The sequence below is a fragment of the Eumetopias jubatus genome, unplaced genomic scaffold, assembly GCF_037043125.1.
Source record: "Eumetopias jubatus isolate StellerSeaLion01/CBP00866 unplaced genomic scaffold, mEumJub1_p1.0 scaffold_2, whole genome shotgun sequence".
NCBI lineage: Eukaryota > Metazoa > Chordata > Mammalia > Carnivora > Otariidae > Eumetopias > Eumetopias jubatus.
Window position 1 is genome coordinate 125356085 of NW_028274808.1, and position 280211 is coordinate 125636295.

The following is a 280211-nucleotide window of genomic DNA, read 5'->3' on the forward strand; positions in this document are numbered from 1 at the left end:
ATGTTTTCTGGGACAAGATTTAATATTTTACAAAGAACTTACATAAAACATGACTGTATACAAACGATGTTCTTTCCTACCTGTTCAGAGTTTAAAAACATGGGCCCTTTTGTTACCCAAGGTCTTTCACACAAGCATCAACACAGTAAGTTCCTTCAAGAATCCAGGGCCAGGAGGTTTTCCCACAGCGACCCTTCCCTGCAGCTTTTAAAACTTAGAATGCAGACCACGTGGTACCTTTCTCTTAGCTTCCAGGAGAACAAGTTGCTATCACGGTTGCTACTAATAGCGTGTGTGTACGTGTGCGCACATGCACAGGAGGCTGTTCTAATGAAAATTCTCTGGGCTTTTTGTGTTTTCTAATCTTCACTTGCTAGTTCTACTTTATACCAATATAAACCTGGTAACATCTGGTCATCTAAGATGTATATGTGTTTAGAATGTATATAGAAGAATGTATATGTATTTTCTAACTCCCTATTATGTTGCATGGAATTGGAAGTAATGTTATTTTACTGTTTCTTAGGAGACCTCCTGGTCTTTCAAATCGCTCCCGAGTCCTCTGAAATGGAGGGAACTCTAAAGGAGGGCCAAATATCATCGTACTAGAAAAAACTAAAAGGAGAGTCGTCTCCCAGAACATAGGGGGAGGTGAGAGGAGATAGGAAATGAAAAGAGAAGGATGACTGTGAGACGAGAGGGGGAACACTGGGCTCTCTTGCCCCCAAACGAACCTCAAGGTATCCTGGAATCTCCATTACTCTGTTGAGAGCAACATGCACGTTGGCGGCTATCCAAGCTGGTTTAGTGGGAAAAGTATTAACGCCTGCAAGGTGGTCCCACGGCAAGGTCCCTGAGGACAGAGGCTGCAGTAGAGCTGGGGAAAAGCTGAAGGAATAGGCTGATTCCAACACCAAGGTGTCTGGTAAGTGAAAAGGCACTATATCAAATAACAAACTGTAGCTGTAGAATGGCGGGCGGTAGAGGAGTGAAACCTGTACGTCCCACAGATGGACGCAAGACGAGGGAGCAGGGCCGACCTCGGAGAACATAATCTACATACCAGAACAGGCATGGGTCTGTTTAGGTCTAAGCCATGGCAACAAACTCTCGCTTTGCAGCTCTCAGGAGAGCTGGACCGAGGGGCCTTGGGCAAGGTGGGCGGTGGCGTTCCTGGACTCCCTACTCGGAGCTCTGTTGTATTAGATCTTCAAACAGCACCTAAGTGTTAAACCTTCAGTTCATTTGCACAGCACAGCTAAGAAAACAAAGCAACTCCCAGACCGCCCCCGGAGCCTGCGACAACCTCTCCTCTTCCCTGCCCCCTCCCAGACTGAAGTCGTTTTCAGTAATTTAAAGGGGGCGGGGGGAGAAAAGAAAAGAAAACCCAAAACCCCCAACTTGCTTGTTACTTTTAGGGTGGAAAGCACTGAAGAAATGAGTTATGATTAAACACAAAAACCCAAACCAAACTATTGTTTGGGAGAAGCCGAAGCCATTGCAGGGAATGTGAGTGGATGTTAATCAGTCAGCACAGACCCACAATCCCCACAGGTGGTTTCATGTCAGACTGGAAGAAATTTAGGCGGCCTTCCAGTTAAGTGATTTACAAATCTTGCCCCTGAGAACCCAAGGAATCCGGAGTTTCTTTGATGGTTTTGCAAATTAGAAGTATTTCTGCTGGAAAATTAAAGTGCCCAATGCTCACCTCTTGCCTCTTTAATGTGTGAGGTTCTGAAGATGTTTCAAAAGAGAGTTACTAAAACAAACAACGTGTACAAACCACTGATCCAGTTCATTTTTATAGAGAAGGAAGGTCTAATCAGGACTGGTGAAGTGCCATTTCCAGAGTCAGAGAAATAATTAGTGATCAGCCTGGCTAAACACCCAAATCCCTTACTCCTGACTCAGTGCACCAATTCTCCAACTTACTGCTGCTGAGCACCCCTGCCATTAGAGTTTATTTTTAAAGTTCAGGAAAATTAACACTCCTAATCTGGAATGATGGGGAAAAAAAAAACACAAACTTACCATCTGAAATTTAATTACTCTCTCACCTTGTAAGGTTGCCCATCCACTGCTGGTATTTGGGGCTCCAGTGCAGGCACCAGCCAGGTCTGTGTGGGATGCTGAATGTGCTCTGCTTTCCACGAGGGCCACAGAAATCCTGGAAAGAAAGGAGGAAAGAAAGCTGCAAAATTCCCCAAGTAGATATTATTTAATCTAAGATTTTTTTTTTATCTTTATCTCTCTTTTTTAGACTGAAACCCTAGTCTCTGATTTTAGACCCAAGAAGAAGAGAGAAGATGTTGGTTTCTACCTATAGTCTCTGAAGGCTCACCCTCCCTCCTCCAAGTGTGGTCTGTGACCCAACAGCATCAATGGCATCCACTGGAAGTTGATCAGAAAGGCATCTTTACTGGCCTCATCCCAGTCCCACCGAGTCAGAACCTCAGGATCTTGAGGTCACTTGAGTATTAAAGTGAGAAGTGATCCACAACAGGTGCTTCCCCAAAGGTGATCTCCAGGCCAGCAGGATCAGCTTCACCTGGGAACTTGGTAGAAATGCAGGTTTTTCTGCTCCGGACCAACTAAATCAGAAACTTTGGGGTGGGACTCAATAAATCTCATTGCAACAGCTCTCTAGAAGATTCTGATGCTCACTGAAGTTTGAGAACCACTGGTCTAAAACGCAAAGACAAGCACAATTCAGGACATTGACCATGAAAAAGGGAGAAAGGGTAAGCCAGTATTTCCCAGATTGTATTATGTAGGATAAAGTCTTGATAGATTTTAAGTAAAGGGGCTCATGGCCAAATATATTTGGGAAATACATAGGAAAACAATTATTTTTATTCTTCATGGCAAGACAACTCAGCTTAAATGTGCATTGTGAATTTCTGAGATAGTTGATAACAATTCTCAAATTTATTTTGGAAGGCTTAAAATTTAAGCTATTCATTCGTTCTCATATTTCATAAAAGGTTTATTTTCTGAACCAAGGATTAACAAGTTGAATCTGTTTTTTGAGTAATATTTCTTATTATCTCTTTGAGAAAAGCCTGGATAGGTCATATGTAGCTCTGGATGTTCACATACACAGTCTCATTTAAGCATTGTGACTACTCTCCAATACCCTGGAGAGCTATCCTCTGAGAGGGTGAAAGGACACACTAAAGAAAAACAAAACAAAAAACACAGGCTCAACCAAGTTCTGTAGCTTTTCCAAGATTAGAAGGCTCTTAAGTGAGGGAACACCAGTCAAAGAAGTTGGCCTACTGGTCAGTTGCCCCGGGTGCCAGTCCGGGAGAAGCTCTAAAACGTCACAGGAAACATTATGAGATGGAGAAAATTGTCATTTACTAGGTCAATTCTTGAGGAAAGAACTTCATGGGAGTTGATGGGATACTTTGATAAGCACCTTAGAGTCAGGGATAGAGACTCCTAAGGGAGGTCCTGGAGCAACACCAGCTGAATCCTGGCTCAGGGCTCCTTTGCTGAGTAGGGTCGACAAGTATAAGGGAGAGCTAAGTGGGTCAGAGCATGTTAGGGGTGGATCTCTGCTTCCAGGCATTCTACACCTCCTCCTTCCCTGCCAACAAAGTGCTTAGTCTTTCCTCTGTTAAATGTCGAATAAAAATAACAAAAGATGCAACACCACTGATTTGGAGGTGACCCAAATGATTAGCCTGCCTGTATAGCCCTCTTGTAAGTTCAGGCTGGGTGTGACAGAGACTCACACTCACATAGGTCTGTCAATGCCAGTGCCCGTGTACCACCTAAGCAGTCTGCTCTCTTTAAGCACTTGACATGTATATTTACATGTAATTCCTATATTCATTATAGTCATTAATGCTCTCCTTTGACAACAGCCTAAGTTGGTCTTGAGATGTCTGAACTCACACATTTTCCGTTGGTTGCCCGTCGTAATTCATGTGAAAGTGAACTTTATTACCATCCTTCCAAGAGATTCCTAAGTGATATTTCCCCCTCTTTTTTATTTTCAGAACACTTCCTTACAACCTGGAACTCAAGCAAGCACTGTAACTAAGTCATGGTTCTCAAAGAATCTGAAAGTCAAGTCACACAGGTTTCTGACGTAGAATAAATGTAATCGTTAGAAGTCTTAAAACACACTATTTCATCAACGTTATTTTAGTTTGAACCAGTTTAAGAACCTAACCACTTAAGTCTTAAGCCATAAAAGCCCATTCACATATTTCATAATATGTCTCATTTTCGGAACAAAGGATTAACAACTTGACTGTAAGAAGCAGGTGTGAGCACTCTTGATAGGTCAAAACCTTAACACCGCTCAGACGAGTCTGTAATTTCTGGGCATGGTGCATGGCATGCGTGAATTTTGTTTCAATATGTTTTCCATAGCGATAGCTTAGAAAGCCACAGAGCCGTATCCTCCGCAGACTCCCATTCCTAGTGGCAGAAGTATTTGCTGATGATTGAAAGGTCATACAAAACAGATGTGAGGGCAGCTGGGATTTTCCAGCTATGCCTTAGTGGACTTAGCGGCGGTGCCTGCCGTTACCGAACAGCAGAGAGATTTTGTTTCAATTGAGTGGAAAAAAAAAAGAATCTTAGGCAAACTTGTCAGAATAATTGGACCTATGTGCAGTTTCTCCCTGAGGCCTCACCTTTTCCATTGTCCACTCTTCACACTCACAGCCTGGAACTAACTGCATCACACAGGGACGAACTGGGTGCCAGCCATCCTGACTTGCTTTCCAACATCTTAGAAATAGGTACTGTTCACCTGCGTGGGCACGAGTCACTGTCACCGCAGTTCCTACGGCCTTCTCATTTGTTTGGCACCACGTTTGGTGTTATCTGCACCTCAGACTGATTCTCAGTATTCCTGTGCTTCTTTGCAGTATAGCGAAAGCACAAAGATCAGCAAACGGAGAGGGCTAACCAGGGCACAAAGAGCACCTGTGAAGGGGCCACATGGTCCGCCCACAGACATCCCAGGCAACTGTGCGAATCAGACGGATACAGCTTTTTTGACGTAGTCTGTCAAAATTAAGTAATTGCTAAACCTGTCCTTTACTAACAACATATAAGAATTGTACCTTATTAATAAGAGGGACTCTGAGACAGTGTGGATGAAATAGTAAATGTTCTCTCTAATCTGGCAAAAAGTCTAAGTGTGAGCTTTGCCACTTATAACTGTATGTTTTTCGAGAATCATTTCTCGGGAGTTTTCATTTACTCATCTCTAGTATTTGGGTTAAAAATACTTGACTCTCCGTTTCTCCAGTTATTAGAAACTTACAGCGAATTAGTGTACCCTAGCCTGACAGGTAATATACCACACGAAGTACAAAGACGGCATAAGAAATATGTTATTTAGGGGTGCTGGGGTGGCTCAGTCGTTAAGCATCTATCTTCGGCTCAGGTCATGATCCCAAGGTCCTGGGATGGAGCCCCACATCGGGCTCCCTGCTCAGAGGGAAGCCTGCTTCTCCCTCTCCCACTCCCCCTGCTTGTGTTCCCTCTCTCGCTGTGTCTCTCTCTGTCAAATAAGTAAATAAAATCTTAAGAAAAAAAATATAAAGTTTTTATTTTATACTCAGAAGTGCCTGTTAACAATGTATTGGTGTTCACTTCCAAATTCATCCTTCAGAGCCTGTCCTGTGATGGTGAACTGGACTCTTTAAGCGTTTCTCCTTTACGGTGAGCAGTGTTAAGCTTTGTCAACTGTCTCCAAGGGAGACAAAGGAACAGGGCAGAAGTCAGGAGCTCCTCTTCCTGGGTCCAGGTGCTGCATTTTGCTTTTCCTTGTTCCAGCTGCCTGGATCATCCGTGGTGCCTGTGAGGGGGAGGGCGCATCTGGTGGAGCTCTGCCCCAGCTGAGCTTCCAGAATGCACAGTCGCTTGATGACTTCATACCCCTGGCTGGGGCCAGTGGCCACCTTGCCACAGCCCTCTCTATGCGGATACTATCTATTTTAGGCCATAGCAACACTCCAACTCCCTGTGCACACCCACCCACCTAAACCTGGTGACCTAACCTGGGCTTACCTGCATTCTGGAGGGTTGTTTCTTTGTTCCTGGCAATGGGAGAACAGCTCTGGCTGGCCTCAGCAACCAGAGAACTTCTCTGTCATTCAGTGGGCTGCAACCACACTTCCTCCAACAAAGTCTGACCTCCAGCCATGGGGAAGGGTACTCATCGGAAGGTTGTTCTTCCTTGGGTCCTCTCAATCTTAGGTTAGCCTTTGAGTTCTCTTTACATTTTCATAGTTATTCTCCTACCATAGCATAATAATTCTTTAAACTTCTCTTGCTAAGTTCAGTGTGATTTTGGCCTCCCAATTGGACCCAGTCTGTTCCACCAGGCATAATCAAACACACTTTCCCCCCGAGCTCTAATTTATACATACTCTCACCATCTATGCTATGTTGATATTGTTAAAGATCATCTATAACTTCCTGGATAGTCAGGCATAAGCAAACTCATAGATTCACATCATTGATTTATACCTTTTCTTGGAGCAGAAGTCCTGGGTTCACTTTGGGGCCTCAATTTGTTAAGTTCATTTTTATCTAAAGCGTTTATAACGGTACCAGAGAAATTATTAAGCAGTAGTGTAATAATCTCACAGAGCAGAATAAATGATAAGTTTCAGTTGATAAAGCTTGTATTACTTTAATTTATATTTCAAAGTTCATTTGCTCTCCATTTTACTCAACTGAGGAGGCTTGAGATTGTCAGGATTCTCAAACAGGAATAGAGAAAACCTCTGGGGTCAGAGGACCTCAAGATATGGTCACCTAAGTAAAGATTTCTATTTACACAAAAACTAATACTGGTATGATAAGTCACTGGAGTTCAAGTTATTTACCAAAGGAAGTTTGGCATATCAGTAATACACTAGGGGGAAAAAAATCAAAAGACAGCTCTGAAGATATTATAGTCTCCTAAAATACTTTAAACAAACAATGGTATTTTTGAGTAAGTGCTTAGAATAGCACCAGCTGTGTGTGCTTTACAAGCAAAGGAAAAAAGGGGGGACAAAGAAGAAAAAACAAACCTAAGTATATTTGAACCAGAGAGCAAATGTGACAATTAGAACATGATGAAAAACTAATTTGGAACCCAGTTATCAAACAGAAACTTTGTCCTTTGAAACACGGATGCATCAGAGACCATGTCAGTCAGTCCACGGGCCTGAAACAGAAGTCATTTTCCTTGGGAACTATATTGCCTGAAGAGAAATTGAAAAATTATACTCTCTGTGAATTATAAATTGTTTTATTTTTCTCCCTGAGGCCAGTGATCAGTGGTTTTGTGACATGGAAATGCTTTATTCTTCCACACTAAGCAATGGTTCCAAGCTTTATTGTATGTGATTACACGCCGTTACAAGCACAGGGAAAAGAATTGCCTTCTTGGCCAACTTTCATTAATAGGCCTCCCCCAGTACTCTGCCTTTAGTGCCAATCACTAAACACACCTTGTTTTTCCTCAACTCTGGGTTCAAGGTGTGGAAGCCACACCTTTCTTATTAATCACTGATGTAATCTCACCACCTACGCAGACAGCTTCTAAATCATGGAATAAAGAGTAAAAGTTCAGTAATATTACGCCAAAGACAAATGGTTTGTTCTAAACTCTCCTCATAAAATGAACAGTTGAGGGAATCAGACACTTGCCACATTAAAAATACCTCTGCATATCTCCTCAGTATAATAAATATACAGGCTACTTTTGACCTTTGGAGGGAAAGGGATTCTTTCACAAACTTTTGGGCTCAGCGCTTCCCAAGTTAAATGCTCTCATTCATAAGTACAACACAAAACTGTATCAGTCTGAGATTTCTGTTGGGTAGCCATGCGTCCTAGCCCCTTTCCTCTTTTAAATTTTAAATACTGCAAAGGAATCATTTTCCCTGTGCGGCTCCCACACTTGGGATGAAACCTTCTCTGCGGAATTTTGGCACCCTATTAATTAGTGGTTATGAGTGGGAGCTGCTCTCTCTCAGCAACTCCTATTCTGCCATCAGTCAAGTGTGATTCTGTAATAAATTCCCACGAAGCAAACTATTTCTGGTAATTCTCCCTAATTAACACCAGGCCCGCTAATAATACATCAGTACCTATGTGTTTCTGATATAACCAAGATCTTGTCTGAGAGTACTCAAAAAGGGAAACCGCCAACCTAAATTAAGCTTTTGCTGGCAAAAAGGATTTTATATGTAGTTCTGTAAGAAAACCTTTGATAATCTTATATTCGGGACATTTTGACCAGAAAACACTGAACGACAGGGAGGCTTGTTTCTGGTTTGAGCACTGAATGGGGATTTATTGTGAACACACACTGTTGAGTCTTAAGCCTATAAATCTTGCACTGGATTACTGTTTCTTAACGAAGGAATGACAGATCTCTTATTTTGTTGGTGCATTTTAATGTGCAATGACGTGATTGATAGAAACCAAACAGCAGCTATTAAAATGTCAAATGCAGTCTTGATGCCCTTATAAGTTTGGCTTCTGGAGTTTAATATACTGTGAGCAAATAGACTTGAATTTGTCTTTTATTTCCAATATACAGCCTGCAACAGAAACATTCCTCTTAACTTTATACAGTTGGAAAAAAAAATCTTACTCAAACCAATAAACAAATGAGGAATAGATGAGCCTACCTGGTTATAGGAACGTTAACTAATGAGATCGGGATGAGTTAACCATGAAGTAATGTAACCTGGTTGATTAAAGCATGAAAATGTAGATGATGACTTATGTTGTTTCAATATGATATATGATACAATACAGTGCTTGGTATGACAGATTATTTCAATAAACACTTTCAGCAATAAATATTTTCTAAAACAATGGGGCTTATTTATGTATTAATTTACAAACACGTATTGTGTACATGCTACATGCAGAGCATAAAAATGGATTAAGGTAGAACAAATGTGACAATCTTTTCAAATGTTTTGTTTCTGGGACATTTTGATAGGTGAATATCATAAAAGAGGGATTCTCCTGAGAATCGTTACTTCTTTTCCTGTCCTGTGAACACTATTTTATTCCCATGATGACTCCAATGAAAACCACTTGCCACCCAAAAAAGAAAAACCAGGAGAGCTTGTTTATATCACTGCAGCCATTTATTTATTATGTGCACATTAAGGTATAACGACACTGATTATATTTCTCACGTGGTTTTTAATTAGAAAATGTATCCAAAAGCAAAACAGTACAGATGTATACAAATGTAAAAATGTAAAGAAACAGAAAATAGAGATTAACAGATAAGGCAAATGATACTTTGAGAATCCAAACCGAATATCTTAAAACATTTGGAGGAGAAGGATGACAAACTGAAGCCGCACTAGATTTGTGTCAAATTATTCACTGTTTTCCTTTCCCTTATGTCTGAAAAGCCTCTCCTTTCAACAGAGATGATTTAAAAAGCTCCAAACCTCACAAAACTGTGAATATAACACTAGATTCATACTTGAACAAGGGAGAGGAAGGACTTTTCTATAAAAGTGGTCCTGATATACTACCCCTTGAAAATGGCACCATGGAAACATTTTTGTTCTAGATAATTTTAACCATAGGCTACCCTAATATTTTGAAGATTTAAACTCTTATTTCTGTTTGTCCTCATACTGTGACCAAATGACTAGGCTTTAGCTTTAGACTCTAAATGTAACCTGAATCAACAAGAAATATGTATGCTATGATAAGCATAAGCAGCAGGGATCCTGTCTAGGCTACCACTCTAGCGGGCAACATTCAGCCCTTGTAAGTCTAGAAAAATGTTATAAATTGGAAACTAGCACTAATACTTTGAATCAGGGAAATACAAGTAAAGAATGTTTAAGAGTTAGATACTGTAATTTTAATCTGTATTATACTAAGTACAGCATTCCAAAATATACATCAAGAAAGACTAAAAGTAAATGCTCTACAGGAAAGAGGTAATAATTAAAAAAAATGCTACTGACATAGAATATTTATAATCAGAAAAATAAATATTCAGGGAACTCACCAGAAGAATAAAGTGCTCTGCCAGTTATTAAAAGATTAACGCTGGGGTATTAAATACGGCATTCATTCTCCACTGGGAAATACAGAGATTCTTCTGGGTTATAGTCAATATTTATTTCACAGAATTAACTGTTTTAGAACAGATAGAAAGCTTTGCCACAAAGGAGAAGGACAAAGCACAAAGACAAAATGATAAATTAGGAAGCAATGTTTTCTTTTTAGGGATAAAATTTAGAAGAATGCAACATTATGCTCCATGAAATAATGTGCACAAAGAAGAGTCTAATAAAAATGATATCCTTAATGTAATATAACTTAATAAGAAATCCAGGTCAAATAAAATTCTGGAAAGGAAATACCCAAATGTCACTGACTTTTCAAATACTATCTTGGCATAGATTCTACAAAGGCAAAACTAAACAACCAAAAAAAAAAAAAAAATCATCTCTACTACATCCAAACAAAATCACCAATTTATTTTGTATCGTGTAAAGCAAGAGACTGACATGAAGCTATATGACAACCCACATGAACTCTATGGGTGGTTTCAGCAGCAATGAGAAAGAGGGCACAATTCAGTTCCAGGACTTTATTTCAAAAGTAAAACTTCCTGCCTCCCTACAGATGCAGGGTGAGGAGGTAGTTCAGGGTTGCTACTGGTGAAGCCACTTCACGTGACCCTTCTCATGCTTTGATTCCCAGTTAGTTATTATCTGCATATAATATAAATCTGCTAGACCATAAATTAACAGCTTTCAGTACAGATGCCTTGAAAAGTTCTTAGGGAGGTTAAACAAATATTAGAGCCTAAAACCTCCCTCTACAACAAACATGTGCACAATGGAAATGAAGTCGTTCATGAGTTACGGGGCAGGGAGGACTTGGGGTTCTGTCTCAACTTTGAAAGCACCTTGCCCCAGACACATTGATATTTTTAACTTAGTGGGATCATGGGCTTTCATCCATTCTGGAAACAAAGGAAAAACTATCAAATGTCATAATCTGTTTTCTCACTGGGCAAATATCATTAGGAGTCACAATTTCACAATTGTTGCTCTGTCTTCATGGGTTATCTATATAATTGTTTCCCCAAATAAAGAAAACAAATAACGAGCCAGTCTGAGTAACTGATCACGTTCCCCTCCTATACTAACAATCTCTGGGAATAAAAGCTTTCCAAACTTTGTGATCACATTTGGAAGTGGTTTATTTATCACTGAGAGAGAACTACTAAAAGAAAAAAAAAAACCCTTAGATTTTATCACATCCCCAAGCCAATCTTTTACTTTTCTAATGTAGAACTAAAGAAAAAATTATTCTGCAAAGAGAGTTCTCAAACCTTTATCAGTCAGTAGTACAAATCTGAAACTGATCTAATGGATTCACTATCTGAAAAGGGGAGAATTTTAAAAATTTTTGAATACAGTCCTCCTCTGATTTCCCATAATTCCTAACCTCACTCTTTTCTACTTACTCTCTTGACCTCAGCATGAGGGAAGGGGAAAAAAATGGGAGTTTGACTAATATAGGTGATAAAACATACACAATGAATAGAAATGGCCATATTTTAATAAAAGGTAAAAATCTGAAATTTATAAGCAATGTGGTAGCTTTTGTGGGGGGTGGATGAGAGAAATATGTTAACATCTCTTATTGGCATGGCACATTCTGATGGAAAATCTTAGTCTTTCCTACTGGATTGATCAGTAAGACAAAAAAAGTACATACAGTTTTTAAAAACTGACACCTACTACTGATAAAAAATTCTGTTTAACTCGTATTTCCTCTTTTAAAGACAAGCACTATTTTTTTAAAAATACATTTTACTTATTGATAGAGTGTAAGGCAATTTTCATTGCCTTTTACAGATTTACTCAGAACTACCTAACAAGGAAAGAAAGTATAATTAATTCAGCATAGATTTTAGAGGTTTTTATTCTAAAATTTAATTCTTCACTAATTTATTCTATGATGAATTTAATAGTTAACCAGGAAATTGGTTTTTATAAAAATTATTTTATGGGCAGAAAACACAGGAAAAAAGTAATCATAAATGCCAAACTGTCTCTTTACTTTATGAAGCCAAATATTTCCTCACAGACTTGATTTTTAAAGCTGGAATTTATCCCTTCAGGGCCACTATTATTTTTCAAAATTCCCATAAACATTAAATCTAAAAATTAATTGGTAATTCCAATTCTCCTCTTTTCTCTTCGAATTTCTTCTCCTCCCCTGCCTGAACTGTTGACTTTCAAAAATTCACAGAATGAGCATGTTTCTTGCAAAGTGGCTTGTCCTTCTTGGAGAAAAAGGTCTGACCTTCCAAACTTTCACAACATACCTGAAAAAGAAGCATTATTTAAAAGAATATCATTATTTTATCAAATATGCCTAAAAGGGGAAAATGACTTTTCCACTTGGTGGATAAGACAAAGCACTTTCTCTGCTTGACTTATTTGTGGAACATAAGGAATACCACGGAGGATATTAGGAGAAGGAAGGGAAAAATGAAGAGGGGGAATCGGAGGGAGAGACGAACCATGAGAGACTGTGGACTCTGAGAAACAAACAGGGTTTTAGAGGGGAGGGGCGTGGGGGATGGGTTAGCCTGGTGATGGGCATTGAGGGCATGTACTGCATCGAGCACTGGGTGTTATAAGCAAACAACGAATCATGGAACGCTACATCAAAAACTAATGATGTACTGTATGGTGACTAACATAATAAAATTAAAATAAATAAATAAAACTTTGAGAGAATAAAAAAAGACAAAGCACTTTTGTTGGTTGTATTAGACACTCTGACATGTAATGATTACTATGATATTTCATGTAATTTCTCAAAAGCAATTAAGAATGACTTTTTCCTCAAATGTATTCTAATTTTTTAAATCACTGATCATTACTTTTCTTTACTAGGCCCTAATAAGAAAACAAAGAGGTCACATTAAATGTGATTTCTCTTCTCAAATGCTCATCAATGCTCTAAATTTGCCTCCTGTGGTAGGGAACCAAAGCACTCAAAATGAAGACACAATACAATTGCTTTGCCCAATATTCCCAAGCTCCCAAATACATCAGCACAGAATACCTGAGGATTCTTTTTAATTCCTTTCTTTGTTCCTTATAGTAAAAACCCTGGTCAACATCTGGCTACCGGATGATTACACGGTCTACTTACTATCCGCATTTATGTCTTCTTGTCTTTCCTATTGCCTTTATGAAGTATAATAGTATAATAAAACAGTTCTACCAGAGAACAGGAGAAGGCAAATCCGCTAAAAGTTGTTGCATTTTATAGATCTCATGAAGTCTAAGAAATGGAAGAGGTAAACAAGATGAATTTAATAGTCAACCAGGTAATGTCTGGAGTAATCATTTGACTTCAATTAACATTACTTTTTTCCCTTCATACGGTGGGTATTGAAAACTATTAGATATATTAAATTTAATAAAAAAAACAAACATCTGAACAGAGTGTCTTTATTGGATATATACTTTCTAAATTTAAAAAAAGTCTTAAGGGGGCACCTGGGTGGCTCATTCAGTTAAGTGTCTGCCTTCAGCTCAGGTCATGATCTCAGAGTCTTGCAATCAAGCCCTGCATTGGGCTCCCTGCTCAGCAGGAAGTCTGCTTCTCCCTCTGCCCCTCTCCTCTACTCATGCATATTCTCTCGCTCTTTCTTCCTCTCTCTCAAATAAATAAATAAAATCATTAAAAATAAAAGTCTTAGGGTAAATGTGAATCTCTACAGTTATCCTCATCATTAAAAATAAAACCAAAAATATTAAGATATCAAACAAAATAGGTAAATACATCATTACATTCTATTATAGTCTTAAAAAGAAAAAATATTCATGGATTATTGCTGAGGAAGGAAGCAAATCAACACAGAGTTTGCTTCCACTCTTAACTCAACAATAGATTTTTAGAATTGTTTGTTTCTTTTTTTATCAGAATTTTTTTTATTATGTTATGTTAATCACCATATCTTACATCATTAGTTTTTGATGTAGTGTTCCATGATTCATTGTTTGTGCATAACACCCAGTGCTCCATGCAGAATGTGCCCTCTTTAATACCCATCACCAGGCTAACCCATCCTCCCACCCCTCCCCTCTAGAACCCTCAGTTTGTTTCTCAGACTCCATAGTCTCTCATGGTTTGTCTCCTCCTCTGATTAGAATTGTTTGTTTCTATTTCAGGTACCCATGTTTCTAAAAATTACTAAAAACACCCCAATAAAACAGAATTTTAAAAAAATGTAAAGGACTTTTACTGTTTTAAGAAATATGTAGTTTCTCCTTATAAACACAAACTTATTAAAAATAAGATTTTCTCTAAAGCATCTTATTCTGTGCCAAATAATTCAAAAAATGTCAGAACTTTCAATGAACAACTTTCAAAATTAGGTGACTGCCTTCAGCTCAGGTCATGATCCTGGAGTCCCAGGATCGAGTCCCATATCAGGCTCCTTGCTCGGCAGGGAGTCTGCTTCTCCCTCTAACCCTCTTCCCTCTCGTGCTCTCTATCTCTCATTCTCTCTCTCTCAAATAAATAAAACCTTAAAAAAAAAAAAAGCAAAGATACAAGAACTGTTATTTCCATTTAGTGCTTAGGCTAAAAGTGGCCATACTGCGCTCCTCTAATTTGGAAATAAAGAGTTTACTTACCGAGCATACAAAGCAAGTGTCGTGCCAGGTATAGCCCAGGGCCTCCAGGAACATGTCGCCAGCTTCTATGGGAAACTCACATCCATGGCATATGGTACCAAAAAGAGCATAATAATCTGTATTGGGGCAGGGTGGGGGTGGGGAGACATAATTTAAATATGACAAAGCTTTAGAATAATAGTTCCTAGAAAGCAACAAAATTGGAATTAAATGAGAAGATGAAGATAAAGTTACTAGTAACTGAAAAATGTTCAGAAGACATGTTTGGCTTGACAATATGTAACATGTTTCAGGTTACCTTTGGGGTAAATGTTATTTACATAACTTAACGTCCTTTACTCCAGTTTTCCACATAATACTTCTCACTTATCTCCAGCTACCTAAATGTCCAAATACCTATGAAGAACAACTCTGTTCCCTGATAAGTTATCAATAGACATGACTGTTTTAACAAAAGACAAGAGAGCTTCCAAATACCAGCAACAATAAGACTAAAGAACATAAATCAAGAAGGAATATCTGATATCAGCACATTTCATAGAATATCTGACTCGGTAGGGAAGAAAAAAAGAGTCACAAGAAACTTCCATAAATAAGTGCCATGACTGAGTTTCTAGCTGGACTGTATCATTAACAGTTTTAACCACTATTCTTATGCTGCAATTTCCTTTCAATTTTATGACTTCATGCTGAAAATCCTTAGCCAGAGAACACCATTTACTTGACAGAGATTACAGTTATAAAATACTAATAGGATTTCCTTCTGAAGAAAGCAGTATTGATGAGATGTTTCTTTATTATTACTAAATTAGAACTTACTGGCAATTTTCTTTTATGCAGCTACTCTCACTACTTGTGTTTACTCCAACTTGGGCTGGAGTAGAAAGTAGACTTTCATTTCCAACTTAATTTACCTCTCTTAACAATTTTCAATATTCCATAGCACCATCTGCTCAGCACATGTTCACAGAGTCCTACTATGTGCCCGGCACTGACAGCAGGTAGAGTGGTGAAGACAGATGTGGCTGCTCTCTTCATGGTGCTTACAATCTCATTGGGAGTAGGATGTCGTCACTTATTACATTTTGAAAATAAGTGATAATAAATAATTTCAGACTGTGACAAGAACCATGAAGAAAATAGTCATGTGATACAGAATAGTTGGGGGAAGTATGTAAACTCCATTAACTAGATGGGTTAAGAAAGGCTTCTCTAAGGAGGTAATAGCTGCGCCGAGACTTGACAAAAAAAGGAAAAATCACCACAGAAAAGCTGAGGAAGAACAGATCAGTTAGAAGAAACAGCAAATACAAAAGCCCTGAGGCAGGAAGAATCTTAGCATGTTCAGGAAAGCAAAGGGGCTAGGAATGCCTAGAATTCAGGGACAGAAAGTAAGGTGGTAGAAGATAAGGTTGGCCTAATAAAGAGTATAGTGTTTACTCAAGTGGAAGCCAAGAGGTATCAAGCATAATCTAATTCACACTGAAACAAAATATTATAGCTGCTATTTGAGGGTCGGGGGGAAAGAAGCTATATCATTTCAGTTGGACACTCTAATCATTAGAGTGTCCAGGCAAAGAGAGTGAGTTGGATTTAGTTCTGACTATTGGGGTGAAGAGAAATGAATGAATTTATATACACTGGGGGTAGAACTGCTAGAATTTACTAATTAGACTGGATATGGCGAGAGCAAGGTAAAGAGGAGAATCTTAGGTTTTGGGATAGTGGAGAGTGGGGCATTTACTGGATGGGAAAGTCTGGGTAATAACAAATGTGGGAGGTTAAACAAATACAACAAAAATAGATCAAGTTGATTAGAAATGACATTTAAATAAATCTTCAACATTTTTCCCTTTCTGTAAGCAATTTTTGGGTTTTAAAAAATCTGACTTCTTAGACTACATTAAATACGATATTAAGGCTAAATAGTTTTGTATGTATTTGGCTAGATAGGGACTATCTGCCAGTTTTAAAACAAACAAGCTCTTTCTTGGAAGAATTAGGTGAAATTACAAAATGTGAAATACTCTGATTGAATCAGGGTAGGCAGCTTGTAGCCATCCTGTCCCAAAATAGACCATAGATGGGATAGTTCACTCGAATTTCCAGAGAGCTTCCTGGTGGATCATTTGGCATAGATCTAGATTGGTCCTGCCTAGGAGCTAAAAGGAATTGAGTGAGCAAAAAAGGGTCCGAGTGATGCTGACTAGCCTCAAATTAGAAGTTGACTGCTCTTTAACTTAACTAGTGTGCAGTATTCCCTTCCTCCAGCACTACACTTTGAAGAATATCAAGGTAGATCGACAATAAAACTCCACAGTGGAAATGCAGTGGTAGTGAATATAAGCATGATAAAGGGAAAATATTTTATTTTTTGAAACATGTGTGGTACTAATACCTAAGTAAGAGTAATAATAACAAATGAGTGTTATGAAAGTTCACTTACAGCCTCTGGGAAAGAAAAGAAGGGTTCAGAACTCAGGTAATAGGACAAGTGTAGTAGATTGGTCCTTAGAGCTCAGTTTATTAAAAATAATTTTACTAAGGGAACAACACAAGCCAAGATTACCCTCCCATTCAAGTAAGAGTAATAAAAGACTTCCAATTTATTGTCAAGACAGTTGCCTTAAAGAACAAATCAATATCACGTTCAAAAGTTGATCATTTCTCATGTTTAAAACCACACAAAATTCGCTGTCAGAGTATAAGAGGTGGCTTTAAGCGCCACAATTTGGTAGAATTCATAAACTATTAGGGATTCAAGTAAAATATTTTCCTACTAGGTAATGCTTATATGCTCATTTCTCTTGATGAATTTGGGACTATCTGTTTCGGCAAAGTCACATAAAAATTTTCCATAGTTTTTTGCTATATATTTAGAGTAGCTTTAAATGCCCCTAAAATAGTTAGGAAATCTACTCTGCCCAATATTTCCTTTCAACTTTATAGTAATATAAGGGTTAATGTTTTATCTTTATTCAAAACTTAAGAAACTAACAGCTTTAGGATCTTACCAGTCTCACAGTAGGGTTCACCATCCTCCAAATGAAAAACATTATTACGAATGGGTTTTCCACAGGCCACACACACAAAACAGGAAACGTGCCAAGTTTGTTTCAGAGCATTGATGACTTCCTGTTACAGAAAGGTAATTGGATGTAAAGAAAGATGAAAAATATACAAATGCTTATTTTACTAGTTGTACCAACACAGCCTTATTTAAACTGACCCAAGGTAGACACATGCTTTGTCTTTACCGTGAGCTTTTCCTCTAAGTAACATGATACTTAAAGACAGACTCACAAATTGTCTAAACTGATACACTATATAATATGTGTGTTTCCCATAAATACACATCAATAAACTTATTTAAAGAATGATTATTGTGTTTTTTAAACATTATATATGTGGTAAATAAAGTAAGCATTTCATAAGTGCTTCCTATGAAACATTCTGCTTTCTCTCAAAAGGGTGTCAGGGAACATTAACTTACAAAGGTTTCATAGTATTATCTTGAACATGTCATGGAGGGAAAAAAAAGAAAATGTCATGGAGGAAGGGCAAAACATTTGAAAATTAAAACAAACCTGTGCTTTCGTGCATTATGGAAGCAATAACATAATCAGTGTAATCCAATCAGTTTAACACATGTTTAGGATTCTGGAAATCAGCTGTGACTACACTAAGTACACACTCAAATGAGTGTCTAAAGTTTGAACCATAAAGTATGGATTCTAATCAACAATGGCTCTATGGTTAAAAATAGCAATATCAAAGACTTGGGCCAGATTTTAATTAGTAAAAGAAGTCTTGAGAAGCTGGTTTTGCAAGGAATCATTTCTTTAGATTTAGACAGATGGAGCCATTAAACATTATTTTTGAAGAACAGTTAATAAAATGGGAATTTACTCTTTCCATAACATTGATCACAAAAAAGAGGATGCTACACATAAAGTATGGTTACAATTTTGTACATGAATTACTTATAAAGAGCAAATTGGAAGAAAATACATCCTAAGGTTAACAGGAATTATCTGGGATTGGTAAAATATATAGGTCACTTTAATTTTCTTCTTTACATTTTCTAACTGCTGTAGAATGAAATGTTTTTAATAATAAAAATTGTTAAAATAAAATAAAATGATACAGAGTAAATTATTAGCCTTAGAAAACACGACAGTTCACTACTGAAGGATACTGGGAATGGCAGTTGTTTAGATCCAAAAAGATTACTATGAACATGTACAACAAATGTACATTGAACCAAATCATTTCTCAAGGCTTTTGGCATTTACTTCCCTTTCTATCCTTAAGACAGATTACTATTGCTTCTTTAATAGGAAATCAAACAACTAAAACACAATCCATAGACTCTGTCTCTGTAGTGAAGTTCCGGCCCATCTCTAAGGCAATGAGGATATGATTTCCATTTCCTAGAACCTCATTTAGTTCTAAGACTGTTACCTGACTTTGTGTTACTAATTATTCTAGAATTTATAGAATACATTTATATACTAAAAGAGTCTTATTATTTGTCATTTTGGAAGTTACAGCCTGTATCATTCTACTCTTTTGTTCCCAACATATTGTACAAATTAATAATATAGAAATATTTCATGTGGTATAGTTACAATTTAAGTGTCCTCAAAATTTCAGAACCATTTAAAGATGTAATCTGAAATTCAAAGTACTCAATAGTTCATACTAACTTTTCTCTCAACTGATATGAATTAAAGTTTCATTATTATATTTTTATAGAGAGAATATTAGAATTCGGCAATGCTATTTCCATCTTTTGTATTAGCTGTATGAGTTTCGTATGAGACCAGGCACACTGGATGCTTCTAAAATAAAATTCCAACTCCTGGTCACCCATAAGAAATGACTGACCCTTTCTTTGTAAACTGCAAACTGGATATTCCAGAGCAGGAAATTCATTCATTCATTCATCATTATTTATTATATATCTGACTCCTAAATTACTCCCTTTTTGAAAAGAAAAAAAAAAGGTGCTTAGATTTTTCTATCACATGCATATGCTCATAAAATAAGTTATATTTTTAAACATTATACATGTTTAAGAAAAATATATCATTTATAAGCTTCATGTTTTATATATTTCATGAGATCTGTGCCCTGTGCTTGAACCCTGACAAATGGGGAAATGCTGCTCTTATAAAAGCTATGGAATTTAATTTAAAACAGTGAAGGTGTCAGTTCTGAGAACTCTGATGTGTGTGGTCCTGTGTGACCTCTTCATTCCTGAGCAAACAGGGTCCTGTTGAGGTAGCATACCCACAGTAAATTATTTTTTCCCCACAGTGGCTAGACTTTCACCAGACAAGCAAGCACTCAGTAAGACAAAACCAAAGACAACTTAACCCCATGAGTCCGATATACTTCTACAGAGGTCTATTTAGTTTTGCTTTACAATAATAAACAGTGATGAAAACAGAGAGGGGATCAAGCAAGAAGAAAATAAAAAGGAAAACTGATGGAAGGGTTTCATATTGTGCTTTAAAGCTCACCCAGAATAAAGAGGTTTCTGATACTTACTCCAAGGATCTTCCTTTGGCATCGCCCACATTCAGGAGCAAAGAATTTCTCATAGCACAGCTCACAGTACAGGGCTCCCTTCTCCTCTACAAATCCAATGTAGGCCATTGTATTTTTGCAGTGAGCACAGTTAAATTCTTCTGGATGCCAAGATTTCCCTAGTGCCACTAGGAATGGTCCCCTGCCAGAAGAAAAGAGATCAAGTTGGCTGGGGAATAAAAGTTTCTTAAGTTAGCTTGGACAGAACTTCTTTTATGCAACATCCAAACAATTAAATACTTGCTCAATTATCCTTCTCAAGGGCTGAAAACATGGGTGCTGTAAAATTTACATAGGAACTCTGAGCATTTATGTGATGAGAAAAAGAGGGAGGAGTAAAAAGCACTTAAGGGATTCTTTTGAGGAAGGCCATTTCCCCCACGTTTTTTCCATCTTCAAGAGATTTGGTTATGTTTTTTGAGCTGCAACAAGTGGCTCTGTGTATCATGATTATGATTGAGAATGAAGATGTTAACTCCAACAGAAAATGAAGTAACCAGGAAAAAACATATGACTTAGGCAGAGATGACAATTTGATATTTCTATAAAATAAACAAAAGAGAAATCTCAATTTGGTAATGTCAGAGTCTTAAAACTCATAGCAATTATTACCTGAGGAAACACTGCAATCCATTTCTGTTCCCCACACATTGTTTCATTACTTATTTCTCAACTTTATTAAGCATATCAAATGTTTATGATCCCTCCAAATAGACTATGGAAACTGTCAACTAGATATTAGAGACTGCTTTGAAGCTACTTAGGAAGGTTTTATTTAATTAAAACAGGACTGATTTTTAATGCACATTTGTATCAAGGTAACAAATGTTTGTAAAGAGATTTTTTTCCATTAAATACTATACAGTCATGAACTGATAAGATGGGTTTGGTTTGCTTGACAGGAATCCATTATGAAGCCTTATCTAGTCATGAAGCCTGCAGAAATGAACCATTCTAGCCTCTGCAACATACTTTTCAGTAGCTCCATCACACTAATCTCTATACACAGAGTGGCTTTACCTCCAAGGCACTTTTACACTTATCCAATTTGTCCAGGCAACATTCCTGTGAGATAGACCAGGGCAGTTATTTCAAACTCAGTTTAACCGATGGACAAGCTGAGATACAAAATGTTCAAAAGATATGACAAATATCATAAAATCACTGACTGAGTGAAGGTCAGAAGCTGAATTTCCTGATTTCTAGCACACTGGTGTGGCCAACTTATATTCTGCTTTTCATCTCATTACCGTCAATTATTATCACTAAATGACCACAGGGTAATTGTCAGTAAGCACGGTTGCCTGACTTCTAGGCAGATTATTAACAGGAAAAGTCACAGTGATGAGCATCACAAAATCGGAGCACTTTTTCGCCTTTGACAATAACACAAACCTTCAGTATTCAACCTATTTCCCATTGGAAAATTCTTTGCAAATACATTGATGTTTACTCAGAACCAGCACCTAATTCTGCAAGAGTCAAAAAGTAAAAAGGCTCTTGATGAATGATAAAAATGTGTTCTGTGAGGTATAAGAGGGTATTTTCTAGCCCCATTTTTTAACTTATTTTTTTTGTTTTTTATTAATAACATGATGCCAACTCTTATCAGCTAGAGCATGCAGTTCTCTTAGCATTTGAGACAAGTAGTTTATTATTATTTTTTAAGCTTTAGGGCGCCATAAGTTTTGTTATCACTAACAAGGAACGTCTTTGTTAACTAATTCCTGACAGGAAAAAAGGGCTATAGATCATTTAGTCTGTAACCAAATGTTACTTTGGGTAGGTTGTCCCTCAGTTTTTAACTGGATTATGAATAAGAGTCCTACTCAACAAGTTCCTTCCTCTCATTTTCTCAGTATGTATTTGGCAAGTAGTTTATCTTCAAAGATAAACCAAGGAGTCACAGTGCTCAAAGCTAGACAAAGTTTTATGAGTGTGCGAAGCTTTTCTACCAAGTGGGTATCTGTTATATAAGCTTGGAAAATCTGCCAGGTTAAATTTACTGTGACCACAACACAGGGATGGTAGAACTTTGCTACCATTTGTTGGGACACTAAGGCACATTCCAGAGGATTTGTTAGGCTGAATTTTTTTTTATTATTATTAGGGCACATCTTCAGCTCCTCCATAGGCTGGATGGCCCCTTGAGGCCAGTATCCTTATTTAGCTTTCCAGATTGCAAAAGTCAATCCAACCTCAAACTCCACACTCTATCAAAGTGTTGTATGGCCTTGGAGTAAAGAAAGAGCTTTACTACTGGAACATGGCTATCAGTGCCACCAAATATTTAACAAAATTCATCTGAGGAAAAAAAAAGACATTTAAGAACAACTGATTCAGGAACACATAATCCATTTTCTAGATTTAATAAAATATGTGTTGAAATCAAGTCAGACCAGCAGAGAAGGAGGTTCTGCAACTTACAGCATACTGGGCCTGAGCCACTCCACAGAATTATTCCCTTACCAACCAACTGGTGCTCAGCGTGATACCATCAGTCTGCATTGACACTTGTCATAGGACATAGATCTGTAACAGTCACCCTTGCTCTTCCTCTAAGTTACTGTTGAGAGTGTTATTTGTTAGATCACACAGGCTCATTTTCATGTGGACTCCCTGGAGAAAGTCCTTTCAGGTTTTTGTAACAAGAACAGTTTTGCTTCTTCTGAGCAATAGGTTTGTTTTTTACTCATTGTACAGTAAATTTAAAAATTAACTTTCTTTTTTTGTTGACCACTAGAAGGCTTAAAGCCGAATTTAGTCTAACCATAGGCAAGTATGTAGGTCATCATTATAGGTTTTGTCCAGTCTCAATGGCAAATTTTTGTCCGGTCTTCATTTTTAATGGTCCCACTCATGATTTTCATTCTTCTTTTGCACCCTTTTATAATTTAGGACATTTTCTTATATTTCATGTATTTCTAAAAGTGTTTTTTAAAAGGTTTCTAGAATAGTTTCTACTGCAAATAAATTTAATTAAATCATCCATTAAAATAATATCTTTAAGACATTTCCTTAGTTCCTTATCAAATTTGAATTGTGAAATGTCTTAACAACAGTAAAGAAACTCCCTCTGCACCTTTAAAAACTGAACTGAAAATGACCCTTGCTCCTGCCAGATCTCCTTTCTTAAACATGCTCAGTGAAGGTATTGGCCTAGCTGGCCAGGTATTCCCCAACCAGGCTGAAAGAGCATCTTTCCCCTCATGCCCTTGAAGTCATGTATAGATTAAACACTAAAATCTCTTACATATAACGAGTATTCTCTTCTCTGTGTTAGCAGAGATTGATTTAACAAATTCATTAACACCGGATTAACACTGAAGAAGTTCTTCTTATTCTAGGCAGGACTAGGTTTCCGTTTGTGAACTCAAAGTGGAATTAAGTAGGCCTCTACCTCTTACTGTACTCTACCCCATGAACCTTCCCAAATACTCCTGGACTGACAAAGGAAGGGACGGGAAAGAGTTAAAGCCCTGACTGGCCGAGACAGAAGGGTTATCCTATCTCATGAAAACTTTTTACCCTGTTCATCTTCTGTGAGACTTATGCCAAAAGGAAAAAGAAGAAAAAAAGAAAGGAAAGGCAGGAAAAGATGTCAAAAGGAACAGAGAAAGAAAACATATAGTGAGAAGGTGAGAAGGACTGCAAATTTCAACTGGCATAATCTAACAGGGATACAGCTTCAAAATCCAATGCTTGCTTCTTTTCTCTATTATTTAAATCGAATAATAAAGCTCAGTGACAGAAATTAGCTCTACAAATAGATGAAGAAAATATCAACAGCTACCTAACATTCCCAAGATCATGTGGATGAAACTGTAAAGCTGGAATTCTCCAAGGCCCAGCTACTACATATTAAAAATTGTATTTGACCAAAAGTTACTGTGTCAATAGAAGTTAAAAACAAAAAAAACTAAGAAATCAAAAGTTAATGAACAAAAGTTAAAAACAAGGCCACATAAAAAACTCACTCATGCTCAAAAATGAAAATGGAATCTGATACTCCACTTAATTAGATATAATAATAAAAATGTATAAACCAGTTTTATATTATGGTCAAATTTTGGGAGGGCCTGGCATGAGCAAAGAATCCAAGAACAACAGAACCAAAGGAAGAGTTTTCTGAAACAGAAAAGCTTACTGGAAGAAACTGTGCATACGCAATCAAAAATACAAAGATACACGCAAGAAGAGAGAGTAAGAGAGAATGAAACACACTTGAACATAATAGTAAAACACACTAGCAAGACTTATAATACTCAAAATTAGCAATATTAATAATCCTTCCTAAAATTTAGAAGGGCTGCATTTTTGATACCCTTAATTCTTCGTTTCCAGTAAATTACGTCCAAACTTTCCAATTTGGAGCATTAAATAATATAGTTCCACCTTCATTGAGTATCATCTTTACTTATTGTAAGCCCTTTAAAATACTGCATTTAAAATGTTGTGAGGTCAACTATAGCTTTCTATTTTAAAGTCACAAATGACTCACTGTTCAAGAATAAATGCATGAGTAAATGAGCCTGACCATAACAGTGAATAAAAAAGACAAGTTCTAAAAAAAAAGTAATATTAATCGATAATTCTTTAAGTCTATTGGAGATAATTATACTCAATTATTTATATTGGTTATTACAAAATCCACAAAACAGGAAAATGTGTTTCTATATATTAAGATGAATGAGAGATAATTTCAACTTGGAGAAACATACATTCCTCCAAATATTTTTAAAAAGTTCATTCATCAACTGAACAAGTATTTACTAAATACAACGATATATGCCAGACACTGCTCTAGGAGTAGAAAATATGGCAGGAAATAAAGCCGGGAAAGGCCCTGCTCACACAGAACTGCCATTCTAGCATGAGGGAGAAACAACAAGCAACAATTAAAAAAAAGGGGGAGGTATGTTAGATTTTAAGTGCTGAGGAGGAAAAATGAAGCAGGGAGGGAAGATAGGGAGACTGTGTATGGTGGTGGGGGAGTGGAATTTAAACAGGGTGGCCAGGGATACCCTGATATTTGAGTAAAGACCTGAAGGAGACGAAGGTGAGCTACACAGATATCCAGGGGAAGAGAATCCAGGCAAGGGAAACCGCAAATGCAAAGGGCCTGATAAAGGTGCCTGGGGAGTCTGAGAAACAGCAAGAAGGCCAGTATGCCTGGAGCAGAGGAAACAAGGGGGAAATTACCAGGTAATAAGGCAGAGAGATAATGAGGTGGTGGTGGGGTGAGGGTGACTGTGTAGGGCCTTTAGGCCATTGTAAGGATTCTGACTTCCACCAAAAGTGGAAGCATTATGGGGTTTCCAGCAAGAGTGACATGATCTGATTTATGTTTTATCAAGATTTACTCTAGCTACTGTGTGGAGAACAGACAGGTAAAAGGCAAGGGCAAAAGCAAAAAGGTTAATTAGTAAACAACTTCATTATCCCAGGTAAGAAATGATAGTGGCTTGGATCAGGGTAGTAGCAGTAGTACAAACAGGAAGAAAGGTTCAAATTCTGGGTATACTTAGAAACCAGAGCCAAAAGGATGTGCTGATAGATCACATGAGGTCTGGGCAATTTAGAGAATAGAGCTACCACTAACCAAGAAGAGGGAGACTGGGGAGGAGATGGTATGTTAGGTAGATTCTAATATGGCCCTTAAGATACCTGCCTTCTGATGTACATGGCCTGTATGATCCTCTACTCTAGAGTGTGGGTGGAACCTGTGAAGACGATGGGACATCACTCCTGTAACTAGTTTACTTTAGGATTATGCAGATGTAATGTGAATTCCCCAATAAGCTGACATGGAGTTAATTAAAAGATTGTTGTTTAGAGTATATTAATTGCCACATATTTGTGAATTTCCCAAATCTTCTCTTATATATTTCTAATTTCACTCCATTCTGGTCAGAGAACATACTCTGTATGACTTCAGTCCTTTTACATGTATTGAAACTTGTTTTATGGCTTAACATGTAGTCTATCCTGGAGAATGTTCCATGTGTGCTTGAGAAGAATTTATGCCCTTCTGTTGTTAGCTGGGATATTCTACAGATGTCTGTTGAGTCTAGTACATAGTGTTGTTCAAGGCTTTTTGTTGACTTTCTGTGCAGTTGTTATATCCGTTCTTGAAACTAGGATACCAAAGTTTCCAACTATTATTGTTGAATTATTTATCATTGTTCCCTTCTATTCTGCCTGTTTTTGCTTTGTGTATTTTGGGGCTCTGTTATTAGGTGAATATATATTTATAATTGTTGTACCTTCTTAACGGATTGAACTTTTTATCATTATAAAATGTCCTCTCTTTCAACACCTTTTTTCTTAACAGCTATTTTATCTAATATTAATAGACATAGTCACTCCAGCTCTCTTTTGGTTACAATGTTTACATGGTATATTTTTCTGTATACTTTTAGTTCAATTTATTTGTGTCTTTAACCTGAAGTGTCTATCATAGGCAGCATATAGCCAGATCATGATTTTATCTACACTACAATTCTTTCAATTAGAATGTACATTTAATGTACATTTATTTACATTTAATGTAATAGCTGATAAGTTAGGAATTATGAGTGCCATTTCGTTATTTTTTTCTCTATGTCCTACATTTCTGTTGCCTTTCCTACATAAAAGAATGAAAAAAGAATCAAGGTCATCAGCTGACAGTGAAAATGGGAAATAGGTTATTAGAGGCTTAAGGAGAAAAAAGAAGATATAAAGTGGCTTCTGAGAGAGTGGAAAAGTAAACATACTAGAGAAATAAAGCAGATTTTTGTCACTATTAAGAACACACCTGAGATTAATAGTCATGAATTTAAAGTGACACTGGTTAGTATGATTGTGGGTTTCCTTCCAGTCACAACCACTTTCACGTGTGGGCACAGAGTAAACCAAGAGCAGATTTTATCTGGCCTAGTGGTTTCAGTTAAAGTGAATACGAAGAAATGAGAGATGGGCAATGGAATTGAGGAGATATAAAGGATACTGACTAATGACTATGGAATTCAGACTAGGTAAGAAGGGAAATGAGGATATGGGGACCCAAGGTACAGTAAAAAGGTATTTGGATCAATTAATTTGAGGTGTTGGGAGGCAGGGAGTGGTCAAAGGATTGCTAGAGTTGAAGTAATAGGGAAAGAATGGAGACATATAGGCAGTGGTTCTTGAAGTAGAGTGAGCTGCTTAGAAATGAGATTATGAAGGAAATGTAGTTAATGGTAAAGACGAGGTCTAGGTAAGGAATGAAAATTGGTGGCTTTAGTTAACTGGAGGGATCACTAAAGTAGAAGATGTCAGAGAACTGAGAGACCTGGATATTAGAAGGAGCATATGATGAAATCACCAACATGAATTTCCATTATTAATATTATTTTCCTGAGGCAAGATTAATTTTTCAATTTTACAACTGTGACAATTTACAACCCTATAGATACTCATGATTTTCATAAGTACCGTGATTCAGGACTCCTTACTATGGATGTAAGGGCAATACATATATCTTTCTTTTATTACTGTGAGAGTATGATGTACCTCTCACAATGCTTAACGTTATTATATTATGGTTATCTGTGCCAGGGCTTTGGCTTTTCTATCAGATGATAAAATACATGAAAACAGGAACTGTCTCTTAATTTTTATATATTATAGTACCAGTATGGCAACTTGCACAGGAGTTTTTCCTTTTTTTATATTCATTTTTAAAAATCGAGATATGACATATAACATTGTGTAAGCTTAAGATGTATAATGTGGTGGCTTGATATGTTTATCTATTCTAATATAATTACCACCCTAACAGCTAACACTTTTAAGTTTTCAATGGATATTTGTCATATAAAACTATTGAGTTTATTTTTTAAATTTTATGTTATGTTAATCACCATACATTACATCATTAGTTTTTGATGTAATGTTCCATGATTCATTGTTTGCATATAACACCCAGTGCTCCATTCAGTACGTGCCCTCTTTAATACCCATCACCAGGCTAACTCATCCCCCCACCCTCCTCCCTTCTACAACTTTCAGTTTGTTTCTCAGAGTCCATAGTCTTTCATGGTTCATTTCCCCCTTCGTTTTTCCCTTCCTGCTATCTTCTTCTTTTTTTTTTTAAATATAATGTATTATTTGTTTCAGAGGTACAGGTCTGTGATTCAATAGTCTATTTTATAAGTAGACTTATAAAATAGACTTATAAGAGACTGCCCACCTCTCATTTATAAGTAGACTTTATAAGTAGACTTCAACTATTGAACCTTATTTCTTGCCATTCCTTTCAAATAAAAGTGGTTTGTTGAAGCTAGATAATCCTCACCTCTCCTCTTTGCACCAGCAGGATTCTGGATGTATCCCTATTAGACTTATTACTACATCAATATGGTTGTTGATTTGCTTGTTTGTATTTTTTACTAAAGTATAACTGTATTATTTGGCTAGGGTTGCCTTAATAAAGTACCACAAGTTGGGTGACTTAAACAATAGGAATTTATTTTTTCATAATTTAGAAGGTTAGAAATCACATGGATAATAAATGGTAGAATCTAAATTGGAGCCCAGATCTGTTCACCTAGTGTTAGACAGACAATCAAGGTATTGGCGGGGTTCCTCTTTTCTAAGGTTTTTCCCTTGGCTTATAGATGGCCATATTCTCCATGTATCTTCACATGGTCTTCCCCCATATATCTCTGTGTCCAATCTTTTCTTTAAGAATACCACCTGAGATGACTTCGATATCCGAATTTGGTGGGGACACAATCTGGTTAGTATGATTGTGGGTTTCCTTCCAGTCACAACCACTTTCACGTGTGGGCACAGAGTAAACCAAGAGCAGATTTGGTCTGTAACAGTAACTTCCTGAAGGGAAGGGAATATGTCTTTAATTTCTGTCTCACTGGTGCTTAAAGTAGGTGGTACAAAAAATACTTAATGAGTGTTTACTTACAGAATGACTACATTTCTACATTAGATGAGAAACTGGAAAAATGAACCCTGGGTCATCTATGAGTCTAAGAATGCATATATGTGGCACAAAGTCATTTTGGTGGGGAGGTAAGAATTTTTAATTCTTCAATCTATTATTTACTCTCTTCTCCCTCTTATATACTCAAACATTATGAAGAAAAGTACATTGCTGCACTCAAGTTATGGCAGGTCTGCTTAAGCTGTTTTTCTCCTTATTTAATACAGTAACATATATGACTGTATATGTATTCATAAGTTATGTATTCATATTTATTAATATGTCTTGATATACATTTTCTTTACACAAAATTAGAATCATACTTAAAATAAAAAATATATTTCTTTTTTCCTCTTAACATAATACTATAAATATTTTCCTAAGTAGTAGTTAAAACATGAATAAATTTAAAGTTAGATCTGGGCTCAAATTCAGGTTCTACCATTTATCAACTATGTGACTTTGGGCAAATACATAACTTCTCTGTGCCTCAGTTTTCTCATCTACAAAACTGAGGCAATTTCAGTAATTGTCTCACAAGCTTATAAAGAATTAAATGGGAATTCAGGTAAAACTCTTAGCACATTTGACATATGCTAAGAACACATTAAACAATTACTATTATTATCCAAAACCACGATCTTAATGGCACCATGATATTAGCTGAACATCTGTGTTCTTTCCAATTTTTCACTATAGTAAATCTGAAATATTGGTCTATATGTCTTGCTCATAAAACTTGTTCTGTGTCTTTGGTTGTTTCCTTAAATTCAGGGGCTAATGCATTACCAGAAACTTTATTTTCAAGTGAAATTTTAACCAAAAGGGAGAATAAATAAAACCTATTAGTAAAGGAATGCTGAGAGACTGAAATGCACAGTGAAACAAGCAAAAACCTCTGCTGGCCTCTCCTTGGGGTAACTGAGATGGCCCGGTATGAGGAAAGTTTGAGAATCACTGGCAAGAAACAGACCAGTAATGTTAAAAATCTCTCTCACTGGAATAAACCATGGGTTGCCTCAACGTGATTGTTCTGGTGCTATCCTGCAGGCAGATACAGAACAACAGCACTGAGGCTATTTCTTTTAAGCATACCATAGCTAAGAAGAAATTCAAGCACTATAAATCCTGTACTTCTTTCACAAAGATGTTAAGCTAAAAGGGAATAGTTTAGTCAACTCCAGGTAACACAAGTGTTGAATCGATTTTAATGCCACTAGATATAACAGTCAAGAAATAAACTAGAGTTTTCATAAACCCATTCTATCAGGGAGACTAAAATGTGGTTTTGGCTACATTAACCTGATTTTCTGTTTCCCTTTTATACCAGCACCCAGCTGTCAATCAATTCACGAGTGTAAGAGTCAAAGAAATGGTACTTCTATCATAAATGGATTGGAAATGTTCCAGAGCAAACTTAATCAAAGCCTCAGTAGAATTTCTTATCTATCTATAAAAGGCCACTAACTAATCAAAGATGTCTATTTAGGTACAACATTCATAACTCTTTTCAAGGTTCAAATAAACCAAAAAATGTTAAGCATTATGTCCAAATAAAATGTTCCTTAAGCTAGTTATAAGAGGTAACTAGTTCAGTATTAACATTCAGTGATTAAGTTTTCTGAGGTTTTCCCAAAACAATGAATATTGCTAAAAAAAAAATTAAAATAAACTTTGCCTTAGTTTGCTTTCACTTAAAAATTTTTGAAAATTTGAGATGCTTAGAATATATATATAATAAAACAATACAAATTATAAACAAATAATATAAATTATACTGTAGAAAATAAGAAATATAAATTATAAAATGATCCTAAACTTCCCAAAGTTCACCAGGTTACAATATTCTGTATTCAAAGTATCAAGTCTGCAACTACAGCTTGTTTTTGAAACAGGTGTCCAAGTGAATGTCACCTGATCTAAACGTGTCCTTGCTTTCGTAAGCAATACTGACACTGAGGCCAAGAACAAGAATTATGCTTTGACGGGGTCTCTAAACTGACTACAGTCTATTCAAGCTACTTTAGCATTTGAGCACCAAGCAAATGTGCTATGTTAATTACTGTTATATGATCTTGACATGAACTAATCCCTGTTCCTATTAACTTCCCTAAGTAAATGAAGTTTTAATGCTTAACTGAAAACAGTGATGGGATAATCCAGAGCAATATAAAATTTAACAGATGAGGAACAGTAAGTGATGGCCATTCATCTTATCAACATAATATATATTTATTTCACATGGAATAGAGACCGTGCATGAAAATTACATCCTGGCCTAGCATTATAATTGAAGCCAAGGTAGGCAGGGAGGGGTAGGAATGTAATTCCTATTTAGATCTTTGTCTTTTCTCCATACTAAGTTTTTTACATGCGTTGGTACTGATGATTATAGGATGTCACAGAATTTGATAATCATGAATCAACAAGTGATAGGATTTGACAGTTTGTTAGCTTATCCAGTAATTGCTTACAACAGCACACAAATAGCAGTGACTCCATAAAGGGTGCTTTTATCCAGAATATAGCATCCCTAACTACCAGTCTAGGTGACCGAAGTAGCATAACTTATAGAAATAATAAGTTAGAACTTATTTTTATTTTATTAATATTAATCCTAAAAATATAACTAAATACAGTTAGTAATTAAAAACATACTTTTATTTATTGGAACAAAGCAGTACCGTTCTAGAGTCTATTAGTTTACATATTTCTGTAAGGTAGTAACCCTACAGTCCCACTGTTAGGAAAGTGACTCTAACCAATTGATATTATGGCTTAAACAAGTGGGTATGGAGTCATGCATGACCTACCTGTTCAGGTAAAATATTCACAAATGCCTTCTGTGTACTGGTTACTGTCTAGACTTGGGAAACCTCCACTGATTTTCTCCTTTTCCCCATAATCATTATTACTACCACCACTGCTACTGGCTAATTCTTATTAAGCAGGTACTCAATATGGAAAACACACTTAAGTGAAAAATAACAGCTTACAAAATATTGTTATTATAATTCCATTTCTGTAAAATAACACCTGTCCTTACATGTGTTGTGTTTTAAAAGTGTGAACTCAAATATTCTTAGTGGTTATCTTGTAAGGTAGAATTATGTATGAATTTTTATTTTTGCTTTCTGTTTCACTATATTTTTGGAATGTTACAAATGAACGTTTAAAATAAAAAAGCTGTTTTATTTTTAATCATGTACTGTGTGCTGTGTCCTTGACACATTTATTATTTAATAGTGGTCAAGGAAAAGAGTATTTATATTTGGTTTTTAAATAAAGTATTGAGGCTTCTTGGGCTCTGTTTTAAGTATTAACTAGAAACATTATCCTAAGCAATAACTATGTAATAGAGTAGAGGAAATGCAGGTAAGTCCTAACCTTATTCAACTTTAAAGAAGCCACTGTTTCAACTATTTTAAAACAGGATAAATTAAAAAAAAGGAGAGAGCCTGAGCAGTCATTTCAACCTACCATTTGTTACTGCCAACAAGGCAACTCACAGAGGCAACAAGGTCCTGCTGGTGGAATCCCTGCAGTCAATATTCTTATCGATACCTCCTAACATTTTAAAAACCACTTATTAAGAAATACTCAGAGGTTTATTAAGTACCAATATAGAGCACTCACTTAAGATCTCTGGGCCTTTTATCCCTCTTGGAACGTAAGAGACAATAAAACAGATTTGGATAAAAAATATTTTAAAAAAGCAGGTTACAACCTAATCTAAAATTGAAAGCATTTATGAATAGACCTGAAGGTAATTATATCTTCCAGTGCTTAGGTATTCGAAAATCCAATCTTCTTTTCTCTAGGGCTCAAAGTTCTTTATTTTATGTCACCAGTTATTTTTCATCTAAATGAAAAGTCCTCACTTTTACAATTTGTAAAAGAATGAAGTTCAGATAAATGATCTTCAGGGTCCCTTTGAGTCTTAAAATTTTATTAGTCTCTGAAAGGCCACACTAATCATTATTTTTTCTTAGTTCTGATAGAGAGAAAATTGGTATTTTTAGTTTTATTTCCACAGAGTCCAGAATTACTTTTCATTATAATAGATTCTAACAAGTATATATATTCAAATTTATCTACTTCAATAACTATTACATAGAAGTATAGCAAGAATATTTTCACTAATAAAATTTCAAATCTTTCAGAATATATATAAAAAAAAAATCAACACCGGTACTAAGTATTTCAAGAAAATTTCAAAAACGAATAACCAACCTGATGACCTGGTTACAGTGGGCACACATTGGAGTTCTTTTCCCTGCTGGAATGTGCTCAGCTCTTTGTACTAAAGTGTCTTGGTCACCTGGCTGGGGCTGTCCCCTGGCTGAGCTGGCTGGTGCTGCTGCTCCTGACGAAGTTCCACTGTTTGAGATTCTTCCAGTGGAAAGCGCTAGGAGTTAAGACACAGAAGAATTAGCTTGAGAATAAGCCAAATATAAACTTTTTCTAATAATCAAATCATAATTACTTTTTTAAAATAATCTATTGATTCATTTATTCACTCACATTTACGGAGAGGTTATATATCAAACAGTGGACTGTGACTACAGAAATAAACAGAAAAGAAAATCAAGGATTACAGCACAGTGAAAGAGTTATGACAGATGAATGCATTCAAAGAGTTATGAATGCATAGGGTGTTGTAGGAAAAGAAGAGTCACCTCTGCTTCCAAGAGGAGATACAGTTAAGGTGAATACTGACAGCAAGGTAGTTCTAATCATCTAGACATCTCTGTTAAGCATCAATAGATTTAACTCCAAATACATCAGAGGTGTATTAAATATCTCAATGTGTTGAAGATAATAAAAATAAAAATGAACTCACTGTATTATCTCTCTTCCTCTATTCTCTAAGTAGACTGTGAAATCAGTTACCCAATCATATAAGGTAGCTACATAAGAACCATCCTAGGACCTTCCCTCCCTCATCTGTGGTTATAATGGGTCCTGCTGATTTTATATCACAAGTACTTCTTGATTTTGCCCACTCATCTCCATTCTCACAATACTGTCCTGGTTTAGGTCCTAAGTGTCTCCCACCTTGCTAGTTGCCAAAATGTCTTATCCTTCTTAAATGCATCCTCCCAACTGCCACCTAGGACTAAAATCTTACCAGATCACAGCTCTGCAGAAACCACTTCAAGGATCTCCCTCTTCTCTGACCACTGAAAGTATTCCATGCTTTTCTAAGCACTGCATCCAGGTCCCTCCAGGGCTCTCTGTCAGGCCCACAGCAGCTCTCATCACTCTCTGCCTCTGTTTTCATGCTGCAGCAATACCAAATGCCTCACATTTTCTTATGACTCTCTCTAGGCACTGGTTGTCTTTACTGTCATTTTCTCCCCTTCTATGTACTTAGTAACCACCACGTATCATTTAAGATTCAGCCCAGAAGTCAACTGCTCCAAAAATTTTCCCAGAAGTACTTCTCCCCACTGCCCATGCTCCATAATCCAGAGGGAGTGTTTCTCTCCCACGTTCCCATAATTTTCTGTGAATGACTTTACTACTGTTTCTACTTCGTATATCTGTGTCTTTTCTCCCCCAACTAAACAGTTAAGCTCCTTGAGGGCAGGAACTATGCCTTATTCTTCACCCTAGCAACTAATACAGTGTCTGGAGTGAACAAATGAATAAATTAATGAACTGGAATTAATACATGAATGAGTGAATGCAAAATCTGTGAGGGACTGAAACCAACAGGAGGCCTGCTCCTTAGCAACAGGCAACTACAATGTAGTAGAGAAAAGAAAAAGCATATGTTAAAAAGAGGTTTAAAAGGAACAACTTTTTATATAATAATAACATAAATTAACTACATGTGTGTGTATTGACAGGCTTCACATTATAGGTGTGGTTAGAATTGGAGAAGATTAATTAGGATAACTGAAAGGATAACTCTCCCTTACCAGAATAAAGCCTGTTTGCAATGATGTGCAATTACAGATCCAGGAACCCAGCATTTATTAACACTTAGCACATCTACAGTGCTTGGTCTGGCACTTGAGCTGTGAAATGGCGCTTTACAGACCAGCGAGCTTTACTATTGCCCTTGTTTCAAGTGACTCAGTGGGCTAGGAACATGTTTTCGTTCCCTTATATTCACACTTTATCTTACAGAAATGAGAGAGAAAATCACTCTATACCCTCTCTTCCTTGTCACCTCATTTACTTGCATAGCACAAGTTGTTCCTCTGTGGGTCTTCCATTTATATATCCAAACCCGATTTCCCTAAGAGCAACAGATAGGCATTTTCAATGCCAAATTCTGTTCTTGTCTTTAAATTCAAGATATGCAAAATGGATTTCATCTTTTTGTACACATTCCCAGCTCTTCCTAAGAAGTCCTTCCTGTATGTTTGAATTCTCCCACTTAACTCAGGCACAACCCTCTGTCTCCTATGTGCCTAACAAACCCCGGACCCTAACAATGTTCCACTGTAAATGTTCCCAAGGTCTGTCCCTCTTTTTAATCCAAACCCATGCGCTATCATGTGAGTCCCAGTCTTAAACCCCTCAAGCCTAGACAATCACAAGTCTCCTAACCAGTCTCTCTGCTACCAATCTCTTTTCAACCTATTCTGCTAGACTATTTTTTTTTTCAAATATACTACTTTCATCATGGTTTCTTGTTTATTCAGTCTTCAGAGTCCAGTCCCTCAAGGAGCTCACTCCAATCTTCTTTACAGCCTTGTCTTTTATGCTCGTTCACATCCCAGTCATCATCATATTCTATTATACTTATTTAATATTTAACTTGAGCCATCACTATTTGAAGGCACACTTGTCAAATCCTTATAAGAGCTCTATGATTCAGGCAAGATTAGCATCATTTTTTTTTTAATTCTATCTGAGGCAAAGAATGGTTAAGAAACTGGTCCAAGGCCATGAGACAAATAAAGGGCAATCCAGAATCCAGGCAGTCCGGCTCCAGAGTCCATGCTCTTAGGCACTATGCTATAGTTTACTCACTGTCCCTTGAACATGCCAGGCCAGACCTGCTTCTATGACCATCAGACAGTGAAATGTCTCCTTCTCCAGTGCTACTCATAGTTTTCTCATTCTACAAGGCTCATGCACATTCCATTTCCTGAGCTCCCCCCGACCCTGCTGCCCCATATTCCCTGACAATCCAAGCTAGAAGTGTTTTCTTCTTCCTCTTAACATGTGCAACACCCCAGCCTGTATAATTTATTTATCAGTATCTTATAACATCTTTTCCCTCCTAAGTCAATGATAAACTCTTAAACAAAGAGGAGAAACTATATAATTCTTTCTACCCACTATCAGAAAACTGCCTCACAAATAGAAGGCAAAAAATTAATATTTAATCAAGCAACTGAAAAACGGGAAGGTTCCAAATCACTTTCATTTTGCCTTTTTAGAGAACAATATTGAGATAGATATTTTTAAAATGTGGATTAGGTTCAGGATTTCAAACAGTGGGAAAGTTACCAATTGAAAAATCTGAAGGTCAGACCTCAAAGAGAGTGAAACCCTTTCATCTACCATATGCCTTTATTTTATCACATTATCTATGCATAAGCCCTAAAGTACTGAGTCACTGAGATATTTTTAGCAATAAAAGAGTGTAGTAGTTCTCCATCAAGTCATTGTAAAATGGGACATAATCCATCTGGTCCATGCTTCGAGGAGAAGGTACATGGGGAACTAACTTATTTAACATGAGAAGCCATTCTTAAACATGAAACATGTGACTGTGTCTTAAACACATATACTAAAGCTCTAAGCTCACTGCTATTCCTTGCTTGGAAAGAGAAGCCCTGCTTTCTGTTACTGCCCCATTTTAACTGCTCTGGATAAGACAGAAATTCCCAAACCTCTGTTTTGTTGCTGTGTTGCTAGTACATTGGCCCGCACACAAAGCTACACAAGCCCTATTAATTACCAAGCCCTGAACATTTCCAAGGCATAGTTATTTCCCATATGAATAAAGTGATGTTTCATTTCTTCAGATTGAATTTGTCACCACTTTAGCCTAGGAATGGGCAACTTTTGCACCATCAAGTGCGAAAGCCCTGGCCTCTGCTCACTTGGCTTAATGGGGAGAGGGAGATGTAAGAAGGTGAGGTGTTGCTACAGGGAAGGCACCACAAAATGAGCCCCGTTTCCTTAATAATTCTGTAGAGAATTGCACTACCATGCAGAGAAAAACAATCTTCGATGGGTGGTACAGAGACCGAAGTACTTCACATTTATTGAACCTGTAATAAAAACCACTTTTATGTAGAAAAAATATACATCTCTTTAGATATAGTAGTTTAAAGATGACAATCTACTTATTTGTAATAAAAACAATTATTTCTTTTAAGTTCTAATAGAGCTATTAAATAGGACCATTAAATTAGCCCCATTTCATAATCTATGAATCTAAGTCACAAAAAATGTAAGTGACTTACGCAAAATGAATAATGAATGAGTCAGTAGTGTCACAATAAGAACATTAGGAAGAAGTTAGTTCATGACTCAAGTTTTCCTTTTTAACTTAATCTTGAGCAGCTTCCATTAAATCTGGCGTCTTTTGTGGCTAATCTCTACCCCATGGGGACCATGTTGGAAAATTAATTTTTATTCTTTTGTATAAAATACAGCACCACAAAACGCATATAGAAACTCCCTAAACCAATAATGTTGGTGAGAATATCTTATTAACTTTGAAATGGTTATTTGTGAGTCATCTAAAGGTTTAGAATGACATATATTCATATCCATTTCATATTTTTGTTTTTCAGCATTATGACAGTCAAACTGAATATTACAAAGACTATTATTAAATAAACATAAATTAGTATAAAAACCTAGCAGCATATTAGAATACTTTCTCAGTATATAATATGGAAAGTTATCAAATTAATCAAGCCACGATATGCTGAGTTGCTAGTTTTTCAAATAATTGTCATAGTGATATACTGGAGAATCCTAAGAAACAATACAATTTTTAAAAAGCAAACAGATCCCTGACTTACTAAACATGAAATTTAACTTGAAAGTCATCCCTTTTGGACTACAAACTATAAATTGGAAAAAGACTTTTAAAAAGTTGAACCATATGCATTAATTTAGGTAGGACACCTACCTCCTGTTGTTAGGAAAATCTTTGTGAAATATCATTTGGAAAGATAAAGTGAAAATTCTTCACGCTAGGAAGATCTTAACTGCATTATTTCCCAAGCAGGTAATTCAGGTTTGCACTATTCAGCAAATTAGTTCACACAAGTTTTAGGCAATTTTATATATATAAATTATAATAATATATGTAATATATGTAATAGTATATATTATTATACAGTAATTATGTACTATATAATATTATAAAGTAGTATAAGGAATTCAAAATTATCTAATTATTTACTGTATGCTTCAAAAATACCTCAGCTCACTAAAGGGCACTTGTTTATATAAATAGTTTTTGGAGAGAAAACAGAGATTAAGACCAATAGAACCCCTGGTAGCACAATGTGTGAATTCTCTGAAATCAGATGTTTTCTAACTGTATTAAGAATAAAGTGGGTTATTTGATATTTTTGCTTTCTATCCCTGCTCAGAAAAGGCTGTTAACTCTAACCCAATACATTAAAAAAAAAATAGTAGTGAAGATTATAATGTATACATTGAACACCTGGCCAGACTGTACTTGAATAGGCATGAAATTCATCAGTTAATTCTTTGGGTTCAAGTCAAATTATTCAACTACCAATAAAATATTCTTATTACTGATATGTAATAGGTGAAAAAATCACTACATTAGGTCAAACCTTACTTGGAAACTTAACATACATCAATTGGGGCTGGGGGGGAGGTGATGATATCCCAAAAGACAAACTAAAGTAACAATAGATGTAGTTAGCTAGTTATCTTCTAAGGTAGGGTAGGATATAGTGCTTTTGAATTGCTGAACAAATCATTCAGTAAAAGAGCAAGTTTAGTGTTAGAAGATGAACTGCTCACAACAATATGAGAAATACGTAACCTGATGATTTCTTATCACCTCCAGAGTACAACCAGCCTTGGTCCAAGCCAACATCTCTTGCTTGACTTACTGCGGTGACTGCCTAGAGATTTTGCTTCTACCCTTGCCAACAATATAGAGGCCAGAAAAACCTAAGTCAGACCTATGCTCAAAACCCACCAACAGCTCCCTTGTAACCAACGGTCCTATAGAATCTGATTCCTGCTACCTCTCTGACCTGATCTGCCACTCTCCCTTTGCCCATTATACGCAAGGCACACTAGGTTCCTTACTGCTTCTCTGAATGGCCAGTATGCTTCTGATTCAGCGCCTTTGTAGTTTCTCTTCCCTCCTCCTGGTAATGTTTCCCCTGTTTGCATGGCTTGCTCCCTCATTTCCTTCAGGTTCTCTGCTCAATTTAAAAATAACCAATTTTATTAATGTGTTTTTTCTCACCATCTTATATGAAATAGCAACCCCCTACCACAAACCTATTCTCCTTAACTGGTTTATCTTTCTCCACAGTACTCATGCCCATCTAACAAATTTTATATTCTTTTTATTGTTTTTTTTTTTATTCTCTATCTCCCCCCACCTTGAGGCCAGGGACACTGTCTGTTTTGTTCATTGAAATATCTCCAGCACCTAGAACAGTCCCTGGCATATTGCTTAATAAATTTTTATTTAGAGAATGAATAACTCAAGTACCAAAATCATCATCCTCCCATTAAAAGGAATGAGACTCCTTAAAGAAACTGCTAATTCTAGGATTGGGACAGAAAATAAACAGGGGAAGTCTAGAATATCTTGTCATATTAGAAAAGGAAGAAAGCTATCAAAGACTACTAGAGTTGTATCAAATGGACTTCAAAGAAGCAGATGAGACTGAGCATTAATAAGGATAATAACCATGGACTAAAATACCTCAAATATGTTTAACCCCACGAGCTCACAATGATTCTGAAATTTAAAAACAAACAAAAAAACCCCACAAAAAACCATTAGCATTAATCATCTGTAAAGGATGCTAAGGAAACAATTATTTTAAAAACCAGTAAAATTTAATAAAGAAAAAGAATCAGCTTTAACAATTTATCAGTTTATAACTGATATGTTTCATTTATATGCCATTCACTCCCCTGCCATTTCTGACCTATTTTGAAGTTCAGAAGCAAATTCAAGATCTATTACTTAATCCTTAATATTTCAATATCATCTCTAAAAGAACACTTTTTACAAACCTAACCATAATTCCATTATCACAACTAAAATAAAACAAAATTTTCCTTAACATCATCAAATAACCAATTTTCAATTTTTCCTGACGAACCCCTGTATTAGTATTCTATTGTTGCTTATTGGTTTAACAATACAAGCATATTGCTTTATAGTTCTCCTACACAGATATTACTGAGCCAAAATCAAGGTGTTGGCAGGGCTGTTTCTTTCTGGAGGCTCTAGGGGAAATTCATTTCCTTGCCTTTTCCAGCTTCTAGAGGCTACCCAAATTCTGTGGTTCATGGCCCTCTTCTGCCGCCTCAAAGCCAGCAACATGCTCTCATACTGTATTACTTTATCCCCCCACCTTCTGCTTCCCTCTTCTAAATCTAAAGATCCTTGTGATTACGCTGGGCTCCCCAGGATAATGCAGGATAATATCCCCATTTTAAGGTCAGCTGATAGCATTCGTAATCCCATCTTCATCCTTAGCTCACACCTGTGACATGTAATATAACATATTCGTTGAGTTCTGGGTATAAGGCATGACCATCTTTGGTGGGTGGGCATTATTCTGCCTACTACATACATCCCAACCCAGTATTAATGAGGATTCAAATAAGGTCCACTTGTTATATTTGGTTATATGCCTCTGAAATTGCTTTAGTTTATAATCCCTTTCATCTCCCCACCCTTTTCAATATACATGTAGAAGAAACCAAGTCTCTAGTTATATATGTGTGTGTATTTGAACTTTTTTCTATAGTAAAAACTTAAAGAGATACTTTACACATACTAAACTGAATTGTTTCATCTTTATAACACTATAAGGCATTAATATTACTATTTAATAGATCAAGATTATAAAGCTCAGAAAGGATAAGTGACTTGACCAAGGACATGTAGAGCAATAAAATGAGGCAAATGTTCTTTGAACAACTATTATGTATCAAATAATTTTCTAGGTTTTACCACCCTGAAAAAAAGAGAGACGTAATTTCTGCCCTCATGAAGTTTAAAGAAAGTTACAGACCAGTAAACAGTCAATTATGTTATAGTGGGATAAGTGCCAGAATGATGGAAAGATAATGAGCGTAATTATAGATCTTCATTCAGTCAAGTATACACTGAGAGCCTAACAATGTGACAGGCACTGTCTTATGTATGGGTACACAGCAGGGGGCAAAACGTGAATAATCCTTGTCTTCATGGAGCTCATAGCTTTTTTGCCCCCTTTTTGTTTGAGTTGGAGGTGCCTGTGGTTCATCTAAGTACCAATAGTCTATTGAATATATGAACTCAGCAAAAAGATCGGAGCTAGAATTGATTCAAGAGTCATTAGCATATTGATGACATTTGAGGCTGTGGGAGTTAATGAGATTGTTCAGGGAAAGTGAGAATGAAAACAGAAGAGCTCCTAAGGGTAAGGCAAATAATATAAATACTTTGGGAACACAGAGAGAGGTAGGAGAAAAACCAGGAGAGTGCATGATGTGAGCCAAAGGAGGAGAGTGGAGAATTTGGGATTCAAAACCATTTCTGTCTGACTCCAAAGCCTATGCCCCTATGCATTCATTCATCAAATATTTATCATTTGCCCAGGGTGTCAAACTCTGCCAATCACTGCAATGACTTGGAAAATATGAAGGCAGATCTCCTCAAATGTGGTCTAAAACCTGGAAGTTCTCATTTCGAAGGATCAGTTTAGAAGGAGACGACAGTGATAACTGAGATGATTAATTTCTGCTATTTTAATTTCCTTAATGAGCCTGCCAGGATAAATTTAGGAATAATGTATGAAAGCACTCTTTTTTATTTGCCCTGGTATGCCTAACAGCTTAGATTATCACTTTTAAGCCCTTCAGGTATTCTTTAAAAGATGAGTTTCCTATAGAGATCTAACTTTTTTTTCTAAACCTAGCTGCCCATACTTTTCAGCCATTATAATTAATGGCAGTAAAGTTCTTGAAATAAAACATATGGATAAAAGGCTAGATTCTTGATGTTTTGAGAAAGAAATATACATTTAAGAAGATGCACATAACTGCTTCAGGAAGAAAAATGAAATTATAGATCTAGTACTTTTGCTAATGACAAACAGGCTTGAGCATTTGAATGTTAAATTCATTTTTTGTTGTACAAACTCTACATCGTTGTGGAATATTTCAACTACTACATTTGAATTAAGATAAAGCAGCAGAGAAAGTTATGCCAATAAATCTAGGTATAACCATAAAATATTTTTCTAAATCCCATAGTATTTCATTCTTATTAAGTCAGAAATAAGGCTGATATCAAGAATCCTAATGCTCCCTCCCAAAAAGGAAAAAGACAAATGTTTACAGACTCAACAAGACAGAAGTCATATGTGAGGTTTTATGGTGTGAAAAACAACTGGCTCAAATGCAAGGGGTATTCCAGTTATAAACACTGAGGCTAATGTTGTACTCATATAAATAACTGGGCTACATCAAAGTGACATTCTGGCACTCCTGGGAAGATAAAGGACTGTAATTCAACATCTCAGAGAATTTGTTCACAAAGGTATGGTAGAAATTTTACACATACTAAATCGGGTAGCAATGATGGCAACACACTTGCATATTATCGCATACAGCAAGTGCTTTCTTCTCTGCCCCTCCACCAACCATCTCAAACAGTTGGTGGCCAAGAGAAGCATAGAAACCGTGCATTTTGTCTGTCAAGCTCCTTATGTTGAAAGCATAAGCAACAGTCTACTCTTCATTATCCAGGCATGAAATCATACCCAGTACAAATAGGAAAGGTTTAAAGTTAAGCCAAGATCTAGGATCAGAGGAAAGTACATTCTAGAGAGGTTTGTGCAAATTTTATTAAATGGAATCAAGGATTTTTTTATTCAATGATTAAAAGCAACATTGACAGATTAAACTGTTACCAGTTCTCTAAGCAGTGGAGAATGCTGGTATGTATGCCATAAAGAATTGGAACAGGTGCGCCCAAGGCTAAGTATCAAATATTTCCGCAACTTCAGGAGGTTAGTTTCTTCCATTAGCAACCAGCCTTTCAACTCTAAGAACCCAGATTAAACTGGATCTAGAGTGTCTTAATTAAAGTGAGCATGGGGACTTGGATTAGATTCATTTCTCTTCTTTCTTAGTCTGTTGCATCACATGTCATTAAAATTTGGGATATATGCGCTTGCCTTTTTCTCCCAACTAGCTGACCTTACACAGAAAACTTCCATCTGATCAGAGTTAAAAGCAAAAGAAACCCAGTGTGTACCTCACAGATAGATATGAGATCTTAAAATATCTGGCTTTGCCATCATTCAATTAGAAATCAACACTTTATCAGTTAATATATAGAATTTTCTAAATAATCTCAATACCACTGTTATAATTTCTAATTTTACAATGGGAAGACAAATCCTGCTCTAACTGTGGGTGGTCAATGTGTTTCATGTTTAAGAAAAGGCAGGGGGAAGGGAGGGAAAGAGGAGAAGGAGTAATAAAGAAAAAGAAACAAAAAATAAAAACTCAGATAAATTATTAAAAAAAAAAATCCGAGGCAGCATTCACAGCCTCAAGAATACTAAGAAGGATCACTGGTGAACTCATACAGAATCTAAGCTAAGAATTTATTTAAAATATTAAATTTGTAAAATCTTGCTCATATTTGGATGAGAAAACTGTAAAGAACATATATTAAAATTAGTTACACTCCCAATATACCTAGAGTTTTGACATGTCTTATTTCCAAAGTAACATGAAACCCAAATGGGCTTTTACCATCTTCCCACCAATTTTCATCTATTTATATTAATGAGAAAGCAGCCTAGTCTCAGAAATAAAGGAGAAAAGATACCTCAGGTTTGAGTCGCTCATATAAATAGAATTCTTTTAATGTAGGAAAAAAAAAAAACAAGCCCTGAAGCAGAAAGAGGAATAAAATTTAAGGAGCATTCCCCATGTCAAACAATATCAACAATGTCTCTCATGATGAATACATGTTACGGGAAAACTGAAAACTTGGGATACTCCTTACATTTCTCTTACTACTACCACTAATTCTCTAAGATAGTTCTCTCAGTTAAAACCATTAGATCTCTGAAATAAATGACACTTTATTATCATTATACAAAATTATGTTTGAATTTCACATCTTTTAAAAGCAGAGAACAACGCTCAGCTACTTTATGCCGGAGGAAGCAATACATGTAGCGTAATGATAATGTTAAGATAACACTTGGGCTCCTTGTTCTGCTAATTTCTAGCTCCACGAATGTGCACGTTTCCTCACCTGTAAAACAGCAACTACCTCAAAATGTGGGAGGCTTAAATGAGGTGGCATAAGTAAAATGTTTACATACATTTTCTTGAATGTGTAAGAAATGCTTCACAGATGTCAATTATTATTACACTCTGACATAAGATCTTATGTGGTTAAGCGGCACCTGGGTGGCTCAGTCGTTAAGTGCCTGCCTTCGGCTCAGGTCATGATCCCAGGATCCTGGGATCTGGCCCCGCATCGGGCTCCCTGCTCAGTGGGAAGCCTGCTTCTCCCTCTCCCACTCCCCTTGCTTGTGCTCCCTCTCTAGCTGTCTCTCTCTTTGTCAAATAAATAAATAAAATCTTTAAAAAAAAAAATCTTATGTGGTTAAAAAAATAAAGTATCAACTCATTCAATAACTACTTAGAAAACACATACAAAATTTAGATCTAGGAACTCTTGGATGAAAGATACACCCAAGAATAAGATAGCTGTCCCAAAGAGTTTATCTTCTCACAGGTGATGTTCACAAACAAATAGGCAACAGAGTGCCTTCAGATTAGTGTTGTCAAGGGTGCTTGAGACACCAAGGAAAGTTTGCATTACTATACAGATTTATCAAGCATAATTTTTCTTATTCCTATGATTTAAACCTAGGTTTGGCAATTTTTTTCTGTCAATGGCCAGAGAGTAAATATTTCAGGTTTTGCGGGACATATAGTTTATGTTGCAACTACTCAACTTCGCCATTGCAGTAGGAATGGAGCCACAGACATCATGCAACAAATGTAAATAAAGGAGCATGGCAGTGCTCCAATAAAACTTTATTTACAAAAACAGGTGGTGGGCCATATGTGACCAAGGGCCACAGTCTGCCAACCCCTGGTTTAAACCATATGCATCAGTTAGTAAAAAATAATAATTCTTTATGAAAATCACATATGAATAAGTCCAGGTATCTTCCCTTAGAATAGATTTAATATTTTAATCTTAGGATGAAAGAAAAATGGGGAGAAAGAAGAGCTTTCACAACTGTGCTCTTGCATCAGCACTGGAAAGCTTCCAACACAGAAACAAATTCCAGTTTAGGGAAAAAAAAAAAAAGACAACTAATGGTTCTTACTTTTATTTTTTCCTGGGAATCATGATTCTAAGCCAAAATCTATTTGTTATACAGAAAGACAAAGCATATGTACATGCTTCACACCACAGTTTTGACAATGGACAGCTCCAGTCCGGCCTTTACGGCAAGTGGGCTGTTTAGTTTAATGATGTCAAAATGCAGGGGAGCAGATGGTAGTAAAACATTATTAGAAGAGATGAAACATACGCAACTGGTAGCAGTTTGCTTATTCATATAAAAATGTAAAAATGGAACCAATAAATCTATCCATCTTAGCTAAGCAAATCTAGTTATCTCGATTTATTACTGTAACGTAAAGCCTACAATGAAATTTGGGATGGTTGTAGAAACTGTAATTTCCTTTCTCACCCCTATCTTCTTTAGACTTCAAATAAAAGATAGAATTTATATCCACTTATAACTGAGATGCACATCATTCAATCTTTGATCTAATCAGATCTCATAAATACATCTGAGTCTTCCTTGGGAAAAAAAAAAAAAGAATACATCAGATCTCTCCAAAGCTCTGTCCATTATGAATAAATAAGCTTTTCTTTATTGCTAAAATGCAGCACACAGCAGAGGCAGGGTACAGTAAGGGTCATGTTAACTAGAATCTTAGTTAAATTTTAAAAACAGAGTTCAGATGCAAAGAAAATGTTACTTAAAGCAGACCTTAGTAGCTGCCAGTCACCTGGTTTATCCTCCCTATGCAAAGCAAGACTCCTTTCTTCAGGAAGGATTTAGTCCTCCTTAAATATAGTCATTGATATTATCTTGTGACACAAGAAAATGCACTATTTAGTCAAAATAATGGAATTCAACTTAGTTCTGAAGAACTTTACTTCTCTCAGGCTCTGTTGCCTCACTGGGAAAATGATGCCCATTTAAAATTTTAATGATATCGTCTTACCGTACACTGAATAAAAATATATTTAAAAATTTAAAATATTATAAAAAATAATAATTAATCAATGATACCCACAATTTTACTATTAAATAGCAAGGGTTTTTTGCTTTCTACCAGACTACCCATTATATTCCTGAGTTCTCAATGCCCAAATGGGGATGGTGAGTATTCCCCAAGACTGGATGCAACAGAAGCTAAAATTAAAACTAAATATTCATTTGGAAAAGGTTGTGACTTTTTCCCTTTTTCATTTGACCAAAAGAAATTTACTGTCCCTAAAAGACTTCCAAATGATCCTAACTTTCCTATTTACAGCTTACTTACACTGTGTTCTTCAAAACATAATCCATATTTTTAAGAAGAATCAGCAATTTTTATAAATCTCATTGTAAATTAAGAGCCCTTACCTTTACTACATATATTAAAAACTGCTTCGAAAAGAAAAAAGAAATAAAAATATATGTGTGTATACACACACACACACACACACACACACACACACATAAACTGATACATTTGTTCAATAGGAGTATCAACTATTACAAACATCTAATATTAAATAAAATACTGCTAGTGTATTGAGTATGTTACCATCAATTAAATACCTTTTCTTTCATCAACAGAATGTCCGCCTCCGTGGATACATTTAACAATAAAGGTAAAAAAAGAAATCCAATAATTTTTTGCCAACATCAGGGGACATAAAAATAAACAGGGAGTTGTGTGTACATATAATAAACGACAGCACTGAGGTGACATTATTCTAAAAAGCTGTAAAAGATGCTAATGAAAACGGCAAAACGAAAAATTTCAGCACACCTAGACAATACTAACTACTGTAAAAGAAAACACAACAGAGCTTTTTATTTTCAATGGATTTATGAAATAGTCACAGTTTTCTACAGAAAGCGGTGATTACAATATTAACTAATATTATATACCTAAATGATTTTCTGAGTAAGAAATTGTTATTTATTAAATATTTAACATAATGTTAATGCAATTAAGTATCATCTCAAATGCTCTTAAAAGGTACCTATTTTGAAAATGGGGAGGAGAAAAATCCTGTAATTAATGAAAAAAAATTTTAAGCATATCTATCAACTTAAGGCTTTCTGAATTATATATATATTATATATATGTATATTACATATACATATATAGTATATACACATATATAGTATATATACACATATATATTATTATGTATATATACTATATATGTGTATATACTATATATATATGTATATGTATATATGTGTATATACTATATATATATTATATATAATATATATAATATATATGTATATATATACTATATATGTATAATTATATATATATGTGTGTGTGTGTATACACACACACACACACATATATATATACACACATACATATACAACATGAGTAATTTAATTTTTAATTTTTGACTGGTAGGGCTCTATAGAATTTTTCTTCTTTTGTCTTGTAAGAAACCCCTTTTCCACCTCATAATGTTTATTTCCATGACAGCATGTAACACAAGTCCTTCCTGCGGAGGCAAGGTATGTGATGCCAAAGCCATCAATCTCTTAATTCCAACTATAAAAAATTAGAAAATGATGATTTAGGGGAAATTAGCGTACTTGTTTATGGAGAATGCTGCACAAATAGACTATAAAAGTATGTAATGTTATAAAAGTAAACTTTAACTTATTTCTCAAATATAATACAAGATGCAACCCACTTATCTATATTTTGTAACTAGATGTATTACATTAAAAAAACCTAGACAGGGCGCTTGGGTGGCACAGTTGGTTAAGCGCCTGCCTTTGGCTCAGGTCATGATGTCGAGGTCCTGGGATGCAGCCCCACGTCAGGCTCCCAGCTCACTGGGGAGCCTGTTTCTTCCTCTCCCTCTGCCTCTCCCCCTGCTTGTGCTCTCTCTCTCTCTCAAATGAATAAATAAAATCTTAAAAAAAAAAAACCAACCTAGACATGTTCAACCAATTTTCTGTTCCATAATCCGACCTACTCAAAACCAAGTATAGTTTCTCCAAGCCAAATACAATCCCTCCCAGTGTTTTAGTAGAAGATAAATAAATGCTCTCTAGGGAGTAAAGCTCCCTGGAAGAGCAATGTTAGAACCTGCCTCCCAGTCAGGTTAAAGTGTGAAGCTGCATTCTCTTGTCCTTAGAATTCTCTCCATTCCCATGGCCATTGCCCAGGGTAACATTCATTATCACCGTCACTGTCCTGGCTTTCCTCAGCCACCTCTTAATTCAGTCTCCAGTACTCCAATCTTAATCTCTACACTGAGGTCATAATTTTAAAAACATTAACACTACAATGATCTTTTAATAATCCAAACCTGATTGTCACTTTCCAGTTTACAGATTCGTTAAGGACTTCCTTTCTGTATCAGTCCACACTCTTAGTTTCAAAGTCCTCTTCTGACCAGGCCCCCATTAACCTATCCAATTTTCTCTCTGGCCACTATATAGTCCTCAACATACTGAGCAACTTGCTCCTCCTCCAAGAAGCCAAGTTCTCCAAGAGCTTTTGCATCTGTTGTTCCCTCTCCAACTTGGCCTCTTCCTAAAAATATTCACGGGGCACTGCCTACATATGATTTGACTGTAGGCATAAATATTAACACTTTATTCCTGCATGAAGTATGACTCCACGATAAACTCTAGTATAAACAAATATTCTATCTCAAGATTGTATCATTGGGACTTTATTGGTTTCTTTCTTTCCATTGATCCAGACCTCCCTGTCTTCTGACCTGGCCCTTGTAATCCGACTTAACTCTTTTGCACCTCTTTTTGCTGATTTCTGTTATTTACTGGTGCTTTAATTTGCATCCATGTTAATTTGTCCACATTGACAAAGTGAATGGCTCTCCCTAGTATTTCCTCTGCATTCTACTGCTTGGTTCCTTATAGGCCATATATTCCCATATTTTTTAAGAAAAATATTCCTACCACTGGCCTTCATATCTATTACTATTTTTTTTATTACTGGAAATAAATAATATGGTACTAGTCATAGTACTGCTGATGTTCACAACTTTTAAGTTTTATGGAAGTTTAATGCTTCAAGGAGAGTGGAGTCCTCTGCTCCCTAAGCGATATGTGTAGTTTTTTTTTTTTTAAGATTTTATTTATTTATTTGACAGAGAGAGACACAGCAAGAGAGGGAACACAAGCAGGGCGAGCGGGAGAGGGAGAAGCAGGCTTCCCACCAAGCAGGGAGCCAGATATGGGGCTCGATCCCAGGACCCTGGGACCATGACCTGAGCCGAAGGCAGACGCTTAATGACTGAGTCACCCAGGCACCCATAATATGTGTAGTTTTTAATGGCAGTCTTTGGCAGACAGCACGTCCACATTTGTTCAATGACTGTTGTGGGAATTTCACGTTTGGTAGGAGGAACGAACAATGTCTTATGAATTCCTCAAATCATATGAATATGTCCAAAACATAACAAACTGACCCATCCACCCACTCATTTACTCAGCCACTGTCATTGACTGAAGGCCTATAAACTGTGCCAGGTATTGTTTAGGTAGTGTAAAACAAAGATTAGTAAGACTTGGTCCCTGTCCCTAAGAGGATCTAAAAACAGTGGTAAAAGACACACATGTAAACAATTACAATGAATACAGTGAATGCTATAATAAAGCCATCATCAACATTTGTAGGAACACAGAGAAAGAATAGCCAGTAATTTAGAGGGCTCAAGAAAGGTTCACAAAGGAGATAACATCTGGTCTTGAAGAGTGAATAGAAATTTTCAGGGGTAGAAGGGTGGAAAAACATTTCAAATAAAAGCAGCAGCTTTACAAAGCAAAGAGGTGTGTGCCCAAAGAATGGTATGAACTCTTGAACTTTAGTATGATGGGACTGCAGAGAACATGAAGAACTGTATTACAAAATAGGCTTGAGAAGGAGGTTGGCACAAGGTAATAAAGGGCACATAAGCTCTGTAAAGAAGCCAAACATTTAATGTGTGGGAAGCAGAAAGCCCAAAACATTTTCAAGCAGAGAAGTCACATGAGAACAATTCTGCTGGATGTTAACAGTGTGAGCTCTTAATGCTATCACTAAAAGGAACAGAGAGGTAAAAACTTAACCTTTCTTGAGTACCATCTATATACCACACACGTCGATATATGTTACATCATTTGTGTGTATGCATACACACTCACTTATATACATACATACAAAACAACGTTATAGGGGACTTTTTTAGACCCTTATCTTAACAGATAAAAAAACTGAAGGCTCAAATGTTCCATTTAGGGAACATCTCTGGCCTTCTGAAATTCATGCTCGATAGGGCAGGCACTCCTATTCTTCAGAGCCACCACCTGTCAGCAAAGCTGGTTAGATGAACAATAGGCCTGGTCCAGCAAAGCACTAATTATATTCTAATGAATTATTCATTCTCATTTTGTATATAATTAAACTCAAGTTAGAAAACTGATGTGCTTCTAACATTTAATGGCTCTTCATGACTTTTAAGACTGGATTTGTGAAGAACATCTGACTAGATCTGGTAAGATGGAAATATTTTGTATCTGCATCAAAATATAGCAAATATTTTGTATCTGCATCAAATCTAAACTTATACAATCTGGAATCCATAACCGAAAGAGAATCTAGGGAAAACATTACACAGCAAACAGATCACCTACATAAACACAGGAACTTATTTGTAACTTATACCATAAAACATCTATCTAACTACTTATTACATACAATATTACAATTTTAAGCATTAAAAAATCTACTAGGCATACAAATATAGTCAATTAAAATAGAATTTTAAAAAGGTACAAATCCCCAATTCTTAAAACTAAGAAGAAGAATGTCACCTTTTATGTATCATTCTAGATCAAGTCAACATTTCTGAAGGGACTACTACATCTAAATTATTAGAGGCACAGGGCAAATAGAAAGTGGTATTGCTAACTTACATAAAACTCAAGCTTGAATTCTTACTTCTATTGTATCTTTTTTTTTCTCATTAAACTTTTGTTTTAATGGGTCTCAAAATTCTGTGACAGATTTTTGGTCAATTTGTTTCCATTAAAAAGTACTGATTTTAAAAACTAATAACTTAAAATTGCCACACACACACACACACACACACACACACACAAAATGGTCCACAAAACATTCTCCTTTCTTTCTGAAGGTTTTATGATGCATTATCATTAACCAATCTTTTACTACTAAACTTAAATGGCCAATTGACACAAACAGTTCTGAGACCGTTCTTCCATCACTGAGTAAGACTGGGGTGGCAGGTATTGGGGATAAATATTCATTTAGCCTTCTGAGCTTTCTTAATACTTTCATGCAGTCTATGAACTTTTCAACATCTTGCATCAGATAATAGGTCTTTGCCAGCCACTGACAAGTGTGTATATGCATGTGTGGTGGTGTATGTTAAACTCCATGCCTGTGAAAAAGATGATGATCCAATCTAAACTATAATGCTGTTAACATATACACCTAGTTCTTCTTTATCAACATCTATAGCATTACTATAGGAAAGTCTTCTGGATAACACAAGTTATATTACACCACAAATGAAATGATCTAAGATTCAAAGTCAGAACTTCAGTGGAGGTAATGAAAAACCATAACAGATTCAGAACACACAAGTAGGTCTTAAAATTTCAATCAGCCTTTTCAATGCAGTTTTTTTTGGGGGGAGCTATCATTTCAAAACCACATTAGTTATTCCAATAGACAAAAGTACATCTAAAATACTTATTTAAACAACTTCCAAATTTTTTCTTAACTACTAAAACATAGTAAGAAACACTGTGACCCAAAATATATGTTTACCTGCTGACCCCAAATATATGTGTTTGTACTTACTTACATACATATACAAACTAAAATCACATTTTCGTAACATGATACCTATCTACTCTTACTATGTTAATACTTAATATATTAAAGTATTCTTATATCTTCCATTTTATTTCATTTTTTTTAACGAGAATACTGGGTATGGTCCACTAAACTGATTTCAGGATCAACCAAGTGGGTTAACAGACTGCAACTTAGTAATTTTTATCTCATCCTTCTCACCCAATTTTAGGACTTATTTTAAAACGACATCACTGGTAACACCTACAGTGTTTTCACCTATATTAGAACACAGCTATTTAGTATCAAAATAAAGAAGCCTGAAGTTCTCAGCGTGAGGGAAGTCAATACTTTATCGAGTCGGCTGGGCAGCACCTGGCCTTTCTAGCTTTTGCCTCCTTTTCACTGGCACTGTAGTTTTCACAGGTGAACTGTGAAGAACCTAAGAACCCATAATGAAACAGCTATCCCCTTCTAAATCAAAAGAACCTTTTCATTTGCATTAGGAAGCTCTTAAAACTACTTATCAAAGAGTAAGAGTAGATTCTGAGATGTTTTTGTTTTGTTTTGTTTTATGGCTGGGGATTTTGTATTTATTTTACGATTTTTACAAAACAGTGTAAAATAAGTAACTTTTATATCATATAGTACACATTAAATGCCAATTTGTAGCACCGAGAGCAAAATAAACAGCAGGAGTTCTGCAAATATTTTCTAATTTGGGCTAAGCATCATGATGTAATTCAACTATGATTCATACATTTTATGATATTAATGCTTTATAATGTCATATAATGTGTAATGGTTTTATACTCTTATAGTTTTGCTCAAATTAAATTATATTTTCTGTAAAAAGTATAATCTTTTAAATTCTAACCATATGAATCATGATTATAGTTTGTTATTTGACTGCTTTGATAATTATAACAAATTACACTCAAAGAAGAGACAGGATTCTGTTGCCCTCTTGTGGTAATTTTGCTGTAGTGTCTTCTCTAGGAATTCTGCCTCAATTTTTTCTTTTCCCTTTAACAGAGTGGAATTTTGACCACAGTTTCTGAATTTCCAAAAGCAGTATATATACTCTCTGCCCTCTCCAGTGCACATACTTAATGCCCTCCCTTCAGTTTCTACATCAGTAGTCTTTCCCTCACTTTTAAGAAACATTCTCTTGTTTCCTTCCAATTACTACACCAAGGAGATTTTTCCTAAAGTTACTTTCTATAGTCTAATGCACATACAAAATAATTTCAGCAAATCTCCACCTCATTGATAAGCTTCAAGTAAATGGAAAATAACTAAAAAAGTAGGGGGCTAGGCTGTTGGCATTTTCCCCCAAGAGAGTAAGTCTTGCTAAATCAGTTAACAGTCCAGAAATTTCAGAAGCTAATGATAGAAGTCTAAATATTTTAAGTCTTTGAAAGTGATGTCTTTAAAACAGTCTAGATCATATGCAAAGGATTATCTCTTGCCCCCAAAACAAAAAAATTTAGCTTTTTTGCAAAATTAGTAACACATAATGGTAATTCAAAACTATTCAATATGACACTATGAAATAATTTTAACTATAATTAGTATTTTTCTAAAGATAATTTATTAATCATAAAATTATTTAGTGTCTAATATATTTGACACTATGGAAAATGTAAAACAAAAGATGGATTCCTAAATAACTAAAAATCCACTCTTACAACTGCAAAAATATTCTTTTTTTTTTTTTAAAGATTTTATTTATTTGACAGAGAGAGACACAGCGAGAGAGGGAACACAAGCAGGGGGAGTGGGAGAGGGAGAAGCAGGCTTCCCGCGGAGCAGGGAGCCCGATGCGGGGCTCGATCCCAGGACCCTGGGATCATGACCTGAGCCGAAGGCATACGCTTAACGACTGAGCCACCCAGGCGCCCCTGCAAAAATATTCTTAAATATTAATAAATGATCAATCCTTAAAGAAATTCCCAAAATATATATATATATATATATTTAAAAGTAGTCCCTTGTGTATTCAATCAACATTTATCCCAACACTGATGAGGAAAGGCTAGATTTCTATAGCGGTCAAGGTAAAAAAACAAAAACCAAAAACCAAAAATACACATTCTATGAAGAAGGACCAGAACATTCTAAAGCAAGGTAACATGGCATGTCTCAGCAACTTAAGATGCTTTAGTAAGACTATGGCACAGATTATAATTTGGAAGCAGTGGGAGATGACCACTGAGAAGTTAGTGGGAGCCAGACTGAAAACGGACTTCAATGATAAGCTAAGGAATGGGGCAATACAGTAAAGCATCTGCAACAGGAGAGTGAAGTGGGCAAATCAGAGATTTAGAAAGTTACTTGCTGCAGTATGAAGGACAGATTGATGGGGGTGAGAAGGAGACAAGGAAATTACTTAGAAGTTGTTTGCAATGACAAAGGCCTGAACCAAGGCAATGGCTCTGACCACAGAGAGGAGAAAAGAAACTTGAGAAATACTCAGAAGTGAAATCATTAGGTGTTAGTTACTATGAGAACATGGAGATAGAGGTGGGAGATTCTCAAACTTACACTGGAGCTTTGGTGACTGGGTGGATGTACCATTCCCAGAGATAGGTAATAATACTTTTGGACATGCTGCATTTGAGGTACCACAAGTAGGTCAACAATTTTGAGGCTATGGAGTTCAGGACAGAGAGGACTCTAAATTATCAGTGGCTAGGTTGTAAAAGGAATCTGGATGACAGATCATTTAGAGAGCATAAAGAGTGCAAAGAGATGAAGGCTGAGGATGGGACTGGAAACCCTTAAGTATATAGTCCCATCTTCTTGTTAAGAGATGTCCTTTAGTCCTATAACCATCACCTTTATTCATGTTGGGAGAAAACAGGAGATTATTTAGTCTGTCTTTATTTTCCAAATCAGAAAATGGAGGGTCAAAGAGGTTAAGTGACTTTACTTAAAGCTATTTATCTGTGGAAGTGAATGAAAACTCAGGTTTCCAGATTGAGACCAAATTATTGCACCTTACTATTCAAATGTTCTCTTTCTATAACAAAATGAGGGATAAAAACCATAGGATCATCTCATTAGACGCAGAAAAAGCATTTGACAAAATTCAACATCTGTTCATGATAAAAACTCTCAACAAAGTACGTTTATAGGGAACATACAACATAATAAAGGCTATATATGACAAACCCACAGCTAACATCATATTCAGTGATGAAAAGCTGACAGCTTTTTCTCTAAGATCAAGAACAAGACAAGAATGTCCACTCTCATCACTTTGATTCAATATAGTACATAGTCCTAGTCACAGCAATTACACAAGAAAAAGAGATAAAAGGCATCCAAATTGGTAAGGAAGAAGTAAAACTGTCACTATTTGCAGATGACATGATAGTATATATAGAAAGCCCTAAAGACTCTACCAAAAAGCTCTTAGAACTAATAAATTTAGTTAAGTTGCAGGGTACAAAATCAATGCACAAAAATATGTTGCATTTTTGTACATTAATGAACTACCAGAAAGAGAAATAAAGAAAATAATCCCATTTATAACTGCACCAAAAATAATAAAATACCTAGGAATAAACTTAACCAAGGAGGTGAAAGACCTGTACTCTGAAAACTTATAAAACACTAATGAAAGAAATTAAAGACAACACAAACAAATGGAAAGGCATTCCATGCTCCTGGACTGGAAGAAATAATATTGTTAAAATATCCATACTACCCAAAGCAATTAATAGATTCCATGCAATCCTTATTAAAATACCAATAGCATTTTTCACAAAACTAGAACAGACAATCCTAAAATTTGTATGGAACCACAATAGATCCTGAATAGACAAAGCAATGTTGAGAAAAAAGAATAAAGGTGGAGGTATCACAGTCCCAGATTTCAAACTATACTACAAAGCTACAGTAATCAAAACACTGTGGTACTGGCACAAACACAGAAACATAGATCAACAGAACAAGATACAGAGCCCAGAAATAAACCCATGCTTATATGGTCAATTACTCTATGACAGAGGAGGCAAGAACATTACAATAGGGGAAAAGATAGTCTCTTCAATAAACATTCCTGGGAAAACTGGACAATTAAATGCAAAAGAATGAAATGGGACCACTTTCTTATACCATACATAAAAATAAACTAAAAATGAATTAAAGGCCTAACTCTGAGACCTGAAACCATAATAAAACTCCTTAAAAAAATATAGGTGGTAATTGCTTTGACATTGGCCTCAGCAACATTTTTCTAAATATGTCTTCTCAGGCAAGAGTAACAAAAGCAAAAATAAATTATTGGGACTACAGCAAAATCAAGGAAGAAAATCATTAACAAAATGAAAAGGCAACCTATTGAATGGGAGAAGATATTTGCGAATGATATATCTTATAAGGGGTTAAGGTCCAAAATATAAAGAACTTATACAAGGCAACACCAAAAAACCCCAAATAATCTGATTAAAAATGGGCAAAGGACCTGAATAAACATTTTTCCAAGGAAGACATACAGATGCCAAAAGACACATGAAAAGATGCTCAACATCACTAATCATCAGGCAAATGCAAATGAAAACCACAATTAGATATCACCTTCTACCTGTCAGAATGGCTAAAATAAAAAAGACAAGAAATAACAAGTGTTGGCAAGGATGTGGAGAAAAGGAAACTCTTGTGTACTATTTGTAGGACTAGAATTTGGTGCAACTACTGTGGAAAACAGTATGGAAATTCCTCAAAAACTTAAAAATAGAAATATCGTAGGATCCAGTAATTCCACTATTGGGTACCTACCCAAAGAAAACAGAAATATTAATTCAACAAAATATATGCAATCCCTATGTTTACTGTAGCATTATTTACAACAGCCAAGACAGGGAAGCAATCTAAGTGTCCATCAACAGATGAATGGATAGAGATGTGGTATAAATATACAATGGACTATTAGCCATAAGAAAGGATGAGATCATGCCTTTGGTGACAATATGGATGGACCTAGAGGGTATTATGCTATGTAAAATAAATCAGAGAAAGACAAATACCATATGATTTCATTTATATGTGGGATCTAAAAAACAAAGCAAATAAACAAACAAATAAACAAAACAGAGTCATAAATATAGAGAACTAAGTGGTGGCTGCCAGAGGGTAAGGGGCTAGTGGGATGGGTAAAATAGGTCAAAGGGATTGAGGGGTACAAACTTCCAGTTATAAATTAAGTAATTCACAGGGATGAAAAGTACAGCATAGGGAATATATAGTCAATAATATAATAATGTTGTATGGTGACAAGTGGTAACTACATTTATTATGGTGAGCACAGCATAATGTACAAAACTGTCAAGACACTATGCTGTATAGCTGAAACTAATATTATATGTCAACTATACTCAAATAAAATAAAACAAAAATAAAACAACTAAAATAAAATATGTTCTCTTTCTGTTACTGAAAACTTCTTCCACCTCCGTCTCATAAATCTTCAGCAGACAAGAAGTCAAAGATTTTTTCTTCACTAACTGATAAAAACAAATGCTTCTGTTGTTGTTATTTTGTATGTATCATCAAAACTACAATGTCGGATTTTCAAGGTTAACCTCCCAATGATATAGTTATTTAATAAGATCCCAAGTTTACAATCCACACATTTCTTGAGTAATTTGGGAAACAAAGAAATTCCCAATTCTATAATTATGAATAGCAAAGGGCAATTGTATCAAACACACACAGAATGCTTATGAAATACTTCAGAGGAAAATAGCTATAGCTATTCCTTGCAGACCTTTTTAAAGCTTAGATGGTTGAGAATGGGTTTCATCAGTGAATTCTATCATACATCCTGGAAGACATTTTCATAATTATACGTAAGAAAAACATAAAGCAAGAGATTTCTTTGGCATACCTGCTTGGTTTGGCTGTGGCCAACTTGGTGACTTGACAATGTTGGTGGATCCTGGAGGCTTGAAGGCGGCAGCAGTTGTGAGACCAGTCACCCCTGGTCTGGTGGAGGCTGGGCTCTCCTGCCTCTCAGGCATGCTCCGTGCTGAAGCTACTGATGGAGCCAACTGCTGAGAAGTGTCCTGGGTGTTGCTAGAAAGAAAATAAGGGAACATTTTTGGTGAAGTGATAGCAAACTAACTTAGCAATGATCCTTTCTTTTCTCAATCTATTAAATCTCTGAGGAAAAGAAAAATACTAATTAACCAATATTTTAAAAAAGAAAAACTCGAAAACTATGACTGAGGGACTGTCTCTCTTTGAAATGAACAAACAAAAAACAAAAAAAGAAAGGAAAGGAAAGAAGATTACATTTGTTCAGTACTTTGGAAATTTCTTTAAAAGGTCTATCATGAGAAATTAGGCTACTGAAACACTGTTACAGCCACTCCTTTCGAATAATAAGCTAATTTCCTCTTCCTATTCTCTATCTCAACATTTCAGAAAAATCCATCTAGATTAAAGCAACTAATTATTAGAGAATTCCTGATAATCTCTATGATATGGCACAGATTTTTTGTCCCCTTCTTTCTCACATTCTTCTGGTATTTTATGAACTAAGTTTCCCTGACATCTTACCACTCTTTTCACTCAATACTCAGTCACTCATTCATTGAACAAATATTTAAGCACCTACTACATGCCAGACATCATGCTATGTACTGGCCACAGAATGGTAAACAAGAGACAACATCCCCAGCTTAATAGAACATCCAGTGTTCTATGTTCACAATACAGGAAAACAAGAGACAAGACTGCCATTGTCTTCACTCAACCAGAGTTACTTTACTTGCTTAACAGGAGGCCTTATCTGTGCTGGTTCCAGTTTGATTTGGAAGATCATATGGCTTTTCATTACCCTGTCTTTATTATTTATAATTATATGTTGTCATTTCAAAAAAATTAATTTTAGGTAGCTCAAGTTATAAAATATGCACTTTGGAATGATATAACACTATAGCAGTTTCTCTCAAGTTATTGTAACAATAGTAAGAAGAATACATCCTATAACTTCTGAACAGAAATCAAGATATTCCTTGCTTAAATAATTCCATGCAAGTCCTTCAATAACTGAAAACAATGGCTGGAGGAGTAGTTCAATATGGACAGACTACTAATTTAATGACCAGTAAAATAAATGTCCCTTAATTATACGGTTTAGGTTGAGATTATTTCAATGAAAAGAAATTTCAAATTCAATCATGTCCATTATACTGCCAAATTAATAAGAGTACCTAATTTCTCCAATGCTCTTGAATCTGGGATGAACACCTAACAAAGGAGGCCTAAGGGTGCCTAGTCTTAGGAAGGCCTGTTTGCAAGGTTGGCCTCTAAATGGCATTTGAGAAGTTGGCTGATAAACAGTTCCCTACAGTCATATAAAACTTTCTCTAAAAGGTAAGAGTAGCTCACTGTGCCTAAGCTATAAAAACAATGTGGTTTATGCTAAATACCTACTTTCCTTCTGTGAGACTGGACTTACAGTATGAACTAGGCACAGCGTGAGAACATAAGGAGCCCCAATAAAAACCTTAAGTACTTAGTATCTAATGAGCTTCTCTGGTAGACAACACTTTACATGTTTTATCATAACTCACTGCTGTACGGGGGCACCTGGATGTCTCAGTCGTTAAGTGCCTGCCTTCGGCTCAGGTCATGATCCCGGGGTCCTGGGATGGAGTCCCGCATCGGGATCCCTGCTCGGCGGGAAGCCTGCTTCTCCCTCTCCCACTCCCCCTGCTTGTGTTCCTGCTCTCGCTATCTCTCTCTCTCTCTGTGTCAAATAAATAAATAAAATCTTTAAAAAAAACCAAAAAAACTCACTGCTGTATGAATCAACATATCCTGTGTGACTTCATTGAGAAAGGACTTTTGGAAACTTGAGCCTCTTTTCTTCTGGACTTGATCCATGTACCCTTTCCCTTGTTGATTTTGCTTTGTATTCTCACACTATAATAAATCTTAGTCATGAGTACAACTGTATACTCAGTTCTATAAATCCTCTAGTGAGGGGGTGGTCCTAGGGCACCTCTGACACTAAACAGTTTTGAAAAATCATATTAGAGCTATTTTAATGTTCTTGAAATATTGTTCCTTATTATTGTTCTCTCAAATTCAAATGTAACAGAGCCATCACCTTCTTTTATCATTTCTAATCAGTTTCATGAAAAACTGAAATCCACTTGATATTAAAACATACAATATAATGAAAAATTTAAGCATTTTAATAATTTTTATAAATAAAAAGTAAAAGACTACTTATTTAATGGCAATGCTGAACACTATTATCAATAAAGATGACACAATAAAGAATATTAATGGAAATAGAGATTAAGCTTTATAGTAGAATGGTTATGAGTACCTTTTTAAAAGTTTTGTGATGAACAAATTATTTTACCTCTCTAAGTCTCATTTACCTAAACTTTAAATGGGGATAATACTTTGCTCATAAGAGTTCCATGAGGCTTAAGTAAGATAATTATGTACAAAATACTTAGCATACTCTAAGGCACAGAATATGAGCTTAAACATATGAAAAGGATAATTAATATATTCAAATGATAAAAGACTTATTTTCAATATTCTTATACATTATAAATACATGATTTTTTAAAACAATACAGAAGTACGGGTCACTTTAATTCTAAGGTTAATTTTGGGGTTCATGTGGGTTTGAAAAAAATTATAATCCATATATTCACAGTTCTGAGAAGAAAATTTATGACCAAGCAATACTAGAAGTTACAGATGAAACAAAAATATAATCTGGAAATAACAAAACCCAAATCATCATTTAATGTTTAATAACCTGAATGAGTTAAAATTTAACTCCAGGAGAGCTGCCAGACAGACTTACGTAGACCAGGATGATAGAAAATTAATGCCAAGCCTAGTGAAGTTTGGTTGAAGGAACTAGTTACATTGGCCTAGGGTATGAAAAAAACCTCAGGAGAAGCCTAAGAGCAATCCTCAAATATGTGACATGTGGATTCACTCTACATGGCTACATTCTGTTTGCCTAATGTAGTGTCAAGTCTATGGTGAGATAGATTTGGTTCAATAAGAGGAGGTACTTCCTAATGTGAAAAATTGTCCAAAGGAAGTGTTCTGTTTCCTAACAATACCTTTAGTGAGAGGCCTGTCTCCAAAGGGTATTCAAGTAGATGTTGGAGAGGCTGCAGAGCCGATTTAACCGTTAGAGGGTGGAGGGCTAAGTTATAAGTTATGCTTCAGCATGAGATTCAAAACCTTCTAAGATGTATCTACAGTCTACCTGTCCAGTCATTATCTCCTATAACTTTGTGATACAAACTATATGCTGGCCATGTCTTGTCTCTGTCCACACTCCATTTTTTTTCAGGCTCTACACAGAAGGCACCTCCCCTACTCTCCCTCTGCACACATCCAAGTACCATTGTTATAATTAACAACAGTAGTAAAAATAATATCTAGCATGCACAGTGTACCATACTAAACAATTAATATATTTAATTAATCTTCTAGAAGTAGAGACACTCCTTCCCTCAGTTCATGACACATATTAACTGCATCACGTATAGTTAACATTTCAATTTGTAATACCCAGGGTTTAAAAAAAAAAAAATAACAGTAACTTCTTTATGTATCTTGTCTCCTGCACTACATTATAAACTGAGGCTGGGGACTTTAGTGTGACTTTGGGTAAGTTACCCGAAGTTGATAATGTTTCTTCATCTGTAAAATCAGATGAAAATACTACTTTTATCCAAGGTTATTGTTAGGATTAAATGAAACACAATGAGATAATACATGTAATACAAGTAAAGTAATTGGCTCCATGCTAAGCACAGAGGGAAGAAAAAAAAAAAATCTGTCCACAGAGCTTTGAAAGGTCCCACATTCTCCCAAACAATGCAGAGTGTCTTCTTACACTTCAATTTTTACCTACGCAAATGTGCATTTTTATTGTATCCTTTGTACATGGTCTTTATATATTCTCTCCCAAAAGGCCTAAAATGTCTAAATCTTAAACAGTACTCTTTAGATACAAAGTGTGTGCAGTAGATTATAAAGACCTTATAAAATTCTAAATTATAAGCAAGAAAGTTGTTCCATTTATATTTAAATTCAGCACTGATAAGCAGAGTCCAACAGTCTCAGGAGAAACAGATCTCTATTTACTTAAAATATTTAATGTAGGAATGGAAGAATATTAGGTTTTATCGAGACAATCATATATCTAAATATATAACGCCTAGGTCTCTAGAAGAGCTAACGTCTTTTTGCCTAATTTTTAGTATTAGCTACTATTTAAAGAAAATACATAAGCAATAGGTATCATGTACTAAAGATTAAAGAATTAACAAAGTCATTGGCTATATTATTTTATATTTGGGAATAAAATGTTACAATAATCACTAAGAGCAAAAATATTTTTAGTTAATGACTAATATACTAACATAGTATGGCATGTTAACTTAAATTGGTATCTTATTTCCGAAATCATGCCTCATATATTTTTTCCAAATTTAAAATTTAAAAGGTCTCCTCAGGAAGCCCAGTGTTCCTGCTTTCCAGAATGCCAACTCGCTTACCCTGTTGGAAATCATTTCTCTTTCCCAAATACCAAAATATATTTAGTTTGTGCCTATTGCTGTTAATAAAAAGTGATAATGGCTACTAATATCTGTTCTATAAGCAGGTCCATGGATAGCATCCATCAGTTCATAACTTCATGCACACTTTTTTTTTTAAAACAAGAAGTTTATTTAAACACAAAATGTTTGATTTGAAAGGAAAACTCGATTCATTTCCTTCAGAGTAATTTCTCTCTACTTAAAGACAGATTGCTCTGCACGTAAGGGTTATGTACAAAAATGTTATAAAATTGTCCTTAGTTTCACAATGATAAATGAAAAGCATTAAAACTCTCCAGTCAAGCAAGGTTTGCAAGAATTTTAATGTTGCTCTTTTTTTATTAAACAGTGAGTGCAAAACAACTTCCTGGAATATAAAGATAAGAGCTGAATGAGCATGCCACTAATGGAGACAGGGTATTCTCACAAAACTGGTATTTTTCTCCACCCTATTTCCAATTTTCCCTATCCCATCTCCATTTGATATCCATCGGAACATACCACTGGCCATTCAGTTTTAAAAAAAAATGCAATAGGTATTTTTCTGGAGAGAAGACGTGAGCATTCCATTAGGTCCTCAAAGGGATTTTTTATTCCAAGTGTGGTTCAGTAACCTGTCTCTGTATAGACTTAGCCCTGACGATGAAAGATTTCTGCCGAATTAACACTCACAATTCCACAAATATAAAATAATTTCAAGTGTCTTTTTTCCTTAGAGAAAAATGTACAATGATCTCTCTCTCTCCCCCTGTTTAAATATCTCCCTTAAAAGTTACTCAGAATTATAAGTAAGTATATTGAAAACCTCCGTAACAGTGACTAGAATACAAACACATGATGAGTAGATAGCCTGTGTCATATGAGGCTTTTACTAATTATAGTCATAGTTGTACACTTTGCCGTTAATTTTATGTTCCATCAGAGATGATTTAAACAGTTATTTCATTAAGATTATACATTTCATGAACACTTGGGATATTTTTATTTCTTATATTATGCCTAATAATTTTTGGCAGAATTTTAAGTTTAGGAGAAAAATTAATTTTGTGTTTCAGAATTTCCCAGATATGGTAAAAATTAAGTTGTTTGCCCAAGTAAAACCCTCATATTTAAGAACTATATAAGACAGTAGTAGCCAATCAAAATGAATTATTTTATTCTTTTTCATTTTTTCAAAAGATATAAAGGTATGTCTTACTAAACATTTGACTATCCTAGTATAGCTACCATCCATGCAATGAAATGGTTATACTGTAATTTAAATACTCATGAAATTACTCATAATTTCATACTAAACATCAAGTGTGCTAATAAAAGATGTCACCAAGGGTTAAAAGGGGAGTTAATGACCATTTAAAATAACATGCTTGTCCATTAGCATTGCACTGAATTTATAGTTAATTTAAAACTGAACACAAACCCACTCTAGGACTTTCTCACCTGGTTTGTTAATACAGTGGTTAGGTGTCACAGAAAGCAGTATCTTTTATAGCAAACCCCCACTGTGGTATCTGCTCCACAGTACCTTATTTTCTTAACATGGATCGAGCCAGATGACTTCCTCGAGGACTGCAGGTACGAAAAAGCTAACGGCTTGGAAACAGGGCTGATGCAAAGTGCATCCAGGAGGGAGTGATATTTATCAGGGCTGGAGAGCCTGGTGAGCATTTAGAAAGAGTTTTAAGTCGAAAAATCACACAACCAACAGCAGAAAGTAGTCTTTATGGTCTATGATTTGAAACATTTCCAGAAAGAGACACAGACAACTGGGTGTTATGCACAAACAATGAATCATGGAACCCTACATCAAAAACTAATGATGTAATATATGGTGATTAACATAACAATAAAAAATTTTAAAAAAAGAAAAGAAAGAAACAGAGACATTTGGAAATACACCCCGAGCAGAAAGATCAAAGAGGTGAAAAGAATGTCTGAGTGCTCTCTTATTTTACTCATTAATATAGAATTGACTAAATTTTCACCAAAACTAGTTGAGACAATCTTTTAGAAAGCACATAAAGTTTTATAAAGACTACCAGAAATTATGTAAAAACAAAATCTCATAAAAATAAAAAGTTATTTTTTGGGGGAGGAGGGGTGTAGTTAGACTTGAGATCACCCTCAAATACAATCAGTTTGTGAGTGAAAAGAATACCAATAAGAATTTAAAATTATCCATTGATAGTTGATTCTGTCCCAGATATAAAAACTAAAAATTATAAAAACCCAAAACTCAATAAGCATACAACATGCAGTAATCCACGCAACTGAAAAGCATCATAGATAAGTGGTAATCGTGGAAACAGATGGAAGGATGATTTAAAGGAAAGCCAGTAACATACATTGTGGGATATGTCTACAATCTAGGGCCACGACACAACCAAGATCTCACAGACAGCTGTGACTGTTTCAGATGGCTGCGTTTGCTTTGAGGGGACCTGTAAGACAGAGGGAATTGCTGGAATCACACGAGACGCACCCTGTAAATGTAGCTCTGGCTGGGTTTGCAGCAAGAACAGCAGACACGGTAGCAGCCGCACTACTAAGAACTGCAGCACTGTATCTAGCAGGAGGTGAGAAGGTAGAAGAGTTTCGAAAGCCTTCCAAAGAACTTGTCACCACATTTCTTGTGGAGCTGCTTATATTGATACGTAGGGGAAGAAAAAAAAGAGGAGAGGAACAAAAAAAGAAAAGTGAGAAGAGATAGCATAATAAAGATAAGATAGTAACCATCTCATATTAATATTTAGACATTAAAAGGTATGATACAGAAGTGTTGTAAGAGTTCAGGTCATTTATTTACCGTTGCTGTGATTTTTCTCAGAAGTTAAAATTTGATATATAGTCCTCCATAAAACTGATTTCTGAGATACAAATGCTTTTGAATGTATCCTATTTAAAATTAAATCAATACATAACACACATGTGAAGACTGATTTGTCAGCATCTAAGTAGAAAATGAATCTAAATATGAAGTTTGAATTTCTGTAATCACAGAAAGGAAGGTTATGTCGATTTTTCTAAAAAGACTCCACATAAAGAGCTTTACCTTAGAGATGATATACACCCAGAGCCTGACATTTTAATGAGACTTGTGCTTTCAGGAGAAGCAGGTACAACCGACTGCCTATTCAGAAGCAGCAATACATATTAAAAGGAACAAGAAATAACTTTAAAATATTGAGAATAAACCTATTTGGGGAAGGACAGCACCTTTGTAAAATAAACAGTAGTTAAAGTGAATATGACTAAAACATCACCCGATCTGCTGATGTTCTATACTTCTATTTCCAGTTAGCTCTGTAAAGAATCAAAAGTGCTGGTATGAAATTCCATTTTCAGAACACTTATGACTTAAAATAATAAATATTTTCCTTTCGTCTTTTAGAAAAGGTCAAACACCTGGACAGAAATGAACATTCCATCATTGGGACTGTAATGATTTCCAAGTTGGTTATCAACTTGAAATTGAGAAATTTTGTTATTAAGTTAAAAGAAAGTCTAAAATGTACAGCATGAAACCTATAACCTCTCCTCTCATTTATGCATGCAAGTTATTAATGAACACCCTCACCATTCTATGACCACCTTTTTCACAATTTGTGACAGTGGTCACCTCCAACACAAAGTAATTATGTGCCAAACTCAATCCAGGTTAATGAGAGCTCTGATGTCTGAAACTGTGCATTTGTGTAAGTCTTTTCTCCTTCTCAGAAGAATTTGATAATCCATTATTCATAGTTCCACTGGCTATAACTTTACAAACAATTAGAAAGCATATTAAAGAAACAGCGGCAAGCCGTTTTTAAAAATCATACAGAATTAAGTATAGTTTTTCCGCAAGCCTATAATTGAATTGAACTGTATGGCTATGTTTTAGCAACTGTTGTGAATGGCTAGAAAAGAAAGAATGGGTCTGGAAAGAGAAAAGAGAGATGCTCTCAGTGGCAAAGCAGGGTAATATGAGTGTCATGCAATGTGGAAGAAAAAGTTACCAAGTGATTCAACTCTGAATTCCTCAATTACTCTGCATCTTTCAAGCAATGGCTACTATTTGGGGGAAGTGATGGCAAATAACAACTAGAAACCTAAGTTTATAAAAAAATCAACTAAAAAGTAAATCAGCTAAATTGACTTTCTCCTGTAAAAAGAAAAGGACACTGTAATGGACTTCTTTCCTTGTACTGTATCACAAATAATAATATAAAAGGACTTAGTATCAGCAGAGACCTGCAAAATCTTATAAGTAACCTGAATACCCTTAGAATATGTGTGGGCACGTGGAACATATCACTCCGTTTTTAGAGGTGAATGCTCTAACTCAGTAAAGTAGACTTACAACAAACTTAAGAAAGTTGACTTTCCAAATCACAGTGAATAAACAGAAGGCACAGATTTCCTGACTCTGTATGAGAACTTTGAATCTGAACAAAAAGAGAGAGAGAGACACACACATACACAAATATGAAAGCGGTGTAAAGCAGTCTTCCACAGCTGAGTGCCAAAGTTTCTTATCTATATATTAATGATGTCAGTTCTGTAATCTATGATCACTTGTTCCTTTTTAGTCAGTTTTAGTATTTAATTTCACCACCAGCATTAAAATTTCGACATACCACGAGGGAAAAAAACTCTACCTAGAATACGTGGTTACTTTAGAAAGTGTGGCTACTTGGCTACCAATATGTAAAACCTGAGGAGTTGCAGGTGGGTGAGGTCCACTCTGAGGTAGGTCTTCCAGAGAACTGTCAAACCTAAGTTTTCAGAAGCAAAATAAACAAGGCAAAGGAAATATTAATGAAAAGTACAGACATTTATCATCTATACCACTTTTTAAGTGTATACTGGTTCTTTTGGGAGAATACTCTAGTTTTTTGTTTGTTTGTTTTAACTTCATATCTGCAGTAAGGTTAAAATCCAAACCAACACCCTCACCACCACCAAATCTATTCCCTCCCCCAATTTTTTTTAACATGGCTACCTTCATGTGAGGGGAAAAAAGGCATATGGGAATTCTCACACAGAGTCCCAATACAAAAGACTGTGTATTTTGCATGTTTCAGGGAAGTTGGGCTCTAGGAAATTAATTCAGTTGCCTAATACCATATACCTAGTAAGAGTCAGATGGAATTTGAACCAGGTCTGTCTGTAACTATTTCCACTACATAATGCTTTCCAGCATCTTGTGGGGTAGCTGCCTGAATAGTGCACTGCAAGGAAGCAACTAAAAACCTCCTTTCAAGTCAGAATGCTGTTTGTAGATCTGAAATAATATGGATGTTGTTTATCTCGATGTAAACGAAGTATTTTTTCCAGTGACACAACAAATGTTTGCATCCAGCTGTGTTGCTTTACTTTTTACTTTGTTTTTCTGATGTCTGTACCATTTTTCCTTCTGAATGCCAGAATTAAATTTTAGAACTATCATCAGGTTAAAAAAAAAAAAAGATGAAAAATTCAGTGTGAGGTTTGAAAGAAGAAAGCACCAAGTATAATACTTTGAGAGGAAAACATAAATAGGAGAAGTACAAAATTGCCTGTTGCTTAAAAAAAAAAAAAAAAGGCCGTGGAAAAAAACAGAAAAAAATCAGTCATATTATACTGATTTTCAGAATAGAAAATGTAACACTAAGATAAAGAAATAGAAAATGAGAGATTATATTCCCATTTTTTATTTAGCACCAGTCATACCTTTACCACAGTGTTGAAAAAAAAAAAAAGGTAGACAACTTAACAAAAATGTCATGTTAGAATTAAGATATCATTTAAGAGATAGAGTATAAAATGTTAAAAGAATAAGAACTGTAAGTCCTGTAACAGGGGTCAGCAAACCATGAGTATCAGGCCAAATGTAGCCTACCACTTGGTTTTGTATGGCTTATGAACTAGGAGTGGTTTTAAATGGTTTTTTAAAAATGAAAAGAATATTTCATGACACATGAAAATTATATGAAATTCAAATTTCAGCCACAAAGTTTTAATAAATGTTAAATAAAGTTTTATGGAACCCAGCCAGGTTTCTTCATTTACATACGTCTATGGCTATTTTCACACTACATACAGAGGTCAGTAATTGTGACAAGCCATATGGCTCACAAAACTTAACATACCTACTATCTGGATCTTTACAAAAAAAATTTGCTAACCCCTGTCTAGAGAAAAACCTCTCCACATAGCTACCAGAGTACACTTTTTTTTTTTTAAAGATTTGATTTATTTATTTGACAGAGAGAGAGACAGTGAGAGCAGGAACACAAGCAGGGGGAGTGGGAGAGGGAGAAGCAGGCTTCCCGTGGAGCAAGGAGCCGGATGCGGGGCTCGACCCCAGGACCCTGGGACCATGACCCGAGCCGAAGGCAGACGCTTAACAACTGAGCCACCCAGGTGCCCCTAGAGTACACTTTTAACAATACAAGTCTGATCCTGTCTGTTGCTGAGCCTTCCAGCACTGCTTTAGAGACAACTGTGGTCCTGGGCTTCCCATTCTCTAGTTTTATCTTACAGAGCTCTTCTTTTTCTTTGCCTTGCTCCAGTCCAACTGGTTTTCCATCTCTTCCTGAAACAGGCCAAGCTTCTGCCCATCTCAAGACCTCTGCACAGTCTGCTACTTCTCACTTTTTATGCCTACCTCTCTACCGCAACTTCACTGGGCTAATTCCTAAGTGTCCTTCAGCCCTCAGTTTAAAAACGTCACCTCCTCAGGGAGGCCTCTCCAATTCCCCACATCACCTTAGGCTGCCCATGTCATATGCTTTCAAAGTACCCTGTACCTTTTCTTTACAGAACTTATTTGTTATTAATGTAATCAGACAGTTTGTGTGGTTATTTGTTTAATTCTGGACTCCCTCACCAAATTAGAAGCTCCCTGAGGTCAAGGACCATTATGTCTAATGGTACAAATGAAGTGTAACAAAGTACTTACCACAAAGTAAACAATAAATATTTGTTGAATGAATGCATGAATGAAACTTATTGTTTTCAAATACAGAAGTCACTCACAATATACATATATTTCTTAGATAATATTTGTACCTTCTAGAGACTGGAGACTGTATAGCAGTTCAGGTTAAAGAGGTACTATATTACTACCTAAGCAAGAAGGGGCACATGATCAACCTCTAAGAAATTACTAGACCTCCAAAAATACCTCTAAAAATGTCCTTTACAGCATAAAGAATTATCAATATTCTAAAAAAAGAAAATATAAAGAATTATCAATGTTTTCATACTAATATGTATCGAGGACTAATATATAAGAAAAAGGAGTAAGCTGGAGTTCAGTCTTTCAATATCTCCATGCACTAGGCTGATTGGAAAAATGAGTGTCACGTGAGAATAAAGTTCACATAACTCATGAAATTCCTTCTAAAGCCAAATTTCCAAGTTTCCAAACAAATGCACTTGGCAGGTTTCCCATGTCTTACACACACTGATTACCTATCCCTTTGCTTAGCCAACCTCTAAAAATACTAGACCTAAGAAAATCTTAAACTACCTCATTTAATAGAACAGACATCAATATCTATTCTAATTCTGTCATTCCCTAATATTTATTCCTTTTAGGATTGGAAGAAGCTCTAATTAATAGCACCTCTACAGCAGCCAAACTCTCTTTGTTACTTAAGTGAGTTTTCATTTCTTATGAAAGCGAGGTATGAAGACTTTATCCTTCCCAGATATGTCTGGAGAGTTGAGCTTGCAGCCTTCTGGCCTGCTTTTCTCAGGAAAAATGAACAAAGAGCTATTTGTGCATTATCTTTCTCGGCAATTGTGTCTTTCCATGCTTTCCAATGGAGACCCATACTAGCAATCTGTCCAGGCAAAGCCGGTGTGACATTGCTCATCTTACTAATTTACCATCCTGCAGGAACAGGGAATGGAACTCTCTTTCTATGCCCCAGCACTGACAGCTGTCAAAAAGCAAGATCCTTAGGCTGTGGACTCCATTTCCTCCCTTTTTCTCAGGGGCCTCAATTGATCTATCTCCTTTGCATTTTCTATTCTTCTTCTCCACTGCATGCTTTGAGTCCCCATTCAAAAATACTATAGTACAGCTTCTCTTAATAAAAAAAATACCACCAACAAAACTGCCTTCCCTTTCTATTTTCCTATCCACATTAACAGCCAAAGGGAGTAATAGCTTTACTCTAGAAATACTGTCTCCATTTCCTCACCTGCCTGTCACTCTTCAACCAGCTCAAGTGGGCCTCATCCTCCAGCCTTGATAAAACCATATTCGTGCCAAGGTCACTAATGATCTCTTTGTGGCTAAATTCAATCAACAAATGTGCAGTCCTCATGTTCTTTTCATTGTGGTAAAAAACACAACATAAAACTTACCATCTTAATCATTTTTAAGTGTACAGTTCAGTAGGAGTATTAAGTATATGCATTGCTGTGAAACAGACCTCCAGAACTTTTATCTTGCAAATCTTAAACTACACCCATTCAGCAACTCCTCTTTTTCCCCACCATCCACCCCCTGGTGACCACCATTCTACTTTCTGTTCCGTGAATTTTATTTCTTTAATAGCTCTACCATATAGGTGGAATCGTACAGTTTTTCTTTTTGAGTACATTCCTCATTTTACTTGGTAAAGTATAATACCCAGTCGACCACTCCTCTTCTCCTGTCTTCTGTGCCTTAAGCCTACACACTTGCCTGTTTTTAGTACTATTTTACTGGCTATTCCTGATTGCAGGATGTGAAAGTTCTCCATCAGTAATACAATTTCAAAATGCTAATCTGGCTCACCCATATTAGAATTATACGTAAACCATGTAAGAATAAATTCATCACAAAGGTTAACCTTTAAAATACATGAAAAAGAATGCAGAAACTTTCTTTTGCAGCATAAAAACTTCAAGTTTCCAACTAAAAATTTCAATTTCTCACTCTCTTTAAAAATATCACAAAATAACCAAAGTGACTTATTACATCCCCACATGGCAATTAGGGGAGAAATTCAATCCCTAAAATATGCATTTTATACCAAGTAAAGGAGGAAAATGACAACTGTCCTTTGTATTTTCACTCTTCCACAAAGCAAACATTCACACAATAATATTGGATTTCCCTTCTGGAAAATTAAATCAATTAAACTTAAGCTGGAAATTTCTGGCACTCTTAATCACAAGCCAAATTTATTAACTGATTTCAATAACCTTTGTTTTTGTAGCAGTCTAAAAACATTATTTAAGCCTGCTAATTCTACATTACAGATGGCACCTTACAGTGAACTTGAAAATCAGCAAGTAGGGGCATCCTTGCTTTTTATACATGGGGAAGCAGAAAGGACTGAATGTTAGATGTAAAAAGATTAAGAAGTAAATGATCAAACATGAAAATACCACCCAAAATGAGATTTACTTTTTGTGAGAGCAAAGATAAAGGACTGACTCAAATTATTTTTCTTGGAGGTTCCCACTTTACAGAAGAAAGGCAAAGAGGGAAAGAATAAGGGAGATCTCTGAAGCAAATGGAACTTATTATTTGTGTTGGGGGAAGAATTTGCTCTTTATCGATATATATATATATATATAGATAGATAGATATAGATATATATATATACATCTATATATATTCCATTTTATTCACACCTTTCAAATTCTGCCTTAACTCTTACATATTTCTCTACTGTTGCTTTCCCTAATGGGCTATTATTGAATAATGCCCTGTCTTAACATTATGTGAAGTCCTTAGGTTAGTTACCTCTACAGTATTCCTTGATATTTTTAGAGAATTTTTTCTATTTATTTATTTATTTATTTATTTATTTATTTATTTATTTGAGACTGAGAGGGAGAGCACGAGCAGGGTGGAAGGGAGAAGCAGACTTCCCACTGAGCAGGGAGTCCAACTCGGGGTTTATTCCCAGGACCTGGAGATCAGACCTGAGCCCAAGGCAGATGGGTAACAATTGAGCCACCCAGGTGTCCCCAGAGAAATTTTTCTATAGGGTCTCAAGATAAGACAGGTAAAGATTAAGCATATATTATACTATATCTCTTCTAAAAACCCAATATAATATAAAGATTTTAAGGGGTAACACCAACTAAAATCACCTGGAACAATCCCCTGATAAAAGCCTATATCCCTTAGTAACTGTAAGGTACTAACCACTAACCATAGCCCCTCTCACTCTGCATCATCAATTTCTTCTTGATGGCTCCTATTATTGATTTCAATTAGCTAGAAACAGCTTCCTCTATGGGGCAGAAACCTGCCATTTTGTAGTATTTATGTAATCCTAACATTATAAAAAGAACTTATAAATTATAAAGGTATTATTTCAGATTCAGAATAAAAAGATATATTATTTACTAAGTAGCACTGCTCAATCTGTTACCTGTTTGAAAATATACATGAATCTGTCTGAATGCCTACTATGAAACAGCCACAGACCATGAGTCCTTGGAGAAGCCAGGTGTCTTGAGAATGCCACCAAAGCACCTTATGATCAAGTGAGTATCCCACTAGCATTAGAGAACAAAAGCTAGGGGTCACACACTCTCTAGCTAAATCTTCTGGATCATTTGTTCTGAGCTCTCTCATTAATCACTGCATTCACTCATTCATTCAACAATGACATTTGGATTCCACTTCATGCCAGGCATCCTCACATATTCTACTGCCCACTTTAATTTCCTGCCCTTGTGGAACTTAGATTCTCCTGCCCACTTTCCTCTAACAGACCACAAGGATAAATCCCATCATACTCTCCATCCATTTACCTGCCACAATCAGAAAGGCAAACCCCTCGGGTCATCCATCATCTCCTGGATTCTTGTTTCTTTACTGTTTTTTTATGTATCTCCCAATATGATCAATTTCCCATCCCTCTCAGCCCTCCCAAATCCTCTGTTATTCCACTGTACCTTCTATTGTTCTGTGCCTTCTGTTCAGTCCCTTCAAAAAGAGGTTCCTTCTCTCTCATACCTTGTATGTTTATAAACTTGGAGATGAAGATAATGCCTTCCTCAATATTGATTCTAACATTAGTCATCTTAGATCCTCCAAAATCCCCAGTCCCTTAAGGTTCATATCATCAGATTATATCACTCACTATCTACTCATTTTCTTGCCTCTACCTCACGCATTATTTGCTTCAGGCCCTGACTCACTCTCTTTCTCTTTACCCCATTCCAACAATCATTCTTGATGACTTCGGTGTTGTCATGTTGAATCACTGAATAACATGACTGCTATTTTCTTTGACTTCTTCACTTCAAAGATAATTCCTCCAAGGCTAGTAAGTCTCATGCCTGGAACATCTCAGCCATGCACTCCAGAATTCATAACTTTTACTTTTTCATCAGTAAGATTAACACCTCTAAAATCTGGATGTTAAGCACCTCCTTTTTTTGTAACTCACTCACTCCTCTATATTTTGATTCTATTAGCTTTTTTATTGAACTGACCTTAACCAATTTCACTGACTCTTACCAACTCAATTAATTCTTACCAAATTCACTGGTTCTTTTATTTTGTTATCCATCAACCCCTGCCCCTCCATTGTCAGCACTTCCTCTAAAATACAAACCCACCCAATTCCTTCCCTCCCCATTAGTACCTCTTTGGCCTAACTTCCTATCATCTCTTGCCTGAACTAAGGGAATACACATAACTAGTCTCCTGTGTTCATTATTTCTCCCTCACAATCACTTTTACATAGTATTCAGAGGGCTCTTTTAAAAACATACATCAGATATTATTCCCATGATTAAAATCCTGTACTGGGCTTTCCAATTAATTAGGATAAGAATCTAAATCCCGTAATACAAATTACAAGGCAAAAAATGATCTGGTTCTTGACTACTTCACTCAATCTCTTATCACTCTCTCCTTTATTTACTATGCTCCAGTCAGTGTGGACTTCTTTCAGTTCCTTAAACACACCAAGCTGAATCCTGTCTCAGGGCCTTTGCACTTGCTATTCCCTCTGCCTAGATAGCCTATGTTCTGTATATATGCATGGTTAACTCCTTTAGGTCATTCATATTTCAGCTCAAATGTCTTCTTTTTCCCTAACTAGTGTCTAATGACTTCACTCCTCCCCTCCCCTCATTATAGTCATCATATTGTCCCATATTATTTCTTTATAGAATAACATCATAACATAAAACTATATTATTTGCTTTTTTATTGCGTGTTTGCTCCACTAGACTATAAATCCATGACAGAACCTTGCCTCTGTTATAAACCAAGTATCTACAACAGTGAGTACCACATGATAAGTACTTCATAAGCACTTGCTGGATTTATTTATTAAATGTATATATAATAAACATGAGCAGGGATTACTAAAGTCTGAGACTAAGGGAGAATGTTTGGGGAAGAATATGACATAGCTGTGGATTTAGGCCAAGGAACTAGGCCCTGTTATCAGCTGAAATCAATTACTCATATAAATGCTTCTGACCCAGACAACTTAACTATCCCATGATTTTTCAGTTGATTTTCTCAGGATTACCTACATAATTGTCAGACATTAATGCCAAGGATTAATTATAATATGTCAGGTGAGATTTTACAAGTATAGAATCGAACTATTGTTGCTTGCCTTATAATTTTAAGAGTCATATGACATGACTTATATTGGGTTTACTTTTTTCTAAAATCCCTAATTTTTTATATTTATTTTTGCTAACTTCATCCACCCCTACCACCAAATATGTCCCAGAAGAGCAAAATTATTTGACCCAAACTACACATAACCATATTAAATTTTTTTTCCCTACTACATTTGGTCCATTTTCCTAGACTCCTAAAATATGTTCGAAGGATGATCTGGTTATGGAACATGTATGCCATGCCTCCCCACTTCAGGATAGCCCAAAATTTAGGAAGCAAGCTGTAGAACCCCTCATCCAAGTCACTAATTGATCCTTTAAAACAATATCCTTTGTTCAACTCCTTCAACTTATCATGAATCTAAAAATTTGATAATCATTAACCTCATTTCATTATTAAATTCAGTGGGATCTTAAGAGCCTTTCTTTGATGACTTGTTAAAATTAACATTTCCCCCAATCTACCAAAAATGTGTTAAATTGGGTGTAATTTGTTTCTTGAGAACTTAATTCTGCGTCTTGGCAGTTCTGTCCTTCTTTTCTCAGTGCTTGCTGGCAAGGCTTTAAAAATGCCTTCTAGATTTTTTTCCAGGTGATCTCAAATTCAAACTAGTTTACAGTTTATAAGTTTTTTTCTTCTTTGAAAATCAGTACTACATCTACCTATTCCAAGTCTTCTATTTTCTTTCCCATTCTCCAGGATTTTTTTTTAAAATGCATATAGCATTACTAACCAAATCTCATCTGTAAGTTCTATAAATACTTGGGTTATAAATCATTGAGAAAAACAGACTACTGAGAGCTCATCTAGAATCCCTTTCTAATTGGAACTTTAATTCCCTCCAGAATATAAACTAACCAAAACTTTTTCAGTATTTATCTCTGGGTTTGGGTGACTTTTGTTTGCTTGTTTGTATCTTTTGACAATGAGCATTTGTTAATTTATAGTAACCCCTGACAACATCACTTTTTTTAATCTCTTGAATTAATGTTGTCTGGTCATTTTATTTTTCATATTTAAATATTTGTGTGTGTGAATGTACATTTTCTTAACATGCATGTGGTACTGTTTCAATAACCCTAAAAGATTTGCTCATTTAATAACAGATATTTGATGCCACTGCAGTAAGCAAAGGATAAATCTGAGTCCACCAAGTTTGCTTAAAACTATTCTCTTTAAAATCTTTCAGAAATTTATTCTCAATTACTTTTTTTCTTATGAGTTACTAGGATATTGGGACAAAGAATAAAGTATGTGAAAAGACAAAATAAATAATGTACCTCTAACCCAAAAGTTGCACATATTTCATACATACTCTATTCAAAGAAATAAATACAGACTCTTCAGGAATAATTAATTAGGAGTAACTGGGAGATGAACACCTCTTGCAAAGTTGGACACAGAAGAAGCATTCAACATATACTGTTAATAGTCCTAAAAATAAAAGAAAAACAAAAGGAGAGACATAGACAGTTGAACCTGCTTTTAAGATTAATTTGAAAAGAGTTCTTTAATTTGACTAAGAAATGGAAAATTGAGATGTCTAAATATCCATACCTGTCATATGTTTTATATATTATGTAATAGATCATTTCAACTTTCTTTTATAAAATCATACTATCATAATAAATACACCTTCACATAACATAAAGGTAGAAAAACTTGGTCTTCTGAAACTTTCAATGTGACTAAAATATGTAAAACTGAATAGTGACAAAGGATAGAAAATTAAGCCTTCCATCATGGATGAAGACTGCCTATTATCAATGCTCTTCATTAAGTTGTGGTATCTTTTGAAATTAAAAAGTTAATTACAGGAGGAGCCTTCAATAGTATTGACTTTTAGTCAAGAAGATAAGTTCCTTTTACTTTCTGGTTTAATTCAATCAAATAATTTCAATGTAATTTACCTCCCTAAGGGTGAAGCAGAAAGAATTTATCCAAATAGTATTGTAAGAGAAGTGTTGGTGGTCTGATAAAACTTCTAAGGAACTTAATGCATTCAATTCTCTATAGAATGTAAATAAACCAAAACTTTTTCAGTATTTATCTCTGGATTTGGATGGTTTTTGTTTGCTTGTTTCTATCTTTCAACAATGAGCATATGGACCATGAAAGTCAATTTCTGCATATTACAAATACTGATTTTTATTTTTAAAGATATTTATAAGCAGTAGTCTTCCCAGATTAATTTGGGAAAAGTAATGAACAATTTGTGTGTGAAAATACAGAGTGTATATAGGAACTGTTTCTTCAATGATTTTAAAGTACTATTCTCACAAGGAACTGAAGTGTAGTAATTACTTATGTTCAATAGATGGCGATCTTTACATTATACAGTGGTCACCAAACCAGCGTTTGCAAAGGGCAGTGTAATCCATCAGTAGAAAATGAAAAGAGATAAATTACAAATGTTCCATATTTTGCAATAGACATAAATCAGCGCTTGGTTACATACCCATTTTTTGGACCTATGGACTTTTTTCTAGGTTGACGAACATACTCTGCAGTAATGATGGTGACAGCTAAGAGATTCTATCTGGCTGTTATTATTTTTATTTTTTAAAATTAAACTCTGTTGTAGAAACCTTCGTGTTGTGTATTTTTTAGCAAATCCACTTGTTCTTACACTTCATAAAAATATGTGGGAATATGAGACTAGTGAATGATTCCTGATTTCTTTGCATGGCTATGAAGAATAGTTTTTTAGGTAATCTACTCAAATACATGTGTCTTAAAAAAGATAAACACCAGGAGTCCAGTATATTTGTGAAACAGCAATTGAAGGAAGACATGGCTCAGGTCAGCAAACTGTTTCTTCACTAAACTATTTTATGTGGGTTACGGAAACATGTGAACAAACTAAATTATTTTAAAAACCTGCTATAAAAAGAGTATGTTTGGAAATATTTGTGAAATTTCTGCTAAGTTTTCAATAAATGTACAAAGATGACAGGTTTCTAGTCAAGAAGTAACTTAAGATTTGTTTTGATAACCTTCAGCTAGAAAGCATGTGGACATTACTTAGTGCTATGGGACAGCCCATACATAGAGGATTTTTCCCCTTCTTATTGTTTTATAGCTTTGTGTAATGTAAGTGGTGACTAGAGTTTAAACTATTTTCCTACCAAAGGGAGAGGTAGTTACTCCTCCCTTGAGGAGTATTTTAAGTCTTTGAAAATTAAAAATACCTATAATACATTATTCGTAACCATAATATATGAAAAATCAGAACCTATCATTACTTGAACAAGAGAGATAAAAGACTGAAAAAAGGTTTTGATCATAATTTTATACATCTTTTTGCTAACTAAAATGCTATTTTTTTACTTATTCATATAGACCTTTGTAAGTATGAAAAATTTAAAACTGCTTATTAAATAAATATTTTACATTATAAAAGATGGTGAGATCAAGAAAATCACACTTTAACTTAAATTGTATGGTGCCCGACACAATGATATATTTTTAGGTATATTTTTTTTAAGTTATCTTTCAATGAAATTTCTTTTCTTAAATTTATTTGAGAGAGAGAACAAGCAGGGGGAGGGGCAGAGGGAGAAGTAGGCTCCCCGCTGAGCAGGTAGCCCAACACCCTGGGATCATGACCTGAACTGAAGGCAGACGCTTAACTGACTGAGCCACCCAGGCACCCCTCAATTAAATTTCCTATAGCCTCCCATAATTCTCTACTCTGGTAAGTCACATATAATTATTAGCTTTCCATTATTAATATGTTGTTAATAATATAGCTGTTGCTTCTTTTCAGTCAATGTTGCAGACTAGACTCTTAACTTCAAACTTCTCCATTTCCCTAGGAATGATAAAATTTTTTCTATTGGTTTTTCCAATCAGAGTACTAAGCATTTCATATACTCATTTCTAAAATTAGTCAGGTATTGTCTTATCACGGGACTCACTAAGCTATTCATGTTGAAACAGATCAAAAACACAGGAAGATGGATTAAGAAACAAATTTTTCACTTAATTTAAAAAGTGTCTTCCACAACCATTTAACAAACAGATAACACTGGGGGAAAGCATCAACACTTTTACCAAGTAGGTTGCCAAAGCACAACAATTCTCCTTTGAAGCAACTTAGGTATGGCTCCACTTTACCTACAGTACAAATATTAATGTTTTGATTTTTATAAAAACTTGACTTGTATTGAATTTATATTCAATTAAAAGTGATGTTTACCATGCTGTTAACAATTTCCCTAAAATTCAACAAATAAGAAATTGGAGGAATATACATTTACATGCAATTAGAAACCATTAGTTAGTGCTAACTAGTGCCAAATACAGTGAGGATACCAAAACTCTTGCGTCCAAAGAGCTTATACTCTAGTTAGGGATACAGGGCATGGAGACAAACACCTGTTATCCAAAATAGAAAAAGAGGTGCCACAACAGAGGTAACAACAATCCTTCTATCTGGGTCCAAGTCAGTGAGTCTACTTAAGAATAACTTTTTTTTAAAAATACTACTCTGCCAAATTAATATTAGTACAGAAAGGCCACTGGTATATATTATGGACTGAATGGTTTCCCCCAAAACTTCGTATGTTGAAGCCCTAATCCTCCAGCATGACAGTATTTTGATATAAGGCCTATCAGAAAGTAATTCAAGTTAAATGAGGTCCTAACAGTGAGGCCCTAATCTGACAAGATTGGTATTCTTATAGAAAGAGGAGATACCAGAACTCTCTCTCTTTGTGTGTCCACAGAGGAAAGGCCATGTGAGGACACATTGAGAAGGTAGTCATCTGCAAGCCAGACAGAAAAGACTTACCAGAAATCTACCCTGATAGCACCTGGGTCTTGGATTTCTAACTTCTAGAACTGTTAGAAAATAAATTTCCGTCATTTAAGTTATCTAGTCTGTGGTATCTAGGTGGCAGCCTGAGCTAATACAGTATATTTCTAATTTAAGAATTAGTTCACCAAAGATGAATCTTACAGTCCTAACACCTACTTTCAAATTATATTCGTGTTTTTTATATCTGTATACTTATGTATTTATTGTATTTATATATATATTTATATTAAATGCCCATTTATATATTGAGTGTACAGATCTTTACTTACACATTTACAGTTGTATCCAGAAAGAAATACTATGCCTGTTAGAATGCCTTTTCCTTCCAATTTATATTTTTATACTAAGACTCTTGGCTTCAAAGAGCTTATACTCGAGTTGAAGATTTATGACATATAGATAAAGATCTATAATACAAATTAGGAAAGGAGTGGTAGAAATTATATAGTATATTACTTCAGAAGTTAAGATTATTGCTACTGTGGAGGGTGGAGGTAGCACACTGTGGGTGAGTCTGTGTGATTGGAATTGTAGGAAGGAATAAGAAAATCTTGGAAGAGGGAGGATTTGTTCTCAGCCTAGTCATTCTCACTGGTACACCATGGGCATTTGGGGCAGGATCACGCTTCATTCTGTGAAATTATTCAGGGCATTACGAGACGTTTAGCATCCTTAGCCCCCCACTAGCATCCTCCTAGCCTTGTAAGATCTGTATTATCCCCCTACACATTTCCAAAGGCTACTCAGCAGCATCTCCCCAAAGAGAAAACAGAAAATAAACTTTCATGGATGTGAAGAAAACAGATGTGTTCAAATAAAATGTATTAAGTGACTGAGTAAATGGCTAATATAGTTTATTCTAAAATTCTGCATATGGAAAATTACAATATACAAAATCATAATAATATTTTATTAAGTGCTGCTTGTCAGTTACAAGAGCTTATTACATTTACTCAAGAGTTCATCCTAATTTTCCACTGTGAAGCTTCTCATTGTTTCATTCATATAGCTTTGACTACATATGATTTCTAAATTGCTTTACCAACTCATTACTCCCAGAATGTTTCTGATGCAATCACCTAAAAAACATCCTTTACTCAAGGCAAAGAAAAGTAATGTATGCTCTTTTTCACTTCCATATACCTTGCCGGCTGCCCTAACCTGATCTTTCATTTTAATGGTTTCCCTAAATGCTGTTTGTGATCTGGGTTGGAAATTCAAGGAGAAGGGATCAGAAGTGACAAAAATGGAGAGCGTGAAGGGATGATGAAGAAATGAGAAGAACCCACACAACCGAGGTCCAAGCTGGGATCTACAAGAACTAGAATGACCCTCCCAGGTTGTCCCTACCTGGCTGAAATGGTCAGGCTTTTCACTTCAGCCCCATAACCCTCCAGTCAGCTCACTGCATGTGCACAACCCCACAAAGCTGTGGCTTTGGAGGAAGGGCATCTGCTGCTGAGGTGACATGTGAATGGGGTGACCGCTGAAGGTTATCTGACACACACACACACACACACACGCACACACACACACACACACCAAGAGTGGTTATTAAGTCCTCCACTGAGGTGATATCTGGAAGTGCTTCACAGTGTCCACCACTGATTGTAACTTCCTTATTTTAAAGAAGTGGGAAACTCAGGGGCAGAAACTTTTGAGTTACAAATCTGAGTCTCAAACTCAGAATTTACATTCCTTGCTTACTATTCTGTAGTAATGATGTCTATTTTGGAAAGAAGAGCAAGGAAATATTTACTTGGTTCAAGTAATTTTCTTGAATGGGACAAACAAAAAGGGATGAGTTCAAACAATTCTTGATGATGTTTTTATAGACAGAACTGAATTGCCAAAGTCATCCCTAAATTATGAATAAGGCATTATGTCTAATTTCTACACATTGGAAGTGTTTTTGAATGTCTTTATGTGTGTTTTACAGGGCATTCTGATCCCTACAAATGCATTACCAACATATACTGTAATAATGCCTCGTTTTATTAAGTCTTCATTGGGTCTAATGGGAAAAGCAGTAAGCTGACAACTATGCCCAGAACAACACTAAGTAGATGAATGTACTTATTTAGCTTTGATAAAACTTTGGTAAACCTTTTTGGTTCTTCATTTTTAATTTTTTATTTAAAGTTAGATATAAGACAACTTCCCATTCAAAATGCTGTGGATAATATGGGGAATATAAGTTATAGGTATCAGTATTTTATTTTTATACCATGCTTCCCATCACATATCGTATTTTGGCTACGCTGTCCTTTCTGTTCTGTGTACTTGCCACTCTCCTTTTCACCTCAGGGTTTTCACACTCGTTTCTTCTGCCTTGAACAGTGACCCAAAGTCATCACATGGCTGACTCTTTTTCCTCTCTCAGATGATGGCATTAAGGTTATCTCCGCAGAGATCCATACAACCTATGTAACCACTCCATGTCCAAGCCAAATTTCCTTTATACTAATTTATTATCTTAATAACACAATTATCTCAGATCACCTTGTTTATATATTTTCTGCTACTCATTATTTAGCCCCTAGTACCTATCTGTGCCTGGCATTTAAGTAATTATTTTGTGTGAAAGAATAATTCAGGCAATAAATGAGTATTTGTGATTTATAGGACTTTAAATACACATCAGAGATGCAAAAAATTATGACATTTTTCATCTGGGGAAATTAATTTACCCAAATTTCTGAATAAATCTGAATAAAACATGGGACAGTTTCTATCTTAATATCATAATTTTTATTAAATAAGCTCTCTACAATATTTTTATCTGAGTCTTCCTAAGGGGCATCCTAAAGGGCATAAGGATGTATAAAATGAATGTGTTTCTGTTTCCATAAATATTTTTCAAGGCATCAAAAATACTCACTTTGTGAGAGACATTCCATCTTCTAATTGGTAAAACCTTGTAAAAATGTTAAAAATTCTTAACTTTCAAATTCTACATTAAAAAACAAGCCTATAATAAAGAAAGTCTGTACAAGAGAGACAAACAAAAACAAGCTATAAATTAGGTCACTAGACTTACAATAATATTTTTGTAAGGAGCTTTTACAATATTTGGCTAGCTTTTAAGCTAGGAATATAAGATGTCCCAGAAGATTAATTGAACACAGGAATTCAACCTCTGATGGGGTCAAATGGAATGTCTTTTGTGATCCAAGCTGAACATTTATACTCATACTCAAATATACATCATTCTACTTATCTAAGTGTATGCTTTCAATGAGATATTAAATACTTTATTTTTAATCAGGGAGGTATTAAATTCTTATTTTCAACTATACTTATTTCAAGTCATAAAGTTCTAGACATGTTCACTTGTCTTATTAGAGAGAAATTCTTTTATTTACCTAAAACTCTCATTCTAATAGCTCGTTCTCTCAACTACGTAGTTACTCTAAAAATTTGGTGCTTGGTGGGAAATACCTTGTTTACTCTACCCTACCATCTATTTTCATGAGAATTTGATTCCATCTACTTTCTTTTTTTTTTTTTAATATATTTTATTTATTTATTTGACAGAGAGAGACACAGTGAGAGAGGGAACACAAGGAGGGGAGTGGGAGAGGGAGAAGCAGGCTTCCGGCCGAGCAGGGAGCCCGATGCGGGGCTTGATCCCAGGACTTTGGGATCATGACCTGAGCCAAAGGCAGACGGCCAACGACTGAGCCACCCAGGCGCCCCCATCTACTTTCAAATATCTTCTTTTGAGATGAATGAGACCAGGAAAGCCTGGTCTAAGAAAGTATATTTTCCTATAGAGGCGAGAGACACAGTAATAATGGATTGATGTCGGGATCATAAAACCACAAGCAGTATCTAATACAGTAAAAGAAAGACACCTTACTAAATTAGGAAGTATGGTGGAAATGAGCATAGATAAATCCTAGTTTTTTAAATACATTTTGTGTGCAAAATTTTAGATAGTAATCATCATTAACTGAAATTAATGTTAGTTTCTCCAAATTGCCAGGCAGTTGTCCTAGTCTATGGTGACATCAAAGTGAAAAAAAGGTGGAAAAATAAAAATGCCTTGAATGGGAGCACCCGGCTGGCTCAGTCAGTAGAGCATGTGATGCTTGATCTCAGGGTTGTGAGTTTGAACCCCACATTGAGTGTAGAGCTCACTTATAAAAAAATAAAATTTTTTTAAATACCTTGAATGCAGGCAAAATCCCTCAGTAATCATTTTCCACAAAGACTAATGCTGTGTTGTGCCATAGCCTCACTAATCTTCTATGCTACTCACATAAGGTATTATGTTAAAATGCATGACAATGCAGAAAAAAATAAACAAAAACAAATACAGGCCTTTGTCATACTCCACACTCATTTTAGCAGTCTCGCAAAATTAAAAATGTTTTCCAAATGAATTGTCAAGAGAATTATTTATTTTATCCAAGTATAGTGTAGCAAGTCTTGGATGGCACTGTTACTAGTTTCAGGGAAACAGAAAACAATTACAAAACTAAGTTAAAGGCAACTTTATTACAGTACTTTTCCAAACTTCAAAATGCATTTATTATTGAATTTAGAACTAACATATAATACATTATATTACAAAACAGAAAGCATATCTGGTCAGATATTAGCTTGCATGTATTGCCCAAAATATAGTTTCCTAGGAACAGCAGCAACACACAATAATTTATATCACTAAGTAAAATATTTCTGATGTGACATAAAGAATCATTTATAATTTATTTTATGTTCATTTAAAAACAAAGCAAAGTTATCTTTTCTATTTCTTACTAGTTAATGCCTTGAAGTTGTTTATACCCTAAAAACATCCACCAGTTTGCAAATATTTCCTTTGGTAGAAAATAGGATTTTTGAAGCTAACCAAACTAAAAGAACACTCAATTTTCCCATTGCAAATAGGGGCAGAATTCTCTTCTTTCCTTTTTTAGGAGCCAAATCTGGGCCTCCTTCTCTTCATAGCCATCCTGAAATAGTACCTGCTTTAAAAAATACCCAAATCTATAATAAACTCTATTCTAATAAAGTCTTCTCTGTTTTATCTTGCCTCCTCAATATTTGATTATTTAGGGTAATTTACAACCACTTTGAACATTATGTAATAATGAATTTAGAAGTAATCTTGGGAAATGTAATAACATTAAGGATGTATTTTCCAAATTAGATGAGGATATTATTTGCTCATCTGCCTCTGCTTCACACAACCAACCAAATTCAACTTACAAATAGAGTTCCTTTTCCAACGTCACCACTCTAATGACAATGGAAACAGATATAAAACCACTGAAGAGATCGGAGTCCCTTAATTTGCTCTCTTGGTTTAATATTTGTGAGCTACCAACTAGCACAAAACAAGTTCCTCTTCCTCTTTTTTACAATAGCAGGAGATGGTTAGAAAAGTATAGAAAAGGTTCTATTTTTTTGCCAGGCAAATTTAATACAGATTTTCCTATGAGGTTGGAAAAAAGAAAAAGTGAATGAAAAGGTATGTGCTGGCTGCTTGGGGGGGCAAGACTCATAAATCACTGTACGTTAAGAGCACGTGCTGAAACTTCATGGTGCCAGTCACGTAATTTTGTGTATTTGGGACTAAAGACGTGAAGGGGTATCTTTTCCCTGTGGAAATAAAAAAAAAGAAAAGAAAAGAAAAGAAAAGTGATAGAAGAGTCATAAGAAAGAGAAGGAAAAAGTTTGTACGCTTAGTTCATCATGCAGAAAACATGCTTTATAAAAGCTTAATTTCACATAGCTATTTTATTTAATAGTGAAGATTTTAAGGGTAGAGCATTTTTATAAATATAGAAATTAATCTATAGAGCCCTCCTGGAAATCCATTTTTATGCCCAAAATAAAATTTCTATAAGACAACACAAATTCATTCACAGAGATCTGTAGTGTTAGCAAAGCATCCCCAAGTATACTCTTCTGCCCACTTACTTCAATATGAAAGGAAATTAACCTTACATGAAATGAAGATAATAGCTACTAATTTAAAAATCTGTTAAGTTTTTTAAGTCCCACAGTTAAGTCCCACAAAAGATACCAAAGTTAAATGCTCAGCTTCTAGTTACAAAGACAAAAAGCCATACCACTACACTTGAAAATGTGAAAAAACAAATCGAGACCATTCATAAAAGGAAAGCATTCAATTTACCAAAAAAATGGACAACTTACTTTGCCTTCTTTGTATTTTCAGTGTCCGACTCTTTCACTGAAATATAATAAGCAATATCCAATATTAGTTGACTTTTTTTTAACTTGAAAAATCACTTGAGCAATTAATTGTACCAATCAGTATCAAATGGTCAAGCTGCACAGAGCCACTGAAGAACACTCCACATCATGCTGTCACTGGCTACATAGTATGGTCAGTACTATTACTACTACCGCTCCTATTGCTCCACTTCTCAATGCAATTCTCCCGGGCTAGTTCTTATTTACATTACCCACATTATGCATGGCCTAATTTAAGAGCAAACTGCCTCAGGAAAATTACTCTTTTCCAATAATCGCCCATCTGTCTAAATGCTATTCTCTATGGCAAAGAACATTTGTATATTAGAATCCCTAGGTATTTGCTTACGATGTTCAGTCCCAGTGATCTGGGCGAGGATTCGGAAAGAACGAGACTGAGTCGTTCCAGTCCTTGGACGCCAGTCTTCGGTGTCCTCCATCAGTCTCTTCTTGCTGGCATCACTATGAGTTGGTATGTGATAAAACTCCGTATTGCGCTCCACAATGTGTTTTCTTGGTGGGCTAGGATTAAAAGGGAAGGAAAGAATTACAAATCTTTAAATCATACTAAGGATAAAATACCCTCTGCCAAATTATAATTCACACATTTAGTATCAATGTTCTTTTTTATATCTTTTGCTTTTCCAAGTGAACTCAGCCTCAATTTTCTTAAAAAGGCGCCCTTCTATAATAGACTTGCTTTTTCTTAAACTAGTAAAAAAAAAAAAAGGTATTTCTATGCTAACATAAAATAATATAAATATCTATTCAAGAGAAAGTTTACCGTTTAGGTGGGGTTTTCCTTTTAATTGACAGAAGAAGGCAGCAGAAGAGAGATTCCAGCATAAAGAAAAGGAAAAGAATAAGAAAAGGAAAATAATGAGAATTGCAACATCCACAGGAGTTTAAAAAACTTTTTTGAAATTACTTGTATTGTTCTTCTACCTATCTTATGCCTAACAAAACACAGGTATGGACTATATTCACAACCACTGTTAAATATTAACATATTTCCAAAATGTATTGCCTTTCACAAAATTAAATGACCATATCTTCACTACGCCCAGGAACTAAGAATGGTTTAGTACAGTAAGTCAGTACTTCTAAACACAATTCTGAAAAGGGTCAGAACTCTTACTTTCTATGGTTTTCTCATTCATGTGTATAGATATCCCTCATCCTAAATAAAGCTGTGTGCAGGTTCAGTGTAGGGAATAAGAGCTATGGTATATGGGAAACCAGTGAAATAGTTATCAAAACACTAAGATGTAAATCTTGGCTCTATGACTTTACAGATGTGTGATTTTGGACAAGTCAACCTCACTGAGCCTGGTTTTTCATTTATAGATGAATATATCACATACAAAATGGCATTGTTCTAAGCGTTAAATGAAATAATATATGTGAAAGGGATTAGTAAATTACAGAATTCAAGAACTTTGAGTTTGCTACGAACATTCATTTTTCTATTAACAAAGCATAAACATTAAGGAATTTATAATGTATGTTAATACTTTAGCCTAAGATCTTCTGAACATAACGAATACTCCGTTCTCTCCCCCCCCCCGCACCCCCCCCAAGACATGACAAATGCAAACTTTTGGAAGCCTTGAGTGTAATTCCAGGAGAGAAAAAGGAGCCTAAGTCTGGACTAGCAGACTACTGCCGTTAAGATCTAAGCAAAGTGTTCAAAGAGTATCAGATGTGGGTGGCAACACCTCCTGGGTGTAACTCATTGCTAGAAAATCACAGGTACTATCAGAACGCCACTGGACTGTTGTCATTTTAATAGTTACACTACCAAAACTGTGTTGGTATACTAGAAGAGTTTTTGCCCAGTGAACAACATGATAGGATTAACATTAACACTGGCTTTAAAAAGACAGGCAACAGTTTCAAGCATGACATCCTTCACGTAGTGTGTGTTTTATGCAAGTCATTTAAAATCTCGATTTTACCCATCTGAGAAAAAGGGATTGCATCTACCTTAAAGAGCTGCTTTGAGGAATAAATAAGATCAATAATGTATGTAAAGTGTTTTCCAAAGTACCTAGTGCACAGTAATGATCACATAATGTGTTCTTTTATGATGCCTAAAAACATTTGAAATGCATATTTTAAGACTATGGGTCATCCGCATATGTAAGTAACAGAACAGGGGCGCTGCGGTGGCTCAGTGGCTAGGTGTCCAACTCTTGGTTTCCGCTCAGGTTCAGGTCACAATCTCATGGGTCATGAGACTGAGCATGTTGGGGCTCCGAGCTCGGTGGGAATCTGCTTGAGATTCTCTCCCTTTGCCCCTGTCCCCATGTGCGTGTCTGTACGCTCTTTTCCTCAAATAAATAAATCTTGAAAAATAAATAACAGAATAAATAATATTTACACACAAAATATTTATAGTTTATGGTAAAATTTTAGGATTCCAGAAGTGAAATATCTATTATTTTACTATTAATTACTTTACTAATTACTTTTACTAAAAACCTAATCCTTTTTAAAAGAGAATTTTAAAAAATTAGAACAGGTAGAGTACTTCATAAACACACTACATTTAGAAGATATAATTTCGTAAACTGACAACTCTTTATCTTATGCAATTACTCGAAAAACTTCATATTTAGCTACTAAACTTAAAGCTTAAATTTCTCTATAATTAGTGAATGTAAGTTACTCTTAAATGGTGCCAATTTCAACTATAAGATTATTTTATTTCCTACAAAAGGTTTGGTCTGTAAAAATACAGACTTGTATTAAAATACACTGCTTGTCAAGCTAAGAATAAGTACAATAAGAATAATAAAATGACACCACTTAAGAATACGTTTTAGCCATGACATACTTGCAAAAAGCATGGTACACCTTAGACTCTCTGATATTCACCACAGCTTAAGGCCTTGTGTTAAGGGATATGAAGTTTCTAAACATTTACTTAGCTTTTCTGGCTCTGACACTCTAAGCTCTGATGACTATGATAAAAGAAGAGCGTCACCTCACTGATTTTATTTTTAAAAATATATTTAAGCTAGGGGCGCCTGGGTGGCTCAGATGGTTAAGCGTCTGCCTTCGGCTCAGGTCATGATCCCAGAGTCCTGGGATCGAGCCCCACATCGGGCTCCCTGTTTCTCGGGAGCCTGCTTCTCCCTCTGCCTCTCTCTCTCTGTCTCTCATGAATAAATAAATAAAATCTTAAAAAAATATATATATTTAAGCTAGAACATAAATTTAACTATCAAAAGCAAATAATTTATTTCAAAATATAGATATTCACAATTAGCGACTTTATTCAAACTTTTAAAAAAATACTAAACAAGAGAGGCCCAAACTATGTCTCTAACTCCAGTATACACGGTCTACAATACTTATCTATCTCCCTGAAGGTTCAGCTTACTAATTTTTTCCACTGCCGAAGTGGAAAACACACCCACTGATTTATATGAAGTTCTTTAGTATGAAAAACATGTTTCTTAGGCTCCTTAACAAATTTGAAAATTCTTGCATGGAGAAAACACTAACAAAGTTTGCTGGTGGTATTGAAAGTAAGATGTAAAGTTAAAGAGAGACAATAATGAAAATTACAAAAGGAACCACTGATTAGGTACTTACACGGTGCCAGGGTTACTGAAGGAGGAATAATACACACAAAAAATATGTAATAGAGTAGAGAAGACATTGATGTTCCCAGGATAATGGAAAATGGACGAATATGAGGCAAAAAAAAAGGGGGGGGAGAAAAAAGAAAGAAAAGGGAAAGGAAAAAGAAGAAAATAAAAAATGAAATAATGAAATTCAAAACAATGAATTTACATGAAGATATTACACAAAACATCATGCTTCAAAATAAACATGTAAACACAGACAAACAAAAATGAACAAATGTTAGTCAAAATTCTGCTATACTGTTAACAGAGAAAGATCCACTATTTAAAAATATCTCTAGGTTGATTTAATTCATTTTAGCATGAATCCAAATTCCTATTATGTTCCTAACAAAAGGCAGAGAATAAAATAATTACTGGATGTAATATGTAGAAACAGAACATTTTAGAATCACTTAAAATCAGAGAATGGGAGAAAGTCTTTCACTCACATAATATGTGAAGTATATATTAATAGCAAATGTAATCTTCTCACAAAAATTATCCTGAATCATTAAAATAAAAAGTTAACCCCCCCAAAAAATCACTATATCATACACCTGAAACTGTATGTTAACTGGGACTAAGATAAAAACCTAAAAAGCCAAAAACATTATTCTGAAACAAATATTATAAAGAAATAACATGCTATTTGATTTTTCTCTTATTTTTTAAAAATGTGATTATAATGGAAAATATAGGAAACATACTGGATCATAAATAATGGGCTATCACTTAATTTTCATACTCTCCTCTGTCATTACCACTCTCATTCACAAGCAAATCTCAGTAAGTTTAGAACTGATTTGAAGGAACTCATGCTTTTGTATTATTAGTGACCTAATTATTACCCAAAATGACATGTCTGATATGATATGTAAAGGAACTACATTAATAACATCTGAAAAAGGAAAATCTCAAAACATAATTCATTCACACAGCCTATTAACTGTACAATCATTAAAAACAAATATACTGATATACCATTATGGATAGAGAAGACTGAAGTATAAACTCTACAGAGTTTGTCAACACACTATTGAATCAATCCTGAAATGAAGTTTAGTCACAGTAACTAGCAATTCATTATGAATGTAGTGACAAAAACTGCCTACCGGTTTTAATACTAAGACTGCTCAGTGTAGCTGTTTTTCCTACATATATACCAAAGTCAGTTTCATAAACTCTACAGAGGGCTGAGTTTCACCCTACGGGGGTGGGATGCAGGACTAAGTTGATCTTAATATTTACTGATATGTACTCTGCTCCAGCCACACTGCAAAGCACACTTTCCTCTGCATTGCTATTTTAAATAGCCAGGAAATAGCTTTCAAAATAACCTCCCCTGAACAGAATTCTAGATACATATTTAAACGTTTTTAAGTTTAGGAGAGAAGTTTTATATCACCGTGAAGTTGGGAGGGAAACATTCTATGGTGTAGAGAGTGGCAACAACTGGGGACTTGATTGGTTTCAACCTAAAGATGCCGATTTGTATATATCGAACAAATATCTCCAAGCATTTCAGAAAAGGCACCCAAGAGGAACGGCCCATCATACACTGCAATGGCATTTGTGCCAATGTGCCCATGAGAAGACCTGGCTTCACAACCCTGGCTGTGCTGCCCACTTGCCCTGTGCCCTGGACAAAGTGCAATCTACAGAAGCCTCTCTCGCCTGAACACTGAAATGGATTACGATTTCTTTTTTTTTTCAGACTTCTTGTAAGGGCATATGTTTAATATATTTAAAGTCACTCTGAAAACCATACAAACACAGATTTGTTGTTAGGATAGATCTCCTAACTGATATATATATAAAAGAAGTACTATCAAACCCAACTGTACTTTATGCACATTATTCATTCACACTGACTCAACCCATTTAAAAACAAATACTAGGGCTCATGGGTGGCTCAGTTGGTTAAGCGACTGCCTTCAGCTCAGGTCATGATCCTGGAGTGCCGGGATCGAGTCCCGCATCGGGCTCCCTGCTCAGCAGGGAGTCTGCTTCTCCCTCTGACCCTCTTCCCTCTTGTGCTCTCTATCTCTCATTCTCTCTCTCTCAAATAAATAAATAAAATCTTAAAAAAAACACTATTAAAAACAAATACTAGTTCAATGTAACAGAAATAAGCCAGGGTCACAGTCAGGTGATGCAGAGGAAAGCATGTTCAAACTAGCTTCAAAAAACCTAAGCTTTAGTCTTAATCACTTACAAGATGCATGACCTGTAAAATTAAGTAACCTCTCAGTGTTCAAAGTTCAAATGAGAATTGAATCACATAATGCACCCAGAAGCACCTAGCACAATGGACAGTAATACCTAATAAATGAATCTGAATCCTGAATTTAAAAATATACATATTTAACCTACATACTTATATTTTATTTTTCCAAGTCCCAATTTTTCCCCTTTACAAGTAAAATTGTTTGTTATGGAATCTAGTAACTAGTCAAATTCTTTGTGTATAAGACTTTAAGTAATAAATTAGGGCTGAGCTCTTTCACTAGTACACTGGTATGCTATATTCCTATGTGTATGGAACATGGAACTATTCAATTAGTGGGACTACAGCTACACTGGAATAAAGTTGTTCTAATAATTTGATCGTTAATTCTCTGGTATGCCTAAAATAGTTAAATATTATATATTTCCAATTCTAATCTACATTTTGATGATAAATTTCAGCATATGCTCACACTAATCATAACACAAAATTAAGTTATCTAATGTGATTTTTATCTATTTTTAAGGCTATTAAACACCAGCCAGTGTACCATCAAGACCAACAGATACAATAGCGAGGTTTTAAAGGTATTCCACAGTGATTCCCAATGTCTATGCCAACTACCTATGACATTTAATAAGTCAGTAACTATCTCTCTTAATTAATTTCAAAGGTATATATAAATTTTCTATCATCCAGTGACACACAACTGTACACGTAGAGGTCTAAAACTTCCAGCAACATTGTTGAAAAAATCAAAAATGTTCTTAAAGAGACTTTAACCTGGGAAACACTGGTTTGTGATATGAATTTGGAAAACAATTCAGTTTTATATAATATGTTTTCTGCTAGTGGTACATATGTTTATGCTTTCTCTTTTATCTTTCTCTTTGTCTTCTAATAGTCTTAACTAACACAAATTACATTCCCCCAAGCATTATGTCTTATAAACCACTACACAGCAAACCCCACATATATTTTATGGCAAAAGTTAAATACTATTATTTATTACCATAAAGCAATTCACTACAACATAGCAATGCAAACCAAACTTATTGAAAACACTAAATGTTGATTTTTAAATGACAGCTGTTTCGCAAAATCTTAATTTTGCAAAAATCAGACACATTCATGCTGTTTACTCATATATAAATCACCATATTTCCTCTCCAGTAATGTGGATACTAACTTTGTCACTTGTGTTTTCTGTAAAGAGAAAAGTATTTTAAAATATTACTATCATATCATATTTTGCATCTTCCAAGGCCAGGGTCTTCAAAATAACATATTGGAACTGTTAGAAGAAATTGCAGTCCAACAAAATTGAAATTAATAAAGGATACATGAAGGACTTACCTCTTGAAAGCAGTGGCACATTATAATGCAAGGGCATACGGAAAGGGAAAAGGTAAATTAAACTTAAACTACTTGATGCAAAATAGCTTTCCTTCCAGTTTGGAATATAAAGTCTCATTTTGTTCTAAGTAGAGTAAAGAGGGAGAGGAGTAAGGAAAATAGCAAGTCAAGACCAATAATTTGTATATGTAGAAGAAAGATTAAAAATTTCTTAAAGTGCCTTGTTCATTATTATTTATAAGAAGGAACAAGAACACTTACATAGCATTATTAAGAAATCTTCTAAAACTATCAACATAATTATAGATTTCATACTTAACGATGAATAACAATTTCTCAGTAGTAATGCATGATGAAGAAACACTTATTTGTGTCTTATGTTAATTAATCCCATATAAATCTGGGTGAGACACCTACCAGATTGGCAAAGTGGTCAGTTACTTTAAATCACTTAAAGACTAATAATCTTTCTGCTTTGAGGAAAAAGACAACTTAAGAATTTAGCTTTATACCCTTCTGAACTCTTAAATTTTTGGTTACTGGCATATATTATTTTTAAAATAAAAAGTAATCAATAAAAAGTCACAACTCTCAACTGTGAAAGAGTTCTGTTGCAGATCTTTTGTAACATTATAGAAATATGAAAAATGTACTAATCACATAATGAGTAAATAGTCTGACAATGATTTCAGAAAAAACTTTGATACCTGATGAAGGAAATGCTTTCATCAACACCACAAAACACCTATTCTTCAAAATGACAGATTACTGACTAGTAAAGAGGGTGATTTATTTTTGATTTCTCTAATCTAAATGTAGTAAGAGAAACGTCAACGGCAAATTTGTCTTAGACACCACACTTTGTTTTCAGACTAATCAAGTTTTCATTGTCCTAACATGTGGACAACATTTGAAATCAACCTGTTTTTAAATATACCCACTTTGCTAATGTGAAGCAATACTTTGCTTGTTAATGATGCAAAACATGTAATAACCCCCCTTCCCCTGAATTCTTGCACACTGCTAAGCCACAGGCACACGCTCAGTAATCACAGGTCCACTGATTAAAAAGCCACCATTGAGGCCTTATTCCTACACCACTGCCTACGGTTTCAGTTTGAAAATAACAAGCTTTAAATCATTTTAAGTTTAATCATCAAAGTTGTACCTGTAAAACAAAGGTTTAAGCTTCATATTCATATTTTCATGTTTTAAATGTAGTACTTTTCCATAACCTCAACTTACTTTTACCTGTACATTAAGAGTATCTTATGAGTCAGTAGATTTTTTTTTTCCTTAAAAAAAAAAAAAAGAAGAAGACTATTTTATAAAATTTCAAGAAATGTTAGTAAGGAGAAATATTTTTGTTCAGACACTTCTTCCAGTGGACCTTTTTACACTGAAACTGGAATATAATAAACATAGTAAACTTCTGCTTTTAGTTTTCTATGGGGCCAACAATTTGACAGGCAGCATCTTCTCAGAATATCTCCTTTGATCACTCTAAATTCTATTGTCTTAAAATAGACATACAAAAAAATACAACCAAGCCCACCTCAACACTACATACTATTTCTCTTCCTCAAATAAAAGAAGAAATAGCATTCTTTGAAGGACACTAATTTTCCTCAATATATACATCAAAACTTTAAAAAGCCACCCACAACCACAAAAATGGTATGTTCTGAGCAGTAGCTGGTCTTCCAGACCTCCTGCTCTTTCTCTCAGCAGCAGCCTGGAGCCCTGCCACCTTCTTTTCAAAGCCCCACGGTTGCCATGGCAGCAGTGCTACAGAAAGCACAGCTCCTTCATTACGTGAATTAACATTCGGAAGGGATTATCTCAGAAAGGACCTATGCACGAAATTATTTTAATTACATTTTCCTGGGAACTGGCATTGGTAAAAACCATCATGCATGCAGATGATTTCCCTTTGTTTTCCTTTTAAAGTACATTTTTGCCACAATAAATCTGATCAAAATGATTTTACAAAAACGATTCTGGCTTCAAGTACAGTCACGGAATTCCAAAAAGAATAAGACGACCATCTATAAATGGAAGCTGCTGAAAAAATGTACTTCAACCAATGTTTTTAAATGCCTCAAAGGAAAAAAAAATCATAGGGAACAGATTTTCAAAAACTTCCACTGACATTATATAGTTAGTGTCCACTTCTGTAAATCCATTCATTTTAGAAAAACCTTTACAATGAAAACATTCTCTAATTTGCTTCTGATGTTTGTGAGGCATCCTCTGATGCTATTGTTCTGTCATTACTGTTTGCTTTTACAGACTAAATTCTAGCTTAAGCTTATCTGAAAAGAATGTTGCTGGCTATCTGACCTAAGCTAATGCATCTTACGAAGACATGAGTCAAAACTAAATTTGTTTTCTGTCTTTAGACTACTTCCTAGAAAAAAAGCTTCTTACAAGCTCCTCAATTCCTCTCCTTAGGGTGAGATACATAAGCTGACACAACTGTAACCACTCCGTTTAAACTTTTGGTGACTAATAAAAGGATGGAAAAAATGAGAAAGAAAGACTCAAGGTTGGCCTTGCATTGTAAGTACCAGCTGCTCCATGTTATGCCAGGACTTGAAAAGAGTTACAGAGTAGTATGTTACGTGGTTCATAACATGTCAAAATGCATTACTTGGGTTTTGATTAACCTATAATTGCCTTGCAGAAAGTGCTATATGTATATACTATAAAGCTACATGTTAATGAAGCAAATAAAACTTCATCTCCTTTCCTTCAAAGAACTGCTGATTGGGGGTGGGGGTGTAAATTGTCTCCTGGAAATTGCCTGAAAGAAGAGTTTTGATAAGAGCAGAAAGCACCCTTGGCGACCTACCCATTTTGCTGTTTAATGTCCCCCTGGGATCCTCTTCTCTGCCCCTCTGCTAGCTCCTGAGCAGTCTCGGAACACAGGCTGGTGACTGTGGGCTGCCGTGGGACATTAACTGCAGGTTTACCAGCGCTCAGTGCAGACGAATGCTGGTCAGCACTAAGACTGGCATTAGCATGCGGTCCAGATGCAGCAAATGAGGGAGGAGTGACAGCGGCCACGGGTGGAGGGGAAGCATGTGATGAAGTGTTCGCATGGGCTGGGGTGAAGGCGGACGATGGTGATGGGATGGATGTGACTTTTGGTGAAGACACAGAACCAAAGGGTCGTGGTGCCTTATTGTAGGCCATGTTGGTTGTGGAAGTGACTTTGGACACAGCAGGAGATGTAATGGGCACAGGTTTAACTACTTCTTTAGGTTCTCCCTATGTAAAATAAAAAAAATACACAAAAACACACCAAATACATGCAAAATAGATTCACTAAAAAGAACACATAGCTAGTTTTCAAAAAGAGAAACACAATCCGTTAGCAGCCCAAACTTTACTTGTTTCTAGATAAAAACGAGCATAACATGCATGCCAAATGATCCCAACATGCATAACACAGATGCACACGATGAGTGTATTTTTTTATAAAAATTAAAGAAGTTTCAAAATATTTAGGAACTAGAGTAGGAAAACTATCAAAATGCCTAAATGCCATCATAAATGTCAACAGACACTTAATTTTCCAAAAGGAAAAAATTTTAAATCCCCACAATAAACAAAATATCGCTAACCAAAACATTTATTTTAAAATATACAGTCCTGATTATAATTTCATCTTTCAAACATGTTTAATTACTCTCCAGAGTACAATTATTTGATTCATGCAGAAAAAAAACGCATATTTCTAAGTCTCCTATTTAAAAAAAAAATTAAACAGAAGGAAAAGATCATTTTCTCATCTAACTCAGAAATGTGCACATTCTAATGAATTATTTTGAATGAAGATATTGCTTAAAAGAAAAATCTCAACAATCCACCTGTTTCTCTCTCTGGAATGTTTTGAGATATTATTTGGAGATGGAATAAAAATTCTTTCCCTCTTCCAAAATAAATAGTTAATAGTTACATGAGGAAAAAAATGATCTTAGATGTTTCTTTATTGCCATTTATCAAAGAAAAATTAACTACTAAGAAAAATCAATTCCTCCTAAAATTAACATAGCTTGTGTTTGCAAACCCTATCCCAAAGAAAGTGTGAAGTTTAAAAACAAAACAAAACAAAAGGTCAAGCTTCTATGACATTCAAGAATAAATTCCTATTCACCCTACCATCCCAAAAGAAAACAATCAAATTCTTTTAAAAACCTACAAAGGTAGCCCTATTATGTTTAATTTTAAGAAAAAAAATAAGTAATCTAAATTAACCTTGTAGAAATAATAAAAGCTAATTGGGGGGGAGGGAAGTAACTTAATGTCTCAGCAAATCAGTATAAGTAATTCAATGGAAAGGCACAAATAAAATTAAGGAGAAAATCCCCCAAAGTATAAACCAGCTGTATTATGAAAAATGGTTTGGGACAATTTGAGGTTATATATGACAGAAAGAAGGTACTTGCCAATAACCTAATCCAGAATACTCTGAAAATGTAATTAAAAACCTATTAATGTTACTAATAAAATGTTATCAAAGACTTGTGATACTCATTTTCAGTAACCACTTATTTATTCTCCTTAAAACATGTGAATAAAGAATAGGCAAATTAAAAGTGAATGTGAATGTAAGAAATATGGAAATAAGTTAGATAATACATGGCACTAGAAATCATGTTTTAATAATATCGGTATAATTACAGATGTTAATTATGTATGTGTTGATTTCCATCCCTCACCCCCCACAATCTTTAAAGGAAAAGAACTGTAAGGAAAATCGTACTGAAACTATAAATTGTCAGTATGGCCTAAGACAAGGAATGGAAATGACAGTGATTCAGGAGGGACTATCAAGTGGTACCTAGTGATACCAGATGAGAAACACACCTTCTGCACGGGAACTGGCTCAGGCTTGGGTGTAGAAGATGCCCTGAAGGGAAAAAAAAAAAGAAAAAGGAAAAAAAAAAACACATAAATTTTTGCAAACATCTTATTAATGGAATTTTTATTAGTATACACCTTAATATATTAAATAATCAGAATTTATAGTTTCATATCAGTCTTGACTATTTGTCTCTACTAATTAATTAACTTATGTAACTCAAATGCTGCAAGTACCTATACCCTTACACACCGGGTATTCATTAGTTATCTACACACTCAAATGAGGAAAGACAAACACCAATTGTGTTTCCTAATGCACCTGTGTTTAAGCTTTCAATTAAGGTTATTCCCCACCCAAAACTGAAAAGTATAATAAACAGACCTTCTCATTCTTGAGTGGTTCCTGAAATATCTAATCTGAACCTCTATCTCTAATAAGTATCTGCCTTTTCTCCTAACATCCAGGAATACGACCACAGGATATTGGGTCTCTCTGAAGATAATGAATAAATTCTGGTTGAACTGAGTCACGAAATGAGTATTTATTTTGTATTTATATTCTTAAGTGCTTGTGCAAGGTAATATATTTGTTGTGCTAAAACTAAACTAAACTAAGTTCTTCCATTAGGCTATAATTTCAGTGAAAGAAATGACCATATCCCATTTGTGTCTCTATACAAGCACTGTGCCTGGCATGTAATAAGACATCAGTAATGAGTGTGGAAAGGAGAGAACAAGGAAAGAAGGGCAAAACTCCATGCATAGAACATATTTCCAAATTCAAATTATTTCCGATATATGCTTTTTTATTAGGTTAGCATGGACGAACAGTAACAATTTGGTTGGCATGGACTAATAGTAACAATAATTGATTTGGAGCAACTATCACATATAATCATGACAAATAACCAAAGTTGCAACTATCCTTAACCCCATTTTTCAGATGAGGTATTTCAAAGTTGAGAGTAAGTAAATTACATAGGCTACAGCTGGCTGACAGTTCTTATATATTACAATACACTAGCTGCAGTCTAGTAACTAAATGATTGGGAAAGCTAAAGGCTATTTACCCAGTATTAAGGTACATTATGTTTAGTAATGCCAGAAGCAATGTGACTCTTCTTATAATACAGCTGTAGATAAGACATCAAGTACAAAATTCAAGAAATGTAACAACAGTATGTAAATAAGTGATAACAATTTAAGCTATAAACCATGAGATTGTTTTACTTATAGAGATTAACAGATCGCCAACAGAAGAAGCTAGCATAGGATATTTGATCTCTGTAAGTATAACCTAATAATGAACTCTGATCAACATTTTGCAGCAACTGAATTTTCCAGTAACAACTAATTTGGTTAGGGCAAGCACTGACTGAATAATTGGCTAACCTAATGAGAGGCCACAATGGATGCTAACAGTCGGTTCTACAATATAGAATTATATTCTGTGAAGTTGCATAACTTTCCATGTGTACTCTCAAGTAGAAAATTTCTCTTTTAGCTTATAGGGTTATTATAATAAGCAAAGGAAACAAGTTCAAGTACAGAACAGTGGAATCTTCCTTTCATTGAAATTTCACAATGAGATGTAATCACAAAGGATCTACTTATTAAGACCACCCAAGACATTATTGGAAGTTTGCCATAACAGGATGGTTTCCTTTTTCATCTGGACACTTAAAGGTGCATGGAACTCTTCTAGCAACATAAAAACAGTCTATAAAAAAGAACTTGATGTTTGACAGTCACCAAGTTTCCAAACAGAATAAAATGCATATATCCTATGTCTATGAAAACAACCCCTTAGTTTTTCCCAGGTGTTAGTTCTTAACCAATGTTAGCAACAATAACAAGAACCTCCGAATGGTTAGTTTACTTAATTTTGTAATCCAACCTCTTAATTTTGTTAAGCACAGAATAATAATAGTTCTAAAATACTTTATGTATTGGAAGTTCAACAAGAATACTGTACTGCTTGAAATCTTGAATTCACAAAAGAACTTAAAATCTGAAACTTGAATCTATTTGCCCTGCTTACCTTCTGATAAAGTCTCACAGTGCAACTACCTGAACTAAGACAAGCAGTCAGAAAAAAAAAAAAATGGATAACACACCCCCAAAATCCCAGAATTGAGTCCATTACACATTAAAAACACAAACATCATTTTGTTGGGAAAAGACAGACTTACAATGAAATGTCAAATAAAGTAGTTGGCACTAGGTGCAATAAAAATTAGTTTCTTGGGTTTAAATATTTAAATAACCACCAAATGAATGGTTATATAGATTTAGATTTCCTTAAAGTTAACTTCGTCACATGACATGCAGGTATTCATCTGACCTCTGAATATTTATAGGAGCTCATACTTTAAGCCATATAATTTTTTTAACCCTTCTATTTAAAATGGCCCTCATTTTATTTTTTTAAATTTTTTAAAATTTAATTGACATTTCTTTTTTAAGATTTCATTTATTTGTTTATTTGACAGAGAGACAGTACAAGCAGGGGGAGTGGAAGAAGGAGAAGCAGGCTCCCCGCTGAGCAAGGAGCCCTAAACAAGGCTCAAACCGAGGACCCTAGGGACCCTAGGATCATGACCCAAGCCAAAGGCAGACCTTCAACCAACTATGCCACCCATGCGCCCCTAAAATGGCCCTCATTTTAGAGTGTGGTTTTGCTTTTTGGAGTAAAGAGAGGTCAAACTGTCCACTTTAAAAATATTTGGAAAAACATTTTTAACACACAGTATATGTACCTATAACATGCATTAGTTACATTTTAAAAGATCAGTATTTAAGTGTAGTTATCTTATATGTAATGTATTTTTTACTTAAGTGTATATTTAAGTATAATTACATACTCTTATGACACTAAAATTACTGTGCTTTGAGAAATTAAAATACATGACAAATGAAATCTGCAAAATTAATGAACAGCATTAGTACCAGCTTTAAAAAAGTCAAACTTTACTAATTATTACAAAATAACAAAGATATAGACCACCTTTTGCTCTCAAGTGTGTACAGATTTTTTAAATGTTAATAATGTTTGTGAGAATACACATTGTTGGAAAAACTATACATTAATACAGCTCTCTTGAAAAATAATTTGGCATTTATTTATAAAAAGCCTTGAAGAAAGCTCGTGCCCTTTGACATAATAATCAACTTCTGGGAATCTATCATAAGGAACCCACCTGAAAAAAAAAAAAAAAAAAGGAACCCACCTGAAATATGGAAAGGGCTTTATGTATAAAAATATTCATTCCCTACAGTGTAACTTATAATAGTGAAAAACTGGAAACAACAGCTTAAATACACAATAATGAGGATATGGTTAATTGCAATAAAACCACAAGATGAAACATGCGATGATTAAAACCATTCTTTGAAAGAATCCCAAATTGCATGATAACATGCTTACTTTGTGGTATTAAATGAAAAAAGGAAGATGTAAAATAGCATAACCAGTATGGTCAGTGCATGGAAAAAGCAGATGGAAACAGACTAACATTTTAGTAAAGGTTCTCTATGAATGATACTTGTTTTTTTCTCTTTTGTGTTTTCTGTTTTATGAAACATACATGTACTACTTTTTATAGCTTTCTCAAAGTATGTTTCACGGAAAGCTACTTTTCAAAACACACAAAAAAAGAGGTTCTGTTACCAAAGAGATCTGGAAAACTTAAGTTATATAAGCATGTTAGCCACAGAACTTCTCAGAGCCTTTAAATGCCTAAAGAAAAAAATACTGCAGATTGTTGTCCATACCCCTTTGAAGTATGGCATACTAATCTATTTAGAATACTTACTTATTTAGGAAACCTTTCTCAAGACTGGAGTTAGGGAAAAAACCCTCTGGGAAATGCTATTTTAAAGAAACAGTAAAGAAAGTAAATCCTTGTAAGTCTGAAATGTTTACTTAAGTCTTCTACAAGTGGCTAAAATAAAGGAAAAGAAATATTATAATCCATACAATCCTCGAAACGTTTTGCCAGACCAAATATCTTCTTTATCAAACTAGTGCTTTCTTTAACTGTGTTTAATAAGATACCCAAAGATTATGAGAATAATGTAATCAATGTTTAAGGGAAGAAAATCCCATTTCCTTCACCAAACTGAAATATGTATTTCCTATATTCCCTGAGGAGAAAATCCTAATGTATGAATAAGAAAAACTATTTCTCAAAATTAAGATTTTTCTTTCTTTAAAAAAAAATTATACTGAGTATCTGCTCCTTTAGAAATATCAGAGATTACTTAAAAGTGAATCATTTTTAAAAAGACTTTTAAATAGATAAGCAGTTTTAAAAACTGAGGTATAATTAGTAAAAATTATTCGGTTTTACAAAAGTCATTTCTGCAAAGGCTGCAAAGCAGAATATCCATGTGGTCCTGTCTAAGCTGCAAAAGAGGATGTCAGTGCTGTTTTATTTTAGCTGTCCCAACTCCGTATTTTTTTGTTGGGGACCCAGGCTCTGACTCCCTAACTTTTCAATTGTCCTACATTATTCTCTTCAAATCCTGGGAAATACGCAACAGGGTAATATATCTCCATTTCAACCACAGTGATCATCACAAGTCACTTTTGTGTAGTGTGTGTTTCAAACCAGCAGAGATCCTGGCAATGGCTTAGTGCCATGGTCTCAACAATTTGCTTATTGTTCTCTCTTCTCTTAGTGTGAAGCCACTGTACAGGAGTAAGCCATGATGGTGAGAGACTAGTGCCTTGGCCCAATACTCTCCTCAGCTCATGGAATTCAAAGAACAAAGCCATCAGTGTGGCTAGAACAATCTATTTTGAAAGTTGATTGATTTTTGTGAGAGCAGCATCCAAAATAAAAATCCCTGGTGCATTGCATCCAGTTTCAGAACTTCTGGCTACACAGTTGAAAGATTTCTATGTTATAATGGATTTTATTATAAACTAGAATTGTGATGCCCTGGTTAGAATAATGCATAAGAAAAATAATGCCATAAATAAGCAATAGTTCTATCAGGGATTAGATTCAAAGGAGTCAAACAAAACTGCATCTTATGAACACCCAATGAATGGTGTTATATTTAAGTTATATAATGAATTAATGCATTTTTCTAATACTGCTTTATAAAATAATGTGCTTTTAGTTAAAAAAAATAGCCAATGAACGTTCACACTGGTATTTAAGAATGAGGAATTAAGCAACAGAACTAAGACTGATAAAAATTATTCACATTACTCATTATGTCTTGGTGACTCCTTCAACCATATCTAATACACTTAACTCATAAACAATCATACAGAAAACAGGAGGATTTTTAAGTTCCTCTTCTGTGAGATGAGCTCTATCTAAGTTTCCCACAGCATGGCCATCTTTGGGCTCACTGACCTCAAGACCCATAAACACTAGGGTACATCATTAATCACTTTAATTGCAAAGTTGTCAATTTGCAATAACAAAGCAACTCCAGAGGGGAAAAAAGTGAGCACTCAAGTGTGCAGAGGGATGTCTCCTTAAACAATTTCCCCATATTTTATTGTACTTCCAGTCTACTCTACTGCAAACTCAAAACTTAAACATTTAAATCACTTATGGCAATGTATTCATGCTTTTTTCTACACAATTTGAGAATATATGTAAGGATTAAATTTTCTGTAAAGTACAAAAAAGTTGTATAATAACACCTTTTAGCTTATAAAAGAGTGTGCTCACCACATATACATGTACTCATACACACAGTCTCACTTTCGATTTCTCTCTCACTCTGCACCTTCTCCATCTTACCTAACGGGGACTCATAAAGTATATATTTTTTCCTTTCGAAAGGGAGAAGGAACCCAAAGCTGGACAGATTTTGAACAGTAAGAGAAAGCCAGGAAGAAGACAGAAGCAAGGGAATTGTGCCAGCCCATCTGAGACCCAAGACCCCCTCTGCTTGGGCTTGGCTTGAACCTGGGAGAGGCTCTGATAAATCCAGAACAAACAGTTGCCACTTGATAATTACTTCCATACGTAAGGATGTGGGGCTATTGTTCTAAGATCCTTCTCAGATGGTCATAGCAGTTGATGGGGTTTTGAGGAGAAACTGTCATCAACCAATTCTAAATCAAGCCAGAGAAGGACAGAGGGAGGGAGGGAGAAAAAGTGGGAGGAAAAAAGGAAAGGACTTCTACTGAGCTTGCCTGACCTTCATGCGACACTATTTGGGGGCAGAGCGGGGGTTTGGGAGGGGAGAATAGAGAAGGGAACATTAGGCAAATTTAAAATGATCAAGTATTTCCCAACATACAAATAATGACAGTATCAGCGTCAGCATTACATTACATTACCATTTACTGGGGACTTACTAGGAACTCGACACTGAATTAAAGGCCTTATACACAATACCTTGCTTAATTTCAGAAATAAAGCCCAGAAATATTAAATAATTTAGACTGCTAATGCCAAGTTTAATGCCAATGTCCACATTTTCCTCCCTCTTATATATCCATCTCACCCAGCCAACAGATTAACAAATATTTCTTCTTCTAATGGTATGTGGCTTTATATTTTATGCTGGAAGTTCACAAATTCAATGTTATTAAGATCTTCAGAAATGCAAACTGAATACTGATCAATTTGAATAGTTTTGGTGACAGTTTTATATGTTACTTGACATCTTTCACTTGAGATCACCCTTTCAATCTCTCCAGCCATCAATATTTATTGAACTGCAGGCACTGTTCCAGCTATAGGGAATATAGTAGTAAACAAGGCAAATAAAGTCCCTGCCTGGAATCTACATTCTAATGAAGGAGGCAGATAATAAGTAAATAAATAAGATAGTTTCATACAGTGTGATAAATACAAAATTTCACATTTTTCTCCTTGACTCTAGATGGAAGAAATTTTTTTACTCAACGTTTATTTCCACAAGAATATTTTTAACAGGGTAAAGTTAGGTCTGTCCATTCTGCCTCATGGCCACACTCAAAATAACCTCAGAACCACTGAAGGAAAAAAATGCATTTTTCTAACTAGTATTTATAAAAGAACTTCTATCAAAAAGAATGTTAAAGAAACTCTTATATTTTAGATATGTTCAAGTTTAAATAAAAGGAACTTCAAAGTTCAGGATAATGCATTCTTATTATCGGTAAAATTCTTTTACAATGAAAATACTATTTCAGTGTAAGTTTTAAATAAGTAATCTATTTTATATGCCCATTGTTAAGAAATGGCAAACTTTACTGTAAAGGGCTAGACAGTCAATACTTTAGGTTTTGTGGGTCATGGGATCTCAATTTAACTACTTAGAGGCTCTGTCAGAGCAAGAAGGATGATACAAATGTAAATGAGTGAGTATGCCTGTGTTCCAATAAAACTTTATTCATATATACAGGTGGGGGACTAAATGTGGCCAACCTCTGGTTTAGATCATTTTATGGTTTTGATTATAACAAACCTTCTAGGAAATAATTCTATATGAGCATGGTTCTTTTGGACTCTAAGCCTCACAATTATTCTGCATAATAAAAAAATCCTAATTACAATTTGTTCAGACACTGACAGGTGTAAGAAATGAGAGTTTAGCTTCTTGTCATTCTTTCTGTGGTTGCTGGGTACAACCTGTCAATTCCTTCTAACCCCTCCACTTCAAAGTTGCCTATTACTTGCAATTGAATGACCCATTTAACTTCCAAATCACCCATTCAAATAAAATTCACACCACATGGCACGGATATCAAGCTTGGTGAAGAGACAGAGTTAATGTTACTGGATTAAAGATGACATTTTAAGCACTATTTTTAACTCCACTACTCAGCACCCTCAGTTCGTTTGCTAATACATGATAAAGGCTACTAAAAACCTCTCTCATCTTCTTCTACATATTGTAAATGAAACTATTAGTAATACAATTCAAAAAAAATTCTAAAAGAGCAACTAAAAAGGATGCACCATGCATTCTGTAAAAGAAGCTGAAAAGTATAATTACCTTCTTTCCCACTCTTGTCCCCAAAACTCTATACTTTATTTCACATCAGGCATGGATGGTAATACTTTCAGGATTGATATAAACAAGCAATTGATAACAGAGTTGCATTCTCTGAAAACCTACTAGGTTTCTATCTTTCTTTGGGCACAATGCTAATCACTTCTATTTAACATAGCTTCTTGGGGCACCGGGGTGGCTCAGTCGGTTAAGTGTCTGTTTCCGGCTCAGGTCATGATCCCAGAGTCCTGGACCCCATCTCCATGTGGGGCTCCCTGCTCCAGCGGGGAGTCTGCTTCTCTCTCAGCCCCTCCCCCTTCTCCTGCTCTCTCTTGCACTCTCTCTCAAATAAATAAATAAATAATCATATATATATATATATATATAGGTTCTCTTCCAGCTCCAATCAGGTAGAAAGAATATTTATTTTTATCAACATAGTCCTTCACTGCTAATATAAAAATAATAGGATATGCAAAGTAAATAATCTACCTGTGAAAATTCAGGAGTTCCATTTATACATCTACAAAATTTTTCTGGCTCTTTCAGTGATACAATTAAAATACCCTTAAATAACAAATGTGGTTAACATTCATATTAGGAAAGTAGGCATCAATAACAAACTATATGCATAACTAGATTTTCACAGACTTCTAGCAATGCATATAAAACTCATTGCTTCAGGAAAACCCTGATAGGCGTCAGATGCTGGACAGTAGGATAAAAGTAGTACAAAAGCAGGCACAATTCATAAACTTAATGTTTGTTTACTTATTTTTTTTCCTTTCTTTTAGGAAAAGCTTAGAGCCCTAAAAAGACAGACAGAGCCTACCTTTCATATTCTGGCTTTCTCTTATCAAGATCTTCATTGACAGAGGAATTCTTTGAGAAATAGGAGAAATAGCTAAATGAAGGTTGCATGTCTAGGTTACCAAAAAATAAATTAGCTACTCTACAGTTTCTTTGTTGATACAACAAGGATGATAATCCTTCCCTTGAGGAATTGCTTTGAGGATAAAATGAGGTCACAAATGTAATACAACTTTGCAACTGACACAAAGTCAGCAGTGATAGATACTACTTTCCTACTCCTTATACAGAAGATTTGACCCTTGAGTTCTAGAAGTTATTTTGTTTCTTATTATATACTGTTATAATAAAACCGAATTATCTACCAGGATAAGTTCCAAGAGAAAACAACAACAAATTAGAAATGGATGAAAAAAGATCACTTGTTGAGTACCAACAAATGCCAATAATTTCACTTGGCCCATTATACAGATTAGCTCAACTATTCCTGAGAGATTAATATTGTTATCATTTTAAATATAGGAAACAGAAGCTCAAATGAGTTAAATAATTTGACCACAATTTGAAAAAGGCAGAACCAAGATTTGAACGCAAGTTCTCCACATGCTTTATAAGTAGCTCTAACTCTCTGCCTTCTAAGAATATTATAGAGCCTCCAATCTATTCTTCCATATTTTTCCAGAGAAGAATATTTTTCCCCATAGCAATAAGAATTCTCTAATAATTTCATTTTCCAGCAGGAGGGAGCTAGAGGCTCCTTAATGAACATCATCTATGGTGCTAAACTGAGTGTTCTACTCAAAACTGCAACCATTTTCTGAAGTTAGTGGCTGTGTAGATCCCAAGATACCGCATCACAAGATCTCCCTGTGCGTATGTCAAGAACTACATGTTTCTATCTCCTCTTCTTCACAATCTTGAGAAAATAAAGTAACAGGCATCATAGTCTCCCCATTACAACTATCAATGGTGATATGCTACCAATAATCCAGTATGAATCAGACTACAGGTCTGACGTATGCCCTGTGATACAGTGGTGTATGCTGAGCATGTAAGATTACGGAAATGACCATGACAGTTCCTTCTGAATTAGGTTTTGGCTACATATTCATATATACCAGGTCACTGAATATATACCTACATACATAAATACACCCACATACATACCGAGTCACTGAATAATACATTTTTGATAGTGTTTGATTTTTTTAATCAGCCCTTATTTTTTTAATAAACAAGCACACACACACACACACACACACCCCTTTATGTTATGGTCAGAATCTAGTTCCTGTTAACTACCAGCTTTGTTATTAGTATGGGCTTCTATATTACTGTAAGTTATTTTAACCAAGCACCTTCTCATTCCTGACCAATATGTCCTATACCCAATGTCACTTCAAGGGCAATACCTATGTTACAATTTCCTTAATTTATTTCATTAATTTATTAATTCCAGAAATATTCATTGGAGCCCCTTGTTGTAGGAGCCCCTACAACAACACACCAAGTTGTAGGAAGTGGGCCAATGAAACACACTATCTACTTTGAGGGAGCTTACATTCTATTTGGGAGAGGCAGACTAAAAACAAACAAGTATATCACATGGTAATGAGTGAAATAGAGTCTAGTAAAGCAAAACAGGGACAGGGATATGTTATTCTATATAAAGGAGTCAGAGAAGTCCTCTCTACTAAGATGAAATCTGAGCAGAGACCTGAAGTAGAGAACTCCAGGCCAACCAAATAGCAAGGTAAAGGAAGACTCTAAGGCAGGAATGTGCCAGTGAGGCTAGACTAGTGCTAGGGCAGTGAGAGGCACAGCCAGAGAGAGAAAAAGGAGCCAGAGCACAAAAACGACTTTATGCCAATATAAGGACCTGGTCTTCTACTCCTGTAAGTGAGAGGGACAAATATTCTTAAACACAGCACTTCATTTTGTAAGAAAGTTAAATCCACATCTGAAGTTAAAGAAGATTAAATCTAAATACAGTGTTGAGCAATAAACTAGCTATTAGCATATATATTAATAAATTTGTATATATGTTTGAACAGTATAAGCCTACTTACTAACCATAAAAGAAGGGGAAGAAAGAGGAACTAAAACTTACCCAAAATCTTAAATTTACTGAGACAAACAAAATACAAATGGAAGATAGCAAAATACCTAATTTGTTCTTCATACATCCAAAGTGTAAGGTAATGCTCTTTGAAGTTCACATTTATATGCTCTCTGTCCTATACTGATATAGGAGGCAGAATTTTGCCACTAACTTTTTCCAGATACATCTCTTTTTCTATTTTTGTCTAGGTTAAACACATTAAATTGCAAACTTTTCTTGTAAAGTGGGTATTTTTAGGTATTTCAATAAAATTCAAGAGGACAAGCATTCCAGTATTTAGCACAGCCTTATTAGGAAAACAAAGTCAGTCTGCTGTCTTGTGGAGAGGACAGGAATGAAAACTTTTCATTCTTTACAGTCTCAACTTAGGTTTTTCCATTTATTTAACCCTCAAAAAATAATCTGGGGTATGTTTAGGTCTTTTAAAAATCTGGAGATAGTTACTCAGAGTCCAGGAACTTGAAAATTAATGATCAAATGTGGTTATTTTAGTCATAGATACATCAGGTCTACCCTTGTTTAATTACTTTAAGATGAGACCCTAATTTCACATTTATCAGTTCACTGTAGAATCTTGTCCAATATCCTCATCACTGAATCTCATTAAATTAGTTCAAAGTATTTAATATGATAATAATAAATAAACCTAAAAAGGGAAAATTTAAAGCCAGCAAACATTAAAATATTCATTCATTTTGGGGCGTCTGGGTGGCTCAGTCGGTTAAACATCCGACTCTTGATCTCAGCTCAGGTCTCGATCTCAGAGTCATGAGTTCAAGCCCCACACTGAGCTCCGCACTAGGCGTGGAGCCTATTTTAAAATTAAATTAAATTAATAAATAAATTTGTTTATTTTTTTAAGTTATTTTATTATTTGTAATTAGCACATAATTATCACAATATACCATCACACAGAAAGGACTGAAATGCATTCAATTTTTCCTTTATTAAGAAACTTTGTTTTATAGACACTGAATTTTGTTTGTAAAGTAAAACAGTATTGCTTATATTTCTGACTAATAATTTAATGGATTTTGTGAAATTTAGGCTACATTAGAATTCCAAAGCTTCCCAATGTTAACAAAGTCATGACCTGAGCCGAAGGCAGTTGCCCAACCGAGCCACCCAGGCGCCCCAACAAAGTATTAACTTTTTAAACAAAGGGATGATATAAAACCTTATAAATTATATTCTCTACCCTAAGATCTCTTTTATGAAAGGAAGAAAATCTCAAACTGTAGCAAATTAGCAACACATTCTAGCTATTTTACCAAAAGGTAAGCTTACTGTCCTGAGAGAATTAATTCCTTCCACCACTGTTTGAATCTAATACATTAGAACATGACCCTTGAATACTGCTTCATAATAGCACACAACTCACAACATACGTTGACTCATCATGTAAGTTCAGTAACACCCAAACTGGTCTACACCCTTCCATGGGACAAATCCACTGATCAAATGTCAAACTGCTTCGAAAATGTCTAAATGCTTATTCTCAATTTCAGCACTTATCTCTTTGGAGACCAGGAACAAACAGTTAAAACTGGCACCAGTGTCCAGGGACTGCCAAGTGAGTAGAAGTGGTGTAGACCATCAGTGTAAAACGTTTTATCACAATACAGAGTCAGAAATATATTTTATATCATGACCTACCTAGAACAAATATGAACCAATAAAATACATATTTTCATGTGCAGTTCATTAAAATATATTCTGTTCTAGTCCATTTCATTTACAAAACAAAGAAGGGAGGGAAAGGAGATGCTGGTCCTCACTCAAAAAACTAAATGCATAATAAGCCTCAGTTTGAGAAATACTAATCTTACTCAAAGACAGAGAACACAGAAAGTTCTGGAAGCTTGACAGGTCATATAATAAACACAATGGCTAGCTAACAGTGGTCACACAAATAGTGGCTCACTGAATTGAAACAGCTCATTCATAAAACAATATTAAACTAGTTTTAACTTCTGAAAAACAATACATTCAGTAATATCCTCAAAGGAATAAAATAAACAAACCCCCTAATAATAATAATTAAGATGGGGCTTTGGCCAGGGCATGTCTGTAAAGTTCAATCTCATTAAATTTGCTTTTGACAGAATTATAATCACTGAGAAGACCAGAAATGCTGACCATAGGTTACTGTATGTATTGTTCCAATAATGACATCCTCTAGCAAGTACTTATTATAAATTGAACTAGATGGTGGAGATTTTCCCTACTTGATAATGTGCGAAAATTTAGAGAAGCCGAACACTAGTACCTAACTCTTAAGACAAATAATCTGAAGGCTCTTTAATGAAAGAAATACACATCCTCTAATCTGATATCTCCCTTACGTTGGTGCTAAGCACCCCCTAAGAGATCTCTTAGTGATTCCTATCATATTTACTTCTTTTTATTAGATTCACAGAAGGACCTGAGACCTCACAAAGGATCAGAAATAGTCCACTTTAAAAATACACAACGTGCTCTATACTGTGATCTTAAAAAAAATACAAAACAAAACGAAACTATTTACAATAAATATAAAAGTACTTAAGAAGCTTTGTCATCAAAGTTCCTGATTCCTTTTAAGATAACAATGATTCTTTTCTTCCATAACTATTCTGATATTTAACTCTTTTGGCTGCTTTTCTAAAATGCTCTTGCAGAATACCAACAGTGAGATTTTAATTAAAAGGACTTTCACTTAATTAGAGTTGTCTAACTGGAATGGGCTGTCTGGTGGTGATGTTCACACAGGAACTGTAACATTGTTTCAGGATTCTTTCCTAGGAGAAGGCTAGACTAACTGACACACAAGGTCCCTTCAAACTCAGGGGAACATGAATACCTCTCTAACACAGTCTGTATAATACAGTGACCTTTTTCATTCTGAGTATCTATATTAGGTAATTCTTTTATCCCTCCTAGGAATGTATTATTACCTATGACAAGGTGGAAGAGACTAAAAACAGACTAAATCCAATACTAACCTTGACCTCAAACACAAGCAAACCATTGGTAAATCTTTAAAATTCAACTAAGTTAGCCAAGTCACTTTGATAAGTACTGTAGCCCCTAGAATGTCCAGTACGTCACAGAGTTAAGAGGAGATTGCCCAGATTCTAATCCTAGCTCCTAATTTACTAGCTGTTTAAGTGTAAGCTCTACATTTCCTCATTTGTAAGATTAAGAATAGTAACAATATTTATCCATCTTATAGGGGGTTATTGTGAAAAATAAATGAAAAAAAGTGTCTGTAAGGTGCCTCAGAATAGTAGTTGCCAAATAAATAGACACTATTATAGTGTCAGCTATATTTATTACCCTCCCCCCATGACATGAAAACTGAACATAAATTACAACTATAATCTTCTTCCAGGCTCCAGGCTTTTATGAGAGAGAATCTAACATTAAACACAGTATAGTTTTGTGAAAGCCAACTCACCAGTCTAATTTCAGAAAATGTCAGTTCTTGGCTACCATAAGAATCAGGGAGTACTGGGGATAATGGGAAATGGGGAAAATAACCCCATTCCAAATCATTCACAATATACAGAATCATCCCTAAATCTCCAGAGTGAGACTAAAGTCTACTTGTCTTCTAAACAGTTCTTTCAACTAGCAACAATCCCAGGCAAGATGATGGCTACATTTGTTTCTAAAAAGCTAGATGAAGGAGAAAGTATTGAATTACTAAGGTAAAGTCAATGACTCTTTTCTAAATTCCCCTCTGGGACTTAACTGAATCCAAGGTACAAGGACAACACCTAGGCTCACCACAGCATGCAATTATGTGTACTTGCCCTCAGAGGTAACATTTGGGGGATAGTGTGGGCCTTGGATGCCTCTAAAAACCATCACAGTCACTGGCAAGGGAGTCTATACAGATAAGGAACTATCACCGACTGTCCAGAGAACAAGCTTTGTTCCCAATCCGCAAGAAAAAAATCCAGCATATTAAAACTTTACCCAAAAGTGTTGCCAAGTTCTGTAAACAAACAAACAAACAAAAAGTTATGACAGAAATAGTCAAAGCCAAAAACATGTTAAGTTATGGTATAGCCAAAGTGTTTCCTTCTCTCTCATTTGCATCGGTGGTTACAATCCAAAAACCCAGTCATACAGGGCAATAAAATATAAAAATTATAGATCAGAGTTAGCAGCTATGTTCATGGGCCACACCCAAGGCTGTGGGTGAGCTGCATACCTCAATTAATGTTGAGATCCACATTTAAGGAAATTAAACCTGCATTATAATTTTTGTTCCCGTTTTGACATGCACAACATCTAAGAGTTTGGCTGCTTTCACACATGGCCTTGTTTTCAGCCATCTGTCACATAAAACTGCAATTTAGCATCTCACTGATCTCCTGTTTTCTAGGGAAACCTACCCCAAAGCAAACACTGACATATGCTTATGCTTTGGTGTTCCTATGAAAACAAGATGTGGCATGACTCACTGCTCTTCTTGTTGAATTATGTGCCTTCTGAAGAGACCAGCAGTTAAATGTGCTGGAATACTGATGAGTATGGCTATAATAAACCAGTTATTTAGAAGGAACATTTGTAGAGGTAGAGCAGCCTTGTAAAAATAGCACTAGATAGAAGGTCCAGTTCAGATAATTACAATTTTCCATTCCAGAGTCACCAAAAATGTTTGCTACAACCTAAATATCTGCTATAGTCTATGTTTGATAAAACTGGGTACTAAGAAAACTAGGCCAGTGTCAGAAATTTGACAAAATCCTTAGTAAAGTCTTGAGAAATCAAAGAATTCCATAGATATTAATAGGTCATCTAAACTGACTTTATGTAATATCAACATTAAAATCATTAATAAAATCTTTTATTTTTCAGGTTTCCTGATAGACAAATAATAACTTGGTCTATGTCAAATTATCACAATTTCCTACTAGTCTAATCAAAATCCTTCATTGTATAATATAAATTTATTTTCCTTAGTTTACCAAAACTACTGAGCATGAATATCTACACAAAGACTCAAATACTGCTACAGCTGAAATGCTTTAGACAAAAAAATTTCATCATAACCACATGCACAACCCGAACACATGGTTTTATTAAAAACACTCTTCAAGATCAATAGTCACTTACATAACTTAATTCTCATTACATTATTATTACCAGAAAAATGGGACCCTGACACTTCATTTTACAGAAAAATATAATAAAGCAGTGATTTTTTATCTCACCTAGAATAAAAGTAAAGCAACGAATCCAGCCTGAAAGCCCAAATTCTTATTCCCAAAGTAGGTCAGTATTATAACCCTTGGTTATACCTGAGTGTATTTCAAGGCCCAATATATAAAGCAAATGAAAGCACAGCTTCTCCAGTTGAAGTACAAGTATTGGCAGAAAACTCTGAATGCACTCCACTGGCCATGTTATACCACCACCAGAGGACACTTCAGGGTAGAATCTGATACAGATGAATGTTCTTTATATACAGACAGGAAAAATGAAGTTCAGAAAGAAAAGATTAACTACTACTTCAGAGTCCAGAGTGCTAACCATTACACCATGGAACCGCCACTAACTACTACTTCAGTATCCTTTCTACTATACTTGAAATCTTAGCCTTTTCTATGCCTCCGTTTTCTCATTTGAGAAATGAGTATATTTTCCACTCAGACCTCCTGTACAAAGAGAGAGCATAATATCAAGAAAATTAAAAGCATGATTTTTTGGAACCAAGCCTTACATCTCAATACTATCTTCACAAAAGTAACTCAGTACGAGTTAATTAACGTCTCTGAATTAATTTCTTCATCTGTAAAAGAGGTTACCACCTCTCACTGGGTTATTCTGAGGATTAAATGATGTAACATATGTAAATTATCCAGGTAGGTAAATTATACCTACGACTTATGTTGATAAATAAAACAGCCTAGACTTTGTACAGCATTTCCATGTATTTATAAAATGAATCTACTTAACACTGTTATTATATGGTACTGTAATAAGCAAGTTCATTATAAGCAGTTTATGTCACTAATTTGGCACTTTAGTAGTAGCTGAAGTAAAAGATTCAAATGAAAAAGTTGACATACTAAAGTTAAAAGCAGAAGGATTCTTCACATTAGTAGTCAATTCTGCTAGGCCACAATTCTGTATCATTTAGGAGAAATAACATTTGACAAACTTACAAACATTGGAGACTAGGCTTTCATACATACGTAGCATATTACAGAGGCATTTTATTATACATTATATCAATGTTTTTTGTTTTGTTTTGTTTTTTAAAGATTTTATTTATTTGACAGAGAGAGACACAGCGAGAGAGGGAACACAAGCAGGGGGAGTGGGAGAAGGAGAAGCAGGCTTCCCACGGAGCAGGGAGCCCAAAGTGGGACTCCATCCCAGGACCCTGGGACCATGACCTGAGCCGAAGGCAGACACTTAATGACTGAGCCACCCAGGCGCCTCATCAATGTTTTTTTTACACTGATGAAACTTGCTCACAAATTTGATAATGCTACTCCCTTCCTTAAAGCTGTTTGTGCTCTTATGCCATATGCATTTGTCAAAATTATAATTAAATAATTATGTTATTATGTTGACTATCTCCTTGATTAGCTAGTGTAGCAGTTTCATGACGGCAGGTACCATGTCCACCTAGTTCAACTCTGTATTCCTGAAGTATATGTTGGAAGAATGCATAAACTGTGTGTATATATACAGTCAGACCAGAAGAACATACATAAGAATGTTTGTTTTCCCTAGATGGCATGAGTTTATTTTCTATATCTTCCAAATGGTCTTCATTATATGTGTAATTGTTTTACAAATGGACAGTAGCCACTAAATACTTTCTTACGGAGAAAAGTGCTTGAAATAAAAGGTAATAGATAAAAAGGAAAACAAAAGCATTAATTTGAAAGCCACTTAAATTCAACGAGTTTGCAATCTCTTGATGGAAGCTGGCTTCTAAAAGGGTTTACAGCATGTACTCAGGAAAAGGGACACAAAGAAAAACAACTGGTTTTAAATAATAAAGTGATGAAAATTGTATAAAGATGATAGATAATAAGGCAAATAACAAAGGGAAGATGAGTGTCTCATTCCTAGCAAAGACTTTTATGGCAAAGTGATTACAAAGACATTATCTGTGCAGATTCTCTGTACTATGGCACAATATAAATAAATATCTGAAGAATGTAAAAGAAGAGTTTTTTTTTTTTTTACAAAATGTATTTTCAGAAAACATTTTCACATTTACCACAAGCTTACTTAGGCCATTCATTGTCCAATGGTATAATCTATATATACTCCGAAATGCTAAATTTCTTTCTATATAAAAGAAGTGGATTTCAAACATGTGGATAAAAACTCAACACATCGAGAGCTATGTGATGTGGTGAGGAGAGAAGCGCTCCAGGGTCCCTGACCTCAGTCTGCTAAGTGAATCCATGCACAGAGGGGGTTAGTGGCTCGAGAGAGGGTTAGTGAGGAGTAGGAGAAGGAGAAGCAGGCTTCACACACTTCTTCAGGGCCCACTTTACCAGAAAGTGCTCTCTATGGAACACTCTCTTACTGAATCCCAATACCCACAATTCTCCCAAACTTTGGCTCAGCACAGAATATTTACATTGCTATAAGAATGAAAAGACTGAAAATGGATTTTAAAAATGTATTGTTAAATAATCTTTCCCAAATGATGATACTGACAAGCTGGCAAGAGCAGTAGAGCTATAAAGTAAAATTCTCACCTACCATAATAGGAAGTCAGTAAATAAACTAAGACTGAAGATTCAGGAGTCAGCAGATAAGATTATTATTTAGAAATATAAAGATAAATACCATTAGAAATAATCTTTGCCTCTGATGAAAGACACCAGGTAAGGGGAGGGGCAAAAAAGGAACTGCTCAGTTTTCTGTATATAAGCCTTTAATTTCCTTTACTATTTGCATAAAATATTTTGATAAAAATAAAGTGAACAAAATAAGTACATAAGAGGTACATCTGATGATTCAAAATAAGGTAGTAATATTAGTGATACATACATATTAAAAGAATGCATGGCTAATAATTTCAAATATCACGTAAGAAAATGATTTACTGAAAAATGAAACAAGGGTGCCTGGCTGGCTCAGTGCCCATGCTCCACATGCAACTCTTGATCTCGGGGTTGTGAGTTCCAGCCCCACACGTTGGGTGTAGTGATTACTTAAAAAATAAAGTCTTCACAAAAAAACAAAAAAAAAGGTAGCCCACAAAAGTGTACATACCTACCAACATACATATACTCACTACATTTCTAGCCCCTCTCTACCTACTTTAAGTATACTAATCAAAGTAGGTGACCTAAAGTCACCCAATCTTGCCCTGCCCTTCCCAAGCTCTAAGACCACATCATAGATGTGGCCGGATATTCCCCTGAAGTGCCTTTTTCCCCATTTCCATGGTATGATACCAGATCAATCTTTTTTCAGCCAATATCAAGTATCACTATTTTATGAAGCAAAATTTAAGGGAAAAAGATCTTTTCTTTCTCTATGATTCTAGTCTTTCTTTTGTTTTTCCTTATGGAAAATTTCATATTCTGACTTATATTTATATAATATTATACATTAAAATGAGATTTTACCTAGAGTGAACTTTGCTATATGTAAGAGACTTTTAGATATGTTTTCATTTAGTCTACAAATGAGGTCACAGGATGCATACTCATAAGTTAATTTTAATACTGTCTCTTTAAGTGACTCCTACTTAGGCAATATTTACAGTTAGAATTTAGTCCGTTCTTATTTTGATTTTAAAAACAGACTCTAAATCTCAGATATAATCCATTTCATAATACAAGCTTTTAAAACATCTTTCACACAATATTTTCATTTTCTCCCTTTTTTGTCCAACCACAAGAATGTTGCCCACATTTCTTTAAGTAAATCTCTCAGTCACTCAACCTGACAACTTGTGGATGTTTTAAAATGATACTAGAGTTTATATGACACTGTCAAGAAACAGTTGTCACTAAATGACATATATGACTTATAAAGGAGATTGGGCTCCTCAGATTCTGAAAATAGTTAACTGTGATGATATATAAAAAGTAATCATCAAAGTGTCTGTTTTATAATTGCAATAAAACACATGTTCATATCCACAGGTCATCTCAGCTAGAGAAGCACACTCTAATTGGGCACTAGGTAGCTCCTTAGAACAGTGATTAGACTGGCTTTCAATCATTAGGCAGAGTCAAAATCTCATTCCAATTAAGCAAATTTTATTATGCAACATCTTTGCCTATTTAACATGTAAGAAATAATTAGTTCATATTATAGAAAAAAGTCAACCTGTCCTTTTATAGAGAACGAATGACATATTTCCTAAAGCAAAAAGAAAGGAAACTTCTTCTACTCCTCTAATTTCCGTGAAGAGAACAATTTCTACTAAGCAACACAGGAACTTTTCTTTCCATGCTGACATCCGTTGTTATCACTTGCTCCTTTATGGGCTGTATTCTGGACATAGTGGCCAGTTCGGTAACCGCTAATGTTGCCTGGATTTAACTCCTCATGTTTGTGTGTATCTTAGCATCTCTTGTGTGGTAAGACTCTGCTCTGAGTATCGTAGGGATACCGCATAGCTGAAAAAGATTTCTTAACATTTATCTGGGGTGATGAAATAAACATGCACAAAGGGCCAGTGGTTAAACACACGGGCTGTAGAGAAAGACTGGACTCTAAAGTCAAAATCTCTGGGGATGGAACCCTGTAATCGGCTTCAAGCTTCTTAAATTCAGTAGTTTCAGGCCCTTGATTTTGGAGAATCTAAGGGATGTCGCCCTTTGAGTGGCTATACACTCATAAATTCATTAGGATCCACCTTTAGAACAAGTCATTTACGAGGCTCCTTGCAAACAGTAAATTCAGCAGTCTTCATTCAGATTACTAATTTTTCGATCCCTAGCATCTGGCAGAATAGTTAGTAAAAAACAGGTACACAGTAAGTTTACTAAAATAAATGTGAATAAATAGCTTCACTGAAAAACAAAAATATACTAGATTAAACTGAGCTGGAGACAGATGAGCTAGAAGACTCTGAGATGAGAATGATCTTTTCTAGGAGAAACACTAAAATGATTTTGGAGTCTCAAACCATCCATTCCACACTGCCCTTAGCTTTACATTGTGATACATGATAGGGTGATCCACTTGCTTTATTTTTCAAAATTTTCTAAACTCTTCTGGAGTGTTCACTCTTTCATTTGAATTTTTAAATTGGCACATTAAGTTCAAGCTTTTATTATTTTTTTTTTATTTTTGGCATTTCTCAGTCTCTTAGTTCTTTATATATCTATTTAATTTTATTCCAATAAGGATCTCAACGTCATAGCTTGGGTAGAGTGTATTTCCAAGAAAGGTTGGACACTATTTTCATAGATTTCTTTCTAACAATGTCTGTGTAAATAAGCCAAAATATTATGATGAATAATCTTTAATAAAAGAAATAAACATCATTAAATTACAAATATCAGAACTATTCTCATTTACCCCTCAAGAATAGAGAACTGCTATTGGATACTGGTAGAATTTAAAATTAGAGTTTTTAGAAATCCAAACTTTTAGAGTTCCAAAATTAGACAATTATGGAACTGCAAGTCATCAAAGTTTAAGTCAATCTGTCATATCTCTGTGATGGATATTTTGAAGTGGGCCAACTAGCCAAAAATGCCACTAAAGATAATACACCGAAGTTATTCTGAGAAGTGATAAGCTCTAGCCAAAGCCACATTGTTTCCTTGCATCTTTCAGTGTGTGACAGCAGACAGAGCTTAAAATAATTTTGCAAGGACAATAGCACATGTTAAAGACTTGTTAACAAGTCTTTTAAATTTCTCATCTTCTGTGATTCAGAGTTTTCACATATTAGAAAATAATTGAAATGTTTCTACTAAATAAATAATGCATACGTCTTTCTGAAATGTCTTAACTTTGAATCCAAAAAATGAAAATATAATGTATCTTATATAGAAAAATAATTCATATGCAATCATAGCTTAGGATAAGAATGATATTTAAGATGACAAAGATGTCTTAAATCAAACCTTCTGAAATAAACTAAGAAACTGTATTCAGGTAACAATTCTATTGAATTTTTATACAATTAGGTAATATTACATTGTATAATTTTCATATAATTTGTATGTGCGTACTGTGTGTATGGTGGATATTTTACCACTGACTTCAGCAAGGAAGCATATGAATAGGAGCTTTATATTCTGCAAGCCCTTATACAAATATGAGGTGTTTGTATCATTATCATTTCACTGAAGATGTATGTTTCTGCAGATTTACTGAAGAGTTCTATAATCATAATATGTATAAGACCTCCGTAGACTCCAAGCCTTCTGATCATGCTACAATTTACCTATCTCAGTTTTCCTAGGAGTTGTATAGAACTTGGCCCAGGGATGCTTAATAAATGTTTAAGAATGCATGAGTAAAAGGAGCTGGCAAAAACCTCTTCAATAATAAAGAAGCCACCTCTGAAACCAGAGCAAATAACATAGTTGAGAAAAGTGACTCTCAATTCACTGTGCCAAAAGAGAAGGGTGCTCTAATAGCTTTACAGCCCCTATGCAATGCTGATAAGTAACAGATGACAAGGAGGAAAAAGATTCCAAAATGAAGTAGAACAATACTAGAGGATAATAAGCTCTGTTGGCTTATTGACCAGAGAGACAGGGCAAGATGGCAAAAAACAGGCATCAACTTCAGAGAAAAGAACCAGAAAATAGAAAAGTGAGTCAAGTACAATCTAAATTTAGTACTACAACAGCAATGTGGCCATCGGGCATTTATGCAGGGTGTGTGTAGATGTTTGTATAGTGTGAAGGAAGGGGCAGGCAGAATAGGCAATAGAAGAGAACTAAGCTGACAGTCATTTAGATTTCAGTAGTCCCTAGGAGCATCAAAATATCACACTAAAGACGCATGTGTCAGACTAAAGGTATTGTACCATAGAGAGTATGGACTCTAGAGCCAGGCCAGGTTCAAAGCACACAGATGCAGTTTACTAAAGGAGTGACCTCAGGCATTATCTTTCTGTGTTTTACTCTGCTGTATAAATGGTGAATAACATTACCATTTACTTCACGGGGAAGACGCTATGAGTATTATATGAGTTGATACATATAAATCAGAACAATGATTTAGCTATTTTTTTAAAGATTTATTTATTTATTTGAGAGACAGAGCAAGCAGGGGAGGGGCAGAGGGAAAGAATCTCAAGCAGATGCCCCACTAAGCACAGAGCCCAACGTGGGGCTCAAACTTAGGACCCTGAGATCATGACCTGAGATGAAATCAGGAGTTGCATGCTTAACCGACTGAACCACCCAGGAGCCCCGATTTAGCTATTATTAATTATGTGACAGCTGTTCTAGTACATGGCTCTTGTCCTCATATTCACCATCTTCCCATGCACCCAGTGGCAAGGTTTACCTCTGATGATGAATGTTACTAGAAAAGTTTATGCAAGAACTAATCTACCATACAGGTAAAAACTCTCAAGACTGTTATGAATGTCAGTGTGCCTGAATGCTCAAAATTCAGTTCAAACTAAAAAATATTTTTAAAATAAAAACTCTCACGATTTTTCTGACATGGTCATATGTCAAAGACATAAGAAGATGAGTCTTCTGAAGCCCAAGGAAAACTTGCAAACACTGGAATAAATAATGGTCAACTTAAATTCTTAGGCTCAAGGACTATCTCTCACAGTCCATGAAAACTCACACTGTTAAGTGAGACAGAAGAGTGACAAGAAAGTGCCCGCTTCCCACTGTGCTAGTGATTAAAAAATAATAATAATAAAAGATAGTGTTTTCAATCTTGGCATAACATGATGACATGTCAAAGACAAAGTAATTGTGAAGAACTAGACTTTTTTTTTTAAGATTTTATCTATTTATTTGTCAGACAGAGAAAGAGAGAGCACAAGCAGGGGGGAGCGGCAGGCAGAGAGAGAAGCAGACTTTCTGCTGAGCAGGGAGCCCGACGCGGAACTCAATCCCAGGACTCTGGGATCATGACCTGAGCCGAAGGCAGACGCTTAACCAACTGAGCCACCTAGGCGTCCCGAGAATTAGACTTTTTGAAGAAAAGAAAAGGTATTTTGGAAATGTTTGCTTCTGTTTCTAAAATACAAACTACCTCTGGAGAAGGGTAGACACGTAACAATGTCCAAAGGGCTCTTTCTATCTTTATGGGTACAGGCAAATTGAAAGCAACAACAATGTTGACATTTATGATATCTCAAAAGTTGGACTCAAGTTGCATTCCACTGACCCATGCCCTCCAGTATCCATATGTGCTACTGAAGGAACAAAAGAGAAGCAACGTTAATTGAGTACATACAACACTTTCTCCAAACAGCCCTCTGACATCTTTAAGGTCGCCTCCCTTCTAAAGATGAAGAATGGATAGATCTTCTGACCTATCAATTCCATTTCTAGATATTTATCCCACAGACCTACTCACACATGTATAAAATGAAGTAGATTTAGAGTAAACCATTACAGCATTGTTAAGAGTACACTAAATGACCATCCATAGGAAATGGGTTCAATATATTTTGATACAGTCATATAATGGAACATTATGTACTTATTTTTAAAATGAGCAAGTTTTTATTACTGATATAGAAAGATCCCCAAGATAAGCTGAAGTTTAAAATGTTACGTTTAAAAAGAAAGACATAAGACAGTATGCATAGTATCTACCATGTGTAGGAAAAAGAGATGAAAATGTACATATATTTTGCTCTTACATGCATAAAATACCTCTATAAAAACACAGCTGCATAATGTTTCAGTATATAGAAGAGAATTAGGTGACTGAGAGACAGGAGGGAGTAGAAAGAATTCTCACTGCAAAAGCTTTAGATTTCAAACAATATGAATATACGACTCATTCAAAAAAGATAATTAACAAAATTTTATTTTTAAAAAAAGAAAAAAATTTTTCCTAACGTCCTCCCCATGGCTAGTAAGTAGAACAGAGACCTAAATCTTAGACTAACACCCAAATCAAAAATTTTTTCACTATACCATGCTGCCACTTACAACTGCATCTTTGATATTTTATAATAAATGTTACCCCCAAAAAAAGAGAGATTCTGAATTCTCAGAAATATTAAATCATGCACATTCTAATACAGAAATAAAGTAAATGTTACCAGGATAGAATGTCAGTTCTGTATGACACTGAAGCTAAAGAGAAGAATTCATCTATCCAGGAGATTTAGATACTAATCATTTGCTATGGCCAAGAATTTTCTCAGGTTTTAACTGCAGTTCCCAGCTCCAAATTATAGTATGTACATTTTCAAAACCCTTTTCCTTCATTTAAATATTTTAGACTATTTAGATATGATAAATCTCTTTAAGTAACTCCAATCATCCTTATGGTTTAATCAATGAGGCATAAAAGATTTCTAGATCATTATGAAAACGATGACAAGAGAGGAGAAGAGTGTGAATCCCTGTTTCTAGAACAGTCTCCAATTATGAATCCTGATTTCTAGAGAATATTTTTTATGCATTCTTCTCCACAAAAAGAAAAATTCAAAACTAAAGAAATATAAATACATTAAAATGTAAGTTTCTATTGTCAGAGCTCATGTCCATCCATGGCCTTTTCTGGAAATGCTTACAAACAGGCATTCTAACTGGAAAATGAGAATGCATATAATAAAATAGAGATAAAAGAATACAGAAATCATTTAGTAACTAATCATATACTCTATAAAATCTCCTCACTATACAGAAGAATATAAAGCTTACAAGCATTATACTGTCCCAAAGTACCACCATGCAAATGAAGGTCAATTATAAACTGCATTCAATGTCCTAAACTTTAGGTCAGAGAGCAAATATGCATAAAATGGGTCTTTTCTACAAATAATCATTTGTGGAAACCAAGAATGTAGGAAACTAAGAAGAATAGAGAATTAAAGCAAAACATGAACTAAAAAATAAAGTGACCATCATTATGTACTTAATGCCTTAGATGTCTTTTTCAAGTCATGAAATATTATCAAGGAAAGGAAAAGTTTAGGATTAGGTAAAATATTTGTTAGTCAGGTACTCATTTATATAAGGAAGAAAGTGAGACAGAATAAGAAGACTCTAGGCAGCCACAGAACATCAAATCACCCCTGGCAAGGTGATTGCATAGCAAAAGTGGTGAGCTGAGAAAGACCAATTTATCTGTGAACTATACTAGGCTTAGAGGGAAATGGGTGTGCCCTGAGGAAGATTAGATGAATTCCTAACATGTTTTTAAAGCAGAATAATGTGAGTGACTCACAGAGAGTAAACAGGCACTTTATATCTGATGTCTTTCGGTTCACCCCTTTCTTTCCTCTCTTATCTTCCCTTAAAAGAATGTCATAAAAACAGCCCTAAATCGAAAACTGGGTGTATAGGAATCCTTCCTACTGAATCTACTAAAACATAGGCATTATCCCTCAGGTTCCCTGTTTTTGCCTTCCAAGGGGTAAGGCAGAGTGAAAGTATCATTCCATCTTACTCCTATCTTCCCAGTAGTAAATAAATTTATGTTCAATGTAAGGTTCTCCCTTGTAGTTGCAAAGACCTCTTTATTAAAATTTCGTGACAGAGGCGCCTGGGTAGCTCAGTCGGTTGGGCATCTGCCTTCGGCTAGGGTTGTGGTCCTGGGGTCCTGGGACTGAGCCCCGAGTAGGGCTCCCAGCTCAGCGGGGAGCCTGCTTCTCCCTCTCCATCTGCCTCTCCCCACTGGCTTGTGCTCTCTCTCTCGCTCACTCTCTCTCTCAAATAAATAGAAATCTTAAAAAAAAAAAAAAAAAAAAAAAAAAATATATATATATATATATATATATATATAAAATTTCGTGACAAATGGATTTTGAAAGAAAAAGTTCAGGGTTTGGGATGAATGTTGGATAGCAATTCAGGCAAATGGTAAATACGGCTCTCCTGAAATATATAACCTGGGTTCAAACAGTGAATCAGCCATTGATGTTCAGGCTTCAAGTTACTCAACTTCGGAAGGAAGGAACGAAGGGAGGGAGAGTGGGAGGGAGGGAGGGAGGGAGGAAGGAAGGAATGAAGAGAAGGAAGGAAAGAAGGAAGGAGGGAGGAAGGGAAGAAGGGAGGGAAGGAGGGGGGAGGGAGGGGAGGCAGGCAGATAGAAAGAAAGAAGGAGAAAGAGGAAGGAAAAAGGAAAGGAAAGGAAAGGAAAGGAAAAAGGAAAGGAAAGGAAAGGAAAGGAAAGGAAAGGAAAGGGAAAGGGAAAGGAAAGGAAAGGAAAGGAAAGGAAAGGAAAGGAAGAAAGAAAGAAAAAAGAAAGAAAGAAAGAAGAAGAAAGAAAAGAAAAGAAATACACACACAATGCAAAGGAATAAATGGTATAGCAGATAGCAAAAAGACCAGGGTACAACTAGAATCTGACAAAAATCAGACATCTCAAAAAAATGGCACTCTAAGTGGCCAGAAGTTAGACATATCATGTGTGGTAATGGTGAGAAACAGAATGATAAGGATGAGAACAGACCTTTTTTTGGTAATAAAGAGAGTGAACTAAAAGATTATTAAATAGCACTGTACTTCTCAGGAGTCAGAAGGGGTGTCAAACACAGATTTATATCCTCCCAACAGTGGTCCTCAATGACTCTGGTACAGAAATTTTTTATGTCTGTAGAAGCGTAGTCACCTAGAGAAAGTACTAGTGAGCCGCAAAGAGGACCCACCAACCAAGCTGAAGTAAAGCCTGAAAGAGACTCTAAAGTCATTCCTGGGCAACAGATGATGATAAAATAAATCCTTCAGGCTTCCTAGCTCATGCAATCTTCACAGTTATAGTCAATTCGGTACACATAATTCAACACTTTAAGAAGGCAAAATGGCAGGCAGAATAATGGCCTCCCAAAAATGTCCCTGTCCTAATCTCGAGAACCTGTAAATAATGTTAAATAACATGGCAGTGGAGAATTAAAGTTCCCTTAACATGGAATTAAAACTGCTTATCAGATGACTTTAAAATAGGAAGACTATCCTAGATTATCAAGTAGGCCCAATGTAACAACAAGGGTCCTTAAATGTGGAAGAGGGAGGCCAAAGAGTCACTGTCAAAATGATGTGATGTGAGAGACTCCATAGCCTTTGCCGCCTTTGAAGATGGAAAGAATGGGAGCCAAAGAAAGCACGTAGCCTCTAGAAGCTGGAAAAGGCAAAAGAACAGATTCTCTCCTAGAGCTTCCAGAAAGTAAACACAGCCTGCCAACACCTTAATTTTAGCTCAGTGAGACCCATTTTGGACTTCTGACATCGAAAATTTAAGATAATAAATTTGTGGGGTTTTTTTCCGGCACTAAGTTTGTGGTAATTTGTTACATAGCGATGGGAAACTAACACACAAAGAAATGTTTTGTAAGACTTTTATGAAAATGTTATGGTATTTATTTTAAAGAATTGAAGTATTAATGTCAATTTACCTAGAAAATCCAGTAATTCAGAATTAGCCATGCCCAGAGGTTTTGGGGATAACTGAAGTTTTACCACTAACTTCAGATAAATGCTTTTTTCCTCCTTAAGTCTAAAATCACTAACAGTTAACTGTAAACCTAGACATTATGATGCTAATTGAGATATGATCACAACATAAACCAGATGCAATTTCTAATACCTTAAATTCATTAAATATTTAGATTTGAAAAAGGAATGGCCAGTTGCCAAAAGGAATGCTAGCACTGAATATATTAAGTAAAAGCTGTTAAGCATAATATATACTAAAACATTAAAGTTTAAATTTTTGACATCCCTGTTTTCAATGCCTCTTAAAGATTAAATGTAGCTTTATATTTTAAAAGCTACTTCAAAGTTTAGATGGGATGTTATAAAAATCAGCAACACCTACATGTTTCAAAACATCTTGATAACAGAAAATTTTATTTATAATTAATATCAGATTTATAATTAAATATCTTAATGTAGTTCCCTAAAAAGTAAGAGCATCAGCAAACTGAACATGTCTGGAACCTCCTCAGAGTAAATTCCAAAGATTTCCAAATGCTTTTGTATAGTATGAATTAAAAAAGTAAATGCAAGGAGGAAAAATACTACTTACATATATTTCTCCCAGTGAAGTGTATCTTCTTTTTTTTTTAAGATTTTATTTTATTTATTTGACAGAGAGAGACACAGCGAGAGAGGGAACACAAGCAGGGGCAGAGGGAGAAGCAGGCTTCCCGCTGAGCAGGGAGCCTGATGTGGGGCTCGATCCCAGGACTCTGAGATCATGACCTGAGCTGAAGGCAGATGCTCAACAACTGAGCCACCCAGGCACCCCATGTATCTTCTTTTTCTATATGGTCACTTTCAATTTGAAATGATTCTGCTTTGAATAGAAATGTGGGTGTGTGCACATGAATGTGTATGAGGGTGGGTGTTTAGATGGGTATAGTAGGAACAAACCATTTTCTACTTCAGGAGAAATTAATAGGAGGAGCAGTTTTAGTAATACAGTATCATTTGGGTCAATGTATTTTTAAAAATCCATCACTAGATTCAGTTCTAAAACAGTACATTTCTCCTGAAGCAAGCATAATAAATGCTAATGGTCAAAACAAATTTTGCATCCATCATCCGTATTATCTACACAGAAATGGAAAACAAATATTTACAACTCAGTTGGGCTCACAACTTCCCAGGCTTTGGCATTACATAATCAACAGTTCCATTTAAGAGATTACATTAAGACTACCGTCTAACAGTTTTTATAAAATTCCAAGAAATAAGACGTATTTCAAAAAATACTGTTTTCTAAAACACACATTTATGAAAATTTTTCACTTGTCAATAATTTAAGAGGATAAGACAATATTGAAAACAAAATCAGTCCTTTCATCAGAAAATAAGTGAAAAATACATCTATCTGACCACCATGACCTTATCAAATAGGCTTACGCAACTGTGGAAAAATAAATAATAAGTAAGAACGACTCGGGCAATTTGTCTTATCCAGCATCCAGTATTCTCAACAAACATCTACTAAAAAGGACAATGAAATGAAAGATGGTCATGTTTCCTGTCTAGAAAATATTATTCATAACTGGAACACAGTGCTCTTAAAAAGAAACAATGACCTCCAACCTTAACAAGAATGTCCCCTTAGGAAGGAGCCATCACTCACAAAATTCTGAAAGTGCAATAATCGGATGATGTGATCTGAGCAGCATTCTTTCTTAAAATTTTTCCCTTTTTGGTATGTGCGTCAGGCACTGGGTAAGAAGAATGGTCCTTTAAAGAAAATACACAAACAACAAAACCAAACTGTGCTGAGAAAGATACCACAAACAGGCAAAGCAAATATTATTTGAGTTTTTAAAAAGATACCATATATGTACTTGGATAATAAAAGATATTGATGTATTAATTTTTTTTTAATTTAAAGGAGCAAGCCCCATCATTTGTGATATAAGCAACTCTTTAAGAAATGTAACTTTTATTACTAAAGAGGCCTAAATAAGCCTGAAGAAGTTCATAGACATTGGAATTATATTTTCTAAAATATTTACATGCTTAATTTGGGCAAACTATTTATTGCTCAGGTTTAACTTTTTCAACTAAGTCAACTACTCTACAAAACAGGGATTCCTAATTTAAGGATAAATAAACTGAAATTCTAAAAACTAAAGTAACTTGCTCATAGCCCTAGAGCTAGTAAATGATGAAGTCAGGATTAGAACTCTGATGTTTCTGATTGGTCTCACTAAACCAGACAAACAAGTCTATGCTACTGTCAAAGTAGTGAGCTGCCTTTTCTCCTGCGGGAGTTAACCACAGCAAGGTAACTCCAGTTTTTGCATCAAGAAAATTCTTCAGTGAGTCTTATGCATACACTTCCAAAACCAGACACTAAGCAACAAGTAGAACTTACCAGGTGTGAATTCATTACTAATTAAATAACTAGATATCATATAGGCAATGCTTCAGAACAGATCATCTACAAATAGAGCAGAATAGAGCAGCATGGCGTCACAGTGTAATGGTGGAGAGGACAGCTCATAGTCAAAACACATTGACGACTCACTCCGTATCTTCCTGAGAAATGGTGATACTAAAAGTATGTATTTGCAGTTGGTTGAATGGTAGTCCCCCCAAAAATATGTCCATGTCCTAATACCCAGACCCTGTGAATGTTACCTATTTGGAAAAGGGGTCTCGCAGATATAATTAAGTTAAAGATCTTCAGAGGAGATCATCTTAGATTACCTGAACAGACCCTAAATCCAGTGACAAATCTCCTTATAAGAGACAAAAGGGGAAAAGACACAGATACACAAAGGAGGAGGTAAAGTGATCATGAAGGCAGAGACTGGAGTGAGGCAGCCATCAGGAATGCCAACAGCCACTTGAAGATGAAAGAGGCAAGAAAGAATTTTCCCCCAGAACTTCCGAAGAGAGTATAGCCCTTCCACCACCTTGATTTCAGACTTCTAGCCTCCAGAATTGGGAGAGAATAAATATCTATTGTTTTAAGCCACCCAGTTTGTGCTAATTTTTCACATTAACCACAGGAAACTAATACAGTACCAAAAAAGAGTGCTGAAAAGATTTGATGAGATAGTGTATTCAAAGCACCCTGATCTCTAAGTATAAACATTAACAATTACTATTAATGAATTAATATATATGAGGGGCAGCCATTCTATATGCAAACATCCACTTCTGCATTTTTCCAGGGTAGAAACTTGCCTCACTGTGAAATGAATTACTAAAATATATTTGGTACCCTACTAAATACTAAATATATTTTAAAAATTAGCAACTGTAACCATTAAGCTTTGTATCTAGGAAAGACAAATGATTTTCTCTTTAATGATTTTCTCACTGCACTATTTTAGGCTAAAGCTAAATTTACTAGTAGCCTTGGGAAAAGTATCATTCACTCCTAACCTATTAAATAGGTTAAATAAAAGGTACCTAGGATCATTGGAAACAGTCAGAATTATAAAAATAGGGCGAATGGTTTAACAAAAAAAAAAAAAAGGAAAAAGATTCATTAACCAAATACTGCTTCAGTCAGGGTGTAGCTACGAAGCACAGTGAATTCTTCTAACCCAAAGAATTAGGGACTTAAGCAGTCCATGAAGTATACTGCCCACGCAGGCCCCCAGACCTTCTCTTACCCAGAAGGTTAGATGTATCTCCAAAACCTACTTCCTCCTCGGCAGGACTACTGCCTATCAAATACCGATAGGCAAAGGAGAAGTAAATGTAAACCCTTTCTAAATACAAGCCCCCTTGAAGGCCCAAAATGCAAGGCTTCTGATTTGTGTTCAAGCAAAGAGAAGACTCTCATTTAAATTCCGTCTCACTCATTTCTGCACTATTGTTTGCTCTCATTTCCTAATTCTTAATAAAAATATTTTTAGGAAATCTTCACCCTCAGATGCAGTAATCAATTCAACAAATGTTTTAGCACAAACCATGAGCAAGTCTATGGGAAATATCAGAACATACTACTGTAAACAAGACAGGCATGGCCTTTGCCCTTGGAATTTACAGTCCGGTAGCGGATGTGAATGAGGTTTTACATTCACTAATGAGATTTTTTTTTCCTCTTAAAACCAAAATGTTGGAAAATCTGGGACGGGTACATGTGTGTATGTGTTAGGGGACACTAAGTTTTCTATACCCCTAATATAGAATATGCATTGGCTCTATGAGGGGCCCAGTTCTGATATTTAAGAAAACCAGGGAGCTGTAGACCTCACCAGCTCAGATAAATGTATCGCAAATGACTTTAGAACTACAAATGGAAGATGAATTATACAGTCAAATGAACATAGCTCTCCCAAAAGTCTTTATCATTCTGCTCACACTGACTTGAATTACAGGTTCTGTACCTGTATTTTACCTGTCACACCACATCAAACACCATTTTACAGCAGGGACTATTTTTTTTCTGTAACTGTACAGGAATTATTGAAGACTCACCCCAACTAAAAACCTAACAAATAGTCATTAAAAGAATGAATAAATCATTCTTACTGATTGAAGAGAAGAGAGTAAAACTAAGCAAAAGGAGCAAAGTTTAAAATGGGAGATAAACAAAGAAAGGAGGCAGTGAGACATGGATCAGGACAGCTGATCCTCAGAAAGTCCCTCATCCAGTCTGGAACTTCCAGCCCTCACCATCAGGGTTCTCACTCCGCCCGCCCCCCCCGACTCTCTCCTCACCCCAGCCTCCATTCATTCCCACCACTTGTGAAATCATCTCCCCCTGGTCTTCCTTCCCCACCCTACACATTTACACACAGCCAGAATATTTGGGTTTATAATCCTGGCAGGTGACCCTAGGCATTTTTTCCCTCCATTTCCTTATTTGTAATAGGAGAATAATAATAGCATCCATACCTCACAAAGTTCTCCAAAGGATTAAGTGAGTTCTATGTGAAGCATTTAAAAGATTGCCTAACATAGAGTACCTGCTCAATAAATACTATTACTATTATTAAATCTCTTACTATTGTATTTCAAAACAGTTCTTCAATAGTTTCCCATTAACTAAGAACCAAAATTCAAAATTTTACATACGGCAGCTGGGATCTCTTACAATAATCTGAACCCTTTAACCTTCTAAAACTCTCTTACTCTTCCTATTCTCTCAAAAATGACATTTCAGCCATAGTGAACTACTGACATGTTCTCAGAAAAGAGCATGGCTTTCCTCAAGCTGTCCTCTCTGCCTTGAATGCCTTCTTTCCTCCTACTATTGACTACCACTGGCAAGTTCCTATTCTATACTCAAGCTTCAGCTCATGCATTATCTGGTAGGACATCTTCTTTGCCTCCTTCAGACTCTTCCTCTGTGCTCCAGATGCTACTTGTATATATCCACATTCTGACAATCATCAACCTGTGTATAAAAATGTCTGTTTCATCCCATTAGGGGTTTCTTGAGCTGAGATACATTAACTTCTCTACCTGTTCCCTGATTCTAGCATTGTCACTGGCATACCATGCTTGCAGAAGAGAGGGAGGAGAAGAGGGTGTTTTCTCTTTCGTATACTGGCCCCAGTGACCCCACTCTTCCCTACATTTCCCCTTTGTTCATATAAGTCCTCTTAAGCCAACAATTTCAGTCAGCAGCCTAAAGCACATACACAGTTTTCTACACTTTGAAGGAAGTAGGGGGTATGAATTATATATTGTATATGGACACATGGGCATAAGTTTAAACCACAGAAATCTCAGTTCATCTTACCACTCATTCACATATTGCTACGGTTTTTATAATCCTTTCAAGCTTCTTAATACGTGCTTGATCCCAACCTCCACCACAGCTCATCTCACCCGATTCCTGGGAAAACAGAGTACTTTTGGCACTAACCTATAACTCGTTCTGTATGTTAATCATGGAATTACTCTCAACTAAGATCTCTCTTCTCTAGGATCCCAGCAAACTTACCCTTAGTCTAAAAAGTTCTTCCTTTTCAGAACTTCAAACTTAGGTGACTGAACAATGCTACTCTGTTCCTTCCTGCCATCATCATTCATGTATTTGTGTGTGTGTGTTGGGGATGAAGGGGACTGGACCTCAATATTTTTAAGGTCTCTATGTCCACTGAAACTAACAAAGTTTTTTCCTATTTCTGTAATTCAATTACATATGGTTCATTCATCCTCCAGACACATAATTAGCGAAGGACATTTTGACACCTTAGAGACAAGTGGAGGAATTTTAAGGCTTTGAAGAAAGAAAGAAATGCAGGAAAATGAACAACTTAAAGAAAGTAGGAGAAAAGGTTAGAGAAAACAGGAAACATGTTGGCTACTATAACAGTGATGGTGTTTGGGAAAACCAATTTACTACTAAATCCAGCATATTGCCCATACTCAGCATAAGATACTGATAAGACACCTAAAAGAACACTGTAAACAAAGCACCAAATATACGAAGAACAGAGTAGAACGAACAGGCACATGAGCTGATCAAGCTGAGCTCATGGGCTAATACCTGTCTGTCCCTCTGTTTTTCCTTTGCTACACAACTCCAATCCCAGTGTCCCCACTGTCACAGAGTTGTCACTGCAGGCATTTTTAAAAACAGATCAAAAAGAAACTCTGAAGCATTCATAGAGACAAATGGTGAAGGTGGACTAAGAGTTCACTCAGGTGGTCGACGACTTGAACTGAGTCACTCTAAAACGCTACAAATCTAGGAAGTCTGTTCTCTATACTTGAACATAGCCATGCATTTTAATTCAACTGAAAAACTATTTCACAGATGAAGATATTATTAAAGTTGCTTTAATAAATCCAGAGAATGCATATATGTTGGAGCTGCTAAAGGAATGAATGAGGTAATATTACTGCCAGAATATTTTGTGAGCTTCTAAAAATGCAAATTTTTCAAAGAGCACTGACTTCTTGCTAATATTTTCCATGGAATTTAAAATTACTGGAATATCAAACAAAAGTCTCCATAAATGCCTCTTTCTCTGTCTCCTACGGAACAAATTTAATGGCAAAAATTCTTATTGGGTGTATTTGGAAGAGTAAAATGCACATTTAGGCAGTAGGTGTTATGATGACTATACAATAAGAATATTTTCTTAATTCCTTTTTTTAAAGGGACTGTGTGATGTTGTAGAACAATCATTATATTAGGAGGGAAACAGACCTGAGCTTGAATTCTGGCTTATTTACATACAAGTTGTGTGAATTTGAAGTATGGTACTTACCCTCTATGTAAGGTGGGGTTATAATATCTGTCACAATAATTGCTATGAAGATTAAATGACTAAAGTATATTAAGTTCCTAGCTCAGTAACTTGTTAAAAGTAAGAATTTAAAATGCTAGCTTCTTTAGGGGCGCCAGGGTGGCTCAGTCGGTTAAGCATCTGCCTTTGGCTCAGGTCATGATCTCAGGGTCCTAGGATCGAGCCCCACATCGGGCTCCTTGCTCAGCAGGGCATCTGCTTTTCCCTCTTCCTCTGCCCCTTCTCCTCCTCCTCCCCCTGCTCCTGCTCTCCCTCTCACAAATAAATAAAAATCTTTAAAAATAAATAAATAAAATAAAATACTAGCTTCTTTTTCTTTAATATGCTTTACTTACCAAATCCCTCCTGTGTGCTAAGAAACAAGACCGAAGCTACTTCCCTAGCGACCTTAACACTTTTTATATCAGATATCTCAGAACGAAAACTATTATCTAAAGTTCTTGGAAACATGAATATTGTTATAACCTATCAAGCTTCTTTAAAGGACTAGATAAAAAAGAAACTTTTTTTTGCATAATACTAAAATAATTTCAACTGTAAATATATAGCAATAAAAATTACATGCAAACAAATGAAAAACAGCACAACCAAGTTTCAATAAAGGAGCAATTTGCTTTGATCCCTTGGAGATAATTCTTTGACTCACTAAGAGCAAACAGGCTCCTCCTAAGAAAATGAAATCTACATGAATCTACATGAATATTATAGAATCTATGAAATCTGGGGAAGAGATATTGTATATTTCAGTGTGTCAAAGAGATTAAAATTCTACTTTGAAATAGGCAGTTAACCAGCTTATCTTTCAAATACAAAAATACTTTTCTTAGTTTTAAGAATAATTTGGTAACCAGACAATCTTAGGATAACAAAAACATTCTAGAATAATAAATAATCCACTATTTCAAAGCAGAGTCTATATAACATAATTCCAGTAAAACAAAAGAGTCCGGAAAGTCCCTCATATTCATTGTAACAGGATGAATTACACAGGAAAACAGTGCTATTAAACTTCAGCCAAAACAGTCAAATAAAGGCAGACTCAATTGTAAGAGAGGTCACTGAATTCAGGATTATCATCTATGGATTTTTACTACAATACAGAAATAAACTCTTGCTGTATTACTAGAGAAATTAAAATTCATACACACACAAAAATGGATGAATGAAGGACTATTCTTCTTATGCAGAGAAAGACTGTTAATAAGGGATCATGGCTGGTTAAAAAAAATTACTAGGACTAGTAACATTTAGAAACCTGTGAGTAGGGGTACCTGGGTGGCTCAGTCGGTTAAGTGTCCAACTTTTTTTTTTTTTTTAAGATTTTATTTATCTATTTGACAAAGAGAGAGAGAGTTAACAAGAGCAGGAACACAAGCGGGGGAGTGGGAGAGAGAGAAGCAGGTTTCCTGCTGAGCAGGGAGCCCAATGCGGGCTCCATGTGGGGGCTCCATGCAGGGCTCCATCCCAGGAGCCTGGGATCATGACCCGGGCCGAAGGCAGACGCTTAAGGACTGAGCCACCCAGGCGCCCCCAAGTGTTCAACTCTTGATTTCAGCTCAGGACAAGATCTCAGGGTTGTGTGATGGAGCCCTGTGGCGGGCTCTGCTCTGGGCATGGAGCCTGCTTAAGATTCTCCTACTCTCTCTCAAAAAAAAAAAGAACCTGTGTATAAATCTAGTTTACTGTGAAAATGCAGGCTTTAAAATACATTAAAGAAAAAGTAAGCTGCGAAGTTTGACAGTGTAAATAATCGGCCACATCTGTGTTTTGCACAGCCAATCACTCCAGTTTACTTTTCAACTCATATACAGCCTAAGCTATTTCAATCTTTGAGACCTTAATAGCAACAACAGCCACTGGAAACAGTTGGGAATGACCTGAATTTCAATCCTTTCAAAAGATCTATGGACAAAAATGTTTATTTGGAACCCCAAGGAGACTGCTGCCATTAAATACACAAGAATGACGAGGTTGTCACTCTATCTCACTAATAACTTAAGAATTATTTCTAAATTTATCAGGCAAAAGTAGCAAAAATTACTATAACTTTAAAGGCAGCATTCTCTACAATGAAAGGCAATAAATATTTTTTGAGAATTTTCTAAATCTAAGCCACAGTAGTAGGCACTGGAGTATGTAATAAACAGAATATTATTTCTTGGGGCGTCTGGGTGACTCAGTCGTTAAGCGTCTGCCTTCGGCTCAGGTCATGATCCCAGGGTCCCGGGATCGAGTCCCTGCATCAGGCTCCCTGCTCGGCGGGAAGCCTGCTTCTCCCTCTCCCACTCCCCCTGCTTTTGTTCCCTCTCTCACTGTCTCTCTCTCTCAAATAAATAAAATCTTCAAAAAAAAATTATTTCTGTCCTTCAAGAGTTTGGTCTTCTTGCCACTTAATCAGTGTGCACATTATATCTTACTCAGCTATTGCTTTTCATACAAAGTGTTTCTCATTTTAAAACTCTGAAATTAAGCTTCTTTCTTTCTTAAAATGATAACGAAGCTTAATTTGGTAGAATCCAATGTGGTAGAATCATCATCCTTCTTATCTGGTAATACAGCCGATGTGACCAGGAGAATCTTCTCGGGTTACTGTGCTCCATCAACTGTCCTACTGTGTATGTCTTTCTGTCTCTGTTTCCCTCTCCATCCTCATGCTGTCTCCTCAGACTCACCTTCCCTGGATGTCTCTGCTTAGGACTCTCTATCTCCTTTCAGATAACTTAAAATTTTTTTTGGCCAGTGGGGGTAACTGGCACACAGATTTAAGTTCTCATAGGTGAGCCATGAATTCATCTGTGTACTAAGCACTAAAAGCTTAAAGCCTGCTTAAATCGTGCATGTATTTTGATTTTTAAATAAACGTAGATTCTCGTACATAAATGTAAAAAATCTTCCTCTTCATTTAAAACTGCAATACAATATAAAATCTGCGGGTGCCTGGGTGGCTCAGTTGTTAAGCGTCTGCCTTCGGCTCGGGTCATGGTCCCAGGGTCCTGGGATCGAGCCCCGCATCGGGCTCCCTGCTCTGCAGGAAGCCTGCTTCTCCCTCTCCCACTCCCCCTGCTTGTGTTCCTGCTCTTGCTATGTCTCTCTCTGTCAAATAAATAAATAAAATCTTAAAAAAAAAAAATCTGCAATTACTAAAAATACAATTATCTGAATACAAAATTTGTGAAATCTGCAATTATTAAAAATACAATTATCATCTTAATGTAACAGGGGAAAGGCTGCCCATAAAATATTTGACATTAAAAATAAAAAAAAGGTCCTTATTTAAGGTTAGAAACGAGATCCCCGCACAGTGAGCTCCTTGAGGGCAGGTATGAGGACTTCTTTCTTATCCTCAGTGATCAGCATAGCAAGTGTTCCATTAGTACATGCTAAACAAATGGAACTTAAACATTTCCTTTTAAGATCTAGGCCTTATGACTAGGTGCTCTGCCACCACCACACCCTGGGGCCATGCCAATTTATTCTACTCTCTTCGAAGCCTGTCTGGGGATATACACAAATGTGACTCAACAGGTGGTTAGAGAAGAATGTGGGAGGTTCAGACAAGGAATGAGTCTTTCTGATCTGGGTAATAGGGTGGATGGTGGGCCATTCACCAAGATCAGTGCAGCAAGCAATGCAAATGGGTGAGAGAAGGTGTAAGCTCAGTTCTGACTGTGTTAAAAAGATGGAAGAGTCTGTGAGACACCCAAGTGTGCAGCACTTTCAGTGAGTGACATGACAAGAGCAGAAGCTAGGCTCCAGTAAGTACACTAGCAGGGGGAAGGAAAAGAGAACAAAGCATGGGTCCAGAAGGCTAACAATCTGGACCATGGGTCGCTCTTCCCTCTTTCCTCATATTACCCCACTACTGTGACTTTTAGAATTACTCTTCAAGTTCTAATTTCTCTCATTTAACCTGTTTTACATTTCAAGCCCTCATGTAGCCAAGTTACTGCAATACTTGCCTAACCAGTCTCCCTGCCTCTGTGTGTCTCTCCACCTTCTTCCAAGCAGTCTCACTAAATATTATTCTGAAAATGTCACTTTTCGGGTCAAAACTTTTAATAATACCTCAGTGTCTAGGCCCTGCAAAGCACTATTCTCATCCACCTTTCCTTTTATTCTTATCTCTATTTGCAACTGGTCAACATGCTCACCTAAAAGCCTAGCCCAAGTTTCAGCTTTCAGTGGGATCCCTGTAGCCCTGTGGCACTTCCTGTCTCTTCTTAGCCCAACGAATAGATACAAATTCCTTAACAGTAGAAATCATAAATCACTCTCTTTATTATCTGTCTACCCCTTATGGCTGCTAGTCATAATGCAAACCTGAGGAAAAGTCCAATTTTTAAAAATGTGGAACACTGATTTTTCAACTGAACTTGAGTAACGTTCTAAAAGGTTATAAAAAATGATTTCTGAAAGTATCATAAAAACACAGCCCAAAAGTTAGTAATTTAACTTGATTTTAATATGTTACTCAGGAAATTACAGGCAGTACATATGAATTTGGCTGCGCGAGATTTAAAAAAGTCATTTTTTTTGTTTGTCTTTCTGACTTAAGCCACAGTGAAAAAGAATTGTATCTACACTGTTCCTCTAAGGAGAACAAGAGACATTAGCAGAATAAACAAGGCTAGGTGTGTACTGGTTTCTCTTCACTGCCGTAAATTACTGGTTAAGGCAATAATTTTGAACCAAAGCAGTCGTCAGCTGGCGGTAAGCATGTTTGTATCTACTCCACTGTTTTCAAAAGCTTTAATTACAACTGTATAATCAAAAATCACTCACTTGACTAAAAAATGCTTTCTTCTAACTTTTAAGATGATCTTTCTGACTTTCTCACATACCTACCTACCAGACTGCCCTCTCATTCTCTCGCTGTTTCCTTCCAGTCACACCCATTTGGTTGCTAAGAAACAAAATAAATATGATCTCCAAGAAGTATCTGTAAAACAGATACTATATTAATACTTACCATGAGGAAAGAAGGAAGAAGAGAGAAACTTACCTCTACTGTGCCCTTGGCTCTTTACATATGCTAATTTGCTTAACCTTTATAAGAGTCCTAGACAGCAGTTATTACTATGCCCAATAACAAATGGCTGACTGAAATTCAGTCACATAACTTGCCTAAGGTTACACACCCAGAAAGTGGTAGAACCAAGGTTTGCCCCAAGTTTGCCTAATGTCAAAGCCAGTGTTATTACCATTCCCCTATCTGTTTCATGGCGTTTAAAAAAAAAATTCTGCACCTACAAACAATTCTACATATTAAAATTTTTCAATAAAGCTTTATAATTAAACAGGTCTTTAAATGTATTATTTCCTAGGATTGGTTTCCCAAAGGATTACAGATTAAAATAATTTTTCCTTCACAGGAATAAAAAACACTTTTATTGTTAAGAAATAACCACAACTTTCAAGATACAAAGTTCAAAGGGAAGAATTTCAAAATGCAAAATACACTCTGATTAACTTATATTTACCAAATCTGTTGTCAAATTGCTATAGACTGTCAAAAAAAAAGAACTAACTTAAGCCTTCAAGTTCAGTTTCAACAATCTTTACCCCTACTGAACTGAAGAAAAAGGGATGTAAGATAAATACTTCCCTTCTATGCCTGCTGACTGATTTGCTGACTGACAGTTATGGTTTCTTTTCCAATGGGTATCATAAAGAGCCCTAAAAATTCCTAAAAATATATTTTTTTAATTGCTGAATCTTTAGTTACTCATGGAGTACACAGGTAGAAGCCTGCTCAAGAACTAAGTCTTCAAACTTTAATACAGAAATAAATTAGCAAATACAGTCAACAGGGTTACAAATTTAGAAGGGAAAACTGAAATATCACATTCTCATTTAGGACCCACAACCATAGACACAAGCCAGTATTCAAATAAATGCTCTCATCCAGAGGTCCACCAATCTATTTAGCCTTCTTTTTTTTTCTTCCTTTTCATTCTAATATATAGGGTCTATGAAACACATAGAAAATAATTTAGGTATAATATTACTTACAGAATACTGACAGGTGAGAGTGCAAATGAAAGGGACATTTTGGACAGAGAGATGAGATTGCTTACAAGCAAAAGAGTCAAAAAGTTACCCCTCCTGTGTTACCATCCTGTCTTACCAAAAATTTTTATTAGGATACTAGAGTCATTAAGTCCACTGCTACAACAAAGAATGTGGGAGGGCACAGGCTTTGAACTGACCTGGATTTGTTAGGCAAATCACATAAACTCTTGAAGCCATACTGTACTCATCTGAAAAATGGACGTAGTAGTGATGATCTGTGGAGGATGATTTGAGTCCAAATTATATTTGTGAAAAGGATTGCAAAAAAGAGATGTCCATGCATGCTTGTCTTCCCCTTTCCTAAGCAGCACTGCTAATTTTAATGGTGCGGACAGGGATGATGTGATCAGACTCAGTCCTTCTGAAAAAGAGTCATCCTCGCACTTAAGAATTAAAAAACAAAACTAAAACCAACATAAACAAGCAAACAAAAAACAGTAAAAGCTAAATTGCAGAACAGAAATTAGAAAAGCATATGAATAGCAATGTGCAACTCCAATTAAAAGATAATCCAACTAAATGTCTTCTAACTCACAAAAATTCAAATATCCCAGAGAACAGAAAATTTTGATTTAAAAAAAAAAATACTTTCTAAAATCCTGCCTCTATGCTCTTAGTGAAAGAGCAGAGTGGAATCCATAAAGCTAACAGTAATAAAATGTTAAGCAATCTGTTAAAATGAAACAAAAGATGGCTAATAGCTTTGGTCTGGTAAAACAGCTACTTTTTTCTTGTAATTCAATGAACCTATTAAATTATTCCAATCTGTCATTCATTAGTATTAGTTACTGGACATCTGACAATTTCTCTGTTGTTGTTGTTTGAAGGATGAGGAAGAAGGGGGAGGTAGAAAGAGAGTACATCAATATTTTTCAAAACTCAATCCTTCTAGATCTTTCACTTCCAATCATAATACGTTATATACTAAATGAAGCCTAAGGAACAAAAAAACAAATCACAGACCTGTCACTACCAGTAATGTAAAAAAACAAAGAAGATTAGAAAAGCTATACGTATATAATTTTTTTCTGTGATTCTGAGAGGATTAATTTAAAAATATAAAATAAGGAAAATGTATAAAATATTTTTTATGATTAAATGCCATTTGAATATCCATCTGACCTACCTTTCACCTTAAAGTCAGCAGAATAGTACAAGTCACTTTGCTAACCTGGCACAGTTTAAGATAATTCCAATGAAGAAAGTCCAATTTCCTGATTCTCTCAGCCAAAATAAGCAAACCTAAGTTTGATCTAATAGCAAGCTCTAGGGAACTTATCCATTTACAGCTGAAAAATCAGAACAAGAACCAGAATTTAAGGGAACTTAGAAATCACCCATGACCTCATTTTATAGTCAAGAAAATTAACTACCAGAAGTTTAGTGACTTGCCTCAATTCATACAGTAAGTTAGTAGCAAGTTTATCTGTGTTATGCAGAATACTACTGAAATAAAATGAAAGTTAAAAATCTTATTCATAGAATCCAATTCTAACGTAGTTAGTTAATAGTTACTCAACATCAAAGCTTTAGAAAGTAATTTTCTTCTTTTGTTAACTGAAATATAACTTTAAAAATGATCCACTTTGACTTGGATAAAAGTATAGGCAAAATGCAATTGATATTTAAAAATAAGGATACTGCTATTTGCCTAATTTCACCAAGAGGAAAAATAATTTCAGATAGAATTTTTCATTGTCCAGTTGTACTCAGAATCAGTTGCAGTTGCAGGAGGAAAAAAGAAAGAAATAAATTTCCAATCCTACTCCAAGGATAAAAGACAGATTAAAATAAAATTTTCCACACCTCCATATTCATTAGATACCCAGAACACAGTGAATCAAGTCTTATCTTTTTAGGATATCACAGAGAGATAATATGTTTGCTTTATTAAATACCCCCGAATTAGACTAGATAGAAAAAAAGTTACAAAACAACCTTAATCATAAGCAAGCATCTTTATCTTACTTTTTCTTATCTAAATCCTGTTCTCAGATATTGAGGTTAGGCCTAAAGAAATCAATTAAGTGTATATACTATATATTTATTTAATGAGTTGATACATCTCAATAATACTTAGTGCAAAAAAAATTCACAAAACAGAATTGCTGGTAACTTTCATTTCAAAAACAAAAATGGCTTTTCTCTTATCTTCTCCCCCTCGGCATTCTTGGGTAGAGGTGAGCAGAACTCGGCAAAAGTGGCAACCACCCAGTGTTTCTGACAGTGTTAGAAGGAAAAGGCAGTGCCACCACGACCAAGACGTGGGAAGTTTGGTCTGCTCCTCCTTCCAGCCCCTCCTTCCAATAATGAAGTCATTTCTCTCCCAGACCTTGCTGTAGATCTGGCCGGGCAGCTACAACTCTTCAAGGCTATCTCACAGTTTTTTTAGGTCCAGGAAAACTTAAATTTGATTACAAACATTACAGTGACCCACAAGGCTCTATAAGTTCTGTCCCATCTCAAGCCACTTCCTGCTACCCCCTGACCTCATCTCTTACCTTCACTCACCCACCTTCTCTCACTCTGCTCCAGGCCTACTGGACTCTCTATCAGGTCACTAAGCCACCTCTTCCCTCTGCCTAGGACACACATGACCCACATATCCAATAACCTTCTCACTGAAGCTTTTCTGACCACTCTATTTTAACTTGCAATTCCCTACCCCTGCACTCCTTATCTCCCTTAGGTGCTCTATTCTTCCCCATACCACTTATCACCATGGGATGTAATACATGCTTTTACTACTTGTTTATTGTCTATCTCTACTCAATAAAAGGCAAGCACTGTGAAGCAGAGATTTTTGTCTGTTTTGCTCACTGCATGTCCCCAGTATCTATAACAGTGCTTGGCACATACTAAAAGCTCAAAAACTACTTGTGAAATAAATAAGTGATTCCAAGTTTGGGAATTAATGCTGGTACCCATCAAATATTAATTAGACATTAAGAACATAAAACTATACAAGATGTTGTTAAACACAGATCATGCAAAAAACATGATCTAAGCAAGCATCTGCTTGCTCAGATGCTCAAGGAGTCTAGCTGGAGAAGCAGAACTAATATACATGGAGTGATTATTATACTATACTATACATGGACAGTATTAGGTATGACTATTACTACTAGGTTTATTTGCATGACTCATGGAATTTGCCTTGTTATTCCTGGTTATACCTAGCACATAATTAAATTCTGAATCAAATGGTATAAACTTGTCATAGGAGTTCAGAGGGGGAGAAAATGAATGAGTTGCAAAAGTAAGAAAAGACAACAGGTAGACAATGAGGTTCAACATAGGCTTTGTGGATGTAGAGGCTTGTGTTGGCAGTGAAGAGGTGAGTAGGCATCTCAGATGAAGTGAATTTCATGAGAGGACAGACAGGCAGGTGAGGAACAGTAGGAAACTTATCTTAAATAAAATGATAGTACTCACTGATGAGTAGTGATGATCTGGGGAGGACAATTTGAGTCTAAATCACAGGGAACCTAATCCTCTGATTAAGCGGACTCAAGTCTGGATGGAATCTCAGCACATGCTGGGTACCCAGCCTGGGTCCCCTGGAACCCTTCTACCAGGTTGCTACAGCCACTCATGAAATGCTAAAGGTTCACACCAGCAACTTTCTGTGTAAGCAACGGAAGCTACCTCCTTCCCTCCACCCTGCATGTACATGCACACACATCCACACACATCCATTTCCAGGAAAACTGGTGGCCATTGACTAACAAATGCAAGAGAGGGGGGACAAAAACCCTGTTCCCTTGCCTCAAGGCAAGACAGCCTCTGTGGTACAATTTTGTACCAAAGTTACCTCCTGGATCAAGCTGAGGCTAGATACCCCTGAAACCACATCCTCTCAGTTTCTTCTTCTTCCCAATCCTGCTTCGCTCACTTCGTTGTACCATTTCAAGGACCTCTCTTAATATATTACTTGTACATGAATTCTATCTCAGGTTCCTGTTCCAGGGAAACTGAACTATGACAAGTCTGTAAAGGGAAATACTACATGTTCACGAAGAAAAGTACATGTTTAAGAAGAAAAGAGTGACATGGCACAAGTACTATTGTGGGTCATTCAGTTTGGAAGGAGACTACAAAACAGTCTGGTTGGTTAATAGATGGAATAAAAAGGGTAAGGTAACAGGAGGCCAATTAAGGATGCTGTTGTCAAATTCAGAAATAAGTGGAAGAAAAAATATTTGCTTCCATATGAGAGAGAACTTAGGAAAAGAAACAACTTAGTTTAGGGAAAGATTGAAACTAACTCTTCAAAGTTTCATTTTTTTCCTTGAAAGGCAAAAAGTATTTCTTCAGTAGTATTGTTATTAGGGCTTGTTTTTTTGTTTTTTTGGGGTTTTTTTGAGAGAGAGAGAGCACTCACATGCGAGAGAGTAGGGTGGGGGGTAGAGGGAGTGGAAAGGAGAGAATCTTAGGCAGGCTCCACACACAGCGCAGAGCACTATGCAAGGCTTGATCTCATGACCCTGAGATCATGACCTGAGCTGACCTGAGCTGAAATCAAGAGTCAGACGCTTAACCGACTAAGCCACCCAGGTGCCCCAGTAGTATTGTCAGTGTTATACCATAAATTCTTTTAAATGCAAATCTCTTTTCCGGTTGACATTACTTAACACAAGTGTTCAAAAACTTGAGAATTACAATGAATAACAACGGGACTCTAAAATTCTCTCTCCTGTTTTGGGCCCTGATTATCTATATTCAGAAATATGAAGACAAGATCAAGCAGTATCTCCAAATGTTTAGAATGACTTGGTTTGTTAAATTTCATATTTAAGTAGCGTAAAAGAATCTTTATTAAGGGTCATTAACAGATTACTTAAATTGGAAATGTATACAAACAAGGTAACATCTGATTTTCATCTATTCTTATGGGACTCAGAAGTATTTTCAAAAGAAAATAAGATACATCTAAGCTTCTAATCTAATATCTAAGCTTCTTGATTTCATGGTACCCTTTCAAAATTCATACTTAGTAAAAACGACTATAAATAAAAATGACTACTTATCATTTAATTAGTAACAATAATTTTGTGTTATAGATCACAGTACACAGAATAGAAAGGACACTACAAAAATAGAACTTTTTAGCAAGGTTATTTTTTTCTCTTTGACTCCTTTATATGCATTAAAACATATACCTAACAGCTATCAAAATTTAAACACAAATAACCATTGACTGAACAGTCCACTGACAGGAATTTCTCCCTCCCACACACAAAAAAAGGTTGGGGGGAGGGACCGGTTACATCAAAGTAAATCTGTAAGTCTAAGTTCATAAAAATTTCTCCTATTCAGTTTTAAGACCAAACTGATACACTTCCAGAGAAGTACATAACTTACCCTGTATATATCCTTTAAATAGTCTCAGGAGAGGCTCCGAGAAAAAAAGGTTCCATAGCCAAATATATTTAGTACCATATATGTTATTCCCCTCTTAAAAATTAACAATATACACAATAATTTACAGAAGCCTCTGAAATGTTTTGGGGGGGAAAAACGATGTTTTCCAAATTTTATAGAACTAGAGAACACTTTTGTAATCATCAAAAACAAGACTTATTTAAAATCTTCCATATCCAGCTGGTAAGTGATAGCTACGTTCCCTATAAACCTTAAAGGTTGAAAGCTATCATTCAGTCACTCTCTCCTCATTCCCTCTCATCTGCCTTCCCCTGGGCCCAAGATACTGCAGTAGTTACAACTTTAGAATTCATAATAATCATAGGGAACTTACTAAAATATATTTCTTGGCCCTTTCAGATATTCTGATTCCTATCAGTATTTTTAACAAGCAATCCACATGATTTCAAGGCAGGTCAAATGTTGAAATGCTCAAAATGCCTGATATATTATAATTAATGAGATGATTAGCTATGCTATAACTGAGGCCAGAGTAACTTTAAAAAACAAAAACAGTAAGTTCAGAAAATCTGCATTTCAAATGTAAAAATATTTTTTCTACCCAGGGATAAAAGGGCAAAAGACATACTAAGAATAGCCAAACCATATCTTAAAAGAATACCTTCTAATATACTGCTCAGAATATTAAAACCAAAAGTTTTACCCTATAAATAAGAATTTTTAGCCTGTACTCTATTGAGAAATTTCAGGAATTCTTAGATTTTTCTAAAACTGTACACACAATTTTTATCAGTACATGAATGACATGCCTCTTTATGGGGAAATAATCCAAAGCCTTCACCAATTTTTCATACTGTTTGATTACTCAATTTAAAAGCCATTATATTTATTAATTTATCTACCTGAAACAATGGTAGTAGAAACTTCCTAGTTACCACCACAAATCAGATACACAAAAACACACTCCTCAGTATTGTTTTCTCTCTCAGAGGCAAATAAAGTGCAAATTACCTTTGCAGAGTCATATTCAAAGAGCCTGTACAGCCCTTAATTTTGTTCTGGGCTTCAAGATGAGTCATTCCATGTGCACTTATTCCGTCAATGCTGAGAACCACATCACCTATTCTTACATTTGCCTGGGATGCTTTGCCACCATCTTTGAGCTGTAATAAATATATTTCATTAGGAATGTCACTCTTTAAAAAACAGAATAATAAACACACATGAAAATTATACTTTTGTTTGTATTAAAAGTATATTAATATACTTTTAGAAAAAGTAATAAAAAGTTATCTTGATTAACAGGTAAAGTTAAAATTCAAATGACTTTCATGTTTACTTTCTTAAATTCCTATTTGCTCTCTAAAAAACTGAAAGAATTTTTTGAAAAAGGTTCCCTGATAATTTCTCCATTTCTTTATTGTGTAACAGCAACGTATGACTGTTATGAATGAGGAAGAGAAGCAGCCAAGGAAACTACATTTTAACATCTGTCATGTGAATAGGGTATTTAAACTCTTCTCGAAATAATGCTTAAAACTCTTTAAAGGGCTGTATTTTTGTTTGAGCACAAAGAGCAACACAGGCAGAGGATCTCCTGAACAATCTTTCCTGTAGAGTCCAATTCCTACCCAGTGTTTGGGGCACTGAATTCTTTTAGATCACAGACCCAAGGATCTTTTACACTAGATGTGCTTCCTGCTCCAGGCATTTAGTAGGAGGGGAAGGAAACCAGTTGTGTCTGAGACTGTCAGACGGTTTTGTGTACCACAGTCTTTAATCCTTAATCTTTCTTCCCTTCTCTAAACAATTTCCTATGTGTTCACATAACTTAGTTTGATATCCTTCAAAGTTCATATGTATCTATTTCACTGCTCCAAAAGAAGCAAACAAATAAAAAATTACAGTAAAATGAAACATGATGCAATTTTAATACATACCTAGAAACATGGAACAAGTACAAATCAAAAGAAACCATTCTAATTCAATGACAAGCTCAGAATTCAGTAACTGTAAGTAGATCACACTGAATATTGAGTTGTTGGAAGACAAGTGAGACTTCACCCAAAAAAGAAAATAACGAATATTCCTCAAATACTTAAAAGTAAAGGATTTTACACAGTTTCTCTTTGGAATGATGAAAAAATTCTGAAAATGGATAGCAGTGATGGTTGTACAACACTGTAACTGTACTTAATGCAACTGAATTGTACACTTAAAAATAGTTAAAATGGTTAACTTTTATGATTACCACAATTTTTTAAAAATAAAAAAACTAAATATTTTGGAGAACATTTTACTAAAATTACTTCTTTTTTTAAAGATTTTGTTTATTTGACAGAGAGAGACACAGCGAGAGAGGGAACACAAGCAGGGGGAGTGGGAGAGGGAGAAAGCAGGCTTTCCTTCCCGCGGAGCAGGGAGCCCGATGCGAGGCTCGATCCCAGGACCCTGGGATCATGACCTGAGCTGAAGGCAGACGCTTAATGACTGAGCCACCCACGCGCCCCTAAAATTACTTCTTGATTAAAAAATATATCCCAGGGTGCCTGGGTGGCTCAGTCAGGCTAAGCATCTGCCTTTAGCTCAGGTCATGATAATCCTGGAGTCCTAGGATTGAGCCCCTTGTCAGGCTCCCTGCTCAGCAGGGAGTCTGCTTCTCCCTCTCCCTCTGCTCTTCCCCCCACTCATGCTTGTTGTCTCTCTCTCAAATAAATAAAATCTTTAAAAAATAAAAATAAATAAATAAATAAAATAAAAAATATATCCCTCCACAAACTAAACAAGAACTGAGTACTGGAATTCACAATTTGAAAGCAAAGCAATAAATAAAATAGATATCGAATATTCAGTCAGGTTAGGTTTTGATTACCATCAGCTATCAAACTCTTTCCTTAAAAATAATGATCAAGGCAGACCAATCTTAGTACATAAGAATAAGTATCTGTATCTAAAATCAAGAAAATAGTGGTGAAGATTAGATCCACTGAGACAGGCTCATGTCTGCGTTCCTCTCCACTCTCTCCTAATGGCAGAAGTGTGCCTGGCACACTACAGATCTTCACTAAATATATATTGAATAAATGGATACCACAGATTTATTATTTAACACTGGCATTTGTTTTAAATTGTGAAATGCGCCTAGCTGGCTCAGTCGGTGGAACATGGGACTCTTGATCTCAGGGTTGTGAGTTTGAGCCCCACGATGTGTATGGAGCCTACTTAATTAAAAAAATAAAACAAAATAAACTGTGAAATTAGGAAAAACTAAAATTTTACATAATTAGAAATTCATTTTAAAATACATCAAGCGACTAAAAAAATTCTTGAAATTAGTAAGAAAAAATACCTATTTGATCAAAGCTATACAAAATCTCACAGACACAAAGTGTAAAAAAAGATTTCAAAACTTTCGAATGAAATATTTCCTATCACATACATAGTATATCACATACATAGTATATCAGGATTTTATTTTCATCTTTACACTAACAGAAACAATCCTCTTAGCTGCCAAGATATTTAAGGGCAAGAAAAATTAGTAGTATGTTGACACTAAAGAAATAAAATTTCCAGAGTAACAAAGCAGATCAAAATATAACTCACAGCACACTTATCAACATAGCTATATTATATATATGTACACATATTCACTATTTATTATATATTATATGATTGACAAAGTAGTTCCAAAATTCAAAAAAATTAAATGGACTAGTTTTCACAATCAAGGGATCAAGAAAAAAACAAGACAGAACTTTATTAAGTATATTTTAAAATACTATAAAGGCAGGTATATTTATTAAAATATGAAAGCTGTGTAGGGTAGGAAAAAAGTCTAAAAACAGCAGTAACTATATTAAAAGATACAGTTTTACAACATTAACAGGTGTAGCTGTCTTTTAATGACCACTATTTCTTTTTATGAATTTAAATATAAAGAAACCACTTAATTTAATAACAGAAATATGAACTGTTCTTCTCAAATGCAGAGAACCAAAGAAAACTGTTCCTAAAAGCCAGCAATGCCACTGCTTTCTATGGGATTTATTTATAGGGTTGTTATAATGATTAGGTGAGACAAGAGCTCAATAGATGTTAGCTATTATTATTATTTCCTTGACTTCAGATAACTAACCTGAGAAATATAGGGGCTGTATTAAATGATCTCAAAGGTCCCTTCCAGTTTTTTTTTTTTTTAAGATTTTTTTTAATTCATTCGAGACACAGAGATAGAGAGAGAGAGCATGAGCAGGGGGAGAAGCAGAGGGAGGGGGAGAAGCAGGCTCCCCGCTGAGCAGGGAGCCCGATATGGGGCTCGATCCCAGGACCCTGGGATCATGACCTGAGCTGAAGACGGATGCTTAACCATCTGAGCCACCCAGGCGCCCCTAAAAGTTTATCTATCTGGGGCACCTGGGTGGCTCAGTCTGTTGAGCGTCTGACTCTTGGTTCTGGCTCAGGTCATGATCTCAGGGTCCTGAGATCAAGCCCTGCATCATGCTCCATGCTCAGCAGGGAGTCTGCTTTAGATTCTCTTCTCCCTCTGTCCCTCCCCCGGCTCTCTCTCTCTCAAATAAATAAATCTCTAAAAAAAAATAAGGGATGCCTGGGTGGCTCAGTCAGTTAAGCGGCTGCCTTCGGCTCAGGTCATGATCCCAGGGTCCTGGGATCAAGCCCCATATCGGGCTCCCTGCTCAGCGGGGAGCCTTCTTCTCCCTCTGCCTGCTCTGCCAGTTGTTCCCCCTGCTTGTATTCTCTCTGACAAATAAACAAAATCTTTAAAAAAAAATAAAAATAAAAAAATAAAAAATAAATAAAAGTTTATCTGTGAGCTGTCTGCACAAAGGTATAGATCTAATCCTAAAAAAAAGAGTTAAATCTGAAAGATTTCATTGACAGAGCAAAGGAAAATCTATTCCCTTCCAAACTGAGCAAATGAATTGAAATTTGAATCCTGATGAGAGAAAGTATCAAATAATTTATCCCAGATTTTATTTTAGCCAATGCTTGACCTTTATTTTAGGTAAAGCATTAAAATAGATAGGTAATGGGTGGGTAGGTAAATAGATAGATAGGCAGACAGACAGGCAGGCAAACAGACAGGCAGGCAGGCAGATAGACAGATAATCAGAAATAGAACACAGCTAAATTACCTCATCATTTCTCACATTAAGGTAGCCTTAAAATAGAAATTGAAACCTATGGACATTTCCTCTAAATGTACCCAATAAAAGCAATTTAAATACGCTCATCCAGTAGTAACATAAAGGTAATGAACAATGTAGAAAGAAAATAATCTAATCAAATCCAATGTCATAACTAGGTAAAACTTTTCTTACTCCTTTGTTCTAGATGCCTGCTAGATTCTAAGAGCCCATGGTCTCAAGATGTCCAAATCCAACTTCTCAGAACTATCTATCCTTTTAGGATTGCTTTTACTCTAACTGCCACCCTTATTTTTAGATGGTGGAGCACAGAAATCCTATAGCCCCTGTGAATTCCGCCTCTTCCATAGGTACCAACATCTAGGGAAATTACTAAATTGAATCTATCCTTTCATTCCTCTCCCATGCTAATCCATACTCAATATGTCACCCTGACCTTGCCTACTAAGTACCACAAGAGTTTTCTAAAGACCTCCTGCCACCAAACTCTCCATATTCCTCCCTCTTTCCTCCATCTTCACATTTCCATAATGGTGGCCCTATTACCACTTCATACTAGAGAGTTCCAATCATGTCAACTATTTATAAAAAGAGGGTGAAAAAACTTCAAATACCTTCTTGCTTCCTACAATCTAGAATAAAGCTAAAGCCTGAATTGCGAGCTATCTGTAATTTGTCACCAACCTGTTTCCAACTTTAAAACAAGCTCTATAAAGTCAGAGATCATGTTTTAGAATTTGCTCCTCTCTAAGAACTTTGAATATTGTAGATATTAGAAAAATATCTAATTAACCCATCATAAATAAGAAATCGATAAAGTGGCACATCAGTTTAATATGCTAAATTCTAGAGAAATATACTTAATTCATCAAAGAGAGAAAAATCGATCTAATCTGAAAATGAGAATCTTTGATTAATCATTAGGCTGAACTGGTCTAAGTAAGGTCAAAACTCAAACCACGTTTCTAATAGAACAAAGTAAATCCATTTTGGATAGTTAGTGGTATATTTTTCCTAGGACCTTCAAAGAGATGTCACAACTCCTCTCGATATCTTTATCTAACAAGCATTAGGAAGCGCTTAATTGTGGGGCACCTGGGTGGCTTAGTTGGTTAAGCATCCCACTCTTGATTTCAGCTCAGGTCATGATCTCAGGGTCGTGAGATCAAGCCCCACGTCAGGCTCTGCGCTGAGCATGGAGCCTGTTTAAGATTCTCTCTCTCCCCTTCTCCCTCTGCCCCTCTCTGCCCCCAGCTCGTCATGCTCTGTCTCTCTCTCTCATAGACAGATAGAGCGAGATTAATTGTATTTAATCACAACCTTTTCTCAATCAATGATCAGAAATGGAAACAAATGCCCATCTAATCTTTCATACTATTTAAACTGTCAAACAAATTCCTTTTTGTCTATAGTTTTTTGAGGCCAGTAATATTAATTATCTTGGGTTTTGATAATAACATCTTTTCTAAATCTCCAACCATCTTAGTATTCAATACACGGGTTTTCTATTCACACAATTTAAACTAAAGAACATGAAGAGCCTGAACTAATGCTATTATGTGTAAGTGGGAAAGGCCCAATGCATAGAAACAAATTTAAGATTTATTAAAGACGGTATCTCACTATCTACTCCTATGAGCTTCATTTATCCCCACTTCCTCGAGCCATCCAGTCATTAGAAAGATAAATGTTTTTTCCCCCCTTAAATTGGGTAGGATGTAGCACTATTATGAATTGTTAGCAGCTAAGGAAAAACTACAAGGTCACTCATTATTTTCATAGTTCATTTTTTCTTTGTTTTTGCCAATCTAAATAGCTTGCATTCATTTGAAACAGTAAAAACTTTCTGTCATCAGTAAATCTTGTACATATTATATGACAGCCTTAAGTGTAGGTGTATTTCATAAATGCACAATGTGTAGGAAGGAAGCAGTAGTTGGAGGCTCCTGGGTCAAGCTCAGCATAAATCAAACTAATCACAAGCAAATGCTTCTCCTTTGATCTTGAGATGCGTTTTTATTACTGTTGTCCAATTTTCCATAAACTTAATTGTAGCTGTATGTTTCTTTAAAAACACTGCTTTGTGGTCTCAAGTTGCAAGCACACATGGCTACACATGTTGGGACTACATCTGAGCTTCTGTTTACTGATGCAGAAATGAAGGTAAACCAGGACAACTATATGCTCTTCAAGGGAATGATATCTCTACTGAGCCTCCCCATTAGCCTCGATGAGAAAGGCTCTAATATCAATCACCTATACTTGGACTAAAACCTCTAGGGATTCATTGTAACCCTTTTATACTACAGTTATGGATGACAAGAAGTTTTCTCTTGAAAAGCAAGTCCAGTCTTCAGTAAGCAGATGGGTAGATTGTGTGTGTGTGTGTGTGCATGTGTGTGTGTGTGTTATGGGAAAGGATGAAAGGCACCAAGACTTGGGCTTCCCCCATCTGACTTTGACCAGGAAATACCCAAAGGCAAATGTTCTTCAGTCATTTTAGAGTAGCTCTTCTCACGTAACATTTTTCTTTTCTTGTTTTTTTTTAAAGATTTTATTTATTCATTTGAAACACAGATATATATATATATATATATAGAGAGAGAGAGAGAGAGAGAGAGAGAAAGCATAAGCAGGGCGAGAGGCAGAGGGAGAGGGAGAAGCAGGCTCCTCGCTGAGGCAGGAGCCCGATGCGGGGCTCGATCCCAGGACCCTGGGATCATGACCTGAGCCAAAGGCAGACGCTTAACCATCTGAGCCACCCAGGCACCCCTCACGTAACATTTTTCTATCCTGAGAAAGAAATGGCCCAGAAAAGTAATTCAGACTATTTACTGAGCAACAACAGTAAATAAGCAACTTTCAGAAACATTTTATCTTTCTTTGCCATTATCAGATAGTTACAGATGGGAAAAGAGAGCTTCAAAGGGACTGCCTATGTCCATTCAGCAAATAAGAACATAGTACAGAGCATAGGCTTTGAAATCAGGCAAACATGAGTTCATATTCATGCTCTGCCATTTCTTGATTGTGTGACATTAATTTACTAGACCTCTCTAAGCTTCATCTACCTCTCCTTAAAATGAGGACTACAATTCCACCAGTCTCACAGACTGCTTGAGCAAATAAAACACCAGCATAGCATATACCACACAATGCAAAATAAATGTTCACTATTATTATTATTATGCCATGCTACCAATTCACATAGGCTGGATGCCTGTTTCAAGGACCGACAGGGCAGAGAAGACAGCTTTTCAAACTGACCAGTCAGACCTTCTGACTGCCCCTTCCCTCTATAAATAAAGACAAAATATCCCTTCTTCATTCACTTTATTCCTTCGGCTTCTCTAAGCCTTAAGTTTTCCTTTATTCAGCAACAGAGCTCGATATGCTACAGGATCAGAACCAGCTTTCCATGTCCTCTTTCTCTGCTTACCACTATCCAATTCTGAATTTTCCAAACTCCATTCTCATAGGACAGTGACCTCATATCACCCCTTCCCAGGTCAGTTAGGTGTTGCCACTGTACCAAAAGGCCAAAGATTAAGAATCAATAAGATAATATTGGTGAAGAAGCTTTGAAATGGGACAGGAAGTTAAAAAAAAAAAAAACAACAACCAAGAAAGCACAGAGGCTAAAAATAGGGAACCAGGACTACGAGAGAAGAAAGGGTCATGAGGTATTCTAGGTTTGGTAAACTAGATCCAGGCCTTGTCTCTGGGTCTGTTGTACCTCCATGTGCACATGCATAAAATAATATTTAAATTGAACTGAACATCAAAATAATAAGAGAAGATTTTATACTTAGATTTGAATAACTAAAATAACCTAAATGACTCTTATTAATAACTATGATTTAGAGCCAATTAACTCACAGTAATACCAATATGTGTCACTAAACTTGTCATTAACTTTTTTGTACTCAAATAAAATTTGTAACTAAACTTCCCCCAAATGCTTAGCCTCCATGCAAATGTGTGGCTCCAGCAGCATTTCTTCTTAAAACTTTTTAAAAATATATACATATATATATTTTAAGATTTTATTTGCAAGAGAAAGAGAGAGGGGACAGAGAGCATGTGCGTGCACACAAGCAGGGGGAGGGGCAGAGGGACAAGCAGATTCCCCACTGAGCAGGGAGCCTGATGCAGGGTTCCATCCCAGGACCCTGAGATCATGACCTGAGTTGAAGTCAGACACTTAATCAACTGAGCCACCCATGAGCCTTTCTTCTTAAAACTTTTCAACAAGAGGGGCACCTGGGTGGCTCAGTCGTTAAGCATCTGCCTTTGGCTCAGGTCATGATCCCAGGGTCCTGGGATCGAGTCCCACATTGGTATCCCTGCTTGGTGGGAGGCCTGCTTCTCCCTCTACCACTCCCCCTGCTTGTGTTCCCTCTCTCGCTGTCTCTCTCTCTGTCAAATAAATAAATAAAATCTTAACAAAAACAAGGGGCGCCTGGGTGGCTCAGTCGTTGGGCGTCTGCCTTCGGCTCAGGTCATGGTCCCAGAGTCCTGGGATCGGGTCCCGCATCGGGCTCCCCGCTCCGTGGGAAGCCTGCTTCTCCCTCTCCCACTCCCCCTGCTTGTGTTCCCTCTCTCACTGTGTCTCTCTCTGTCAAATAAATAAATAAAATCTTTAAAAAAATAAACAAAAACAAAAAACAACACAACTTTTCAACAAGAGAGAAAAGTAGCACTATATCTCAAGAGAGCATGCCACTTAAACAAAAATCTCAAAAATGCACTAAATAGAACATTTATCTTATCCACAAGAAGTATGTTATTTGGGATTCACAAGGAATTAGAGATATACCTGTTAGACTAACCCTTCCAGGTAGCTATTACCTCTTGAAAGCAAGTACATCACAGAAACAAAACAATCACAGAACTTGTAGCAAAAAACAAAATCAATGAAAGCATTATAGAGCTCTCACTTTTAAAAGTTAGAACCCAATATGGCAGATACCATTTAAGTAAATTTAACTGCGTAAGATTTCTCTTTAAAATGATCATTTTAGGGGCACCTGGGTGGCTCAGTCATTAAGTGTCTGCCATCAGCTCAGGTCATGATCCCAGGGTCCTGGGATTGAGCCCTGCATCAGGCTCCCTGCTCAGTGGGAGGCCTGCTTCTCCCTCTCCCACTCCCCCTGCTTGTGTTCCCTCTCTCGCTGTGTCTCTCTCTGTCAAATAAATAAAATCTTCAAAAAAAATAAATAAAATGAGCATTTTAGGGGCTCCTGGGTGGCTCAGTCAGTTAAGCATCTACCTTCAGCTCAGGTCATGTTCCCAGAGTCCTGGGATAAAGCCCCAGATCAGGCTCTCTGCTCAGCGGGGAGCAGGCTTCTCCCTCTGCCTGTCACTTCCCCTGCTTGTGCTCTCTCAGTTAAATAAATAAAATCTAAAATAAAATAAGCATTTAAGAATGTGTGGGTGGCTTAGTCAGTTAAGCATCCAACTCTTGATTTGAGTCAGGTCATGATCTCAAGGTTGTGAGACTGAGCCCCACTTTGGGCTCTGCGCTGGGCATGGAGCCTGCTTGGGATTCCCTCGCTCCCTCTTCCTCTGCCCCGCGCCACCCTCTCTCTCCATCTCTTTAAAAAAAAAAAAAAATGAGCATTTAATATAGCTGCGACATTGCCCTAAGGTTTTTCAAAAAGAGGCAAAATGTTTAGCCACAACAGTGACTGCAACACTTAGAATTCTCTAATGAAATGTACCCTTCCAAATCATAGGGAATCTCAATATGCATACAAAAACCTCCATATGCCTTCCCTTGGAAATAAGCCAGCAATCACAAACCTCAGAAAATAGATGTTAGCAATAGAAATGATTTACTAAAGATATATATACCCAAGTATATTACAGAGACCATCTTATAATATAGATAACACCGTTTTAATAGTCAGATGTTTACTAAGAACAATTTATGCAAAATTAAAATTACTTTGGTAATTATCCTATTATATTCTGTGGGTAACAAGCAGGAGACAGGTACCTATATAATGAGCCAAACCAACATGCAAGTTTTCAACCTCTGCATACTTTCAACAAATATGGAATGCTTACAAATGTATGACCCTAACACCATGGGTATGACAAGAATGCCCTCAGACTTAATACATGTAAAAAAGGAATATATAAATATGACAGCTATAGAAAGAAACACTACCAGAAATTTCCCATGTCCAAAAACCATGGGAACTAAACCATGGGAAAATAAAGATGCTATTTTTCTAACACTGCTGTTACCAAAATTTGGATAAATATACCAATAAAATTACATCAATCTAACCAACAGAATTTTCTTGAGGCAGAGAAAAGCACTGAGGAAAGTCTTATTTTGAAAAACTCCTAAGTAACAGGCAATCTTTAATTTTGCTTTAAAATGTACTTTCTAGTACCTACTATAGGAGAAAACACTTGAAGACAGACTTAAGAGCCTCTGGTTAAAAGTCTCTAGGTGTTTATCTCCCACATACTTCCCAGAACACCAAGGATTTGACTTTTGCACTGCTACCCTTCAAAAAACACATAAGAATGTATGAGCATTACCCCAACATAGAGAACTCACAGAACTTGTTTTCTTGATGAAAGATGAGTGTTACTCAATCGTCGACCGAATATCACAAATAAACAAAAGTGGTGTTTTTAACCACTAAAATGAGCAGAAGTAAAGAACATTTGAGAAGTACTGATTTTTTTCAAACGTATCCCTTAAGCTTTTTTCAAATCCCAATGCATTTACTATCACTCCAGTACTTATTAACCTGCCTTACAATATTACATTCAACACTTAAAGTTGTTCTGTCGTACATTGTTTATTGTTATATAGTGTTGGCACCTCAACCAGCCTGTAAATGCTTACTCAACTACACATAAAAAGCTAATCTCTACTTTGGATGTCTGTGAACATGCCCCTTTAAAATTTGAGGCTACTTTGGATTCATTTTAATACTCTTTTCTGCGAAATAAAATCATTTGGCTTTTTGTATGTTAGAATGGTGAGATAAAACAATCACTGATGTCTCTCTGTGAGTAAATTTGTAAACTCCTTACCCATGTGAGCAGTGGTTACTTTAACTATGGGCCTTCTTTTTTGGCTTATGAGTCAAACTGTAATCAGTTTTACCCAAAAGTCTGAGAATACACCTTATATGGTAGCAATGAAGAGAATACCTCAAAGTACGTGTCATTATGCCTCACAAAACCAAAGGGAAATAAGAGGGTGATTATGCCTTCTCTTTCCTTATGTAGCCACTGAGCTCCCTAGTTCAAACACAGGGCTGCTCTTAACACTGTTTGTTCAAGTACTCTAAATCTCTTTTCCATGATGAGTCCTTCTTTATTGAAGTAACATCTTTATTCTTCTCTACCAGCATCCTAATAAAATAGAAACGTGCCTTCTTAAACTGTAATTCACTATTAAGACACCACATAACACTTTCATTCTACAGCTAATCCATATGTGTTTAAGCCCAGAGATTTAATGTGCTTTGTAGTTAATGTGTGAATATAATTCTACCAGAAATGTGAAAAGTATGGTGGTTTATTAAAAAAAAAAAAACACATATACAAACATCTTTAAATCAAACAAATCTGTTAATTACAGAGAAATTTGTGTTTCTATGTAGTCCACTTTATAATAAGGAAAATGGTAACAAATGTCATTTGTTAAAGGTTAAAAATGAATTGATCAACTCTAGTTTACCTGAGAACAGATTAACACTGAAATTCATACATTTGAACCCTCCCTCCTCACTAGGTTCTGTTTGAGGATGAGACGAATCCCCTAAAATTGTATGCAAATTGTGCGCAACTTCGCATGTATTTTCATTGAGTCAGTCCATAGTTTTCCCCAAATTCTCAAAGGCATCTATGACCAAAAAAAATGTTAAGAACGAATGATTTAATGAAACCTTAAAACAGTGTTTCTCAAAGCGTGGTTCCTAAACTACCAGTAGCAGCATACTTTCATGACAGAAGAAAAAAATTCACAAGCCCTTCAAAACCCACAGCTAAAGATGTTTCAAAACCAAAAAAAAAAAAAAAAAAAAAAAATCCATTGACATCAAGAAAATTTAAGAACTCAAAGCAGAGTTACTATTTAATGTGGTACAAAATCATGACTTCACATGCTAATGGCAGGTTAAGTATTTAAAAAAACAACAACAAAAACCAGGGACTTACTTTTACAAAATTCCTAAAATCTTCATAGTGTAAATCACTAATATTTAATAAGGGCCTATTCCATTTGATACTGAATTCAGAGAAAGGGTATAAAGAACTGGCATAGCCCTCTCTCTCATCTACTATTTAACTTTCCACGTGTGTATGTAACTTTCCATACCAGCATTCCAGCAATGCTCCTCAAACTATCTGTGGTGAACACTATCTGTGGGGAAAACTTTTTCCCCAATCTGCCTTACACCAATTCTTCTGTAATCTATAATAAAGACAAATTACTGGAAAATAAAATTTAAAGAAACCATATAAAATATAAGACCAAATTTCTTATCATCAGATCCAACAGACATAAAATTACTCTATCAAACCACAAAAGTTTCTAGATACCGACTCTTCATTTCTGTCCTTATTTCATCTCAAACTATAACCAGCAGTTTGCTGGTCTGCAGACCAGAAGGATTTTCCTCTAGGCAATGACTATATCTTTTTTGTCTCTTTAGGTCTATTATACACAGACTTAAAAATAACACACAATAAACATTTAATGAATTACCATACTAGAAATCAATGATATTTAGTCAACAGGCTATTGTTTAGTAATTTATTTCCAATTTTCTTTGCTCTTATGTTAAACATAAAGTGATGAATAATATTATCCATTTATTTTAGCATAGTGATCTGACTTTCTCTTTTGCTCCTAAAAAGGTCTGCACGTTTAAATTTTTGATCCATGACACTAGAATGCCAGCAAGAATATTTGCAATCATTTGTAATTCTGCAAACTGTACACAAAAGTGTCTGTTATTCACACTCTTACAACTCTTAGTATTATGAAAGAGACCTGAGGGTAATTTTAACTCAACCACTAACAAATCCTGTGACCTTGGGCAAATCATTCACATCTCCTACCTAATTCTGCTCAGCTGTACGAGACAGCTAGTCCAGATGTTCTAGCGTCTCTTTCAACTCTAAACCATAATAAATATTTACAGACTACCACCTCTCATTAGTCTAAACAGTCATTACAATTAGCAGCCATTACTCATTTTGGCATTAAAATAACTTTTGTATTATTCTCTAATTACCTTATATATATATTATTCTTATTTCTCTATTATAATACATTAAAGTGGCAAATATGACTACTTTTCAAAAACCTAAAACTGTATCAACATTAGAAACCCAAAAGGCTATAGGTTTCAGAGCTAACTAGAAGAGAATCTAGCTTATCTTCATTTTCAGATCCCAAATGATTTTTTCTTTTAGAATGAATATTAATTCTATTATATATTTAATTCTAGGATATTTTATTCTAAAGGACAAGAATCTTTTTTCCTACTGGTAGTAGCTAAGCCCTCTCGCATTTAATGTTGAAATTATGCATTCATTTGTTCATCATACACTTATTGAGTAATTACATATGAACTAGATGCTAATGACTATAAGAATGAATTATAAGGCAAATGGGGAAAGCAAATATTCATTTATTCCATCACTTAACAAATAGCTGTCAAGTATTTAATTTGTGCCAGGTTGTTCTAGGCATGGTGATACAACAATCAGAGCTGCTATTAAGTCAGGGGGAAAGAGACAATCAAGAAATAAACATGCAGGTAAATAAAATGTCAAAAATAAGTATTACATTAGATAAATAAAACAGAGAAAGGGGACAGAAAGCAGAGATGCTCTTTTATGCTAAAGTAGCCAGAGGAGACTTCCTGGGGTAGTGACATCTGAACAGAAACCAGAATGAATTAAGAGAAAGAGCCATGTAGATATCTAGAGGGAATGCATTCTAGGCAGAGGGACAATCAAAAGTAAAGGATAAGATGAACCATGAGAGACGATGGACTCTGAAAAACAAACTGAGGGTTCTAGAGGGGAGGAGGGTAGGGGGATGGGTTAGCCTGGTGATGGGTATTAAAGAGGGCACATTCTGCATGGAGCACTGGGTGTTATGCACAATGAATCATGGAACACTACATCAAAAACTAATGATGTAATATATGGTGATTAACATAACAATAAAAAATTAAAAAAAAATAAACTTAACATGCAACTACAAAAAAAAAAAAGTAAAGGATACTCTGGGCCACTACAGACTAATAAAGAAATGTATAAAAGTTATCAACATAGGGGCACCTGGGTGGCTCAGTTGGTTAAACTCTGACTCTTGATTTCAGCTCAGGTCATGATCTTGGGGTTGTGAGATCAAGCCCTGTGTTGGGCTCTGTGCTGGCATGGAGCCTGATTAAGATTCTCTCTCTCCCCCTCTGCCCCCACCCCTTTCTCTCTCCCTTTCTTAAAAAAAAAAAAAAAAGTTATCAACATAAATACCAGAATGACTAATATATGTAGATGACATGAAGGTTTCTCAGAAATAATCACAATTGTCCTGAATTGTCCTAATTCACAGTTGAAATAGCGAAACAAAATGGGAGAGATGTACATGCTTTAGGCAAAAACAAAAAGCACGTGAAAGACTTGATGATATGAAAGTACGGCCATTTCCAGGGAATGATAAGTAGTTAAGGGTGTCTACATACTAGAGGGAAAGTGACAGGAAAACTAAGAGCCCAAGCTGGCTAGGTTGCCAAAAGCCATACAATAATGGGCACAGTGTGTGACAATAAATAACTTGTAAAGAATCTAATTTACAAGTTGCTTCCACATCAACTAGTGTGGTCTCCTTAAAAATGTCATTGCTCAGAACAGATTGCTCACATATGCAACTGTCACTCCTGGGTGCCATACTGTTTCCAGGAAATCCAGGCCTGTCAACTCCTGGTTCCTCTCAGTGCTTCTCTACTGTGCACTTTCTCAAATCCTGTAAAGAAGCTGGGAAAGTCTTCCATTCCTGTGTCAGGAAGTGTGGCCTCAGCTTCCTTTGTACTCTGCAGCCTTCCAGAACCAAGACCCATCAACACTTAGACCAAAGGAGTTAATGTTTCCATATATGGGATTATTTTATTCATTCTGTTTGGAATTTGTTGAGAAAAAAAAAAAATCCTAAGGATCCTTTTCCTTCCAGCTCTCTTTGTTTAGGTCAGAACTACCACCAGTACCCCAAATAGGTCTCCCGTGCCTTCCTCAGTCCCAAGTTTATTTTTCTAGCCCAATAAGCTGGCCTGCACAGGTGGCTTTTATCAAGATAGCACCAAATGTTGGTAGATCATGTCTAGCACTCTGGTCTCTAGTCACAAACCATTGATTTACTCTAGATGTTTCACCTCCTCCACAGAAAGCAAACACACAATCACAAAGAGCAGCTAGAAATGGAAAGGAAATGTCCTTACGTCAATGCCACTATTTTTTTCCTTTTTTAAACTAAGACTAAAACAGACTGGAGCAACACTGAATGATTATTGTTCCGGTACAGTTGGTACACCATATGTTTCTGAGCTTTGGGTAACACTGGATTTGGCAGGGGACAGGCTGCTGACAGCAGTCAGGGAACGTTTATTAAGCAATGTCACTGCTCCCAGTTGTGTAAAGTCTGCAGAGATGGGAGTGAGGGAATGGAGGGGGCTAAGATTTTGGTTTGCCTGGTAGCATATGCCTGAAGCATATTTGTCTGTTGTTTCATCTTCACCTTGTTTCACCTCTGATAAATCAAACCACCTCTTGCCTTCAGAGTAAGGGCCCAGAGTCACTCAAATACAGGGATAAGGCTAAAGCCATTATTGTTAGAGAAAACACGAATTTCTTAGCAGAAGTTACAGGTAAATCTAGGATCTAAAGAGAGCTTTTCTTGCATACATCAAATATTATTACTACCAAATGGTGGTCATTATTGAATGGGAGACCAATGTACTTAAACATCTTTTGAGTTATGTTAGTGTAGTTGACATGGGTTCAATTCTTTCAGCAAACAGTTAATGAGTACATAAGGTATTGTGTGTATGTAAGGTATTGTGTGTGCATGTGTGTGTGAGAGTGTGTGTGAGTGTGAGTGTGTGTGTGTGTGGTGGGGCAGGAAGGGTGAGGTAACACAGAGTTCGATTTCTTAATTGTTGAAAGTATATGTAATTAGCAGATAACATTTATAACACTACTGTCTTTGTACAAAACCTTCCATTTCTACATGTAAAATAACAAAGGTTAACATTTTGCCTTAACATTACTTCAAAATATGCAAAGGTCTATTCAAAAAGTTAAACATTAAGAATACATTTCCAAGAAAATCTATCTGGCAACCACCTGGTTAGCTTAGTTATTATTACTATTATTAACTATGTTAGCTTAGTTATTCTCTGCTGGCAATTAGTATAAGCCATTTCCTCAACTTCCAAGGAATATTGGAACATTATTTCAGTTAGAAAACTGTTATTCCAGGAACAAAAGCCTCTAACTAGTCCATGAGTTCTCCAGCTGTTCGACACAAACATAAACTAGACACCAGTATGCTCACATGTAATATCTAATAGGTCAGAAACACTGAGGTAAGAAACATTCCTTGCAACAGATTCTTTAATCACAGGCACACTCCATGGACTAAAAATTGTTCTGGCACAAAACTAATGGAATAGAAACATAATTTTTTACTGAGAATTCTCTGAAGAGTTATAGCAAGCTTCAGGAGTAAAGTTTTTTTCACAGGCGCCTGGGTGGCTCAGTCGGTTAATCGTCTGACTTGGTTTCAGCTCAGGTCACGATCTTGTGGTGGTGGGATCGAGCCCCATGTCCAGCTCGGCACCCAGCGCAGAGTCGGCTTCAGTTTCTTCCTCCCTCTCCCTCTGCCCTTCCCTGTTCACCCTCTCTCTCTCTCTCTCAAATAAATAAATAAAATCTTGAAAAAAAAGAAACAAGAAATGAAAGAAGGACGCTAGGCATATTGCTCTACCAAACTGATTTGCAAACCAAAAACTTTTCTCCTGGAAGCAATGTAAAAGACACACACACAAAAAAAAAAAACCCAACACACACACACACACACACACACACACACACACAAAACTAGCAGACATTACCCAGTCCTAATTAAAAATGGATTTTTCAGTATATGTATTTTCTTCACTCCCAAATCTAAAACTATATTTAGGCATTTCATGAGATGTATGAAATCTCTTTTCTTAATTTTCACATGATAATTACTCCACAATCACAAAAAATTCATTAACACAAGCTCCATTTCTTGAAGCTGATTCATTATTTGTTTCCAGCAACTTTTTACAGACCTAGGAGTTATGTATATCAAAAAACAGGGTATAAAAGAGAGTACTATGTTGGGCTGTGGGAAAAGGATTTAAAAGCTCTTGACTGACTTGAAGATACACAATATATACAAGGATAAATCTACAACCAAGTATTTAGATTCAAAAGCAACAAATTCAAAGAGAAATTCAAATTCAATAGAATTTAGAAGGCTTGACAAGGGAGTCCACAAAAATAAAATCAGGGTAGGGCACCTGGCTGGCTTAGTCAAAGGAGCATGCAACTCTTGATCTCAGGGTTATGAGTTCCAGCCCCATAATGGGTATAGTGATTACTAAATAAAGAAAACTTAAAAATTTTTTTAATTAAATTAAATTTAAAAAATAAAATGAGGGAGATTTTAGAAGGCTATGTCAACCCTATAAGTCAATAGTGTGACAGTGTGTTGGGTTTTTAAATTATTTTTAAGTAGTAATATAATCTTAGGCTTCATAAAAAAAAAAAAAAGAGAGCGAGCACTATCCACATTAGGGAAAGTGTTAGTTCCACTGTATTCTATATGTTTACACCATATCAGGAATACTATGTATAATTGAGTACCAGAAAAACAACCACAGTTAGTACAGTAAAAAACCTAGAAGTTGTATCATAGAAGGAATTACTAATTAAAAATGGATGTTGAAAAGATTAGTAATGGGCTAGAATTACTGTGTTTTACTAGCACTGATTCCCACACTTGGCTGATCAAAATCTCTCAGGGCACTTTTTGTAAGTACAGACTATGGACACTCATTATTACAAGAGATTCTGATTTAGAAAGTCTTAGTGAGGACCCAGGAATCTAATAATCCTCTAGGCAAAAATTAGGGTCCATGGGTACAAGTTCCAGAAAGACAGACTTCTTTTCTCAGCACAGTTAAGGGCTTGAAAACATTCAGAACATTCCAGAAACAAAATGGTTTCCTTGCAAAGTAATGAGATTCCTATTTCTGGATACATGTCTAAGCAGAAAGCAGACAGCCACATGCCGTGGACACTATACAGAATATATGAATGTGAAAATGAAAAAGAGTATTTAATGAATTACTGGTGAGTAAACAACCAGACACAAGAACACCATTATGCAATTTTAACTACCTATAATAAATGTTCTTTCTCCATGAGAATAATATAACCATGAAGTTCTGATTCTCATTACATATCATAATCATTTCAATCAGACTGCAAACATTTTTGCTTTACTGAGACAAATGCCATAAAATGAAATATAAAGTTTCAATCTAGCCAGAGTTCAGAGAACCTAGATTTTTACTGTTAAATAAACAACAAACATAGCTTTAAAAGACAGCACTAAACTTTCTGTTAAACTGTGATGATACTGGTATATGGAAGAAAGAAGACAGAAAGAGGACTCTCAGGCCAGACAGAATTCTGATCATTCATGGTACTGTAAATCACCTCTACATAAGATATTTAAATTGTCCCATAAAGCTGTAAGAATAATCACTCCAAACAGGAATAACAAGATACTGTGTGAACTAAATAAACACAGTCAATTTCCCTATCATTCTGCATTTATTATATAAAACTTTCATGTTAAGTAACAATGTTATAACAAGTTATCACAACCAGCTATTTAAGAGTAACAGAAACAAGAAAAACAGAGTGAGAATATAAATGGTGTAGAGCTCCATTTGGTTTAGAGTTAGGTGCTCAAATGACTTTTCTTATGTGTTTGATAGATAAAAAGCTAGTCTCACGTATCCAAGTTGGTACAGGTAATCAGGTGTTTGGGCCACCTAAAACAGGACTATCATCAAAGATTGGGTGGTTTAATTGGTAACAAAAGAGTTCCTTCTGGTGGCCAAATGACAGATACAAACACCTACGAGGAAACACCTGGCAGATCTCTAAAATATATTCACATATGACCTGAACAACGCTACTGTTATTCTTGTACCAATGTAAAGGTACACAATCAAAAACATCTTCCTCCTACATAATGAAAGACTATTCTAAAACTATTATTTTGGGAGAGGTCAGTGAAAAATAGCCATATTACCCAATTTAAACTTCTATTGCCCTAAGAGAGGCTAAGGACTCCAGTTAAGGAATTTTCATACTAATAATTTAAGTACCGAATTAACATTAAAGAAAGTTATTTGCAAAACTAAGTACACCCATCACTGAACTCATCTGTTCTGAGCTCCTACAAGCTGTTTAAGAAAAAAAGTGGTGGGGGCCGGAAGTAGTTTGGACTATATAATCTAAAATGTCTTGCCACTCTATCTTTTCATGCCTGTTCGTGACTACCGGTTCCATGGAGATATGAGAAATCATTTAAGAAACACACAACATCTACTATTTCCAATCTTGAAAACAAAAAGACAATCGATGCTATAAACTTCTGTTCGCTGATTTAAAAAAACAAACAAACAAAACTTTCAGAACAGCAAGTTAGAAAGGAAGAAACCTCACCGTGTGCCTATCCTGTAAAATATCTGGTTAGTACCTACACCAGTGGCAACATCCACAGATTTCAACCTGCTACCAGTACAGGCTTGATGCTATTAATAGAGGAGGAAGAAGCAAAAAACAACATTAGAATTAGATGTTTTACCCATTAACTCATTTAACCTCACAGAAACGCGGCAGTTAAGTACTAGCATTCACAATTTATCAGTGAGAAAACTAAGGCATAGACAGCTTCAGTTACTAGTCTAAGGTCAGAGCTAGGAGGTCACCGCACTGAGACAAGAACATAGGTAGTGTGATTCCAAAGTCCATCTTATGACCACAAGCTGGGCTGCCCTCCCACCAGCATATCATCTGCCACTCTCCCTCTTGAGATAACACACCCGCACTCTCCAGCCAAATGCACATGTTTTATTCTTGAACAGTTTATTCCCTAAATCCCATCTATCTGTTCCTCCTACTTAGATAAACAAGACTGGATAAAGCAGGAGGGAAATCGCTCTCTAAATTGCTACCCTAATTAACTCTCTCTAAGTCTCATCCACCTTCCAGGAGAAACACAGATATCCAAGTATCACATTAATTAAAAAAAGTTCCTCAAACTTTCTAACCATCCAGACCAAAAAGAAAGAGACAGAAGAAACAGAAAGAGAAGATGGAGGAGGGAGGAGAAAAAGGGAAAAGGAAGTGAAGGAAGAGAGGCAAAGGGGCAGAGAAGGACAGAACCCCCAAATCTCCCTTCATCATTTTAAAATCCCTGCACTTCTATGAAGTAGTCTTTTTGTTGTTGTCGTCGTTACAGATTTTATTTATTTGACAGAGAGAGCACAAGCAGGGGGAGCAGCAGGCCAAGCAGGGAGCCCCATGCGGGGCTCAATCCCAGGACCCTGGGATCATGACCTGAGCCTAAGGCAGATGCTTAACCAACGGAGCCACTCAGGCGCCCCTATTACTGAATTAGTCTTATTCCAAAATCCAACTCCGAGGCTCATCTGGGGAGGAAAGAGGGTCACCCTCCCCAGTTTCTACTTTCCAAGATGGGGTATTACCCTCTTTCCTCCCAACATTTTTATTTTGGTGGGAGAATCTTCCCTGGTATGAATGAGGATGGAAGTCCCTCTCTGGGGAGACTGGTGAGGGAAGAATAAGACCAGCTCAAATAGGACTGATCAATGAAATAACAAGGAGCACAGCCCCTCAAAGGATCTGTGAAGAACTAGTCTTTTTAAATCTCCAATCTGTTTCAGACTAATGCTTTTAACAAAAATATTATCAGAGAGATTAATTTTAAAACTATATAAAATACAAGCCCCCAATTATCAACAGGCTTGAAATTATGGGGTCAAACCTATAAAAGAATTTCTAAAAACTTACTCTCAATTTCTAACTTATGCTATCACAAACTCACAACTCCATGGACAACACTTTGAATAAGACTGTATTAGAACATCAAAAACCACTTTCTGTATCCTAAATATCATATTGAAAGAGCTAAAAAACTTAGGAATTTAGAAAAATCAGTATGCCTGGGTAGCTCAGTCAGTTAAGCCTCTGACCCATGATTTTGGCTCAGGTCATGATCTCATGGGTTCTGGGATTGAGGGCCACATTTGCTTCCCCCCTCCCCCCAGCAAGGGAGTCAGCTTAGGATTCACCCTCTCCTTCTGCCCCTCCCCCCGCCACGTGTGTGGAGGGGTGTGGGGGGGTGTGCACACGTGCACGCATGCTCTATCACGCACTCTCTAAAATAAATACATATTTTTTTTAAATTTAGAAAACTATTTTTTTTCTAAGTGTCAACAGGAATTATCAGAAGGGACAAGACAATGTGATTATGGACAACTTCTAAAATTTTCTTCCTCACACTCCATATTTAAAAATTTGAAGTAAATAAAATTTTAAAAAACAAATATTGTGGCTCCTGGGTGGCTCAGTCTGTTAAGTGGCTGCCTTCGGCTCAGGTCATGACCTCAGGGTCCCGGGATCTAGCCCAGTGTGGAATTCCCTGCTCAGCGGGGAGTCTGCTTCTCCTTCTCCCTCTACCCACCCTCCTTGTGCTCTTTCTCTGTCTCAAATCAATAAAAAAAAAAAAAATTAAATTAAAAAATTAAAAAACAAATATCATTTCAATTGCTATAGTTTATCTTTTGGCATATAAAAATGCCTGAATACGCAAAACATCTTTTCTGCCTTTTAATCTCTTTATACTTTCTTAAATTCTCCTTCCTTTCTTTTACACAACCTTCAATTTCCCAGTATAAAAAAAAAAATGCAGATGGGTATTGATCCCCTAGTTTGGAAGATCTATTAAAATGTTTACTGTGTTTACACATGTTCCTTTGGCTAAAAATTAATAAAAGAATTCACAGATGTCAATAAAATTCACAACTTTTCAAATATTCTTAAAAGGCTTTAGATGCTCTGAAAGAAGCTGCTTTTGCTGTGAGGCACAGTGACTTATTCAGAAAAAAAATTATACTTTGAGTTATTTAGGTATGAATAGTCACCACTACCAAAGTAATATCATTTTTAGATTCTCTACTATGGACAAAGTTTTTATATTAAAAGAGTTTGCCCCACAAAAGCAAATACATACAGTTCTGAAAAGTATGTAGTCATTAACAAAATGAAAAGTAAAAATCATTATGATCATCACAATAGATGCAGAAAAGGCATTTGACAAAACTGAATATTCATTTATGATAACTCTCAAAAAAGTGAGTATACAGAGAACGTACTTCAACATAACAAAAGCCATCTATGACAAGCCTATAGCTAACATTACACTCAATGGTAAATAACTGAAAACCTTTCCTCTAAAATCAGGAACAATACAAAGATGCCCATTCTCACCACTTTTATTCAATATAGTACTGGAAGTCCTAGCCAGAGCAATTATGCAAGAAAAATGAATGAATGAATGAATGAATGAATGGCATTTAAATTGGAAAGAAAGCAATAAAACTGTCACTATTTGCAGATGACATATTATATATAGAAAACTAAAGATACCATCAAAAAAGTCTTAGAATACAAGAATTCTGTAAAGTTGCAGGATACAATATCAATGCATAAACATCTGATGCACTTCTATACACAAATAATGAACCAGGAAGAGATATAAAGAAAACAATCCCACTTACAATTATATGAAAAGGAAAATACACCCAAGAATAAATTAACCAATATTGGTGAAAGACCTATATATTGAAAACTACAAGACACTGATGAAAGAAATTGAAAAAGACAAATAAAAGGAAAGATATTCTGATATCTACAGGTATCAATTCAATGCAATCTCTACCAAAATTCTAATGACATTTCTCAAAGAAATAATCCTAAAAAATGAATCCTAAAATTTGTATAGAACCACCAAAAACAAAACAAAACAAAACAAAACAAAATCTTGAGGAAGAAGAATAAAGCTGGAGGCATCACACTTCCTGATTTCAAACAATATTACAACGCTACAGTAATTAAAACAATGTGGTTACTGGCATTAAAACAGACACACAAATCAATAGAACAGAGAGCCCAGAAATAAACCCACACATACATGGTCAATTAATTTATGATAAAGGAACCAAGAATATACAATGGGGAGGATAGTCTCTTCAATAAACGGTATTGAGAAAACTGGACAGCCACATACAAAAGAATAAAACCTATAGCACACACCAAAATTAACTCAAAATGGATTAAGGACTTGAATATAAGACTAACACCATAAAATCCTAGAGGAAAACATAGGCAATAAGCTCCTTGACATAGGCCTTGGTGATAATTTTCTTTAAAACCTAACACCAAAAGCAAAAGCAACAGAAACAAAGATACACAGGACTGTATCACACCATAGAGCTTCTGCACAGGAAAGGAAACCATCAACAAAATGGAAAGGTAACCTACTGAATGGGAGAAAATATTTGCAAATCATATATCTGATAAGGTGCTAATATATAAAGAATTCCCACAACTGAATAGCAAAAAAACAATCCAATTAAAATCATGACAGATGATCTGAATAGACATTTTTCCAAAGAATACATACAGATGGCCAGAGGTACATGAAAAGATGTTCAACATCATTAATCATAGGGAAATACAAATCAAAACAACAATGAGCTATCACCTCACACCTGTTAGAATGGCTATTATCAAAAAGACAAGAAGTTAAGTATTAAGAAGGATGTGGAGAAAAAGGAACCCTCATGCACTATTAGTGGGATTGTAAACTGGTGAAGTCACTATGGAAAACAGTTATGGAGGTTCTTCAAAAAGTTAAAAATAAAACTACCATATGATCCAGCAATTCTACTTCTGAGTATTTATCTGAAAAAAACAAAAACACTAACTCGAAAAGATGTATGCACCCCCGTGTTCACTGCATTATTTACAATGGCCAAGACATAGAAATAACCTAAGCACTGATCAATGAGTAAATGAACAAGAAATTGTATATATACATGTATACAAATATATATACAGTTGACCCTTGGACAATACTGGGGAGGGGGTGCTGACCCCCTGGCACAGTTGAAAATCTACATCTAACTTTTGACTCCCCAAAACCTAACTATTAATAAGCCTACTACTGATCAAAAGCCTTACTGATAATATTACTACGTCGATTGACATATATTTTGTATGCTATATGTGTTACATACTGTATTCTTAAATTAAGCTAGAGAAAATAAAATATTAAGAAAATCATAAGAGAAAATACATTTACAATACTATACTGTAAAAACTCCACATATAAATGCACCTGTGCACTTCAAACCTTCCTTGTTCAAGGGTCAGTTGTATAATGTAATATTATCCAGCCATAATAAAGAATGAAATCTTGCCATTTGCAAGAGCAAGATGGACCTCAAGGGCATTGTTAAGTGAAACAAAAGTCAGACAGAGAAAAATAAATACCATATGAAAGCTCTCTTATATGTGGAATCTAAAAAACAAAAACAAAGAAACAAAAAACAAACAAGCTCATATATAGAGAGGATAGTTTGGTGGCTGCCCGAGGGGGAGTGGTTTAAGTTTCAATAAACTCCTAAAAAAAACTATGGGGAAAGTTTCTTCTCCCCATATTTATAGGATTAATGGCTTACACCTATCATTTGAGCTATTTGCTAAATGAGAATAAAATATCACACAATTATAATTATGAAGTCACATAATGAAGTAAAAACAGCTTTAATCAAAAAGATAATTACTTTGTGAAGAGCCACACATTACGGATTGAAAAATCTATTTCTAAACATAGCTGAAAGAGGAGAAAAAAACTCAAAATGTTACATATTACTCAGATATCCTCCCTCCTACTTCAGTTTCCCCTTCCTCTCTTGAAGGATGCATGCATATACTCATTCATTCTGTACCTATCTATTAAATGCCAAGAAGGCAATGAGAAATTGGCAATAAACAGTGAAGAAGAAAAATGCAGGCTCTGCTTCTGTTAAGTTAGTATAGAAAGCCAACAGACTAAATAATTAGCAAAATTACAGTACTTAAGTACAATTCCCATAAATAATACCTTTTTTTAATTCCAGGTATAAGGTGTAAAAAAAAAAAAAAATGGGTATCTCACCCAGTCTAGGAGTCAAGCAGGTGACTCAGAAAGTCCAAGTGTTAGCCAAGCAGAAAGAATTTCAAAAAGAATGTGTGAAGTTCCTGAGCTGGAAATACAAAGTTACAATAGCAATATATACATATAAAAGTCAAGGAAATATATGAAAACACAAAAGCACCTCTGTTACATGTATTTAATTTTCATTTTTAGCCATGAGCAAAAGACTCCTGGGGGGTGCCCAAATTTTAAATTTAGCCACTGAATTTGAGTAAGAAATAAATGTAACACTAATATTTTTATGCAGGTACAATCCAATGAGCCTGCTTTTAAAGCACACTCATTTGGTTTCTCAATGCTTAGCCCTGACCTCAAAGCCCAGGTCACTCCTCATTTGGATTACTGGCTGAACATCCAGGTTTAGCTAAGCAGTAGCAAAATAACTCTTAGTTCTCCAAGGATTCTCTAATAACAGATATAACCATGTAATTTTTCCTCTCAGGCTAACGAACCAAGTTCTATCTCCCTCACAGCATGAAGCTAAACTTCAGTCAGTCTGGCAATCTCAAAGTGAAAAGTGCTGGTGGCTAACAGTGGTCCAAAACCTTCTTATTTGAAACTGGAGAATGGCACACTAGATATACATTCTTCTAATGTTGCAACAGTTAACACAAAACAGATTCCCATTTTATTAAATTAAGCTCTTTCGTGATCTCTTCATAAATTTTTGTGATAATATATAGACAAGCCACACTACAAATAAGCTTTAAGCCTGAACTCCAGAATAATTCATTAAGATATTTCCTAAGGGGAACATTAAGCACAGTCAATTTACCTTTCCAAAATGAATTGTGCTTCATACAACTGATAACCATATTTCTATCATGATCATATCATGTTGTATACAGCTCACTGGGTATAAGTTCTTCCTCTACTTTCTTTTTTTACCTCTATTAAAACACTGATATTAAGTGTCTGAATTATTATTTTCACGTCTTTAAATAAAAGGCAGTCATTACTACTAGTAGGATAAAAAAATCAATTATCTTCTCAATTTTAAAGTACTAAGCAGAAAGATTTTACTGACAGTAAATAAATTGTTAATACATGCCCTCATAATCCCCAGCAATATCACTAGAAACACAAAAACATCACAAGAAAATGTTAATTCATTTAAATCATTGACAATGCCTTCCTTTGAGAGAAATAATACATATGATAAAGAATCATACATAAAACAGTCTTTAAAAAAAAAAGAAACCTAAACCAGAGTATAGTCTTAAGCAAATCTTAAATCACAATTCATTCATTTGGTGTGACCTTGATGCTGGACATAAATCTTCTGAAATCAGAAACTCAAACTTAATGCCTTTTTATTTACAATCATCAATGAAAATTTACTGAGGAACTACACCACAATGAGACCTAATTTTAGATAAATTTGACTTTTCTGGAATTGGATTTGTAGGCTGATATCTACTTTTGCTCTAGTTTTAGGACTAAATGAAATGGAACCTGAAATTGGCCATGAGTGGCCAGTTGGTTTCTCCTTCATTAGGTCAAGTGTGTATCTGGCAAGCTATCAGTCCAAACATGTTCTTGTTATCAGTGTGCTAGCCAAAGCAGCCCCTAAATAATTCAACTTGCTGCATTAGCGCTGTTCAAGTTGCAAAAATAAAACATTTCCCCAGACTGTACTTGGAAAACAGCTTGTAGTGATCTTCATAAAAATGTCCTCTTACATATTCATCAATTCAATAACACTTCCATAAGAATTCAATTACTGGCAATAGAATAGTCATTCCCATTTTTACCTACAAAGCACATAATACATTTACTTAATAATTTCAATTTAACATTCAAAAGATTCTAAGGTTTTTAAACTTCCTAGACAGTTAGTTACATGGAAATTATGTTTTCACTGCTTGATGGACAAATCTGTAAAATTAGAAAAAAATGGACAAATAAGTACAATACTAAACCTTTTCTTAAATAACTAAGCTCCATTTTAATTTTTGCCATGCTACCTAACAGAAGATGTTGTTGAGGTCCATTTATAACACAACCTTACTTAAATCATATTTACAGGTTACTAAACTTAATGGAAAATCTTAAGAAAAATCTTCAGCTGATGTTCAACCAAATATTTTACCCTGTAATCCTATACAGTAAAACAAGACCATGTTTATACAGTTATGCCATCTGAGATAACAAAATTCTGAACCAAACAAAAAATTATTTTAATATATATGTGTTATTTCAAACACTAATAGGATCTTTAGCGCAATGCTAGTAATTAGGGATATATCATATCAATAAGCTTTTCTAGTTGAATATAGCATTAACATTAAAGATATACAATAGAATATAATAGACAAGAAACCTGATTTGATCCAAGCATAATTCAGTTAGTCAATATTGATGAAAACCACTTAAATATGCCAGGCACAGTGGTAGGTTTTGGAATTCAAAGACAAATATATAAAATGTAGTATATACTTAGAATAAACTTATACTCCAGGGTTGAAATTGAGAAAGATTTCACTGAAGAGGGCCACTGGTTTCAGCCTTAGAAGATATATGGGAATTTCCAGGTATACAGAACAGAAAAACACAAGGAAATGTAGCTATAAAAGCCTTAACAATATATAAGAAACATGTATCAGAGGGAGAAAAAAGCTTACAAAGACCTGGAGACATGAAAGTTAGTCAAGAAATAATGTGACCTAATCAAGATCCTCTGTAGAATGAGAAGGCAGATTACAATATTCTTTGGAAAATGTGTACTTTTTTTTTTTAAAGATTTTATTTATTTATTTATTTGAGAGAGAAAGAGAGAGAGAGCATGAGAGGGGAGACGGTCAGAAGGAGAAGCAGGCTCCCCACTGAGCAGGGAGCCCGTTGTGGGGCTGGATCCTGAGATTCCAGGATCATGACCTGAGCTGAAGGCAGTTGCTTAACCAACTGAGCCACCCAGCCATGCCCGGAAAATGCATACTTCTAGAGGTTTTTCTGACCCTCTCAAATGGTCCCAGTGTTGGACTATAACCTTTCTTGAGGGCAATTTGGCTATAATTATCAAAAACCTTAAAAATATAAACTCTTGGCACTAGTAATTGGACCTCTACATATTCACTCTTGACAAGTAAGAGTACAGGATGTTTAGAACAACAGTTGTGTAATAGTAAATGATGATGGTATGGAGTTTAAAAAAATTTAATGCATTCATGGAATTAAATGCTATTCAGTGATTAATAGGATCATGAAATTAGATCTCTTTCCACATCAATAAATATATGATCTATCTGCTCGAATTTGAGTCCATGGAATATTAAGTGAAAAAGTAGGAGAAGACACATCACTAAAGAAAATACACAGCAAAATGGCAAGTGAAAGACGCTCAATCCAATTATAAGATGAATAGGTTCTAGAGATCTAAATATACCATAATGACTACAGTATGATATCTTTGAAATCTGCTAAGAAAGTAGATCTCAAATGTTTTCACCACACACACACAAAAAAAACTGTTATGTGGCATGATGTTAACTAACTTTATTGTGATGACCCTTTCACAATACATATATGGATACTTAGTATATGTTGCACACCTTATACTTATGCAATATTATGTCAATTATTTCTCAGTAAAGCTGGAAAAAATTATAACTAAAAAAGAAAAAGAGAAAGATGTTCAACATCATTAGGAATTAGGGAAATTAAAAGCAAAAGGGGGTTTTCTACAACTGAATAGCCACATGAAAAAGAATAAAATTGGACCTCTTCCCCACACCATGCACAAAAATTAACTGAAATGAATCAATCTAATGTATTAGCTACAACTAGAAAGCTCTCACAAGAAAATGTAGGAGTAAATCTTCAAGACTTTGAGTGGGCAAAACCTTTTTAGATGACACCTAAAGCACAAGCAACAAAGGAAAAAAACAGATAAACTGAACTTCATCAAAATTAAAAACTTTTATGTTTCAAAGCATAAGTGAAAAGACAACCCACGGAATGGGAAAAAATATTTGCAAATCATATATGTGATAAGAGACCTGTCTCCAGAATGAATGATTTTTAAAAAATCTTACTACTCAATAATAAAAAGATGAATATCCCACTTTTTTGAAATGAATAAAGGATCTGAGTTAGACATTTCTCCAAAGAAGATATACAAATAGCCAATAAGCACATAAAATTATGCTCAACAGGAGTAGCCATCAGGAAAACGCAACAATGATACCACTTCATATTCACTAAGATGACTACAGACAACAAGAAGTGTTGACAAGAATGTGGACAAAGCAGAACCCTCCTAATACTCTGATGGGAATCAAAATGGTACAGCCACTTTGGAAAACAGTCTCACAAGTTCCTCAAATGTTTAACATAAAATTACCATATGACCCAGTAATTCTACTCACAGATATTTACCCAAAGCAATAAAAACATATTTACATGCAAAAACTTGTACATGAATGCTTGCAGCATTGGTTTAACTGGCATTTGCATTTGCACTTCAGACAAGAAACTTTACCCTCTTCCAAGCTCTTGAGTTATTCAGATATTTGATTAAATAATTTTCCTTGCAGAACTTCAGAATTCTGACATTATTTTAATAAATCATAAATAAATCATATTTTCAAGCTAGAAAATACATATAGAAGATTCTGCTTCATAAATTTAATTTGGCTCTATTATCTCTTAGCCACTGTAAAATGGGAAAAAAAGCAATGCTTAAAACTAAGTAGCTCTTCTGGAATCAGTTCACGATCTTAGCTAAAAAAAAAGTGTATTGGTAATGACAATTATGTAATTATTTTAAAAGGACCATTTTTAAAAGTAGGTTAAAGATCTCTATCTTATTACAAAAATGATATTCCTTCCTCTATCTGATTCTGGCACAAGAAACCTCTAACTTAAATGAGATGGAGAAGATGAAATGGACATTCATCTTACTGATGCTATGAAAAAATAAGGCACAGTTTACATGTCTCAGTTGTAAAGGTTATGAACCTTAGTTGTCACTGAAAACTTCCGAAAACATAAAGAAAAAGCAATGTAATATGCAAGTGATATGTTCAGCAAGTCAGCCAGACACCAAAGATACATTCCAAAGAGATCATTCAATATTGATTTGTTCTCAGTCCAAAAAGAAAAGGAAATTATTCCAAAATTTAAATATGAACTAGCAATAGTAAAAGATTCCATAATATGATAATATTAACTCTAAAATACCAGATAAAAATAATCAATGTCAGAGTTCAGAAGTTATGCAAGGAAAATTATTTAATCAAATACCCGAATAGGTCAAGAGTCTGGAAGAGGGTAAAGTTTCTTGCCTTAAGTGCAAATGCTAGATGCCAGTCAAATCAATCCTGTCAGCAGCCAGAATCAATTTCTGGCTTTTGTTCTGAAATAGGGGATGATCACTGCATTTTTTTCCACAACAAAAAAGTGGCCACACCCTTAAACCAATATATGAAGGATCTCTTTAGTGAACACGGTTCACACTAGCATGTAAAAATTCCCACTGGAAACAGATAAATGGTATTTTATAACAGAAATGGAGAATAAAAAACTTCTGATAAAGTTCTATAAAAAGCAATGGCACACAGTCATTTAATATTACAGTAAAAAATTCATATTCACATACAGTACAAAAAGAATCAGTCATAGAACTGAAAGGTATATTAAGAACCCACTCCTACCTTCTTCTGGGTAGAACCCAAATTACTTTACTGAATTACTTAACACTGCAACATTGCTATTTATTAAAAAGTAGTCTACAAGACAGGTAGTCTAAAGAATCATTTACCTTCTTGAATCATGATTAACTGACTAGCCACATTTTTTTAATCCTAAATTAGTTTCTCCTGCCATTTGCACAACTATTAGAAACACTGACTTATTTTAATATCAGCCTACATAAAATTATAAATATCAAACTAAAGAGAAATTTTAGAAAGATAATACATGCAATATCCAAAGTAAATTAATTTTGACCATCTACTCATTTGAGTTATCTCATAAATTCTTCATCTACTGTTGTATGGTAGGATGTAATCAAGAATTTTAAGGGGGCAACTGGGTGGCTCAGTGGGTTAATCATCTGACTCTTGATTTCAGCTCAGGTCATGATCTCAGGGTGGTGAGACGGAGCCTCGTGTTGGCTCTGTGCTGGGCATCAAGCTGGCCTAAGATTCTCTTTCCCTCTGTCCCCACCCCCTCTAAAAAAAAAAGCTAAGTACCATGAATAAATAAATACAGCCTATGTGGTTATAATTGTAGCTATTTTACTTATAAATATTTAAATAAACATTTTTTTGTTGAGGTTAAATTTTGAGAAAAACTGAATTTAAAGCATATTTGCAAATGTCAAGTTTTCAAAGATTTAAAATATAATCTAAAATCATTTGAATATTATTTTACACAGAATCAAGTATATAGAAAAATATTCATAAGGAGTATTTATAGTATTTTAGTCACTGTTAACAGATGTTAGGTAATTTTCAAATTGTTTATTAATTTTAGTTAATTAAAATTTGCATATAACTCATCATAACACTCATTAGTAAGATTACCCACACTTTGTATTTGATATTTTTATTATTAACAGCCACATAAAGATTATGTACTGGTCAAAAAAATAAATAAGCAGACATTCATTTTTTAAAAACCCTCTAGATAAAAAGAGTAATTACAAAGTCAATAATATAAATTATGTACATTGATGATAAATGCCTATATATACTGACCTGGAAAGATAACCATGACATGTGTATAAAGAAAGAAAAGAAAGTTCAGAACAACATGTGTTTGTGAGGGACAGTGGTATATATCATAGCATAGAAATGATAAGTAAAAAGCTGGAAAGATTATATCTGACAAGAAGGGAGGCTGGAAGAGGCTGAGGAAATTTTACTTTAAATTTTGTATACTATTATATTATTTGAATATTTTACAAGCATTGAACTTTAATTTTTAGATAAAAATATATATTTGTTTTAAAAGATGTTACCAGATACGAGTCAATATTCTTGACATTCTACATCTAATTCATAAGGATTATATTACAACCAAAACCACAAAGGCAACAAATTTTAACTACCTGACAGTCAAACTCTAGAATGACTTCCTCATTTATACGACATTTTTCATCCATATACAAGTATCTGAAGTATGTATAATATACATATGTATGCATTCATAGGAACTGCATGTAGTGTAACTTAAGATGATCAAATATTCCCAGACTGTGAAGTTCTAGAACCAGGGACAGAGTGTCCCAGATTGATGTATGCCTGTGGTTCACAGCTGCTAGGATAACTTGTCTCAGTCATCTATTCTATGCCCTCCTGACTAAAAAGAGCCCACATACTGAGCCTGAAGGACTGCCAAATCTTCTAGAGCTACTTGTATTTCATCAACAGAAGAAAACACACCTTTATGACCATTCCAAAAGGGACATCTGAAATGCCTCTCAGTGGGTGGTGTACAAAATAATCCTTCCTGAAAAATTACTTTCCCATAAAAGGAGATGAACTGTACTCACTGTTTACTTCACTTCCTTAGTACTCTTATTCCACCTTAACTCACAGAGAAATAATGCCCTTAAGGCAAAAGCTTTATGGCATCTGCTTTAATAAAGGGCAAGGCATTTTATGATGACTAAAACAGCCCAATAAAGGAAGTGTGAGGTGAAAGCAAAACACATGCTCAACTAGGAGACCTCAAAAACAAGTACTAACTAAATTGACATTGGCATTGCTGAAAAACTGACTCAAGAAGTAAGAATACTTTAAAATGTGTGTGTTCTATTTCAAAGATGTATAGATTAGGGTCATAAAAAGGTTTGTTTGCCTGTGTATTTCACTTTGGAAGTGGAATTTTTGTACCAAAAAAATAATGAAATATTTAAGACTGCCGATAGCGTGCATTTAATGGCAAAGATGATTTAGAAGCGACACCACATTTTTCAAAACTATTTAAAGGTAAAAGCAAGCTATTTCAAGGATAGCACTGTTTTTTTCTATCTTAAAAATTATATTTCCAGTGCTTAAAGGGCAGAATAAACATCTCTTCCTCTAAGGCAGGGAGAGAAATTATATTTCCATTTCTAAAGGACTTTGGGAAAGGATGACTAAAAAATCAACATCTATGGAAGGAAAGAAAAAAGTTTTCCCCAATAAAATGAAGGAAATAGGAATTTCTGAAAAACCTGAATGAATATATATCTTGCAAGTCAGATGAGCACCATTAATGGGAAAAACAGCTCCCTGACTCTTTGAAGGTAAAAAAATGTTCCAAGAATAACATCAATTACTCCAAGACAAAGTACTTTTATCAAACATCAAACAACCTAGAAGTTGATTTCACACACAGGACCATCATTCAGCAAGCTAAAAATGTACCAGTATCAACAACGGATGCCTGTACTGAAGGAGGCACTCAACAGAAGAAACAGGTTAATTCAGCATCTTAATACAAACACCCAACTTGAGGGACTTGGGTAGAAGGGTGGAGGAATCTAGGAAGGCTGAAAAGTTTTATTTCTCAAGTATTTGTGTCCTTGAATCACTTGCATCACTTGTTAAAAACACAGACTCCCACTTTCTACTGTAGAGATTCTAATTCAGTAAGTCTTGAGTGAGGCACAGGAATGTGTATTTTTATTAAGAGCACCAGATAATTCTGATACAGGTAGGCCAAGAAACACCATTCCAGAGACTCCCCTACACCACATGAAGTTTCTTAGGGAAGCACACACAGCTCATTTGCAAAGCAACCAAAGGAAAGCCTAATACTCCCACCCCACCGTAGCAATGACCCGCGCATTATGCACAGTCAATATAGCAATTCCTGAACATTTGCAGCATGGGACCAGTAAACACAATGGAGTCTCCATTCGTAATGAATTTTTTTAAGGGAGCACAGGCAGGCTAAAATCAGCAAGGAGAAACAGCGACTTTTTGGATATGTGCCATGTGCCATATGTTTTAGTGACTATATACACACACACACACACACACACACACACACACACACACACACACACACACACACACACACACACACACACATATATAAGAAAGCTGCAAACAGCACACAGAAAACAAACTGCAGGAATTTATCTGGATCCAAAGTTTTCTTCAACTTACTGTTCAGGAAGGGAACCACATGATTCTTGATGATATATCTATCATATTCAAATTACACTGAAATTATGCTGTTTTCTGATAACCTCTCCATCCCAGCTGGTCAAGTTCTACAAGGCTGAAGTTCATCGCCAAAATGTGAATCTGGGAGGTACTACAGCTTTTAGTAACAAAGACACTGGTATGAGATACGATGTTTCTTATGTAGTGAAGTTAGGATTATAATCAGCTGCACATACCAGAAAATCCTTCTACATTGGTTTTATTTTATTTTTTTAAAGATTTTATTTATTTGAGAGAGAGAGAGCGTGCATGCATGAAAGAGCACACGAGGGGTGGGCAAGGAGAAGGAGGCTGCCTGCTGGGCAGGGAGCCTAAAGCGGGGCTCGATCCCAGGGTCCTGGGACCATGACCTGAGCCAAAAGCAGACACTTAACTGACTCAGCTACCCAGGTGCCCCTCTACAGTGGTTTTAATAAAAAAGAAATTCTTTTCTTCATGCAAAGGTGGACAGTCCAAGGCAGCTCTGCAATGACATCACTGACCCAGGTTCTTTCATTCTTTCTCCTCAGCTACCCGCATACATAGATTTCATCTACTTTTTAATTGTCACAAATGGGAGAAAGTTCAAGCACTAGGTTCAGTTCCCTGACAAAGAGGAGGAGGACCCAACTCAGGGAAACAGAAATATAACCTAGCAGACATCCTCTTAGACTGCACTGCATGAGTCTACAAAGGCAAATCTCTTGGCTGGGCACACTGCCACCCTAAAGAAAACTGGGCACGTGTAGTAAGGAAAGAGAGGATGAAAAGTACTGGAGAGGCAAACTGCAGTGTATGTTACACAAAAATTTCTTGTAAAAAAGCATCACAGCATTTTAGTCTATAGTGAAATTTTGGTCTAGACAGCTTACCATGAGGTCTAACATATCAACATATCCTACTCATCAAAGAGCTTTCTCTTAGCTCCTAGAGCCTTAACAATATATGTTAAGTATACCATTTTTATCTAGAGGCCACATACGAAACGTTACCTAATTTATCAAAAGCTAACTGATTCTTATCTAATAGTATCCTTTATTACTTGGTTATATTTCCAAATTAAAAAAAAAAACATAAAGACTACTGTAAGAAAAGAAATGCTAGTACTAAGCTAGGTATTTACAGATAGTAACCCACAGTTCTGTACTAAGTGGTTGGAATATAAGAAATTTAACTAATACCATGGTGGCAGAACTTAGATGTATAGGATTTATCTGAGAGGTGAATCTAAGAGATCTCAAAGAAGCACTGATCCCCAGTTCTGCCTTCCTGAGCTTGAGGAGGCCTATGATACCTCCTATTGATCCTTAGTCCAGATTCATAATCTGCTGGCCTTTCACCACACAGATATGACATAATTTACGTTTTTTAAGAGACAGAAAAGCCATTAGAGGTGATACTATTCCTTAAACGTAAGGTGTTTACACTAGTTCACTCACTTCAACCATTTAATTTCCCAACTATATATATATATATCTATACAGGCTCTGGGGATACTATATATATTACATTAGCCATGCAGTGTGTGAAACAAATGTTTTTATTTATTGAATACTCTATCACATCACTTGATGACATCGCTCTAGCACAATAATAACACATAACCAAAGAGAAAGATACTGTACTCAGAATCCTAGAATGTTAACATAACTAAACAGGTAAGCCTAAGAGAAATAAACCTGGAGACTAGCAACAATAGATGAACAGGACAGGAATACAATTTGGCTACTGTCAAACAGACAAGAATAGAAACTTGTACTTTCTTCTGGTTCTTCTAACAAGTAACTGAGGCCCATTAGAGATACTCACCTTGTGACTCTGTTCTTAAAACATTAGCTTCTTTTCACTTCCACTCCTTTCCTTCATGACTCTTCCCTCCTCTTAATAGTAGAGATACACCGGGCAGGGGAATGTCTCCTTGCCCTCAGTTAAACTACTTTTATCTAGTCATCTGACAAATCACATGAGTCTTCAACAAAGCCACTCATGACAACTTACTGTCCAACAGCCTCATATGGGCATAACCTCCCCATGCCCAGACAAAAATTAGGAATGTGAGTCTTCTCTGATACATAACATCGTACAATTATAACTGATCTCTCCCCAAAACTTTCACTCTTCCATCCTCTAATAAAACATCTCCATGTTCTGCTGACATTCACTTGTTTTTTAAAAGTCTATTTCCCTCACATGACTGTGATCTCTTCAAAGAAATGAAATATATCTTATTCAATATTTTTATATCCTCAGAGCCTATGAAAATCACCAAATGTGTGAAATGCACATTCCCAATTACAGAAAAAGGAACTCTACATAAACCAAACTGTGTTAGAAAACACACAGGAATGACCTCCACTTAATGTTTTATTACTTAGACTTCTACAAAAACTTTTTTTAAGGAAATGAATACTTATTTCTAAGTATTTATTAAATATTCTATTACCAAGGTGGAGAAAACAATATGAACTTGCAAAAAAACTTACTTTGTATTTTTTTTCAAATTTTATATTGCTTTCACTTACACATTATCTACTCTCATTCTCAAGAAAGTTCTGTAGCAGCTTATCCCAATTTATGATGAGGATGATTGTCACTTAGTGACTTGAAATAAATTATCTAAATGTATACAACCTAGCTAATAAACAGCACTAGATCCAAAACATCAGATTTCAAATACAGTGCCTTTTCACTGTGCTATAAGACACATCTTTACATGGTTCTCAGTATTTCTTCTGACTAGCTATATGTCTCTGGGCAAGTCACATGATTTCTCTGGCTTCCCTCAGCTTCCTACTTTGTAAAATGAGGACAGTAACTCCTTGTAGAATAACATGAGATACAATGAAAAATGTATGAGAACGAGCTTTGTAAGTTATTCACAGCATATTTATTCTGATATATAAACAAGGATAACCCTTATATTTAAAATCTAGTTAAATATATTGATCCACACAAAGTAAATTAATAACTTCTATTTTCCCCAAAGTTCACATATTTATTTTGTTGAAATGCCTTCTCCACATATTTTTAGAAACTAAAAAAATTATCACTGTGTTTTCTTAATTTATAATCTTCAAATTAAACTTTCCCTAAAGTTAAATCCTATTCAACAAAAAGAAAAATGTTTTCAGCCATCACTTAACTCCATACATCAACAAGAAACTGAAGATTTTAGTACAATCCAGAAGCAGTTTTTCCCTTCCTCTGTAAAATTACATGTCACACATAATGGAATTTGAACCTGAAAGATAGAAATGCTGAGCTGGCTAGACCATAATCTCAGATTGGTAACACACCTCACTAGCAGTGTGCTAGTATTCGCACAGAACATACCTTGTTTTGGGAGACATGCAGGAAATTATGTAAGGTTTCAAGTTGGTCCCTCTTGGGGTCACTAATTAGATTTCAACACAGGAGGTGAGTAGAGGGAATAAGGCGCAGAGGCATTAATATTAAAGCATTGTTTCCTAATGTGTGGGGTTCAAGATGATTTAGATGGTACATGGATGAAGTGTTTTATCTTAATAGTTATATTCATCTTAACAGGTATTTTAAAATATAATGAAAAATATAAAAAATTTATATTTTATAAAAAATTATAAAATATAAATTAAAACCATGATTCCATAAATGTGAATAACTAGAATGAGAATAAAGTATGAATTCTGGTTTTAAAACAGGGCAAGAGTCATGAAAACAGTAAGCAAATAAATTAAGAATATGACAAAAATCATGAACATAGTAAACAACAGATGAATCTGAAAAGCACTTATGTTGACCCAGCACTATTTTTCTATAATAAATTTATCCCTCAAAAAAATGTTTATATGACACAAATGGACCACTTCAACAAAAAATTGTAAGAAAAAATAATCATAGAAATTATATTAAAATGGATTTAAGAAATTTCTAAACCAATCCTAAACCTAAAAAATGGACCTCACCTGGATCCTGATTCAAACAGATTGTTAAAAATAATTATTCTTATAATATAAATACATACTTATGGATGACAATCAGGAAAATGAGAATATTGAAGAGCTGATATTGGGAAATTGTCATCAGCTTTTCAGGGGTGATAAAAGCACTATAATGTTTTTATTTTTTTAAGGTTTTATTTATTTGACAGAGAGAGATAGTGAGAGAGAGAGAGCACAAGCACGGGGAGGGGCAGGCAGTGGGAGAGGGAGAAGCAGGTTCCCTGCTGAGCAGGGAGCCCAACACAGAGCTCAATCCCGGGACCCTGGGATCATGACCTGAGCTGAAGGCAGATGCTTAATTGACTGAGCCACCCAGGTGCCCCTGTATTTAAGTTTTTAAAAAGAATTCTTGGGCGCCTGGGTGGCTCAGTCGATTAAGCAACTGCCTTTGGCTCAGGTCATGATCCTGGAGTCCCGGGATTGAGTCCCGCATCAGGCTCCCTGCTCAGCGGGGAGTCTGCTTCTCCCTCTGACCCTCCCCCTCTCATGTACTCTCCCTCTCTCTCATTCTCTCTCTTTCAAGTAAATAAATAAATAAATCTTTAAAAAAAAAAGAATTCTTAGTGGGGTACCTTGTTCGGTGGAGCATGTGACTCTTGATCTCGGGGTTGTAAGTTTGAGCCCATGTTGGATGCAGAATTACTTTAAAAAAACTTTTTTAGTTCTTTAAAAAAAAAATTCTCACTTTTTGAAATACATTCTACAATATTTGGATGAAATAATACGATAGCTCGAATTTGCTTCACAAGAATCCAGAAGTGAAGGGAAGAAGTCAATTAAAGTATAGATAAAATGAAAATGACTACATGGTTGAACCTCAGCGATTGACACATTGGGCTCATTATATTATTCTACTTCTATAATGCTGTAAACGTCCACATTAGAAAGTTTAAATTTTATTAATGTTTTAAATTATTACCAGCTACACCAAAATTTAAAATTGTGACGAGAAAAGAACTGAAAACAAGTCTCTACTCCAAAACTAAAAATGAGGGGCTGGTTTTTCAGAATCTTTTCTGATAAATAATGCATTTTAAATACATCTTTCCTCAACCACCCTCCCTTACAACCCAGTTTTTTAAAAAATGCTAAGTTACCATTCTGTTACTACACAAACATGTCATAATAACAAACACTTCATAAGCAAATAAAATAAAAAGTGATGCCCTCTCTACTTATTTTCAGAGTTCCAACATCTTCATCATAAGTCGATAAACTCAAGAAAAAAGGTAAGGAGTTAATAATTAAGTAATCAACCTTTCCTTTCTTTTGATACTCTTTTACTTCCCTACTAAACTTAGACAATGTTCCACACCACAGTTAGCAGATTAATATAATTACAGCAACTGATTTTAAAAAGGCCAAGTTCAAAACACATTAGACACTCATTACTCAACACATTCTACTCCCCCACAATTAAACTAAAAAATAAAAATCATGACAGTCATTAGTGGACCTGCACATAAAAAAGCAATTAATAGAGGCACATGTATCAATATTAAACTTCTAGCTATCTGGAAGTTAAGTTAATATCAGATGGTCTTAAAATTAACCTAAATCACAACATGTCATCCAAGACTTTTTAAGTTAAAAAAAAAAAGGTGTGGTGCACCTGGCTGGCTCAGTCCATAGAGCATGTGATACTTGATCTGGAGGGCTGAAAGTTCAAGACCCACATTCAATGTAGAGATTACTTAAAAATAGAATCTTAAATAAATAAAAGGAGGTGAAATGTCTTTGGATAGTCACTTCAAACATGTTTAAAAATAGAAGTACATTTTAGTCAATAAATTAAGGAATTAGCAAGGACAATAATTCAAATAAAATTTGGAATATTACTATAGGTCAATACACACCAAATTTCCCCCCCTTTTTTTTAAGATTTTATTTATTTGACAGAGAGAGAGAGACAGCAAGAGAGGGAACACAAGCAGGGGGAATGGGAGAGGGAGAAGCAGGCTTCCTGCCAAGCAGGGAACCTGATGCCGGGCTCCATCCCAGAACCCTGGGATCAGGACCTGAACCAAAGGCAGAAGCTAATGACTGAGGCACCCAGGCGACCCAATATCCACCAAATTTAAAGAAATCCAGCATAGACAAGGCAATTAAAAGAGAAAAGATCAAGATTCTCAAAGCATAGATAATCTTTAAAAAGGAATAAACTACCAGGGCACCTGGGTAGCTCAGTGGGTTAAGCATCCAATTCTTGGTTTTGGCTCAGGTCAAGATCTCAGGGTCGTGAAATTGAGCCCCGCATCTGGCTCTGCACTCAGCGGGCCGTTTGCTTGGGATTCTCTCCCTCTCTGTCAGCTCCTCTCCCTGTCCCCCCCACCTCGCTCACTCACACTCTCTCTCTCATAAATAAATTTTTTTTAAAAAAAGGAATAAACTACCTTAATTGGCATTAAAATAATACATCACTCCATACCAAAAATAATTCCAGATGGATTACAGAGTTTAAAAATGTTGAAAACCTAGAAAAAGCAAATGACAGGACAGAATAGTTATTAAGTATCTTAAGGGAACTGACTTTCTAGTCTTTGAAGACACACACAAAAAATGAAAAAGAACAAAAAAAATGAAAAAGAACAAATGAAAATGATAAACTTCTGTGTATCAAAAATATATAAACAAAAATGAAGAGAAACTGGCAGAAATATATGCAGCAAATGTAGTTACAGTTTAATGCCACTAAACATAAAGGGTTCCTGAAAACTAAAACCATAAACACTATAATTATTTCCATCTTATATAAGGATCCTGAGCCATGGGAGAAGGCGTGTCTTAGATTATGAAAGCACTAATATTAGCAGTTTTCAAGGGAAAAAAAAATCAGTATTTTTGTATTGTCTATGCTGGTCATTTGTCTATTTGCTCTCAGAACAATCCCCTGCCCTTCTTTGCCCCTCTCTCTATGGCAAGGAACTACATTCCCCAGGCTCCCTTGCTCTGGCTTCTGGATAGGTCCCACCAATAAGAGAGGCAGTGTTAGAGGCCTGGGGGTTAGGAGAGAAGCCTTGATATTTCTCCTCTTTCTACATCTTTTCTGCAGTTCTACCTCTGGTTAGTGAGCCCATGCCTTCATGGTCCCAGCTCTGGATCACGTTCTCTCTGTGTCTTTAGCTCCTGCCACACAACCCCCATACCCCAGCCCTGGTAACACCACATCTTTGCATTGTTTCTCTTGGTCCTAAAGATGGCAATCTCCTGCTGTTGCTCATTTCTTAAACTACCCTCCCATACCCTGCTGGGCTTCTCTTCTCAACTAAAACCTGTTTACAAATTCCTTGTATTAAAATTTGCTATTTAAAACACTCTAGGTGTTTTCCTTACTAGGCCCTGATTCATGTAGTCCCTCAAATCAAGGAGTTAATGGGAGATTTCAGTAGGAGAGGCTGGTAATTCAAAGCAATGTTTATTGAACCTTATGTTTGGCGGGGGGAGGGTCAGACATCAAAACACAGAAAATTTGGTATATGAATTACCCATGATCCAGATTCACTTAACACTAATATATGTGTTCTATGGCCCACATTTATTTAAAAAGTCATCATTGTAATAAATAAAAATAGTGTTTTAAAAAGTTTTAAAGACAAATAAAAAAGTTTTTAAAGAAATCAATAAAAACATGGCTGCTAACTCAGTAACCTACTATTAAACGAGCTTTAGCTTTAGCCTCCTCCCAAACTTAACTTTTTCCCTTCTTCCCCCTCCTCCTAGTGGCATTTTCTCCAGAAACAAGAAAGATTCAAAAGTTGGTGAAAGGCAGTGGAAAGTTTTATTCAGAAGCTTAAAAATTAGCTTCTTACAAGAACTTCTGCCAGAATATTTCTGCCAAGATTAAAAAATCAGAATCAAAGGACAAATACCATAAAATGATGACAATATGAGTGAGAATAGATAAAAAGGTTGTATGTGAAAAACATCACAGATATGACAGAATGTTTTATTTATATGTTATCCATACCTTAATATAAGATGGAATAAGAATGGTTTAGCTTCTCATCATGGTTTATCTTGAAAACAATCCAATATACAAAGATTGCCCCCCATCAAACTCCCTTAAAGGACCATTCTGACCAGCCAATAATGGGAAAGAAATTGAGTAAGAAAAATGTAAACAAAAAAAAAAAAAAAGGAAGAAGAAGAAGAAAGCAAAGAAAAGTGTACTGAAATAGCAGTTTGGGTGTGTTTTACAAAATGAAAGACTACCACTGTCTCTAGAAATCACTGATACTATAAATTTCAACCACTGGCCTAATGTTCCTGCTCATAGCCTAATACTTCCAGCCAGACTGAGTTCACTATTCCCTGGTATGGCTGTAATACTACACTAAACCATATTCTACTGGGCATAGTAATCTTTAACTTTTTATTTGCTGACTTGCTATCAGAAGTTAAATAATGTATACTTACCACAAAAATCAAGCCATGACAAGATAGATTCATTTGATTAATAACGTTCCATTGATTTTAAGGAGGTTCACAGACAGCTATACTAAAGTAAAATTTTACAAATATATATGTAACCACAAGTCAAATTTTCTTAAATTTTTTGTTCACCATATTTCATCTAGTCCAGGACACTTTTTTTAAAGATTTTTTTAATTTATTTATTCATGAGAGACAGAGAGAGAGAGAGAGAGAGAGGGGCAGAGAAGCAGGCTTCCCGCTGAGCAGGGAGCCCGATGCGGGACTCGATCCCAGGACCCCAGGATCACGACCTGAGCCGAAGGCAGACGCTCAACCATCTGAGCCACCCAGGCGCCCTAGTCCAGGACACTTTTAAAAACCATTTTAAAATGAAAAACTAAAAGTCACAGTTTTACTCTCTTCCCTCGAATTTCAATTTAAAAAAATCCCTATAAACATGAAAACATCAAAAAGGCCAATTACAAAAAGGAAGTGTCTCTCAAATAACACAAGCCACTTTTAATGCTTTAAGAATGTTTAAACACATAAATCAAGAAAATGTTCAGGGTGGGTAGGGGGTTGGGGTAACTGGGTGATGGACACTGAGAAGGGTATGTGTTGTAATGAGCACTGGGTATTATATAAGGCTGATGAATCACAGACCTGTACGCCTGAAACAAATAATATATTATATGTTAATTAATTGAATTTAAAAAAAATAATAAGAAAAATAATAAGAAAAAGAAAAAAAGAAAATGTTCAGTAAGGTTACAGAGTGCATCTCCAGGCTAGACTGCATGCCAAAATTCACTTACTTGTATTAAAAAGAAGTGGGAAGAGAGAACTGGGTTACCTGAAAAACAGTGACACTCTTACCCACCCAAGGTAAAACGTTCAAAATATTGGAATTATAAATACCATTCAGTTAGAAATAATGTGTTACAAGACTATAAAGGAAACAAGGAAGCTGATTCCAGATGGCCAGAAGTAAAACATAACACTGGCTTCCTCATACATGTGTATGCTATGTATGCATGTTGACCATCAAATGTGAAGAACCAGGCTTGAGTTAACCAGTTAATACTACTATATTGACAAGTACATCCATACTTCATACCAAGAAATATGTAGGCATATTTATGACATTTTGCTTTTAGTTTAGATATATGTATAACTTTAAGAGTTACCTGTTAAGTGTAAAAGAGCTAGGAGCAATATATATCAAGTTTTTGCGGGATGTATGTGTGTTTAAAGAGAAGGCACATTTATAATGCATCAGAATTACTGAACTAGGATATAGTTTGCCAATTCTGACAAACATTCCATTGTCTTTAAATATAGAGGCTATTTCCTGGTAAATCTTTCAGTTTAGTTAGGAAATCATGTTACCATAACTACACCAATCCCTGAAGTTAAAGTTAGTTTCCACAATTTCAAGGAAAAGTCTATAATAATCTGCTGTCTACTCATTCCTGTCTAAATGCTATTAAAATTTCTCTGGCAACTTCAAGGGGAAAAAGTCTTTTTTAAAAATGTGTATTTGTAATACCTATAAAGAAATAACAAGGGTTTATAAACAAATCATTTTCTGTTGATCAAACAAAAGTCACATCAATTTCTTTAGTCCTGTATATGCTATTTATGTAATGAATTAAAAAAAATCCAACAGTTCAATATACTGCTATTTCCCCCCCCTTTTTTTAAATCGTCTCATTTTTAAGTGACAGGTTCAGTAGTGGTAGATACATTCACAATGTTATGCAACAGAGTTCCAGAATTTTCTCAAACTGGAAAACTGAAACTTTATACCCATTAAACAACTCCCCATTTCCCTCTCCCCCCAACCATGGTTACCACCATTCTACTTTCTCCTAATGGTTTTTATTTTTTATTTTCCTTTTTAAAAGACTATCACTTTGTAAGAGTAAAAAAAATTAAAACCCGGGGCGCCTGGGTGGCTCAGTCGTTAAGCGTCTGCCTTCGGCTCAGGTCATGATCCCAGGGCCCTGGGATTGAGCCCCACATCGGGCTCCCTGCTCAGTGGGGAGCCTGCTTCTCCCTCTCCCACTCCCCTGCTTGTGTTCCCTCTCTCGCTGTCTCTCCCTGTAAAATAAATAAATAAAATCTTTAAAAAAAAAATTAAAACCCAATGCAAATAATCATCATCATTTCTGGTGGAAACCAAATTTGACCATGAAACTCAAGTATACTGCATTTACAAAAACCTACATCATCAAAAATGAAACAAGCACAAGACCTTATTTAAACAGCCTGATAAATCAACTTCCAAATTTTATTGAAGAAAATACTTGCTTCAAAAAATCATTGAAAAATAAGTTTTAAATTGTTACCAACTGTAGAGAAGTAAATCATCTATTATACTCAGAGCTTTACCATTAGATTGAATTTATAAAGTAGTTCTCCATTAGAATTTGTCCTTTACATAACAGCCTCCTTTGATGAGAAAATTTTTGTTCCTAATGTTTCTTGCCCCTCCCTCAGACAAATAAAAAGGGTGGGGTTTCACTGATGCAAAAGATCATACAGTTGATTACAAAACTTTTTTATTATGAAACTTAATTGGGATAACTTAGATAACTGTCTAGCAATAATAAAACTTAAATCTTAAAAAGAATGAAGGTTTAATGATGATAAAAAAATGAAAAAAACTCTTTGGGAAAACTGTCCCCCCACCCGAAAATATTTAACTACTTTCATTTAAAATTACAATCTAGTGACTAGAACAAAAGCCAAAACAATTGGACTATGGTTACCAGTTCACCTGATAAGTTAGCAGACTTTAAAAAAAGGTCCTTCCTGCCAGGTATAAATGAAACATTTCCATGATTATCCACTATTTTGGGTTTTTGTTGTTTGTTTGTTTTAAAGATTTTATTTATTTATTTGACAGAGAGAGAGACATAGCAAGAGAGGGAACACAAGCAGGGGGAGTGGGAGAGGGAGAAGCAGGCTTCCCGCCGAGCAGGGAACCCGATGTGGGGCTCGATCCCAGGACCCTGGGATCATGACCTGAGCCGAAGGCAGATGCTTAACGACTGAGCCACCCAGGAGCCCCTATCGACTATTTTGTTTGTTTGTTTTTAAGTAGGCTCCCCACCCAACATGGGGCTTGAACTCATGACCCTGAGATCAAGAGTTGCATACTCTACAAATTGAGCCAGCCAGGTGCCCCTCATGATCGTCCACTGTAATAAGACCAAAACTTGCCAGGAAGGGTTTCTGAAAGTAAAACTTAAAAGGCAACTTCAAATATTTTTTTAAATTCCCGAAACAGACTGAATCATTTTCCATATTAATATGCCTTTAATAATCTTCATGTTACTTTACTGATTACCCAAAAGATACTAAAATTTCTCAATTTCCTTATGAAATTGAAAAATACAGGTAAAGACAAAATCTTGGAGTAAAGACAAAAATAATTTTTTGTTTCACCTTACCTTTCAAAGTGAATATTATTGTGGAAGGGTGATGGCAATTAGTCACCACTCCATAAAAGTTATTATCACTGAACTATATATATGTAATCTGACCCCACTTCTCATTTATAATCAGTTACTCTTGCTACAAATACTAAACAACAATACTAAGAATACAAATACCAATATCTACAACTTTTTTAAACCTCAAATATTATTAAAACTTAACATTAAGCCTAAATAAAATATATTGCAATCAGCAGACTTTTCAGATCAAAAAAAATATTTACTGTGTACCATAGTACTATGTACTGTGTTCCAAAAACAAACAAAAAACAAGTTCTTATTTAATCTAAAGGCAACGTGCTTCTGTCCTATCAATTAAACTGCTACAGATTTTAATACAATTAAAATTAATAATAAAAATTAATCTTGGGAAACAACTACCCTCAATCCTCTAAAATCATCATCTACCACTCTCCCTGCTTAAGTCTATTCCAGCCACTCAAGTCTTGCTGTTCCTCAAACATGCCAAGCAAACACTCATCTCAGGGTCTTTACTCTTTGCCCAAAATGCTCTTTCCCAAGAGCACTTCACCCAAGCCTCCATTCAAATGTCATCTTATCTGTGAGGCCTTACTTGTTCACCTTCTATAAATTAGTGACCCCCATTCAACAACCACTCCCTTCCCTACACTCCTTTGTTTTGCCCCAAACTATTTATCACCAACTATTTTTATTTGTTTATTGTCTCTTCTTCTCTCCCCTAAAATACAGGTCTGAGAGAGCACAGACTTTTTTTCACACTGCTGTATTCTCAGTGCCTAGAACAGTGCCTAGAACATTTATTGAACAGAGATGTTCAATAAATATTTATGGAATAAGTAAATAAACCAATGAATGAGCAGCAATGATCTACATTCAGTTGTACAGCTAAAGTTCAGACGGTTAGATCGTATATTTCATACAATGCATAGAGCTTGTAAATAGTATAATCACATACAGATCTTCTAACTTTGTCTATAGACGGCTACATTTGGGTGAGGCACCCATCCCAGGTCCAGGTGGCTATGGCCAGAAAAGTAAGATGGCAAGGTAAGCAGCACAGAGCCCTACACAGAAAGGCTGCTGAATTGCAAAAACTCCAGGAAAGAGATAGTACAAATGGCAGACACCTTTCTTGTGTCTTGAGTAGTCTACATTTCACCTGTATATTCTCTAATAGTCAAATTTATCCCTCACTGGAGAAAAAAACTGTCCCCAGTAGCAACTGCCTCTCACCAGAAATATAGCTTATCATGTCACTTTATAAGAATTTTTTAAAAGGGGGGCACCTGGGTGGCTCAGTCAGTTAAGTATCTGCCTTCGGCTTGGGTCATGATCCAGGGTCCTGGGATGGAGCTGCACATCAAGCTCCCTGCTCCTGCTCGGCGGGTGGGCGGGGAATCTGCTTCTCCCTCTCCCTCTAGTCATGCGCACACCTCTCTCTAATAAATAAAATCTTTTTTAAAAAATTAATTCATTTAACTAAATACATTTTTAAAAATCAAAAGAATTTAAAAAAAGAAAAAGTCATAGTGAATGGTAATCACAGTAGAAAGAATGTCTAATTGGAGGTATGACTAGTACCCACCCTCCTTTTAGATCTCTTTGAGAGTTTATGCAAGATCTGACAGATGGAAAGGAAATGGCCCATTCATTCAAGAAATATTTATTATGCACCTTTTATAAGATACTTCAAGAAATAATTCAAACCACGGGTGTGTGTGTGTGTGTACCCGTGTGTGAAGGCAGCTTCTAAAAATTTCAATATAAAAACCTTAAAAATATAAAACTTCTTCAAAAAAGAAAAGCAAAATTGAATTTTGAAGATGACATTATCAAAGAAGTGATGGATCTAGAAATATTATTTCAAAAATGGTGTCAAAACTGCTTCAATGAGATATTATTGGTATTACTACAAAGTAACTATTTAAAAATTTTATTTTTTTATTTTTTCATTTATTTTTTATTCTTCCAGGTCTTATTTAAATTCTAGTTAGTTAACATCTAGCCTAATATTGGTTTCAGGTGTAGAATTTAGTGATTCACCACTTACATATAACCCCCCAGTGCTCATCACCACAAGTGCCTTCCTTAATACCCATCACCCATTTAGCCCATCCCCCTGCCCACCTCCCCTTAGTTTGTTCTCTATAGTTAATAGTCTTTTTCTGGTTTGCCTCCCTCTCTTTAAAGACTTTATTATTTTTAAGTAATCTCTACACCCAACATGGGGCTCAAACTTATAACCCCAAGATCAAGAGTCGCATGCTCCATCAATTAAGCCAACCAGGCACCCCATTGTAAGAGAACTTTTATTATTATTAGGTAACTTTCACTAAGTACTTACTATGTGCCAGGCACATAACATGTATTAATTTATTCAACTTGACAATGCTATGATGTAAATATTTTACCCCCATTTGGCAGATGAAGAACCTGGGGTACAGTTAAGTAAACTGTCCAAATATATACATATATATATATATATATATATATATATATATATATATATATATGGTAAATTTAAGAGCCAGGACTCATATGCAGGCATTGTGCTTCAGAAACTGTACTTACTGTAACTACAATAAACAGCATGTAGAATATTGTCCATCAAAAATATAATCTTAAACTGGTATGTTGGGAGAAAATATAAACCCTAAAAAAATCACTGTAAAAAAGGTCAATAAAAACACAATACTAGTATATTAGCTTTGGTAATAAAATATTCACAAATGTTTGACCATTCATTATTATATCGTAATTGCCTAAAGTGTTTTCTTAAGGCTAGAAATTAATTACTATTAGGTTACTTTAAATGTTAAGTTAAAATCAAGAAAACTGCATCTAAAATTTGTTTTAGGGGTGCCTGGGTGGCTCAGTTGGTTAAGCATCCTACTCTTGGTTTCGGCTCAAGTCAGGATCAGGGTCATGGGATCAAGTCCCATGTTGGGCTCACACTCAGCGTGGAGTCCGCTTGGGATTATCATTCCCTTTCCCTCCGCCCCTCCACCCCCCATGTATGCACTCTCTCTACATATAAAATAAATAAATCTTTAAAAATATATATAAATAAGTTTTTATACTAGTGTATTAATTTATCATATTAATGTACTATAGGTAATTCATAAGTTGGTTGTAAAGCATTATTTTGCAAATATAACCCAAAACTCACAGGAAAACTCATTCTTGCTCTGAATTTATAAAAAGCTGACCTAAATATGAAGTTTGAAGTTGTGTCATTTACCAAGGCATTATGATTTATTACTGCAGACTTAAACCTATATGATAGTGATGACACTTTTATCCATTACCAATGTGTTTAAGGCATGAAAATCTGAGTGTACTAAAGTATCAATGGGCAGCTTCTCCTATTAGATGTTAACCCTATCCAAGGGACCTCTCTGAAAGATTCAGAAATGAAAACATTAAATCTTATAAACTCCCTGCAGTTAAGATAATAAAAAAGTCACAACATAACCTTTGGAATTGGGTGCACTAACCAACCAACAGGTTAAAGCATTCTTTTTAAAAATAGACACATTTTAAAACCTTTTCCAGTTCAACATAACAGACCTAGAATAAACATCCTAACACTCACTTTATCTCTGAGGCATACTCTAACAAAAGTGTTACCAACATAATTTGTAAACAACTCCTTAGTGTGTATGCAACATTTCTGTATTAAAGTAGAAGAGGTCATAACATCACAAGGAAATGAAAACAGAAGCCATCTGGGCAACAAGCTGCTTCTTAGAGTTATAAGGAAAATTTAAAAGAATACAAAACAGAACAAAAATATAATCAGCATGCAAATAACAATGGAAAAAATAATGTATATGTTGTAACTGTAAGTAACTTTTCAAAACAAACATATTAAAATGAGTATTTTACTTCCAAATAGTCACTTTAGAAGGCTATATAGTCATTCCTTTGCTCAAAATTGTTTTGAATTCTCTCCCAGAAACTTTTACCAAAACCAACTTACAAAACACACCAGTTTGTAGATATGGTAAAATCACAATAATAATAACCCACACTCTCTAGCTCATCTCTAATCCAAAGGAATCAGAATCCCTCTTAAATCCCCAGGAGTTATCCCATGATTATTCCCAGGGTTATTCTCCTCAGTACCTTGACCCTTGTCTCTCATTCGGACACTAGACTTCCCTCATCCCACTCTGCTCTCCTCCTTGCTCACAGCATTGTTGCCACACTGGCACCCCTTCTATTTCTTGACCACACCAAGTTCTTTCCTGTTTCAAGGCCTTTGCACTTGCCGTTCTCTGTGCCAGCTATGCTCTTCTCCTGGCTCTTCCCATCACTGGCTCCTTACTCTTAAATCAACGTTGCCTCCTCAATCAAAAGGGCCTCTCTTGACCACCCAATTTAAAGGTAAAGACCTTACCTCCAGACACTTATCCTCCTCCCCCAATTATTCCCTAGCATATCACCTTGTTAAATTACACTGCTTATTTATGTATATACTTTGAACTATCAGTCCCATTTACTAGACTCTAAGGTCTAGTCTAGATTTGTTAGTCTAGATAGTCTGCTTATCTATTTTCAATACCTATGTCAATAGTGAGCACACAGTAGGTGCTCAATAATGATAATGAACAAATGACTCCATGCCCAGATGTAGGTATAGCAAATTGTTTCTGCCACTGCCACTTCTGTGTCTCCATGGATTCTACAAATCTTAGTCTAGAAGTTCCCTGCTATGCTGACACAGGCTACACGCTCAATGCACCTTACTGTGCTCTCTTCCCAGATCTGATTACATAAATGTCCTCTCTTACTTCTAAGCTCCTTCAGATATTTCATATCATGTTCCATGTGCCTTTATGTCAGAAAATAGAGAACCACCCTCTATACCCAAGGGCCAGTACACAGTAAGAGATCAATAAATATGTGCTGACTCACACCTTGTCATATCAGGGCTCTGGCACAAGTCATTCAGGAGAAGGGCAGTGCCAGAAGATGATACCAAGAGGACATACATACCCTGCTCTACCAAGAATTTACCCATGTCTCATATAACATAATTGTTATCAAAAGATAACAATTAAAAATAATAATAAAATCTCCAGGGACTATGCTTGAATACACTCAATTATCTGTTTCCTGAATTCCTTCCCATGAGGTTTCTTGATCTTTCAAGCAAACAGCACACACCCATACACAAACACTTGCCCCTCTCAGACTCTCCTAACTTCCATATATGTCCAGACAGGCCTGAATTCACATATGTACAAAGCATAGGCCAGTTTCAGTTTTCTTTCTCTTTTTAAACAAAAGATATACATATTGTAAAAATTTCAAACCATACTAAAGTGTACAGAGAAAACAGTGACATTTCCATCAAGCCCACTGCCCAGTGCAGCGTCTAAATCCTACACTATCCAGTCAAACAAAAATCAGTTTCCTGACTTAATAACTATATTTTTGCATTGGTCTTAATATATCTGAGGCGTTAGGTTCAGGTCTGAGTCACACATAAAGAGACATTTAAAACTTTTAAAAGCATATACCCAAGGGTGTGAAGAGAGGCAAACTATCATGAGAGAAACATTTGAAGAAATGGCTTCCTACAGAATATCCACAAGACTCAAAGGGAAATACAACTCAATCACTTATCTGAAAGGCTGTTAAGTGAGAACAACAAAGTACAACTTTGTTGTACATGACGCTAAAAGACAGAAGCAGAACCGTTGGGTCAAACTTACAGAAAAATTCTGACTGACACAAAGAAAGATTGTATCTTGGGAGGCAGGGGGTTATTGTATGATGTAACCTCTGGGACATTTCCTAGAAACTTAAACCCTGACTAGAATTAAAAACAAAGAAAACCAAAATGTTTCACCCGTTAATTCTATCAATTATGTATATTAACAAAACAAATCTAAGGAAATTTGATTGCGATTGCAACCCAGCTTCCCATTTGTCCTCTATTATCATTATGATCATCAGTCAATAGCTACTGAACACAAACTGGGAATTCTAGCATGATCTTGACCCATGCTGTAGAGTCCCCCCACCCCCACCCCCATGAGAGAATTTAACAAAGTATATAACGTATTTAAATGTACTTTTACTCACTTAAATATACTGCTGTGAAACCTAGTATGAAGACCAAAAATGTGTACTGTTCTCTGGTTCATGGGATTAAAAAAACAGTAACTAGTTCTTTTTAACATATCATTTGGTTTAGCAATGAGGTGTAAAGTAAAACCAAGTATAGTCAAAGATTCATAAAGAGGTCTTTGATAAATTCAACATTATTAAATCTTATAGTGTTAAAATATTTTATGTAGTATGCCAACTTCAGCCCTCTAAATCTTTGTCACAAAGATACTTACAACATTGTAAAGAGAACTAAACCCTGATTGTCATTTATTTACAAAAAGGATTTGACCTATGGTGACTGAACTCTGAAAAAAGGGAAAAGACTGGTGGTTGGGGAAAATTAGATCGGTCACATTATTTAGTCAATGACAGTTCCCATGTAACTTAGCCTTAGTCTTTTTGCTGAAATGATCTAAGTAACAGAAGATCCAGAATAAAAATGTTTTTTAAAAAAGCAAAGCCATATATGGTTCCCAAATATTTGTGTACAAAATGGAACACCAATGGTAGGTGAGAAACATCCAGTCAGCATGTGAGAATCCCTAAACATCCTGAATTCAATGTCTAGGGCCTGGAGTCTACATTTTTAAAATCTCTTAGGTGATTTCGATAATTGCTTTGGAAACCAGTCATATTTTTTCTTAATAATCTCAGTTATTCCCATCTATACAAGTCTTTTATTCTATAGCATTTATTCTCACTTTAAGAAATACACACACAAGGGCAGCTGGCTGGCTCACTCAGTGGAGCATCCAATCTTGATCTTGGGCTTGTGACTGCAAGCCCCAGGTTGGGTACAGAGATTACTTAAAATCTTAAAAAAAAAAAAGAAATACACACACAAACTTGACTGTCAGTAGTGAAAATTGTCATCTATTCCCAGAAAATAGAGTATACTGGTTAAAAGCATTACGACTACTCAATTTGACTGGTTTGATCAATTACTGGCTGTGTAACTCTGGACATGTAATTTAACTTCTCTCTTCCTTTTAAAAATCATACTTTCTCAGAGGACTGTTAATGAAAATTAAATAATGGAACATGTGCAAAACATTTGGAGCAGGGTCTAGACAATAACAAGGGCTCAATAAATGTTAGGGTATTTATGTTACTATTATTATTATTATTTAATATAGGAAAGAAAGGAGACCCAAGCAAGTTGGTGTAGTCAAAAATTTGAAAGAACACTTGGGATATGAATGTGCCTTGAAGGATGGGTAGAGGATTAAAGGTAAGAAGAAACTAAGGTAGTAAGCCCGAAAACTTAGGAAACCAAGGACTTTACCGTTCAAAATGGGCACTTTGTAACATAAACTCAATTGTATTAAGTGGGTCCATTTATATGCAGCCTGAATGCCAGGCACAGGAGTCAAGCAATAATTCAAGAGATAACAGGAAGCCCTTAACAGTTCTTAAATAGGGCAGTAATATGTTAAATGCAGGATTTTAGAATTCCTGCCTGGGCAAACCACCAGCCTGAATAGAAAGAACCAAACTACAAGAGGATGAAGCCATTGGGGCACCTGGGTGGCTCAGTCTGCCAGCATTTGCCTTCTGCTCAGATCATGATCCCAGGGTCCTGGGATCGAGCCCCACATCAGGGTCCCTGCTAGGCCAGGAGTCTGCCTGTCCCTCTCCTTCTGCCTGCCGACCCCCTTGCTTGTGCTCTCCCTGTCAAACAAGTAAACAAAATCTTAAAAAAAAGTGGTGGGGGGGAATAGGCCATTGACAAAGTTCGGAAACACCTGTGTCTACTAAAATATCAAAGTATCACTCTGAGAATTGGATACCAATAACTAGAATCTTCCAGAATAGAGGTACATATAAACAAAAATGCCTACTATAAAAAGATGAGAACTATTTGTAGAATATTTAGAAGTTAGTAGCATAGAGATACTCCAAGAGAATGTCCAAAATCATGAAAACTACATGTGTAATAATACTTGTATCTATATGTATAAACTTCTTCCTCCAGAACATCTTTAAAGGTTCCTAGTTAAGGGACAAAGCATTTGTTTTCTATAGGATATTTGTCCTCCACTACCTTTTCTCAAGAAGAAAAATACTTTCAGAACATATCCACAACCTCCTCTGGCTAGCATTATACAACCCTACTAAATTTTTTAATTTTACCATCTATAAAAGTTAAAATCCCAGAAATCATTTGTGAAATACTAGGATAATTATTGGATCCTCAACAGAACCAAATCATAACACTTAAATCCTTGATAGAATGAATAGTAAATGGCATCCAATTGTTAATGTCATTAAAATAAAATTTTAGTAAATCAAAATTTACGCAAGACAACTATGAAGAACAACAGCCATTGTTAAATCAATTTTTGGATCCTGAAAAAAAAAATGTTTAACAAATCATAGAATTCAAATAACAAATGGTGTAAATTCTTAGCGAGTTCCAAACTCTTCTCATCATATATTTTTTTAAGATTTTATTTTTAAGTGGGGCACCTGGGTGGCTCAGTCAGTTACTTGTCTGCCTTCAGCTCACATCATGATCCCAGGGTCCTGAGATTGAGCCCCACATCTGGTTCCCTGCTTAGCAAGGAGTCTGCTTCTCCCTCTGCCCTCCCCCATGCTCATGCTCACTCTCTCTCTCTGACAAATAAATAAAATCTTTAAAAAAAAAAAAGGCATCGCTAAATAAATAAAATCTTTAAAAAAAAGATTTTATTTTTATGTAATCTCTATACTCAACATGGGGCTCAAACCCACAACCCTCAGATCAAGAGTCGCATGCTCCACCAACTGCACCAGCTAGGCGCCCCTCTTCTCATCATATTTAAAAATTTGAGGGGCGCCTGTGTGGCTCAGTCTGTTGGGTGCCTGCCTCCGGCTCAGATCATGATTCCAGGGTCCTGGGATTGAGCCCCGCATCAGGCTCCCTGCTCGCGGGGAGCCTGCTTCACCCTCTACTCCCCACTATGCTCTCTCTTGCTCTCTAATAAATAAATAAAATCTTTTAAAAAAAATTTTTACAGCAACACACTAAAGGGAAATTCCACATTTCCCCTTTAACCACATAAAACACAAACATCCCTGGCATCCTTACTCTTTTTGTCACCAAGGTTACCACCACACACACTCTGCTGCTCAAACCTGGGTAAAATGAAGAAATACATTATGTCACGTGTTAGTATGCCTTCATGATGCCTGATTCACTATGTTATGGAACACCAAACACTTCAGTTAAGCTCCACTGGTTAATAAAGGTTGATAATGAAAACACAATGAGTTTCCTAGGGGTGAATTTTACTATGTCCCAGGGCCATACTGAACAGTTCATAATGGTCAGTCTCCCTGTCACATCATTTAAAGTGAGTTAGAGAGGATGTGAAATCCCACAATATATCAGGCTCCAGGAGAAACTCTGAAAGTTACAACCTTGATTCTATTAAATGTGATTTGCTTAAATTTTTCAGAAAGTCTATGACAGGGCAATATGCCAAAAACCGTTCAACAAAAGACAAACAAAATCTTTCACATGTAATTGGAAGTAATATGTTAACATTGAGAGGAAATCGGCTTAAAAATAGGAAATAAACTTTAAAAAAAAAGAATCAGGAAATAAATTACAGAAGTAACTATTAATCAAAACTCTGAATGAAAAAATTCAAAGAACATCATCCCTAGAAATTAATGGTATCATTTATAGAAGAGCAGGACATTTTTATTTCATATGTTCCTATGCAAAATGGGAAACAATGAACCACTTAAAAACAGAAAATCCTCAGTGGACTACTTGTGATTAAGTCCTATAAAAAGGAGAAAAGTGGGGGTGTCTGGGTGGCTCAGTCGTTAAGCATCTGCCTTTGACTCAGGTCATGATTCATGGATCAAGCCCCACATCGGGCTCCCTGGTCCGCGGGAGGCCTGCTTCTCCCTCTCCCGTTCCCCCTGCTTGTGTCCCCTCTCTTGCTGTGTCTCTCTCTGTCAAATAAATAAATAAAATTTTTTTAAAAAAAGGAGAAAAGTGCAAAAGTGGAAATAGGCCCAACTGATTAGAAAAGACCAAAGTCTGTTGAAATGTGTGCTAGCGCCGGTATGAGGAAACCAGCATTCTTATACTGTGGGTAGGAGTGTCGCAATAGAGATAGCTGGCAATATCAATCAAAATTATAAATGTATATAACCCTTTGACTCGGCAATTCCATTTCTAGGAATTTATCTGACAGATATGTTCATATGTATGCCATATACATAAATCCAAAAATTACACTGCAGTGTCAGTAAAACCAGTTGAATAAATTATGATAAATCCAAACAATGCACCTATACAAAAAGAATGGAGATGTATTTACTGATTTGGGGTTAAGTGAAGAAAACAAAATGCCAAAAAAAAGTATAGTTTTTAAGGATGCTGTTTGTGTTGAAAAGGGGATTGATAAGAATATATACGTATATGCATATATCCGTATAGATTATCTCTGAAACTATACACAAGAAACTGCTAACTGGTTGCTTCCAGGAAGAAGAAATGAATGGCAGGACAACAGGAGACTCTCCTTTATATGCTATTATACCTTTGGAATTTCAAACCATATGAATGTATTACCTAAAAAGCAGCATAAATTAACCAAACTTTAAAAGCAGGTAAGGTGAAAGGTTAAAAAGACTGAGTACCAAATGTGACCCAGTATGTAAGTGCTCTCACTGAGGCCTTTTTAAAATTGCCTCTTTTCTCCTTCCATCTAATGTGCTCTTTTCCATTCCCTCCTGTTAACTTTCCCAGTCCATTTTACACTCCCCCTATGTAGGCCTATCAGGGTCATGTGTTATAACTACCTAGTCCTGCTAGGAGTACTAAATGCCAAAGAGGTTGATGGACTTTGTTCCAGTAATCATTACACAAAATCGGCAACAACATGAGTTGTAAAAGAAATTAGTTATTTACAGAAGGGTAGATAACTCCACTCATGTAAAACAAAAGAAAGAAGGTGGGGAAAGATAGGGAAGTGAACATGATTTCACAGTGTTATAAAAAATTCTTCCAAACCTAACTTTACTCATTCAATTCTGTCTGCTGTTTTTTCATAAATATTTTAGTACAAAAAACAAAAACAAAAAAACCTTAATAAAAACAGAGTATCTATGCTAGAAAAGTGATTTTCCCACTTCGCAATTTAAACACCAAACCTGCATTCCCAACAGATCTATAGAGTGGCTCTGCCCCTGGAATAGCTAAGGTAATGGTCACCATGGTCACTACTCCTTAATTGCTTAAACTAATTTTTTTCTCTTTTCATTCCCTTATGTCATTTATTTGCAAATGCATACATATATCAGTATTGCATATGCTAGGGTCTTATTCTGTCACATTTCATATTATATAGTCAATATTTCTGTATTTCAAAATTTAAATAAAGGTCTACTACTACCTACTAAAACTGAAACATAATTATCCCTTATAAGACACCAAAGAAACAACACCTTTTTTGTCCAGAGCAATGTTTGCTTCTAGAATAACTAACTCCTATCAGATTCTTTCCCCCATGCAGTCGTAACTGGGTGAAAAGGCCATGACTGATCTCATGGTATATGGGAATCTGGATAAGAACTGCTGCCAAGAGGATATTTTGGACAAAGACAACTGGTTAACTGTATATTCACATTGCAACCTAACAACTATCATAAATAAAAGTTCTTTGTCTTGAAAGTTCTCAAAAATAACTGAAGTCCACAGTCTTCAATATTCTCAGTTTAAGTAGATTTTATCCCTAATTTGTGAGTAGGTGAACAAGTTATGTAAAAATCTCCTTTACTTAGGTTTAAAGTGTTATTCTGGGAGCACCTGGGTGGCTCAGTCGGTTAAGTGTCCAACCCTTGATTTTGGCTCAGGTCATGATCTCAGGGTTGTGAGATCAAGCCTAGCATCTGGCTCCATAGTGGGCTGGGCATGAAGCCTGCCTAAGATTCTCTCTCTCCCCCTGCCCTTTCCACATCCCACCCCCAACACATGCACACTCTTTATCTCTCTCTAAAAAAATAAAATAGTTATTTTTACTTCACCCAATCTTTCAAAAATGCCCAACATTCATTAAAATCTGAAAAATCAAGCCCCCCTTTTCTAAAACTACTAATTTACAACAAAACACACTGATAAGATTTTTCATTTCTTTACCAATAACAATCCAGAAAAGCATCTTCAGAATTATCTTGAGATTCTTTATCCTTGTGACCACAATGATAGAAAATCACCACTTAGGAAAAAACAGGTCTCTGTGCCCCACAAAAAAAGATAATTAATATTTTAAAAGCAGAAGATGAACATACATGTGAAATATACATTATGTAGTTATACAAACTATATCATTAACTTTCCAACTTGGCATAATGACAGAGTAGTTGGAAGGGAATGTAAAAGAAAACACTCAACAGCTTAAAATTAACAATGGGCCCATTTATTCAAGGTAGGATGGTTCTCCCATTTCAGCTTGAGAGGACTGAAAGTCTTTCTATCCTCCTCTAGGAGGGAAACTCTGCAGCTGGCCTGACTGGAGAATCACTCAACTATATTCACAGCTTTGCTCAGAGTCAAGCAATGGCAAGCAAAGTCTCCATCTTCACTTTGCACTGAAAACCAACACAGAGAAATGTTGATTTTGAGGTGTTCAAATTTCATCCTTCCAGCATCATTTCAATTAATTTCTCCTGCAGGAAGCCAACCCCACGAATACAAAAGCCCACTGAAACTGAGAAACACTTATCTGTATCTTTGTAATTTCATCAAATGTCTTGTGTGATAGGTCTTATGACGATGTCTAGTACTATACTTATTTCTTTTCTCCCCAACCTCTGTACCCCCCAATACTTTGTATCTTCTTAAATGGTTTCTAGGAAGTATTCCTATAATTGTTGAATAAATGAATTCTTGGCAAAATGTTTCACAGCTGTCTTCTCTCTGTTCTGTCTTACACTCCCAAGCCAAGCTCCATACTCCAGAAAATAGTAAATTTCCTTTGCTTTTCAAATCCAACTAAAATCTTGTCCTAGTTGGTAACAACTAATCCTCTCCTAACTCTTGAGAATCAAAATCATTATCTGTACTAATATTAATTTAATTTGTATTAAAATATCTGGCCTCATTCTTATCTGCTAAAGAAACAATGTAGATGTTTTATGGAGAACTGGGAGCTCATCTTCAAGAAATTCAAATACTAACATTTTAAGGAAAAAACTCTAACATCATAAATCAGAAAACAACACACAACAGAGACTTCAACTTTAGGATGCCATACTTAAAAGATATTATTCACAAATATATCATCCTTCCTGTAATTCCATCATGAGGAACATCAACTTACCAAAATATGGCCTTGAATTGTGCAAAAAGTCTATTTCTTCTTATAAAATATACTGGCAAAGACCAATAACCCACACTGCTACAATGAAACCCATCCCCACATTCCATGGCTTCAAGGCAATTCCATAAATACAGGGTCATAAAAAGGCAGCCTACAAACTCTGTTAGCCAGTATTCCATTTTAAGAATAGGAAACTGAAGACAATGACATGTGATTATATAGTCACAGTAATCTAAGGATCTTTTTAAAAGTTTGCAGGAATTACCAATTTTGTCTTAGAAACCCACCTATTAAAAAAGAATGTAAAATTTGTACACTATAGATAATGGGTAAATCTGTGTGAAATGTTAAATACTGTACAGTTTGCAAAAAAAAAAATTATACAGTTTGCATGCTTTAATACACAAAGTCATATCCAGCATATTCACATGCTAGTAACAACAAAATCTCAGGAAAACAGAATGTTCAAGTCCCAGCCAATAGCCTACTTATCACAAATACATTTGCTGTCACAGAGTTCCAATGTTAGAAGGGAATGTAAATAGCCCTATGGAGTTCGACACAGCGATACCTGACCAGAGGAAAAACTGGATGCTTTTGAACTCTAAACATAAACATGCAGCTTCCCAGCTAAGCACAAACTTGTGATTTTTTTTTTCTTTTTCAATTCCAGTAGACTCTTAAGTAAAAAAATATAACTCCTACATTACCCACAATTATGGGGTATTTGATATTTCAAGTCTCAAAATATTTTTTCTTTTTAATATAATATTGTTGTAAAAAAAATAAGAGCTAAGAGAATACAATGTGCCAGACCCTGCTAAGAATTTCATACGTAACATTAATATAAAAGAATTACTAAATTATATGTTTTAAGGCATGCTGTCAAGTTTTAATTACTCCTTGACACTATTAAACAATTAATGACCACAAAAATATATCCCGATAATTTTACATAATTAAGGCAAAATAAATATAACTAGAGAAATAAGTAAGATGAGGCATGACATTACTACTCTTACTACAACAATATGAATTAGTTATTAGGCACACATCTTTATTAGGCAATGTTACTAGGCATGTCTGAACTGAAACACACAAGGGGTTAAAAGTAACTTACAATGAAAGCCACCAGCCTAGCAGCACAGTTGAGCCAACATTCCCTTCTCTCCTCCCCTCCCCTCCCCATCCTCTCCAGTCCAGAATGAATTGCATGCCCCACTGCACAAGGCCCAAAAAGGTCACAGGAGATGGCAGAGACTTTTGTAAGAGAACAGAAATAACTCAGCAGCTTTGTTACCCTAGTCTCTTTTAATCAGTATGTTCAAAATCCTTTAATTAGCACTCTGTCTACACAAGGAAAGCATTTCTTCTGTGCCAGGGGAGGGCACATATGTATGTACACAGTGTTCTGTTGTATCAGCATCACAACATGGAGCTAGGCCTCAAACTGTCTGCCAGGGAACTAAGGCACAGAAAACTCTTTTAAAGGCATGATACCACAAAATTTACACATTACATTTGCATTTTTATTACCAAACAACAAAGTGATGTTTTAGTTTGTTTCATTAAGTGTCAATTTGTTTCTGGACTTTTTTCCTAGCAAAAATGGATGCATTTTAAACTAAACAATAACTTCTGTAATCCATTTATAAAGTAAGATATTCAAACTTAATAAAAATAATGTTAAAAGAACATAAAAACAAGACAATACTAAAATATCATTCCTTTCTTCATAAAAGATCTTCAGTAAGAGAAAAATATTGCCTTGTTCAAACAGGAATAAATCACAAGACACATTTTCACATGGATGCTTTCCATTTTAAATTTCACCCAACCATGAAGTCTTAAAACTTAGAGGCTGGATTATATCTATGAATTTCCTTATAAAATCTGATTAACTGGAATCAAGACAGAAATTGGTGGTAAATTAAAGCTAACTGTTTAAAAATAAAATAAAATAGGGGTGCCTGGGTGGCTCAGTCATTAAATGTCTGCCTTCGGCTCAGGTCATGATCCCAGGGTTCTGGGATCAAGCCCCGCATGGGGCTCCCTGCTCAGCAGGAAGCCTGCTTCTCCCTCTCCCACCCCCCTGTTTAACTGTTTAAAAAATCCACAGCCAAGAAACAAGGAAAACTCCATTAGTAAACAGGGATTAGCTGTATTTCAGCAGAGATTTTCATGTGTTACAAACTTAATCTTTCAAAATCAAGTTGTGTGTATATATAGTAAGAAGCAGTGTGTGTATATATGTGTATAATTAAAACAGCCTCCGAAATACCTGATTAGAGAAAAAAACCTAATTAAAGAAACAATCTATAGATAAAATTTATCATTAGGGAAGTAGCATAACATAAATGCTTGAAAGCCAGTTCTTCCACACCAGCCATTTGAGCTCATAGCACAGTTTTGTACAATGGGCACAGTACCACTGTTTCACAGGTTGACATGAGAATTAAATGAGATGATGCACCCAAAGCAACTGGCAAAAATCCAAAAGTCTGCTGGCAAGGCTGTTGGGGGGGTGGGAACGGGAGGTGCATTGTGAATTTTTGTGCATTGCGCAGAAGTGTAAATTGGTACAATCTATCGAAACTGTATATGTGTGTGTCCATATACACATGTATATAGACACACACATATACAGTTGACTCTTGAACAGCATGAGGGTTGGGGCACTGACTTCCCCATACAGTCAAAAATCCATGTATTTCTTTTGACTGCCCCAAAATTTAACTATACTAATAGCCTACTGTTCACTGAAAACCTTACCGATAACATAAACAGTCTATTAACACGTATTTTGTATGTTATATATACCGTATTTTATCATACAGTAAACTAGAAAAAAGAAAATGTTAAGTAAATCAACCTGACTTTGGCTCAGGTCATGATGTCAGGGTCTTGAGATCAAACCCTGCATCAGGCTCCACATGCAGAGGGGATTCCGCCTGAGATTCTCTCCTTTCCCTCTGCCCCTCCCCACGCCTGCCTGTGTTCTCTCTCACACGCTCTTTAAAATAAATAAATAAATCTAAAAAAAAAGAAAAAAGAAAATCATAAGGAAGAGAAAATACATTTACAGAATTGTATATATATTTATTGAAAAAAAATCCCTGTGTAAGTGGACCTGCACAGTTCAAATCTGTATCGTTCGAGTCAACTGTACGTGTTTATACATATACATAAAAAATTATGTATATATGGTATCCACTACAGCACTGTTTGTAGTAGCAATACTGGAAATGATATAAATGCCTTTCCATAGGAGACTGGCTAAATAAATGCTACTTCCCTACAAGAGAATTCTACATAGTTGTTAAAAACAAAAATAAAAAACCTCGAGGGAAAGTTTTCCATGATAAATTATTGAGAAAAAAGGACACAGAGCAACACATATAACATGCTATCATATAAGTAAAAGGGGAGTGGATATTCATATTTATTTGACCATGAAAAAAAAAGCCCTCTGGAACATTATACAAGCAATTAATAGCAAGAAGAAAGTGAAATGGTGCTTGACACATGGTCAAGCCTCAAAAAACATAATCATCATCATGAAAATATATCCTCAAACTGTATACACAGAATACATTCAAACTAAATCCATAATGAGGTAAACAACCAAATCTCAATTATTTATAAACTATCTAGGAGATCCAAGCCCTCAATCCCTCTTCAAAGATAAGTAGCCTTTGGCAATTTTACTGTTGACTATCACCTTCACCAGAAAGTGAGCTGAGGAAATAACACCAAAAACAGTGATTTTATTTGATATTGATCAACAGTTTTTAATTAACAGCTTCTGGAGCTGAAAGGAACAATGAAAATCCCATTATGCAGCTTTCTAATATTACATATGAAGAAACTAAGGTCCAGATTCCCCAAATGAGTGACAGTTCAAAGATTTGAAGTCTGCCCCTTAGTTAAATGCTTTCCATTTCTTTATTAATAAGATGGGGGAAACTGAAAATAAGCTTAATTGAAATCGATTATCCTTGTTAAATTCCCTCCCCTCCACATCCTTTATTATACATAACTAAGTTTGCTGAGATTAAATCCCATAAGCAACTGTAATAAGTACAGGTTATCCAGAGAATTCAACAACTCAGCCCTGAGGTTTCCAAGACTAAGCATTGAATGAACATCTGTAATAAAATCTGTGAAGTTTGCTTACACTAGAGATTGTCAGAGGCATGTTGAAATCCTTGCCACCTTGCAGCCGGAAACCCCAAGGAGCTGGGCCAACCAAGGATACACTGTAGTTGCTCATGGCTCTAATAGCTCAAAGTCCAATCCCAGAAAATGAAAGAAACTGTGAAAGAAAATTAGATGGTTAACAAAATGTTTATTTGAAGCCTTATCACATATTCAAAAGTATTTAATATAAACTCAACTAAATTATGTTCAATATTTTGTTCGGGGGGATGAAGATACAGAGGATAAGTCTACATTAAGTTCTGACTGCAGTCTTTTCAGGAAAAGGAATCTATGAGCTAATATACAATTTCTAAACTGATGCCAATTTCCATAATCTAAAAATTCCATATCAGCATCTATTTCTAGACACTTGATCAGTTTTATAACTTGCTACAGTACAATTTGTGGCTTCTTGCATACAAACTTTAACTCAAAGTACTTTACAACACTTCACTATACAGAGAAGAAAGAACAAGATTTCATTTCAGGTTTAATTCAAAATGATTTTCCCCTTCCCTCTACCTCATGCATTCTTTAGCCTGCAGTTGGTAAGAGTCCTTAAATTCTAAGCTACTCTCCAATATGGAAGGACTGCATATCTGTAGACTCTCATTCCACATACATAATTTTTTTAAAGTAAGTTGTTTTTTAATACACAAAACTATTCTCTCCAATCATCAACTACAACTTGTATTTCCTCTCATAGGGACATGGTATTTTCGACACAGAGCAATATTTACTTTTCCTTTAGACAGGCAATGATAGGCACTAGTCTAGCACAGTGATATTTCAGTGAGAACCTGCTTCTTGTTTTATACACACACCACATCAGGCAAAGTAAAGAATGAGCATTAACCACACAGTGAGTGAGATGACCAAATGGGTTAGGAATATAAGGTGAATCTTAATGCATGAAAGGGAACGGGAGCCTTAGAAAAGCAGCAGCACTTCAGTGTTGTCTTTTTTGTTTTGCTGTAAGTGCACTCATAATGACTCTCATGGTTTTACTTTGAGTTTTGTATTGGTCGGTATGATTGATTATGTGTAGTGGGAGAAATTGGGAGAAATGGATATTTTCTAAAATGTAATGTTAAAGAAACATATTATTTCCCCCCTTTAAAAATATTAAAAATATAGTGGATGTATAATTTAATAATTTTAAAACCACATTTTAAAAGAAAACTGTTGAAGACACACTTCCTTGGAAAATCTATGCTGTTGGACTAAATCACCACCTTATATTATTACCTGTCTTAAAATATTTTTCCATTTTTTTAACCCATTCAAAACTTTGATCCCATTACACCAAATTAATATTGGCACATGTAGGTATGTGAATCATTGGGCACATTAAAAACAAACAGAAGATGTAACTTCTTATAAGGGGAAAATGAGGCAAAACTTTCAAGTCTGGTCCTTAAAGAAAAATTAAACCGGTGAAAATCTGTACTGCACCAAAAATGAGATGAGCTTTTCCCACTGGCATGGTAATACATATTCAGTACTGATGTAATACACATAGGGCACTAAAAAGACCTACTGGCCATGCCAGAAGTCAAACTGTTAGGTACACATGAACAACAAATAACAGAAAGATAATTAAGAACCACACATAATTTAATTGCTTTCCCACTGTAATAAAAGATTTTCATAGAACTACTAAAGAAAGATTGTTCTGACGTCGGTATTATATGATATAAATCAGAAGCGTGTAAAGCCAACAGATATTTCCGAGGCAGTCTGCCCCCTCCTTTTTTAATCTTTAACCTGTATCAAGAGAACAATGTGAGAGTTAGGCTCAACTTACTCTGGACCCACTGTTCCCTACAAGAAAATGTATGTAATTTATATATCAAGCCATGTACATACAACTTCCCTTTACTTGGGAGTTTCCTTCCCGATTTATCTTATTAAAATTTCTAGCACTGGCAAGGTCACAGCCACACTACAGAACCAGTGTCATTTCATTTCTAGTATTCTCCCTCTGCTAGCTTCGTTTGCCTTAAAACATTCTGATCCCTAAGTAATGGCAACATTATTATTGGCTTTTTCCAGGTCTCCCCCATCTGGTTCTTAGTGCCCAAACTCCTCCTAAGGAAGCAGGAAATAGTGAGCAGCCTATTCTGCTTTCAAACACGAAGAAAATGTTGGACCTTCCGTACGGTTTGGGATTTTCTTTTAGGGAAAGTCTAAAAACAATGTCTTCGCTTTAATATTTGGGAAGGAAGCTTGGTATTTCCCACACTTCTATCCCGGCTTCTTCGGTGAGTGGGAAGAGGGAAAGGAGAACTCAGTGGCAAGAAGGGTCTGAAATTAACGAGCAGTATCTTGAGATTCTCTCTTTCCCCAAATTGGGAGATAATGGAGTAGAGCTGAAGAACTAAAGCCACAGGCACATGATGAAAGCAGTCGACAAGACATTTTTCCAGCAGAGGTTCACGCCTAGCCCTGTTTGCCAAATAAGGCTCCGGAGCGGGCTATTTCCGTGGCTGGCAGGTCCGACGTCCCCACGGTCGGGAAGGCGGACTTGGGATAGGATCTGGCGATCACAGCCGAGACCTGCCCTGCCCGACGCAGCCACGAATTTTCTTTCCTAGCTCTGCCCTGTCCAGACGCCCTTCCTTTTTCCACTTATTGTCAAATGCACTGAAGGGAGTCTTACAAAAGTCCCAACAAGTACTCAAGTATTAATAAATCTGTAGATTATGACAGATTTTTTTAAACAAGCTTTATTTCTGGTCGCACGGCTGTTTCCCCAAACAGGTACACAATTTTAAATAGCTGGGGGGAAATAAACACTTCTCAGTAGGGCGAAAGCCAACAAAAAAATAACACGCCTTTCCCGTTTAGTCCCGCTCCCTACACCCCAAAGAGGTTCCTGCAGGACGTGGGTGTACCCAGATGGCAAAGTAGGTGCCCGGCGACGCCCGGCGACTCCCGGCAGCTGGCTGGCCGGCGGGTCGCTGCGAGGGTGCCCGGGAGCGCCACGTCCCGGCCGACCCGAGCTCCGGGAACTTCCAGTGCTCGTCCTCTGGCCTTGCGCCCACTCCCGCGCCGCCCTTTCCCGGGAGCTCCTCTTCCCACGCGGCTCTCTCACCTCCGCCGCTCCAGAAAGCACCTGAGGAGCCGTCCCCGCGCGAAGCGCGCCCCCTCCTGCTCCCCAGCCGGGCTTCCCTCCGCGCCCTGGGCGCAGGGAGACTGCTTTTCCCCCTCCTCCCTTCGGGCTGTAGGAGCCGCGCATCTCTGCCCGGCGGTCACTCACCTCGAGTCCGGCGAGGCGCTGCCTCTGCCTCAGACGAGCGCTGACAAGTGATTCCGAGTGCGTGCGCCGTCCCCACAGCCCGGGGAACTTCCGCCTGCTTGCACTCCCCGACCCCGCCCCCAGGCGGAGACACGCCCCCCTCCGCTCCCGGCCACGCCCCCGGCCAGGCAGGGCCGCCCCAGGCGGGCGGAGTAGGGTACGCAAGAGTCAGGCGCGCGGGCTTGCTGAGGCGAGCTGAAGCCAGCGCAGGAAAAACAATTGAGCTACCGAGTTTCGGTGGCAGTAGTCAGGGGATTTTTGAGCAGTACCTGGCGAAGGTATGCTCCTCGTGTCTGTTTTGTAATGGATGCATTTCTCTCCCCAGAAACTTTGAATTGGCAAGCAGTTGTTCTGGCTAAAAATAGAAGAGGGCTTTGGATAAATCCCTAGTTATGCAAGTCCAGCGACTACTGCCTGGTTTTTGGAGAGAGCTTTTCGTGCCCTGAGAAGGGCAGACCCTGAAGTTTGCTTGTCAGGAAGGTGAAAATCGGTAACCCGAATATCTAGAAGTCAAATTCTGTGGTCATACCAGAAGACAGTGATAGAGAGCAAGGGCCAAAAGCCGTTCAACCAGTATATCCTCATTACTAAGTCCAACAAATCAGTAGCCCACTCTTCAGTTTCTGTAAAGTTGCTGGATTTATCCCAGGGAATTTATTCATAAACAAACTTAAATAATGTGCAGTGAATATATGGAAAGTAACTTGTTGACTTTTTAAAACTGTGAATTGGGTTATAAAAAGTGAAAAGGACAATTTTTAACCAAGGAGCGTGTAAAGCAAGGATGAACTTCATGGGGTCCATGAATCCCCTTGATGTATAGAACAGCCTTCTAGAGGACAAAGTCCAATACTGCTCCGACCAAAACGGTAGCCACTAGCCATGTGTGGCTCTTGAACGTTTGAAATATGGCTACTTGACTAAGGCACTGAATTTTTTGTTTTATATACTTTTAATTGACATTTAAAAACTGAAGCAGGATAGCATTTGTGTCAAACACAACTTTACTGTTTGGGTAGGACTACATTTCACTTCACCATTGAAAACTTAGTACCTAAACTGAGGTGTGATAGAAGTTCAAAAAAGCACTCTGAATTTCAAAGTCTTAGGATGAAAATTTTGATGTAAAATACCTCATTAATAATTTTATATCAATTGCATGTTGGAATAAGATTTTTATATTTGAATAAAATATATAAAATTAATTTCATCCATTTTCTTTTTTATGTGCATACTAAGATATTTAAAATTACCTATGTAACTAGCACTATATTTTCAATGGATGGCGCTGCTCCGTAGCATTCATCACATTCTCCAAAAGATTATGTTGGAAGGAAAAGTTTCCTATTGTGAAAGCTGGTTTTGGAGTACTTTATTTCTTTGTAAGATTTTATTTTTTTAAGTAATCTCTACACCCCACGTGGGGCAGGAACCCACAACCTCGAGATTAAGAGTCCTGCACTCCACCAACAGAGCCAGCCAGGTGCCCTTGGAGCACTTTAATATATGTTTATATATTATTAACATATTATTTATATTAATATTAATATGTGCTATCATGTTTGACACCTCACCTCAAAATTAAATAAATAATAACAGTGACATTTACAAATACCTACCAAGTGCCAGTGTGGCAATCCTTACAATAACTTTATAAGACAAAGGTCATCCCCATTCATAGCTAAGAAAATTGAGGTTGCAAGAAATTACAGTTTGTGACAGTTCCACAGGGCAATGGCCTGTAAAGGTCCCATCTCTGCTCCTCTTTATGTTTATTGTTGAGACAGTTAAAATGAACCTAGACCAACAAGGTTGATGAAGACATCAAGAATTGCAGGTGGTAGAAGGAGATTTCACCAGAGGGTAAGCACCTTGAAGAGCTGAGAGTAAGAGGAGTGTTGTTTCCTTAGCAAATTCATATTTTAGCATATAGGTGCTAGCCGGCCTCTAAATGGTCCTCCTCCTCTCGTGGTTTAAAGGAGGGTAAGAATGAGAAAACGAAATTAAGGTATGATGCAGATACATTTATCCAAGTGTCCTCCAAAAAAAACAGCTGCATCAAAATAACATACGCAGCTTGTTCAAATTGTGTTTTCCTGGACCCTACCCAGACCCAGGATCCTTGCAGGTGGGCCCTAGGAATCTGGCTTTTTAAAAAACACTCCCTCCCCAACTCCAGGTAATTATTAAACTACAATGCTTAAAAACCTCTTCCCTAGAAATATCCCTCTGTCCCCAATTTACTGTATAATGTACTTAGGTGAGAACCATGCATCCCAGACAGCAGCAACTAATCTCAGTTCCCTCATCCTTAAGAAATAATTATAAATAGCTTTTTGAGGTTATTGTGAGGAGTAGAGATAATATATATAAAGCACCTGGCAGCATGCTTGACACCAAGTAGATGTTGAATAAATGGTAGCCATACGAACTTGCCAAACCAATTGATTACATTTATTTACATATCACAAAGAAAAGTAGAGAACTTGAGCATTCAATGTGGACTAAGTTCTTCGTGACTTACGGACATTATCTTTTTAAATTCTTACCACCATATAAAGTAGGTATGTTTTCAGAAGAAACAGAAATGTGGAGATGAAGAAACTTAACCAAGAGCACACAACTAATGAGTGACAGAAGTAGATCACAAGATCTGACTCCAAAAACCGTGTCCTTTTCATCTCAACACACTTCTTCTGGTAAATTCAATAAGCCACCCAGTTTAAAGACCAGAGAAAGGAGATGGAAAACTATAGCAGCTAACACTGTTGGGAGCCAGAGAGATGCAATCTGCAACAAACTATGGAAATTAAATACTTGTATATTATTATGAGTATGTATATCACTTGTATATGAAACAGGACAAAATTACTAAACCATTTCTGGTAGAGGATGTGCCTTAACTTGTTTCAGAATGAATTGCTCCCAAGACATTCTGAATCCCCTTCTCTGTCTTATTCATCACTAACATTTATGAAATGGTTGGCCATGATTTGAAGGACAGTCTGTGACTACAGACTAAGCAGGATGATAACTGATTCATCAGGAAATCAGACCAGTGTCCTTAGCCTTGTTAACTCTACATGCTAAGCAAAGGAACTCACCACAAAAGAAACTATATTTAAAGTTTCACTTTATCATAACCAGTGCACAAGAGAAAAAAAAAAGTAGATCAAAAGATTAATTTAGAAGGAAGAGTTTTTAAGAATATTCCATCTAAACCCAGTATTTATCCAAGTGAATACATGTTTGCTCTAACATTTTATTATCCTCTTGCGGTACTTCAAAAATAACAAACTTTTAATTACAAGATGGCATGGCTGTGACAAGTTCTTACGGTTGCACCGAATAAACTGTAAAGTGCCAGTCTTTAAAAAGTTCCTACATTACTCTAAGTTACTTTTTTAAGTCCTAATCCTGAAAGGCAAACAAACCACTCAGAGGTATGAATATTTAATGTTTAAAATCCAGAATGGGCGGGGCGCCTGGGTGACTCAGTTGGTAAAGCACTGGACTCTTGATTTCAGTTTAGGTCATGATCTCAGGCTCGTGAGATCGAGCCTTGCGTTAGGCTTTGCACTGGGGCTGGAGCCTGCTTAAGATTCTCTCTCTCTCTCCCTTGCTCTCTGCCCCTCCCCCCCAAAAATAAAAATAAAATAAAATCCAGAATGGAGAGGATGCTGGAAAGAGGGGCAAGCACTAAAGAAGCAGAGAGAGAGAGAGAGTAGAAAGAAATAAATGGATGGGAAATGCTCTGGGAGCAGATCCATGATGCCTATGCAATTGAGTAAATAAATAGGGTATCGAGGAAGAAGTCAAAAAGTTTAAACTTTTTAAAACTGCTTCAAGATTTCAAGTCTGGTTTTGGGGAGTGGTATTAATAACTAATATTGAAGAGAGAGGAGACATTTTTGAAGGGACAATGCATTTCCCTGGCAGTTTCTAGTAAGAAAAAAAAAAAGCCAATTTATGAATAAAAAGGGTGGATTGTAAGGGCACTGAAAAAAGTACCAGAGAGCTCCAAGTTTCAGATTTCAGAAGGGAAGGAATATTCCTCATGATAAGATCAAGGTTTAGGGGCCCCTGGGTGGCTCGGTCTTTAAGGGTCCTGGGATCAAGCCCTGCATCAGGCTCCCTACTCAGAGGGGAGCCTGCTTCTCCCTCTCCCACTCCCCCTGCTTGTGTTCCCTCTCTCGCTGTGTCTCTCTCTGTCAAATAAATAAATAAAATCTTAGAAAAAAAAAGATCAAGTTTTAGCCAGTCTGATGGTTTACTCAAAGTCATTTCTTTGAGGCATCTGGTTGGTGATAGAAAGGATAGAGAATATGTGATTTTGGAGAGGAGATAGAAACAGAACATAATCGAAAAAGCTTGGTATACAAAGAAAAATGTTATTTGAAGAAAATCAAGAAAATGAGAAATAGGCCTGGGGCACAACTTCCCAATTAGTTGGTTATGCCGAGAAATTAATCTTCTCAGTCTGGGAGGTAGTGCAGGCTGGGAAGAAGGCTTATCCATTTTCCTCCATTCCTAAGTTTGGCTTGATGTAAAAAGAGTTGAGAAGCAAGAAACTAAGAAAAGACAAATGAAAAAAACCTGCCATCTTTCAATCAGGATGATCAGGATGACTTATACATTTGATCTAAATGAACTTAGGAAACTGTAAAGAGAGAAGATCTAGATGTATGCTGTGAGAGCTCATTAGAAAGATCTGCCCACACCTCTGTTCAGTGTTCCTTTATTAAAACATTTTCAAGGGTGGCTGGGTGATAGACATTGGGGAGGGTATGTGCTATGGTGAGCGCCGTGAATTGTGGAAGACTGTTGAATCACAGATCTGTACCTCTGAAACAAATAATGCAATATATGTTAAGAAAAAAAAAAGAAGAAGAAAGCAGGAGGGGAAGAATGAAAGGGGGGAATTGGAGGGGGAGATGAACCATGAGAGATGATGGACTCTGAAAAACAAACTGAGGGTTCTAGAGGGGTGGCGGGTGGGGGGATGGGTTAGCCTGGTGATGGGTATTAAAGAGGGCACATTCTGCATGGAGCACTGGGTGTTATGCACAAACAATGAATCATGGAACACTACATCAAAAACTAATGATGTAATGTATGGTGATTAACATAACAATAAATAAATTTAAAGAAAAAAAACATTTTCAATATTGGTCACTTTGCTATCCACCTGATACTAATAGGTTATTGTATGTCAATTATACACCTCCAAGGGTACCATCTGTTTCCTTTTCAAAACCCTGACTGATACATTATTGGTGATTCTTTTTATCATCAATACTGTCACATAAATCATTAGAATGTTATGCACACTTATTTACTGAGCATCTATCATGCCCTAAACTCTGTTGACATGTAATTTTAAAAGTAAAGTCACTTTTTGTGAAAATATTATGACTTTTGCTTTTGTGATTTTTTTTAAATTGATGACTTTTTAGTCATTTTAGGATTTTTAGAAGCATTTCCTTTAGATTACAGTGTGGTATGACCCACCATGACTTAAAATCTGGAAATAAGTTCTTTCTTTCCTCATTGTCAACTTTTAACCAATTTTTAAAAGAGCTAGCAAAGGTGATTATTCTGAATCACAAACAAAATACATCTTAAAACTAGACCTAGTCTATGCATATAGGGTAAACAACCAGAGTTATCTTTGGGAGGTAGGATTGGGAAACTTAATTTTTTACTTTATAATTTTCTGTATTTCAAATTGTAGAGAATATTTATTACAACTATAACGAGAATAAAACAACACAGACTTGTTTCTAAAAACCACATTAATCGGGGCACCTGGGTGGCTCAGTCATTAAGCATCTGCCTTCAGCTCAGGTCATGATCCCGGGGTCCTGCGATCGAGCCCCGCATCGGGCTCCCTGCTCTGCAGGAAGCCTGCTTCTCCCTCTCCCTCTGCCCCTGCTTGTGTTCCCTCTCTCACTGTGTTTCTCTCTCTGTCAAATAAATAAATAAAATCTTTTTAAAAAACCCACACACATTAATTGATTAACTTCAAGATAATACAAATTTTATATTATATATTAATAATATAAATTTTTAATAGCCCAAGATTAATTTTAAATTGTTTTTTAAATATCAATTTCTTTAATTTATGGTTTTGTCCCAAACTACTGATGTAATCTCTTCTGATCCTTTAGGTAGTCTTTCACATTGTCTGGGTTTACAATTTCTCAAGCTTTTCCTTGTATCTCTCCAGCAATGGTGGAGCTATGAAGACATAATTATTAACAAGCCTAGTGTACAAATAAGGGCATTTAAACAAGTGGTATTTTGGATTGGAAAGATCCTTGGGGAAATCTAATCTTAACATGCTTTATTTACAGTAAAATCTCTCCACCCAAAAGACAGTACCTCCACTAAGTGTTTTTAAAATCCGTTTACACACTCTGGGAAAAGCAATGAAACTAATATTTTCATTGGAAGGTATCCACATGTGTAGTCACAGTGGAATGCAGTAAAGTATGCCATTCCTAGCCAAAATGTAAAGGGATGTAATACAAAGAATGATGAATCAACTCATCAAAAATCTAATTAAAGCATAGAATTGTTTTAGGATAAGGAATAATATGAAGGAATGACTATGGATCAATAACATATACAAAAACTTAACTGAATTCTACTAATAATATCCAATTTACACATCATATCAAATTCTGCCAACCTGTATAATATGCAGAGACCTATTGATATTAAATTTCAGAATAAAGTTATTCTGGGAAATTCCTCAAAGCCACTTTCTGCCAGTTGCATAGAGGTTAACTGATGAAGAAAGTAAGATAGACCTTTTTTTTTTTAAATCTGTGAGATATGAACCTGGAATCTTTCAATATTTTCATAATCTGATTATTTTACATGACAAAATATTTTTAATATTTTAATACTTTAGCCAAAAGTTTGATGTCTGCTTCTTCTCAGAATTTAAAAGCTTTAACAAAGTAACTTCAGTATGCTATGTGTAAATAACAAATCCACCCATTTCCACTTAAATATTATTATTTAGGACACTAAAACTTACATTTAAAAATTCATGGAAAAAGTATAGTTATAAATATTATTGATAGTTGCCTCTGGATGGTGAAACTTGGTATAATTTTGTTATGCTTCTATTTGCTTTTTGTACTTCCCAAACTTTCTATGAAAACATTTTACTTTTTTTTTTAAAAGAGAGAGAATGAGAGCCAGAGAGCACGAGAGGGAAGAGCGTCAGAGGGAGAAGCAGACTCCCTGCTGAGCAGGGAGCCCGATGTGGGACTCGATCCCGGGACTCCCGGATCATGACCTGAGCCGAAGGCAGTTGCTTAACCAACTGAGCCCCCGAGGTGCCCGAAAACATTTTACTTTTATAATGAAGTGAAAATCAGGAGTAGCATTTTTAGCACGTGCTAACACACATAACACTGTTATACACACATATATTGTTATGGAAATTCGCATATTCACATAAATATCTTTGGAACAAATTGAAATTTTGAATAATAGCCATTACTAGCTAGATATTCTTCTGAATTCTTTGTACGTATTGATTTACGTATAAAGCAACTGTAGGAGATAGGTACTATTATTTTCAGACAAGGAAATGAAAGAACAGAGTTAATCTTACTTACATTTGTACAGCTGACTAATACAGGCAGAACCAGGCTTTGAACCCTAACAATTTGACTATAGAGTACATGTACATAACTGAAATGTGGCTGCTTTTACAGAGTGTATTATGGAAGTTTATAACTCTGAAATTTTCTTTTCATGCAAGTCGGATTCAGCCCAATGTGGTTCTCATTCAAGATGTAAACTTCCTTGACTATTTCTATGTTTTTGCATAACTGACAAGGAATATTAGGGAAGTGACAATAAAGTAAAAAGATTGATCATAATAAAGGTAATTTCAGGATTAAGAGATAAATCTCTAAACCTGATAGTAAAGAATACTTTCTTCAAATGTTTTAAGCTGAAACCATTATTTCTATTAAGTTTCATAGCCGTCCCTACAGAATGAGACCTCTTGATAATAGTAACTTATTTTTTAGTATGTGAAAAAATCCAATTATAATCTCCACAGAATATTTGGTTTTCTCTATGAATTTCTTCTAGAAAGGAAAATTTGAGAACATATATATATAGTTGTTCCATCAATACAAAGTCAAACATCCAAATTAAATCTGAAAAATACAGTAGTCAAATTTGTCCTAGATTTTATTTTATTTTTTAATTTAACCCAGCTACCTGATATAGATACACCTTAATCAAACGTAATAGTGTGGTCTTAATCAAAGCAGTATTAAACATTAAAAGACAATTTTGATAAATTTTTAAACAAACACATTCAACATAACAGTTAAACTAATGTAACAAAAAGCACTGTGATAAAATGGGCAAAACAAATACCACATTGAAGTAAATGAGACACATTTCCTAAATTAACATCAACTGAACATTTTGTTAAATGTAATTTATTAGGCCAATAAGTCTTTCTATGTAGGATTTAATCCTTAGGAGAAAAAAGATGAAGACATTTCTTGTTTTCTTTGTATCTATCTGGTCAGATTCCTTGACAAAATTCTTATAGACTTTTTTTATATTTAATAGTATTTTATATTGTTTATATTATATTATTTATTAAATTTATAATACTTTAAATTTTATATTATTAAATATATACTTATGTTTATATAACAGTTAAATCAACATGTTGTCATTTCAGAACCTAGTCTCTGTAACACTAAAGTATTTCTGACCCAAAAACAGAGCATATAAAAATTTTGACCAAGAGATCCTATCATATACAAGGGGACAGAGGCCTTGGGGTACAAAGAGAACTTTCAGTAGGTTTTTTATCAAGAGGGCAGAAATACCCCTATGAAAATCAAAATCTTATCTATTTCACAGATATTTCAACATGATCAGCAGGGACAAACAAGTATCATCCCCTCCTAGAAAAGAAATGAGTTGGTTCTTACAACTTGAGCCAAAGTATCAACCGTCACACATAGATCCAAATATAGTGCCTCCTGGCAAAGAAACAGCCCACAGCAAGCGGCAGAGCTGGCGGACACCTGATAGCATTGCCTGAGTAACTTGAGCTAAAGTTTTGCTTGTTGTGGAGACAAATAACACTGAAAATCCAGGCAGAGAACAAATCACATTACCTCAATTTTAGAACGTTCTTTGAAGATGGTTTTGAAATCTCCTGATATTTTTTAATTTTTTGCTGTACTTTTTATTAAGAAATTTCAAACGTACACTTTTTTAAAGACTTTATTTATCTGAGAGAGAGAGAGAGAGAGAGCAAAAGGGGGGGAGGGGCAGAGGGAGAAGCAGGCTCCCCACTGAGCAGGGAGCCCAATGTGGGGCTCAGTCCTAGGACCCTGGGATCCTGACCTGAGCCAAAGGCAGATGTTTAACTGACTGAGCCACCGAGGTGCCCCAAACATACTTTTTATTACAGAAAGAATATTATAATGAACTCCCAATGTATCCATTATCAAGCCTCAATAATTATCAGCATTAATATATAAACTTAACGTTTTATACATAGCTTTAAACAAAGATAAATTTTATACATGACAAGAGTTCACAAACTGTTATTCAGTTTAAATGAAGGATGTGGTTTTTAGTTCAGTCATGTTGCACTTAAAGAGTTGGTTAGAAAGAGAACACTAGGCAGGTTTTTTTCAGATTGAAACTCTCAGAGCAAATTATTCTTTATGAAGTCTCTATCAATTAAAACCAAGCATATTCAGAAATTCATTTTTATTGGTACAACTGCAGAATAGGCAGACTCTCAGGGACTCATTCATGCTAAAAATAAAGCTCACTAGAAGTTGATGAGAAACCCAGAAGTTTATTGTAAATTTAAAAAAGGATACTTGTGAAGCAATCTGGAATACTCAGATCATTTTACTTCCAGGGAAGTCCAGGTGAAAAATAAAATTTAGGTAAGAAGTTTGCTTATCTGGAGTAGAATCAGAGTAAAAAGAGGTGGAAGAAGTTAAGGAGAACCTCATTCAGTTGGGATAACCAGATAATCATTGGGTGATCACTTCAGTAGGTGACGTAGGATGCTCATAACATACTGTTCTCAGGCCACAGTTGGAGAACACTAACAAGAGCTTAGTTTCAAACTCTTCCTTGTTAAAGCTCCTGATTTCCTTTTTTTTTCCAATCATTAAAACACTCCACCATGAAGATATCTAATTTCTAATATTGGAGTTTACCTTCATAAGTAGCTTTTAAATTAATGTCTTCCTTTTTGAGGGAAACTCCCAGGCCCCTGGCTGATGTTTAGGAAGAAATCTACTTGGAAACCATGGACTCCTGGGTATGCTCTCTACCATCCCTCAGGTCATTTAGATTGGAATACTGACAAAACACAAAATATAATTTTTGGTCCTATTTTTGCAGATTTCAGGGAAAGGACTCTTGGGGTTTTTTTTCTGGGATTGCCAAAAGAAAGACTGGCCTACTAACCAAATTCTATGGGATGCCTTCCTAAAGAATCAAAGTTCTTGCTTAGATTTCCCACTTGAACACCAGAAAAGAAATTTTTTTCATCTTTTTCCAAGCTTGTTGATTCTATTGTTTATAAAATCAACAAAATAGATTTGTTTCTCTTTTGTGCATGCCCATGCTACCAATTTATTGCTATATTCTCTTTTCTTTATCAAAGAATTGAGAAGTGAAAAAATTTCAGGAGTTCTCAGATTATATGATTAGAACTTCTGTTTCATTAGCTCTCTCACATATGAGGTAACAAAAGAATAGTAAGAAGCGTTCGGCAACAGGGACAGGTTTCATGACTTCATTTGTTCTGAGTGACTTCATTTCTAACTCGGGCAAATCCATAATAATTTGACTTGCTCAACCAGCCTGCTAATTATATGAATTCTTAAAAATCAATTCCAACCAAAAAAATAAAATCGGAGAGCATTTCAGTGTACCCTCATGAATTGCCAACACATTATGATTCTGGCATTTGCGAAGAGCAGTTTCCTTCTCTGCCGCTGTGTTGCAAGATGGTTGGCTAGTAGACCATGTGGTGACAAATTAGTGGGGATGCTGAGGAATTTCCTTGCTGTAGCATTTAGGTATCAGAAACATCTCAGAAATAATGATGTTTAGGCGCATGGGTGACTCAGTTGGTTAAGCGTCTGCCTTCAGCTCAGATCATGATCCCAGGGTCCTGGCATCGAGTTCCGAGTTGGGCTCCCTGCTCAGCAGAGAGTCTGCTTCTCCCCGTGCCCCCACACCCCACTCATGTTCTCTCTTGTGCTCACTCTCTCTCTCAAATAAATAAAAATATTTTTGAAATAATGATGTTTGGTTATCTTCTATACAAATATAAGATAATGTTGGGCATAAATAATTTCCCTGAAAACAATTCACTTTTTAGTTTTCAAGTTAAAAAATTCCCTAGTTAGGGAAGATCTTCTGCGTGTAGATGGTGTCAGTCGGAGCGTGAGTTGCTGCACGAGGGTATTGAAGACAATGGCCAAGAACAAACTAAGAGGGCAGAAGTCCAGGAATGTATTTCATATAGCCAGCCAAAAAAACTTTAAGTCTAAAAACAAAGTAAAACCAGTTACCACTAATCTTAAGAAGATAAACATTGTGAATGATGAAAAAGTTAACAGAGTGAATAAAGCTTTTGTAGATATACAAAAGGAACTTGCCCGTTTCTCAAAAGGCCTTTCCCTTGAACCTTTGCAGAAACAGCTGATTCCTCAGCAGTGTCATGAAAACGAACCAGTTAATGTTGATGAAGCGACAAGATTAATGGCTCAGTTGTAATACACTGGAGTTACAGCAGATACCCCAAAAAGACCAATAAATTGTTTTATACAGTTGTATTTTTAAAAATCTTGTTAATGTACAGGCATTGGCACATTTTTAAAACAAACTACATAAACAGATCTTTCCTATAATCTAGGAAAGTGGAATGTCAGAAGTCAACAAAATGTGATAAACTTAAAGTGCTAAAACGGAAGGCACTTCACAAAATGTGTTCACTGAAACAGTTAATATATCCTACTTTACATCCTTCAAAAAAAAAAAATTCCCTAGTTAGTTACACAAAATCTAAGGCAATCTTCTATTTTTTTCCTCAGATTTATTTGCCTGTGTTTATTTTTTTATTTATATATTTACAACTGTTATGGATTGACAAGTAATTTCTTAGAAGAGCCCACCTGCAAAATGACAATAAGATCATCTGACGATATCAGAGCATGACATTTTTAGCTCAGTGGCATACACACAGAGCGTACATACAATGCTTTCTATTCTTCTCATTTTTTCCCTTAAAAACTTGTAAATTCCACCATGTGAGTGGTAGGATATTACTTTATTGCAAATGGAAATCTTGCAGATAGGATTGGGTGACATGAACGGTGACCTTTGGATGATATTTGTTGACTGGCTTTGTGGCTTTGGCTTTGTACTATGTAGTCATAACAACTGATTATAATTTTTAAGGCTTTTATTAAAAGACATTTTTAAAAAATATTTCATTTTTAAGTAATCTTTACAGCCAATGTGGGGCCTGAACTTACAAACCTGAGACCAGGAGTCTCATGCTCCACCAACTGAGCCAGCCAGACGCCCCTTACAATACATTTTTGCTTCAGTTATTAAGGGTCTTAATTAATGATTGTGTCCTTGTGGGGTGAAGCAATAGAGAGGGGAAAATGAAAGGATCAGGGAAAAAGAGTGGCAGGGAAAACAAATGAAAGGAGACAAGGAAGCCAAAAAAGAAAGGAGAATGGGTTGGGAGAAGGCAGAAAGTCCCTTAGGAAGAAAAGCAAGAAGGAAAAACTCTGAGCAAATAAGAACAGTCTGCTTGATTCTCACAGTAGTGTCATTATTTCCAGTAACAGGACCCCAAGCACCACCCAGAAGATAAAAGACTCACATAAGTGAGGTGATAAATATTCAATTCCCATACTGTCCTCTTCACTCTCAAGTTAACTTTTGCTCCTCTCAGTTTTTTGTTCCATGACTGTTACCAAAAGCTGCTGATCTTTTCTTTTCTCTTTCTCCCCTTTCAGTCTTATTTTTTAAAGATTTGATTTATTTATTTGACAGAGAGAGACACAGCTTGAGAGGGAACACAAGCAGGGGGAGTGGGAGAGGGAGAAGCAGGCTTCCCGCCGAGCAGGGAGCCCGATGCGGGGCTCCATCCCAGGACCCTGGGATCACGACCTGAGCCAAAGGCAGACACTTAACAACTGAGCCACCCAGGCGCCCCTCTCCTTTCAGTCTTAAGGTCTGGACATTTACTGTCATAAATCCAGAACAGAGGAGCAAACAGATGTTTGGATGAAAGAAGAAAAGTTTCAGGAATCCTCTGACCCCAATCCATACCATCAGGCCATGACCTGAGCTAACAGAGCTCCTCAGCTAAGCTTCTGCAATGCAGGGCTTTTGTAAGCAATACTCCTCTTTACAGAAGAGGGAGCGGTAGCTTGAAGGCCTTGCCTATGGCTCCCCAGTGAGTGAGTAACAGTCAGAAATAGAACTCAGACCTCCTGACCTCAGATTCAATGTTCTTTCCACTTAACGATGCCTAAAAATACAAACAAATAAAAAACTCCCCAAAGCAAATAAAACCTTATCCACTTCTGTTTACCTCATGCCTCAGAAGCCTGGAGTTTAGCAAGACCAATTTTGTAATTCTAGCTTTTTATACATACAACACCTGAATTTGTAAGAGATGGATCCCTTTAAGGGTATTTTGTTAAATAACATTTTCTTAATTTTCATATTGAGACAAATAACCTAGTAATAACCCTATAATAATAGCTTCAAACTATAAGGACCTTTAGAAATGTTCTTCTATTATTTTAAAGTAAAAACGTCTTTGGCTGAAATGAGATCTTTTTTGTGGTTTTATTTATACCTTTGAATTACTTTACTATGTTCTATCAACACCACCTCTACCAATTTGTCTTGTTGACTCTAGATCTCACTTAAATGTCATTTCCCTGGGGCAGCCTTCTCTGACTGTTCAAATTAAATTATCCACCCACCCACCCCCACCACCCTGGATTTAGACTTTTATAGCACTGGCACTTTTCCTTCATAGCTCTTGTTATGATAGTAATTATAGAGCATTTGAGTAATTATTGTTTAATGTCATTGTTGCCTTCTAGACCATAAGCACCAGGAGGGCAGAATTTGTTTATCTTATTCACGAATATATCCCCAGCACTTACCACAGTGATTGGCATATAGTAAGTGTTCATTAAATTATTTAATAAGTGAGTGGATGTGTTTCTTAGTGTAACCACATATGTGTTTGCATATCTGGCTTAAGGGGATCTTTTATTACCACAGCCTGCTATAAGATCTATGGCTTTTATATCTGCCATCCCTTTTTGTTTCTGGAATCTGTTTTAAGGCATTTAAGAAGAATAACAAATAATAATGGCCCTCTTTATTGTGTGTCTACTGTGTGCAATGTACTAGGTTAGGTGTTTTAGATGCATATTCTCAAAACAACCCTATGAGGTAGCTACAGTTTTTAATCACACAGATGAGGACACTGGAGTTTAGAAAGTTTAGAAAGGGTATCTGCCACATAGTAAGTGCTCAATAAATATGTATGGATTTAACTTAAAAATCTCTATGTTGAATCATGATTTAAAGTGATGAATTTTTTTTCAAAGCTCAATGGTGATTGGTTTATAAAATTAATATATAGTACAATTACATTTACTCACATAGAGGAAGAAGTCATTTTCATATTTGCCCATATGTCCTTTAATAAACAGCAAAAAAATAAAATCATGGATCAACTAACCTAAACTTTCCTTTTTCCTTGGGACCGATTCCTGATTCCTTCTTTTGAGGCCTACCCTAGAATTTCAAGTGTCCTGACTACTTGATCTCTATAAACTGTGAGATGAGAAGAACAATAGAACCTTGTTGAAAGAGAGATAATATGCCAAATGGTGGAAAATAGCTATTTATTTGGCCAAATTTGAGGGGTTTTTAGTAGGGAATTATTTCCTTTCTTCAAAATAACATTGCCAAGAATCTTTTCATTGTAATTCTACCACTCCACTACTCACAGAATAATTTTTCTTTTTATTTCCTTCAAAAGTTACAGTTTTTTTTTTAATAGGTTCCACACCCAACATGAGGCTCAAACTCATAACCCTAAAATCAAGAGTCACATGCTCTACCAAGTGAACCAGCCAGGCATTCCACAAACAAGTTCTTAAGAAAAGCTATACATGTGGTAACAGAGATTCTCAAGGATAAAAGCTTTTCTCTATGTTCTGTTTATTTCATGGCTCTTTCTAGCAACTACGAGACAATATGATATAGAATTCAAACTTGAATGCAAGCATCATTTTGGAATTAGAGAGCATGGCATATAAGACGAAGGAAAATGGGACTTATGGTGTGCCTATCATGTGCCCAACTCAGGGGGAAGCCCCTAGTTTTCTTATACAGTTTCATCAAGATCCCAGAACATGTTCCAGTTTAAAGAACAGTCTGCGTAGGCCAATACCATGAGAAAGATAAGTTGGAGAAGACATCTGAGCTGACCTCCCACCAAATGAGAGGAATGAATAAGTAGAAGAGAATCTAGCTTTAGTAAGACCTAATATAACATGAATTTTTATGTGAATCAATTGACAATTCCACAAATATAATAACTGTATCCAGAAAATAGTCCTTTTAAAAAACTAACTTTTAAGCTTATGCTGAGTAATCCCCACAGATTCTCCACTGCATCAGACTTGCTTCCCACCAGTACCATCACCATTGCTACTTTAGACAGATTTCATTACATTGTCAACATAAGACAAAAGTTTACAACCTAGTTTTTAGTAAGTCCATTCTTCCTGGCCTAGTCCCTTCATATCCAAGCCTGTCAAAATATTATATATCGTATCAATATCTAATTACTAGATTAAATTACTAGCATATTTGAGATTTATATTGTTTTCCTTAAAGTAAGGACCACTTGAGTGTGTGAAACCTGCAAGCAACATCTAATAGAGACATCTTTTCATTAATGCAGGTTTGAAGATATTTTGGACTAAAGTCTTAAATTTACTTTAAAAGTATCTATATTTGGGGGTGACTGGGTGGCTCAGTCGGTTAAGCATCCGACTCTTGATTTTGGCTCAGGTCATGATCTCAGGGTCATGATCTCAAGATTGTGAGATAGAGCCCTGTGTCTGGCTCTGCACTGGGCATGGAGCCTGCCTGGGATTCTCTCTCTCTCTCTGCTTCCTGCCACCACCCCCACCCCCACATCATCTAATTTCACTAGCAACCATGAACAGAGTAAAACATTTCCCTTAACTGACTGTTTTACTTGATGACTAGTATCATCTTGCCAAGTGAATGACAGGACCAGAGTAATGGATTAAGCTGTTACATATCCTGGGAAAGGGGGAGGGATACCTTGGGAGTGCTTTTGAATTTCGTTATCTCATTTGTTTAAATTGGGGAATGTAAAAAATGATTAAAGTTTTCCTTTCTTAGTTCTATCGTGTATTCTTGTTGATATAAATAGATGAAACTATTACCAATGCTGTCCAAAGTTTAGAAAGCTCATCATCTACATCATGAAGGCAAACAAACTCTCGAAACACAGTTCCACCCTGCAATCTTAAAAAGGCCTTTGAAGATGTCCATAGCTTTGGCTGTGTTCCAGAACCAGCTGGATCAGAGTGATGCAGCTTAATATAAAACACTGAAACCCTGGAGAGTTGTGAAAGCCAGTGTAGCGTCTGGAGCAAATGAATGTGTGATTGACACTGATGGACCTAACCTTCCACAGCGAGATATATGTCAAGATTTCCTGAGAAATGAGATTGTATATTTAAAAATAATAGAATAAATAGTCTCTGAAATACACAAACATCAACACTATTTTCTTTATTTTTTTTCTTTATCTACTTTGAGGCAAAGATTCTAACACATAATTAATCACCCAATCTAGTGTATTTTGTTATTAATAACATATTAAAAACCAGTACTGGACTTAGTTCACTTATTTTTGGTTAGCTCTGCCCAAGTCTCAAAGAGAAAAATAATAGATATCTCCAATTGATCTGTGCTTGGTAATCACAGTAGTGAGAACAGTTCGATGAAGTAGAAAGCTCTTCATTAAACTATCTAAATAGCTAGATAGGCTGAAGTTTCATTCATTCAAAAAATACTTAGTGCTTATTCTATAATAGGTACTCTTCTAGGGATGTAAGTATTATAATTAATGAACTAAGTCTATGCCCTCATGGAGTAAACACTTGTGTGTCTGATAGACAATAAAATAGGTATATACATTATTTTCAAGTGGTGGTAAATGCTAGAAAGACCAAGAAGTAGGATAAGGGGATTAATGTTTTCATGGGATGGGGTGATATTGTAGAGCAAGGACTTTTTGAGGAGGTGACATTTAAGCAGATTGCTGAGTGATAGAGTGAGCCACACAAAGTTCTGAGGAAAAACATTTCAGATAGAATAAAAAGCAAAAACCAACCAAACACAAAAGATCTTCAGAAAGAAATGCATTGAATTTATTTTCAGAACAGCAAGGAGGAAAACTAGAGGGAGAGAAGGCCAAGATGAGATCAGAGAAGTAGCCAAAGGCCAAACATCAGGTTTGTAGGCCTGAAAAAGTCTGGATTTCAGTCCGGTGTCCAGAAAGTCACTGGATGGTTTTTAGCAGGGGTAGGACATAATTCCATGGACACAGACTTTAAAAAGGTAGAAGTGGAATCAGGGAAACTAGTTAGGAGAGAAATGGGGCCTTCACTCTAGATGTGGTAGTAGTAGATGTGATAAGTTATGGAACATTCCAAATATTTTGGGAGTGAGTCTGAAGATATTTGTTGATGGCTTTGGAGTATAGTTTTGCAAAAAAGGAATCAAGAATGATCCTAACATTTTGCCTTGTGCCTATACATGAATGGTATGCCTCTAACTGAGATAATGGAGAGTGGTCAAGGCAAATGGGAAAGCAAAGTTTTTAGAGAAAAAAAAATCAGTGATGCTAGATGATATAAATATGTATGAGAATTAGAAATAAATCTCGGGAAACCTGGGTGGCTCAGTTGGTTGAGTGTCTAATTCTTCATTTCGGCTCAGGTCATGATCTCAAGGTAGTGGGATCGAGCCGCCATATTGGGCTCAGTGCTCTGCTTGTCCTCTCCCTCCCTTTGCTTGCATGTGAGCTCTCTCTCTCTCATAAATAGATAAAATCTTAAAAAAAAAGAAAGAAATCTCAAAATCTTAGGTGCTAGAGCATAAACTCACATTTATACAAAAATCAAGACACTTTACCATGAATTATGTTTCTAGAGGACAATAGGCATGGGCAATGGGAAAAGATGTTTTCAATTTTCTTTTTTATACATTTCTGCGCTTCCTCAAATTTTCTTATAAATCTCACTCATATATTACTTTTATTTTTTTAATTTAAATATACCAATAATACACTAATAAAAACCAAGCAGTTAAATGAGAGATTATATAGTAAGCAGATAGAAAGGAAAATCAACTGCATTTACCTGCTTAGAGAGGTTTTGTAACTATCCAGCTTCTACACCCATTAATGAACCTTAGAAGTGGACAGGTGCATCTTCAGCTCCCTCTTCTAACTTTACATTTGGCATTAACACCAACTTGTTCCTTGGTTTAAAGTTTGCTTTCTTTCCCTAGCTATGCCCTATGCTGCTCCACATGTAGTATGATATGCTCTGCCTCAGGCTCTAAAAGGGTTTATACACATCTATCTCAAAAGCATTTGTCATCTGTTCTAATCCAGTGACTGCTTAAGACCCAAACCAGTTGGCCTCAATTAGCTAAACGAGGCCTGTTTGTTTGCTCTTTGGAGCTAGGTAGCAAACACAAGGGTATTCCAACTTGCCATTATTACCTGATGCCTTCACCATGAAATCAGTAAACTGGCTGTCACAAAGTCACTTTTTCTGTTTAGATAAGAGAGTAGCCAAAACTCTCAGGGACATTTTAATAGACACCTATAGAGAGGGGATTAGGGCCTCTATTAATACGCTCAGTCCCAGGATTCCTGCAACATGGGTTATTCTACCGATCTTCTCCCCTCACATTCTCCCAATGAGTTATCCTTCTCCCCACACTGGGTCTTATTTCAAGGGTATTCACTAGTGGGGCACCTGGGTGGCTGAGTCGGTTAAGCGTTTGCCTTTGGCTCAGGTCACGATCCCAGGGTCCTGGGATCGAGTCCCGCATCGGGATCCCTGCCCAATGGGGAATCTGCTTCTCACTCTCCCTCTGCCCCTCCCCCCCACTCATGCTCTCTCTCACTCTCTCTCAAATAAATAAATAAAATTCTAAAGAAAAAAGGGTATCCACTAGCTCACTTGTAATGTCAACTTGCTGTTTTTAAAGATATGATTGTCAAGTTATTAATTCATTTTAATGTCAACTTTATTGAGGGACAATTTTAAATGTATAATTCAGTGTATACAGTTTTGTAACCATACACACAATCAAGGTATAGAACAATTCCCTCACTCCCCAAAAGTTCCTTTATTACCTCTTTGTAGTCAATCCTCTTCATGCCCCTGTAGCTTCTGACAACCACTGATCTACTTCCTGTTGCTGCTGTTTTGCTTTTTCTAGAACCTCATATAAATGGAATCATGTGGTATGTAGTTTTTTTGTGGATGGCTTCTTCCCCTTAGCATAATAATGAAATTCATTCATGTCTTTGCATGTATAAGTAGGTTGTTCCTTATTGCTGTATTTTATCGTATGGATTTACTGTATTTTATTCATCCATTCACAAGGTGATGAATATTTGAGTTGCTTATAACTTATATAAACTTACAAAAAATTTGCAAACTTGCTTACCAGTTTTTGTGTGGACATAACATTTTATCTCATTTGAGTCAATATCAAGTAGGATTGCTGAGTTGGGTTTAAATCTACCATCTTACTATGTGTAGTATGTATTTATTTCACCTTTATTTTTAATTTTTTTTTAAGATTTTATTTATTTATTTGACAGAGAGAGAGAGAGAGCACAAGCAGGGGAAGTGGCAGGCAGAGGGAGAGGGAGAAGCAGGCTCCCCGCTGAACAGGGAGCCCGACATGGGGCTCTCGATCCCAGAACCCTTGGGATCACGACTGGAGTGGAAGGCAGTCATTTAACCAACTGAGCCACCCAGGTGCCCCTCACCTTCATTTTTTAAAAAGATTTATTTTTTATTTGAGAGAGAGAGAGAAAGATCATGCATAGGGGGAAGGGTAGAGGAAGAAAAATCCTCAAGCGGACTCCCTGCTGAGCACAGAGCCCCATGTGGGTTGGATCCCAGGACCCTGAGATCATGACCTGAGCTGAAATCAAAAGTCAGACAATTACTGACTGAGCCCCACCGAGACGCCCTGATTTCACCTTCATTTTTGAGAGGTTGGCAGGTTAGTTTCTGTTATTTTTAAGTTGCTGTTCCGGCTCCCTCTCAAACCTAAAAACAAAAATTAAAGGCTGTGAAAGAGGAAAGCATTAATAAGAGTAAGTAGAGAAAAGAGAATTAAAGATAATGCTGGCTTAACTGCACGAGTGGCCAGTAGTTTTTCTTTATCACTACCAGATTGCTGCTCATCTTTCTGTGGTGCTCAAGTCCAGAACAACAAGCCATAGCACCAAACTACTCTTCTTTTTTTTTTTTCAGATCACATCCCTAGACCATCTCTCGGTCTGCCTTGGAGTTCTGTGTGTAACAGTGTGACTGAATGTTTGCTGGTGGAAAATGAGCAGTGGAGATGTATGGCACTCCTAGGCCTGGACCCTGCAAACCTCCAGATCACAACCCACTGTGATTTCCCATCATTGGGGAGCCCTGACAAGTCACATACTGAAAATGGCAAAGCCATGAAAAGGAAGGAACTGAATTATCACTTACAGGAAATGTTACAGGAAAGCTCTCTGTTTATCAGGAATCCCTGTTTTGACTTCTTGTGAGCAAGAAAATAAAAGCAAAAATTATTACGTTAAAGGCACTAACTTGGGGGCATTTGGCTGGTGTTTCCTTAATACATTGTCCTTCCCTCCTCCCTTGTTCTTTTCCAGCCATTCACTAACAAATGAGATAGATTTCAAACCACACAAAAGTTTGTGTTCTTTCTGCTATTTATGTGTCTTTTTAAGACTGATGTTCACAACAGTTAGTGTGTGAAGGCTGTGCAGGGTAAAATTTGCAGACATGGGCCTGGAAGCCAAGCCCACCTTGGCTTGAGTCCCTGATCAACCACTTACTAACTATGCGACCAAGTTATCGTTTCCTCATCTGTACAATTGGAATATTAACTCTTCCCTTAGAGATTTTTATAAAGCTTACATAAGATACTATATACAGAATGCTTTGCTCAGTGCCTGACACAGTAAGAATGAAGAATAGCAAATACTATTATTCCATCTCTTATACACTGTTGGTATAATCTACTTAATAGTTTAAGAAGTTTGCTGGTATAACTCAGATGTGCCATCACTGAAGAGTAATCGTAGTTTAAAATTGCTTATTAATCCTTTCTTCCTGAAGATCTACCAGAATATTTTCTACACAGGTTATAACAGGGTTACTTTTAGATGTAATCAATAATAAAGAAATAAAATTCTCCTGTCCATAAAAATGCCTACGTATCAACAGTTTTGAAATAAAGAGGAAAGTTCAGATATGTTCATCATCCTGTGTTTTACAGTCTGACTTGTGGTTCAATGCAAAGGATTATTTAGGCCCCAAAGGCCCACCTAATCTTGCCAGAAAGGAGATAACCAGAGTGAGGAAGTATTTTCTGTGCCTTCACCTTTAAATTATAACACTACTAATGGAAGTATTTTCTGTGCCTTCACCTTTAAATTATAACACTACTAATGGCTCTTATCTTACAAATTTTCTGCCAAAGTGCCAAGTTCTTAAGATTAAAGTCCTGGGGAATGTTTGAAAACTAGATTATAGTTAAACTCTATTTCCCCCAACTATCTCTCCAGTTGAGCTCCACATATCTCTGATTCTGGGCCTCTTTTCCTATATTAGAAAAACAAAAACAACAACAACAACTTTTTAAATAATCAAGTATATTGTCCGTTCGTATTCATCACACAGTAAAATGCTAGTTTCATTTTCAATACTGGGTCCACTCCTCTGTGACTTGAGGAGGCATCCAATTCTAAGGTGATGGACTAGGGTAATTATTGAGATTGCTCTTATTTATACTGAATATCACCCAAAGCAACTTAGAAGAAAAATTATAGCTGTATCCTGAGCACAGTCGTACATGCACAGAGGTGTTTTAAAATGTTTCTATAAGGGCGCATGGGTGGCTCAGTTGGTTAAATGTCTGCCTTCGGCTCAGGTCATGATCTCCAGGTTCTGGGATCGAGCCCCTCATGAGGCTCCCTGCTCAGCAGACAGTACGCTTCTCTCTCTCTCTCCCTCTGCCCCTCCTCCCTGCTCGTTCTCTCTCTCCCTAATAAATAAATAAATAAATAAAATCTTTAAAAAAAATAAATAAAATGTTGCTATAAAGCTAGGGGTGCCTGGGTGGCTCAGTCGGTTAAGCGTCTGCCTTCAGCTCAGGTCACGATCCCAGGGTCCTGGGATCAAGTCCCACATCAGGCTCTTTGCTCAGTGTGGAATCTGCTTCTCCCTCTGCCCCTTCCCCTGCTCATGCTCTCCCTCCCTCCCTCCCTCTCTCTCTCTCTCTGACAGATAAATAAATAAAATCTAAAAAAAAAAAATCACAAAAATTTACAACTGAAAGAACATTAGAACACAATGAAGATGGTATCCTCAATACTGATCAGTAATTTCTTATAATTCACATATGGAAAGACTGAAATACTATAGTAAATCAACCAGTAACAATAGAAAATTATATAATTTTGATTCCTTTGTAGTACACAATAATTAGCAAGGCTAAATAAGGGTCTAATCTAATTTATGTAGCTATCCCTCCCTCCAAATAAGTGGGGAATCATTCAGATAACTCATCAGTTAAACAGGAAACATTTTAATTTTAATAATTACATTTTTAAAAACTAGATCTCATCTATATTCAACTATCAGTTAATCAGTTATATATGTTTATAATTTTATAAGGTAGTTCGGAGAGGTGAGTGTAAGATTTAAAAAGTCATAAATCCAGGGTGGTCCAACCAACTGTTCAGAATGTTGCTGTTTAGTATAGAAACAGGATTTTTTTTCTATCTACCTTTTCAGACATTAAGATGATTAAAACAATTCTACTGACTGACTCTAGGATTAACATCCACTTTATACTGTCAAGCAATCCCTTTGCTTTGATCTCCTTCTGTTATGAGGAAAGGTTTCAAAATCTAAGAAGACAAGGCTTTACTTTGATTTAATTCAAGAAACACAAAGATGAGAGTAATCAGAGCTAATGAGGCTTCTGGTTTATAAATATTATTGTATTAGAGAAATAAAAACTTTAGAAAACCATAAGCAACTTATATTCCTGGGGAGTTCTATTTTAATTTTTTGATTGGGATTTTTCGAGTCTTCATGTTCCAAACAGCAATTTTTAAGAGACCATAAAATAAAGGAAATAACTGATCTTTTATCTAATTTAATTTTAGTATGCTAACCATGAAAAAAACAAGTTTCATGTCAAAACATGCTTATCAATTGGAGGAGCCTATTATCTTGCAATAACTGTTTAAGGAACTAAGTCACAGTTGTTGAAACTGGTGATGCCATTTCAATGTGAGATTATATATTTGATCGATTATCTGCATGAATGCGCATCTCCCAAGTATAAGATTTCTAATTTGAAAAATAAGCTACCAAAGCTCATGTGGTAACCAAACCTACAAATAAAACCTACAAAGTATGTGGGAGTAGTTGAGACTTGCTTATGAAGGAAAAACAGTGCAGTATTTCCATTTGAGACTGAGAGCAAAGTCAAGGTACAGGTAAATAGATTGAATATTTTGGAGAAAGAACACAGTGAGTGAAAAAATAACTTTTACTCTGAACATGGACTACAATAAATTGACAACTAAAAAACCCTAAATTATTTCACATTTTACTAGACTTAAGTCGCAACAGATAAGTACTAAAATTGGGTGTCTAGAGTGTTTATTATATGACTAAATTGAAATATGAATATGTGTTTCTGAGCATCTAGGTATTTGTTATCACTTGAAAATTAAAGTTCAAAGTTACTATTCATGTGAACATTTAAGACTTTTCATCTCAAGCGCTAAGTTACAACACAAAATAATGTGAATAATGTCTTTACATGTTAAAGGAATAATAATGAAAACAGTTTCCTCATTTTCCTCATGAGAAAATCCAAAGATCGCAAAAAATAACCTCAATTCCCAATGGAAGCATATAGATGAAGTACTGTATTAGTCAAGATTCTCCAGAGAAACAGAACCAATAGGAGGTGTGTGTGTGTGTGTGTGTGTGGGTGTGGGTGTGTGTAGTGTGTATGTGAATGTATATGTGTCCCTATATATTCATAAGAGTAAGACACACACACACACGCATATATATATGAACTTATTATAAGGAATTGGCTCACATTATTATGGAGACATAAGTCCCAAGATCTGTAGGGTGAGTTGCTAAGCTAGGGACTCAGAAGAGCAAATGGTGTGGTTCCTGCCTGGAGGCTGGTTAGGTGGGAGACCAGAAAGAGCTGATGTCCTAGTCAGGCAGGAGGAATTTTCTTACTGGGTGAGGGTCAGCTTTTTTGTTCTATTCAGGTCTTCAAATGATGAGATGAAGCCCATCCACATTAGTGAGGATAATCTGCTTTATTCTGTCTGTTTAAATGTTAACCTTATCCAAAAATATCCTCACAGAAATACCTAGAGTAATGTTTGAGCAAATATCTGGGCAGCCCTTGGCCCATCAAGCTGACATATAAAATTAACTATCACAAGTATGATGATGGGAGTTGTTGGTTATACTTTCTCCATTCAAATGTCCTCCACATTGAAATGGTAGCAGAGTGGGGAAGTCATGACATGGGTTAAGTGTCAAAATACCTGTATTAGAATCCTGTCTCCATAACTTATTCCCTGGGTGACTTTATTTTTTTTTTAAAGATTTTATTTATTTATTTGACAGAGAGAAACACACAGAGAGAGGGAACACAAGCAGGGGGAATAGGAGAGGGAGAGGCAGGCTTCCCGCAGAGCAGGGAGCCCGATGTGGGGCTCGATCCCAGGACTCTGGGATCATGACCTGAGCCGAAGGCAGGCACCCAACAGACTGAGCCACCCAGGCGCGTGCCGCCCCGCCCGCCACCGGATGACTTTAGACAAGTGATAACTATGTGCTTCTGATTCTTGATTAGTAAGTACATTAGGGATAATAACAGTCCCTGTTTCACACCGCTATTATTGTTGTGAAGCGTAAATGAGATATTCCATGTAAAGCACCTAGAGGAAAAACTGGCACATAGTAGGAATCCCCCAACAATGCACTATATTACACAAAATTCATTGAAATGAAATTCTTTTGAAAAAATCATTTCTTTATGTATTTTCCTTTCTTTTACACCTGATTTTTTTCAGTTTCATATATAAGCCCATAATTTTTCACTTGCTCCAAGTTTTTCCTCCTAAGTGTCCAGTAGCACATATAATAAAACTCTTCTAAAACACATTGACATATTCGTAACACAAACATCTTTTATGTTTACTGTGATCAGGAAACATCGAGTGGTTATTTGCCAACAACAGACTACAGAGAAAAGTAAGAAGAGTAAGACATGTTCCTTTTTCTCAAAAAATCTGTAGTCCAACTGAGGACATAATATATAAGACTTGAAAAAATTAGGGAAGAATTCAAGACATTATCAAAGTACAATGAGGACAAGAATTCCCACTGTGCTCTAGGGGAACAAGGATTCCCATCCTTCTCCCTCCCCTCCATCTAAGAAGAGATACAGATTTGCCAAAATGGACTGTGGGTTTTGTCAGGAGGATGGGTAAAGCAAATAGAAAGCTTTAAAAAAAACACACACACACAAAAAAACCCAGTCAACTTGGTGGATCAACATAACGAAGAGGAGGGAAAGGGAGAAAGATAGGAGGTGGGGGAAACAAAATTCTTGGATTTGAGGGTCCAGGATGAGTGAGTGGTGATGAAACAAGGGTCTAGAGGAGCTACAAAGTGGAGAGTATCAACATGGGTAGGCTGGTCGTGTTCTCTTCCACAACATCCCATCCTTCCCTGTACTATGGTTTGACTTTCGCTTTATCCTACTCTTTGATTTTGCTGCAGCCTGAGCTCAGATTTTGATGCCATGCTCTACTTGTGTTTGTCGCCTCCTTTTTTGGAGCGGACTCATGACTGGACTCCCTCCTGGCTCAGCTCTATCACTGATCTGTGTTATTGAGTGAATCATCTCGACCCCAGGAATGTTCTTTCTGCTATGGTTGAGTGCCCAAACCTCACCTTACAAGCCCTGCCCCCAGGTGCGTTGGGTGTTAGAGAATAAGAACAAAGATGGGTTGATGTTAATTACTAAATAAGATTGTACTATAATGATACCTTACATTTATTGTTAACTGTGGCTCCAGTTATAATTGGTTTATATATATATATATATATTACTGTAAAACAAATAGCACTTAGGATGATTAAAGGGGAGAGAAGCCAAGAAAACAAACGATCATAATAGTCAAGTGGTAAATTACAAAGGCTTGTAAAAGGAACTGCTCTGAATGGAAATTGGTGTACGTCAAGGAGATGGCTGGAAAGAGAACCGGCAAGCTCTGGTAACCACAATGGGAAGGGTGGCAAATGTAACTGGGGGCAATCAACAGTCACTTTGCGGTTTTATAATGGCTACTGGCAGGACACTGACAGACCTGTCAAATGTGATGGCAGGAGTGGAAGAATTGGTAAGGACCAAAACTGATATAACAAAGTTTGTGCCCGCCATGGGCAGCTTGATGCAATGATGGCCATATCTTGCGGAACTGGGGTGGTTGTAGATAGAAAACCAGACAGGATTTGTTTAACTATCTTTCTAAGTGTTTGCTGAAACCAGAGGGTGAGAATCGCTGCCTCAGTGGAGGGAAAATGAAAAAAATTCAATTGCATCATTGCCATGCCTCTAAAGAGACTTCAAACAATTCTTAATTTATGAAGAGCTGCATGAAGACTCTTTCAAAAAGACACGATGGTTTAATTCCCACAATGGGAAGAAAGGAAAATAAACTCTGCATTGACTTTTTGCAGGTATTGTCACTTAAAGATGTTTCTGGACATCTTAGTCAAGCGCAGTTTGTTGACATAAGGGAAATGGCCACAAATCATCACCTACTGTCTTATTTTTTATTCGGATTTCAGAAATAAACTCTTGCTGATGCCTAGTAACGTCTCTTCAAAGTTCAATATTCAAGGGGAGGAGCAATTTCACAAAATAAGGAAAATCAAAGGTTCTGCCAAATCAGGACCAGACTTTCTGAAATGCTGAGACTGATTCAGTGCATTAGCGACTGAATAACCTACATGCAAAATGAGGTAAGTCTCTGAGAGTGTCCATCTTGCTTGCGTTCAGGCTCCAGTGCTCCCTGACATTGGCACTTCCGTGCAGGAGAGTCGGTTGCTGGGTTTAGCCTCGAGTTCTTTCTCTTCATGAACTATGCAATACATAAAGGGATACCGATTTTAAAAGATTTTCAAAGTGGCATTTATGACATGTCCCTGTGTGCCAGGCTTTCTGCTGGGTACATTTGCTCAGGGGTAAGGTTTTTAAAATACCATTCTTTTACAGTGTAAACAGGAAAGATTTGGAGTGGGTGGATTAGTCAGAGGATGGAACAGGGGCAAGCGTTTGGGGACGGAGACTTATTATGGAAGTATGAAGTGAGAGAAATGACATATCTTGGCTCAGTTCCCAGCATTGTTTGCTGGAAACATTTTGCGTGTGAAACAAGCAGCATTCACACCCGACAATACCATTTTTCTAATCAGCCAGTAGAGCATTTCAGTTTATATGTGACAGTGTTTGGGAAATTAAAATTCCAAAAAGCTTTATTAGCCCTTGGTATACTTGCCAACGGCAAATATAAAGAACCTAAGCCACACCGAAGAACCTCACTATTCTCCCTCTTGTCATCTGTATAAAATGAATACACTTTGCCAAAAGCAAACCAGTAACTTTTCCTTACTTGTTGTGAAGACTAATACAGCTCACTCTTAATTATCAAATGTGTTCCAAAATAATTGGCAGTGAGGCGTGAAATAATAATCTTCTTCAACTGAGTAGTTGTTGGTTGAGCAGTGTTTTCAAATCCTAAGGCGATTTTTCCATGTCCCTGAACCTCAATCTTGTTAAGTTAGGCAAAAAAAAAAAAAAAAAGGTGGGGGGAAATAAATTAAATCCAGCTGTGATCATTCTACATACCTCTACGTACCCTAGAGATGTTTATGAGGCTCAGAGATTTCGAGGAACATGTTATTAAGAGTCACTGCAAACTCTTCCTTGTTTACATTGAAATTCCCAGTAAGAATTTGAAACTGCAATAGCCGTGAGGAAAACAGGAAAAGGAGCCTTTTGTGACCCTTAACCTCTTTTGTAGCTTTCAGTGGCAGAGTTATCAGAAGAAATGACATGGGTCATTTATTGGAAGAATTTTGAGAGGGGTGATTTTACGTTAAAATGCAGTGTAGTCTTTAAAATTGCTAGCTAAGATGACCTCTGTTGTAGTAACGGGTGAAGAACTGTGAGCACGGATGCATGAAGGCAATTGGAATGTGAGAGAGAGATGGCACGTTGCATAGATGACACATTCTTTAGGGAGGACAAGAATGTAGACATTAAGACATGGGCGAATATTGTCTGTGTCTAAGGAAAATACAGTGAGGTAGCTTCCCAAACTCAAAAACACCAGAGAGATGATTCCAGCTGAGACCTGGTCCTGCTTCTGAACTGTGGTCCTGTTCCTCGCTTCCTTCTCGAATGAGGCAGAAATGAAGGGCTAAAATGATTCTCCTTAAATTCATCAGGGGAAGAAGCTGAGACACATCAGACTCTGATGAAGAAGCTTTTCAATTTAAAATTTATAACAAGTTAAGTTACTGCCCAATGAATTGTTTTTTTCCCAGACATAAATATTTATCTTTTTTAATAAGTTAGAAGTCACCATGAATCCGATGGTCATTCTGAAATGTCAACTGAAGGCTTAGTTTCTTTTTAGCTCTTTCTCAAACTAATGGGGGGAAGGTGATCAGAGAGAGATTGAAGAGCCTCCTCCTCACGACAATGGTGGCAATTTTATCAGGAAGAGGTGTCATGGCCAAGTACCATATTCCTTACATAGACTTGAGTAGAGCACTCTTCAGAGATCTGTGCTTGGTGAGATTGTGCCAGCTCAGCACTGGCTGTTCTCAAGGGAAAAAATTGTGAAACTTCACAAACCTGAGTTAGGATTAGAGAACCTAGCTGCCAAGTCATAGTTCATGGTTGAGTGCCGACAGTTGGCACTCAAGAAAGCCTATATCAGAATGCAAAACATCTTATTGATGTGGATTGCCGGTGTCAGAAAGGTGAAGGGCTCCCTCCCAACCCACCAAATTCCATTTAAATATTTTTTCCTTAAAAAGAAATTGACTGGCAGTGAAGATTTGAAATGCAGAAGGGAAAGTTTCCAGAATAAGGTTAAAAAAAACCCACACTTTGGAACAGAAAAGAAACAAACATTTAGATCAATGATGAATAAAAATAAAATTGGGGATGAAGAAAATCATAGGTTATGAAAATGGTGGAAGAAACAATGGAAAATGTAGAAAAATACACAATGAAACAGACAAATCTACAAACAAATATTGCGAGAATTCAATTTCTTCCTATTTTTGTCTTTTATGTGTTAACTAAATTTGAAATATTTCTAATGATGGTCAATTTAATATTTTTACTGGCAACTTACGTTTTTGGCCAAACTTCCTAGAGCTATTTACGGACATTTTTTCCTTGCCTGCCTATAAAAACACATCATTGGAGTATTTTTAACAGCGAAGTCTGTAAGAGACAGTCTACTTTCTTAACCTGTCAGATACTCGTAGCCGCTTCTAAGCAGCCTCATTTGTAAGGCCTTGCTCGTGGTTTTTCTTCCCCCAGTTGGCATCATTTTATTTAAAAAAAAAATGTAGTAGTGTAATCATTAAGGATATACCACCTATGGCTAAAACTTCACTTTACATAATTTCATGCCACTGCAAGCATTTTGGTTACTTCCAGAAATAATTTTTAGATCTAAGTGATTCTGAAGGAGGATCTGCTTTCCTTTGGTACAAACTAAAGCTGCTGCTATGTTTTGTTTTGTTTTTTTCCTCTCTTCAAGCTTCAGCACAGTTTATAAGTAACAGCAAAAAAAGAAATATAACCTTTACTTTTTTATAAGATAAACTATGAGGGAGGAGTGTTTTTTGTGAGGTTATAGAATATCATCCTCTACTTCCAAACAGGAATACACTCATTACATAGATCAGAGATGGTAAGTTTTCTTGCATGGGCTGGCCAGTTCTCATTGATCAATTCTTAGTGGCTGCTGGAGAATCATACAGAGAAAGGTTTGGAGTTCATTTCAGGTGTAGCAAGAAAGAGTGTTGTGATTTTGAAAGCTTCAAGAATTTTTTTCCAAAATCTTAATGAATTTAGAGGAGTTAAGGTTATATTTGGCAAGAAGAAATGTTCTGGTCAGTAAACGGCACAGAGATGCAGAACTCCACTGGACAGTATTCTTTTAGAAAAATAAACTTGTTTTCTTTTTTTAAAATTAAAGGTCTCTAAGACGTTTGGAAGAGCTGTTATGTTAGTCACTCATTCACTCATAGCTTGGTAGTAATTAGTTAAGTAATCTAACTCCCAGGTAGGATCAACTGAACTGTGGGAACTTGATTATGGAAGAAGAGAAGGAGTGGTAATTTGTGGGCAGGAGACACTAGCAGGCTTCCTAAAACGTAAAATTCTTTTGAAAAATTTTGGCGCTCTAGGTTGCCAATGTCTTATCTCGGTCACTGATGAAAATATCAAACAGGACTGGGCTTTGGTTTGACACCTGCTAAACATTATTTATGTCTTAGGCCTGACATCAAACCAGTTGTAACCATTCTATTTTTAAGTTTCCTGAGCACCCTTCTGAGTTTCCAGCATAAACTGTACTAATGCTCTCGGCACTTAGCTGATAGATTTGCCTGAAAATATAGTTCTTTGAATTAGCAGAGGACTCTTCTTTCAATGACACTATGTACTTTCCCTTATAGTTCTGGGATGGTGGAATTATAAGAGACAAAGATTGGGAAGACCTTTATTTTAGCTCTAGGTGACCCTGTAATTTTGTACAGATTGCTTAATCTCTTTGGACCTCAGAAAATGAAGGTTAGCCCAGATTAGTGTTTCTTAACCTGTGAGCCTCAAATTCCAGAGCATCCTCCCCTACTGCTGAGGTCCCACAAAAGCATATGCAACTCCGAACTGTGTGACTGAGTACTACCAAGACATGTGAAAGATTGTGGAGTTACGTTCCAAAGAGGAGTTTTGAAAAGGGCAAGAATCACTGGTATAAGTTATGGACAAGCCTTCCATCTCTCTCTGTTAGCTCTTGACTCACAGACCCCTCTTCTACATTTGACAAGAGTAAGAATATTTGACAAGAGTAAGAATAATCACTTCTACTCTACAGTAAAATAACTTTGAGGTATAGAAAAGTATAATTGATTAATTTCTTCCATGCCATATGATGGCTTTTGAGTAAGTTTGTTTTCTTCAGTTTAGTATTGTATATGATCTTTATTATATTTGGTATCTCTCCAAATAATAATGAAACAAGATAGATATATACCTGTGTATTTGATTCAGTTAAAAGGTTGCACTTCAGTTGATACATTCTAATGAGAAGCAGGAATGGAGTATAAGATACTTTCATAAGAGATGAACTTTGACTTTCCCCTGACATGAGTGGTGGAGTTTCACTGTCAGCTAACATGATCTCTGGAATCTTGGCTTTCTGTAGAGCTACATGATGCCAGATACTCTTTTAATCATGCCAGGAAATATTTTATCTATGATGTCAAAACTCTCAGGACATTTGTGCTAAGAATGCACGTTACGTACTCAGTAGGACACCGAAGAATGTTGCTCAGGTCATACGGACAAACTGTATTTGGAACTGATGTCTTTGAGAAATCAAACTTCCACTGACATTCTACAAACTTTAACCTTGGTAAATCTTCATGGGAAGAACATGTGTAGGGAGCTACACGCACACTTATGTCAGATACGTTAATTGATGAGTGCCAGGCATTTCTTCATGTATGCAGAAAGATACATATTTTTCATTTCTAAGAGTTGGTGAGGTTTTTAAAAAATAAAAATCTAACCAGAAAAATATGATGTTTCCTAAAACTGGAAGTTTGGTGAGATAATCCATAAATTCAATGATTCCCTTCTTTCAGACCCCAGACCTTATGCTATAGGTAAGGGGTAGACTATGGGTTTACTTCAAGGGAGTCATTAACTTGTGTAGTCAAAGAGCCTAAACTGTTGGCTGACTAAATAATATATTTTGCATATCTGTACTAGTATTTTTAAAATGTATGTTGTTGTGGCTAATGCAAAATTAATTCATTAAAATGTGTTACTGATAGTATCTTTAATGTGAGATACATACGGTTAATATGCTGATCTTAAGAGTTCAGGAATGATCCCATAGGATTCTGTGAAATTTTTTTTGAGTCCTCACTTTGAAAAGATTGGGAACCAGTGTCTTAATGGATTTCAGGTAGAGTGACAGGCTGGTAGAGGACTATTTTTGGCAAATGGGCTTTCTTATTGCAGCTGCCTATGTACTGGGATAAAGGGCAAGTGTGAGAAGAAGTGGTTTTAACCAGCATTCCACGGGTCACAGACTACATTTTACCTGTAAGAATTGTGCTTGGTGTGAGAAGTGATTTCTCTCCCAAATCCAAGGTATCGCCTTATCTCTGAGTTATTGGACCAAAAAACAAACACAAAACCCCAATAAAAACAACCGATTCTAAATGTTTTATTCCATATCACACTCTCAGGTGTTGTATCTCTAAACTACTGGTATTTTGGAGTTAATGAAACTACATAATGGGTATTTGTTGTGAAAGGAAGAAAATTATGAAGTGTTAGCCGGAGGAAATACTAAACAGCTATAGGTACAGGAAGTTAGCCTTTGGCGAAGCTTTAGTGATGGCAAGTTTGGGGGCTACCGCCCTCTGGTGGTGCCCTCTCTCTTACACCTCAAGTGCCTCAGACATTTTCTGGGGAAGTTTCCTCTTATTAATATTCAGAGCACCATTAAAAAAAAAGTTTTTATCTATTGCCAATGTCATCTTCATCCCCAAAGCTTTCATCTCCCTTTTTGAAAGACACACACTTATATATACTTGTATATGTTAGTAGGTTTTATTTGTTGCTGTCATAGGTTTTTACATTTAGCAAGAAAATATTTGTGAAGTATCTACTATGAATCCACCTATATGCAACTATATTCACAAAAGAAGTACAAAATTGTTCTTACCACTGAAGACACTTTCAATGTAGGTGAGTATAGGCACAAACATAAAATTTATGGTAGCAATGTTTTATTTGCTAGAAAAACAATCCTATGATCTTACATGCTTGATTTACTTGTCATTAAGACGAGGCAATTTGCAGTGTTCAGCTAATTTTTTAAGAAGATCATAATTCTTCTAGTGTTCAGCTAATTTTTTAAAGAAGAAAATCACAATGCTAGAAGAATTGCAATGTTAAATAAAATTGGCGTAGGTATGTGGGACTGCTTGGTGGAGAGAGGAGAGGGAGGAGTATGCCCTTGTCTTAGCGGGGTCCCTTATTTACAACTATTCTTAACCTGTTGCATTTACCTGTTGCCTAGCTTATAAGAAGAAGAAAAGCTGATAAGCCATCACTGATTATTTTAATTCCTTTTCCAGGTAATTAAAAAGACATTACAGGACTAATCATTATTATAATACCATGTTTAGTTATGAGCACGTTGTCTTGTACAGGAGTATCCAGAAAAGATTTGGCTTCCCAGTGGATTTATACCTCATGACTTCAGATTCCTTGGTCTCTAGAGATAGAGTCGTATGTCAAAAACGGGAATAGAGGTTTTAGAATTATTTCTAAAACCATGTTCAGTAAATTCTTATCATGCAAGTAAAATAATAAAGTTTGTACTAAGCCCTGCATTTAATTGTGGCCCCACACACTGCAGGACTATGTACTGGAAGTCAGATAATCCTGAAAAAGTCACTGTTACATATTTTAAAATATCCCCAAAGATTTAACAAAGTTGGTCCTTGTCTAGAATGACTCTATTTAAATGTTAATAGGTAGAAATATTTTATTTTGAATGCTCTTGTGTAATATTGCTAAGGAATTTAGTATATTTTATAGGATAAATATGAACTGATCATGTGACATAAGAAAAAATAGCTAATGTAGACAATGACTGCATTGATATCAGTATGATATTCAGATTAATACTGTACTCTGTCAGGCACATGTGAGATACTCTGCTCTATTCTGGCATCAGAGTTTAATGATATCAACAAATCACAGAGTAGTCAGAATAATGTTGGAAGGGATTTGGAGAACAGCTAAACAAACTGGGCAATTGCTGATATTTTAGCTCTTTTCAAATATATGGACGACCATATTGTAAAAAAGATGTTGGAAGAGGAAACATATTAAGTCTGGGTCTATAGTTTTAAAATTCCACTGTTTACTATATAAAATATGCCTCAGACTTGTACCTTTCTTCTATTTAATATGTCTCCTAGGTTTGTCACAATTGCTCTATTCTCAATGTCAGTGTTTTAATTTTGATTATTATAATAAATGTGTACCTGACTTTTACTGCTTACCCCTGATGTCATTCATCTTAATGCTGTTACTAGATGATTCTTTTAAAAATATTGTTGATGTCATGGAGCTACATCAATTCTAAACTATGGCTGACCTTTAAATGCCTCCATTCATAATTTAATCTTGTTTTCTACTCTTCCTAATGGGCCATCTACTCAGCTGAAGTTTGTTTCTTCATTATCCCACACACATGTCAGGTTCTTTGTCAGTTTATGCTTTTTTATCCCTAAGTTATATCCATCATTTACCCATTCTCAATCCTCTGTCCCTAAATTTGTCCCTACACATCCACATCCTATCTATTCTTTGAGAGTCATTATGTGCCATTCTTTCCATCAGGCTCTTCTTAAACTATTACAGCCAAAATTTGGGACATAATTCCTATAGCATATTTTGACTAACCTTCACTATTTGTTTTTTTATAAGGTACAGTTATAAAATGATACTTATTCCACGATATTGCTCATCAATGTCATTCTAGTCACATTTTATATTGTTGAGGTAGACTGTTGCAGTGATGACCCTCACTTATTCATGTTTTCTTGTATCTGTGCCTTTGGGCAGACTCTCCTATAATGACTCTGGACATCGTCACTTGACATAATTTGGCCTAAGAGATAATAAGCAAATACAATGCAAAAAGAAACTTGAAAAATGTTGCCCACTGGGGCTTGCCTTCTCTTGCTACTTCTGGGAACCCTGAGACCACCCATGCAAAAGAGCTTAGGTTATCCTGATGGAGTTATGTGGCCCAGCCATCCCTATTTCCTAATTCAGGGTCAGTACCGACCAACAGCCAGTGTCAACTGCCAACATATGAGTGTAGCTCACCCAGAACCACTAGCCCCAGCCAACCCAAACAACATATTGCAACTGCAAGACTGAGCCCAGGCAAGACTGACATTGCCAGCTGACATTACTGACTCACAGAATAGCTAGCTAAAAAAAAAAAATCATTGTTGCCTTAAGTCACTATATTTCAGAATGGCTTGTTTTGCAGCAATAGCTAACAGATAAAACAGCTACTTATTAGCCAGTTGTTACTTAGATATTAGATCTGCCCCAGCATCTGTACTGTGAGTTACTTGAGAGCAAGAACCATGAAATCTTTTCTAAAATCTTCAGGATTTTAAATAGTGTTAGATACATAATTGACATTGCATAGACAATTTGATTAAAAATTTCCACTAATAATTTTAATACTGTTTTGTTGGTACCACAAGGACGAGATATTGATCTTTAGACACAATGACATCACCTGTATCTTCTGATTTTAGGTAGGATAAAGTTTTTTCCTTTAAACATAGAATTCGTGATATGTGTAATACTGGATTGGACCTTAATTTTTTAAAAAAAATGCTAGAAAGGATGAAACTGAGACAATTGGCAATATCTGAATGTGAACTATATACTAGGTAACATTTTTTTAAATTTTTTATTGTTCTGTTAATCACCATACATTACATCATTAGTTTTTGATGTAGTGTTCCATGATTCATTGTTTGTGCATAACACCCAGTGCTCCATGCAGAATGTGCCCTCTTTAATACCCATCACCAGGCTAACCCATCCCCCCACCCCCTCCCCTCTAGAACCCTCAGTTTGCTTTTCAGAGTCCATCGTCTCTCATGGTTCATCTCCCCCTCTGACTTACTCCCCTTCATTCTTCCCTTCCTGCTGTCTTTTTTTTTTCTTAACATACATTGCATTATTTGTTTCAGAAGTACAGATCTGTGATTCAACAGTCTTGCACAATTCACAGCGCTCACCATAGCACATACCCTACCCAATGTCTATCACCCAGCCCCCCCATCCCTCCCACCCCCCACCACTCCAGCAACCCTCAGTTTGTTTCCTGAGACTAAGAATTCCTCATATCAGTGAGGTCATATGATACATGTCTTTCTCTGATTGACTTATTTCACTAAGCATAACACCCTCCAGTTCCATCCACGTCGCTGCAAATAGCAAGATCTCATTCCTTTTGATGGCTGCATAATATTCCATTGTGTATATATACCACATCTTCTTTATCCATTCATCTGTTGATGGACATCTGGGCTCGTTCCACAGTTTGGCTATTGTGGACATTGCTGCTATAAACATTGGGGTGTGCGTACCTCTTCAGATCCCTACATTTGTATCTTTGTGGTAAATACCCAGTAGAGCAATTGCTGGATCGTAGGGTAGCTGTAATTTCAACTGTTTGAGGAACCTCCATCCTGTTTTCCAGAGTGGTTGCACCAGCTTGCATTCCCACCAACAGTGTAGGAGGGTACCCCTTTCTCCGCAGCCCCGCCAACATCTGTCCTTTCCTGACTTGTTAATTTTAGCCATTCTGACTGGTGTGAGGTGGTATCTCATTGAGGTTTTCATTTGGATTTCCCTGATGCCAAGCGATGTTGAGCACTTTTTCATGTGTCTCTTGGCCATTTGGATGTCTTCTTTGGAAAAATGTCTGTTCATGTCTTCTGCCCATTTCTTGATTGGATTCTTTGCTCTTTGGGTGTTGAGTTTGATAAGTTCTTTATAGATTTTGGATACTAGCCCTTTATCTGATATGTCATTTGCAAGTATTTTCTCCCATTCTGTCGGTTGTCTCTTGGTTTTGTGGACTGTTTCTTTTGCTGTGCAAAAGCTTTTTATCTTGATGAAATCCCGATAGTTCATTTTTGCCCTTGCTTCCCTTGCCTTTGGCAATGTTTCTAGGAAGAAGTTGCTGCGGCTGAGGTCAAAGAGGTTACTGCCTGTGTTCTCCTTTAGGATTTTGATGGACTCCTGTCTCACGTTTAGGTCTTTCAACCATTTGGAGTCTATTTTTGTGTGTGGTGTAAGGAAATGGTCCAGTTTCATCCTTCTGCATGTGGTTGTCCAATTTTCCCAACACCATTTGTTGAAGAGACTGTCTTTTTTCCATTGGACATTCTTTCCTGCTTTGTCAAAGATGAGTTGACCATAGAGTTGAGGGTCCATTTCTGGGCTCTCTATTCTGTTCCATCGATCTATGTGTCTGTTTTTGTGCCAGTACTGTACTGTCTTGATGATGACAGCTTTGTAATAGAGCTGGAAGTCCGGAATTGTGATGCCGCCAGCTTTGCTTTTCTTTTTCAATATTCCTCTGGCTATTCGGGGTCTCTTCTGGTTCCCTACAAATTTTAGGATTATTTGTTCCATTTCTTTGAAAAAAGTGGATGGTATTTTGATGGCGATTGCATTGAATGTGTAGATTGTTCTAGGTAGCATTGACATCTTCACAATGTTGGTTCTTCCAATCCATGAGCATGGAACGTTTTTCCATTTCTTTGTGTCTTCTTCAATTTCTTTCATGAGTATTTTATAGTTTTCTGAGTACAGAGCCTTTGCCTCTTTGGTTAAATTTATTCCTAGGTATCTTATGGTTTTGGGTGCAATTGTAAATGGGATCGACTCCTTGATTTGTCTCTCTTCTGTCTTGTTGTTGGGGTATAGGAATGCCACTGATTTCTGTGCATTGATTTTATATCCTGCCACTTTACTGAATTCCTGTATGAGTTCTAGCAGTTTTGGGGTGGAGTCTTTTGGGTTTTCCACATAAAGTATCATATCATCTGCAACCAGTGAGAGTTTGACTTCCTCCTTGCCAATTTGGATGCCTTTGATTTCTTTTTTGTTGTCTGATTGCTGTGGTTAGGACTTCTAATACTATGTTGAATAGCAGTGGTGATAGTGGACATCCCTGCCGCGTTCCTGACCTTAGGGGAAAAGCTCTCAGCTTTTCCCCATTGAGAATGATATTCACTGTAGGTTTCTCATAGATGGCTTTTATGATATTGAGGTATGTACCCTCTATCCCTATACTCTGAAGACTTTTGATCAAGAAAGGAGGCTGTACTTTGTCAAATGCTTTTTCTGCATCTATTGAGAGGATCATATGATTCTTGTTCTTTCTTTTGTTAATGTATTGTATCACATTGATTGATTTGCGGATGTTGAACCAACCTTGCAGCCCAGGGATAAATCCCACCTGGTCATGGTGAATAATCCTTTTAATGTACTGTTGGATCCTTTTGGCTAGTATTTTGGTGAGAATTTTTGCATCCATGTTCATCAAGGATATTGGTCTGTAATTCTCCTTTTTGATGGGGTCTTTGTCTGGTTTTGGGATCAAGGTAATGGTGGCCCCATAAAATGAGTTTGGAAGATTTCCTTCCATTTCTATTTTTAGGAACAGTTTCAGGAGAATAGGTATTAATTCTTCTTTAAATGTCTGATAGAATTCCCCAGGGAAGCCGTCTGGCCCTGGGCTTTTTTTTGTTGGGAGATTTTTGATGACTGCTTCAATTTCCTTAGTGATTATAGGTCTGTTCAGGTTTTCCATTTCTTCCTGGTTCAATTTTGGTAGTTGATACATCTCTAGGAATGCACCCATTTCTTCCAGGTTATCTAATTTGCTGGCATAGAGTTGCTCATAATATGTTCTTGTAATTGTTTGTATTTCTTTGGTGTTGGTTGTGATCGCTCCTCTTTCATTCATGATTTTGTTGATTTGGGTCATTTCTCTTTTCTTTTTGATAATTCTGGCCAGGGGTTTATCAATCTTGTTAATTCTTTCAAAGAACCAGCTCCTAGTTTCGTTGATCTGTTCTACTGTTCTTTTGGTTTCTATTTCATTGATTTCTGCTCTGATCTTTATTAGTTCTCTTCTCCTGCTGGGTTTAGGCCTTATTTGCTGTTCTGTCTCCAGCTCCTTTAGGTGTAGGGTTAGGTTGTGTATTTGAGACCTTTCTTGTTTCTTGAGAAAGGCTTGTATTGCTATATACTTTCCTCTTAGGACTGCCTTTGCTGTATCCCAAAGATTTTGAACAGTTGTGTTTTCATTTTCATTGGTTTCCATGAATTTTTTTAAATTCTTCTTTAATTTCCTGGTTGACCCATTCATTCTATAGTAGGATGCTCTTTAGCCTCCATGTCTTTGAGTTCTTTCCGACTTTCCTCTTGTGATTGAGTTCTAGTTTCAAAGCATTGTGGTCTGAAAATATGCAGGGAATAATCCCAATCTTTTGGTACTAGTTGAGACCTGATTTGTGACCTAGGATGTGATCAATTCTGGAGAATGTTCCATGGGCACTAGAGAAGAATGTTTATTCCGTTGCTTTGGGATGGAATGTTCTGAATATGTCTGTGAAGTCCATTTGTTCCAGTGTGTCATTTAAAGTCTTTATTTCCTTGTTGATCTTTTGCTTAGATGATCTGTCCATTTCAGTCAGGGGGGTGTTAAAGTCCCCCACTATTATTGTATTGTTGTCAATGTGTTTCTTTGTTTTTGTTATTAATTGCCTTATATAATTGGCTGCTTGCATGTTAGGGGCATAGATATTTACAATTGTTAGATCTTCCTGTTGGATAGACCCTTTAAGTATGATGTAGTGTCCTTCTTCATCTCTTATTACAGTCTTTGTTTTAAAATCTAATTTGTCTGATATAAGGATTGCCACCCCAGCTTTCTTTTGGTGTCCATTAGCATGATAAATGGTTTTCCACCCCTTCACTTTCAATCTGGGGGTGTCTTTGGGTCTAAAATGAGTCTCTTGCAGACAGCGTATTGATGGGTCTTGTTTTTTAATCCAATCTGATAGCCTGTGTCTTTTGATTGGGGCATTTAGCCCATTTACATTCAGGGTAACTATTAAAAGGTATGAATTTGGTGCCATCGTATTGCCTGTAAGGTGACTGTTACTGTATATTGTCTGTGTTCCTTTCTGATCTATGCTGCTTTTAGGCTCTCTCTTTGCTTAGAGGACCCCTTTCAATATTTCTTGTAGGGCTGGTTTTGTGTTTGCAAATTCCTTTAGTTTTTGTTTGTCCTGGAAGCTTTTTATCTCTCCTTCAATTTTCACTGACAGCCTAGCTGGATATAGTATTCTTGGCTGCATATTTTTCTCGTTTAGTGCTCTGAAGATATCATGCCAGTCCTTTCTGGCCTGCCAGGTCTCTGTGGATAGGTCTGTTGCCAATCTAATGTTTCTACCATTGTAAGTTACATATCTCTTCTCCCGAGCTGCTTTCAGGATTTCCTCTTTGTCTCTGAGACTCGTAAGTTTTACTATTGGATGTCGGGGTGTTGACCTATTTTTATTGATTTTTGAGAGGGGTTCTCTGTGCCTCCTGGATTTTGATGCCTGTTTCCCTCCTCACATTAGGGAAGGTCTCTGCTATTATTTGCTCCAATATACCTTCTGCCCCTCTCTCTCTCTCTTCTTCTTCTGGGATCCCAATTATTCTAATGTTGTTTCATTTTATGGTATTGCTTATCTCTCGAATTCTGCCCTCGTGATCCTGTAGTTGTTTATCTCTCTTTTTCTCAGCCTCTTTATTTTCCATCATTTGGTCTTCTATATCGCTGATTCTCTCTCTGCCTCATTTATCCTAGCAATTAGTGCCCCCATTTTTTATTGCACCTCATTAATAGCCTTTTTGATTTCAACTTGGTTAGATTTTAGTTCTTTTATTTCTCCAGAAAGGGTTTCTCTAATAACTTCCACGCTTTTTTCAAGCCCAGCTCATATCTTTAAAGTCATGATTCTGAACTCTAGGTCTGACATCGTACTAATGTCCGTATTGAGTAGGTCCCTGGCAGATGGTACTACCTCTTGTTCTTTTTGCTGAGGTGATTTTTTTCATCATCATTTTGTCCAGAGGAGAGTGGATGAATGAGAGAACAAAATGCTAACAGGTTAACAACATCCCCAGCAAATATACTCTATACAAATCAGAAAAGACCTGAAACCGGGGGAAAAGAAAGGGAAAGAAAGAAAAAAGAGAAAAGAAAAAGAAAAAGATAAAAACAAAAACAAAAACAGAACAATACAAAAAAACCAGAATATGATCAAATATGATCAGGCTAGTGCATAGATCAATGTCACACACTAGATTTTGGGTGTATTTTGGTCTGTTAGAAAAAAGTGCCTCCTAAAATTTTAAAGGAAGAAAGACTTATATATGTACAAAATAAGGGTTGATACAATGAAGGGATGGAAGATGACTGTAAAGATGAAAATTATAAAAGATTTTATAAAAGGAATTGATAAGACAAGAAGTTGTTTGAAAAAAGAAGAAGATTTAAAAAAAAAGGGGGAGAGAATGTGATCAGGCAGGAGACTAGAACAAAGCCATACACTAGTGATTTAGGGTATATTTTGATCTGTTAGAAGGAATTGTATCTCAAAATTTTAAAGAGAGAACTTATATATATATATATGCCAAAAATAAGGGTAACTACTATGAAGGGATAAAATATGACTTTAAAAATGAAAAATAAAAAGTTTTTTTAAAAAAGGAATTGATAAGATGTTGGTTGAAAAAGGGAAAAAGAAAAATTCAAAAAAAAAACCCAGTTTAAAAAAATTAACTTTGAAAAACTAATGAATCATGGTAAAAAAGCCATCAATTCTATGTGCAATATTCCCCTAGCACTGGAGTTCTCCCGTTCTCCTTGATCGGTAAACTTGGTCTTGGCTTGCTGGCTGTTCGTGCTGATCTTCTGGGGGAGGGGACTGTTGCCGTGGTTCCTAAATGTCTTTGCCGGAGGCGGAATTGCCCCACCCTTGTCGGTCCGGGCTAAGCAAGCTGCTCGGGTTTGCTCTCAGGAGCTTTTGTTTCCTGCAAGCTCTCGGTACAGCCTTGGAGGACCAGGGTGAAAATGGTGGCCTCCCAATTTCCACCTGGAGGAGCTGAGAACTCGGGGCCCCGCTCCTCAGTGCGCCCCCAGAGAAAAGCAGTCACTCCCGTCTCCCTGGTCTCCGGCCGCACTCCGTGCTCACCCGGCCTGTGACCGAGCGTTTCTATCTCTGGCCCCCGACCCCGTGTGGAGTCTCCAAACCCAGCAGATCCCTGCGGTGCACTCCCGTGCCGCTCCTCCCAGGGGAGGAAGGTAAGTCTCCCCGGCTCTGCCGTTTGTTGGATCCCTGCTGGAGGAGCAGTGGCCCGACTGGGCCGCCGATCACAGTTTATAGCAACCCTGAGCTGAGAGCCCGCGCCTCGGCTCCATCTCTGCGGCCGGCTTCCCCGCTCCGATACCTGGGAGCTCTGCCGGACTCAGGCACCCCTGGTCTTTCAGTGACCCCGAGGGTCCTGAGACCACACTGTCCTGCGAGGGTTCCACCCCCCGCTTAGCCACTGGAGCGACATCCCTCAGCGGAGCCGACTTCTAAAAGTTCCGATTTTGTGCTCCGCGGCTCTAGCACTTGCCAGAAGGGCAGATGGAGGCCCCCTCCCCTGCCGTCTATTTTCCCGAATATCGCCTCGGATTCACTTCTCCGCCCGTCCTACCTTCCAGTAAGTGGTCGCTTCTCTGTTCAGAGAGTTGTTGCTGCTCTTTTCTTCGGTCTCCTGTTGAGTTCGTAGGTGTTCAGAATGGTTTGATCCCTATTCAGCTGAATTCCTGAGACAAGACGAAATCCAGATCTCCTACTCCTCCACCATCTTGCTCTCCCTACTCTATAATTTAAAAAAAAAAAAAACAGTTTTGTCAGTGTCATAAACTGTCTTGTTTCCCAGTCTCATCTCTTCTATCTGGCAAAAACCCTTCCGGTGTGATCCTCTTATCTTTCTTTGGACAACAGAACAATTGCAGAGGGAGAAAGTCATAAGACGGGGTATAGCAGTATCCTCAGAAACTTACGATCACCAGCTTCAACTGGGCTATCTGGATGGCCCTGAACTCCTAGTGTGTTTCCGTAGGTAACTTGCTTTCTTACTTGCTTAGCTATTTCACATTTTCTCTAATTTCCTAAATTCCTTAGACTTACTCCAACTTCCCTTTAGCCCAGATGAAGTCAAAACAGTCGACTCCCTGTTGCCTTCCCTAACTCTCACCTCTTTCCCCATTCTTACCTGATGCATCTGAAGAGAGTCCTCCTCTCTTGTCTTGACTAGTTTTCCATCAATGCCCCAGAATCCTTCTTCTTTTGCCTTTTAAGGGTCTTAAGGAATTCATTCTCCTTCCTCCCCACTGTACCTTCAACCTCTCTGCTCTTAATGAGGCTTTCCCACGAGCATTTCAATTTGATCGAATCTCTCTTGGCTTAAAAAATACCTTTCCCTCAACTACATGGCTCATCGACATTCTCACCATCACTAACAGTGTTCCTATCAGTAAAGCCTATCAAATATTTTGAGGCTCAGCCTCATCAACTTTACTTTTCCTGTATAGTGGAATCTAATTGCATTTAGAAAATATTTTCAAGGAACACCTGGGTGGCACAGTCGGTTAAGCATCTGCCTTCAGCTCAGGTCACTATCCCAGGGTCCAGGGATTGAAAGCTGCACTGGGCTCCCAGTTCAGCGGAGAGCCTGCTTCTCCCTCTCCCCCGCCCCTGCTCATTCTCTCTCTCTCTCAAATAAATAAATAAAATCTTTAAAATATATATAGATATATATTTTCAAGATTTACTAACACCCTATTGCCAGCAGGTGGCTCTGTGTCAAAAAGGGAAAAAGGATGTTGAGTTTATAAATTCTTTATATATTTTGGATGCTAACCCTTTATCAGATATGTAATTTGCAAATAATCCGATTAAAAATGAGAAGACATGAATAGACATGAATTTTCCCAAGGAAGACCTATAGATGACCAACAGACACATGAAAAGATGCTCAATATCACTGAGCATCAGGGAAATACAAATCAAAACCACAATGAGATTCCATCTCACACCTGTCAGAATGGCTAAGGTCAACAACACAGGAAACAACAGGTGTTGGCGAAGATGCGGAGAAAGGGGAACCCTCTTACACTGTTGGTAGGGATGCAAACTGGTGCAGCCACTGTGGAAAACAGTATGGAGCTTCTTCAAAAAGTTAAAAATAAAACTACCCTAGGATCCAGCAATTGCACTACAGGTATTTACCCAAAGAATACAAAAATACTAATTCAAAGGAATACGTGCATCCTGATGTTTGTAGCAGCATAATCTACAATAGCCAAATTATAGAAACAGCCCAAGTGTCCACTGATGAATGGGTAAAGATGTGATTCTATCTGTGGATCTATATATCTATGTCTATATATCTGTATCTTTATTTATAATGGAATATTACTCAGCCATCAAAAAGAATGAAATCTTGCCATTTTCAATGACATGGATGGAGCCAGAGAGTATCATGCTAAGCAAAATAAGTTGGAGAAAAACAAATACCATATGATTTCACTCATGCAGAATTTAAGAAACAAAACACATGAGCAAAGGGGGAAAAAAAAGAGAGGCAAACCAAGAAACAGGCTCTTAACTATAGAGAACAAACTAAATGATCACCAGCAGGGAGGCAGGCGGTGGCGGGGGGGGGGCGGGGGCGGGGGGGGCGGGATGGGTTAAATAGGTGATGGGATGAAGGAATGTGCTTGTGATGAGCACCTGGTGTTGTATGGCAGTGTTGAATCACTGTATTGTACACCTGTAACTAATATTACACTGTATGTGAACTAACTGGAATTCAAACGAAAAGTTTAAAAAAGTGGGGGAAGGAAACAAAAATACAAACTGTAAGAGCACAAGCTAAGATTTGGGCCCAGTTTCCTGTTATTACTACTTATTCTGGTTACACCTTAATAGTTACCACCTGAAAGCTGTTTACTATCCAGAGAAGAGGATACACTTGAAGGAACAAATAAGTAAAACCCTAAAATATATCAACAGTTTTTCAAGGAGATTTCACAAGAGTTCAGACTTATAACAAGAAGTGTTTTTTTTATTTTGTATTTTAGTTTATTTATTTATTAATCTAGCCAAAAAGATAAGAGGATAGGACATTAAAATGAACTATTGTTTTACATTGATTTTCTGGGGGTAGAGCAGAAAGACTTTGACTATCACTCATATGCCCGACACATATATACATTATAAAATATTAATAAAGCAAACATCTGTGCACACCACGTATCCAAATAAATAGAACATTATCTAGCACCTGATAGCTGTGTAAACAAATTTCCCTTTTTTCCCCCAGTGTTCTGATTTTCATGTTTATAATTTTTGTCATTTCCTTTCTTGTCACTATAGTTTTGCTACATATATATTACCCCTAAATATATATTGTTTAGTTTCAGTGTAAATTATACCATACTATGTGCATTCTTCTGTCACTTTATCATCAACATTTATAATTGTGAGGCTCATCCATTTTGAGATATGTATTCCATTGTAGAATACACCACAATGTACTATTGAGTTGTCACTTTTGATTAATAAAGAACTTAGACCAACCGAGTGCAACCAAGGGGAAGAAGAATATAAAATGGATATTGGAAAAAGAAGTTACAAGTTTGGGTCTTTGATCAGTTGCAGAAATGGGGAGTGTAGGATTCATATTTCATCTCACCTTACCGTCTATGTGTTATGTGTATACATAACCAAGTACATTTTTTCTTCCTTCTTCCTTCCCTCTGTTGTTTTATATGGCACGATTGGTAGTGGTTAATTTTACAAATTTGGCACAGGATATCAATATGTGATTGTGAATGAAACTAGTGGAGGAGAAATGTCCCAAGCTGCAAAGGGTATGAGATTTACCTTACTTGCAAGTTAACCTCACGGAGCTTCATGGATGCTCTCAACACTCCTGGGTCAGCAGTGGACAGTTTACTGTCACATCAATAGAAGTAGCTAGGAAATCAGCATTTGGTGTATGTGCTTGTTCTCTGAGCCTCAATTTCTACAGGGAAATCCAAAGAGGACCAGATGACATCTGTACATGCAATGTGTTGTATTCCAGGAAAGGAATCTGAATCTTTTATAATGAGCAGAAAGCATGCCTTCCCTTTGCTCCAGAAGAGACATTATATCTATCTTCGAAGGCTGTTCACTATTATAAACATTCTTGGAAAGAATGGACATTAGAGATTAGAGACATTGTGCTAAATTCTGACTCCCACCGGTGGCATATGACATAGGCATTTAGGTACCACTGAGGAAGTATTATTAAGGTATATGTGGATATCTATATTCACTGAGAGCCTCTTGCCCCCTTAAGACATCAAAACACTTTAATTTAATAATGTCATTGTTAATTAAAAATGCAACCCAGATCACACGTTGCTTTGGTTGTTGTGTCTCTTTAGTCTCTTGTAATCAGAAACTACTCGCAACATTTCCTTGACGTTCATGACTTTGACACTTTTGAATATTACGGCCAGTTATTTTTTAGGACATTCCCTATACAAAATGTTTCCTCATGATTAAATTCAGTTATCTCTGGCAGGATTATGACAGAAGTGATGCAATGGTTTGACTGGAAGAGAAGGAAGGACAAGGGAAGGGAAAGAGGCAAGCATTCATTTTGTAAAATGTAATGGGTAGAGAATGCTTTCCCTGAGACAAAGAATTGTAGGTAAACTTCCACCCTTAGAGTTTCTGAGATCGAGTTCTGACTTCTCCAGTTACTAACCATGTGATCTTGGGCAAAGTATTAGATTTACATGGGATATGCTTTATAAAATAGCAACTTCCGAAGTTCTCAAAGCCGTTACAAAGGTAACAGGTATGGAAAGTTCTTACAGCCAGTATGGAACATAACATTTTACAGGCCAAAAAGTCCCCCATTAATGTCATAAATTATATAAAAACTCATTTCTAAAACCAGTAACAACTGTAGCCAGTATATATTACCTCCTTAGAAAATTTAGAATTGGACATTTAATGTTTATTAAGTTTTCCTGCATATACATGCATGAACTATAAGCTTCATAGTTACCTTGTTGGTTTACTCAGAGAAGAAGAGCAGACATACGTAGCTAAATTCCTATGCCCAGGAACATAAAATAGGTGTTATCTTCTCTTCTTTCAAAAGAAAAATAAGGGACTAAATACATGCAAAGTACAGGTAAAACACAATGGTTCTTACGATGCTGTGAGTCAGTCTCAAGCCATTGTTTTATTGGCAACTGGAATATTTTAACCATATGAGAACAGACCAAGCTAGGGTCTCTCCCAGAAATAGGGCTTTATCTATTAGAGTGATAAAAATACTAATGTAAAAATGGTCAGCTCTCATAACATCTACTCCTGAGTAACGAATAAGGCCGTATTTAATTGTCTAGAAGTTCTACAAGGCTGAACTACTTTTAGAAACCCGTAGAAATGAGCAACATGTATTTTTTAATGAGGTAAAGGAGAATGTTTTTACCTTCCATAGAAAAATGTATTGATGTGAGTAAAATTTTCAACCACTAAGACATCAGTTCACAAAAACAAACAAACAAACAACCCAAAACAACCCCACGCTCACCCCCAAAACACAGGGAAATCTACTTGGGTGGAAATATCAAATCTGATGATATTGACTCATAAAGACAGAAATTTGAGTTATCACCTGTTCTCTGCAACTCTCCATGCACTCATTGCTGGCAGATGGTAAGATTTATGTTCTTAGGAGATATCCAGGAAAGGAGACTCTAATGCCTCTCAGGAATTTGTTCAGTTCTTTACAACCTTAGCTGTCAGGAAACTATTCTTCATATTTAACTTAAATCCCACAAGCCAAAGTTTAGACGCATTTCCTTTGGTTCAGTCCTCAGTAGAGATGGAGAACAGCTGGTCACCATCTGCATATTTCTTTAGAAATGAGAAGTCTGAGGTCATCCCACAGGCTCCTCTTCTACTGGATAATGATCCCATTCATTTAACCTGTCCTCATATCGCCTATTTGCAAACTCTTAATCATTTAAATTCATGCCTTTGAATTCTAAGTTTTTCATGTCATTCATAAATTGTGTACAAAACACTGTAATATTTGTACCAGAGTTGAGAATAATTTCTTTTTTTCCTCTACATCTATGTCCATAAAATCTTGGTGTCATATCCACTTTTAAACAATATTACGTGTTTCAAAATATGTCATTATCTGTGTTCTCTGCGATTACCATCTTTTTAGCTAAACCATATATTCTTGAATTCAATTACTACACTTTTTATTCTGTATTTGGATCTCTTTAGGAACATAAATCTTTAAGACAAATTCCATTTTTTCTGACTTAGAGAAATTATCTTACTGTAGTGGCAAATTTCTTATTATTCTAATTTGAAATTACCTGATTTTAGTTTATATGCTCTACATTCCATTAATGTGATCGTCAAATAAAATATGAAAAAAAAAACTACACTCAACATAAATTCTATAAAACATTTGGCTTCCAGGTCAATGTTGCCTTTGAGGACTGTTTTTTTTTTTTTTCTAGAAAAATATTTCCAGTAATTAGTTAGGCAGTTTTTGGGTAAAACACACATACATATTTTGTTTGGGGTGTTGATCAGCATTGCTGCTGCACTGAGTTTGTTCCTCAAACATTATTTTCTCTGCCTTCTGCAGACAGACCAGCAACTGCTCACTGTAAATTTGTGCCATTTGGCTTTAGTGTATGCTGGCCTCTTCTGCAGCCTTGTTTCACTGAAGTGTATCTCACTACCATTGTATGCCATCCAACTGTGGCCACAACCTCTCTTCAATAAGACTTTTATCATAATCACAAAATGCAGTATGTGCAGAAAGCTCACATAGAGTCCGACTAGAAATTCTCTTGGTCTTGGCGTCATGAGTTCAAACCTCACCTTGGGTGTAGAGATTACTTAAAATAAATAAATAAATAAAATTTTAAAAAATCAAGAAGAAACTGACTGAAAGAAGGGGTTGACTCTCATGCCAGACTGTTTTCCTGGGGTCATGATTTCCATTTCTACAGTGATCCTAGTCAAGTCAAGATAAATTATACTGATTCTAACCAGCTCTGTCACTCTGGTCTGCAAAAAAGTTAGATCGGTCCCACGGGATATTTTTCACAAAGCCATGCTCTTTATTATTTTGTTGTTCCTTAAGTGTTTGCCAATAGATTTTCTAATGATTAAATATAGTTATTTGGGGGGGGTTGTTGAACTTTTTAAGTCAACAATTTCTAAGGGGCGTTTGGAAGGCGGAGGCATTAAACTCTTAACTTTATAATTTCTAAAGAGTCCCTTTTGTTTTTAAAAAGATAGGTGCTCCATTGGCTCTTACTGACAGAATTTACAGTTAACAAACAAATACTAAAGGTTGAAATTTAAAAAAACTAAGGCAGGGGCACCTGGGTACCTCAGTTGGTTAGACATCCAACTCTTGATTTTGGCTCAGGTCATGATCTCAGGGGCATGGGATCGAGCCCCATGTCAGGCTCCACGCTCAGCAGGGAGTCTGCTCGAGATTCTCTCTCTCCCTCTCCTTTGGCCCACCCCCCACACACACACTCTCTCTCTCTCTCTCTCAAATAAGTAAATCTTAAAAAAAAAAGGCAATAAGTCAATCCTTAATTTTTGTCTTTAAAAAATATATATAACCACACAGTATGAAACTTTCCAAGGTAGTTCTCCATTCTTTTCCCAAAGCAGACTTATAAATAATGTTCTATTTTAAGTTGGCCCATGAATTAGGTAATAGTTCCTCATTGCTCTGAGTTGCAAAATAGTCGGTATCTTGAGTGTTCATTCAGAATTACATTTCACAAAATAAAAGTTTCCAAATTTAGGGGCATCTGGGTGGCTCAGTTGGTTAGACGTCTGACTCTTGATCATGGCTTAGGTCTTGATCTCAGGGTTGTGAATTCAAGCCCCACATTGGGCTCCATAGTGGGCATGGAGCCTACTTTAAAAAAAAAGTTTCCAAATTTAATACTGTTGAATTTTTAAGAATTGAAACCATAATTTTTTTTAAGATTTTATTTATTTATTTGACAGAGAGAGAGCACAAGCAGGGAGAATGGCAGGGAGAGGGAGAGGGAGAAGCAGGCTCCCTGCAGAGCAAGGGAAGCCCGATGTGAGACTCCATCCCAGGACTCCAGGGTCATGATCTGAGCCAAAGGCAGTCGCTTAACCAACTGAGCCACCCAGGCGCCCTGAAACCATAATTTGAAGTTAAAATGTTTTCACTTAGATATGTCTCATTTGAATTATAGTTCCCTTATGAAACTGGAAATCATCTCAGTGGTTTTTAAAACTATTTGCTTGTATGTATAATCCCTAGATGATTTTTCATTCATTTATTCAGCACAGATTTTTGAACATCTTCTATAGACAGGTACTATTCCATGTTCTTGGGATATATCAGTAAACAAAATAAACCAAGTTCTTGCCTTTGGGAGCTTACAGTCTTGAAACAGATAATAGGCATAATAACTACACTAAATGGTATGCTAGAAGGTGATATGTGCCATGGAAAAATGAAAAAGTAGAAGAGGAAAAGGGAGGGGCACCTGGGTGGCTTTGTCAACTGAGCAACTGACTCTTGATTTTGGCTCAGCTCATGATCTCAGGGGTGTGGGATCAAGCCCCAGGTTGGGCTCCAGGCTTAGTGGGGAGTCTTCTTGGGATTCTCTCTCTCTCCCTCTCCCTCTGCCCCTCCCCCTGCTCTCACTCTCTCTCTCTCAAAATAAATGAATAAATAAATCTTTAAAAAAAAGAAAAAGTAGAAGAGGAAAAGGGAGGTCAGGAATGAAAAGGTAGGAGGAAAATACTGGGAAGTTTGTAGCATTAATAAGATTTGAGCCATGCCTTAACAGAGGGGAGAAGTTGCCCAAGTGGGGAAGAGCATCCAAAGGGAACAGCCCATGCAAGGCCCTATTAGGGAGGCTTGCCAGGCATGTTCAAGGGTGCCAATGTTTCTGGAGGATGGTAAGGGATGGGTGTGGTGCATAGTAGAAGAGGAATTCAGAGAGGCAATGGGAGGTCAGCCCCTGAGGGGACCTGGCAGCCATTGTAAAGACTTTGGTTTTAACTCTGAGTATAAAGGAGAGAGGCACTGGATGGTTTTAAGCTGAGGAATAAGATGATCCGAAATACTTTTTTTAAGGGTCATTCTGGGTTGCTTTGTTGAGAACAGACCATCCATAAGGTAGAAGTAGGGAGACTTCTAAGGAGACTATTGAATACTTCAAGTAAGAAATGATGGTGTCTTGGAACAGGCTAGTGAGAAGTGGTCTATTATGGATTTTTTTGAAGGTGAGTCAAAACCTAAAGATTTCTAGATGCTCTAGATGTGCAACATGAGAGAAAGAAAGGAGTAAAAGATAACTCAGGGTTTTTGATGTAAATAAATATTTATATATATATATAAAACATAATATCTATAGATAAGCCTGAAGTTCAGGACAATGGACTGTGATGAAAATATACTTTTGAGAGGCAATATGGACAATGTTTATTTAAGAGGTGGAATGAGATCACAAAGAGAATGAATGTTGAGAACAGTGGAGGATCAAGGACTGAGCCATGTGGTAGACCAACATTTTGAGGTTGGGTAAAGAGGAAGAAAGAGAGACCTGTGAGAGAAGAGGTGCACCAAGAATGAAAATTTTTAGGTTGCTAGAGGGGAAGGGTGTGGGGGATAGGCAAACTGGGTGAAAGGGAGTGGGAGATGGGGGCTTCCAGTTATGGAAGGAATAAGTCACAGGAATAAAAATCACAGCATAGGGAATACAGCCAACGATACTGTAATAGCGTCATATGGTTGTGAATGGTAGCTACACTTGTGGTGAGCACAGCCCAAGGTATGGAGAAGTTGAATCACTGTGTGGTACACCTGAAACTAATGTAACAGTGTGTGTCAACTATACTCAAATAAAATTTGTTTTTTTTTTAAAAAAAAAAAAAGACTACAGAAAAGAAAAAAAATAAAAGTTTGGAAGAAAAGGGAATGAAAAATTTTACATAAAAATTTACATCAAGGAATGAAGATTAATCAATTGTATTAAATCCTGCTGATAGATCAAGTGAGATGAAATGGGATTGATCATTGGATTTGGTAACTGTGAAAGTCATTAATGAATCTTATAAAACACTTTTGCTGTAACGATAGGTGAAAGCCTAATTTTGTAGCAATTAATGGACTAAGAAGAGAATGGGAGAAGAGGAATCAGGGAAAGAACATATAGACAATTATTTTGCGAAGTTTCTTTAGGAATGAGAGGGAAAAAAGAATGGTAGTTTTCAGAGTAAGTGTGGTTAAAAGAGGGTATTTTATTTTAGTATTTATATCTTGTAAGTAGGCTCCAACCTGGGCTTAAACTCACGACCTTGAGATCAAGACCTGAGTTGAAATCAAGAGTTGGACGCTTCAACGACTGAGTCACCCCAGTGTCCCAAGAGGGTATTTTAAGATAGGAAAAATAATAGCATATTTGGATACTGATGGGAAATATTTGGTAGAGAGTGAGAAATTGAGGACATAGGAAGGGGTGGAACTCGGGATCTATGTCCAAGTGGAGAGGAACTGGCTTTCTACCTGAGCGCGATAGTTAGTGATGCTGACAGGTGGGAAAGCAGAGTATATGGTTACATTTTTGGTGGGTGGACCCCTGTGGGGATGGGAGACTCCTGGAGTCATCACAGTTATTAGAAATGACAAGGTGTATCCCATGACCCTAGAAGTTAATGGGTGGGGGGGTGAAGTACAAAGTCACTGGAGAAGAGTTAAACAACTGAATTTGCCGACTGGATGAAATAAAGTGCTGTCACCATTTAGTATGCATTATTGATGCTCTCTGCTTTGCTCTCATTGCACTCTTCCTCAGATGAAAAGTAATTTTGTTGCCTATAATTAAGGGAGAGAAAAGAAATGACTATGAAACTAAAATAGTAGTCACTGTTGCTCTGCCTACTCTCCAATGTATCTGAATTAAGAACATTCCGGCCCGGGGCCAAAGCACTCCATTCTTCACACCTGCACAGGAGTGTGTATAAGACAGGGAAAGATAGAAAGTTCTACTGTGGACTTATGATGCCTTGTTTAAGTGAGGCTTCACTGACAGCAACTATTTTGAGTTTTTCCTAGATTTGGCCCTCTCAGAGATTTTCACACCCTGGCACAATGTACATAGTAAAATTTGGATGACTGGACCGTTCACCTCACTTTCATACAGTGAAAGGGAAGGTGGGAGATGAAAATTGGCATGACTCCTTGAGGCAGATCAGTTTTAAGGAAAAATGCATATGAAAGTTGAGATTAAGGAAATTGATTCCTTTAAAACTTTCCACGTTGACATCCCTCATGAAAAGCCTTTGTGTGTCCTAGTTTGCTGACTCCTGATAGAGACAGTTGGAAATTAAAACAGTCTGGTTCATTAACAGTCCGAAAAAGAATTCATCACAGCTCAACATATTTAAGATGAATACTTAGTTCAATTAAAGCAGAGGGGAAATAAAACAAAAACAATCCGGAGCTCTCCAGAAAGGAAGGGGCATTCTTTTTCTAAAGGAAAAACTGTATTGTCCTTTAGAGAACATTTCCATCTGGTGGCCATTCTTGAACTTTTATAACATTGCATAGCACTTGACTGGCTGGGACAGTTGATCCAGGGATAGCAATAGACCCATCCACCAGAGCAGGACAGACCCAAGGAAGCCCATCCTAACGACAGTGGTTGACAACACAGACTTAGTCTTGCAGGAAAGGGTATATCCAGGGATTTCAACGGTCTTCAAATCCAGTTCAAACAAACAACCAACAATGGCATTGGTACAGAACACCTGGATATCCTAACAGGTGGATGGAGCCTATGACGGAGATTGAAGCAAGGTTAGTTAGAATCTGAGTCATACAGATAACTGCCATTAGGGAAGAAGCTTATCCAGGGGTACCTGAGCCTCCAGTCAGCAAAACCGACAATTTGTAACTTGACTGAGCACTTATACCTCTGTAGCTATTATCAAGATACATTGTTCTATAAAAGAAAAGAATGACAGCTCTCACTGAAGAATGGGGGTCCTCCTGTGGACACTGTTGGCTTCAATTAAAACAAAAATTTCTGGATATCCCAGGACATCTCTGCTCTCAGCCAGACCCACTCCTCTGCTTATGTTCTTTCTGGTAATGGGCCTAATGTACATTGCACTTGAAAGTAACTGATGGGGAACAGAGAGTGGAAGAGTTACCATGAGTTTAACAATTCTTTGACATTTTGCTACTTTTAAGAGCATCTGCATAAATCTGAAAATTATTAATATGCATAGTTACAAGACATTTTATTTATTCTGAATAAAGTTAGTGTTTAATGTGCATAGAGACTCCTCACTTAGTTTCAAAACTAACTCCTATGGTCACATGTGCTAGAGATCAAAAGTCATTGTTCTAATCCAGTTCCTTCCCATCTTCTTATATTGTCTTGCCTCAAGGAAGCCACATCCCCCAAAGGTCTATCTTGAAACATATCATTTACAGTCAGGAGTCTAAAACTGGGGTTCTTGGGAGAATTACAAGGAAACCATCTCTACATGTCCTGAAATGTGGTCGTGAGGCAAGGCCTCCTTATAAACTTGATCTGAACTTCCCATTTCAGAAAAAAAGACAATATGAAATTTATGAAAACATAATTCAATGAAATGTTTAAGGATCTGTGCATTAAAAAGTTTTGTCAAGGGTTCCAAAGAAAATTATGAAGATTACTCTGATGCTGAGAGCATGCTCAAAAACCAGAAGATAAATTCTTTTGAATGGCATGATATATAAAAATAGATATTTCTTCAATTAAAGCTATGGTCTCATAAAGATGTTTTCCTTTATGGAAAAGAGTAAAGGTTATAAATAAAACACGGAGAAAAATAACTACCAGCATTTTCTCGTCTTAAATCAAAGCCCCAGCAGGGAGCTATAAGTTGTGTGTGTGATTTCCCAAGCATTGGTAAGAATGTTTGCAATTAAAAAATTCATTTCCAAATACTATTATGTATTTGTTTTGCCATATGTTTGAAACTAGGTTTCTAATGATCTCCCTGGATACACCAGTGTGCTTACAACAGTGCTTATTTCCAAAGAAATACTGGAGAAATATTAGGAAAATAATAGTAAATGAAACAAATACATGTGTGGTTTTCAAATGTAGGCAGACTTCATAGAAATTGAAGTGTTCGGTTTATTCTCCCTTTCCTAAAACCTTCAGAATAATTTTAATTGTAAAATTAAATGAAGGACATCGGATCATGTGTATTAGCATTAAGATATGGGGTGGCAGTCCACAAAGTACTTAAGCTTAATTTACAAATAGTGCTTACACAGGAAAACCTGCGCTGAAGTGCTGAAGCCAGAGATTCTCATTTCCTTCCAGCTGCAGATCCTGAAACCTCTCTTACTCCTCCCCCTACATCCCTGCTCCTGTGCTTCCACTAGCCCAGATTCCTTTTTTAAAAAAAACTTTATTTATTTGGAAGAGAGCGTGTGTGTCGGGGGTGGTCTCAAGCAGACTGCCCACCAAGCACAGAGCCCCACGTCTAACCAGCTGAGCCACCCAGGGACTCCTGGCCCAGATTCTTGATAGCTGCCCTCCCAGTACCACTCTAGTGCAGTCTATGGCAAGAGATAGGTGAGGGCCCAGCAAGAAAAGCAGCTCTTCCTGTCTCCCTCCTTATTCTTCTAGTGGGCTTGTCTCAGGTGCAGGCTGTCCAGGACTAATCTAAGATTTCCCGCCTCATCCAAAGCCTTGGTCCAATCCTTCCACGTAACTTCCACACTAACTTCAATGGTGAAATGCTTAGACAGCGTTCCTTTCTGGAAAAAAAAAATGTTTGAGGAACATTTTGAATTTGAATTTGCCTTTGAAATAGAGATGCTCATACTTAGATTCATTATGAACAGCACTTAAAAGGTCCACGTTATCACTAAAGGGGTCTTGTCTTTCCTTACAGAGTGAAAGTAAATAAAAGAAAATAAATAAGAGGCAGGCAGAGAAGGAAGTCTTCTTTATGGAACAAAACAAAACAAAAACGGAGGGGGTGGCGTGATTATTAAGATTAAGGAGTGGTAGATGAGTTAGAATAATCACTTCCGATAAAATAAGGAATGGTTAAGTTCATTTAGAGATTTATTTCCTCCCTCTCTCCTTTCCTTGCCTTAACAAATATTTATACAGATACACTATATACCAGGCACCGTGCTCTGTTTTAGGTTTACGATGTTAAAAGAGAAACAATTGTCCTATACTGGTCAAGACAAAAATTTCAATAGCTCAACACAATAATGATTTATTTTTTGCTTGTATCAAAGTCTGACTAGGTGCTTTAAATGTGCTGATTCAGAGCTTCTGGTCTCCTTGGAATCCACCCCTGGATACTCCATGTTTAACCGGCTCAGAGGCAAGGCGAGCAAGGAAGAGAAGGATGGCCCAGGAGGCTTTGTGCCTAGGTCTGGAAGACGCCTGCTTTGCACCAGTCAGAATCCAGTTGTGTACCTCTATAGCGATTGCAAGCGAGGTTAAGAAACATGATCTCCCGCCTTGAAGAGCGCCTGGGTGGCTCAGACGGTTAAGCGGCTGCCTTCGGCTCGGGTCATGATCCCGGGTCCTGGGATCGAGCCCCGCGTCGGGCTCCCCGCTCCGCGGGAAACCTGCCTCTCCTTCCCCCTGCTTGTGCGCCCTCGCGCTGTCAAATAAATAAATAAAATACTAAAAAAAAAAAAGACAATGCAAAGAATAGTTTCTGGCACCTCCTATTGCTTTTTGTAACTATTTGTTGAATGAAAAAGTGAATTCAGAGAGGAGCCAGAGGATAGGTGACACGGAAATAGTGGGAATAGTGTAAAAAGCTGGATAGGTTTCCAGTGTTTTTCAAGGGGACTTTCTTAGAAACTTGTGTCCAACAATTCTTCATTGTCTTCACTCCTTTGCATCATAGGGCATTATCTCCAGGGTGCTATAATAGTTACACTTACATTGCACTTACTGTGTGCCAAGCCTCCTTAAGGGAGGCTTTCTATGCATGTAACTCATGTAATCTTCACAACCGTCTTATGAGATAAACAGTACACTTGCTGTAACAATGAGAAAACTGAGGCAGAGAAGTTAAGTAACTTGGCAGTCACCCTTCAGTCATTATGGCAATGAAAACACTCCCCTACATTTCCAAATGCTGAATATGGCTAGAGTACTAATTTGCTTGACAACAACTAAATATAATTCCACTACCATCTGGCTTGCATTACTGCAGCCGAGTACTCAGTTGATCTGTATTTTAAGCTGATCTGGCTACTATTTAAGATCTTGCCTGTGGTATTTTGAAATTTCCCTACAGTGTGATGAAAGAGTGTATTTCTTTTTATATATTCTTCATGAGACTCATTAGTCTTCATCAGACGCATTATTCTTCATCAGACGCATTAATCCTGAGGATTAATATCTTGTATCATTTCTTACAATTTTGAGCCAATCTTTCTTTACAGTCCCTCCCCTATTCTCTGCATTTTGTCTATGTGGACCTTCCATTAAATGTGGATGGAGATTTCTCCCTCTATCTTCTGTGCTCCTCATTTCTTTTCTTTCATATCCTTGTGTCTCTGGTTTACATTTTTTTAAAAGATTTTATTTTTAAGTAATCTCTACACCCAACAGGGGGCTCGAATTTATAACCCTGAGATTAAGAGTCCCATGCTCTTCCGACTGAGCCCACCAGGCACCCCTCAGGTTTACATTTTTGTAATTTCTTTAGTGTTTCTATCTTCCAGTTTACTAATGATCTTTCCAGCCATTTCCAGTCTGCTATGGAGCCAATGTATTGAGTTTCTAATATCAATATTATATTTTTCATTTTTCGAAATTCATCTTGGTATTTTTATAAATTTGCTTATTCAACTTTGATAATCATTTTTTTCATCATACTTTCAATGAATTCTTTTATATCTTTAAACGTACTTATTTCAAGTTCTCCTTTGTTATCAATTCTAATAACTGCCGTTCTTTTTTTTTTCTTAAAGATTTTATTTATCTATTTGACAGAGACAGCCAAAGAAGGAGCACAAGCAGGGGGAGTGGGAGAGGGAGAAGTAGGCTTCCTGCCAAGCAGGGAGCCCCATGTGGGGCTCGATCCCAGGACCCTGGGATCATGACCTGAGCTGAAGGCAGATGCTTAACGACTGAGGCACCCAGGCGCCCCATAACTGCCATTCTTAAAGTGTGACTACAGTAGTTTGATTTCTGTTGACTCTCACAACATCTTGTCTTCATGCATATTTACTAATTTTTTATTGTGAGCTGATTTCCCTTGGAACTTTATCTGTGACATTTCTTTGACAACTAATTTTATAGCTAGAGAGCACACAACCTGGAATTGCTTTAAAGTGAATTTTTGATCTGTGTTTTGGAAGAAGGGATACAAATAGAGTGTGAATAGAGACTTAAGATTCAGAATTATTAAACTTTTTTTTTCAATCTTCCCAGAATGCAGCAGGTATCTCTCTGAGGATGGTTAATTTTTTCCTGTTTCACTTAATAAGGATATTGTTCTTTAAGTGTCCCGACTTTACGGCCAAGATCTACACATCTGCACTAGTCAGGGCCCCAGCTTTGTGGGTGGTCCATTAAAACCCAATGCCTTCTTGGGGCACCGGAGTGGCTCAGTCTTTAACTCTTTAAACAAAAACAAAAACAAAAACCAATGCCTTCTTGTTGTTTGTGGCTTCTGAAGATTCCTTAATTCCTCTGCCATCATTAATCAACAATCCTTTTTGAAAAATATTTTGTACAGTACTGTCCTATGAGGAAGGATTTCTCTGAATGATAGACTGCGATATTTCCAGAAACAAAAGTTGAGACTGGATATCTTATCAGGGACCAGATCTTAAAGTCTTTACATACTGTACATTGTCTGACTGTTTATGTGTACATTATTTGCTTATGTGAACTGATGGATTATATATGTAAGACAGTCATAAATGGAAAATCCATGAAAGGATCCATGCAAAAGAAGAGTAAATAGAAAATATTAAAATGCAAGCACGGGCAGACAAAAGGAAATTACAAAACTGACTTTTCTCTTGCCCTTCTTTGGCAACTGTGTTTGGAGTTAAAAAGTAAATGATAATCTAACTGGATACAAGATGAGGAGGTAGTCTAATAAAATTAGTCAATCAAGAAGGCCCTTTGAGACATGAATTTATTTTTTTTAAGATTTTATTTATTTATTTGACAGAGAGAGACACAGTGAGAGAGGGAACCCAAACAGGGGGAGTGGGAAAGGGAGAAGCAGGCTTCTTCACCGAGCAGGGAGCCCAATGCAGGGCTTGATCCCAGGACCCTGGGATCCGTGACCTGAGCTAAAGACAGTTGCTTAACTAGCTGAGTCACCCAGGCATCCTGAGACATGAATTTAGACCATGATAATTAGCAATAAGCTCCATGCTGAGATATAATTATATTTTAAGATATTAGATAATTATAGTAATATACTTACATAATTTCATATGGATGAAATACATATTTGCATGCTTAATTTTTTTAAATTTATTTACTGTTTAGGCATACCTAGTTGTAAAAAAAAAAAAAAAAAAACCTTGGAGACCCATGCTGTAATCAACTGCCTTTTTGTAGGCAATAAAGAGCTACTGAAGTTTTTGAGCCAAAGAGTAAGAAGATTATACTGCTATTTAGAAAAATGAATCTAATTGTAAAATCCAGGATGAATCTGCAGGAACAAGACTGGAGGCAGAAGGGCTGGTTTCTAATGATCTAACTCAGTGTTCATGATAGCTTCCTCTTTCTGAGTCCCCAGATAGAGCTTGGTGACAATTTCTATCAAACCTGAAAGGTCTGATTGGCAGTTAAGTTGGAATTAGCTTCTGTTATGGTATGCCAAGGAGGTGGCTTCCTTAACTGTGCTTTTAAAATCAAGGCCCCACATAATTTATATAAAAATAAATTTCCTGTGCTTCATGATCATGACCAAAACCAGCTGATCAACTCTTCAAAGAGATCAGCCTGACGAACTGAATATTAATTGTACTTGCAGATTACAATTGCTGTAGCCGGTGTCCTGAGGTCCAGACTAAGAGAATGAAAGCAGAAAATGTAGTAAATTTTTGTCTGTTTCTGTATGTATGTTTCATATTCATTTGCAACACTTCCTATTCCTATTCCTTTTTTTTTGAGGAGATTCAAGAAGAGATGAGGACAAGTTTACCATGTTTGTCCTTACAGCACTACAGTGAGGTAAATAAATACCTGGGCAACACCTCAGTGTTAGACCTTCTTGCACATGATGCCCCGTGCCCAGAGGAGCCCGCGAGAGATGTAGGTTGCACTGTTTTTATAGCCACAGTGTTCAGAGACTGAGTGTGTTGCTAAAGATCCCTGTCTTTTCTCTGGAACAAAAACTGTAATTGACAGAAGACTTAGAGTTGTAGCGATAAGAGAAAAGAAAGATACTAAAAGGAAATGTCTCTAGAATTGATTTTAAAAAAAAGATAAAAGATAAAAGAATCAATGAAAGAGGGCTTGCCTTGACTAAGCTGTTCAAAGGGGTCACAACTGGGGTGGTCACATTCCTGGTTAGTCATTAAGTATGTTGGAAGCCTAAAAATGAGCAAAAGCAAACACAACCAAGGAAATCAAAAAGATAATTTACTTTCCTGCATGGGAGCACGCGCGCGCGCACGCGCACACACACACACACACACACACACACACACACACATCAATGATTTTCAATCAATTAAATACACCCAAACATGTAGATCCAAGGCATAAAGTTTACATGTCTGTTTTATAAAAGAGTAAAGTTATAAAGCAAAACTTTTTGGATTACCCAGAAAATTAATGGTAAAAACAAAAGGAAACTTCCAAGAGTCTAATAATGGCCCTTACTTTGGAAACCAAACTGAGTACTGTATCTTAATGTATTAGCTAAGCATAGTAATGCAAGTATATGATTTTTCTCCTAATTTCACCCATTAATTGTTATGCCCTCTGAATGTTCCGTGGGTGGGTTTTCCTTATAGGGAACCAGAATTGAATGTTTTAATCCTTATTTGCTTCTAACATGTGGGCAGAAACCATGTCTTATTTATATTTTTATCTCTAGAGTGCTCACTTCGGCAGCACATATATATCTTTATCTCTAGAGTCTAGCACAGTGCCTGACAGACAATGATTTTTTTTCCTTTAATGAATTGTAACTTTCTCCATACAAATATTTCTCTCAACCAAAATAATTATTCAATAGATATATTTTACTAACCAGTTCTTTATAAAATTTAAATATCTTTTTCAAGGGTCTTTCTTGTTAAAGAGATCCTTTAAGGTCTGTGTGTACACCTGTGGAGAATAGAACCTAGCTAAATTCTGGCAGTTCATATGTATAAAGGGAGGAGGTCTGGGGTGCTTATTCAGCCAAAACAATAATGATCTTCTGAAAAAAAACCCCACAGGAATATTTGAAAAAAGGAAAATAACAAAAGTCAACATTAATATACACTGGTGATGGGAAAGCATTTTATTATCTTTCCTATTGCCACTAATTCTTACTTTTTCCTATAAGGAGACATAGTATCTGGAGTTAATCTGCGTGCCTGAATTCTAGATGAACCATTTTCTAATTGGTGATGTTGGGTAAGTTACTTATTCTTTCTGTGCTTTCATTCTCGCATATGTAAAATGGAGACTATAATAATAACACCAACTTCCTGGGGTCATTAGGAGGATTAAATGAGAAAATACATTTGAAATATTATGAAGATTGGCTGAAGAAGATTGTCAATAAATGTTAGCTGCTTTACTATTCCTGAGACAATGGAGTTTAGATAAACTGCCCAATGAGTATGTTATTCACTAGGAGCAAATGTCAAGGAAAATCCTGAGCAAGTTAGCACTTTACCATTAATGCAAATTATTTTTTCAAGGATGCTGAGAATATAACTTCAGAGCAATGCATAAAATTACCTTTTCCCTGCAAGAGAACTGCCTGCCCTACCATGCTCTGAAAACAACTGCATAGTAGAACCTATGTTTCTTTCCTTCCTTTAGCTCTTCACATGTTCCTTGCCTCCTCTTTAAACTCTGCACACCTGGGAGACAAGAATGGGCTCTGATTTGATTCACCTCTGAATTCCAGAGCCTGTCTCCATTCCTGGCACTTTGTAAAGGCTCACTAGATGTTTAATGTAAAGGCTCACTAGACTGACCATCATCACTTCTCTCTCTGGACTGTTCTCCTGAGCACCAGAGGCACAGAACCATATTATCAACAAGATGTTTGCACTTAGATGTCTGCTGATCACCTCAAGAGGAACCTCCTAGGATGCTCCTCATCCCGCATTTTTGACGTGGTGTCATGCAACAGACCAATACAGCATGTGTTTCCATCATATCACTGTTTCATTACTGTCTCTGGAATTTGCTTTTTTCTCTCCATTGCACGTGTCCTCTAGTCCATTTGCACCCTGCTGGTAATCTTCACAGCCCTCCCTCCCCACTCCCGACTCCATACATTCTCCTGCCACAGCACTCTTTCTAAAATGCAAATCTAATCACAACACCTCCTTGTATAAAACCCCCCAGTGTCATCCCAAAAAGTTTGCCTAAAATTTTAATTCTTTAGTATGACGTAGCAGGAGCTTACTTTTTTCTCCCATCTCTCCAGCCTCCTCTGTCACAAGCTCCAGCTCATGCAGACATCCGGGTGAGCTGCAATCTCTGCACAGGTTCTACTCTACCATATCTGGGATTTTTAAATATGCTGCTCTCCCTTGCGGCGTTCTTCCCTTCCCTTTACCTCATCAACTCTTAAGTCATGTGTCCTTTCCTTTGAGAAATATTTCTCCTCTCTCCATTTGGATTCCATTCTCCATTTTTGTGTCCACTTCCACATGTTCTCAGTTTTCAGCTGTCTTTTTCCTTCCCTGCATCCACCATTAGACTATGAATTCTTTTTTTTTTAAGATTTTATTTATTCATTTGACAGAGAGAGAGAACACTAGCAGGGGGAGCAGGAGGGGCAGAGAGAAAGGGAGAAGCAGGCTCCCCGCTGCGTAGGGAGCCCGATGCGGGGCTCAATCCCAGGACCCCGGAGATCATGACCTGAGCCGAAGGCAGACGCTTAACTGACTGAGCCGCCCAGTCTATGAATTCTTGAGGGCAGAGCGGCAGAGCACTAAACGGGGAGTCAGAGGGGAGGGCCTCTATTCTCAGCCTTGCTTTCAGGTCTCAGTCTCTCACCATACACACATTATGGATGATTCTGGACCTGTTTTTCTTTTCTTTCTTTTCTTTATTACAGTGCTCACCTAGATTACCTTTACATGGAAGCTTAACAATTCCATAGGGAATACTTTAAAAATATACTTGTCATATCTTTTATTCTGTTGTTTTTCTGCAAAAGCTGATTTCCATGTGAGTCACTTTAGCAATCCTATTGACTGCTAGCCACAACTGACAAGGAGACCAAGACCTAGTCACTTGGAGCAAAGCAACAGAATCAGGAACATTGTTATGCCATCTGGCATATACTTTTTACTGACTAAAACAAGTATCGTAAAGGCCAAAAACAAAACAAAACAAAAACAGTCGAAAGTCTTATACGAGCATAGCGTTCAAAAGCACTGTGCAAAGCCAAGAGAGGAAATCTCTCAGGATGTGCCTGTATTATAGTTTAGAGATAAAGAGCACCACTTTTAAAGACAGGCTGCTGGGGTTCAAATCCTAACCTTTTCAATTTTTAGCTGTGTGAATGTGAGCAAGTTCTGAGCCTCATTTTCCTTACTTATCAAATAGGGGTAATAATAATAATACCCCATAATGGTGGCAAGAGGATTAAATAAGTTAATTTATATGATGTGCTTATAAAATATCTGATGCCAGTAAGTTATGTAAACTATGAGTATTGTTAAGAGGAAATACAAAACAATGACTTAATCAGATCATAACTGTATCCACCGCATTTCAAAACAAAAAGCCAAACATGATGTTCTGAAGAATTAAACTATTCTGAAGAATTAATCTATCTAATCAGAGATCATTATTCTGGAACTGACTGAAAGATTAACATCATCATCAATGGAGATACTCTGCATAGTATGCCACTAATTATCTATGTGCCATAAGCTACACTGGAGAAGATTATGAGATTTTTTTAAAAAGAAAAGCAAAAACCCTTAAGATAAGCATCACTGACCAAGAATTGAAACATTACTTTTGCAACAAGCCCTTTGCACTTAACCGATTGAGCCATCCAGGTGGCCCAAGCCTTTGAACTTAGTAGGATAAGAATTGCTTCATATATGATCAGAATTAAACACACATTTAAGTTAATAAAAAATACCTACAACAAACTGGAATTACAATAAATTGTTTATAACAGAAAATTGTTCAAATAAAAACAAAATCAACCAAAATTCTTAGTAATGTATGCCTAGACTTATTGCAGAATAGCTTTTCTACCATGAAAAGATCTTGGAAAAAAATGTCCTGAGTCTATGACAAATATAAACTTGGGTCAGTTTTACATTAAAAACACACAGCCAGGGCACCTGGGTGGCTCAGTTGGTTAAGCGACTGCCTTCGGCTCAGGTCATGATCCTGGAGTCCCTGGATCGAGTCCCGCATCGGGCTCCCTGCTCAGCGGGGAGTTGGCTTCACCCTCTAACCCTCCCCCCTCTCAAGTGCTCTCTCTCTCTCTCATTCTCTCTCTCTCTCAAATAAATAAATAAAACCTTTAAAAAGAAATAAAAATAAAAACACACAGCCAACATCAAAAACTAATGATGTAATGTGTGGTGATTAACATAATAAAATAAAAAACAAACAAACAAACAAAAACACACGGCCAAAAAAAAAAAAAAATCACACAGGCATTTGGCTTAAGGATCCTACTTGAGAT

The 280211-nt window shown here is 36.2% G+C and overlaps 1 protein-coding gene and 1 pseudogene across 3 annotated transcripts; one reads left to right on the forward strand and one right to left on the reverse strand.

The window, feature by feature from the left end:
• Nucleotides 1-12019: 12019 nt before the first annotated feature.
• Nucleotides 12020-214697, reverse strand: PDLIM5 (PDZ and LIM domain 5). Of its 3 annotated transcripts, XM_028117813.2 has the most exons (14): nucleotides 214624-214697; nucleotides 211339-211476; nucleotides 147094-147245; nucleotides 98945-98987; nucleotides 96924-97342; nucleotides 87633-87650; nucleotides 87198-87370; nucleotides 86789-86825; nucleotides 58511-58698; nucleotides 33490-33664; nucleotides 20253-20433; nucleotides 17711-17831; nucleotides 14697-14812; nucleotides 12020-12364 (listed from the first exon to the last, which is right to left on the reverse strand). In XM_028117813.2, exons 2-14 carry the CDS (start codon nucleotides 211432-211434, stop codon nucleotides 12275-12277), a joined length of 1809 nt encoding a protein of 602 aa, XP_027973614.1. In that variant the 5' UTR covers nucleotides 211435-211476; nucleotides 214624-214697; the 3' UTR covers nucleotides 12020-12274. The 3 variants fall into 3 exon arrangements, with proteins under 3 accessions (XP_027973614.1, XP_027973615.1, XP_087877232.1); XM_028117814.2 differs by lacking the exon at nucleotides 87633-87650; XM_088021106.1 differs by lacking the exons at nucleotides 12020-12364; nucleotides 14697-14812; nucleotides 17711-17831; ... (2 more) ...; nucleotides 58511-58698; nucleotides 87633-87650 and adding an exon at nucleotides 85725-86230.
• An 11429-nt stretch (nucleotides 214698-226126) lies between these two features.
• On the forward strand, nucleotides 226127-226479 carry LOC114220142 (ribosomal biogenesis factor pseudogene; annotated as a pseudogene).
• The last annotated feature ends 53732 nt before the right edge of the window (nucleotides 226480-280211 follow it).

Coding starts and splice junctions, on each gene's coding strand:
- PDLIM5 (XM_028117813.2), bottom strand. CDS start 211,434: ATGAGCAACTACAGTGTATCCTTGGTTGGCCCAGCTCCTTGGGGTTTC. Junction 98,988..147,093: donor TTGAATATGACTCTGCAAAG/GTAATTTGCACT, acceptor TTTTCCCTTCAG/GGCATCTTCTACACCCAAGC. Junction 14,813..17,710: donor TGAACCCTACTGTGAGACTG/GTAAGATCCTAA, acceptor GCCCCAATACAG/ATTATTATGCTCTTTTTGGT.